At 39.9% G+C, this 282890-nt stretch overlaps 22 protein-coding genes and 4 long non-coding RNA genes across 56 annotated transcripts in view; 18 read left to right on the top strand and 8 right to left on the bottom strand.

Moving 5' to 3' along the window:
* The window catches only part of kaznb (kazrin, periplakin interacting protein b), a 114104-nt gene extending 26494 nt beyond the window's left edge, over positions 1 to 87610 (top strand). For 6 of the 9 annotated variants that reach the window (XM_042405736.1, XM_042405739.1, XM_042405738.1 and 3 more), the window contains 9 exons: positions 830 to 987; positions 29971 to 30178; positions 64562 to 64669; positions 79752 to 79943; positions 81892 to 82028; positions 82400 to 82570; positions 83936 to 84116; positions 84282 to 84415; positions 85965 to 87610. In XM_042405736.1, the coding sequence (XP_042261670.1) occupies positions 830 to 987; positions 29971 to 30178; positions 64562 to 64669; positions 79752 to 79943; positions 81892 to 82028; positions 82400 to 82570; positions 83936 to 84116; positions 84282 to 84415; positions 85965 to 86135 (1460 nt within the window). In that variant the 3' untranslated portion in view covers positions 86136 to 87610. Of the gene's footprint in view, positions 1 to 829; positions 988 to 29970; positions 30179 to 64561; positions 64670 to 79751; positions 79944 to 81891; positions 82029 to 82399; positions 82571 to 83935; positions 84117 to 84281; positions 84444 to 85964 lie in introns of those variants that run through there. The other 3 variants (XM_042405741.1, XM_042405742.1, XM_042405744.1) reach the window with 3 other exon arrangements.
* A 179-nt stretch (positions 87611 to 87789) lies between these two features.
* On the top strand, positions 87790 to 92171 carry LOC121893749 (kazrin-A-like). 2 transcript variants are annotated; one of them, XM_042405746.1, is made up of 8 exons: positions 87790 to 87874; positions 89017 to 89207; positions 89322 to 89440; positions 89532 to 89763; positions 90030 to 90131; positions 90596 to 90762; positions 90941 to 91037; positions 92004 to 92171. In XM_042405746.1, the coding sequence occupies exons 2-8, from the start codon at positions 89106 to 89108 to the stop codon at positions 92163 to 92165; spliced, it is 981 nt and encodes a 326-aa protein (XP_042261680.1). In that variant the 5' UTR covers positions 87790 to 87874; positions 89017 to 89105; the 3' UTR covers positions 92166 to 92171. The 2 variants fall into 2 exon arrangements, with proteins under 2 accessions (XP_042261680.1, XP_042261679.1); XM_042405745.1 differs by lacking the exon at positions 87790 to 87874 and adding an exon at positions 88322 to 88404.
* Positions 92172 to 94448: 2277 nt separating this feature from the next.
* Positions 94449 to 103818, top strand: tmem51b (transmembrane protein 51b). Its single transcript, XM_042405747.1, has 3 exons — positions 94449 to 94747; positions 101163 to 101595; positions 102570 to 103818. Exons 2-3 carry the CDS (start codon positions 101177 to 101179, stop codon positions 103030 to 103032), a joined length of 882 nt encoding a protein of 293 aa, XP_042261681.1. The 5' UTR covers positions 94449 to 94747; positions 101163 to 101176; the 3' UTR covers positions 103033 to 103818.
* Positions 103819 to 106491: 2673 nt separating this feature from the next.
* Positions 106492 to 140575, top strand: skib (v-ski avian sarcoma viral oncogene homolog b). Its single transcript, XM_042402108.1, has 7 exons — positions 106492 to 107767; positions 136456 to 136569; positions 136817 to 136920; positions 137021 to 137265; positions 137752 to 138026; positions 138136 to 138366; positions 138463 to 140575. Exons 1-7 carry the CDS (start codon positions 106874 to 106876, stop codon positions 138670 to 138672), a joined length of 2073 nt encoding a protein of 690 aa, XP_042258042.1. The 5' UTR covers positions 106492 to 106873; the 3' UTR covers positions 138673 to 140575.
* On the bottom strand, positions 134559 to 137088 carry LOC121889940. The gene is made up of 3 exons (XR_006093672.1): positions 137004 to 137088; positions 136776 to 136871; positions 134559 to 136096 (listed from the first exon to the last, which is right to left on the bottom strand). It is a non-coding gene; the product is annotated as an uncharacterized LOC121889940 (long non-coding RNA).
* A 186-nt stretch (positions 140576 to 140761) lies between the features above and the next one.
* On the top strand, positions 140762 to 152778 carry plch2b (phospholipase C, eta 2b). Of its 4 annotated transcripts, none has more exons than XM_042402071.1 (22): positions 140762 to 141103; positions 142530 to 143248; positions 144357 to 144503; positions 145380 to 145623; positions 145796 to 145925; positions 146668 to 146838; positions 147472 to 147565; positions 147714 to 147917; positions 148036 to 148156; positions 148245 to 148416; positions 148508 to 148618; positions 148714 to 148797; positions 148954 to 149051; positions 149142 to 149230; positions 149356 to 149541; positions 149660 to 149767; positions 149850 to 149974; positions 150103 to 150187; positions 150275 to 150421; positions 151051 to 151130; positions 151217 to 152285; positions 152420 to 152778. In XM_042402071.1, exons 2-22 carry the CDS (start codon positions 142897 to 142899, stop codon positions 152434 to 152436), a joined length of 3834 nt encoding a protein of 1277 aa, XP_042258005.1. In that variant the 5' UTR covers positions 140762 to 141103; positions 142530 to 142896; the 3' UTR covers positions 152437 to 152778. The 4 variants fall into 4 exon arrangements, with proteins under 4 accessions (XP_042258005.1, XP_042258012.1, XP_042257998.1 ...); XM_042402078.1 differs by lacking the exon at positions 140762 to 141103 and adding an exon at positions 141930 to 141948; XM_042402064.1 differs by lacking the exon at positions 140762 to 141103 and having other exon boundaries at positions 141973 to 143248.
* On the bottom strand, positions 145532 to 147914 carry LOC121889936. The gene is made up of 3 exons (XR_006093670.1): positions 147836 to 147914; positions 146758 to 146820; positions 145532 to 145815 (listed from the first exon to the last, which is right to left on the bottom strand). It is a non-coding gene; the product is annotated as an uncharacterized LOC121889936 (long non-coding RNA).
* Positions 152546 to 161746, bottom strand: si:dkey-183j2.10 (glutamate receptor U1). Of its 7 annotated transcripts, none has more exons than XM_042402156.1 (12): positions 161660 to 161738; positions 157508 to 157562; positions 156988 to 157064; positions 156724 to 156812; positions 155492 to 155514; positions 155214 to 155393; positions 154782 to 155005; positions 154504 to 154601; positions 154090 to 154307; positions 153744 to 153963; positions 153401 to 153645; positions 152546 to 153129 (listed from the first exon to the last, which is right to left on the bottom strand). In XM_042402156.1, exons 4-12 carry the CDS (start codon positions 156806 to 156808, stop codon positions 153025 to 153027), a joined length of 1398 nt encoding a protein of 465 aa, XP_042258090.1. In that variant the 5' UTR covers positions 156809 to 156812; positions 156988 to 157064; positions 157508 to 157562; positions 161660 to 161738; the 3' UTR covers positions 152546 to 153024. The 7 variants fall into 7 exon arrangements, with proteins under 7 accessions (XP_042258090.1, XP_042258084.1, XP_042258099.1 ...); XM_042402150.1 differs by lacking the exon at positions 161660 to 161738 and adding an exon at positions 160773 to 160970; XM_042402165.1 differs by lacking the exon at positions 157508 to 157562 and having other exon boundaries at positions 161660 to 161746.
* Positions 161118 to 170629, top strand: brpf3a (bromodomain and PHD finger containing, 3a). Of its 2 annotated transcripts, none has more exons than XM_042402095.1 (13): positions 161118 to 161429; positions 162968 to 164491; positions 164720 to 164876; positions 165967 to 166098; positions 166232 to 166360; positions 166466 to 166778; positions 166891 to 167238; positions 167368 to 167910; positions 168001 to 168055; positions 168185 to 168273; positions 168480 to 168577; positions 168724 to 168878; positions 168971 to 170629. In XM_042402095.1, exons 2-13 carry the CDS (start codon positions 162987 to 162989, stop codon positions 169152 to 169154), a joined length of 3708 nt encoding a protein of 1235 aa, XP_042258029.1. In that variant the 5' UTR covers positions 161118 to 161429; positions 162968 to 162986; the 3' UTR covers positions 169155 to 170629. The 2 variants fall into 2 exon arrangements, with proteins under 2 accessions (XP_042258029.1, XP_042258035.1); XM_042402101.1 differs by having other exon boundaries at positions 161119 to 161429; positions 168504 to 168577.
* A 1761-nt stretch (positions 170630 to 172390) lies between these two features.
* Positions 172391 to 180403, bottom strand: mon1bb (MON1 secretory trafficking family member Bb). 2 transcript variants are annotated; one of them, XM_042405909.1, is made up of 6 exons: positions 180200 to 180403; positions 178790 to 178884; positions 178079 to 178672; positions 176588 to 177380; positions 175663 to 175810; positions 172391 to 173730 (listed from the first exon to the last, which is right to left on the bottom strand). In XM_042405909.1, exons 2-6 carry the CDS (start codon positions 178866 to 178868, stop codon positions 173503 to 173505), a joined length of 1842 nt encoding a protein of 613 aa, XP_042261843.1. In that variant the 5' UTR covers positions 178869 to 178884; positions 180200 to 180403; the 3' UTR covers positions 172391 to 173502. The 2 variants fall into 2 exon arrangements, with proteins under 2 accessions (XP_042261843.1, XP_042261842.1); XM_042405908.1 differs by lacking the exon at positions 180200 to 180403 and adding an exon at positions 180077 to 180193.
* tcta (T cell leukemia translocation altered) lies at positions 179690 to 183122 on the top strand. 3 transcript variants are annotated; one of them, XM_042405916.1, is made up of 4 exons: positions 179690 to 179773; positions 181479 to 181706; positions 181784 to 181835; positions 182723 to 183122. In XM_042405916.1, exons 2-4 carry the CDS (start codon positions 181496 to 181498, stop codon positions 182763 to 182765), a joined length of 306 nt encoding a protein of 101 aa, XP_042261850.1. In that variant the 5' UTR covers positions 179690 to 179773; positions 181479 to 181495; the 3' UTR covers positions 182766 to 183122. The 3 variants fall into 3 exon arrangements, with proteins under 3 accessions (XP_042261850.1, XP_042261849.1, XP_042261848.1); XM_042405915.1 differs by lacking the exon at positions 179690 to 179773 and adding an exon at positions 180422 to 180720; XM_042405914.1 differs by lacking the exon at positions 179690 to 179773 and adding an exon at positions 180740 to 181373.
* A 1193-nt stretch (positions 183123 to 184315) lies between these two features.
* Positions 184316 to 188878, bottom strand: glyctk (glycerate kinase). 3 transcript variants are annotated; one of them, XM_042405911.1, is made up of 6 exons: positions 188664 to 188878; positions 188449 to 188531; positions 185856 to 186242; positions 185624 to 185775; positions 185364 to 185539; positions 184316 to 185272 (listed from the first exon to the last, which is right to left on the bottom strand). In XM_042405911.1, the coding sequence occupies exons 3-6, from the start codon at positions 186209 to 186211 to the stop codon at positions 184382 to 184384; spliced, it is 1575 nt and encodes a 524-aa protein (XP_042261845.1). In that variant the 5' UTR covers positions 186212 to 186242; positions 188449 to 188531; positions 188664 to 188878; the 3' UTR covers positions 184316 to 184381. The 3 variants fall into 3 exon arrangements, with proteins under 3 accessions (XP_042261845.1, XP_042261846.1, XP_042261847.1); XM_042405912.1 differs by having other exon boundaries at positions 188687 to 188878; XM_042405913.1 differs by having other exon boundaries at positions 188768 to 188878.
* Positions 188879 to 192959: 4081 nt separating this feature from the next.
* On the top strand, positions 192960 to 198224 carry wdr82 (WD repeat domain 82). The gene is made up of 9 exons (XM_042407410.1): positions 192960 to 193361; positions 194613 to 194710; positions 195784 to 195850; positions 195968 to 196067; positions 196179 to 196295; positions 196407 to 196562; positions 196883 to 196952; positions 197279 to 197421; positions 197983 to 198224. Exons 1-9 carry the CDS (start codon positions 193201 to 193203, stop codon positions 198010 to 198012), a joined length of 942 nt encoding a protein of 313 aa, XP_042263344.1. The 5' UTR covers positions 192960 to 193200; the 3' UTR covers positions 198013 to 198224.
* A 931-nt stretch (positions 198225 to 199155) lies between these two features.
* On the top strand, positions 199156 to 207662 carry LOC121894670 (twinfilin-2). The gene is made up of 9 exons (XM_042407409.1): positions 199156 to 199534; positions 203545 to 203723; positions 204661 to 204756; positions 204884 to 204988; positions 205147 to 205161; positions 205399 to 205524; positions 205625 to 205775; positions 206276 to 206397; positions 206912 to 207662. Exons 1-9 carry the CDS (start codon positions 199438 to 199440, stop codon positions 207077 to 207079), a joined length of 1059 nt encoding a protein of 352 aa, XP_042263343.1. The 5' UTR covers positions 199156 to 199437; the 3' UTR covers positions 207080 to 207662.
* A 9513-nt stretch (positions 207663 to 217175) lies between these two features.
* Positions 217176 to 219611, top strand: cish (cytokine inducible SH2-containing protein). Of its 2 annotated transcripts, none has more exons than XM_042406281.1 (3): positions 217176 to 217237; positions 218297 to 218460; positions 218626 to 219611. In XM_042406281.1, exons 2-3 carry the CDS (start codon positions 218346 to 218348, stop codon positions 219120 to 219122), a joined length of 612 nt encoding a protein of 203 aa, XP_042262215.1. In that variant the 5' UTR covers positions 217176 to 217237; positions 218297 to 218345; the 3' UTR covers positions 219123 to 219611. The 2 variants fall into 2 exon arrangements, with proteins under 2 accessions (XP_042262215.1, XP_042262214.1); XM_042406280.1 differs by lacking the exon at positions 217176 to 217237 and adding an exon at positions 217244 to 217630.
* Positions 219612 to 219711: 100 nt separating this feature from the next.
* Positions 219712 to 226550, bottom strand: hemk1 (HemK methyltransferase family member 1). 2 transcript variants are annotated; one of them, XM_042406277.1, is made up of 11 exons: positions 225998 to 226550; positions 224578 to 224751; positions 224390 to 224481; positions 224210 to 224303; positions 223979 to 224107; positions 222998 to 223062; positions 222815 to 222864; positions 222624 to 222729; positions 220920 to 221015; positions 220523 to 220633; positions 219712 to 220301 (listed from the first exon to the last, which is right to left on the bottom strand). In XM_042406277.1, the coding sequence occupies exons 1-11, from the start codon at positions 226058 to 226060 to the stop codon at positions 220238 to 220240; spliced, it is 1044 nt and encodes a 347-aa protein (XP_042262211.1). In that variant the 5' UTR covers positions 226061 to 226550; the 3' UTR covers positions 219712 to 220237. The 2 variants fall into 2 exon arrangements, with proteins under 2 accessions (XP_042262211.1, XP_042262213.1); XM_042406279.1 differs by lacking the exons at positions 222624 to 222729; positions 222815 to 222864.
* Positions 226551 to 226682: 132 nt separating this feature from the next.
* nprl2 (NPR2 like, GATOR1 complex subunit) lies at positions 226683 to 231547 on the top strand. The gene is made up of 11 exons (XM_042406276.1): positions 226683 to 227022; positions 227775 to 227866; positions 228004 to 228172; positions 228278 to 228386; positions 229186 to 229322; positions 229636 to 229733; positions 230048 to 230084; positions 230548 to 230641; positions 230784 to 230901; positions 230989 to 231131; positions 231208 to 231547. The coding sequence occupies exons 1-11, from the start codon at positions 226942 to 226944 to the stop codon at positions 231273 to 231275; spliced, it is 1146 nt and encodes a 381-aa protein (XP_042262210.1). The 5' UTR covers positions 226683 to 226941; the 3' UTR covers positions 231276 to 231547.
* Positions 231548 to 232504: 957 nt separating this feature from the next.
* On the top strand, positions 232505 to 238528 carry zmynd10 (zinc finger, MYND-type containing 10). Its single transcript, XM_042406595.1, has 12 exons — positions 232505 to 232731; positions 234390 to 234498; positions 234595 to 234711; positions 234796 to 234849; positions 235030 to 235182; positions 235300 to 235388; positions 235812 to 235906; positions 236040 to 236212; positions 236693 to 236818; positions 236899 to 237020; positions 237118 to 237243; positions 238032 to 238528. Exons 1-12 carry the CDS (start codon positions 232643 to 232645, stop codon positions 238129 to 238131), a joined length of 1353 nt encoding a protein of 450 aa, XP_042262529.1. The 5' UTR covers positions 232505 to 232642; the 3' UTR covers positions 238132 to 238528.
* Positions 238529 to 238902: 374 nt separating this feature from the next.
* Positions 238903 to 250252, top strand: LOC121894127 (ras association domain-containing protein 1-like). 2 transcript variants are annotated; one of them, XM_042406488.1, is made up of 7 exons: positions 238903 to 239188; positions 240486 to 240838; positions 241870 to 241994; positions 248239 to 248343; positions 248434 to 248719; positions 248842 to 248957; positions 249077 to 250252. In XM_042406488.1, exons 2-7 carry the CDS (start codon positions 240520 to 240522, stop codon positions 249221 to 249223), a joined length of 1098 nt encoding a protein of 365 aa, XP_042262422.1. In that variant the 5' UTR covers positions 238903 to 239188; positions 240486 to 240519; the 3' UTR covers positions 249224 to 250252. The 2 variants fall into 2 exon arrangements, with proteins under 2 accessions (XP_042262422.1, XP_042262423.1); XM_042406489.1 differs by lacking the exons at positions 238903 to 239188; positions 240486 to 240838; positions 241870 to 241994 and adding an exon at positions 245491 to 246001.
* A 174-nt stretch (positions 250253 to 250426) lies between these two features.
* tusc2a (tumor suppressor 2, mitochondrial calcium regulator a) lies at positions 250427 to 254970 on the top strand. Of its 3 annotated transcripts, none has more exons than XM_042406490.1 (4): positions 250427 to 250579; positions 251346 to 251588; positions 253998 to 254118; positions 254214 to 254970. In XM_042406490.1, exons 2-4 carry the CDS (start codon positions 251440 to 251442, stop codon positions 254277 to 254279), a joined length of 336 nt encoding a protein of 111 aa, XP_042262424.1. In that variant the 5' UTR covers positions 250427 to 250579; positions 251346 to 251439; the 3' UTR covers positions 254280 to 254970. The 3 variants fall into 3 exon arrangements, with proteins under 3 accessions (XP_042262424.1, XP_042262426.1, XP_042262425.1); XM_042406492.1 differs by lacking the exon at positions 250427 to 250579 and adding an exon at positions 250608 to 250750; XM_042406491.1 differs by lacking the exon at positions 250427 to 250579 and adding an exon at positions 250743 to 250831.
* A 1928-nt stretch (positions 254971 to 256898) lies between these two features.
* On the bottom strand, positions 256899 to 259317 carry LOC121894798. Of its 2 annotated transcripts, none has more exons than XR_006095616.1 (3): positions 259232 to 259317; positions 257642 to 257680; positions 256899 to 257526 (listed from the first exon to the last, which is right to left on the bottom strand). It is a non-coding gene; the product is annotated as an uncharacterized LOC121894798 (long non-coding RNA). The 2 variants fall into 2 exon arrangements; XR_006095615.1 differs by lacking the exon at positions 259232 to 259317 and adding an exon at positions 259142 to 259223.
* On the top strand, positions 259215 to 263590 carry hyal2a (hyaluronidase 2a). Its single transcript, XM_042407644.1, has 5 exons — positions 259215 to 259302; positions 259612 to 259683; positions 260065 to 261034; positions 261619 to 261708; positions 262463 to 263590. Exons 3-5 carry the CDS (start codon positions 260108 to 260110, stop codon positions 262853 to 262855), a joined length of 1410 nt encoding a protein of 469 aa, XP_042263578.1. The 5' UTR covers positions 259215 to 259302; positions 259612 to 259683; positions 260065 to 260107; the 3' UTR covers positions 262856 to 263590.
* Positions 263591 to 264005: 415 nt separating this feature from the next.
* Positions 264006 to 271007, top strand: hyal1 (hyaluronidase 1). Its single transcript, XM_042406454.1, has 4 exons — positions 264006 to 264274; positions 264599 to 265509; positions 267333 to 267422; positions 270248 to 271007. Exons 2-4 carry the CDS (start codon positions 264601 to 264603, stop codon positions 270572 to 270574), a joined length of 1326 nt encoding a protein of 441 aa, XP_042262388.1. The 5' UTR covers positions 264006 to 264274; positions 264599 to 264600; the 3' UTR covers positions 270575 to 271007.
* Positions 268646 to 270239, bottom strand: LOC121894107. The gene is made up of 2 exons (XR_006095479.1): positions 269603 to 270239; positions 268646 to 269239 (listed from the first exon to the last, which is right to left on the bottom strand). It is a non-coding gene; the product is annotated as an uncharacterized LOC121894107 (long non-coding RNA).
* A 4782-nt stretch (positions 271008 to 275789) lies between the features above and the next one.
* LOC121891552 (hyaluronidase-2-like) lies at positions 275790 to 277937 on the top strand. Its single transcript, XM_042404122.1, has 3 exons — positions 275790 to 275797; positions 276285 to 276309; positions 277514 to 277937. Exons 1-3 carry the CDS (start codon positions 275790 to 275792, stop codon positions 277838 to 277840), a joined length of 360 nt encoding a protein of 119 aa, XP_042260056.1. The 3' UTR covers positions 277841 to 277937.
* A 554-nt stretch (positions 277938 to 278491) lies between these two features.
* On the top strand, positions 278492 to 282632 carry LOC121894435 (hyaluronidase-1-like). Its single transcript, XM_042407028.1, has 4 exons — positions 278492 to 278539; positions 278897 to 279804; positions 279904 to 279993; positions 281813 to 282632. The coding sequence occupies exons 2-4, from the start codon at positions 278899 to 278901 to the stop codon at positions 282161 to 282163; spliced, it is 1347 nt and encodes a 448-aa protein (XP_042262962.1). The 5' UTR covers positions 278492 to 278539; positions 278897 to 278898; the 3' UTR covers positions 282164 to 282632.
* Positions 282633 to 282890: the final 258 nt, after the last annotated feature.

Raw genomic sequence — 282890 nt, 5'->3', positions numbered from 1 at the left:
CATGAATAAAAGTGTCCATCCATCCATCCATCCATCCATCCATCCCAAACTTTGGGATCTCAACTGGAATTCAGAATAAAGTTCTGTCGGTTTGGACAGCATGAGTTGATGTGAGTAATTATTGGCTCACTGGCAGACTGCCACTTGTTTTAATTAACTAATTGAAAAACATGATCCAAAGAGTAATTGCTTATGAAAATAATGATGAGCTGCAGCATGAGCGCTGACACTAATACTGTATCTTACCATATCTGTTTCTGTATTCGGTGGGCTGCTCAGACAAAATGATCCTCTGTCACCCTGCTGACTTTGTGTGGAACTTGAGTGAAATTTGTCAGTATTGATCAAACATTTCTATATTACCACCCACAGGCTTTGACCACAGACCATAATGGAGACCTTGTGCAATCTCTGACCAAGCTCTAAGAGACAAAGATGTTTTTCTAAAGTGCATACTGTGTTGAAATAGCCACTAAGTTAAAAAAACAAAAAAACAAAACATAATAGCATTATTACTGAGACTGTCTCCATGAAAAATGGATTATATGATGGGGTGAATGTGATTTTCTGTGTCTTGGTAATGGGTTTAGCCTAATGATGCCCCTTTTGTCCAAAAGAGGGATTATTCTGAAGAGGAAAGCAGTGGAAACAGGCCAGCTGTGGACGGCAATAGAAGTCAGCTGTCTGAATGAATGAAGTGTCTCAAATCACTCAAGTCTGATCCACTGAATTCCCACTAGAAAGAGTTGTGTTCCTGTTTCTTTGAATGTGTGTGTTTTCATTTGGTTTGACGTTTCTCTCTTCCGAATCTTTTTTGCCTCTTTTGCAGCGGTCCAGTCTCTCAACAGCCTTAACGATCAGATCGCTCAGTTTATGGTGACCAGACCTTGTAATCTGCCTGATGAAGATGAGACCTTCATCCCGGGAGAGAGGGACACCTTGAGGAAGTCCATGACCCTGATGAGACACCTGCTCATGGATGCTCAGGTACAGCCTTCACCCTCTCAAGTTGGTTATACAGTAGGTCACTCTGTACATGCTTGTCCCTCAGGACAAATTTGTAGATTTTAAAGAGAAACTACAAATAATGTTCAACCCCTCAGACAGCTATCACTGTAATGCAACTGGGATAGATAACAACATAACTAATTATTGTTATATAACAGTGAGTTCCCGAAGCACACAACAGTACAAGTCACTTAACATTAGAAAACAGGAATTTTCCTTAATTAAATTAAATTATCTCTACCTCAGACATACAGGATATTTCAGTTATACTTGATGTGGTTTTTAAAGCACAACTTAGATTTACAGAAGTAAAAACTGTCTCACATAGATAACCCACACATTTTTGCTTTGCTCGCTATCACCTGGTCAGGCTCAATAGGAGTTTGACCAGTTTAGGGGTGTCATCAGATCTGCCTGTAGCCAGCTGACAGACTGCATGCTGAAACATCAACATGAACCCTTCCTGTACCTGATTGGAGAAATGTGCCCCAGGCATTATGTTTTTTTACGTTAGATGTTAAAACCGAACCTCGAGACATCATATTTTATATAAACTAATCACTTAAATTGGTTTTCAAATTAATCTGATTCAAGACATAAGCTATATAGTTATCAAAAAGTGTTATATGAAAGATATTGCATATGAAACCAAGCAGGTTGTTGGTTTCTATTGTTATTGTTTTTATTAATTCTTGCACACTAAACATGCAATTTCGTGTGAAGGAAATACTTGTGTGTTGATTTCTCCACAATGTCTCTGTCAGAAATCATTGTTTGACCAATAAAATCTGTCTATTTAGTGACATTAATGTACGAGGTCAGTGGTGAGGTAATAGCATGTGTTTGTCATCGTTTCTCAACCTCCCAAGTCCACACAATAATTTGTGAATTATCTAAGTCACGACCAGAGCTTGAGGTCATCCATAACAGCAAAAGCTATCAAATAAAGGCAATGGGAAGAGGTGAGAGTTTTCTTTTTGCTCATATACAGTAATATACTTTTTCATTCATATCTGTAAATTAAAATATGATCCTTCCTCAAACACACTGCAGCTGACATGGTCATACAGTAGCTTGGAGGCTCAGCTTGTTGACCAGTTGCATAAAAAGCAAACAAAAGTAAACATGACAAAGTGCTCATTTTTGTTTGTGAAATTTATGCACATAAATGTTTTGCATTTTCTCATTGGACTTTCAGTTCAGTCACTATGTTCAGCAGCTTTAACAACCTAGTTTGAGTCATGAGATGACAGATTAAGATTCAAAACACAGCACTGTTGAGTGTCGTCATTATCTAAATCAGTTCCCAAAGTTTGCTGATTGCTCTGCCTTCAAGCTGCAGGGATTGTTTGATTCTCAGTGGAATTTCCAGATTAACATCTTTTAGTAAAAACTGTAGTAAAAATAGATTTTAGCAGGTTTTGTGAAGCTAAAATCCTGATTAGGCACATTAGTTAGATTAGTAAAAGACTGGCATATCAGCATCAGATTAAACTGCAGTTTTTCCTGCAATCTAATCTTTTTGTCCTGATTAGATCTTTACTGTATTTTACAATGACCACTTATTCCACTAGGTCTCTTATCCCGGCATACTCTAGCAGAGATGCTGTTATAAGAGAAAAACAGACATGATGTGTCTGTTTTTCCCACGACATGTCAGTGTGACTTGCTACACAGGGTTGAATCCAGTGTGTGTTCAACTCAGAGCTGAAATAAAACCTTTGCCCTTGCACACAGTACAACCAGTCCAACACTGTGAAAACTTTGGCAACCTCTGCGATGTTGTGAACAACTGACAGTTGAACTGTGAAACGTTTTTTCTGTTAATCCTCGGGATCCACCGAGGGGAAATGCTTGTTTCTGTCCAGTGAGCTTAGCTGCATTTTCTTCAGAATTACTTTCAGAGCTTTATGAGTTTCTTTTTCTTTATTGTAAAGCCAAAATGGGTGTTTTAGTGTGTTTTAAAACATTGGAAAGTAATAAAATCTTTTCCTCTCTCTCCTCTGCTTCAGATGAGGTGATAATTTGTCCGTATAGTGTTGCTACCATTTGTCCTTTTATTTATATTCCCTCTGCGTTGTGATGAATTTTAGATGAATCTTGACACAGTGATGCATTTGAGTCATCCATCGCAGACTTTTATGATGGATACTGAGTCCCCCCGCCATTCTCCTGGAGATATTTTCTCTGATGCATTGTCATTGATTAAAGAGAAGGTAATTCAGCAAAAGGCCAGTGCTTTCACCTCCGCTCTGTGGTATGCAAGCCGTCAGAGTGAAGCATTGTTGGTTCGCAGTCAGTCTTTCTGTTACTCAGGAATATAACACTAGGAGGTGAAGGATGAGTGGGATCCTCAGCCGCGAATGGAGAGTCGATTATCTCCCCAAGAATTTGTTTTTGAAAAAAAAAAAAGTTTGCCGGTAGTTAAATGTTAAGTGAAGCTCTCAGACACCAGTCAGCATGACAGATTTCTTTTCCTGTTGGCCTTGTTTGTGTCAGACAGTACACCCACAACCTGTACATGTTCCCCAGTTTATTTCTTCGAAAGCATGACAGTTGGAGACCTCTGTCAGTCGGGGGTTTGTTGCTCTGTGCTGTCAGAGGACAACACATATCACAATGGGATACTGACTTGTCACTGACAGTTGCTATGGCGATATGTTTGTTTACTCTGAGGCTATGACGAATTCCCAAAGAGAGATTCTCTGTCCCAGGCTGGGTCCTTGTCCCCAATTCATTCAAATTCTAAACAGGTTTTGAGTATGTATTCTGTTCACATGGGAAATGTGACAATTTTAAATATGGTTGATTTTTGACTGTGCTGTCAGTGGACACTTTTATCCCACATTGCAATGCACAAAGGAAATGGTGGAGCTGCTCACAGCTGAAAAAAAGTGAATGCTAGACAGCTCCAGAAAAATCCTGGAAACAAAAGAAGTTGGAATCAAATCTTAAGAAAAACATGTTGTTGTCTTTTTGTGAAGTTGAATTTTCTGTGACGATCCAAAGTCATAGTTTGATTGATATCTGATTTTGCACGTATTGCATCATCTTCTATTACTATTAAATGGCAAAATATTTTTGTATCTAACTGCTAAAACAGTACACTATGATGATTAATACGTAGTATACACTGTATAGATGAATATGGGTTGTAGGCGGAATTTAAGTAGCCTGGTCACCACGCATGCTTGAGGTCATCCATTTTGCGGGTGTCCATAGAGGTGAATGAGAGATGGAGCGAATATTCATAGGATGGAAATATAATGTGTCTGCATGATAAGTTAACATGTTTGTTGTCTGGTTTGGCACTCATCCAAAAATTGTTTATGAGGGAAAAGAAACATCATTCTTTAATATTCTGCATGCACACTATAACCACAAGTGTATCGTTTGTTTTTGTAGTTCAACCAGAACAGCAGAGCAGCAACTCTCCATCAGAGAAAAAATCTTGTGAATCTCACAGTCAAACTTTCAAGCATATCATATCAATAGTCTAAGCTGATCAATAGTATTGAATCAGGACCTCCAGTATTTGGAGCAAGTTGCTTGTAATAAGTAATGTGTGCAAAAGTAAGTAGGCTACGTCTGTTATTTCAAGGTGTCAGATACGTTTAATCAACATTTTGTATTTTCTCATTTTTTCTCATTCACCTCATTTTCAGGTTGTAGCTGTTGTGAACTTTAATTAGGCTGCCAACAAACACTGTTTCCTGCTTCTCACACAACAAAAGCTGAATGGAGGTCTTTGAGTTTTAGTTACTTATAACTTTGACATGTGGGGTTCGGAAGGATTTGGATTCAATAAGTGAGTTTTCTACTGGGTTCAGACTTGATAAAATACCATCAAACATTTTAGTCTTTGTACTTAATCACTATGTTTGTATCAATCACCAGCAGGATTAAGCTTTCAGGCTCACTATCATCACTCACGCTACAATCGACGGACAAAATAATTGTAGCCATATTATGCATTGGATTTCTTTGTTCTCTGAGTCTCAGAGGTCAAAGTCAAGTGTGATCTCATCCCACATTGAGGAGCTCTTCTCATCCACAGGCTTTTGCATTCATGTAGAGTACCATTGCCGCTGTCAGATGGAATATGAAATTAGTCCAGTCTTCCTTCTCTTCCAGTCTTTTAGCTCTGGTCTGGATGCCTGTTTCAAAGAACTTGATGTTCTCTGTGCAGTTTAGGCGAGGCAGCAAACCAAGATGCGCTGATGTCCAGTATTTAATGCTGCCAGTAGTGTGTTGAGACTTTTCCTGCTGGACTGGAAGAATAAATAACTCTCAAAGGCTTTCTGTCAGTCCAGAAACCTTGATGTTTTGTATATCTTTTGAAAACATTTTCTGACCCCAAATGGTTTAGTTTGTCTGTGGAACTCAGGGTAAAAACATCATCTGATGAATTCAGCATTAACATTTCAAGTCCATGGCCACTAAAAGGTGGAAAATTAATTTAGAGGGGATTTGAATAGTTTCTCTTTGAATGCTGTCCCAGAATTGATTGCCTCATTTGTCATTTGCACAGATGAATTATTTATGTCCCCGTTGCTGCGCTGGGGTGACTAATCAAATGCATTTCAGTGGGTGTGGAAGCTGTGAATTGATGTAGTGGAACGTTGCACTGCATTAGCTAATTTGGTTGAGAAGTCAGCGGGGCTACAATAGCGGCCTGATGATGGTGTGACAGAGGAGACATTGCTCACTATAATTCCCTAAAAATGCACAATAGTAACTGTCTATTCATTTAAAGTTGGTGTCTTCTTCTTACTCCGGGACAGTGGATCAGTTCTGTGCAGGTCAGTAACCACTAACAGAACAGTGCCTCAGAGAGTTGGTCTGTGTGAGTCTGAATAAACTAAAGTACTTTACCTGAGGGCCCATCAGAGATTTCCGGGGCTTTATTAGCGAATAACTGATTGGTCTATTGTTGGCGGGATGTTACTTCAGATCAGAGAACCAGAAGTGATTATAGTAAAAAATAATAAAAAGAAAAATGTCCCTGATCCATTGGTAGGCTATAGTGAAAAAATCCAATTCCAAGCAGTCAAGTGGATGGTTAAAAATAAAAAGCCTTTGATAAATGAACTAGTAGATTATAACTATACTAAGAGTCTACAGACATGCTAGCAGCTCTGTGAGGCTGTGCTCAAGCACAGTGGTTCTTTGAGCTAAATGCTACGTCAGCATGCTAACATATTCATAATGACAATGCTAACATGCTGATGCTAAGCAGGTATAATGTTTACCATGTTCACCATGTTAGTAAACCGTATTAGCATTCTAACATCTCCTAATTAGCATTGAACACAAGCTGAGGCTAATGGGAATACCAAAGTACTGGACAAATTAAAATTTTGGCCTTATGATGGTGCTAAACAAAGGCTCAGAGGATCAGGGATATGAATGTCTGTACCAAATTTAATTGCAATCCATCCGATAATTGTTGAGATATTTTAGTCAGGATAAAATGGACCGACTGTCCAATGTTTCTGTCCATAAAGTCATGGCGCTAGCTGGCTAAAAATACCTCAGAGTGTACTATAATCAACTCAGGTGAAATTTGGGAAACTGCAGACCTTGTTCAGCTCTTTCCTTCTTATTTTTAGCCACACTGGCACTGTGAATGTCAGTCAGACAGTCCATTGCTTTGGTCCAGACTGAAATATCTCAACACTTGTTGGATGAATTGCCATTAAATTCATTCATTACGTTCATGGACTTCACAGGATGAAGCCCTTTGACTTCAGTGAGCGTCTGAGTTTCCCTTTAGCAGGGGAATACATTTGGTGATCTCCTTTTCGTCTTTTCATCAGCTGTTCTTTGTGTTTTGTGTTAATTGGCAAATGTTAGCATGTCCAGAAGCTAAACTTGTGACTTGTGGTAAACATTACTTGCTAAACAGTTGTTAGCCTTATCATTGTGAACATGTTAGCGAGCAAATTTTAGCATTTATCTTAAAGCACTGCTGTGCCTAAGTAGCCTCACAAGCCACTAGCATGTCTGTAGACTCTTCGTCTCATTATCATCTTTTACTGGAAACTTCCATTTCCACCTTTAAGTCAAGTAAAAAAACATTTTTTTCTAATTGATACCCTGCATTTCATACTCAGGATTCCAAAGTTTCACAATTACGAAAAGCATAATCTTTTTGAGTTTCACATAGACAGTGTAAAGACACAACAGGGAAGACAGAGACATAATGAAAGGTGAAGGAACTAAATAAATAAAACAATCAAACAACATCAAGCAACAACAACAACAAAACAAAACAGCAAAAAAAGAAAGAAAACACCAGTTCACAGTAGTTTGCATGTATAAGGCAATGCCCATTTTCAAGAGGTAAGAGGCATAGTTAACCATTCCACATAGGAAATAAAAGGCTGCCACACATCAAATTTCACCTTGGATCCCTACAGTGTCTATCTTATCTTTTCTATGTTGAGAAAATGTATGACCTCACAAATCCACCTGCCAAAGGAGGGGTGGGGGGGGGTGGTCACTCTTCAAATTCAAAAGAATGAGGTGCTTGCCAGAAGAGCTGAGTGGGCCGTGCTGTTCAACTGTGCTTTTGTCAGGGTAAGATCCTCTGATGGTACACCAGAAAGTACAAGAAAAGGGCACGGTTCAATTGTCCGACCTGCAATCTCTGAATAGACTTCAAATATAGAGGACCAGAATGCTGTTAGGCTGGGACATGACCAAAATGTATGATAAAGGCTGACAGGAACTTGCTTGCATCTGTCACAGGAAGGACTAACCCCAGGGAAAATTTATGAAAGCTTAACCCTTGACATATGAAGCTGGTGTACTATCTTAAATTGAATAAGGCCATGCTTCACATAAATAGATAGAGAGTGAAGTATTTTAGACCACTGATCTTCTAATATGTTGGTTTCAAAATCATTCTCCCAGTTTTCCTTGAACATGATGACAGTGACAAGTCTTGGATATTATTTCCTTAACCTCTGGTTGGGTTTCTGGATTAAAGGTAGAGTCAGTCATTCTGGAGAAAGATTGCTGATATTTGAACTAAACACCCAAACAAAAACACCCCTCCCTTCGTGATCCTTCAGAGGCCCCGCCCCCCAAATTCATGGACGCACATTACCAAGGCAACAACCGAAAGAGAAATATGGTGGAATTTGTCAGCTGTAGAGTCACTTCTGTTCCTCTCACACGTTATCACGAATGGGAAAAAAAATTCTCTCATGTGAGCACAACAGTCCATCCACACTCTCCGCCTCTCTGCAGCCTTCTCACTTCTCACTCGACCTGCGTTCAGCGTCTCTGTCCATCTGTCAGCTGCAGCTCCTGGGAAGCTGAGAGGACAGCGGCTGGACAAACTGCCTTCACCAGGCTGACTGACAGCAGAAATTTACTGAACCAAAATTTAGTTTGCAGTAAGTTGAAAACACACATACAGCTGGATATTTGTGTGATTTAAACAGCTGCCTGCTCCGATTATGCTTCACTAAATGCGACAGAAACAGACTTGGAGCATAAAAAAAACGTGACGGGTCTCTGTGAGACAGTCTCGGATTCAGTGTGGATTGATGCATACAGACGGGTGACAAATTAAAAGAAAAACTGGTACAGGACAACTTTGTATAACCTCTAAATGCTTGACCCCTACAGTGAGGGGATCCAGTGGCTCTGTTATGCTGTGGGGGGCATCTTGCTGGCATGGTTTGGGTCCACTTGTCCCCTTTGAGGGAAGAGTCACCGCAAATCAATGCAAAGTTGTTCTGACTGATCACCTTCATCCTATGATGAAACATTTCTATCCTGATGGGAGTGGTCTCTTCCAGGATGACAATGCCCCAATTTGTAGAGCACAAGGGGTCACTGAATGGTTTGATGAGTATGAAAATGATGTGAATCATATGCTATGGCCCCCGCAGTCACCCCCACTCAACCCAACTGAACTCCTATGGGAGATTTTGGACTGACGTGTTAGACAGCGCTCTGCAACACCGTCATCAAAACACCAAATGAGGGAATATCTTTTATAAGAATGGTGTTCATCAGCCTTAGCATTGGTTCTACAAGTCTCTGGAACTCCTCTGGAGGGATGAACACCATTCTTCACCGGAAATTTCACAGTCGCAGTGCATGTGTGAAAGGGGCTTTAGTCGGGTACAGAAGTCGCCATGGGTTAGACATCCCACATGACTCTAAAAAACTTTTGATGCACTCAGATGTTTTTGATTTAGTAGTTGTTCTATTAGACAGTTTATCCAATTAAGGGTTAATCACACAGTTAAAGCCCCCAGATAAGATTAGTTGAAGGGTGCCTAAGTGTGGTTTAGACAACAGAAATTTGCTCATAAATTGAAAGTCTTCCCAGTTTGGGGTGTAGACACAGGCAAGTATCACAGGTGTGTTATGGAGCCTTCCAACAACAATAACAAAGCATCCATCAGTATCTGAAATTGTTTCAGATGCTGCAAATGGTATTGACTTGTGAATCAAAATCACCGCCCATCTGCTCTGGCCTTACTCTGAAAGCATGAATGAAATATCTGTCCAACCCAACCCCACCTCAGACTAACATAGTCTGAACTACACATGTGTGTCGAGGTGAGGAAAGCTATATCTGTTGTCAAATGCTTAACGTGGGCAAGTACCCTAGTATGTTTAACGATGATGATGATGATGATTTAGTCTCTTTACATTCTTTGCCTTGCTCCGCCCCCGTGTCCGGGCGCTAATGAGTTATTGATCCTGGAAGTTCGAATCTGTGAATATATTTCCAACTTTACTGAACCATGTTGTGTCTTGTGTCTCATACCAGGTGTCTGCTCTTTCTTTGACTATCCCTTTTTCAGCTCTGCAGCCCCCTGGAGTGGATCCAAAAAAAAAAAAAAAAAAGAGCATAGTCTTTTCATGAAGTTATTAAAGGTTCAAAAGAAAGCTTTGTATCGTATGAGGAATAATGAAACTGAAAAGTTACTTATGAGCCAAAAATCATAGCTGATTGCAGCAGAGCAGTAAGCTGCCAGTTTAGTCATTTCAGTTACAATGTTGGCAGATCTACCTTAATTCATTATTGACCAGCGAAGAATTAAAGGAGGAATATGAGCCTGAACTCAAAGTAAAATAGATTGGGAGTCTAGATTAATGATACAGTGAGGTTTGGTTTGTCCTGCAGCTGTTAGTGAGACAATGGATCAGTTCAGATCTGGAACATAATGAACTCATAAACTATTAAGTGAGAGAGAAAGAGATGTCGTCAGGGAAAAGACGACAAAGGTGGTCCAGGGATTGCTGAAATCGATTCCTGACTTCTGTTATTTTTATTCAGCCATTTTGCGTCTCATTGCCTGCAAGATAAGGAGGTTGTCATTTATGAGATCCTCTTTATGTGAGGCTGTCTTTGTTCTATAAGTGTCTTTCGGTGTTTGAACACAAATAAACCGTTATTACCTGAATCTGTTGGAGGCTTTCATCTCATGCCTCATTTTGACTTTTTTTTTTCTTCTGACTCCATTGTGTTCAAATCCTTTACATCCATTTCAATGTTACATCCTTTATGTTACAGTGTGAGCTGGAACAGGCCGGACTTCAAAGAGCTGTGGTTGCTCTTTTTGAACAACAGTTTCAGCCGGTAGCCGTCTCTCACCAGTCTCCACATTTCTACCCACTCAGAAACACCAGGGACACAAAAAAGATTAATGAGTACACATAAAAATGATTGTATTGGAGGTGACTGCAGGGAAGATTTTTTACAGCTGCTGATTAGACAAACCTAAGTGCAGGGATAAAATGACAGTGTTGATTTATATTTTCTGAAATGACATGACAGATGAGGTAGTTTTTCCCAAATGCCATGAGGCTGACACATTCATTTCTTTGCATTATTCCCAGACCTTCACATATTACACATCATCTCTCATCCGATCAAACAAATGCTGTTTTCGTACATAAAGAAGGTATCGTTCAGTGGATCAAACTTTTTCTGTGGATATTTTGAGATGACAATATGGCCTCCATCAGATGAAATGATGCATGCCAGAATGTGAGACTTCATCATCCTTCAGCCTCTCAAGAAGCCATCTGTTGATGCGGTTCAGGATGTTAAAGTCTGGTGTGTTTGGACGCGCATGTTTCTATGGAAACCCGGTGCACTGTCACAAAGCTGATCTGGATCACTACACGCATCTTTCTGCAGATCAAAGGTGTTCACCTCAATTTCAGAGAAGTTCGGGTGATATGAAAGGCCCCCTCTCTCTGTCAATCTCCTCTTGAGTGACAGACAGTGATTGTACTCTTAGGAGCCCTTTTGTTGTGGGGTTGTTTGTGTCTGGCTGATGTGTATAAGTCTCTAGGATTGGCTTGCTTACGCATAAGTCTGAGAGTCAGCGCAGAGGTGGCTACACGTCCTCCAGTGGCTTTCTCTGCTAACCACAGAAAGCTTACAGTTCCTGGAGAGATTTTTCATGTCAGATATGTGAGCCCACCATCTAGTTCATTCTGTTTTGATGCATTCAGAGGGAAGAAAGCACAAAGTGATCCACTTGTCCATTATTTATCAGTCAGCCTTACGTGAGCTTCCTTGTGGTGATGTTGCTAGAGTCCCCTCCACAGGACTGACATCCTGAATAATTCATGAGAAAACATCAGCCTGTGTACACAGCAGACACAAGTGGGGACATTAATTTGACATGGAGGGACACTGGTATGCCTTTTGTTTCCCCTATCTCAACTTTTTCCACATGACAGCTCAGCCTCCTAAACACAGTTATTCGCTGTCGTCCACCTCGTCTTGTTTACTATAAAACCCTCTTGCACAACCCCTCATCAAAGGCAGAATTTCTGCAGAGACGAGAAGAGTGTGGAATCAAAGATGGAATACTTGTTATCAAAGCCATTGAGTTCCCTGTTGACCTTAGACGAGATTTAAATGCTCCCTGCCTCCACAGCTTGTGGGGTGGTGCAGGAAATATAAATGACTCTCCCTTCTATCTGATTCCCTGCCAGAAGCAATCGCTCTGAGGAGTCGGGCCAGGCGGGCATCTGGCCCAGAGCTGCTCCACACACCTTTTTTTTTTTTCTTTCTTTCTTCCTTTTTTTTTTTTGAGCAACACACACATTTCCAGGTTTTTTGACCAATGCACCTGCAGTTTGACCACAGATGACTTAGAGCGCTCCTAGCTCACGTTTCTTTGAAAATCTACTCTTTTATTGCTGTGAAAGGCTGCTTGATATGATGCATCTTTAGAGGCACAACTATTATACCCTTTTGGATTCATATTAAGATGATGCAATCAATGACTTATTAATGTTTAGATTTTATCTAACAGATTGAAATACGAAAATGTGAAATGGGTCTTACGGAGGTAGTATGAAACAGTAGTATACCTTTATAATCAATGAAATAAAGAATTTTAGGAGAACAGGCTCTTATTTGTTAGTTACAGTCTTTTTGAGCCATTTTCTCTCTTTTTGTTATGATTCTGCAGCTACACAGGAAAACACTGTCCGTCGAGCCACAAAGAGGGAACTGTTTACTAAAAAAACTGTAACTGTGGATAATATCTACTTTATTTGACTAACTCAAACAGATGAAACCTTATTTTAGCTTCAGATAAACTTTTGAATAAGTTTTTTCTCAAAACGAAGAATGTGGATTTTGTTCCCCATCACTTACATTGTAAGTGCCTTTGACAGGGATCTTCTAATGGCCAGTACGAACAGAAGGAAAGATTACAACAAGCAAATCCTGTAACCCATTTCACTGTTCATATGGGCACTTGACTATTGTTTTAAGAGAGACTTGAAAAATTGTGAACCTATCCTTTACATATGCTTTTTTTATTACTGTTTTAGAGTTGATTTAATCTTTTAATCCATTTATCTATCTATTAATCTATTAATCTATCTAATCTATCTATCTATAATCTATTTTATTGTATGCTGTAGCCACAGACTGTCACCAAGATCACAAAACAACACATTTACAGCAACAGTACAGTAATTCAACACATTAGACAACACCCAAAACCAGAAACAACATATGAGGTCTCATGATATTAAACAACAACCTTGTTCCCTCTGATGATAATCATGTAAACCAGACAGCACTGGTGGTGCACAATCTTGTAATCTGGTCATGTAATCTGGAGTAATGCAATTAAGCTGAGAGGCTATCTGGCTCTAATCCCACCATGTAAATCAGGCTCAGGAGGTGCAGGGTGTTATAGACCACCAGTCCTGAGTACTGGTGCTCAGGATTAGCCCTTTACCCGTCATTACACCTGTCTCATGGGTCTAGACACAATGATTAATTTGGCTCTCCAGTACACCACCAGGTGATTATTACACAAACACACCCCATCAGATTAGGACAAATAGCTAAAATCCATCAGATTAGACCGGACCTCATTGTGTTGTTTCTATGATTATTTAATGTATTTCCTTCTGGAAGCAGTTTTACATGTTTAAGTGTATATTGGTGCATGATTAAGAAGCTATTTAAGATACACCCTTGGGTCTAAATGGCATTTTAACTTAAAAATACAAGAAATCAATTTTTGTAATTTTGTTATGGCAAAAAAGTCATTCTAAATTTTTCAATTACTTTTAAAGCGGCTATAATCAATATTTTTTATCCCAACAATGTATCAAAATGACAATGTGTAATGTCAGAAGTGCCAGTGAACCAACAGAGAATTACTGCACCACCACGCTCTGCAGCTCCTTCGGCTTTATGGAGCTGTTTTGGTTCACCCTCACTGCTTTCATAGTGTAATTTTCAGCCACGGGAGGCAGCTGTTTTCAGAGAAAAAGCACTAAAAATCCACCGGACACTACCTGCTCAGCACCAAACAGACAAAACTTGGCAGGCTGGTGACCATAGTGGAGGATTAGCAGCTAAAGAGACAGATGTCCTTCAGGAGTTGAGAGCAAAAACACAGCTAAAGAAAAGGGAATATTGGACTTACATTCCCCAGGTAGACAGAAACATGATAACAAATAAATGATAACGTTGCTCTGTGACTGCTGATGTGTAAATAAACAACTGTTTCCTAACAAGTTTGCCAAATTAACTTAAATGATGAAATGACAGTGTTGTGTTCACAACCTGTTTCTGCTGCCCCCAACTGGTCAAAAAATCAGTAAATACAGGTTTAAGAGGTCTACTGCTCTAATATACAGTATCTCACCTGCATGTGCATTCACTAAATATTAAGGCTGTTTGTACGTTTGTGTTAAAGAGTAATGGACCCAATGTCTGTGGTGTCTGCAGAGAATTACCCCAGGTGCTTACATGTACCTTTTCAAAACTGTAACTGCCGTAAGAGCCACATATTATGCAGAAACATGGAAACGTGCAGTAGTCTCACCTTGATGACTGTTTTTCTTTTGATTCAAGAAAATGAGACATCAGGGCACAATAACAGGTTCAAATGCAGGTGCCCTTCCTTCCACTAGACAAAAAATGTTACCTTTATCCACCAAGCTGCTCTTGTTGCAGCTCTTTTCTGATTGAGTTAAGTATGGTGCAGAATGACTGTAGTGCTACAGGTAAAGTCTACATAATCTTCTGTCATTCCCTTCAATGAAGGAACCTACAGTTACACCTTGAAGTATAATATAGACTTAAATCCTTAAATCTGTGGAGACTCCTCTCATGTTTAAGTCATTTAAATGTGTTTATTTTGTGCTCTGTATGCATTATACTGTAGTATATCATACCGAGAGCATTAAAAGGAAAGATTAACTGAAGAAGTACGGGCGAAGTGTAAAATGCAGGAAATAGGATCAGAAATGTCAAACACAAACACTCATAATGAAAACCCAATTTCAGTATATTTTTATAAGCCTATTATTGAAACGGAAGTGGTTGGTTTTGATTGTGCCGCATATGTCTTCTTGTGTAATGAATCGTGTTCTTAATGTGCTGTTCTGTTCTTTCCCAGCCTTGTTAGTATTCATGAGTATGATTACAATTGCTCTCCTCGACTCCTACTCTGTATCCTCTTACGTTCTCCCAGTTCTACATGTATGAATTTGTTAGTGTGCTGTGCGCTCTGCTCCGCCTGGATGCTCCACTTATTGCAGTTTGACTGCTTCAGTGAGAACGTGTTTCCAGGGATCTCAGCTGAAAGCCTATCAGCATGCATAATCATACATCTTCTAATACCGCTGTTACCAGAATACTGAATCTTAAACATTTTTTACAACTCTTTGGAGATACATTCTGCACTGTCATGAAGCTTTGTGATTTTTTTTTGAGAGCAGATGGTATTTTAATGAACTCCACTATATTAATGTGATACTTGTCCTCGTGTAGCCCTGACATAAAATGCAAGGCAGGTGCTTTTGAAAATAACTATAATTGTTATTCTTTGGGGGCAAGGCTGGCCTCTATATTTCTGTTGCACATTGTGAGTCACCCAGGTAGTCAAGAGGTCAAAATTTGATCATTTAAAGAAAAATGAAAATGTCACAAATAACATACGGATCAACATTGCAAGTGATAGTGATAGTTACAAGAATTATAGACAAAATTCTTTATTTTTGGATTCTACTGTATTGTGAAAGTTTTTTTTCCATCAAAAGTTCAAACTATTCTAGTCTTCAATTCAGTCTTAAGTCCTTTTTCAGTCTGAATTATTTCTTTTTATGTTGCCAAAAAACTTCCCAAGTTCCGTCCACGTGAGCCCAGCAGGTTCCCACTAGTTTGTTCATAGCTTGAAACAACTTAAATTATGCTTGTTTACCATGCAAGATAGCATGCTAAAGAAATGTTTGATTTGGAGCATAAATGTTTGGAAATGGGCCCCCAGTGGACCAGTTCTCTCTACCCCGTTGCTCCCTTTGGTTTTCTTTGACTCCTGGAATGATAACAGTGAAATAAGTTCATGTGAATACACTTTTCAAGTTTCAACTGGAAATGTGGGCTTTACTTTAGTGTGAGATTTGGCTTTTGTTTTATTTCTCATAGAGTGTAATGTATTTATTTTATTTGTATTTATTTCAGATGTGGGTTGTATAAATTGAAGAATCATTGCATAGATGCAACCCTGTCTCCAAAAAATATGTTTATATAGTTGAAAGAGCAATGAACAAAGTTTCTGATCATGTTTTGTCACCATAATGAGGAAATGTTTTTATTGAACGTATCTGCAAAACAAACTTTTGACAATGTTTTTCAATTGCTTTCTCTATAACATACTTGTGGCAACTTCAGCATATTTCAGCATTATTAATGGTTTTTAGGTTATGTTTAGGCACTCAGGTTAAGGTTAGGGAAAGATTGTAGTCCAGGTTAAATGATGAAAAAAGTTGACACTGAATTGAAACACAAGACTGGATGTGTTCATTTGTCAATATTTAACTAAAACTCATTTCCTAACCTTAACCAAACCACTATGTTTTGCTAACCTAACCTCAAGTGTTTTAGTAGGCTAAACCTAACTGCACAAGGAACTCAGGATGTGAACCCCCATCTCCAGTGATCTTTGTACACCCATTGTCCACTTTGTACTTCCGTACAGTCTTTGCAGTACAGGAAGGTCACACTTGGACTGGAAAGTGCCGGTGAGCGTAATCCAGTAAACAATTATGTTTCCTCCAAAAACGTATTGGCAAAACAATTTGGCGGTATAGGAGAAAGGGATTATAATGTACAAGCAGGTAGTGGAGCAGAAAATAGCTTGAGCATTATAGAAACTAGTGCAGTGTCCTTTCAAAATGTGCCTTTTTGGAACTGGCCGCATATGTATCTAACAATTGACAGACGTATGAACTAAAATGGTAAGGAATTAATAAATTAAATGGTTTTAATCCAGACAGAAACTTCAGCAGTGAGACTAAACTGAGGCTGAACTGTAGAAGCAACCACATATACAGTATATGTATAAGTTGGTTGCAATGGCAGAGTGACGCTGGCCATATTTATTACTTGTTGACTCCAAAGGCAGAAGATGAAGCAGAAGCAACGTTGTTTATGAGGTATTTTTTATATATTTCTCAAGAACAAATCATCCAAACAACTTCACACTCAACACGGTACTTCCTTGGGTTCTCAGCAACACACCTGCCAAGTGTGAAGTTGATTGGATGAACAGTTGTTGAGATATGCAAAGGACACACATACATGCATACATAGATACATACATAAAGACAGACAGACAGACTGACATACAGAGATCCCTTCCTTTATAGTTAGATTAGAAAACAACATAAAGATGACAAATCCTCAACAACAATTCTGCAATTTTATGAATCTTATACAGGTATTATACTTGTGTTATACTATACTAGTATACAATATAATTTATTTAAGTGCATGTTCCATCACTTTATTTAGATTATAAGTGACATTAGGATAAGAGTTTATATATGTCAGCAGGGTGAGGGTGGAGGACTTTTTGTATATTTATCCAACGTGATGTAATTGCTAACCAGCTGTGTTTTTAAGTGTAAGAGCTCTCAACTATATTCCCCAGCGTCTCTACCTCATCTGTGGTTTATGTTTAGACATGAGATGTCTCTTCAGGGACCAGCAGAATGACCATGAAGCTTTCAAAGACTTGTGTAATGAAAGGTAGTTTTTAGGTCTTGAGGAACTGCAGTCTGTCCTTTTCCAACATCATTGTTATCCTTGGTAAACAAACTGCCTCTGATTGTGGCTTTAAGCTATGGTGATAAACAGCTACTCTTTTTGTCCTCCTCCTTCCTGCTTCACTCCCTCTTTACTTTATCTTGTTGTGTGTTTTCCTGCCACAGTCACACATACAAACAGCAAGACAGCAGACATGTTTACCCAAATATGTGTGCACATACAAAGCACTCCAACAAAATCTTATGAGGTACACAAACAAATTACAAATTACAAATTAAACATTTAAAGGGGACATATTGTACACATTTCCAGGTCTATATTTTTAATCTCAGGCTCAACTGGAATGATGACAGTTAAAAAAAACCCTAATTTAACTCATACTGACCCTTTACGCAGCTCCTCAGTTCAGCCTTTGTTTGAAACCGGCCGTTTTAGCTCCTGTCTCTTTAAGGCCCCCCCTCCCGATGACCCCACTCTCTTTTGATTGGCCAACTCTCAGAAGCTGCCCCTCGGCAGACATCTGGCTACGTCACTGGCTGTTGACAGCTATGTCAACAAACCATGAAACAAACTACAATAGTAGGATTTCAATACCTTTTCTTTCCTCAAAATTTCAACTTTTCAAATACATCTGTACATGTTTAGACGGAATCTGATCTGAAATATGAGAGTGGACGACACAAATAACACATGGAACAACCTTAGCAACCAAGGCTACAAAAGAGATGGCATGAATGGGCATGCGCGTCAAGTCGATGTCAGCAAACAAAGTGTTCAGGGCATGTTGAAGCCTGGGCTTTTGTCTTGCAGGGAGCATTTCTACACATTTTAACCTCACATTTTGGAATTTTGACCATGTTTAACATAGTTATTCAACATCATCACAGTACATAAATAACAGAAAACCAGAAAAAGCATGATATGTCCCCTTTAAATTGTCAAGGACAATAAATGCACAGGGACATGTCTGCAAGGAAACGGCTTGGGTAAATACTCTGGAGCATATTCATTTTTTCCCAGCATGACTGTAAAATGATACTATGGTAATTAGTTTGCCCACATGCAAAATTTTTAGAAAGAGAAAGGAACATTACATTATTTTGCTTTCCATGGATCTTAGTATTAATACCCTGTTATAATCCCTTACAAGAGCTCAACTCCCTGAGCCAGACAACTTTTGGATTCAGACAAACTAATTTAGCATGCAGATTAATGCAATTCCCAGATCCTGCAGGAGCCAGCTTATTAAACACATTTAAATCACATACATTTACAATAAGAATAAGTTGGAGCCATTAAATAAAAGACATAATACAAAAGAAGCTCATCAGCACAGTTTGTCTCTCTAAACACATTTGCATAACTGCTTTGCCCTTTTGCACTAACGCATATGTAAAGTGCCTTCTAACTGTAGTTGTAGTCTAAAGCAGGTTTTCAGCAGGAAAATGAACCGCCTTTCCTTCAATTATATTCATGGATGAGTCAGCCATATTGCTCTAATTAAAAAAATCAAAGTCCTGCTGTCACGTTGGCACTTCTTCGGCACTGTTGTGGCTTGCATTTAATTGCTTTTGCATTTTAATGTTCGAGCTACTGTATCTCTGCGTGTGCATATGTATGTGAGTAAAGGTGTGTGTGTGTGTGTGTGTGTGTGTGTGTGGTGCATATATGTGTATGAGAGGCTTTCCATGCAGAACAGTATGCTAAGCCTGGAATACTGAGAGACTTTCTGCTGGGTCTGGTCATCAGTGTTCCTTTTACTGACTCTCTACTGCACGCTTGAATGTCTTTCAATTTAGTCCCTCTGATAACTCGACTCTCTCTCGCAGAGATAAATGTTGAAATATAATAAATGACTTTGCAACTTCACATGTTTTGGCTCCAACCTCCTCTCGCTCACACTGTCTCTGTGCTCTTCCATTTGTCTTCCTTATTTATTTTTCTCTCCACTTCCCTTGTTGCTCATTTTTCACCATGTTCCAACAAGTTTCATATCTTGTAGTATTAGCTTAAGCAAATAAAGAAAGTAATTCCCAGTATATGGCAACTTGTAGTTCATGGGGATAATTTTGAATTCTCCTGGTACCACTGTTATTGTTGTAAAATTCAGTCCAGTATGTTATCATTTATTGTTGTTTCCTACAAAAATTCAGACATTGCAGTGACAGTCATTGGACAAGAGTAGTTTTTTTCCGCTTGCAATATGTGTTTCTGATAAGAAGCGGACCAAGGATGTCAATTAGACATAAAGAAACTGGAGAAAGTGTACAGCGTATTGGCATGCATACAAAGTAGCTGCATGAGGACAGCGATAAAGCGGTGATGGAGTGATCATTGTCTCTAGTGTTGCTATTTATTGGAACTGTCCTCTAGAGTGGGAACACATGATAGTGAGATGAGACTCTTAATCAATAGGCTCTGCAGATGTGCCTTTACAAACACCGACAAGGGGAAAGGCTCCTTAGCAATACAATATACCAAAACAGCTCTCCATCAGATATGGACCAATCTGTCCTCAGTACTGCATAGTTCTTTTTTTTTTTGCCTAAACCTATATTTTTAATTATTTCCCTGCATTGCTACAGTAAACCTGGCTGTGGTCTTCCCCAGTCTCAGCCACAATGCAGAGTGTTTTCACTGCACACTGCAGTTTAGTTGGCCTGCATGGCATCTGTTACTGTATGCTGTTCACTAGCTTTGGTTACTTAAAGGGATAGTTCAACATTTACATAATGCCATGCATTGCTTATTTGCCTTCTGGCAGAGAGTTAGATGAAAAGATTTATAACACTTCTATATCTGTATGGTAAATATGAAACTACAGCCAGCAGCTGGTTAGCTTAGCTTAGCACAAAGACTGGAAAGAGGGGTAAACAGCAAGCCTGGTTCTCTCTAAAGGTAACAAAATCCACTTGCCAACACCTCTAAAGCTCACTAATTAACACGTTCTATCTCATTTGTTTAATCCTTACAAAACCCAAAGTGTAACAACAGCAATTAGCCATTTATATGCCGGACTATTTATCGGCTCGGAGCGGTTGCCAAGCAGTCACTAAGCTACTGGAAAAAGTCCGGCACATAACCCCCTGCAAGATGCAGACTTTGCTTTTTTCACTTACATACTGTGTTAATTAGTGAGCTTTAGAGATTGTGGTGGGCGGATTTTGTTACCTTTGGACAGAGCAAGGCTGTTGTTTCCCCCCATTTACAGTCTTTATATTGAAGGATATGGCTGGTGATTTTCTATATTCTTCTTATTGTCAACAAATCTCATCTGCAGAGCCAAACCAGCAATGACCTGATCGACTTACAAGTATTTTGTGTGCATCCATAGCCTGATATATATTATTCCTCTGTTCCGTAGACCTCCATTGTTGTCCAAAAACTATTAAAAGTGAGTCAGCGAGATACACCTTTGCACTGGGTGACATGTTCCTCCCCCCCAAACACTATGGTCACGTGAGTTTGTTTAGAAATGCCTCCAAAGACTAATAACAGCAATCACGTTTTTGGTTTCTGGAGAGTAGTTCCGTGTAAGGCAGACACCACTATGCACGCTCAGGAATGTGGTTCCGTTTACAGAGCTTCACTAGCTTGTTGTGCTACATACCACAACCTCCATTTTCCACTGAAGTCTTGAGTTTTACTTGAGTTGAGTTCAACTTCTGCTTCAGTAGAACTCAAGATTTCAGTACAAGGGAATTAGATATTTCAGCCTTTGGATACACACACAATACATGAAAATAAGATCAATTAATTTTGGTTTGGCTCTGCACATGAGATTTGTTGACATTAAGAAAAATATAAAATCACCAGACATAACCTTTAAGCTAAGCTAATCGACTGCTGGCAGTAGACTTGCATTTAAAGAAAATATATGAGAGTAGTATCAGTCTTCTCATCTAACTCTCTGCCAGATAGCAAATACAGGTAAGCATATTGCCCAAAATGTCAAACAATTACTTTAAATTAGCATCCTTTCTTTCATTAAAATGAGATCAGGTCTGTGGCTTTGACAATATTGACAGAAAAAGCCAGGCAGCAGCCCTGCCCCTTCATCTCTCTATCCAAGGCTAGCCCTGTTATCTTCTGGAGGTGTACTCTAACCTGCTCTCAGCAGCCCGCCATGATTAGCCAATAAATAACTAAACGTATATCATAAATCAACAGGGAGAGCTGTGTCAGGGTGATTTCCATTGCGGTTGCTGTCTGAAAATCACTCTGCTGCTGAGAAAAGAAAAGAGAGAGATGGATGGAGGAAGGGTTGGCATTGAAAGAGGTTGTCCGTGTGTTGTAGAAGATGTTTTACCTTGAGAGAGATCCTCTCGTAGCGTTGCACAATAAAACAGCTGGTCAATAGTTATAACCTGTTTTTTTTTTTTTTTTCTTGGATCAAGGCTGCGATAAAGCTGCCACTATCTACTCCAGATTCCATGTTTCTTGGAATCATTTAAATGACACTTTAATTATGTTGATGATTATAACACTGTCAGCTATCTTTCTCATCTCCCTTTGCAAGCTAAAGGCACATCTCTTGGTCTCTCAGCATCACCATGTAATTGAACCTCCTGCAGAAGACAGAAGAGAACAATGACAGGGGTGAGGAACTCAATTAGACAGCGGCAAAGTGGCTGAGTGTGTAACGCTACATGCAAAACATGCACCTTTTGTATCGACGCTGTGATCTCACCATGATCTGTATGTCATTAGAGATGACTGCAACGTTCCTCTCTGCATGTCTACATGCTTCAGTCTGAGGGCAAAAGTATGGCAGGATCAGAGCGGGGATGTGCAGACATAATGGGCTGATGCCTAGTAGTGGATTCTGGTGACCACTGGGAGAGGAAGCAATGACAGGAAGCAGCCAGCAGGAGCAGAAGTGAGATCGAGAGGAAATGAGGCAAGAAGCGAAATGGGTCTCAGTGGAGAGGAGGAATGTAACTTTTTTTTTGCAGTTTGATTCTCCCTCAACACGCGTCTATTTCTCAACTCGCAGGTCTTAAAGGTCATGAGAGCCCACCCCCCTCCTTCATCCCTGCATACTCTCTCCCTTTGAGTCCTGCAGACAGGCCTTTATCTTGATACTCATCAAGGCCTCTGGCACCGCGTTTCATCCACAACTCTGTCGACCGTTATCTTCAAGTGGAGAGGCTGTCGAATTGTTTATTATTACCACACTATCAGAGATGGGAGAAGGATGTGGCTGCGAGGCGTTGGAGTGGAACATGGGGAGGACTTTGGGTGACAGATGTGCTGAGTTTGACAGCAGATAATAGGTGCTTCTCTCTAGGTCTGATCGCAGCCTCTGTAGGCCAGCTTCAAGGATCTGAGTTTTTCTCTCTGTCAAAGTTTAAGCAGCAAATGAGGACTGTTCAGAATCCTGTTGATGGTAAACTGCTGAAGGTTTGAATGAGCATTTGATGATAAAAGACCACAGTGCTTATGATGACATCAGAAGCTGACTGGATTGTAGGCAATAGCGTGGCTTAAAGGGCTGGTATGTTGGAAAACAAGCAAAATGAGCTTTGGGATGAATTGGGGTGATGGTGGAGGCCCTCCTGTGCTGTAAAATTACTCAGTTCTATCTCCTGTCTTTTTAAGTTGAGGTGGTGTTGAGTCAGAACTCATTACTACGTCACACCAGACAGTCAGATCAAATATGCTAGGATGCTTTAGCATGAGCACACCTCTGCCATGACTTCTGTAGTCTGGATTTGCATTTCAGCCGGATGACAAGCAAAGCAGGACACTAGAAGTGTTGCTGGTTGTCCAGCAGCTAGAAAGTCTTTACATAGCTCTCCAAAGGATGGAAATTTACATCAGGAATGGCTGAAATTCATTTTTGGAGACAATCTTCCCCCCGTTATCAGCAAGTAGTTGTGTGTGTGTTCAGCACATTTTACAGCTGACTGTCTGCTTAACGAGACTTATTATGCTGCAGGATTTTCAACTTTTTCATCTTCAGTCTTTTGGTGAAGTTTTAAAACGTTTCTTTCTGTTACTCAGCTAAAGGAATATATCTGTGCTAAAGCTAAGCTAGCGACGTGCGGTTACATTTGAAAAAAAAAAGACTTTTACCGTGTTAGGAAACTTAGACATGATCTTACTGTTCTGAAACATCCTTTTGAAATCTAATCTGTGCAGCATTAGGTTCTTGCCCTTCCCATTCAGGATCAGACTCCAGTTCATAGACCGCTATGTACTGTCTTATGTCTTCAGCTGCAGCCATTACTCCAGGTAAAGATGTGGTGTAAGGGAACTTGCATTATTCATTAGGTAATATTCCTATTGGCTGGGGGTGAAGGTGGGGGCCACATCTCCAACCAATCAGAGTAGGTGGTCATTAATAATGCCGATTTTATTTAAATAGCTTCTGAAGCAGCCTGCTGGGGGACAGAGGGGAAGCTGTAAGGAAAGATGGATTTAGAGAAATCTAAACAACTTTGGTGAATAAAATGTCACAGATATGTTTGAAATTGACTCAGCATTTTTTTTTTAAAATGGCTCAAAAAGGCCATAATCCCAGATATTTAAAAGGATGACAAGTCTTCCCTCTGATCTTAAGTGTGCTGTGTCAGATATTGTTACTAAATGATTGTTAAATTCAGTTTCTTTGACTGCAGCGAAACTGAATAAAATACAAAGAATAAAGCTTTTATAAGTAATAAGATTAGATAAGATTATAAGTGATTTCCACTCTGGCACCCTAAGCTTTTACCTTCTGGGAGGCGCTATAAACACTAGAGACTCTTAATGATTTTTAATGATTTATTTCAATAACTGCATCTGTGTCTTTTAATGTCATGTTGTTTGTTGATGTTTTGTTCTTTATTTATTGTCTTTTGTGTTTTGTTTTTTATTTTATACAATGTGGTCAAACCAAAGACAGTTTCCACAATATCAGATTTTCCACATCATGGCCAATAAAGTTCCCAACTAACTAAGTAGACAGTCAGTGAAGGGAGATAGTTAGAAAGGGATCGAGAGGGAGGAGGAGAGAAAGAGTTGAGTTTCCGCTCCCTGCCATTCACTGTTTATTCCATCAATGCCCCTCTGTCCCTGTGTGTCACCACTTAGGGCAAAAGGCCTTCTCTCAAGCTGTCACAGACATAAATACCCATTTTATCCTCCTCCAACTGTGACATTTGCATTTGCTAAATCTGCATTCTGTGTGTGAAAATTCAAAGCTGTATCGAGCAGGAACTCAGCTTTCAGAGTTTCTGTCTGTCTGTCTTTTTTTCTTTTCAGTCACTGTCCGGTAATGCATGCTTGTAATGATGATTTGATGATCAGATTCAATATTAAGTGTCTTTACACAATGCATAAGTGGTATTTAGTTACAGGTATTCTTTCATTGTATAAAAGTCCACCACCATGGTAGCACATGTACAAATGTGTTGATGATACCTTTCTGCACTGGGAAACTGGTGTTCTATTTGATCCAACTAACAAAGGCAAATTTTGTCTGAATTGTCTTGTTCATCATAAGTGCTGGAAAAAGAAAGCAAAAGGTAGCAGAACAGAAAACACTTGTTTTAATTTGGAACTTAACTCTCACTCAAACTCTCCCTCTTCATCCTTTTCATGCAACACTTTTCTGTTTCTCTTTGTTTTTGCTTCGCACAAACACATACTAAACTGACAATGAATGGGCAAAAGTGAAATTCAGATGTCAATTAACCTGCCTCAAAGTAAAGAATGAAAACTTGTATACTCTTTGATGTTGGTAAACAGTGTACTCTGTAAAGAAAAACCCATAAAAACATAAACATAAAATGTCCTGAAACCTGCTGTTTTGTTTCTGTTCCCAGCAGATTGAACATTCTGACGAAATTCAGAAATTCATAACTGCTGTCTGTGAAGGTTTAGACTCAGACATACTTTCTTAAGTGTCTATGTGGAATATACTGTATAAACAACCATAATGTTAGCAGCCTGCTGTAGAAAAACCCTCCAGATATGAACCTCGTCTGTTGAAGGGGCCTCATTCCTAGAGGAAAAATTTTTGTCATTCTCTGTGCCAATTAAGGAAAGACGCCTGTAATTACTTGACCATGGAATGAACCCCAAATATTTCAGTTCCAGATCTGCCCTAATCATAAATGAGGAAGCTTAATTTGAAAAACATAATACATTGTTTTTAAAGTCAATTGAGAGGCCGTTTATAGAAAACACAAGATGACAGTGTCTGTTTTTGCTAATTCTGTGAATATAAAACCTACAAAAATTTTAATATAATGGTGTCATGCCCACAGATATTCAACAGTGCCTGCAATGACCAAATGCAACAAGAGCTATTTAAAGTTGTCATTTTTTTTTACTTAAACAATGGATCAAATGACAATGTGTGATGTAAATGGGGTCTCTCACCACAGAAAATTATCACTTGACTCTGCAGTTCTCCTCAGCTGTACTGTGCTTTTTAGTGTCCTTTAACTCATTGTTTTGGTTTTCCAGCCCGCAACTTTATTGTTTCTCTTTTGTGTCGTTTTCAGCCATAGCAGGCAGTGGTTTTCAGCAAACAAAGGTCTAAAAACCCACTGTGCCCTACCTGCCCAGCACTAAACAACAGACATATTACATTAGCAACTAGCTGGTGAACATAGTGGATATTTCCCTCAGGAGTTTGTAGAGACCAAAACAGAGCTACAAGAGGAGTGCATATTAGATTTACATCTGATGGCCAGAAGCATAACTCCAAATGAATGTCTCATGTTATCTTGTAACATTGTGCTACGTCACTGGACATTAAATTAAAAAATGAGGCTGTGGAATCAGGATGAAAAGGACAAACAAATCGCAAATGCAAGGGCACCATTTTCTGGCTCATTTAAGCCATTTATTTTTCTTTCTCTTGGAGTAAAGTCAAATCCATGGTTATCCTGTAACTCAAATATCTCAGCTTCAGTTCTAAGGGACAGCCTCAAGTTGAGTTGTTACTGCATTTAGACCCTATGTGCAGCACATGTCTTGAATTTTACTGTAAAACCAATTTACTCTCTTCCTGAAGTGCAATGTATCTCCTCTCACCTCTCACCACTGTGTGCCACGAAGCAGCTAGGTGGGAAGAGTCCTTGATCGGCACTTTTCTGAGGTCCCAGAGTCAAGTGTCTCTCCTCACCCTGATGGATCTTCCTGTTCTCACATCATCACCCTGATGGAAATTACTCCATGAAACATGGTTGCTGATCTCTTATCAGCTCAAGGGTGCACATTAACCGGCATGGAGTAATAAACACGTAATTTGGGTGACATAACACACCTCCTAACACACATTTTTAAAAATATTTTTTCTTCTAGTCTTCAGTTTTACACGTCACACACCCTGACAGGCAATATATCTTTCTTTTTCTCATAGTATATGATGGACATTAGTAAGTTTAGTAGAGGAGAGTGGATATTTTTCCCAGGCCCCTGATAAGACCTGTATAAATAGTCGAGCAGGGCATTATATCACTTTGCTATTGGGAAAAAATGGAAAGCATTCCAGTGCAGAGGATTAGTCGATATTCAATTAACCCAGGCAGACAGTCATGGTGACTGTTTATCAATACCTCTTTTTAACTGCACACCCTTGGCACACTTAATTAAACTTCCCATTAATAGCATCAAACAGGTGAGCAAACTAACAACACAAACACTCAGCCAAGTTTGAAAAGTGAGCCACAAAAGCAGTGGTGGATGAACCGGTTACTCAAGGGAGTTAATCAAGTCCCCATGCTGGTCTAAGGTCTCTGCCATGGCCATACATGGTTTCAGTCCAGTTGTGGAGACAGTGGAGGACTTTGTTTGGAACATGCCATAATTATGCATCCTCAAAGTATTTGTCTGGTTATTGATGTGTATCTGGGACACGTCCTGACCCTTGACCCTAAAATCACTGATTTCCTCGCATGCCACAGTTGAGCGTATGAAAGCGTTGCCTCACATAGTTCAAAGCAGACAGCAGTTGTGGTCTCATATGAAGGAAGCCTTAGCTGTCACGCTGAAGAAAACCAGTTGCTTTGGAATAACAGGATTCTTCTGTGCAAAAGGAACTGGAGACGACCTTCGTCTCTGCCCTGCGTTACAGGCCGTGCTACATTTGTCCTTTGCTAATCATCTACAACTCAGGGCTGGGGCACTAATCGAGGACAGTGATGTGACTGTCTAGACGGTGATAATGATCTGCTAACATGTGATGTGATCAAACATGCTTGTGGTGGTGTGGATCTTCTCTAGCAACCGTAACAATTATCCCGTTTGTGTGTCATTGGTTGTGAAATGAAATGCAGAGATATTGACAGAAAGATGAGACATTGAAGAGAGCATGAGGACAGATGGAGAAAGCAGGAGAAACAAACAGCAGCATGTGATAAGAGAATGGTGACTATGGTGACTGTATATGTATTAGAGGAAAGCGATATAGAAACTGTTTGGCATTTTTGTGACATAAATGAGTTAAATTGATTATCAAAATTGTTCTAGATTAATTTCTATCCACCAAATAACTGACTGACTAATCATTTGAACGCAGCTACTATCACAGTATGTGTAATTTTATGAAAAACAATGGAGAAAGCGCTATTTGGTTCCAACAGAGATAAAACACAAAGCAGGGGTTCCTCTGGCAAATCTTTGTTCCTGGTTATTCCTGTGATTTTGGAATCACATGTTTTTCAGTCCATATCCAAACCAGAGTCCACCTGTTGAGTATGTATGGTGTATATGTTCATGTCACCAAGCCCCAACTGTACAGAGCACAATAGTCGATGAAAAGGCCAGTTGTAATACTCAGGGGCCACACGAATGGGCTCCTGTTTAATGCTTCATCATAAAGCAATGGGCAGAAAACAAACTACTAGTGTAACTAACAAGTCTTGCGTCTCATACAGTTGTCAGTCTCACTCGCTTGCAGTCCTGTCTTTGTTTGTCTCTGTCTGCCATTGTGTGAATACCAATGAGCATTGAGCCGTTATCACCCGAGCCTGGGATGACAGTGTCAGAGTGATGTATCACTCATCTGCCTCAGTTTCTTGCCAGAGTCGGGATGTGTTTTCTTACTTAGGAAATGAAATGTCAAATGCAGATTCAAAGTTGTGATGGCTCAGCAGTATCTGGGTTTGTTTTGAGTTAAGATGAATGGTCTACCCCCGTCTCTAACCTTTTATGTGTGTGATGGAATTTCACAGTTGTACAGATAAGAATTGATGGTGGTGGTGTTTGTTTTTTTGGGTCCACGGATAAGCAGAAATATAATCCTTCTAACTGTTTTTGATCAAAGTAAAGCTCCACAACAGTTCACGTTACAGCTCGATTGTAATTCTGCGGGCCTCTCCTCTTTGTGTTTAGCCCATTAGAGGGCTATGCCTCTGTCCTCTGCTAAGTTTGCTCTCAGAGTTGAAATGTTTTCCCCTTGGGTGCCTTGAGCCAGCCCCCTTCCCCTTCCACCGATGTGGGGGTGAGCTTTCCCAGGACAAAGAGATGAATATATAATGGAATGAAAACAGAGGGGGTGGGCGAGACAAAAAGACAGTGGGTGTTTGAGTGAGAGGGAGGAAGGGAGAGTGGGAGCGGGAGTGAAAAGATATAGAGGGCTTGACAAGTGCTTGTCAAAGGGTTCAACACTGCTGCCAAGTTCTGAGTGTGGAGACACGGAAAGAGGAAGAAGTAGAGAGAAACAATCTGTACTTTTCCCCTATTACAGACCCGATTGCTAACTCATTACAGACTCCATAGGGTGTGGGACACACAACACACTCTCGTTAAAGAGTTTCTGGAGAGCAGTTTAGTCCAACTGCATCCCCCCCCTCTCCCCTGGTCCTCCAGCACATGGTACAGTCCATTTAAAAGGCTGCATGTCATCTCAGTGTGTGCTGGGTCCTCTCTGAGAGCAGCTGCTCAGAGCACATTCTCCTCGGCGGGAGCACTCACTTTCCCCTCCGCCTGCTGGGCTGCATCTCTTTTTCTCCTCTTCTCTCTTTTTTTCTCTCTGCTCTTTTTACATTCTCTCTTCCTCCCTTTCTCCCGCGCTGACTCTGTCTTTCTCCTTTGCCCCCACCACACACACACACACACACACACACACACACACACACACATGCTTTCTCTGACTGTGTAGTGCTTGGCCACACAGACGTTATTCTTTATGCAGTAACAGGTAGACATCATCTCTGTGCTGCTCAGCGGAGAGCAGAAGAGGGACCGGCATTTTTTTAATTTTTTTTTTTAATTTTTTTTTATGTTTGAAGTAAACTGTAAGAGAAGAAGCACAGGTGGAAGAGGAGAAGAAGAAGAGGGGGATAAGAGGAGGAGAGGAGGAGGAAAGGGTCTCAGCTTCACTCCCCTCCCTACCTCAATGCACCACTTGACACCATGCTGCTCTGTGTGGATTTGGTCCTCAGGGGAAAATCCTTAAAATGATGGAAGACAACAAACAGCTGGCACAGAGGATTGATGGGGCCATCCAGTCCGCCAGTCAGGAAGTGACCAACCTCCGCTCCGAGCTCTCTGCCACCAGCCGCAGACTGGCAGAGCTGGGCGCCAGCAGCCCCCCTGCCTTGGAGAACCACCACCAGCATAACCACCACGATGACAGCCTCCACTACCGGGGTGAGTGTCACAGCATGTGCCTGTGTGTGTGTGTGTGTGTGTGTGTGCGTGCATGCATGTGCGCCTTGCCTGTGTGTGTGTGTGAGAGTGAGAACATGAACATGTGTGACTGTTTTGAAATGAGCAGTGGGAAGAATCCTGGGAATGTGACTAATATCATTCCACTGACTTATTTTTCCCCAAACTCAACACCAGAATGACAGTGGAAAAGAGAACAAGAGACACACAAGAAGTGTTGTTATTAGGAGGGAGGGGTTGGGGTTAGAGAGCGTGGGCCAGAGCCGGTCCGGTTTTGGTTTCCCAGGCTGCAGCTGGGCTCCTTCCAGCTCTGGCTCCTTCTCTGCGCTCTCCCCAAGTCTGGCAAGGAGTTTCAAACTGCGCTTAAGGCCCAGGAACTGTATGCCAACATCTCTGACGGGGGCTGGCGACACCATGGCACCGTAGCTGGGAAAGAGATGTGATGAATGAGGAATGAGCTTTAAACTGAAGTTTTCATGGAACTACTCATTTTGGCTTCATTTGCTCAAAAATAATTAGTTAAAATCTCAAGTTCTGGCTTCCTGTCATGTCATGTGCTTTTTAAAATCACTTGTGCGCAACAGGACCATGAGTTATAAGTTTTTTTATGTTCAGTTGTTGCATGTTTATATGTTCTTCTGCTTGTGTAAGACTGTGGTCTGTGTCTAATTAAACCCTCTAACAATAGATTGTGGTAAGCTACTTCTATGTAGCTCACATCTTGGATTCATTAATGATGAGCTTTATTTTATAATGATTGCTGGGGGAAGTCCCTGTGATTTTGTTTGCCTGTTGCCCTGACGTGTGAACTGAACAGTAAATACTAATGTTTGTGATCAAATCAATTTATTGAACAGCTAATTAGTCCTGGCTATCTTCAAGCTGTTAACAGAGTATAGGATGACTTGACAGATTCATCTTTCCATCATCTGCATGTACAGAAGTTTGCTGAAATAGTGAAAAAGTTATGTAGCAGGTTTTTGGCCTCAGGGTGTCTGTCTTCTGCATTTGACTTGGGGAGTTTAGATCCTGGGGGTTATTGAGACGATACCCTGCCAAGCAGCTCGCTGTCAGTGTCCATTAAATGGCTCCCTGTGTTGGACATGTGGAGTTTTGCAGCAGGTGATTCCTCCTATCTACCCATCTGTTTGAATTGTGGCTTTAGAGCACTGATATACTTGTTTAAGTGTTCACATAAGCTTCCATGCATACTGTATCCTGTGTACCGTATCCTGTCCATGATCAGTTGTATGTCCTCTGAGAAAACAACCCTGATGATGTCATAATAATGTCAGCAGGGTTATCTCGATTTGGGCTTGGAGACTACGGATTTGTAACAGAAAGATTGCCTTACATTCTGGGAGTGTGGAGTTTGAAAAATGTGGGAGTTTACTAGGCAGGGAGGGTTTAATTAAAAGATGCTGTCAAGTTGCATCATGGGAAATGTACAGTGATTTTGGAGCTTAACCCGTAGTCAGGACTAAAAGTGAGAATATCTCTCTTTATGTTGCTTCAGTTTTGACCATTTTAAAAAAAAAAAATCTGTGTTTTGCAAGTTCCTCAACTTTATAGAAGTGGAATACCAAATCGCTCAAGTTCCCCATTGAGCACATGAATGGAAGCAGTATATCAGGATGTGAAGTGATCAGCAGCTGACACTGAACAAGCCACAACAAATATGGCAGAAACTAAAAGAAATGAACAGGGCTCAGTGATACTGCCACTTTTTTTTTTTTTGTCATGATCTCATTAATATTATGTCCTCGAGTGTTGCCCTGTTTAGTTAAGCTCACACTGTGCAAAATGTTGATATTTTTTATACCTCACACACACACACACACACACACACACACACACACACACTGTTGACAAGTATGTGAATAATGCATTTCACATTTCAGCTGCTTTTCTACGTGTATGTGCCATTACAAGCAAGTGCAGTACATCACAAGCCTTAAAGGGTAACGCTGGCAATTTTCTATATTTTTCTTATTGTCAACAAATCTCATGTGCAGAGCCAAACCAACAATGAATTGACCTACTTACAAGTACTGTGTGTGTATCCAAAGCCTGATATATCGTATTCCTCTGTGCCGTAGAGCTCCGTTGTTGTCCAAAACCTATTAAAAACATGTTAATGAGCCACAGCATGGCACTGGGTGACATGTTACTTCGGCACAAAGAGTATGGGCACATTAGTTTGTTTAGAAACGTGCTACATATCAGTTGGGTAGTGTTTCCTGGTCTATGTGACTGGTGAACTAATCCTAGTATCTGAACAGGTACAGTTTGGCAGATCTGTCAGATTCTCCTCTCTGAGAGGGCGTTCAGAACAAAAACAACCCTGTACAAAAAAATACAATGTTTGATGGGGGTGTGATGTTTCAGGTACTGGTGAGACATGATATGATCCAGGAGGTCCTATTTGAGTAACAGATCCACACCAAAAATACTGCACAGTGATTTATAGTGTTATGAGGAGGGATTCTATAACTCTGTAAAGTTATCACAGGGGCAATGATGTTATCTTTTCTCACAAGACTCATGAGGTAAACAGTACAAATACAGCATTTTTGTTATAAGAATTTACAAGGACTGTGCCGTTGTATGTATTTGATTGGACTCATTTGTTTGATGAGGGTGTAAAGTCAGTCTCAATGCAGCCGTGGTGTTTGGTTTTTAGGGACGGAAGAACTCAGCTGCAGTGAGTTATTTGTTGTATACGTCCTGCTTGCTCTCTGTCTCTTTTTCATTGCAGCAGTGTTAACAGGCAGCCTGACATTCCCACATTCCTGAATGTCAGGGCAGTGATGTCATACTTCCTGTTCCCAGAGGCCTGGCCAGCAGTCAGGTGACTGAGAGGCTGATCAAACTGAACAGAGCCACAAAAAGTCCTCCACCCTCCTTCATTTCCTTCAGAGCCTAAACTGACAAACTAACACAGCCAAGCCCTCACCTCGCCTGCATAGAGAGATGCAAAGGATGTTGGGTTTTTTTTTTAAGATTTTAAGTTCAAGATGATTCGTCTGAGAGATCTCTCAGGTTAGGCAGTGTAGTGTGTGTGATGAGTCAGCGTCAGCAACCAGTGGCTTAGGGAGATTAAATGTTCTTTAGGTGTGTATCCCTCTCCAGGCCAGGCTGTTTGTTAGTCCATTTGTTGGCTCTGTTGTGTGCTGGATCAAAGCAGCTGTACAGACAAGGTTATTTAATATGCATGACCTGACTTTCTGTAAATATATTATACAGTGCCAAAATGTCAGAATTTTTGCAGTGTTTCACCTCCCTGTGGAGCCTCAATAACATCTCTGACAGATGTCCAATAAGGCTATAAACACAGCACTTCAGCCTGCTGTTCCTGTTGGCCTTGGAGTCTGTCCTTACTGAACCAATTGTGAGGAACAAGAGATTAAATCACTCCCCAAAACTTTAAGTCTCTACATCCTGCATCAGAATTAACTTCAGTACCATTTTTCTTTTTTTCTTTTGCACATTATGTTTACAAGAAATGGTTTTTGTATGTCTTATCTTCATATTTAGAATACAGTGAAGTCAATGGAAAAGTCTTTGGCTGACTGTTACAAACAACCTGCCTCCTTTTATTTAAGCCACTGACAGTAATGTATTCATTGCCAGGGTGATGACACCCTTTTATTATTGGCCCTTCCTCTTAATCCATCACATTGATGTCAAGGCCTTGTTTAACATTCCTAAACGACACCGATGCTTCAGTACCAATCGACTGCATTGCTGCCATACCTAATGTCCATCTGACTGGAAAAAAAAAAAGCATCTTACTGAATTGGTCTCAGGCAACAGAAGCTGTATGAAAATACTTTCTCTTCTAAAATCAATCTGCGCTAACCCTATGAGCTATTACATTATTTCTACTGATCAGTGGCCTGCAGTTGGTTGGTGAAAAAGTGCTCATCACGGACTCATGGGAATCTGCCAATACTAATCCATAAACCTCTCTAAAACATAACCATAATTCAGCTGTTAGGGACTCATACAGCATGAGGAGTATGGATGACCGCTGTTAACAGAACAATGTGCACAACAGAAAGGGAGAAAGGAGTGATATATGTATACATTTTCATATTTTCAATTTTTCACTTGTCCCAGAGCGTCGTTATTTCAGGTGTCATTTTCTGTATAGATCATGTCAGATGATTTGCGGTTCCAAGGCTTGGATTGACAAGAAACTCACCCAATTGAATCATCAAAAAAATACAAAAGATGAGAAACTGTGGTTGAAAATATCTAGTTCATTGAAAGTTAAAGGTACAAGACATAAAGCCTACTAGTAAGAGGAGTGTTCTGGTGAGAAACATTTATTTATAGAGCTTACAATTCTGTTGCATGCGTTGCCAACAGCAAGTTGAAGCTAAAGATTATGCTTTGTTGAAACCTGATAAAACATTCAGCAGTTTAAATCAGTTCACTTTCAGATTTGGGGTCAGTTTTGGATGAATTTGGCAACTATAGCTGAGTGCTTGGTTCCCCGTTGCACTGACAAATTGTTCTAAATTTGCTACAGTTGTAATTCTTGCCTGTAAGCAGCTTCCTCTCCATAGTGACGGAGGCAGACACTCATTGTTATCTTAGTATTTATAACCATTCACCACAGAAAAAAACATGGTTTCTGAGAAACAAGTTTAAATAATTTAAACTGATGGCCATACTGTGGTATTGTTAAATTATCAAGGAAACCCAAGTGTTTCTACAGGTTTCTAAGTGTCGGTGTCAGATCTGAAATATAATTAAGACATTTTATTACACTCAGGACTCAAAAACACTCCCTTTTTTATGTTGCTACAGTATGTTGAGGAACATTGAAATATATTATTAAAAGTGAATCTTCAAATGGGAATTTAAACAATACTTCCAGAACCAGCAGCTCCTTGAACTTTGCAACCCTGTCATAGCTGCTATTGAGACATGACAGTACACTAGGATACAGTATTCAGGGATAGAGGAAGATTACACAGCTGAAACCTTTAAAAAAAAAAAGTGTTAAAAAGCTTGCTGTGTTGATTAAGTATTCTCTTAAAAGACTGTGATAATCTTTTCTCCGTAGTGGAGAAGCTGAACTGGCTCTAATGCTCTCTGCTACAGAGTAATTTTGGGGAAGAATCCTCTTCCCATCTGGCCTGAGTTTGTCAGAGGCCCCGGGTCCCTCATTACTTCATCGTGCACATGAGCAGGGCTGGGAACGGAACGCCAAACTACAGGGGCAAATCCCACTCACTCCAACTCTCTCTTTCTAAAGTTCTCCGGAGACCACCCGCCTTCCTGTTCGCTGTCCACATGCAGAGAAAGTATGCAATGCGCTTTAACCTTCCCTCTGTATCCACCACCACCACCCGAATACCTCACTCCCCTGCGCCCCCCTCCTCATATTCCCTGCCTGGCCTCCCTCAGCCACACCCTGTCTGTGGTCAATGCAGCGTGAGAGGAACTGTGTCCAAACAATAGCCAGGGAGAGGCAGCCCCTCACTCCCCTAACATTTCTCCCTCTCTCTTCCTCACTAGACTTCCTCCAGTAAAAGAACTAATCATGGCAAAGCGGGAACTCCTGCGGTTCCAATACCAAATGAAAATGCCGGCGCTGGTTGGTGGGAGCATTTGCTCTTATGTTTGGAGAAGATGCAGACTACAGTGATGTTTCCAAAGACATAGACAGTGATCTAACAGTTTGAGCTACAGACCTCATTATCCTCTTAAATGGTGGTAAACTAATGGTTATAGTTCCAAATTAGGAGTTTATGACATTTTTATTGCGTTACTTTCTTGGGACATAGCTGAGATTAAATACAAATTCATATAGAAAATTAACTCATTACGTCTAATGTGTGATTACATTAATTTGTCAAGGATAACTGTAAAAATGTGACAACAGATGCCAATCAAAATAAACATAAAGTAAGTTGAAACTAATAAACAGAGACATGACAGATACAGTAAAAGGATGGAACTGCTCATTTTTGTGCAGCCTTAACTAATATGAGCCGTCTTTATTGCAGTGTTTGCATTTTAGTTACTTTTCAGCTAAGGACTGTTTGCATTACATGTTTAATGTATTTTGTCTTATGTATTTTCTTTTCAATTTTAGCTGAGTGTGTCTGTGCTTAATAGCTGAACAGGGTTTCAGAGTATTCACTGGCACATTGACGGCCTTTGTTCTACAGTGGTAGGTAATGGCCTTAAATAAATAATGACTCTGTGGTTATTTGTTTTGCTTTGTAATGGAATGCAAGCCCAGTAATGAACTGACAGAGCTGCGCAGGCTGTCAGTGGGAGCAGAAGCCGCGTGGACTTGGACTCATAAAAGAGTTTCCACTCCATAAATTGGCTGCCTACAGTGCCGGGAGGACAGCTGGGTGGCACATACCCACTTTTGTGTTCATAGAGGGGCAGGGGAAGCTGACCTGTATTGTTTCAAATCACTCTGAAGTCTTTCCAAGTTTGTGGTTCACCAGGAATCATTGTAGCGTGTACTGATTTCATGTTGCAGCATTCATAAAGGGTCAGAGGTGACTGATGACAGTTGACCCTGACATGTCTTGGGTATACATTGTAAAAAAATAATGGAAGTAGCTACTGTGATGTCACCCACTGGTTTGTGGACTCCCATTTTGAAGCGTCAAGTTTGCCATTTTGACCATCGCCATCTTGGATTTTTGGAGCCAGAAGTGACCATATTTGGACAAGAGGATGGAGCTGACCCCAACGCTAGCTGCTAGCTTGGTTAGCACGGTGCATTTACAGTCTATGGTTAATTGTAATAATGCTAATGCCAGTTTTCCCGCTGAACAAGTTTTTTAAGCCACTAAAATGTTACAATTAACTTTCATGAACTGAAAACAAACTGAAATAGCGATGGCTAAGGCTACGCCTATACTCTTTGAATCTTGGGTTACGCCATGGTTGTTGGTGCAGTTTTCTCATAGACTTCTATACAATTGGACTTCTTTTTGCAGCCAGTGGAGTCGCCCCCTGCTGGCCATTAGAGAGAATGTAGGTTTAAACTACTTCTGCATTGGCTTCACTTTTCAGACCTGCAACTATTGGCTTGGGCTTGGGTCTATTAGCAGAGGACAAAGGAGTAAGGTCTGCACACTGTTAAGCTCCTAATAAATAATTTCATTTATTTATTTACTCATTATTTATTTACTTTTTTGAGGCAACGTTTCAATCTTCCTCAGATCGAAATGTTGCTTCAGAAAAGAGAATAAAATTATTTATTGAGCTTAACAGTGTGCAGACCTTACTCCTTTGTACCCTGAAATAAAAAAAAAAATGTCTTGCACCTGAATAATTTGCCTGGATGTGCACACACTTGGTTCTTCTTCCATAAGCAGAGGAGACAGAAGTGGTGTTCTGGACGCCAGCTGGTGATGGCATTCCTTCAGTTATGTGGCAGATGGTTGTAGTGCCATCACCATGCAGCCCATGATTTTAACTGTCACCTAAGAGAGAATGAGCGGGCAGAAAGGCAGGGAGGCAGGTATACTGGCAGCCAGGCGGTGGAGCAGAACCAGAAAAGGGAGCTGCAAGAAAGATGCCAACTCTAAGACAGAGTACAACTCCAACAGACATTCCTTTGCACTTAAATTTTCCAGGCGGGCTTTATCTAAATGAAACTTCACAGAGCAAGTCAGTGAAAGCCAATTCAAGGAGAACTGAGAAGTACTTTAACCGTGACACTAAGCATCGAATTGCTTTCCGGTGTGACACTCTGCCTCTGAGATGATATTCTTTCTATCAGTGAGACTGATATGTCTCCATATGCTAATTAGATTCATGAAAGCCAAATAGCTCGTTTAACTATTTCCTTCCCAGTGCCTCAGAACACACTTTGTTTCCCACATGATTTTTGATGAAGAAGATAGTGTTTAATATGGAGTTCCTGTGTGTAGGTCATGGCTCGGGTTAAGAGCACATTATGAGAGTGGCTTTTATTAGCTGGGGAGTAGAGAGAGGGATTGACTAATGAGGATATTCCTCACAGTTATCGCTCCCTTTTTAAGGTACTTTTCTCCCCCATTTCCTTCACATGGCCCCCTCATCATAACTTTGCATGCAGTGAAGCACTCTATAGTTTTTTTCATCAGAAAAGGAAATGGACTGTGGGAAATGAGAGCATAAGGACTCTGCATATCTTCCATGGATATCTTGTAGTTATCACCGCCATATGTCAGACTAGAGAATTCATCTTATGGATTGGGTGTAGTATCACTTCCTGGTGGTGATTTATGGACCTACTGCATGTTTCATCTGCATCATGTGCATCTGGAGAGGATCAGACTGTGGGTCCAAGATTGGGAAACTTGCAACGAGCAGCTTACTTTAGAGGATTTCTTTGATTCTGCTGTGCTACTGAGGTAATAGAAGATACTGGGACGGAGCTACAGTTGAGGTCCGATGATAGTACAGGTGTCTGAGTGAAGACTGATACAGGAAACTCTCATGTGAGGGAGGAGATGTGTCTCCATTAATGATACACACTGGGCCAACGAGTGAAAAAGATTAACTGTATGTCTGCGCTGAGACACAAAATGAGTTCTGACAGTGTTTAGTATAATTCTCCCAAGTGGGGTGTTTCAAGGCCACTGCCTGGGTGTTGTGGTGCCCGCTTCGCAACAGGAGGCGTAGATAATGATCAGACTTGAAGAACCCAGCTTCCTCGTCTCCCCCATGCCTCCACTCTACACATCTAAACCTTCATTTTCACCTTAAATCATCCAAATCCCCATTGAGTCCAAACTTCAAACGGTGTAACTCTCAGAAAGAGAGGATGAGACAGACAGCGAGGGAGTGGAAGCCTGGTTGCCTTCACAACAGTCTCAGCTCATCCTATTAAAATGCCTCATTGCTTTAGCAGTGGCGACTTTTTATTGCGGCTGGTACATATTGTTGCCTTGGCTAGAGTTTAAATCCATTCCCAGACGAGAATGGACTAGGCATGGAGGAAAATGAGTTTTGAGGAAGTGCAGAACAACCCCCCTGTATCCAAAGGACGCAAAGCGTGACATTCCAGCAGAGCGGAGGATAAGCAGAACACTTTGCCGCTTCTCCAAATCATCTGGTTCACGCAGTCCTCTTACAAGATTGATGGGCTGAAGACATCCTGAACACTGGGACAACGTTGTGCACTATTAAACGCACACCCACATATTTGGCAAATTCCTTTCATTGCACTGTGATGGTTCCACCCTTCCTCAAATAATGTAGCCTTTAAATAATTTGATTTACAGACATAATACTTTTTCAGGATTAGTGCTGAAACAATTGCTGAAACTTATTAGTTGATCAACAGAAAGTTAATTGTCCACAATTTCAATGTTTTTCTCTGTTTTATATCATCGAAAATTGAATTGGTTTTAGTTTTGGACTGTTGGTTGGATGGAATAAACAATTTGATGATGTCACTTTGGGATATGGGGAATGGTAATGGAGATTATTGGGCAAATTATTGTAAAAATGTACCAGCTATTTTTAAAAATAACCCACTGATTAGCTGATAGTAAAAAATAATTACTTGCAGCCCTATTTGTTATATGCAGGAGGACTCTTTTTGACATTAAAGTGGACTCAAAGTCTTTGACATCAGTTTACTGTTTATTACTGTTCAATTAACAGATTTGACAGATTGTTAATTGATAAACATTTTGATAATCAAGTTATTACTTACACCATTCCATCAAGCAAAAAATGCAACTTGTTTACTGGATCCAGCTTCTCCAATTTAAGAATTTTCCTCTTCAATAATGCTTTTGAGTAGGTGATGTCCTTTGTTAAACTGTGGATCCTCTGTAGGTGTGTAATAAACAGCTCTTTAAAATCCACTCTCTGTTTAATGTCACTTTAAGTTGGTTGGACAAAACAAGCAATTTGAATAATATTAGTTTGGGCCCTGGAAATTCTAAAAAGCCAAGTTTCACTATTAACATTTCGCACTGTAGATTAAACAATTATATATTGAACATTGAATCAAAAAGATAATGAATAGAAAATTGCAAAATTGAAAGTTGTAGCCCCACTCAGAATACAAGTCTGCCAAAAGGATTCTGGTGTACAGTTGTGGTTGACTTTCCATATTGTTCTGTATGTACAGTATGTTCGTATATCTCCACAGTGCTTCTGCCAGACAACAACAGATGGCTCACACTGCAGCACTCTTCACGGTTTACTTTCTAGTGACATTCCACTGAGCTCCACTGCTCAGGTTGTTTCCAATTACTCTAAAATGAATCAATTCAGTGTTTGAATTCATCATTAGGGAAAACATGGATCTCACAAATGAGATTACATACCGCTGGCAAAGCACGACATTGAAGTTGAAAAGGATCTGACTAAACTTTATCTGTTTGTGCCTGTCTGGACTAAAGCTACTCGTTATCTATTAAAACCAGTAACTTTATCAGAATCACATTCTTCTTATCCCAACTCTTCTTTAATTGTTTTAATTGAATCTATTTTTTTGTACGAAAATCTCCTTTACTCATGCAATTTATTTAATAATGTTCCCTTTCTCGAAAAAGAGCGAGTCATTTCAAATCAGCACATTACATTTTAATGTTTTTGTTGACACATCATCAACAACTCCCTAGGCCCCCTGAAACGTTGACATCAAGCATGTAAGTGGGCTCCATCCCTGAATTATTTTTGGTCTGCAGCCTGAAGGCATTAGCGCTGAAAGCATGCCTCTCTGTTTTCTCCTGCTGAGGAGGTTCTACACAAATATTTATCAGGTCGCCAATTACTGTACCCGGTGTGCTCAGGCACATACACACACACAAACACACTGTGCCTCCGTTGAGAGGGTTGTGTATATGCATTCCAGTAAATTTGTTTATTGTTTGCAGTAAGTGTCTGGCTAAATTTTTACCTGAAACCAGATGTACTGCACCAATATCCCAGGAGACAGGGCTTCTATGTGTGTTGTTACAAGCATGTTTGTGCATTTCTATTTCAGAGGAGCCAATTTAAAGAGGCGTTTTTTTCACTAGGACTCTTAAAGTTGCTCACAGCTAGCGGGCAGTCAGATCAATGGTCAGAGAGATTGCTTTCTTCTTCTAAATAGTTTCTATTTTTAACCTCAGTTTTCCCACATAAAAAGATCTGATTACCATGTTTATCTCTAGTATGCACAGGTTAAATGCAATCATTCTTTCCTTTTAAATATTAGGATACATACACAAACATCAAAAATAAACATGCCAATTTCAACCAATGGAAATATGATTCCAAATTGACTATGGATCTACAGTATGCATAGACAGTTTGCCATGGGCCATTTGATCCAGAATTATGCAAATTGCAAAAAAAAAAAAAAAAATTAAATTAAATTATCAGTAGTTTCTATTCTTTTCAGCATTTTTTTTTCTAGCTTTACACTATCCCGGTCCCATTATGACTAATAGCAAGACTATAAAAATCTGCATTAATATTCCCAGCAGGCTACTGCTGAGCTAGACTCATCATTTGTATCAATATCATTTCAGCTGTCTTGCATAGCAATAAGACAATTTCAACTCTATAGCTTCACACTGCGCTGAGATTCATGCTCTCACTTTATTTATTCAGTGGCATGTTATTTTCTGATCTGATGAGTCATTCTCAAATTTGATATTTTGATTAAAATGTTCTTTAGATCCTATTTTAGACCCTAAAATATGCTTGTTATGGTCTTTGTCATCAGAGTAACAGCAGTATGTCACGGGGGGACTTTATATATATAGTAGCTCTTTTTTTATGACATATCATCATAAAACTGTATGTTTTGGCCAAAACAGTCAAGTCACCTCTGTCAGTTGGCCTTGTACCTTAATTTATATCCTTTCACCTCGCTAGCACAGGTTTATATCTCAGGCTTATGTGTCATTTTTCACTGCTCACAACATCATATCTTCAGACGCCTGTGTGTGTGTGATATACACTGTACAACTGATTTTTAGATGCTCTCAATCATGTTTGGACCCACCCAACATTCAAACCTTCATGGTTTAGTATTGTAGTATGGATCCTATACTACCCATGATGCGACTATGTCATTTCATTAGACCCTCCCTGCCTGGTACCTATGCAAAGATTGATTACCAACTAGGCACAGTGAGTAACCGCCCCAGGATATCAGACTCCACAAACCCCGTGTTTTTCTGTGTGGCATTAAGAAATGTGTTTAATCAAATCACCACAAACGAATTGACACACAGCAAATGTGAAGCAGGATAGTATTACAATTTAGACTGGAATTATTGTTCTCCAGAGATATCATAACAAAGACAAATAAACACCGTTTCCGGTCTACTCGGGGAAGGGTGTTATGGGTAACTGTAGGATGCACATGCAGGCTTGTAGAGGAGCCTTTGCCTTTTTCTAGGGCTTGCACCTACGCCTCTCAAACTTTAAGCTCTCAGTTTGTATTGAAGGCTTTCGGTTAAAAGTCTATTGACTCTAAGCCCAAGTGAAGATAGCCTCAGTGATGGCATAAGGGCTATTTTTTCAGACTTGACAAAGCTCCATCAGAGGCTGACTACTCCTTGTAGCTATAACTTACTTTGATCTGTAAAATCTGTGGATTGCCCCTTTAACTGCTATCGTCCTTCTACTAGTCCCTCCTCTGTGGCTTGTTATTCTTACTGTGGCTGCCCTCTGGCATTGGTCCTCTCATACTGTAGTTGGGATGACAGCTCCGACGACTGGACGTAAGCGATGGAATCTTCTGTCCTGGCCTCTGAACAATGAGTTCCATTCAACGAGGCCACCATTACTTGAAGTGGTGTGGTTTTTTTCAGGAGGGGAAGGGGGGTCAGATTCAGGGGTTTCCCACAGACTCCCCTAATTAACCACTGCAAGAGACTCGGCTACTCTCTCCGTCCAGGAATGTGCTCCCAAACCCCCAAATATGCCTCTGTTCCATCCCTGTACTCGTTCCTTATTTCCAAATCACGTGCACCAGAGACTCTGATGAGAACATTAGTATTTGTCTGCTGTGGAAGAATATAAGTCACCTGCCATACCTGCGTGTTTCACTGAGTCAAGTTTACCTGTGGGCCTTGGAGGTACTGGTGCTAAGATACATTTTTTCATGGCTATTGTGTGTCAGCTCAGACAGGCTCTATTACTTTCCCTTTATGAGGTTAATGTGTGCCACAGGGCTGCAGAGCGTCCACTGCTTTGTCAAAGGACTGGTCTGAGTGAGAAGAGTTGGGTGTGTGTAATTTACCGTCCACGGTGGGGTCCTGAAGCAAAACCAGAAAAGAAGAGGTGAGGCAAGGGTATAAATATTAGAGGTTATGAGCACAGAGGTTATGAGAAAAGGGGAGAGAGGAGAGGAGAGGAGAGAAGAGGAGAGGAGTTTCAAACCGAGCTCCATTAATAGACCCTGTGTGCTGCTGAATTGATTTTGAGGTCAGTCCATAAAGCACACTGCCTTAGCACTGTACTAACAGTGGCATCATTATGGTGTTATTAGAGCAGAGGGGGAGGGCTGACAGAAAGGGGAGGCTGGTAGGGCTGTGGGAGTAATTTACAGGTGTGTTAAACATGACTGCTGTTCTAGAAAGAAAAATAAAAAAGAGCTGAGGTGGTGGTCAGACCGCTTCTGTCACTCTGCTTTTCGCTAATTATCTTCAGAGGTTACGTGAACAGTGCGAGTCTCTCTTTTGTTATTCTCATATTCTTATTTTCTGCATTCATATATGCTTTCACATGAGCTCCAATACATTGAACTGCATATGTAACTGACTGGATTACCAGGTGTCAAGGATTTATACATTTGTCAAAGCACACCTTCACAGTGTACAGTAAATCCATCAAAGGTGAAGGAAGCAAACGAACAAGGTGTTAATTGTCTCTGGCTCACACCTCATGGCTACAATATGAGAGATAAATAAAGTGAGTTAGAATTCAATTATATAGAAATAATCTAAACAAAAACAAAAAGTAAATCTAAATATCCCTACGAGCAGGACCAACGGGACCCTCTACAGGCCCTGCTTTGCTGTATGGACTCATTGGCTGCTCCATCTGGGCTCAATTAGAGGTCCTGGTATTCACTGTTGAGCTCAAGTGACCATTAATTCCTGTTAATCGATGCAACTTTTCCTTATTAGTCGTGTTTTGACCTTTTAACAAGTTAACAGAGGCCCAGTAGGGATTGAAATGGGTTCTATTCACACTGTGCTGCCTTTATGAATAAATGAAACGGTATATGCGAGTACCTGGAGCAGAGAGCTGTACAGTAATTATTAAGGCTGGTTTCACTTTATAGACCTACAGCAGTATGTGATGCTGATTATGAGTCTTCTTCTTAAACAGACATAACTATAAGGAGCTCTTGTGAAAGTAAAACTTCTTTTTTTTCTTCTGTTCCCTTAAACTGTCATACTTTCTCTCTCTGCTTAAAACGTATTCTTCTCAGCGCCGCTACAGTCATGAGGGGAATTCCAACCATCTCAGTGCTGAGTCAAAATGTGCTCTGATATTACAGCTCATTTTTGAGAGGTTTATGGTTAAATGGATTGCAGCGTGTTTTGCAAGAGGGAATGTGGGAATTTGAATCGTTCCAGATATGTCATCCATCTCACAAGGATAAACTGTTTAGACAGTTTAAGCAAGGCCATACACACACTCTGCCTGCGACATGAGCTCAGTCCTTGTACTCCAACATCTGAGTGTTTTGTTTAATTGTTCTGTGCTGCTACAGAAAAGAGGAAATGTTTAGAAGCGAGCCTTTTGTCAGTGTCTGTGCATTTATTTATGTTTTGATGTCTGCTTTGTTTTTATTTGGCACTGACGGGCATTTCCGTGTATCTAATTCTCACAAGTTCATGAACAGTATTTAATTCTTCTTGTCTTTGTGCTGATGATAACTTAAACTGTAACATATGTCCAAACTGATCTATAATCATTCACAGGCACAGATGCTATTCTCTGTAGGTCTGCTGACGGGAGAGTATTTTTGGCTGCCGCCTGTATTTCCGTCTCTAACTGAGAGAGAGAAAAAGAAAGAGACAAATAGAGAAAGGAAGGGAAACAGAGCACCACTGAGAAAAACAGAAAGACAGACGAAATGGAACAGACAGGATGATAGGAAAGGTTAAAACCCAGAGACTTTCAACAGACCAATGAGCTGCGATGCCAAGAGCAGCAGAGCACTGTGAGAGACAGGTAATGAGTGTGTGGTAATACACCTCCAGACCTTAATTGGTTTGAATGAGCAGGCTGGAGAGGCTCTTCCATCAGGCTGCGGATGAGCTGACTGTCAGGTGACAAGGCGTTGAGAGAGAACTAATTGGTTCTCTCCTCCAGACATTGCTCCTGTCTTTCCTCATGTACAGTATCTGACAGAAACCTTATACGTGGTTGGCTTAGTGGGTTGCTACAAACCTAAAGCCGTGTCGATCAGATCTCTATCTGACTGTTTAGAAAATGTGCTCACATTCAGGAACAGGCCGAACGAAGCTCTGTGTACGCTCAAATGTCACTCATTTTTATACCTCCGTGCCAACGACAGCCGTGGCCGGAGGCATTATGTTTTCTGGTTGTCCATCCCACTGTCCGTCCATCCATCCCATTCTCATGAACGTGATATCTCAGGAACGCCTTTAGGGAATTTCATTACATCAGGCACTAATGTCCACTCGGACTCAAGGATGAACTGATTAGAATTTGGTGGTCAAAGGTCAAAGGTAACTGTGACCTCACAAAACACATTTTTGGCCACAACTCAAGAATTCATACACTAATTATTACAAAGTTTCACACAAATGTCTAATAGGATAAAATGATGAAGTGATGACATTTATATCCAAAAGGTCAAAGGTCAACTTCACTGTGACATCATAATGTTCTGCAGAAAGACTTTTCTGGCCGTTATTCAAAGCCATAACTCAGGAACAGAAGGGGAGATTGTGACCATATTTCACATTTGGTCAGATACTGAATTGGTGACACTAATCTTGGGTGCTCACCTTGAAACTGTGGTGATTTTATTAAATTCCTTCAAAGTCTTTACTACAAATATTATATGAGTCTGGACAGACATGGATGTAAACTGCAACTTGACTGGTTGGTGGAGGCAAACAACCATAAGGTGGTATTTTTAATTCTTATTTGAACCCATGTCTACAGTATATTAACTAGAAAAAGCTTGCTGCTGAAATTTTACAGTTTTAAGTACTAATAGATGTTTAAAGTTGCAGATGAAAGACAGTTTCTGAGACATGTTGAAATGGCAATAAAAATGGTGGGACTCAAAGAAGTTGAAGTGTAAGTGTAAGCATTAAATGAAATTCAAGTGTCAGTGTTGAGAGAAGTAGAAGTATCATGTAGATTATGCATTGAGCTGAAATTTTCAGGTGAAGTGGAAATCCTGAAAGAAATTAATGCCAGTTTATAAACTAAAAATAGATGTCATTTGAAGTGTCAACTGAAGTGTAACCACATGAACAGTGGGAGATGTGGGCTGAAGCATTGAAATTAGTCGAAATGTCAAAAGAAAAGTTCAAAAGAAAGAGATCAAATGAAATTTCAGTTGGTATGTAAGTGTTGAAAGCAGTTGAACTGTCCAGAAAAAGTGTAAGATGAATTATAATGAAGATATAAATACAAGAAAATGAGTGTGCATCACTGAAAGGGAGCACACTAATAATTATTATTATCCTGCCCAGTGTGCCTGTACTGTAAATACACAAACAAACAGTATCTCTCACGGTGTTTACAGTATTTCAGCACACATTATGTTGATTTATCTGATTTCTGCAGTTGTACAGTGCTGCGTAAGTACTCTTAGGGGACACAGTATATTGATGTCATTTCATTTCTTGGATCTGAGACATGGAAGTAGCTGTTAAAATGCAGACTGTGGCTCCAAGGGTGTCTCATTTTAATTTTCAAATGTACTCGTGGTATTAGAGGAGGTGAGGACATTGTTGCTGCCGAACTCTGCTCCAAGTGGAGTGGATGCGATCCTTTAATACTGCTGATATCAGAGGATTACACCAAGATTGTCTCAGGCCTTACATATGTCTCTGTGTCACTATCAGGTATTAGCTTTCTAATACAGTGTATTTCAGCTGTCTGATTACACAGCTGGGGGGTGAGGGTCCCGGCTTAGGAATGACTGTAAGCCAGCAGCGTATGCATGTTTTTGGCCTGTAAAGGAATGTCCCATCTGCCCATCTGCCATACTGGGATTGCTGGTGGAGCGGAATCTGCAAAAGGGGGGGGGGGGGGGGGTTGGGGGGTTGGTGAGACCAGCAGGGGGTGGGCAAGACCATTGCAGGGTGGTGGTACAGGGTAAGCTTTAGCATAGCCGATAAGGACAGTACAGTAGATGGGAGATGGAAAAAAGGGAGGGCGTGGACTGATTCCCATGATAATCTGTGTCCCATCCCTCATCTGGGCTCCTTGGTGCAGTAAGCAGATGCTGCAACAGTGAGAGGGTTAAGAGTGAAAGAGAAAACGCAAAGGAGGAAGGACAGATATGGATTTTTCCTTTGTGTTGAGGGCTGAGAAGATGTTGCGGCCCAGCTGTGTACCATGGGAACTCCATGGACCTGCGATGAATGGAGAAGGTAAAGCAGCCGTGTATTACTTTACATAGCAGGGTCATGCAGGCTGCACCGGCTGCTATCACGTCCTCTCCACCTCTGACCTCTACGAGTGTCATGCAGCTGCAGTGCAGTAACTTCTGATTTATGGGGTTGTGTTTCTAGTGCCTTGTAATGAGATACGCATGGATATGCACATACCATGCTATCATTTAACTTTGTGATCTGCAGTATGTGGACATCTGATACTGAAGGCCTCTTTTCCATTCTAAGGGACAAAGCCTGTGTGTGTATGTGTGTGTCATTCGCGCATGAGCAAATGCACATGCGCGAATGACACATTTCAATTTAATTAGGTCTGTGTCAAAGGGGGCACAGACATGTCATGAAACAGGAAGTGAATGAATGTGAATCATTATGCGGCGCTGCTCAGTGCTACTGATACAACAGTCTGACACAATAGAGAGAAGAGTTGTGTGAGGCTTTAGTACCTTCTTTGTACCTCTTATTTCTGTGGATCCGATAGCTTCTTGATTAAGCAACCCAGCAATTAGCTAATCTCATGCTATCATCTATTTTGATTCTGTTGCACTGTCATGATGAGCTAGCCAAATGTGTTGAAATTGAAATTGTACTTTTGCCATTTTCTGACATTCTTAAGCGCTAAATTAGCCTGTTTAGCTCCAGTCCTGCTGATCCAACAGCAGCCAGCTGCTTTGACATTTCTAGACCAGGATCAGGTAGGGAGATGAAAGATGGTTAATTTAAGAAAGGCCAACCACCCACTGACTTTGTTATTTCAGTGCACTTAGGTGCTAGAAAGACCTGCTTGAGGAGCTTAGGCAGAATCCGTTTTATCTCTTAAATTTTTTATCTCTCAAATTACATTTGAAAGTTAACTATAGATGTGACTATATACATATACGATGTGTCCTGCCCTTTTATTTGCTATTCTGTTGTAAAACAAGAGCAGGTGGACTTGCTATATGATAAGGGTCAGCAATTAGGATCAACCATGGGCCATTTTTTTTGCAATTTTTTAAAAATTGTTTGTTATGAAACAATTCCTTGTAAAATTTGGGAAAATTTATATTTCAAACAATAATGCAGAAGAAGTGAGTACAAACATTTGTACCACATGAAAATGGTTTTATTTATTTTTTTTTTTTTAAATAATCCAAATGAGTGACATTGGTGAGCCAGTTTTGAGAGCTTCAGTGTAGCGATGAGGGCAGCAGTGGAGAGCTCAGACTGTTTGTGTAATTTAATGAGAGTTGGGAGTTGAACACTGAGGTTTCGGAACAGGTCTCATGAAGAGTTTTGACTTTTAATACTTCACATCAATCGTTTGATGGCTTCCCTTCCAGCCTTTACTCATCAGTCATGCTGTATTATTAGGAAGGCTCTACTTTCTCTGATGTTCCTTAACATCTTCTTTAGAAAGAGGATTAAAGTTTAAGCCAAAGGTTGCCTGAACAACTGTTACTTAGCAACCCTGGTAGGACAGAATACCAAAGAGAGACAATGGTTGTGAAGTTTGTCCGGTTGCTTAGTTGCTTTCAGTCATTCTAAGGCAAAAAAAACAAAACAAAAAACAATATTTTGATACTCTCTATGATACTGTTTACATTAATGTGTCAGTATCAGTATGATGTACATGATGAAATTAACTTTAAATTAAATTTGACATGAAAGAGCTTAAATCATCTGTAGTTTAGGGCTTTACATATTAGAGGTGAAACACTTAATTGACAAATATTAACCATTCTTTACAATTGATTAATCACTTAAGTCATTTAATCAAGAAAAAATGTCAAATATCAAACATTCTCTGGTTCCAACTTCTAAAATGTAGTGTAAGGGATTATAATGTGAAATTCAGTAGCTACATTACAGTTACCTTGACAGGTTGGGAGTCGACTTGTTTGATGTCTTACCAGTAGTGTGATGGACGGTTGATGTCAGTTTGGTACATGCTAGTTTGGTATAAGGGCTCGAGGTGTGGGGGCTTGGTTGGCCACAAAAAGAGAAGAAATGCCACTCCAGGTATCTGAAAAGTTGTCTAAAGCTCCTTTTCCATGACATGGTACCAGCTCAACTCTACTCTACTCTACTGGCCTTTTTTGGTTTTCCATTAGGCAGAAGTTGTGGTTAGTACCTGATACATGAAAACACTGAAGACCACCTGATTGGTCAGTCAAAACGGCATAAACCAATAAACGTTAGCAAGCCAGCTAAGAAGACACAACATTGGAGGGTGTGAGAACAATGCAGCGACACTGAGGAATTTCGACTTCATGCAGTCACTGGGGCTAACGTTACACTAGCTGTTGATGGTCAGTAAATAAGTCCAAACTGTAGGTTTGACTGCTTGTTAAACCACAACTTTTCGTTTTCTTTTTCAACACATATTAAACACAGAACATGTGAAATGTGGGCGCAGAGGCTTTGAAGTTTGAAGCAGGGCTGAGTAACAAAAGTAAAGTAACGAGTAACTAATTACTTTTGCTGTTGGGTAATTAGTAAAGTAATTCGATTACTTTTTAAAGGAGTAACATGTCATGTATAAATTACATTTTTCAAGTAACTTGCCCGACACTGCTCCAATGTGAGGACTGGCTGCTTTTCTCTCATTTCTGTCACTGTAAATTGAACAACATTTAATTGACTAATCGATCAATCCATAAAATGATCAACAAATTAATCAATACTGAAAATAATTGTTAGTTGCTTATCTAATACATACTGCTGCTTTCTTTATCAAAATGTGCACTGGCAAGAAAACAATATCACTCTCTTGTTTATTCAGCTCGTCTAAATACATTACTTTTTTTTATCTTTCTTTATCTACCTCTAAGGAGGTCTGGAGCTTATTAAACCCGTTCTGCAGACTGGCTTCAGCTACAGTTTCCAACAGTAAATATACTGCAGTTTGCTTTCAGATATGCCGCTCCATCCCCCTAAAATAATTTGCAACCAGCACTGTAGCTAGAGGACATGTTTTTCTGGCAATTTGGTGGCAACCCAAGGAGAAGTTTACAGTACACAAATACACACAACACAATAAATTAGTGTTTTGCAAGGCAGATTCTGGTATATTTAGAGTCAATATTGTTAAATGTGACCATCTTTAAGCCAAGATTTAAATTAAGATACAGGGATTTTGTATTTTTTTCCACCTTGTGGAGAGAGCATTGTAACAGGAAAGTTAGACCACTGTGTGGAGAGATTAACTTTAGAGAATTTAATGAATGTTTAAAACATGCAGAAAAAAACAAAAACATTTTCAAAAAAAAATTTTGGGCGGAAATAATTGTTCTGGAGAGGTGGGGTTGCGGTGGGGAGATTGGGACTCATTACCTCAGGATTTTGGAACGCTTTGTTAGGACAGATTTTGACGATTGATACTTTTGCTGAGCACATGATTCATTTTAGTCATAAATGTTTTAGTGATGATGCTTTTGACAAACTCTGTTATGCTCTGGTGCATCTGTTAGGCTGATTTCATTCTGTGTGTGTTTGTGCATTTGTTTTTGTGGTTGTTTTGTCTTTAAATTTTAAACTTGGCACACTGGTAGAAGAGGACTCTTGTTTCTCATTGTATTGTTCCAAGAGTGAATAAAAGCTGAATTGAATTGAATCTCCAGAAGATCTAGGAATGTTTATAAAATCAATGGGTAAAATGTTATCATAAGCAAAAGGATTGATGGCTTAAACAACAAAATACAACCCGCATTGTAACACAAACTGAATTATCCTTTTAAGTGATGAGACAGAGGCAGCACTGACCCATAAAATTACATTTCTGATAATTCAGTGAGATATAAGTTGTGCTATTTCCTTCAGGCAGTTGAGACACATTTTCCTGTCTGTGAATTCTAAAGTAATCTTCCGCTCCGCACAGGAGTAAGCATACTCTTCCCCAGACGAATCTCACACTGTAACTTTCATGGTAAATTGATCTCTGGTGTTGAAATAGCAGTTTTCTTTGGCTCTTCAAAGAGAAAAAAAAATGGTTATAGTATGAGGTTGGCCAGAGGCTCAGCAGTGTCTTGAGAGGTTTGCCTACAGAAATATAGTGCAAATAGGAAACAAAATGGTGCCTCAAGAATCTGAGCTGACTGCTTGTTAATTAACCAGACAACACGGTGGAAGAAAAGGGAACCGCTGAAGGTCTCCAGTCGATCCAGTCTTGTCCCTTGAGAGTGCACCGCCTTGGGGAGAAACAGGATAAGAAAACTCTTGTTTCAATGTCTCTGATTCTGACGACAACCACAATGACTCTGCCATACTTATACTCCGCAGTGGTGTGACAGAGCGAACGCTGGTGTCATCATGATAAATGGAAAAGAGAAATGGATGTTTGTAGTTTTAGCGTTGAAAATTTTGACTTCTTTTCTCATAGACTTTCTCATTTTCATTCTGCTCTCCCTGTTCGACTATGTTTAAGTGTCTCTGACTTCATGGCTGACTTCCCCGCAGGGCGCCGGCAGTATGCATCTCAGAGCCTCTCTGCTCTTATTACTGCAGTTACTCTCCTGGGAAGAAGCCTCAGTGGATCGAACGAATGGTGATCAGTGACGCAGAACCAACTGTGGGGAGGTGGTGAAGGGGGAGTAAAGACAGAGAGAAACAGTGACAGAGAGAGAGAGAGAGAGAATATCTATCACTGCAGGAATTACAGTACAGGGACAGGAATCTTAATAATCATGAGGAAAAAAAATCCTAAGAGAGAAAGAACTAGATGAGTTGAGGGATTTGGGGGTTTTAAACCTTTGAGAAGAGGTTGATTGATGAAGGAGGGTGCAGGAAGAGAGGGCAGTGAGGGAGAGGAGAAGCTAGACAATTGCAGTGTCGGCGGCGACACACGAAAAGGCAGGACGGATAAAGAGTGTACACACTGACATATGGAGAAAGAGTGCCTGTCTTGCCATCAGCAGTTTCAGCTCATACAGCTAATGAGATGACATCAATCACTCAGCGGACCACTAAGCCAATGGGCTATTGTCTGCACTTTCGATATACAGTATCACACAAAAGGTCAGCTTCCTGGACAGGTGGAGGAGCTTTTTGGATTGTTGCCCACTTACCCTGCTTCCTATCAGTAATTATCATTACAGCCTGCAGCAGGAGTGCAAGAACATAGAGTGAGGATGTAAAGAACACTGTCTGTGAACTGGCAAATCACCATGATAGCAACAAGGTAATGATACAACAACACCAGCTTGCATCAGACAGTTGTCCTGACAGCTGCTGAGGAAGTTGTGCCTTCTTCCCCAAGACATAGTTTCATCAGACAAGAGCACTTTCAACTTGGACATAAAAGTTTCACATAAGATGACCTATACTGGGTTTGTAAATTGCTTTCTTCCTCACATTCCACTGCTGTTGGTGAACTTCCGCTTCATTTTCCAGTTTGGCTTTTCTCCCTAATGAGATTTCTGTTTCCACACTGTAATTGGCTAAATTATATTAGCCAATGTGAAACTGGTGCTCCCTGCTTGTGCTGGGGATGCAATACAATCCCAACACTTTGTTACAGTAAAGCACACAAAGTTGAAATTCCTAACTCATAACTCTGAATTAGGGAAGAAAATTTTAAGATACTTGAGAACAGACTGCTAGATAGATATCGCACTATGTTAATGAGTAAGTATCTAATGATTAGTTATCTGTGAATCTGCATACTAACCAGTGGCATGGTGTGGGAAGAAACTATGAGAAAGCCAACTGAGACAGGACCTCTAAAAAATAAGGCATAAAGTGGGACATGTATCCCTGCGGCTATTGTTCCAAAGTTAAATGAATTTGAAGCACAGTTACATCATGCTGGAGCAGAACAAACCATGTAATAGCCAGTAAATAACAGTTTGTTGTTCAAACAGCAGCAGCACACCACTAGTCAAAATGGCATACAACTCAGAATTGGCATGTGACACTAAAACAAGAGCGGCGCACCATCAGCACTGCTGGACGCCCACAGATCCTGTTTTCTGTCAGTGATATCTCTGTGCAGCTTTTTTCAACCAAACTCCAAATATCCTCCCTCCATCTCTGCCTCCTGTATAGTTTTCCAAAAGTACGGCAGCTAATAACATAAGTTAGCAACACTGAAAAACTGCCTAACTTAGTCTGCGATGTCTGATGTGAGATGACAATCCCACCGTGAACAGAACCTTGTACCCTGAGACTCACAGGTATTCAGTGCAAATAAAGTAGCTTATTGGAGGAAACGTGAGGGAAGGTGAACTTGAAACTAGCAACAGTTTGTGAGAATTTACAGTTGACAGAGGGGCTCAAATAACAAAAAACATGACAAAATTTGGGGAAGCGCAGGTAAATAGCGCATAATTTCTTCCTCGCTGATTGGTTGCAATGTTGCTCTCCTGCATTAAGCTTCCCATTGTTAGTGGGAAACTACTGTAGTAATAGGGATAAATTGCATAGTCCTTGATCATGAGTTACTTAGAAATTACTTGTTAGCTATTCATTAAAAAGCACTAAAAAGCACTGATATATACAAGCATATAGTATATTATATTGTATAGTATATTGATTCATGAGAAGCAGGTTCAGCAGTGGATTCAATATAAAGTCTGACAAATGTCTGACAGGGGTGCTTCAGACTTCTCAGCTGTAAAAAGTGTGTTTGTATTTGTCTGAGAGCAGTTGTTTTGTAACAACCAAGCATTACCATCCCACAATTTGTTCCACAAATTAGTTGCAGCCACCATTATGAACAAGCTGCTTCAGTCTGTGTTTTTTGAAAGTTGGGATAATTGCATAAATGCAGGACATCTGCCATATTAATTCAATCTAAAAACGAAGGGGGGAGAGGCTTGAGAAAAAAAGGACATTATTTTTCCAACAACCCCAAGTAGAGATCATCATTTTAAATAATACCTAAGTGTTAATAGCTCCAGGTATGGAAATCTTCAGTAATTGGTGCAGTAGATGTATAAAGTGCATTATGCCAAGAAGAGAGAGCCAGTTTGTGTTGTGGTGTGTATATGACAGTGAGTTAGTAAAACTTAGCTGAGATGCTAATTAGCGCTTCCACTGCCATCCCTCTAATTACAGTCCCATGTAGGCTGCAGCACTGACAGAGAGAGGATGGTTAGATTTTAAGTGTGGACACTCTGCTACACTGGAGCTCATCTCTTCACTGCTTCACTGCCCAGTCTCGAGATTGGGCTCACACGCTGAGACATTAGTCATCCTGAGCGGTGCATACTGCTGAGTGAAAAGCTGATTCAGGTTCTTATAGAATTGTAAGGTATTGCAATGCGGAAGACGGCAACGACCTTAAAGACTTTAGCATCTATTGTAACACTAGCTCCGAGCAGAAGTACTGATGTGGATGGCTCACTGGGTCATTTTTCATTTGCTGAATTTTTCACCATTACTGTAAAACTCTGCCACCACAATGGGTGATTCATCACCTCACCAGCAGAATGTAATTCAGGTTGATATACTTTATTTCTTCCTCCAAAGGATAACAGAGTGACTTATTTGTATCTCACACACTCATACAGTATGTCCCTTCCCTATCAAAGCTTATTATGAATTCGAAATATGAGTAATAACCAGAGGGATCGCACTGGTTGTGAAGGATTCCTGCATTAATCTCAGTGTGTTTAATGTGTGTGTGTGAAGGCTTCTTCTTGTTTGACCAGGTCCAACTCACTGCAGTGCTACAGTAAGTTCACAACAGAGTATGATAAACAAGGCTGTAACACACACTGGTATAAATATAAAACCTGGTGAGTTTTAATACCAAATAAGATACATTTATTCATTTTATTTATTCATTTTGAATATTTATCTTAAGTAATAAATGATAAATTCATAATTTTACATGCAGGAAAATAGTCTGTGTCAAAAAGTATTCAGACCTGCTGGTAAATTTGCGTATAATAAATGCAATTTTTCACCTCTCATAGACTCCTAAGATCATTGTGCGCCTGCCAGTTTGAGGATCATTACAGCAAGAGAACAAATTTTGACTAATAGCTCCAGACTGTGTTGGTTCCAAGATATCAGAAGAGCACTTGTGGCTGTTTTTCATATTACGCTTTATGCCAGCAGCACAGCATGGCTTTTGTTTTCCCTCTGCTTTTCTCCTGCAATTAGCAACTGTAACAGACAGCAGTGGCAACTCTAGCAGGCAAACACCTTATAACAAGAGCATGATATGTCACACTACAGTAGCTACTTTTAAAATCAATAAATCATGTTGCCATCTGATTTGACTGATCTTTTTTGCTCCAACAGCAATATAGGCTGGTAGAGCTGACGGTGCGGGTTCCCTAACTGGGTGATTCCCATCTTTCCGTTAGTAGCTGATTTGTCTACGCCCAGCGAACATGGTAGTCTCAGTGCCAGCCTGTACTCAAAAGAAAAACGACAGTATAGATTGAAAATTCAGCCAGCAAAAACGATCTATAGTTGAGAGACAGAAGCCATCTAGCAGCCATAGTAAACGACCTGAGGAAGTGACGCAGTTCAGATGACATCAATATAAGGTGACAAATTTCCGTAATTGGAGGTGGCAGGTTGGGTGGATGGCTAGATAGATACAGTAGATGGCAAAAGGTGGACTTAGCTGCAGGAGACTGCTGTTCGCTTCCTGTTTCCAACCAAGCGTTAGGACAGTTTTTTTAAAAACCATAACTATAATTGTCATGGTGTTTACTGGGGGGGCGGCTGTGGCCCAGAGTTAGGGCGGGTCGTCCACTTATTGGAAGATGTGAGTGTGTGTGAATGGGTGAATGTTGGCATGTAGTGTAAAGCGCTTCGAGTGGTCAGAAGACTAGAAAGGCACCATATAAATGCAGTCCATTTACCATTTACTTTTTCCATGATGACAAAGGTTGCCGAACTTTAAGGAAGTAGTAACTTTAACCCATACCATGTTTCAAGCGATCATTTTAACCAGAACCATCTTTTTTTAACCCTAAACAAGTGGTTTTTGTGCATAAACATAACCAGACGTTAACCACAGCGTTGTCACACCATAAAACATCCTTATTTTTTACAGTGATTTGTAACAGTTTTGGAAAGCACTGATAGAGGCAGCATATTAGAAAACGCTCCTATGGAGTTCAATGGTACAGCCGACCTATGTGGTCGTTTAATTATGAGAATATTCTTAGTTCTATTATTCACACCTTTACTTGGCTTGTCTCTTGATCAGCATTTCAAACTGTGCCTCACATACTACTACAGCTACTATACTGTAGCAGCCCCAACAGAAAATCTCTGTGCTCTGTGTGTTACGCCCACCACTGACTCCAAGGGCTATGTTACTGTGTTGTATTATTCAGCTTGATGAGTAGTGACGGTTTCCCTGGGAGACAGGGCTCCACTCTCCCACTGGAGCCCTTCAATCTTTCATTATGATGATGTTTTGGAACCCTTTTACTCCTTGCAAACACCTTTTATCTCACTAACAAACTATTAATTCGCCCTTTGGTTGTGAAGACTGATGTAGAAAAAGAAGGGCCAGTTTTGAAAAAGCGCAGTCAAGACTTCTTGAACCCCCCTCTGCTTGCATCTCAGGGTAGGGCGGATGATGCCCAGTCCATCCTCTGTCTCAAACCAGAGAGAAGGGGTCTTTTTTGGAACCTGCAGAGGCAGCTGGGAGGGGCGTGGCAGGACTGGCATGTGTGAAAAGAGCGCTAATCAATTCCCAGGCCTTTAAGGGGATAGAGGTCAGCAAAAACATCTCACATTTTCCAAATGTCCCTGCACACTCGAACATTATTTAAAAAAAGCCGAGCCAGGCCAGCTGCTGCCATCATCACAGCTTTTACCAAAGGCAGGAAAAGCCTTGGCACAAGGAGCTGCAGGAATTTTTTTTTTTTTTGTCGGTGCTGGATTTCTTCCAAGCAGATTTTCCTGCTTAATCTTCACTTTAAATCCGCCCTCATCTAGCCTTCCTAGTCCGGCAAAGCTTTTGGGTTATGGCGGGCCTGCTATGACCAGCTGTGACCCACAGTATCAACCAGATGAGCCATGAAGTCTGTGTGTGTGTGTGTGGGTCAGTAAGAGAGGGACTGTGTGTATATTTTTTCTATTTGTGCATATTGGCAAATTTGTATCCATGGAGTGATCACTGTAATTGTTAGAAAACTGCAGCTTTTATGACGTTATTTGAATAGAAATAACTTCATCTTTTCTCCTATGATTTATTTCATTCATTTTTTTAAATGTCAGTCTAACTTTCCTTTGCTCCTTTGCTTATGCATTTGGAAATATGATTCAAGTAAGGCTATATTGTAAAAATGTCTGGTATTTGCCACAACAGCCTTTCAGTCTGGTGTCTCTGAGGAGAAAACCATAACTGCTGGTGGAAAGGAGAAAAAAATGAAAGTTATGAACTTGTACTCCACCACTGTGGCAGAGGACAGGTCAATGCTAGTCGCTGTCTGATCCAACCAAACCTTGAGCTCACTACGGTGCTTTTTGAGGAGGCTGTGTTGGATTAACTAGTGTACCACTGACAGTACTGTAGATAATCCTGCAGGGTTATAGAAACATTTATTATCTAGGCCATAATGGATTCCGATTTTTCACTGGTTGATCCACAATGATAATGATTACAAATGCTTGATGGACTGACCTACATTTGTCCTACATCTACATCTATAGGTTAGCCAGCATGAGGGATGATTTGTTGAGCTTCAGTCTCTTACTATTCCTGTTTGGCAGGTCAGCCCCACTGTGATTATTCATCAGCGAGCGTACATCATCATACCAGTCAGTATGAGATGATACATAAGTACATATGCATCATCCCATAGTGACTCCAAGGTTAGGCATCATTCCATCATCCCATATTCCTCATGGTATTGTTATGAATAATCAACTTAGGTAGTTTATGCTCTCTTGAGCCCTTTAGATGTTTTGGTTTCAGCATAACAACAGAGCTCTGTTTAATAACAGGGTTGAGCCCTGCCATGCTATTGTTTTGAGCAGGTGTGGCAGCATCAGAGATGTGATACTGAATTAGTGATTCAAAGGATAGTCTTTTCAAAAATGCCTTTGTCTACTCACATTGAATACTGACCCCAAATTATATGTACGTAAAGCTCACAAACCGTCAGTTGACACAATCCACATGAATCACTCTATTCTCTTTTTATGATATTTAATCAGACATTAAAATGATGCCGTAGTGAAAATTTTGCAGCTACAGATTAATACTGAACATGATGTCTGACGGTTTGTGAGTGCCTCTCAGAATCCTCCACCTCTCAACATGTTGCTTTTTCAGATCCATCATTCGTTCAGACATCATTAGACATCAATAAAACCTCCGACTGCTGAGCTGAGCAACACCAGGCATAACACTGGTGACCCTGGACACTCATCTTCCTCAAGCCATTTCTCCTCATTGATGTAATGGATGTGTCCCTGAAGGGGTTTTTTTTTTTGCACGTTTCTTCAGGGCAGGCTGCTGTTGTGCTTTTAACGGGGACAGCATCCAGAGGCTATGGATCAGAGCAGCCTTTCAGGCCTAATGTTCTGTGAGTGCAGGGAGTATTGATTCACTGTGTCACGTATGATTATAAACACAGATTAATAGACAGTAAGTTTTCAGCTCCAGGCAAAATAAAATGTTAGAGGAATGACATTTTGCTGCAGTGTTTTGGCTGCATGTTTGGGTTTAATAATGGAGATGTGACAGCACGACCTTGGATATATAGCATATAGTTTCACTCTCAATCTGTCCCCAGGGAGAAATTTATCAGTTGCTTCTCTTATGGTGTAAAGAGTGTGTTGAATATCAACTCAACCTTCCCCCAAAGTATTTCATCGCTGATGTTAAATAATTATTTGACATGTTTACAGCCCTTGTTTATGGAGGCTTCAATTTGTCAGTTTCTGGTTTTACAGAGTATTTTTAGTACAATTTCCTGATTTCATATCTTGCTCCATCCTAAAAGGCGATTTATTTTCAATTTATCACTGCCATCTGTGTCAAAGGCTGTTAATGATACCTACCAGTGTAGAAGCATAGTGCTGTGGGAGTGCCATGTCAGCGCTCTTTTCACTGGGATTTGGATGAGCTTCATGTGTCTGTGCCTGATAATACCAGAAAGGACCTGTGAGAGTCAGGGTCAGGGATGAGCAGTCTCCCTTGTGAAATATTCAAACACTAAATATCTCAACCGAACTCAATCCCATTGTCTTATGTAACCAGACGAGGTTTTCTGGCTCAGTCTTGCGCCACAGGTTAGAAACCAGAGGCATCACATCATTTAGCTTTGCTAATTTATTCACTGCCAGCACTGCTGTGAAATTCCATTTAGATAGTGTTTCAAATTCTTCTCACATTATATTGTGTCAATTTAAATGCATGAGAGGAAATAATAGAAATTTGAACACTATGGTTATTGTCATGCCAATGGGGAATAATTACCGTGTACCACAGAAAATGGTTAATTTCTTCAGGGCTTTACATTTTAGGATTGTGACAGAGTCATTTTACCCATAAAACCTCTCAACTCTTTTTCTTGTCCCAGTGTTAATTATCATTTAAAAATGATTTTGTTGTGATACTTTCTTTCATCACCTCATCTCTAAGCTAAGTACATAAAATAAGTGATTAAGTAACAAAAAAAGGCTTAAAGCTGCTATATCTTGATCAGCTCTCCTCCCCTAACAAAGACATGTTAGTCTTTGAGAATATGTGGAAGACATATGCACATTACAGCAACCTTTTTGTTTCAGAGGGACTACTCTGATTGCTAATCAACACTCACTCAAACCTAGCCTGCTCTTTTACACACAGTAGACATCCTGGCAATTACATTGTGTTTCCAGTCATTGTAAATTATTGCAAGTGATTCCTGTACAGGTTTGCCTCAGTCCCTCAGAATGATACTACACATGCAGCCGTGTTATTGCGCTCAGCAGGACTGCATTTCAGGGTGTTGTGACTACACAGCAGCGTGGTGATGTTTTCCGGTGCAATGACTGATACAGGAATGAATGTGTCTGCTGACGGATTGAATGCCAGAGTAATTAAAGGTTGGCTGAGGGTGGGCAAGGATGAGTTGTCTGCACACCAATGATAGTTGCCTCCTATTTCTGCTTGAATGCCTACTCTGACTCTCACTGAGTGTTTGTCTCCTCTCTATCATGTCCCATGTTGTCTGTATCCCTCATCTGACTGTTAGCTAGGAGGGGAATTTCTGTCAGATGAAGCCTCTCTGACTTCCTTCCCCACCTGGGGGCGTTTCTGCAGTCACACATTCTCAACATACTCATTAATAACTAGTGGGAGTTTTCCCTTGTGAAGCTACTACGGCAATGTTGTTCGCCTGTTGTTTGCAGTGAAGTCTCTTCATTTTTAAGAGATCTTCAATTTGTCTGTTGTGTACCTGCTTTATTTGTCTTGTCTCATCTCATCTCATCTAACACTAGTACAAAAAAGTAAGAGATTTGTAGTAACTCTTTCAAGTCCTAGTGAAACAAAACTATATATTTTTTGGTACAGTAACATAGATCTTTTCTCTCAAGGAGAGAAATCAACCAGAAAGGAGAAAAACTTACCTTTAATATTTCTGGTCTTCCTAAGGTGCCTCCTGTCTGTACTCCAGTAGGCGTGCCGTTGTGAATTCATCCTTGCAGATGGAGAACTTATTTGCATATGACCAATCAAAATGTTTGCACAAAGTGGTGCTATCATTGTCCTTTCATCAGCGTGACTGTGACACTGACTGATAGCCAGGCTCACAAGCTACAGTTACCAAGAACAATTTTGTTAAACTCTGCATCTCCATACGCCATCTCACTATTTCAGCTTCTCTCTCAGGATGAACCACTGGTGGAATACAAGTATTTTAAAGTGAGGTATCTCATTCTGTTAGATAAGAGTCATCTATTAAATTAAACTACAAAATGTGTTTAAAAATTGCAGATTATTCAGTCAGGTGGGAAACAACACAATTGGGAAATTGGAGTATCAGTACAATAGCATAAACTTGCTTTAAAACCCATAAAATTAGGTCAGTACAGAGCAAAATGGACTACAAGTATTAGATCCTACACACGATGGCACACCCACACAGGTGTTTTCACTTATTATGCCTGATTAGACCTCCGCTCAGGACTGTGTGGGTGTGTACAGACTGTGCTTGATTGACATCTGTCTGAACTTCCTATCAGATTTGTTGCACATGTTTTAATGGAGGAAGTTACGTGTTTATCATTCTTTGCAGTTTGTGAAGGTTTGATGATGTCATGTAATTGAACCTGTGCAGAGGTCTAATCAGCCAGAGTAAGTGAAAACACCTGTGTGAGTATGCAGGGTCTTGGTCTGGTAGAGGTCATTATATCATATAAATGTATACTATATTAGATTATAAATTCAGAATGATATACCTTATTTTTAAGCATATTTGGTAGTTGATTTTAATCCATATCCCCGTCAGACAGAATGAGATGCTTCAATTTAAGCAAGCAAGCAAGTTAATTTATATAGCACATTTCATACACAGAGGAAATTCAAAGTGCATTACATAAAAAATAGATAAAAGATTTTATTCCAGCGCATCCTGAGAGAGCAACTCAAAATATCAGACCACTGTCTCAACTGTCAGTCAAACACACAAAACAGCTTGACCCTGCAGAGACTTGGGGGCTAAAGGGACGTTTCATGAAATACAGTATCAGCCAAAACATTTTTATCTTTCTTCAAAAATTAAAAAATGTAAACAATAAATTTGTCACCAGTTTTCTTATTTCAGCTGACTTTAATAGTAAATGCTGTTGGATATGAATGTATCAGACAACGGGCCTAATTGTCCAAACAGATAATTTTGTAGATAGATGAAGCGTAAGATTTGAGATAACTATAGAGACATAAAGTTGTTCTAGCGTTGGCTGAGATCGCAGTCAACAGCCTGTTGCAGCCTGATCCGGTCAGTTGGGTTAAAGATAGCTAGGCCTCATCATTTCCTTAACCTTTAACCTCTCACAGCAGAGGTTTAACCAAGCATAAATGAGGTGGTTGATATACTGTTCACCCCTCAGGATATACCCATTCACTCCAGCACACATTCGCATACTTACAGCACTAACACAGACACAATGAGAGGGTGTTTTCCTCTTGAAATACAATGGATAATGGCTAATCGAAAAACCCTTTGGGAATGGGAGGTCATTTGAGGCGGGGAAAAGTTCAAGCAACCAAAATATGTTGAAGTACCACAGTGAAGCATATGAATCACATGCAGGGAGGCTTGCATGCAGGCTCACATATCCAAAATACATTGTTCGTTATGTTTAGTGGCTACCGTTGTTGTTATAACCATAAATTTATGTATTGACATTTTTATTTTTAAGCGTACAAAGAGCTGACACCTTCGACTGAGTGCTTACATAGACTGACTGTGAATTTGTCCTGCTGCCAGCAGCTTCCACCTCTCCATCTCCCTCTAATTATTGTTGGAGCTAAGTAAAGCAGCCTTAGAGCGGCCGAGCATGAGCCTGCCTGTTCTCCAATCTCCATATTAAAGATAGAAGAAAAGGTCAGCTTAACAACACCTAAATAGGTATCGACAGGTGAGGAGGACAGAGGAGGCGAAACGGGAGGGGAAGGTCAGTGATCTAGATAAATACCATACGGTTATGGAATTGAAACTGTCAAAATATGCAGATGAGGAGGGAAGAGTGAGATCGTTGTTGAGGAATAGTGGTTGTGCAGATGGTACAGCTTAGAGAGCACCTGAGAGTGTAGATGCCTGTCGCTGTGCTCATGAATGAGACTTGTGATTAAATGAGAGACAGTGTTTCATTTAAACATTGCATTTGCAGTTATTCCGGCGGTGCGGTCATGCCTTTTAACTGGCATGAAATCCAACATTTCTAGCCTCAGAAGGATGTATAAGATCAGCAGAATTACTTTCAGCTTGAAGATTTCAGATCAATACAGCAGGATCTAAAGCCCACTTCAGGAGGAAATCATTTCCATTGTAATGCTACGGTGTGTCTGCTCGATGAAAATCGTTCCCTGGCACAGCGAGGATATTGCTGCCTTCAATAACCGCTGTCATCTTTTATAGCATTTCTTGCTTTACACATGGAGGTGAAACATTTAGAAAATGAGGTGGTGGAGAAGAGGTGGACAGGGAGACCTTGATGATTTTGAAAGAGATCCTTCAATCACATTTTCTTCTTGAACTCGGTGAAGAAATAACTAAATGAAAGGAGGGAAAATGATGAGTAGATGAGCCTCAGAAGTCCTTCAGTGTCATTAGTATAGAGCACAAAAATAGGTCAGCGGGGTATAATGGAATCACATAAATGGATGGATTTTATTAGAGGATAGAAAAGACAAAGAAAAGAGAAAAGGTGCGAAAGATTTTTTTTTTTTTTTTTTTAAAAAGCAACTGAAACTGAAAGAAAATCGAAAAGTTAGCTGAGCATTCTGCAATAATGGAGAAAGCGTGCATCATCATTACAAATACAGTTTGTGCCTTGTTGTTGCTTTGAAATGATGATCACAACTCCAGGGATTTCTAGGAGAGATTCATATTTGCAATGTGTCTGAAAGCTGAAAAGTGTATACTGAATTGACATTGTGTCAGAATGAATCATCTGATTCCACAGGCATGATAGCTACAAGGCTGTACACACATACATGACACAAACACACACACACACGGCATTATTAAGATGTTAGAACAAACTAGCTGTATGAATACGAAGTAGAAGTTATAATGACTTTATAAACGTTTTATTCAACTTACTCTGTGAAATCTCATTTACTCTTCATTTCCCTCCCCTGCAGATCCATCGGTGCATCATAGACAGAAGACAGTAGTGACAGACATGTGCTACCCGACGGAGATATCCAGCTTGATGGACTTTGGCACTCCAGACTGCTCGCTAGGCAAAGGTATGGTGTTGCTCGAAAATACAAGGTGTTGCCTTGGTGACAGCAGGAAGTGTGCACGGTGATTTATCCTGGCAGTTAAAAGACACAGAGCTGTCAGCTTGACTGAGAGGTTAACTCTGGAGCAAAGGCCTGCACGGGCTAAGAATGTGAGAACAATCAGATAACAGCTCTTGGTGCTGGACCACGAGGGCCTAACCGTTCACTGCAGGCTTTTGATTTATAGCGGCAAAATAACATGTTCTGTCACCCAATACGAAGCGTATAAGACTGTGAAACTTGATTGACTTCTTGCAAGAGAAAAGTATTTTACTTTACAAATTGCTTTAATCTGAATAGAGCTTTATAGAGGTTTATTGCTCTAGAGTTGTATTGTAATGTGCATTTATTGCATCGCAGCAAGGCCACTTATTTTCTCCAATCACTGTCATCAGTTTGAGAAATAAAGTGTTTTATAGGGAGGCCTGTGTGACTGATAATAGTCTCTCTCAATCTCTTGTGTGTGGTAATCAAACTGACCAGCCTGTAATAATACGCTCCACAAAAGGTATTGATCATAAAGTCTATTGATCACGTGTGTATTGTTGCTTAATCTATAAGACTTTTGTCCACTTTCCTTTTTCTCGTCATAATGACTGCTATTATTCTCCGTTGTTCTCACACTGATACCAAACCAGGGAGTCTGCACCGTAATTGTGATTCCAATCTCTTCATCCAATCTAGCCACTTGAAGCTGGCGGAGCATGCTCAGCGGCTATTAGACAAGCTTCAAGTCATTTCCATCAACAGTGGGCAGCAACAGTGGTGACCTCAGTCACTCATTCTCCTTCTCTCAGTGCCCATCAATGCTCTCAGTCTCCCGCCTCCTCTTTTTTTTTTTTTTTTTCACCTCCTCTTCTCTCTCAAGGCTAGCTAATATTTTAATGCCTCTCTGTCCTGGCTCTCTATCAACACTCCCCAGCTCTGATAATGCAGACGGACAGGTCAACCGTGTGCAGCTGAGAGAAGAGAAGAGCAATACAGTGGAGGAGAGCGGAGGGTAGAAAAAGAAGGCTTTTAGGATTTCTTCTGGCTTTAATGTGAGCAAAGCAAATGAATGACATAGTGATACAGGGAGTTAAGCTGAAGAATAAGGACACTGAGGAGTGGAAAATTTCAGACTGAAGAACTGTCAGGATAAAAGCAATGCTGTGAACAAGATTCAGTGTAGCTGAGAGGCAGGCTGCAGCATGACCTTGGAATTATGAAGTGCTACATTTGGTCAAAAATGTGTTTTTCATACAAAAGACAAGCAAAAAGCAGCAGTGGGTATAATTAGCACTGCTAATTAGCACTATGAGCCCTTATAGCTATAATAATACAGTGATGGAATATTATAAGCTGCTGTGTACTTGTAATATATGCATCACTTTCTAATGAGGAGCTAATTATATCCACCATAGAAGAATTATTGTTTTCGCTCAGCTCTGATCAGTCAGAGAGAATGAGCCCAGCGGTAATCCTTGAGGTGTCAGCATGTGACTGACAGATCCATTGCCTCCTGTGACAAGTATCTGGTTAGAGCACATCTGATCTTTGGACGGAGCTAAAACGCTGAATGTCAACCTCTAACAGGCAGGACAAATGGCATGTTTGCTGTGTATGTGAACTGCTGTCACATCTTTAAATGCAAGAGTTTAACTCATCTTCCTCTTGCATGCAAACACACACATACATAATGCTTACTCGCTCATGCTTTAGTATGCTACTTATGTTACTCAAGTGCTCATAAACCAAAAATTCCATTATAAGTTTATATCCGACTAAGCTCTGCAGGCAGAATTAATTCAGGTGAAGTCCTATCTGTTTTTTTCCTCATACCACCTGTTCCTGCCTAAGGCTTTCAGGCCTAAAGAGCCCTGTGAGGCAAGCTGGACCAGCCTTAACCTTATTTACTCTGTAATTGTGTCTGCGCACATCCAAATTCCCATCTAACATGACACACACTGTCCTTACTCAGCAACAGGCAAAAGAGCAGTGCATGGAAAACTCCCTGGTGGGTTAAAGATACCATGGGAGAGCTCATATTAATAATCCGATCTCGGTGTGTAGAGTGAACCACTAAAACTCGAGGTTATTTAAGGAAATTTGGCTAGGAGCATGAGCTTCATATCACTTCAGCGCTGTCATGACCCTTTTTTTTTTTTTTTTTTTTTGAGGCGTTTATGTTGGAGTTTACACTCACAGCATTTTTATTCAGAGTTTACATTCCTACCTCCTCTGGCCAAAACACACATTCACATTCAGGAAGTGAGTAATGTAAACTCATGTAGGCTACAAAGGCATTGTGGGCTCAGACGGAGTGCATGGCTTTCATACAGAGGGGTGTATTGTTCTCTGTTTGGTCGGTGAGTGTAATTGCACACTCTGTCCTCTGCTAGCTCTCGGCCATCAGGTGGAGTGAGAGCTCCACTGACTCACCTGGTTCATTACCTGAAGCCCTGAGGTGAAGTTTGCCTTCCCCTCCCCCTCCTCCTTGTGTGTACATAGAGGGTAGTAGGGGGGCAGTGAGGGGAGGGGGGGGGGGGGGGGTGAAAAGTGGGAGTGGATATGAGCTGAAAGTTGTGCAAACTGCTTTTAGGCGTGTCCCAATGCAGGTACATACAAAGTGGGGGAGAAAGAAAGGCATATACAGAGTAAAGAATGAAAGAAATGGAACAGGAAATGTAGCTGAGTGGCTCTCAGGGGACGGGCGACTTCCTAGTAACCTGTCTGGGAGGAGCATCAGCGAGCAGGGCTGGGAGCGGGTGGCTTTGGTGATGTGTTGTGTATGTTGATTTGAATGGTGTGTGCACTGGTCTGTACGTATACGTATGTGTGTTTTCCTTTTTTTTTTTTCACCTGCTATGAGAGTTCACACCACAGTTAACAGTGGAGCCGAGTGGAGCCTGTGCCGAGGAGGACATGAGGTCCGAGAAGGAGGAGGGGAAGGCCGGTAGGTGATAGAGTGGAGACAGATAGAAAAAGAGAGAGAGGGGGGAGAAAAGACGTTTATGTGCGTTGGAGGGATAGTGTAGGTGTGTTCACATGTGTGTAGAGTGATAATTGTATGAGAGGAATTTGAGTATCACAACAAAACTGCTTCATTTGTAAAACTCCCCATGTTTGTCATGGGATTAACTTAAGTACAATTTTGAGCATTTTCAGTTTTTAATTTATTATGTCTGCAAATAACAATTCCTTTCAGTATTGATTAATCTGATTATTTTCTCGATTAATTGTGTTGTTTGGTCTGTAAAACATCAGAAAACAGTGAAAAATGCCAGTTACAACTTCCTGTTGCACAAGGTGACTTCTCTTGTTTATCTCAACCAAAAGTTTATATCCCAAAACTATTAAATTTACTTATGTTAGAAGCTCGACCCAAGAAACTGGCATTTTTTCTTGAACAATGACAATTATTTGATTATCAAAATAGTTGTTGATTATTTTTTCTCTAGACTGATCAATCAACTAATTGCTGTAGCTCTTCTACATTTCAGGTAGAAATAATGCACTTTTTACTCCTCTACATTTATTTGAGAACTATCGTTACTAGTTGTTTTGCAGATTAAGGGTTTTCATTCAAAACATATGATGAATTAATGAAATGTAATATAATGTTACAGACTAAACTACCCAACAATTGTTTGTAAAATAGTCTAAATTAGCCCAACTTTGACCAGCTGTAACATTAAAATGTTGCTTAATGCATCAGTAATTTAAAAAAAAATCCAATAATATAAAAAATATAGCATATAAAAATAAAATATTTGAAAAGGGTCTATTCTACATGATGAGAATTTTTACTTTTGATACTTATAATATACAATATGTTGCTAAAAGTACTGTATTACTGTCCTGTACAGGACTTTAACTTTTAATGTAGCATTATTTGACACTGTGTTATTCTGACTCTTACTTTATGAATCTGAGCATTTCTTCCAACGTGTTAAATATGTTCTCACTGAGAGTTATTTTGCATGTTTTGTTTTTCTCCATCAACTCTTTGGTGCTGCCTTTTAAGTGCAGATTTGTTTAAATATATTCCATATCCCAGTCTTTATTTATTGTTTCACTTAAGAACTAAATTCTGACCTAGATATGACATTTTCCTATGGATAACATGGTAATCTGTTAATCTTCTACAGTATAAGCATTGTAAATAAACAGAGTGGTATTTGGTCAGATATGATGCAGTATTACAGACTTTAGTAGCTCAGCTGACGTACTAAAGCTTGCATAATTTACATTGACTCTTGTGTTTGGAACCAGACAGTATATGAGGAGGCATTATGGATTATTGGATATGTTTAGAGAAACTATAGATATTTGAATTCTATTGAAGAGGCTCTGTCTTTGACAAATTTGCCACGTTTTTGATGTTTGTATGTATCCGTGTGTGTGTCTATACATTTATTTGGGCTCATGAGTGTGCTGACGGCGGTTTATGAATGGATATAGATGAGTTTGATCCCACTGTGTTTTGCGTGACAGTGACTGCTGTGGCTGATCTACTCTGCACCCTGAGGTCACCACTCAAAATTGCAGAAGATAATGAGTTTGACCGATTGCGCTGCAAGAGACAGATGGTACCATCACTCTCAGCGTCACACTCAGTTTTGTTGTAAAGGCCTAGTCTTTCACCAAGACCACTAGAGACAACATATGGCACATCTCCATATAGAGCATCGAGTTATTTTCCTTTGTTTTGTTTTGTTTTTTAAGCATCATTTCTTTTCAGTCTCTGCATGAGCTAATCAGAGACCATTATTACTCTCATCATTTCCATAAGTGTCTCCACACTGAATAGTAATGAGCACAGAACAGGTTTTATTGCCATATTTTACAACTCCGTACTAAGACTTTTAAAGTTTCATACACAAGCTTCAGTAACAGCTCCAGCTGCAGAGCAGGCACCTTATGCAGCTTGTGGGATTGTTGTTCGTTGCCCCGGGACATGAGGGAGGTCGTATATCAAATCATCTAGATTTCCAGTTCTCCACAGACCAGATCCTGCTGTTTCTGACAGATGTTTAGTCTCCACTACAGACTCAAAGCAGAGACAATAGGCCCTCAAGCATTTTGTTCCTCAGTGGCTAATACAAGTTGGTCAACATCATGGGCCCCACCCCTGTGCTGATTGCTCTGGTCACGCAGTTCTACCATATGTAGAAACAGTATGTAGACAGACTTTGAGACACGTTTCTGCTAAATTCAAGAAGCCTCCGGACTGTGAAAGTGTTTGAAGTCTCTCTGGTTGACTTTTGAGTCATTTATTCACACTTTCCATGAGCTGGCAACTCTGCTGTGTCTCAAATTCATACTACATATTAATATATGTATAATAATAAAGCAGGTTCTGAGTATGTAGTATGTTCATACTGAAAAAGTGACAAAATAAAGTAAACTCAAATTAATACAATGTATGACCTATGGAATTGGGATGCAGCTTTTGTTTAAGGGAATAACACACAATGCATAACATTTACGTAATGCATGACATTGACGCAAGTATACGGTTAAACACACATGTCACTAACCAGCTTTATGTATGTGTACTTTTTTGTCTTATGACACTCCAGGTCAATTTACCTGTCATGATGAGTAATGTGACAATAGTCGTATAATGTCTTCTGTGTCTCTGGAGGGAGTCTGAGAAAATAACCCTGCTGATGAAGGGTTATTAGTACGCCTGAGGTACAAACTGGGAGCATAGAGTTTAAAAGATGTTATGTTATTGGTTGCATTATGGAAGATGTAGAATCCAGTATTTTTGGAGCTTGACTCAAACGAGGGACTAAAAATCAGGATATCTCAGCATCTTTGGCTATTTTGACCATTAAAAAAAAAAAATCTGACTGTTGTGAGTCTCCCAACTTTACAGAAATGCAATATTAAATTTACTGTCCCAAGAAATATGTGACAAAATAATGCGATTTCACTAAATGCCTAATACATAAATTCCTCATACAGTGTTTGGAGCCATCCCACCCTCCTGCACTTGACATAGCTGACATCAATTGAAGTCTGTCTCCGCTTTGTAAATAGCATCCATGTAAATATCCAAGTCGTCACTACGACTGGGAAACTCTTTTGTGAAACTTCTAAGACTCGCCGCTTACAAATATGGAGACCTCACATCAGCCAAGGTCTGTAGATCAAAGTAATTACACCGTAATTTAATAGCTAAAGTGTTATATTATCAATGCACAGTATTATTTTTATCCTCACAAGACAAACTGTGCAATCATACAACTGTCTTGATTAATCTGATGATATGATCGATCTCTCCAATCTCTGATACGATGACATCAGCCTTTAGCACGTTGATTGACTGCTCAGACGTCTCACCTATGAGAACAGGAGGAAATGAGAGGGTGGAGTTTGAGAGGGACAACCGTTATCATGACTGACTAAATTGAAAACTGAGACATCCGGTGATCATAAATACAATACGTCAATACGTCACCTCATTGTCGCGTGTTTGCCGACATGAATCAAAGAACTCCTCTCCAGAGCCGCCATGTCAGCCAGGTTAATCACTGGCTGATTCACTTCATGTAAACGAAGAGGATGATACCAGTGTCAAGTGACAGTGAGGGTGTGTTTCTTACAAAATGACTTGACAGTGGTATTAGAAATCTAAATACCCTTGTCCAAGTTCTCAGTGCTCTTCCAGTGGCACATCCTTGGCAGCGTGCCTAATCTGCACATAATAAACGTGTAAATCAATTACAGCTATCTGCACTTGGCATCCTTGCACTGACCCCAGTTGTAATGTAAACCCACAGGCAATTAATTAATGTAAGCTGTTCACAAATGATACCGTATACTCGCACAGATATACTGTCGACAGGTCACACACACACACAAATATGCACACACATCAGTAAAGATGTACATACATGCAACAATATGGGGGATTTCATGTTTGCTTGATTTATTCTGATCTTCTTCAGAGACAATATTAGCATGTTATTTGTTTTCAAGTATAGTATGTGAAGTATTTTATATATATAAATATATATATATATATATATATATATATATATATATATATATATATATATATATATATATATATATATATATTACATTTTTATAGATGTACTGAACCAGATTGTGATGTTTCCTTCTGCAGACCATGATGAATTACCATTAAGTGTTGAGTACTCTGGTCAGGTGGGTTTGAGAGCCAGAAACATGCATTATTTATGCCCATATGTATTATAGAGAGGCAGCGTAATACGCTGAGTGGGAAATGGACCTGACCCTTACATGCAGGGCCTTTTCAGAATGCAGGAAGTACAGCGTTTGGTGCGGCAAGGCATCGGGAATAAGGTGTTAGCTCCGGGTTCTTTCTGATATCCTGGTGTATGAGACGGAGGCTCGTCACTGCTTTTATCATTATTTGTTGCTTAAGCGTGTCAAATCCGACTCTATACAGCCCACACTGGTCTATGCAACCTCTGTTGCATCACTGTACAAGTTCTTCATGTGACTATAGGACGAATTAACAATTAAGATGCTAAATATAGTCCTGTCGATTTTAAAAAGGCTCCTAATTGCTGCAGCCTACCTCTGCCACCCACCCACCCACCCGACCTCCAAGTAAATTGAGACTCAGCAGGGAGCCGCTGACAGAGAGAATGTGTTTATTTGTGAAGCCGCTCTGTCTCTGTCTTCTTTTCTCTCTCTTTCCCTCCTTTCTGTCTTTCTGTCAGGTTTGGGCTTTGTGTTGATTTGATGCTAGTCTTTCATGAATCCTTAAAACAGTATTTGGACTGTCCTCTCCGTCTCAAGTTGTAAACAGAGAGCCTTAGAGATCACAGAATATTTCATCTAGGGCCAACTCCGAACAGACATTTTTCCAGTATGAGGTTTTGTGAGAAGACTTGAAGACAGGAGTTGAACAAGAGAGGATTCTATGTTTGTTCTGTTCGTTAGCTGCCTGATCTTGTAAAAAAAAAAAAAAAAAAAAAAAAAATGGATGAGGAATGAGTCATAAGGAGGTACCTCGAAAAAGACAGGCTGTGGCGAATAGTGTTCTCCATACAACATTAAACATATTGTCTCCTGCACAGCGTAAATCTCTTGAGACAGGCAGTATGTCATATGAGGAAGCACTCTAAAGCAACAGAGATTATTAATATGATGAGGCTTATCGTACACTCGTCAACACATAACTTGGATGGGTTATTTCAGTCCACACAGGCTGTTTTTCCTGCCTGTCAAGGCTACTGTGTTACCTGGATGATGGGTTTAATCAAGAGCTGGAGCAGACTGCTGTCTTCTCCCAGGGCAATCTCATCTGATCTTTATACTGTAATTAGTGGAGGCCAGAGCTCAGCAGACATATGCTCCTTTCATAATACAGTGCAGAAATAGCCAGCTGTGAGAACATACACACACACACACACACACAAGCTCACACAAACACAGATCAAGTAATCCAGCAGCAACAGAGGAAGACATTTCACTACATGGACTAATATAATGATGAGTATGTCCTCATAACAGCTTAGATAATATTATATACAGTATATGATGCCAAAGCTACTTGGCATTTTATAGCCGCTTTGCCTTCTGGCGTTCATTTTCTAAACTGCACTGTGACTTAAGAGTGAAATTAATTGACTTTTCATGTCTGCATTATCCACTCCGTTTCATGAATGCTTGATGGATTCTAACATGTTTAACCTTATCCTTGATTAGTTTTATGCTGTAATAGACATTTAACTAATCAGGGAATAGTGTGATAGTCTTGCAGACAAAACATTGCAGAGCAATTGTATGTCATATGTAATGTAGATTAACCATGCAGGTAGAAGAATTGCATTTTCTTCATCTATGGATCTACTGTTGTCTACAGTTATTCAGATACTTTAGATTTAATTGACAATAAGTGGAGTAAATTTGTGTAGCTTATAAATAATTAAGGGGCTTTCTCGCTGTCATTGGTATTTTAAAAAAAATGTTTATGTCCAGCTATCATCTTTATTTCTGGTTTCACTGTGCAGGGCTCACATCAATGTAATGTCCCAGTGTTTTTGATTGAAATACTCTGGTTATTACTTCTCGTGTTTGCAAGAATTTCAGAGACAACCATGTTCTAGAGAGAATAAGTCACTGAGGATGTGATTTATTGTGTCACGGAGCTCATTTAATCCAGCGGTCATCAAATCAGCTCATAGTTGTTACAGAGACGTGGTGCCAGCTCTCTCCCCCTCAGGGACACTGACAGTTTGAGTCAACACAATCACCTGCAATGCAGGTACACACTTATGTAATGTTTCCTGTTTCAAAGGAAGCCTCTGAGCAGAGTGCTGTCCTGGGAAAAGAGTTTTTGATGTTTTTATTGGTTCACTCTAGGTAAAGTTTATCAAGAAGAGAAGCTTATGAAAGAATAGCTTATGAAGAAGCTTTGATGCAGCCTTTTAAAGACTTTTCAGGTTGTTTGAAACAGCTCTGCTCATACTGTATCAGCGAGTTACAGAAAAGCGTTTGTTGTTTTGCTGGATTTTTTTTAGCCTCCTCTGCATCGCCAGTGTACATTTGTCATATTGCTTATAATTTTCTTTAAAGGAAACTTTGATATAGGTGCCCTTGTGTTTACTGATTACATTTTTTTGCTGCATAGTAATTTTTATGAGAAATGCGGCATTAAATGATGTTGCTTTGATCCTTTGGTCCTGCTGTAATAGCTGTACCCCTCCCCCACTCCCCCGCAATGCTATAGTAGAAAATATCTCAGCACTTTCTGTAGAAAGTCATTACAGTTTTCATCCTTTGGCTCCTATTCCCCTGAACACCCCCCTCCCTCTCGCTCTCTCGCTCTCTCACACACACACACACACACACACACACAACCACCATCCACCTTATAGATAGCGTATTATAACTGTGCACCAACACGACAGGAGCCAACGGGGGAAAAGAAAAATGTGAAAATTCTACAGGAGCAACCAAAACTCCTTCGGGCTTTGTTTCCACATTATTGTGAAAACTGACAACGAAAGACTAATCCCAGTGATTATAATTGCATTCAATTCTAATGCTCCAGAATAAAATCTCTCTGTGTTTTGCTGTTTGTGTACTGCCCAGTACATGTAATAAGGTTTAATGAAAGCTTGTGGAGATCACACAGGATAAAACATGGCGAGGCTTTGAACATGTATTCTTCTATGAGTCTCAGAAGATTGAAGCAGTTATCACCGTTGCAGCTTGAGCAGCGACTTGCTAACACGTTTGTTCCATAGAAGCCAAAGCCATTAAACCAGACTGAGGAGACAGACTGATCTGATCTGCCTTTCACACAGCTGCTGAGGCCCTGCAGTGTGTGTAAGTGGGAATGTTATGCTGTGTAGTCGTTTACAAGGTTGATACCGCTGCAAAATAAAATCAGACCTTTTAGGAAATACCAACATAAGGAAAGCACCTGTGGTTTGTTGTCTTCCTATTCTTGTTTTTATGAATGTTCATCAGATATTTCAAGGTAAACGAAACAGGTGAAGATAAATCTATTGAAAGCAGGTCATACATTTTTAAGCCCTTGAGTCCTCTAGTGTCAAGGGTCTTCTGTTAAAAATCTAGCTTTAATATTTATAACATCGCTGTAATCTACATAGTAAAGATGTAAAATTGTGTGTGACCTTGTTATGCAACTTAGTCTTACTGTACCTGAGAGATTAGGGGAGAAGGGAAAGCACCATCATCGCCTCTGGCTTTGTCGTAGACAGAAATAGCAGAGCGGAACCACTGTTCTAACTAAAATTACACAGATTTGACTTGTCAGGGAGACTGAGGTGGAGAAGTGACAGCCATGCACATCAAAACTCCTCAGGGCAGAGCAGTTGGCTGATGTCAGCGCAGAGATGTTTGACACCCTCCTCTGTGGTCCTATTATTTTTATGATTTTGCTTTCATGGTCCATGAAACCTAAAACATGTTTTATCACACGGCTTTAGTGAATTATATAGCCATGAAGATAGTTTTATTTGTCCAAGCTTCTATGATTATTTGTCTCCATAAACTTTCTGATGCTTGTGGTTCTCACAGTATTGAATAATTGAATAATAATCTTTCTAGAAACAGTATCCCGGTTATTCTGGATAACCCACAGACCTCACTGTCAAAAGTTTACATTCAAATTACTTTCTATTAATCCAGAAGAAAAAGAAGTCTTTTCATAGTGAGGCCTGTGGATTATCTAGAGTAACAAAGTCATTGTTCCTTGAAAGACATGTTGTTGTAATATTTTTAATGTCATTTTTGGAAGAATTGGATATCTCAGCATTGGGCAGATAAAAAGACTGACTTACTGGATGTAACAAGAAGTAAGTGAAAACAATCTTTAAATTAGATTTCTTTGACAGAATTGGTATGGAAAGAAAAAAAACATTTCCAGTACTCTAAATTGCTACATCAGATTGCTAGAATCTAAATTGCTGGTTCAGATCTGGCAAACCTGCTTTAATGATGGGAGCCAATCAAGACCGAGTCCACTCTTTGATGCACTGAGAATAGTTGGTCTGAAACTGCTTTTAAAATACAATAGGGGCTTTGCAATAAACCTCTCCAAACTCTAAATTCAATGCGGCTCACATTAAACATCTTTGATCATTCATGTATATAAATGGGGTCTCTTTAATCCTGCATCACATTCACAGAAGACTAATTCAAGTCTTTGACCACAATCCACAAATTTCAAGCCCTCTCTTCACCTTTGCAATCAGAAAAAAACGTGCCTCCGCTTTTTCTCAAACCTAATCATGAGCCACTATGCTTGCTCTCTCCTCAGCTGTGTGTGTGTGTGTGTGTGCGTGTGTGTGTGCGCGTGTGCGTGTGTCAGTTGGCTTGTGACAGCTCTGCTATGCGAAGGAAAGGGACGGGGAGTGATGGCCTGGTCCTGGCTGGCTTTGATGGACACTCTAATGGGAGGCTTGGATGAGAAGTTAATTGAATGGGCCACTGCTTAGTAGGAAGAAGAGTGGGCTTCTCTTTTTCTGTCAGAGGACTCTAATAGCTTGGCCAGGCTCACCACACAACCACTCAAGGGTCAGACGTTAGAGGGCCCACATGATAACAGTATATACAGACTGCTGTGTTTATGTGACTCTTGCCATTTTAAATTGCTTTTCGGATTGCATGAAACAGTATATGTGGAGGTAAATTATCTATAGGTAGATGGCTCGCCAGTGCCCTTGATGCACATGTCGGTGTGCGATGAAGAAGCTTTGTTGACTGTGTCCCTTCATACATTTATCAGTATATTTCCAGGGAAGATTAGAAGCTCCTGGGGAGTTTTGTTTGCCTTGATTTCACCCTCAATTTGAGACAGAAAATTTGAAAGAGGAAAAAGTGTGTGTGTTTGTGTGTGTGTGTGTGTGTGTGTGTGTGGATATGTGTTTATTATCAGGCTCACACAAAACATAACATATGTGTAATGTGAGGTAACTCTAAGCTGCTTAAATATTCAGAGATGCTGAGTACAAAAAGCAAGATTCAGATTGCCTAATTTGAGAACTGATATGAGACAAAGCTAAACACAACTGCTGCTGTGCGTGCTAAGTTGACAGCTAACAACAAGAGCAGACCAACCTTCACATCACAGCAAGTGCAGATGATAATTTATTCAGCCTGTTTGGAGATAAAGATTAAGCTGAGCACAACACAGCACCTCAAAAATGCACACTTCTGTCCAGCGGCATGAAAAGCAGCAGCTGGGCTCCCCGCGACAAATATAGGAGAGAGCCTGTAGGTAAACAGATGAATAAGCGGATTTAGGCTGCAAGAAGGCCGTGAAAGATTGCTCTCTCAGGGAAACAAACTCTTTTTGTCACATGCAGCACAGAGCTGCCCGGTGTTTCCATAGTACTGAGTCGACAGAGACTGATGGACTGTCCCTTTCTCTCTTATCGGAGCTGCTGCAGCCCCACGACGTCTGGCTGCAGGCCTGCAGAGACCTTCTCCCTTTTTTTCTTCAAGTCACACACACGCACACACAAACACACACATACATACTTCCTTGCATGCACATTTGCACTTGAATTTTACTTAGTTTCACAGGAAGTCTTATAGGCATCTACATAGAATTAAGGCCACACGCTACTTTTTTACTTCTATTTTTTAGCCACTCTAGCAGCGTGGCTCCAGGGGTGGCAATGTCTGTCGGTCACTCAGTCCACCACTTTGGTCCAGACTGAAATATCTTAACAACTAGCGGATGTATTTCCATGAAATTTTGTACAGACATACATGATCCACAGAGGATGAGTCCTAAACACTTTGATGATCCTGTAATTTTTCATGTAGCCCCATCATCAGGCCAAAATCGATGTGCCCAACACCTGCAAAATCAACGACATTCCCATCAGCCTCAGCTGTACTTTGTGTTAGTATACTTTACATGTTAGCAAATGTTCATGTGTGACTTTAAAAAAAGACTGCTGACACTTCTGACAGTTACTACTTTTACTTCACCATGACAGTTAAAGTAAAAGAAAAAACCTTAAACTTTTACCTAACAGTTTGGTTTACAATGCGAATTTAAACCCTTACAGTGCTGCTAGTGTGACTGTAGACTTGTTACTTTTTTAATATCGCACACACACAGATGCACTCTCACACATTTATCTTCATTTTTATTATCCCAATTGGTTTGCAGTATGGGCACAAAATGTAACTTAAACAACTAAAACATACACAATTTTACAAGTAGAAGTCACCAAGTTTAGGGATGCAACTTGTTTGGTGATTACTTTCATCAATGATTTATCTGTCAATCATTTTTTCGGTTAACTTATTAATTGGTTTGTCAATTAAGTGCCAGAATGCAGTGGAAAATACCCATCACAAGCTCCTAGACCCCAAGTTGTCATCTCTAAATTGCTCGTTTTGTCTGAAAACAATTCAAACCCCAAAGATAAATTGCATTTATAGTCATGAACAGCAGCAAATCCACACATTTAAGAAGTTAATAAATGCCTTAAATGATAATTTACCAAAATAGTTGTCAACTACTTTTCCTCTGATCTACTGCTTTATTTTTAATCAGCTTATTATTTCAGCTTTATCCAAGTTGCTTCTTCTTTTGCTGTCATCTTGTATGTTATTGAGGTATCATTAACGTTTTTGCTGTTAAATTACAAATTTATCATCAGGGGTTGCAGATTTTACAGTGCAGTTGAATGTTTTGGTCGGTTGTCATTTGTCTTTGTTCTTATACGAAAAGCGTGCATTGTTCTGTAACAGACCGTCTACCCTTTTGTGTGTGATATAAATCACTATGACCAATTGTTCCTCTTTCGTTTGTACGGATTTCCGTAACTGGACTAAAATTCAGTTATTTGCCGTGTGATGAAAGAACTCATCTTTTTCATCTTTTCTGTCTTCTTGCTCTACAAACGTGACTACCAGCTCCCATTAGTTCAGTCTTCAGTTCACTGTGTCCTCTGCTCAGCTTCCTGCTCCTGTTTGCTTGCCTGTTTTCCCCGAGGGGTTTGGGAGGGCGTTTCACAGCAGATGAGCGGATGGAAAACACAGCACTCGGGAGCACGACTCAAGCGTGTGTTGCTGATATTTTATAAAGTCTTATCAGTCTGCTGTCTCTCATTTAACTGCTACCCTCGCCGGCTTCAGTCCCGAGTCTGTCACTCATCATTTATCTGAATTTCTAAAACACCTGTGGCCTCAGCTGAGGGGGAGCTGTGAGTCTTGATGTATCGATTTGAGCCTATATTTTATCACGTGCCTCATAATCACACACCCCCTCTCTAATTCCAGCTGCTTGATACTACTTCCTCAGTATCCTGCTGCTTGTACATTTGCTCTTTTAACCTCCTTCCATTTTTTCTTGTATCTTTTTTGCTTTACTTTTGACCATTTCCCTCCCTTTCCATTTTTCTTATATCCTACTCTTCCTCACTTTCCCTCTTGCTTCTTATTCTCTACTTATCTACTTGTCTTCTGATTCTCCCTCAGTCCCCCCCACCCACCACTCTTCCCTTCCTCATCTCTCTTCTGCATTCTCTAGATTCCCAAACCCTGTGTTTTTCTCCCCCAGTGTTGTTGCGTGAGGAGGTGGCCCAGCTTCAAGAGGAGGTCCACCTGCTGAGGCAAATGAAGGACATGTTAAGTAAGGACCTAGAGGAGACCCAGGGAGGCTGCACAGCCAACCTACTCTCCGCCACCGAGCTCCGTGTGCAGCTGGGTGACAAGGAGCAGGAGCTGGACCGTGCCAAGGAGGCCTTACAAGGTCAGGAGCCAATGTAACCGTCTTGACAACTCACCTAATCCACCAGAGTCCCTTCTCTCCAACAGCTAGTTAGCAAACAGCTGCAGGAACTTTTAGTTGGAAGTTGATGGAAGCTATATATCAAACATAAAAAATATAACAAGACATCTTCCAGTAACCCATATACAAAACCAAAAGAACAACATCAGATATTATCATTATCATTCAATAAACTGTCAAATATCATATGTTTATAAATTTCTAATAAATTTTGCGCTGAATATTAGGAGAAAGAAAAAAAGCTACAAGTCCAAAATGTATTCCTATAAAAGGCTTTTTTCCTAATCTGCAATGTTTTCTCCAGGTAACTTGCTAACTTGAATGTTTTGTATGTGAATCATCAATTTGTGCATCATCCATGCTTAAAAATACATTTCTGGTTTTATCTTACTAAACAAAGTATTGTTTTATATACTGGTTCTCAGTATAGAAACAAAATAAAGCTCATTATCTTTTACATTACAGTGGCACATTGAACAAATCTGCTTTTCTTCTTGCAGACTGACATAACGTCCAGAGTAGTAAGATAATGAAAATGAAATGAAAAATGAAATACAACATAATTCTCTGTACTGTACTCATATTTTATCATCTTTAAAGTATGTAGTTTTGGTTTAGTCCATATGTCCACATGATGACAGCCCACTGGTCTTTACTCTGAGCAAACAAAAAGAAAAGTTCAGCCAATAAACAGATGTTACTGTGGAAAAATGTCTTCAAAATCTGTTTTAGGGTTCATCTCTTATCATCAGATATAATCCCAGTTTCATATTGTATGTGCCAAATGTATGAAATATGTGCACACAAATGACACCAATTCACAAATTCTTGAGAGAAACATGTAACTGTTATGATTAGATCTTATTTTTGGGAGGGTCTGCACACCAAACAGATACATTATAAGCGTACATGTTTCGACATGCAGCCAAGTCGACTCCAGGTTCACCTCACTTTAATTAAGATCCATCAATCATGACAAAGAGGCTTTACTTTAAAATATAAATGTGGTATTGATGTAGACTGGAATGCAGTGCTGATTATGTAGCATGAGATTGCTTTCATTTCTTGTATGAAAACAAATCCAACTATTATGCAGTTCAACAGTTTCAGGAAAGAAGCAAAAATATGTCACTCCTGCATCAAGGATGATTGCTTGCCATGAAAATAGAAGGGAAACCAATTGTGGATTTAGCTGAATTGAGCACTACTGCTTTGCATTGCTCTCTACTCTGCCCGAAGAATCACAGGTGGTGAGCTGCATGCTCGTACACTGTGTTGTGTAACTGCTGCAAAACAGGTTTGAATGTCAAGTGTGAAATATGAAGAAGCTGAACGTTGACGGGAGGAATGCTCCCTGAGTGACACATGTGTTCAGTTATGAAAAGTACTGGTTTCTGTCCTGCCCCTCTGTTGAGCACAGACTCTCAGGAGAGCATCATTATTGTGTTTGTATGCAAAGAGCTCCACCACTTGCATCATCGCTGTTGAGTTGCTTTGATAAGAGAATTTTTAAAGAAATCTGACCCGGTCGGTCTTCTCAGGGATGAGCCAACAAGGTCTCCACATGCCAGCTGAAACAGTTTCATGTATGAATGTATAAGTGCCACTGTGCCACTTATCTTTTGAGGTGGTTACATCATTTTCTCTGGGCAATTTCTCTCTGAAAAAAAAAAGAAAAGAAAAAAAACACCAGTTTCGCCCCCCCCCACCCATTAACAGAAGACACAGTGTCACCTAGTGGCTCCCTGCTGCAGTTGCAAAGCTTTGTCTCTGACTTAAAGGAAACCAAATCTCTGATGTATTGAAAGTATTTGTTAGGTTTGACAGTAAAATTGGCTTTTAAATTACTCATTGATATACACATGTACATGCTGCTAGGTGTGTGAATGTGTTTGTCTGTGTGTTGCAGCTATGAAAGCTGACCGTAAGCGTCTAAAAGCGGAAAAGGGAGACTTGGTGAGTCAGATGCAGCAGCTGTACACAACACTGGAGAGCAGAGAAGACCAGCTGCGAGAATTCATTCGCAATTACGACCAGCACCGAAAGGTAACACTTTTATTGCAGACATAAATATATATATATATATATATATACAAGAAATGTCAGCACAGAAATGCTAAAGGCATGTTTGAGGTAATTTAGAGACAAATCAATATTGGTATTTACCTCAAAAATCTGGTATCAATTGGGCTATAATCTTAATTTTAGAACAATACAGCTGAAATGATCTGTTACTCTAGTGACGTCACATACTCCTCTGTCAAGTTTGGAGAGAAAAGTGCAAGTTTTGAAAGAGATTATAACACAAACTATAGCGGTGACATGCTTCTTGACTCAAATTTGGAGCTCCGTTGATCATTCAAAGTGAGATTGTTGGGGATTAACTATGTCTGTGTGTGTGCGTTTGTGTTGTGCAGGAGAGTGAGGATGCAGTGAAGGCCCTGGCAAAAGAGAAAGACATGCTTGAGAGAGAGAAGTGGGACCTGAGGAGGCAGACCAAAGAAGCCACGGAGCAGGCCAACATCCTGCGTACTCAGATGGACATGAAGGAGAACAGGGTCAAAGAACTAGAGGCCGAGCTCACCATGGTGAGTCACCCTGCATACAGACACAACTTTGCTGAATTAACTGGAGTACAATGGTGCCACCTAAGTGTTATTGTCTGTTATGTAGGACATAAATGCAAACAAGATGTGGGCTTGCAATCCTATAAGTGCATTCATATCAGTTCAAACACATGCAGTAAGCTCCTCTGCTATATATCCTCATCCCTTCCCTCTCTCAAAGCATTACTGGGGAAGAAATTCCTGCCTCCTTTCTGTGTTGCTGTGTGTCGGTCTCTCAGAGGTACAGTTGTCAGTCTGTGTGTCATTAATCTCTCTCCTCCCTCGGCAAGTCATAACCACCCACAGATCCTCACATCAAGCTGTATCACAGATCAGATTTGTTAGCACATCAGTGCCAGAGCTGCATCACTGTCAAGCAACCCAGCTGCAAAACATCATTCTATCTTCTTTTTCTTTCTTCTTTCTCCTCTTTTCTCTATTTAAAATCTCACTGTTTGTACTTTTTGTGTAGATGCACACGCACATGCAATCAACGTTTGTTAGTTTATGTAAGGAAGTTTATTTACAGTTCATACAAAGAGTCAGTTGGACAGTCTTTTTCTCTGCAGTTCATGGGAAAAAATTAAAAAGCAGCACAAGACATTTAAAAACACAAATAAAAGCAAAGAAACATATTTAACATTAACTTTAAAAAAGATTAAAACCATTTGTGTACTGATGTGAGTTTGTGTATTTTACTTTTTTGTGATTTATTCATGGAGCTGTTGTATGTTTCCAGTGGCGTAAGATCATTCTGGCAGCCATACTGATACCCACAATTAATTTAACTCTATTTATTCACTGTAATGTTTATTTTTATTGTTATTGGCAAGTTCCTCAACAGAGGAAACAATAAAACTATTGAATTAACGAACCATTTGTTTATTATCAACCGACTCACAGTTTTAGTTCAGTTTATTTATTTATTTATTTGTTGCCAGACAACAGAACATTTTCTTCTTTCCTCTGATTACTGCAATATTCAGCTTTTGTGTTTCTCTTTTTCTTTTTTAGTAACACGATTTCTTATACCATTATACAAGCTCATAACAGTGTTGGAGCAGCTTCTCCGTGCAGTTGGAGATGCAAAATGTTTGTTTCATAAGTTCTCGAAGTGACTCATTTACCCGGGGTAGTAACATTTTCCTCAGTTATTATGCTTCCTGAGAAAAACACCAACAATCTCGAGCCATATTCAATAATTCATCACAAAATGGGTTCAAGATAGTCGGTTTGAAGATTTGAAATTACTGTAAGTTATGAACAAGACAAAGGTAAGGTGATAACAGACGAGTGTATTTTACTTAACTCATGCCTGGTTTTTTTTGTTTCCCTTGTGTTTCTCAGGCCAAGCAGTCTCTGGCCACCCTGACAAAAGACGTACCGAAGCGCCACTCGTTGGCCATGCCTACAGAGCCTGTGGTGAACGGCAGTCAGGAGTGGGTGATGCAGGCCGACCTGCCGCTGACCGCCGCCATTCGACAGAGCCAACAGACCCTCTACCACGGACACACAACAGACAGACAGGGTAGGCTCTCTGATCAGCTCTGCCTCTCCATGCTGCTTGGTGTTGCTTTTACAGGCTCAATATACTAATAAAGGGTTTCCTGGAGGTTTCTAATACTAACTGCGGGTGTGAATATATGTGTGTGTGTACGTATGTATGTGTGTGTGTGTGTGTGGCGACCTCCAGCTGTGGTCAGGATCAGCCCCTGCCACTCTCGCCAGCCCTCCGTCATCTCTGATGCTTCTGCGGCTGACGGGGACCGCTCCTCCACGCCCAGTGACATCAACTCACCTCGTCACCGGACCCACTCCCTCTGCAATGTAAGAGCTGCCTGGCCCCCTCTACCAAGTAATCACACCTCCCTCCTCTTCGTCTTCTCCTGTCTGTGTCTGTCCCTCTGTCCTGTCGGCCTGCTGGGTGTCAGCCTGCCTGCTTGGTGGTGGTGGTGTTATTTTGCATTTAACTCACTTTTAAGCAATAGTTTGACATTTTGTGAGATAAGCATATTCGCTTTCTTGTCCAGAGTTTGATGAGAAGATTGATACTACTCTCATATTTGTCTGCTAAATATGAAGCAAACAACAGCAGCCGGTTAGCTTAGCATACAGACTGGAAACAGAAGGAAACAGCTTGCCTGGCCTTGTCCAAAGAGCTTTAAAGGTGCCTACCAGCACCCCTTTAAAGCTCAATAATTGAGATATTATATCTTGTTTGTTTAATCAGTACAAAGTGTATAAAGACAAGTTGCGGTATTATGGGGATTTATGCTATTTCCTGGTCATGTTCAGTAACCTCCTGAGGTCTTGTTGTCGGTGTGAGGATGTCAGGCAACCACCAGAGACTCCTAGAAGTCACTGTGCCCGGTGGCAAATGACTTGCCCATAAAACCACTTACAGTTTACTATGTACATACTATATTTTTGCACAGATTACACAGTGGAGATATAACCTGTTAATTTGTGAGTTTCCAGGTGCTGGTAGCTTAGACTGCATATAAAGGTGGACATAGCCAAGTCACCATTTGGTTGGCATTGGAGCCTGCTTGAAGCCCAGAGTTGTTGCTTATTGTTCCTTCCAAATAAATAAAGAAGTTCAGAGTGTTGCCTTTCTCACTCTGGAAACACACCCCACTACCTCAGACTGAAGCGAACCCTAGCTTACTGGTTACACCGAGCGGTGCACACTTGGGCTAACATTAGCTACTTTAGTTAAATTGTGCTAACAGGGCAGGTATCGTAATCAACATTAAACTTACGAAATATTGCAACAACAGTCCAACTCAGAGTCCCAGAGCCAAGGAGAGCAGCAGGTTAGCCAGCTGTCAATCGACGCCTACTTGGCAGACATCAAAGCTATTATAAGTCTTCAAATCTTATTAACGGAGCAATAATTACCAAAATGACCACCAGCACACTTATTAGAGGGCTTGAATTTAGTGATTGAGACCCAAAAAAAAGAAGATTGACTCAATATTTCTAGAGAGAAGTTGACAGTTTTTGAATGGGAGTTAATTGAAGCCATCATCTGGTGGCCATCAGTGGCACCTTTACTCCTTTACTCCTCACTTTAAGGTACTTCTGCATTGGCTTCACCCTCAAGCCGTAGTAGTTGCCATTTGGTTGGTTGATGGGCTTTGTCATATTTCGATGAAACCAGGCTAGCTGTTACCTCCTGTTTCGTGCCTTTATGCTAAGCTAAGCTAACAGGCTGCTGGCAGCAGCTTCATATTTAGCTTACAGACATGAGAGAGGTATCAATCTTCTCATCAAACTCTCAGCAAGAAAGTGAATAACTGTATTTCCCAAAATGTTTTAACTCAGCCACATGAGAGCACTAATCTTAACTTCCTTCCCCCTCTGCCTGGTTTAGTCCATGGAGGACCTGGAGGACCAGAAACGTAAGAAGAAGAAGGAGAAGATGACTCTGGGATCTCTGTCACGGGTGTTCGCTCGGGGCAAGCAGCGCAAGTCACTGGAACCCGGCCTGTTTGATGGTACAGCCACACCTGATTATTACATAGAGGAGGATGCCGACTGGTGATGCTGAGTGTGTGTGTGAGCGTGTGTGTGTGCGTGTTTTAATGTTTGAATATGTGTGGATATCCACCTAGCTTTAACTGTGTGTACAGAGCATTTTGTGTGTGGAATTGATTGGATGGGGGAGGGGGGTAAATTTTAAAAGAAAAGCCTAACAGAGACTGCTATCCCCATAAATGTACAGTATATTACCCTCAAATTGTATGTTTGTAAATTAGATATATATTTATAGATGTACATGTATGCATCTGTATATATGTTTACATGCATATAAATATATACATGGGGTTATTATTATGTGTAGACATGTTTATGCTGTATTATCTTCCAAATGTCTTAATGTTTTATGGTTTTTTTTTATAACTGGAGACTTGAAGGACTGCTGTTCATATGTAAATAGGAGTTATTGTGAAACTAGTGTTTTTACTGTCAATGTCATTTGGCTTTTGTTACTTTGCAGTTGCTTTTATCATGCTTTTCAACATTGATTTCTAAGTTTCTTCTAATCCCTGATCCTACTTGGCCTAATTATTATTATGACAGAGGAGACATTACCTGATTGGCTTGGAAAGAAATGGATATTTTGGAGTTTAATCCACCAAATTCTGTTGTTTTAAAGTGTTTGTTGATATGGAAACACATGCATTATTTATATTTAGATCTGACTGTGGTACAGAGTTGTACTTTGAGGTTTCTTTGCTGATAATACATCTGCAACATATCACAATGTGGGCAGCAGGGATCCATTTTATGATGGAAATAATTACCAATAAGTGTTTTAGAGTCAGTCTTTCTTAAAAAATTAAATTGTACTGACTTGAATACACAAACAAAAATGAACAGTGATGAATATTCAGGCACACCTCTTGTCTGCTGTTAAACCATGTGCAAGTGCCAAAGGTTAAAAACACTCATCTTTGAAAAATCTGCGCATCATTCTGTCACTGTTAGCACTAGCCTCGTAACATTGTTTATGTCTGATTCATCTCCTACTGAGAGCTATCTAACATGTGCCAATATGAGACAAAGGAATGTGCATTAAACACCTGCATGATCCCTACGTGTTGCTTTGGTTAGATGTTCATTCATTGCCAATCGAATTAATAATCTCCACAATCCTGTGTTGCTCCCATGTTGCCCTGTCTCTTTACCAAGTTATCTTTCCTTGCATTATGAATGCACGGTCCCTTTTTTTTTTCCTTTTGCTGTTTTTGTTTTGCGTTGTGTAGAATCCCTCCTCATTTCTTGCAAATGTGGCTCTAATAATTCTCTGTTAAATGCTTTGTAATTTAGGAGATGTTGCGTAAAAGATTAAATCTATTGAAGTATTTTATTTAAAAAAAGACAAACCAGAGGTAACTTCAAATATTTATCTGCTGCAGCTGTTGCAGCCAGATGTCGAGGAGGTTTTAGCATTTTCAAAATGAATATAATTGAAATGAAATCTTATTTTAAAAATAAAACTAGTAACTGAATACATACTATGTGGCCGTTTTCTGTTCCATGAGTAATCTTGTTCTTGTGTCCCAGTCTAACGTGTCTCTCCCTCTCCTGCCATTTCTAATGGCATCTTTCCTGCCAGTGAGTAACTCCTCATCTGTGATGACCAGCTGTCTGTTTCTGCACTCTGGGGATTATTCATATCACTCAGGTCCATTGGAAAAGTCATATTTTGTGGAAACTGTTTTGAAAGATGATGGACTTTGCATGAAGCATTTTTGTCAGCATGCGGGGGCGAATCAGGTAAACACATGGATTTCATCCTGGATTTGTTGGTTCAGTATGAATCAGTGTTTTCCTGTGGTTGGGATGGGCGGTTAATGGGCAGGAGCATGATGTTTTATGAATAATCCCTGTGTCTCTAATACATTATCCTAATGGTCTTAAGTCCCCTCATATCATCAGATAGTTACTGAAGTATTTTAACACCTTTACTAAACATGGTACTGTAGTTTAGAACTGACCAAACATCTAAATTTTCATATCACAAAATAGCAATTACATCTGTTATAAGATCCACATAACAATGTTTTATTTCATTTTGTATGAAAACCTTATTAGCCATTGCTATGTGGACACAGGAAGTGTACTTTGGCTCCATCTAGTGGCCATGTGATGCAATGTCAAGACACTTTATGTCAAGGTTGGATAGATGAAAGGTATCTTAGAGCTGTTTTTTTATCCAGTTGACTGAACTGGAGGAATCTCAGTAAACACAGGAAGAAGAAAGAAAGACACATTTCTTAAGTTGCTGCAAACTGTGACACACTGAGGTGAAGGTGTATTTCTTATGCCAGAGGTTTTCAAAGTGGGAGGTGGGCCTCCTCAGGGGGGCTCCAAACAGTCTCTGAGGAAGCTCAGTGATTGGAAGTGAAAAAAAAAAAAGTTATTACATTAGTTATCAAAAGGAGATCACATATAATAGCCTAAATGTATGTGATTTGGTTAAAGAAATAGTTCAGAGATATGGTAGTTTGGGGGAATTTTACTGTTTTTCCCACTTTCCCAGAGTCAGAAACAAGTAAATGCCTTCAGAAAGGCCCAATAATATATATATATTATTGGTTGTAGTCTGAAGTATGTCAAACAGCAATATCAGGCTATCTTGGCTCAATTGTTGAGTGTCTATGGGATCAAATAACGTAATCATGATCCCATAGGCATCCAGGAAAGCAAGCAAATAAACAAGGGGGAGGGGGGCCTTTTTCCAAGCTTAGTCTGAGGGGAGGCCCACAGTCTCAGACTCTGAAAACCCCTGTCTTGCTACTACCCTTTGACTTGATGTCAAATTGTCTCCAGATAAGTCATTTCTTTGATTTCCATATCCCCTCTGACCCCTGAATCCCTCCTGTATGCCACACCATAACTTCTCCTGACCAATCCAGACTCTGACAGCCTCACACAGCAGAGCCTGTCTGACGGAGAAGAGCAGCTGGACCGCCTCCAGCAGGCGGAGCTCACTCGAAACGCATGCATGTCACTGTGGAGGGCAGGTGCAGTCCAGGCCTGGCTGGAGGTTGTCATGGGAATGCCCATGTACATCCGTGCCTGCTCTGAAAACGTCAAAAGTGGCAAGGTACACTTTTTTGTACACATGGTTCTTTTGGTTTGTTTGCCTTTTGCTTGAGAACAGATGGGGATGTTCAGGTGCTGCTCCTGTTTGATAAAACACCTGATTTCTGCTGTTTAGGTGCTGCTTGTCCTCACAGATGAGGATTTAGAGCTGGGTCTGGGTATCAGTAACCCAATTCATCGCAGGAAACTAAGACTGGCCATCGAGGATTACAGGAAAGCTGAAGGGGACCAAGGGTGAGCAGCACCAAACAAAACACTGAAGAAACTGTAAATTGTTTGATAAAAAGTTAATATTACTGATCAGAGGTATGTATTCGTCCCATAGACTATCAAAAGCATCTGAGATGGAGCATCACTGGGTTGCAACAACATGGCTGAGTGATGTGGGGCTGCCTCAATACTCCCAAACTTTCCAGACTCACTTAGTGGACGGACGGGTGCTGAACTCTCTCAGCCGCAGAGACCTGGAGAGATTCCTCAACATCAGTGACCAGTTTCACCAGACCAGTCTACTTCTGGCAATCCAGCTCCTACAGATGCTCAGCTTTGATAAGGAGGTCAGTTTGTGGATCAGATGAAAAGGTTTTGAGTAGCTTTTTTTTTCCAGCAGTCAATTATCGTGTGAACTTTTCTACTTTAGCTACACTGACAGGACCGCATGTGATTTCCATTTTTACCACCATAGCTTGAGGCACACAGAAGCTCATGGTGCTGCATTATCTCAGAAGACCCTTATCCTTCCCTGACCTCTCTCTGTGTTTTTCTTGGCCCCCGCCGCAACATTAGTGCTTCCGTGGTTATCTGTGTGTTTGTGTTTTCACAGGCCCTGCAGGCACGGCGGGCAAAATGCGAGCACCAAGACCGGGACCCCATTGTTTGGACATGTCACAGAGTAATGAAGTGGATTAGAGACATAGATCTCAAGGTGGGTGGGAGGTCAGTGATGGTATTCCCTTTGCTCTGGAGTTTTCTAAGGCAGACTGGAAACAGATACCACATATTACTGGTCTGGGACTCCCTCAGACATAGTGAAAGCTTTGTTGCTTTGGTGCCTCACCACCGCTGAAAGAAATACAGAAGAAAAACACTTTTACACAACTAGAGGTTAAAAAAAACATAGAACAAATCAGCCTTATGAGTGCTTATATGAACAATACTTTGCCAGAGTTTAGTCCATACAAAAACACTACTTTTGCTCCAGAATTAAGCAGCAATTTGTTTAATTTTTTTTTTTTTTTTTTTTACCAGAGTATACTTTTATTTCCTGATTAATTTGACCTCTGTACCTCAAAGACTTTTGAGGACTAATAAAGATAAAATCGGAAGTGATTTTTCTCAGCTGCACTGCTAACAAAGGTACATGTTCTGTCTCTGTGTTGTTCTGTGCAGGAGTTTGCAGACAATCTTCAGGGTAAAGGGATTCACGGTGCTGTGATGGCTCTGGACCCGTCCTTTGACACAGATGCCATGGCCAAAGCCTTGGGGATCCCCAGCAACAAACACATGCTGCATCGGCACCTTTATGAAGAGATGAAATCACTCGCTGTGCCTCACAGGTAGATTAAAGTCTCCTCAATCCTGCAGTAGTTACACACCAACCTTTTGGCTCTTAATTACATGATTTTGTTCTGTGCTTTTAAAAATGAATCTTCTCTAGTTATTTCAAATCTCATGAAAAAATCATCATATTGTCCACATAAAAAAATAAATTAATGTCTTTTAATACCTTCACAGCAATGCAGAGCAGAGCCTTGAGGTTGTCAGTTCCTCTTCGCCTGTGGCTGTTAAACGCTTTGCTGAAGAGAGGGTGTCTATGAGAAGATCAGGCAAGGTATGTCATTTCACTATCATAAGATTGGACTATATCATATTAAGTGATTTATGTAATAATAGTAAGAGAACCGCTGAAAATGTCGCAAAATATATTTACACAAAGTCAACTGTTAAAACCACTATTCAGTGCTGTGACAAGTTTTTAATCAATGTCACTAGATTTACTGTAGTTCATTTCTAAAATATTGTTTACATATAATTAGATATACTGTATATCATTATTCAGCTTTGTAGTGGTGCAATGTTTTCATCAGTCAGTGTCAATTTAAAAAATATATTTCACATATGTAAATACAGACACAATGGATGCAAAGTTGTGCAACACTGCAAAATGACGGCTGCATAATACCCCCAGGTCCTTTTTCATACATCAATGACAACTACTCGACTACTATTTTACAACACACTGAATCAGCAGCTGTGAAGCTCTGACAGTCATTGTGTTTTCAGCATATGACCATAAATTAACATAGTGAAATATCATTTTGAGAGCATGTTTCCTCCTTAAAATGACGCCTTTCCAGTGGAAATGGGATGTTTGGGCAGGACATGACACATGAGGGGTGCTGGAATGTCAGTTTGGGAGAGGAAGTTTGATTTGGTGAAGAGCTTAGAGGGGTCACATTGTTTAAAACATCTTTTATGCAGCATGATGTCACAATTTTCTGGGTTGTGAAAGGATTTGGATATAAAAATGAAAGATACAAAGTCTTGTAAAATAGGTGCATGTTGAAAAGGTCTCAGCCAGACACTTCATCGTGACTTCAAGATTCAAATGACTTTTTATTTATTTTTGGAAGAAAATACAAATCAAAGTTTGTTCAACTAGTAAGTTATACTGTTGTTAGTAGCTTTTATTGGTTTTACTTTAATGTCAGCAGATAATATTTGATGGAAGGTGTATTTGGGTTCAGAGTCTTGCATGAAACTGCATATTTTGTGTTATGCCTTTGCATTTTTCCAGAGTCCGCTGAGGTTACGTGCAAACAGCCACTCGGTGGAGCGAAGTCACGGCTTCCACGGCAGCTGCGGCTCTCTGCCCAGAGAGGCCAGAGTTCAGGCTGTGCCCCGGGCCAAAGGCAGCCCAATGCACACCTACAAGAGTGTGGAGATCACCAACGTCTGAACCACTCTCAGCCATCAAGACTGCTCACATTGTTACTATTGTTTACATTGATATTGTATCATAGTTGTTTACTACTGAAAAAGACCTACACTGCTCAGCATATCTGGAGTATAGGAAAGTTGATAAGTTGTCTTAAAGGATTCTACAACTTAATTTAACAAAAAATAGCTATTTTGGCCAACATACAGTATAATAGAACAACACATCCTCTGAACAGAAACAAAAATAACTTTTAACCTGATAGAGCTGTTGTAAATATAATGATGATGATTTTGTGAATGCAAAGTTCTATTGTTTTTTTTTTCAATTTAATTTCCAAATTTGTTTTATATTATGAGTTTTATACATTATAGAAAAGACTGATATCAAAGATAAGAAGGGTGAAACATAACCTACAGAAATAACTGAGTGTTCTCGATTGATGCCTTATATGAAATAGGTCTCACAGCACAGTCACATCATTATTTTGTTTTTTGCATATATAAGAATTATGCTTGAGGTATAGAAAGATACATATCCTTTGTTACTCTTCTGAGGAGATCTGAACTATGTCACGTCAGCAGCAAGAGACTGTTCAGAGTTTCTGGCTCAAATCAGTCCCACAACCTCCTCTAAGCCCTCTGCAGGGTCCATTCAAGTTTTTCATTTCAATTATTATTATTTCTTATTACTCTGAGAAATAGTGGACCTTAGTTTAAAAAAAACAGTAAAAAATGAAATTCTGACATGTGGAGGAGCTGAATTTGCTGTCACCAATATATTAAAGAGGCACAGATTTTATGAAACTGCACATTCATGCTATCACATGCAAGTGTTGATAAAAAAAAAGAGAGTTACTAAAAGAACGATATGGTTGAATGTTGGTTTTTTTAGAGTGATAATGTGTAAGATTTAAGCAAATTGTCTTCAGTTTATGTTTATACTGTATAAGCAAATTGACAAAAAAAAATGCAAACCAATGGACAGAATGTACCAGTATATTTTGTACAGTTTGATCATGTTTTATAACACACAGTTGTACAATGTTTGCTGTTCCTGAGCATGAAAACACACACATGAAATGTCACCACCCTCGTTGTGTGCAGCTGAAAGCCTGAAGTCAATCTAAGGAATGAGAAAAACAGGTTTGTCTGCTGCTTTGTGGGCGTCTCCAGTCACCAGAGCAAAACCGTTTCAGCGGGAAGGTTGGACCAGTTCAAACCTGTATAGAGACAGAAACAAGGGAAGGACTGTTTGCTTTTAACATCTGTGTTAATATTAACTGTCCCTCTGCGCTAAGCTGTCATAGCGTTTCATGTAGCAACATTAAAGGTGAAATTATTGTCAACTGTTGCACATATGAAAGTCTGTTGTTATTTTTCAAGACAAATGCAGTCAAGTCGGTGTTAACAAGCTAATCATAGAAGACTCATAGGTTTATGTTTTCCTGCATTGATTTTGGATAAATTTGTATGTTTCTCCTGTAGAGTGGTGTACTATAGTTTTGTGATATTTCAGAAATAGACTCTACTTTGATATGATGAATGTTTGAATTCAATAATCATAATTCCTGTTTGCATTTTATGACCCTGAGTTCAAATGATTTTTTTTCTTCCTTTTTTACCTTTTTTCATCAGAGAATTTTCACTTTTTGAAAGACTCTCTGTTCACACTCACAAAGTTGCACACATTCACACTTAAAGGTACCCCATACAACCACAGTGGGGTCCACTGGCCACTGAGCAGCTTCACTTTAGAAGGTGGGGTGAAAGAGAGAGAGAGAGAGAGGGATAAGCCTTGCTCTTTCACGTTCCCCCACCCAGATTTATTCAGCTGGTCAAGGCATCAATCGGATAACTTTCTGCTACTCGAACTTTTAGGCCACCACTTCTTCTGTTGTCAAAAACAAACAGATAAATCTCTGCAAGTAGCACTAAAATCATGTTAGGCTACTAATTTTCATTGATCCAATTAATCACAGAGTGAGTCCTCTTAAAATCACCTCCCTCACTTCACTACATACTTTGGACCACAATATGTTACAACAGCTGGTTTTCTTCTTGTACAATAAAGGACCGTTTGAAAATAATATAATAATAAAAATAATAATAAGAATGATACTAATATAAATAATAATTATAATAATTGCTATCAGAAAGGTTTTGTATAACTTAAGATGAAACTAAAATTAAATGGAGGATTTTATTATCCAGCATATTATTGTATATAGTGATATTATTCATTATCGGTTTCAGTTATCAGATCTTTGGCCGGATGTCCCTGTTGTGCCCAGAGGAAGCTAACATGAGCGGCACTAGGACCAAGAGGAAGACAGGTCGCAGACGCACTTTACAACCAGGAGGACGGTTTTCAGTCCGGCTGGAGTTTAGACAAAGTTCCCATTAATTATATTGCTATCTGTAGCTGTGATCACTATAGGAAGAAATACACTTTTTAAAATATCTCAGGTGAACGGGGCGTCAGGTGTTGCGTCTATGTTTTCTTCCTCTTCCTCCGCGTCTGTGATCTTCCTGAAAACACCTGCGTGATTCAGGTAACTCACCCATGAAGAGGGAAGTCCTTGCGCACTGAGCGGCGAAAAGGTAAGGCCTCTTCTAGATCACCTTCACCACTTTCGATCATGATTATCAGTTTAACCAGAGCTAATAAATTTATTTTCTCTTTGAGTTGTTTATGAGGTGTTAAATTAGTCAGGTTGAGTTTATCCACCTGTGAAGGGACAGGTCTCCTCCCTCTGAGGTATCTTCCCACTCCACAAACAATGAATGCGCTGCCAGTAAACTGGCTGAAGGACGGAGCCACCCGCACTAATTTCCCCCTTTACTGCGCCAGTAATGTCTCACTGGTTGAGCTGTTAATGTACCCATATTGTAGCCTAATAGAAACCGCAAGTAGGCCCATGTGCATTACAAGAAAAGCTGCTTTTTAATGCTGATGTTGAACAGGACACACCCATGCACACTGACCAGCAGGCCTGCAGCATGCAGGACAGTTCAGCATTGAAGTTAAGGAGCCATTAGAAGTGACACTGAAGGTCTCATGTTATGCTTTATCCTGACAGAATCACAGGTTAACTCACTGCTATACCTTCACCATATCGATAATGATCACAATGCATGTGGCTCTGCAACAGGTGACACTGTAAGTCAGTCAGCTGCATTACATATATGTATGTTGTATCTAAATAAGTGGAGAAGAAAACAGTCTCCAAAATGGCAGCACAACTTGATGTCCTTTCAGTTTTACAGAGTTTTATAAACATTGATCCAACTTATTTTTCTCCTCATACTGATTCCAGTATCTCAACTGGGGGGATCGGTCAGTACCTGCCCGATACCAGGACTCTCCTATTCCCTAATTTAAAATCTTTATATTTCACTGTCTGGAAATGACTGGGATCATTATTATGTAAAGGTAACAAAAGTCCAGGGGAAACTGATTCTGCAGTTGGTGTGGCTGCATGATTGTAACTGACAGCAGAAACACTGAGTTTTATAACGCCATTGACAAAGAAACTGTAATAATGAGTCATGTTAAAAAAAAGTTATGTCATAGTCAATATTCAGTACACTTAATATGAGCAGTATTGGTGTCAATACTGCTCAAGTGTGTCAAATCGATGCATGCCTATTTGGGCTACAGTTAATGATTACTATTTATTACTGGTTAATCTGCTGACTACTTTCTATTTTCTTAATTAGTCGGTTAATATTGTGAAAAATGTCCAATAGGATTTAAGATTTATTCAAATGTCTTGTTTTGTCTGAGCAACAGTCGAAAACCAAAAGATATTCAGTCTACTGCCATATATGACAAAGAAAAACAACAAATTGTCACATCCTTTGTAATACAGACAGTGTGTCATCATTTCAGTGTCAGAGTCGCCGAGTAATAAAAAGTTGAACTGCCGGAAAGCAGGTTAACTGTGTTCAGGAAAGGAAGGAAACACATGCGTCACATTCACAAGTAAATACACTGAGTTACTGGGCGATACTGTAAGGACAACATATTCCAAGAGACCAAATCATAACATACCAGAGTATCAGTCATTTCTCTCACCGTTACCAGTCCCAGCCGCTTTGAATCACAAGCACAGAGCCTGCAGGACCCCTCTATTACCATCTTTCTGAAGAAGACAAATTGCAGGGCGCGCTCTGTGCGAAGGGTTGGACTAACGTTCTGGTATTTATGCATGTGGCAGACATGCTTGATATACTTTGTCATTAAATTTATACATGAATATTACATCAGTTCATGTGTCAACACGGTTCATGTGTGTCTATCCTACCCTGAGAATATCAAGTGATTCAAATCAAGTGATTTACTTACTTGAATAAACTGGATAAACTTATGGGTCACTTTATAGATGCATTTCTAATAAGTAGTCCCCAAATTATGGAATTTCTGAATGATATTGTGAGCTTACAGAGTCAATTTAATTATAGTTATAACGTAGATGTTCAGGTGCTCTGGGCCTAGTGACAAACTTTGATAAAGTACTATAATTGTTTGTGGTATATTTGAAGATTTTTTTCCAGAAGTTCATATTTTGTTTCAACAGCATGTTTCAATCTAACGTTCTGTCATAAGCAAACATTTAGTGATTTATCATCCATGTCGCTTCAGATATTTGTGTGTATTTACATATTACTCTGAGTGGGTCTGTCCTGCCAGAAAAAGAGGTGACTGGCAACCATAGCTGTAACCATTAGTTGATTAATCAATTAGACTATTGCACTATTTTTATAATTTGTTTATTATTTCAGTCATTTTTAAAGCGAAAATGACAAAAATCCCGTAGCTCCAGCCAGTCATTTATGAGGATTTGCTTAGTAATTCGTGACAGTAAATTGATTGTTTGGGTTTGGGGCTGTTGGTCTAACTAATCAGGCAATTTGAAGATGCTGCCCGGATTTTAGGAAACTTTGACGGACATTTTTCACCGTTTTCAGGTGTTTTATAGAACAAACGATTAACCAATATATTGATGATGGAAATAATAATTAGTTGTGGCTCTACTGAAAATAAAGGTGCAGTGTTCTTAGGGTTAAATGTCTTTTCTCCTTCAAAAAATCTTTCTCATTGTGGCCAAATAATTCCATCTTTGTGTCATCAGACCACAAAACCCTCCTCCAGAAGGCTTTTTGTTTGTACGTGTGATCAGAAAATAAATTTGAGTTGAACTTTAAAGTGTCAATTGTGTAGAAGAGCGTCTTTCTTGCCCAGTAGCCTCTCACATCATGACAATGTTGACGCATGTGTCCCAGATGTCTCTGCATCACGGAAGACCTGTTTTTGGTGATTCTTGGATTACATCTGACCATACCGGACCTGACCAGTGGTCTCTCAGCAAGAGGGTGACCTTGTGAAAGAGACCACTGTTCCCATTTGTACAGTACAGTATTTGTCCCAGTACTTGTACTTGCGCTGATGATCTTGAGAGCTGAAGTTGCTTTGAGAAGGTCCCAAATGACATTCCTGACTTCTTTTAATCTATTATGCAGATCTGCACTGAGCTCTTTGGACTTTCCCATTGCGATGTTTCTGTGTCAGTAATGCATGAAGTCAAACACGCTCTACTTATACAGATGCAGAGATCAAATTTAAAGTAGTCAAGTAAATAGTCAAGTCAAATTATTTACAGAACACATTTAAAAACAACAAATGTCGACCAACAAGCTTCACAAACAGATAATTACAAACAAATAAAACCAGACATAATAATGAGTATTGCATAGAATAAAAAAATAGTACTTTAAGTTACTGTATGTATATTTTTGACCCATCATTTGACCCATTTTGTCATATTTTCAGAAGACCCACAAAAAATAGAATAAAATAAAAGCAAACCTTTTTTGTTTTGTAACAAACGTACATTTCTCAATCATTCCGTCACTCACAAGTGTCCTGACAAGTTTGTGTGAACGTTTGACCACAACTGTATTTATGATATTTAAGTTCCATAATATGCTAACTATGAGAGATGATAAATGATACTGTAATACTGACATACTGCCCAGTCTTAATGTGAACTATATACAGGAGGAATCCAGGATTCAGATTCAATCATAAAAAGTTGCTGCTTAAACAGTTTGTCTTGAGCTTAGCTGTGGTATAATAACATCTTCCACATAATGTTTGATCACTTAGCATTTTCTCATCCTCTTTGTATTGATGGATGTTGGGTTTATTTTTTATGGCATTGTGGATTTTGAGATAATTGTCACTCATTACCATTTAATTCATATGATCATGACTTCTTAGAATATAACAGCTGAAATTATAGTGATTTATTTCAATAATTGATTAATTGCATTGATTTTTAAAGCAAAAGGGATATTCTGCTTTTCTTTGTCTTATGTAACTGAATATCTTTGTTTTTGTGGACTGTTGGTTTGACAAAACAACCACGTAGGGCTTTAGAAAATTGTGATGGACGTTTTCTGACATTTTAAAAACCAAACAATCAGTTAATCAAGGAAATAATTGGCAGATTAATCTATAATGTAAACAATTGTTAGTTGCAGCCCTACTGTATATTATCACACTATGCTAATACACAATTAGATACTGTTTCACTAAATATCACAATGAGCTAGAACTATTTTTAATGTTTTAATTTAAGCAAGCTTCATCATCTTATAATGTTACATAACAGCTCAGCACCACAGTGATGCTGTATGCAGGAGGGCATCTTAGGACACACAACTCATCAAACATTAAAGCTCCTACAGTAGATTACAGAGACAGATGACTGCTGCATATGGATATGATTGCAGAAAGTAGTTAAAGAGTGGAAAACACTGCCTGGCGTCTTGCTGAGCCAGAATATGGTCTAATCAGTATGAATATGTTTCCATCCGGCCCAATGCGAGAGGTAAAGTTAGTGCTACATACCACAGTGTGGTGGTATGAAGAACATTTTTCCAGCACCTCCAGTCTAAATGGAGCATTTAATAAACACCACAGCACAACTTCAGCATTGTTGCTGACCAGGTGTGAACCAGATGTGGAGCTTTTATGGCCACCGTGTACTGTTTTTTTGTTTTTTTTCTTCTTTAAATGCATACTCCCTGCAGGATGTCATTAAATGAATATGTTTCCAAACACTCACTGCAGTCAGTATATTTCAGATGAGACATCAGTAATATTTTACAGCAATATGATCATTAACATGTAGGTTGGGACTCATATGTATATGTATAAAACATATTTCAGTTACTCAAAATTATGCAAATAATGGTTATTATTTTCTTGATTAATCGATTAGTCTTTAAAATGTCAGGAAAATGGTGAAAAATATTGATTACTGTGTCTCAAAGCTCAAGATGACGTCCTCTAATGTCTTGTTTTGTCCTCACCAACAGTCCACAACCCAAAGATATTTGTTTACTGTCATAGACGACTAAACAAACCAGAAAATATTCACATTTAAGAAGCTAGAACCAGAAAATTTTAGCATTTTTTTCTTAAAAATGACTCAAAATGATTAATTATCAAAGTAGCTGGCGATTGACCGATTGATTAATCGACTATTTGGGAAACAGTGATTGTCATTTTTAAAAAATTATTTTCAGACATTTTTGGTTGAACTACTCACAGCTTTGTAAGTAAGTAAATGTTGCTTTGTTTTAAAGAGTGACAAGCTGATAAAGCAGGAATTTCCCTCCAGTAGTTTTGCTTTACCCAATAAAATGGATTTATACATTAAATACACAGTGACACAATAACACTTAAAAAAAAGTATGGCCACACAAATGATGAGAGCTGAAACTTCACTTCTCGGACTCTCAAGAGAAAAAAACAAACATAAGAAGCTTCACAAAGTAGGAATTGTATAGTAGGACTGTTGGATTAGATTATATTGCACAGGTGTTGATGTTATTAGATTCAATCTGTTGCATTGTGACATACTGCATACATCATAATGTATGTTGAGTAACATGTTTGCATCAATTCCAATGTTTCTGCCAAATACCATCAACATTAGCATTTGCATTTTTGTTTCACATCATTCTTTGAGTGTGAGTCATTCCTCTCTGTGATACCGCATCTCAGCTTCATGTTTTTCATGTTAAGACTTGTGTGGACCTACCACTGGACTAGTTGTTTTCTTATAACCTGTTTTCTCACCGCACCTGGATGTTTTCTCTTGTAACCTGTTTTCCCACTCTCTCACTCCTGTTCCTCAGAAATGAAGCTGTCTTAACACTTGTATGCAAACCAGACTTTAACTAATTTATTCACAGATATAAGAATAGGAGTCACAGAGCTGCCTGAGATATACAGCAACATTAGAAACATGAACATTGTATCAACCGAAACATTCAAATGTCACATTAACTGGTCTAAATTTCAGATTTTGGGCCACATAAATAAACTTGACTCATGCAGATGGTCATCATGGTCACATATGATGGACTTTATATGAAACATGAGACTATTAATCCACTTTTGTCTCTGCCTAAACTTCCACAAGGCTCCATTGAAGCATTAACTGGTGTTTTCTTTATTTATTGTGCATATTAAACCAAAAGGAATTCATGTGACTTCCTCTGAACTCCCTTAACCTTGGAAGTGCCGTTTATTATTTTCCCAGAAGGTTTTCATTATCATCTTATGCATGTGGTGGTAAATATAATGATAAATATCGGCTTATTATTTGGAGGTTTTTCCTTACATGTACTTGCTGTTTGACACAAGCTTTACACCACCTGTTATGACAGGAAAGAACTTCTTCAGTGGTGGTGCACTTTAGTAATCATACGTACTGCACAAAAACCTTTTTTCAAAGAGAAGGAAACAAGCACCATCTTCTTCATAAGAGTTGCCATAGCAACCAGTAAAGTGTAGCAGGTGTGCTTAATAGCAGTACAGCATTGCTGCAATACATCTTTGTCCAAGCACATTACTCGAATAATTTTAGATTATTACATGATGGCAGCTTTCTAGTTAGAATTTGTTTGTGTCTATTTAGCTCTTTTTATCTTCTTGCAGTTTGTCCTGCAGGGATGTGTTCCAGTCAGGGTATTTGTGGCGGAAACAACCGCCCTCCCAACAGATCCTCCAGCTCACAGGGCAGTGGTTCAGGAGCCCACTATGCCCTGTGCGCCCTGGGAGTTGGACTCATCGCATTGGGTATTGTCATGATCGTGTGGACTGTGATACCCATGGATGGAGATGCCTCAGGCGGCTCACCCACTCCATCAGGCAACTCTACCACAGACAGCTCTGATAATGACGAGGACATCACAGAACAAAGCAAGTCCTCGTCGGTGGCTATGGCACTGGTTGGAGTTGGGGGAGTCATGTTGCTCTTGTCCATCTGCCTCGGGGTGAGAAGCAAGAAGAGAGCTCGCGAGATGAGAAACCAGCCAGCAGCAACAGGAGGCGCCCTCTTGGATCATGTGGCAGGAGAGCAGGCAGAGCCGTGAGTCATGACTCTTACTTCAGTTTTCATATACTGATTTATCTTAGATATCGTCAACTTCCATTATTAGCCAGGAATATTTAGAAATGTTTGGTACACATATTATTGATTTCCAACTCATGAAACATTTTAAAAGTGGAAAAATTCCTTACATGGGTGTCATCAGGTGGAAGTATCCCGCCTAGAAACCAACACAGGATGAATGCGCTAAAAGCAGCACACACTCACCAGTTTACATCAGGAATATCACATTTTCTACACACAAAAACCTGCAATCAGAATAATTTGAAAGATGCCATAATCACTTAGAGTCTACTTAAAAAAAATAGAAAAATATGTTTTAAATAAAGGGTTGTTCATGCATTACCTTATATAATGTCTAGTTGTTAATCTAGTCTGTGGAGCAGGATATGTTTTCTATTTAACTTTTCTGATAAATTTCCAGAACTTCTGTGAATCTGTAGCACAGATTGATGTAAATTGAGCTGATCTGGGTTTTACTTCACACCGTGATCCGGCTAAACTAGTAATTCTGCCTCACAAGACAATATTCAATTAGTTTTTCTGGAAAAGGTTGTCTAAGATTTAATCACTGACAGTCGTACCTCACAGATATAAACAGGATACATCATACACATCATGTTATGTTATGTGTACCATTATCACTGAAGTATCAAATACCTTTTCGTTAGGGGTGCACTTATCTGACCTGTCGATTACTGATCTTGTTAAATAAACCTGGTATCAACCAGACGTGACTGATCCCCATTCAACACAGTTTTTTCATTAATGTCATCATGTATTTTTCCTCAAGTTACATTCATTCAGTCAAGGACGGTTACTGATTCAAGCTTTAGTGCCACAGCAATCCCTCGTCTTCTTTGTCTTGAGTTTCATGTATTTAGGAAGCAGAGGTCTTGAGATAATACGGGGTGTTCTCTCACTGAGGGTCACCTAATGCATCTTTTTTTCAGAGCTGCAGATCCATCTACATACAACGTGCCGAGCTACGACGAGGTCGTTGGCAGCGGCGATTACCCGGTCCGTCAGAGCAACCTACAGCACAGCACCTCCCAGCTGCCATCTTACGAGGACATCATAGCTGCTGTGGAAAACGAGGGAATGGAACCCACTAACAACCCCACTGAAGACACCCCTCTTAATGATCCCGCACCGGCTCCCGCGCCGTCTGCTGTTGCTGCTGCTGAGCCCCAGGCCGACCCTGCTGCCCCCACGTCAAACCCCAGGCTGCCTGCCCGCAGCAGCAGCCGGGCGAGCCGTTTACTGCGGCCCCTGCGGGTGAGGAGGATCAAGTCAGACAAACTGCACCTGAAGGATTTCCGCCTCCAAATCCGTAGCCCCACACAGAATCCAGTGACCATTGAGCCCATCACTCCGCCACCTCAGTATGACAATAAGATGCCTGAATTAGGGTAGAGCCTCCCCCTTATGTCTTATTGCCTGTTCCTGATGAATAACAATATCTCTGGATTAAACAGACTAATGATAACATTTCTGAAAACCCATTTTCAAGGATGATGTTAAGTAGGTTAAATGTTGCTGGGAGCAGCGTGATGGAAGCCATGCAGACACACCCATGAAATTAGGAAATTTCTTTCTCTTCTTTGCTATAATGCAAAGGATCGGCTGTTTTTTAAACATCATGCCATAAGTTATGTCAAACAAAGGACAACATTTCAGTTTTATTTAATAGCCAGTTGTAACGTGGAGTTATGGATAATCTCATGTTTTTGACCTTACTAGGAATTATCATCATTACTGTGTTTTGATTCTGATTAGTTTTGAATTGTGGTTATTTTGAAGCCGTGTGCGGTGATTCAAGGGGGGAAAAGGGAAACTAATTACCTTTTTTTTTTTTAAAAAAAGTTCTATTAAGTATCATAAGCATCAGATGTGCAACCTTCATGTGATTTGTATGACTTTGAAGAAAACACACCGAGGCCAAAGATTTATGAATTATTTTCTGTTTGTTTGTGAATGCCTTTTTAAAGTTGTTTTTAAATCCCGTGGTCTTAAACAAACTGGTTCAAATTACCTTTTTGAGCCAGATATTAACAGAAGTAAAATGGAAACTGGATATAATATGTGAGATTAAAAAAAAACACTGTTGAACAGTAAAAACCAGTAAACTGTTGGATATTATATTGGATATATGCTAAAGAGATGTGGCATTAGAAATAAAATATGCATTGTTTCTCAGAACTTTTATATGTTTAAATGTTTAAATCCTTTAAACTATGTTGTAATATTTGTAAAAAAAAAAAAAAAAAAAGTGGTGAATAAATGTCTTTCTATTTCATTTAGGATCACGTCATGGTTCTATGTTTTTTTGTTGCAAAATGAGTTCAGCTTTTACTGCTCCAACATCTTCTAAGATTAATAATAAGTAGATACTAAATAAACAATAAACCAAAAATAGATTTATTTTATTGATCAGTTTTCTGATATTTTCTCTTAACTGCATGCTGTAAGTTTGATAGAGCTGTATTTATTTTGAAGAAGATGAATTTTGTCTTTTTATGTCCCTATAATAAAATATAACTGTAGATATTTGTTACTTTCTATATTATGTCACCAGGACAAACTCTCTCTGTGTGACTTTCCACGTATTTTTTTATAATTTATATCTCAGCAGTCATTGGTTAATATTTAGTGCCCTCCAGTGGTTCAAAAAGGTAAAAGACCAAACTGAGCTGAATTCAAAGTTAAAGTTTACTTGGTTCTCTGTTATTGAGTCAAAACTGAACAAGTTGTTTCTTAGGAATAAATGAAACCAAGAATTATGAAAGTGCAAAGTGTAAAATTATCTCATCAATGTGAAGTGTGGATGAATAATTTTTTAAAAATTAATTTAAGAGGACTTCATACTATCTTATCTTTATTATATAAGCTTAATATTGAAATTATATTTCATCAGAATCTTCACTCTTCCTTAAGTGGGTCAAAAATAAACCTTATCAGTTTTTGTTTGTTTTTAATAAAAATTTTATGGAATCTTTATAATGTTACTCAACATAATTATTTGAATTGAAGGTTATATTATTGTATCAGTAAAACTTGTTTGTCATTTTAAATGTATAGAACAAGAAATAATTTGTATGTGTGTGCGTATGTGTGTGTTTGTGGTCTGTCATAGGTTACATTTGGGGACAAATTTGAGACTTATGACCAGGTAACTGTAGACGGCTTGTCCCCAATTTGGGAAAAGCTTTGCGTCAGTGGTTATTGTTAGGGTTAGGTTAAGTCTCCAGGAAATTAATGTAAGTCTATGTAATGTCCCCAAAAGTGACCATGATCTGATATGTGTGTCTGTGAGAGAAGGAGAAAGAGAGAGTAAATGTAAATGTAAATGTGTACAGCTTTATCAATTAATTTAAGATATCATTTTTCTGAGGTAAGAAATATAATCACATGTATCAAATAGGAAATTGTCTGGTGTGTAAAATAATGATGCTAATAACAGTTGAGATGTGGTCCACAGTAAATATACACCAGATATACATAAGTGATAAAGATGAATTATTCTCATAAATTTCCATATAGGTAATGTATGTGGAGAAGTTTGGACCCAGGGCTAATATTACAAAACAAGTTTTCTGAAAGAAAAATAGAAGTAAAAGAAGTAAACAAAAAATTTAAGTAATTAAGTAATTTCAGAAACAAGATTTTTGAGGAATAAAATGTATATGAAATGCTTAAAATGTAATTTAAGGATCTAATTATTGCTTTTATGGGTTAAATTAAAACTGTTTTAAATTAAAAATCTGTATCTAACTATGGTGTTATTTTACAAGTAATATTTTTGGATTTATAAATAGCTTAATTTTGCAGTTTGCAGTTCATATAGTAACAAAACCACAGTTTTCCCCTGAGGGTTTGCCATCTGGATTTTGGTCTAAGATCTTATTATGACAACGAGTCCCCCAGTCTCTATAGTTTTGTAACATTTACCCTTCTTGTAAAAAATGTTTTTTCCTTTCCTTTGTTTTTTTGAATTCCCTCGATGTTTCCATTGGTGGAGGAAATATTCAGACCCTTTACTGGTAATACCACACTGTACAAATAGTCTCTTATAAGTAAAAGTCCTGCACAGAAAATGTGTAAAATCAGGCAAATGTAAAGTACTCAATGCAGAAAATACTCTGTGAGTGTTGTACTGTTACTGAACTGATATGTTATATCATTATTTTATTAATGTTGATGTATTTATGTGTAAGCAGCATTTTACTGAGCTAACTTTAACTATTTTAAATACTGTTGTGTAGTTTAATGAATACCATTTCATCATATTTCATAAATCATATGTTTTGTATGTCATTTTTTAATCTATTAAGTAGTAACTTTAACTGTAATGGGGTTTAAAAAGTTAAATATTTCCCTCTGAAATGTAAGAGGAGTAGAAGTATGCATGTTTTCACTGTTCCATGTTGATCTTCATTAGAAAATGTAAAGCATATTCTACATCATCTCATCTAAAATGTTTATATTTAAGAACAAGTTTCTGTTAAAGAGAAACTAAACTGCTGATCTGCAAGTCTAAAACATCTGAAGAAAAGTTTATTTTTATATTTTCAAATCAACTATATTTTCCTAAGCTCCACCCTCGCCTCGGTTCAGAAGGATTTTTCTTTTTTTCTTTTTTCTTTTTTTTTTCAATGTGCAGCTGCCATGTAGCAGAGGGAGGAACAGCTGGCTGAGGGAAGAGCCAGCCCGGGGAGTCAGTCACATTCCTGGCTGGGATTCAATGACTGAACCAGACACAAACAAACAGAGAGGGCGAGGGAGAGAGAGAGCGAGGGAGACAGAGAGAGAGAGAGAGAGAGAGAGAGAGAGAGAGAGAGAGAGAGAGAGAGAGAGAGAGAGAGAGAGAGAGAGAGAGAGAGAGTCACACATTGAGTGAGTGGGGAGACAGACTGAGAGTACGCCAGACTGAGCAGACGAGGCATATTTCGGGCGCACATTAGGAGTGCGTAAAACCGCAGGAGCGCATAGAAACACAGTACCCGGTGATTGTGCGTTGGATAATACGAGTTTTGAGTCTAGGAGTTGTCGACTTTAATTGCGTCTGCTATACAGGAACAGCCCCTATGAATTCAGCAGCCTTCAGTTTTCTGAATGGACGCGCTGGGAAGCTTCTCCGGTGACATGGAAATGCGCGTTATTGAGCGTGTAGCCGGATGCTGAGGACGCCCGATCCGATAAGTCAATTTCAGCTTTCATTTTGAGTTTTGAACTCTCTTTCCCAACCGGCGACAACATGGAGGGCACCAGCTTTCAGCCCCATCCCGGACTTCAACAAACTCTGAAGCAGTTTCATTTGAGTTCCATGCGCTCTCTCGGTGGACCGGCGGCGTTCTCCGCTCGGTGGCACCAGGATTCACTCTTCTGTAAAGATGGGAAATCTGCAGAGATGATGCTCACCCTGCCGGCTCAGACACCCCCAGTAATGTCCGGTCCACTTTTCATCCCGTCCGACCGCTCCACGGAGAGGTGCGAGACGGTCCTGGAGCGGGAGCCCATCTCCTGCTTCGTTGTCGGTGGCGAGAAGCGGCTGTGCCTGCCGCAGATTCTCAACAGCGTCCTGAGAGATTTTTCCCTCCAGCAGATCAACTCGGTGTGCGATGACCTGCACATCTACTGCTCCAGGTGCACGGCGGACCAGCTGGAGATCCTCAAAGTGGTGGGGATCCTGCCCTTCTCGGCTCCGTCCTGCGGGCTTATCACTCAGACGGATGCTGAGCGCCTCTGCAACGCTCTCATCTACGGCGGTACTTACCCCCCTCACTGCAACAAGGAGTTAGGCTCCCTGGAGTTGGAGCGAACCGAGAAGAGCTTCAAAGTGTATCATGAATGTTTCGGAAGGTGTAAAGGCTTGTTTGTCCCTGAACTGTACACCGGCCCGAGTGCTGCCTGCATCCAGTGCATGGACTGCAGACTAATGTTCCCACCTCACAAGTTTGTAGTCCACAGTCACAAGAGACTTGAGAACCGGACAGTCCACTGGGGGTTCGACTCCGCCAACTGGCGGGCCTATGTGCTCTTAGACCCGGACTACACCGGGAAGGAGGAGAAGAGTCACCTGGAGCAGCTGCTTAAAGAGTTAAAAGGAAAATATGATCTGACGGGCAAGCTGTCCAGTAAATCGTGCAGAGTAAGTCTGTTCTGTTTCACCCTGTTATTAACCATCACTCTTTGTCTTTGAGGAATGCTTCACTGTTTGTATCTGTGGAAATTTCATCAGCCCCAGGCCTACTACAGGATCTGCATTAATTAACATGAATGTTCAGAAGACTTCCTTCTCCTTATGCTTGACAGTGTCTATTTTGATTGATTGTTTGTATCTTTTCCAAGTGTTGCCAGTCTTATTTGGCACCTCCCAATAGAGTAATAATGCAAATCACATGTCACATCACATCTTTCCTGTGTTTGTCCCTCTCTTCTTCTGCACTGAGAAACATCTCATACATGTAGAAAGCCTCATTCACCTCTCTAAAACTCCCATGTCCACCCCCACAGGGTTACCCAAGGGCATCTGCATTATGATAAATGGAGTCCCAATGATATATTTTATTAGTGGGAGACAGGAGAAGGGGGGCAGGGGAGCATATAATGGTGCCATGAGGTGGGGAAGGGGATAAGAGTTTAATGAGGTTTTGGATATGGAAATTGTGTGTGTGTGTGTGTGTGTGTGTGTGTGTGTGTGTGTGTGTGTGTGTGTGTGTGTGTGTGTGTGTGTTTGTGAGAGAGAGAAGCGTTTTTGTGGCCTGTCAGGATAGGATAAAAGGTGTGTGTGTGTGTGTGTGTCTATATGTGACCGTCCTGGCTCCTTGCGTGGGTCAGAGATGTTTAGTATGGACAAAGGGAGCCAGGAGACGAGGTGGCTGTTCCTTCGTCACAGAGCAGCTGTTGTGTGGGACTCTGCTAATGAGCGGACACCTCTGTATGCATCACCATGGTACTGCTCCAGTCTGAGCAGGAGCCAGGAGATGTCTCACAGGGAAACCTCAGTACTCTCTTTTAAAAAAGTACTCAGAAAAAGTATTCGGCTTATGGAAACATGCCTGAAAGTGATAGAAAAGGTGAAGCAATCGTTAAATATTTCATGTTTTAGTTCTCAATTTAGAAATATTCACACTATGAGGTCCTGAAAGCATCCACAGCTGATTTAGAGCATGTTTTCCCAAGAATTCAACACACACTCCTGACAAAAATCTTTGTACAGTCATGAAATATCTGTCTCGCATTGCACCTGTGGCTAATTTCTTCCCTATCTGCAGTCAGCAGGTTTTGATGTATCACCTGTGTGTTATATATTTTCCAAAATGGTGAGTCCTGCGCTGACAGTCTTTCAGTGTGTGTGATATACACAGGGGCTGAGCATCATGGAGAGAGCGTGGCAGAGGGGGCAGTGCATGTTTGCTGTGGTTCACTGTCAGTTGTGTCCCAGTTAGCAGACAGGCCCGGTCCTCGGGGAGCTGCACACCAGCGCTCTCCCATACATCAGCCTGACAGGCCAAGCTGCTGAAAGGCCGGACGGGGGGCTCGCAGACAAAGCTTGGCTCAGCTTACCCATGAAACAAAAACTCAATGTTATCGGTCTGCCTCAGCCTCCCTCTGATGTCAGAGTGTTTTATTAATAAGAGAGTGCCTGGAAGTTTACCTCCTCTGCCGGTATCATCTGTCTAGACTCCCACCTCATGTACGTGGCGGTTAGTGCAGATACAGCACTGTCAAGAAACTGCTGAGAAGATTATATTTGATGGAGCAAGTGTTATTGTTTTTTTGTGGAATAGTTTTGAAGTTTTCTTAAGAGATTTAAGTGTGATTTAGAATGATTCCAGTTTTTATTGATAATCTGTGAATGTAGAAACATAACCAGTCATTTTTGAAATACTGCAGCCGGCTCATGAAAGCAGAAGCCGGATCAGAGGAGGGAATGAAACCAGTGAACCATTGTGTCTGTTTTGCATCAAATCCAGCATTTGGTCATTTAGCCCTTTGCCTAATGTGCAGATGAGGGCAGATTGCTTAGCGGAGCCTGCAGACTCTCTCATTCAGAAGATGCAGGGTGTTTGAGCCAGGCCTTGACATGTGTTGTCAAAGGGCCATAACCCCTGACCTTTCCCCAAAGACACTGACCCAGCCTTCCCCCATTCTTTTCACACCATCCAATCACATGCCCTTGTGTCCAGTCCACTGGCCAGATGGCTGTCTGATAAAGGATGCAGGGTTATATGTACAATGGACAGATAACAAACATTACACTGAAATGAAGCTTGATCCCAATAAAATTTCTCATTTTTGGGATGGGTACAGTAATGTTTATCCAAGATCCTGCGTGATTTTTACTCTCACACTGCCAAAAAATTTGGAAACTTGAATTTTGAGTCCTTTTTTGGCTGGACCACAATAACGGGGCCAGCCCTATAAATGTGAATGTCTGTCTCTGACTGACTGACTGAGTGATGAAGTTACACCATTGGTTGGCCGCGCTGCCTCTGGGGCTCTATATGTACAGATATCACCACATTTCAATACATATAAATGTATTAAAATGAACAGATCAGTCTATAATAAATTTTGTTTTATTTTATTAAGTTACATAACAGTTTGGATTTTTATTATATCTACATTACAGACTGAATATCATGATTTACTGCATCTCTCTGTCAATGAAATTTTTTTGTGAGGAATAAAATGTTAGTGGAGCTTTGAGTTGAGATCATTTTATCACAGTACGGTCAGGTAGTTGTGTTGAAGCTGATCTGCTGCTATCAGCAGGCAGAATGATTGTACTGTGTCCTCCCGTCCTCAGAAGTTTGTACTCCCAATTTGAACTTGCCAAGTCCAAACTAGCAAGTACGCAAGTCCGAACTTGGCGTACTTGGTATTAAGAAAGGCCATTTATGTATATGAGAAAGGCCCTATATCAAATTGGCTTCAGTCAAAGCCCAGCGCACTTCCTTGGGGCTTGGTCGCTATGTGTTGCCACTTCCTGTATCCATCGTTTCAAATTCAAAGCCCTTTAGCGTTTCATATATTAGGTTTTGATCTAGTCTTTTTTAAAATGAGTTGCTGCATTGTGCTGAACCTTGTGTATAATAATTCAAATGTTAACTTTTCTGATTAGCATGAAAATCTCAAAGAAAGAGGATTTGAATTGCAAAACCTTCGTTTTTTTTTTTCAATCCAAAGTCAAATACTTCTGAGCATTAACTGTAAAAAAAATATATCCCTAAGAAGTAAGGGCAATGCGATCAATCATCTGAGCAAAAGAGGACTCTGGAGAACTGTGTAGACCCTCCTTAATGGAATGGATATTAAAGCCATTCAACTGAGGCCAATTTATGCCGTTTTTCATCCTATTGTTCTCCTCACTCAATGAAATTAGCCTCAAACCTGGAGCAAACCAATCAAGTGTGTGTCGAAGGGTAAAGGGTTGTGTGTTTTCGGTTTATTAACTGTTATTAAAGTTGATGGATTAATGAGAAATCCTACCTTTCTTCATCAGGTAAAAGCACGAACTTGTTTGCTTGTATGTCCGGGTTTTTATGTGTAGTGAGTATACGAGTGTGTTTGCATGTAAACAGGAGCGTGTAATGACTGGATCAGCTGTGCGAGCCAGATTAAAATGAGCTCACTGCCGGCTCATTTCCATTCCCATCTGTCTGCTGACCTCTAGGAAGCCCTGAAAGCTGACATGGTGCATCCCTTTGGTCCTTGATGGGCCTGTCTGCCCAGCGTTGACCCAGCCAGCTAAGACCTGACCCACCCAGATTCAATTTAGAGTCAGTCATTTGATTCAGATTTAGTGTTTTTCTACATCATAGTCCTGAAGGCTTTTTATGGTGCAGCAAATCCATGTTTTTGGTAGTTTGAGGCTTTAATTTTCTTTCTCCTCCTCACTCTTCTCTCGGAAACATCATTCTTTTGAGAGCAGTCGCCTGAGTCCCAACCCCTCCCCTCCCCAGTGTCCAACTCCCCACTGACCAGCCCCCCCAGAAGACCATCACCTCGTCTCTGCAGTGCACGCTGGACAGAGCGTTCGGCCAAAGCAGGGACGGCATGTTAGGGGCAAAAGGGTGTCAGGAGCTCCCAGGGGTTGTGGCCTCCATTCTCGCAGCGGTGACCCCATGTTAAAAGAGTGTCAGCTGGGGTTCTGTCATGGGTGATGTGTGCGAAAGACCTGCCGCCTCCTTTGTCTGAAGGCCGGGCTTTCAGAGGCTGTGAAGTGCAGCCATTTCTCTTTGTTAGTGCCTTGTTTCTTTAGGTGGTGTGTGGATAGGTCTGTAACCTCCAGCCTCTCCCAGGGTGGGAAATCTTGTGTCACTGGCTTCCTGGTTCTGTGCTCAAAGACAGATTGGAGCCCAAAGTGGTGTCTGCATGTCTGATAGAGATAGGGATGGGCAATTATTTCAGTATAATCATTAATCGACTTTCAGCAGAATCACATCATCACGATTTGATCTTATTATGTTATATTTATACAAATTTCTATTGTCCAAATTAATGATTCTGGGCATGTCGTAATTACAATTTAACAAAATTAGTTATTGAAGTTCTTGTTTTACACAAACAAAGAGCTTGGCTCATGGAATTACAAACAGTATGTGATTTTGAATGCACTTGTCATATTGTGACATGTGTGGATGTTATGAAAATATCCTTAATAGTATTGTGGTAATGATTTCAACCATACTGTTGTGCCGTACATAGATATATACAGGTCTTATCTCACATTTGTTTAAGCACAGGGGGCCATTTTGATAAAATTGACCACATCACAATATTTTTTACCAACTTTCTCCATAACGACACTGTTATATGTTACTGTTGTTGTTTAAGAAAATATTTACACATAAAATTCATGAGAAAAATCATTAGTTGACAATTAAGACAAATATGAGAAGGATAATGATATTTTTTTTATTAAAAATGGTTTATTGATATAGCACTTATCAAAATCAATGGTTACAAAATGCTTTACAAAAGACAAACATGAAGCAATAACAAAAAATCAAATGAGCAGTGAAAATTTAAACAAATAGAAAAAACACAAGGAGGAAAAAGGACAAATAAAATAGCAATACATGTATATATATATATATATATATATATATATATATATACATCTAAATACACACACATATTTATATAGGCATGTTATAATATATAACGTATATATGATATGTAACACCTTTAAATAAATATGAGAAATATACTGTAGAACAGGATACTGGTCTTACAAGTCTAAGTAAGAGAAAATATGTTACTGTAAGCAGCATTAACTGGAAAACTGAAAAGTCATATTTAAAAGGCTGAATTTGACTGTGACGCTTTTATCTAAAACACTTTACAGTGTTTCTGCTGCTCATTCACCCGTTTACGCTCACATTCACACACACACACTCACACACTGATGCCAGCAAGCTTCCATGCAAGGTGCTGGCCTGACCATCGGGAGCAATTTGTGGTTCAGTATCATATCTATCTACAGTAAATAACAAAAACATCAGACAATATTTAGTCGCTTGTGTTGCAACATCAATATTATGCCACTATACTGTATTGCCCATCTGTATTTTTAATAATTTAAAGCGGACGATGTTTTGCTCCGTTCATTCCTCTATAAACCTCGATGACACAGCACAGTGCTAATGTGTGAAAGACTTCTTGTATAACTCGCGGAGTGAGGGAGGAGGATGATTAGTGTTGATCGGTGATGATGAGACGAGGGAGGAGATGAGCGCTGGCTGTGACTGCAGTCAACAAGCCAGTCAGCCGGTCCGTTAGTGGCAGAACAGATGCCTGTTTCGGGTTAGTGTTATTCCACAATCATCATCAATTCCTCCTCGATCACCTCCTGATTTCGAGCTCTGTGATTAAGAGTCAGGCCCATCTGGTGCAGAGACAGGAAATCCTGGAGTCTGCATCTGCTGCTGGCTGAGCTACTAAGCTGCTGCAGTCATGGGGGGGTGGGGGGGTGGTGGGGGGGTTAAACTCTGATAATCCTACATAACTCCTGGAATGCAGAGACCACAGTGCACATCAAAACCGTCATCTTCTCTGGACAGCGTCTTCAGGAGCAGACTCAGACAGACTGAATGTCAGTTGCTTTACATCATCAGCCATGGACTCTCTCCTCCTTCCCTGGCTCGCTCAAAGCATCCTCACAATTTATAACCAGTCCCTCTGGAATTTTGTAATTAGAGCATGAATTAGATATACTGCAGAGAATATGTAACATGGAGAAACCAACAGTCCAATTGCACGTACCAACTCAAGTGCTTTTCTGATGAGACTACAGAGGCCGAAGACACCAGCTGAATTGCAATATTTATCCCCTTAAATTTTCTCTCTGTCTCCTTAATGACCCGCAGCTCTAAGCTACATAACTGTTAGACCACATTGGAGATGTGCTAATGGAGCTCCAGCCAGAGCAGAAGTAGGCCCTGCTGGTGCCATATGACAAATCGGCATGCTGCTCTCGCCTACAATCCGCCCACCGACCACCTCCAAAGATATCAGGAGGATTAGCTCACGCAGCTAAACCAAACAGACTGCTCAGTGTTCAGACAGCATTTGCTCCAAGTCTTGTTCGTGCCTCCTGTTTTGATGGCTAGCAGATCACAATCGGAGCTGCTATCAGTTCACTTGCAACTGGTGCGGTGCCAAGCTGCTGTACAGTTCTGTGTGTGGCTGCGGGAAAAGAGGAGAATGAATGTTTTAGGGATTTACACGACTCCCTTGCTCTTTGGGATATGCATAATTTATTTTAGGATTAGGATGGTTTAGATTAACTTTGAATTCTCTGCTGAGTTCAGAAGACAGAAGGGTGTGAATGCACTTTTGTCTTTGTCTGCTAGTGACATAAAAGCTTCGAGTGCAATTCGGCAGGAATAGTTTGCATTACAGACCTGTTTTGTTTATGTTTGCGCGTGTGGGCAGGTATGTACCTCAACATTTTGAGGCCTCTGTGAGACTCCACACACGCAGAAAGGACTCGTCCTCAGTTGGAGTCTGCTCCGTGCGCTTGTGATTGGAGGGCGGCTGTGGTTGCTAAGCAGAGCTGCTCTTCCTGTGCTAAATAAGAACTTCGTGCTCTCTGGCTGGTGGGCTCAAAGAAGCGCGCCAGAGCACACACACACACACACACACATATGTGCGCACAGACCTCACAGTGCATAGACCTACAGTACAGAGACCTCACCCTCCTCCATTCACTGCCCATCCTCTTTCATTGTGACCTCCACACTGTGACTCGACGAGTCTATCCTCCTCCTCCTCCTCCTCCTCCTCCTCCTGCTGCTGCTGCTTTCCTTTCTCCAACTCAGACCTCCTCCTCCTCCACTCTGCATCACACACACTTCTCCCACAGGTCAGCACTGTATAAAGCTCCCCTCTCCATCACTGAGACCTCCTTGTCTGACACCTCCTCTGCCCCGCCACCATCATTCACCTCCTCCGTTTGACACCTCCTCGACCCTGTAGGACACACACACACACACGCGCAGACACATACACAGACACAGGCTCTCCTCCTCTCCTCCACTGAGATCTCCTACTGCACTCCCCCTCACTCTGCTTTATACTTAGATCTCCACCTCCACTGTAGTGAGCACATGCTGTTATCAGTCTGTATTCAGACTGGCCTACATACGCCGCACATGTTTAACTGTACTGCTCCAGGGGTGTTAGATAGATAGATAGATAGATAGATAGATAGATAGATAGATAGATAGATAGATGTGAAGAGGCACCGCTACTTTGTCAGGATGACCTCATAACCATCCTCTATCGCCTTCTCCAGGCTAGTTTCAAGAGTGCGCTAAATGAACAAATGAGTGGGATCCACAGCTCTCTCCTGTTTCACTATGTGCCATTACAGACGCCTCTGTCTTCTCTCTGACAATCTGCACGTACAGTACCGTAGAGCTCTCAACCAACCATCTCCCAACACGGTTTATTTCTCTTAGCTTTAGTTTCGCAGGAGGTCAGAGCTTCGGTGTTGTGTAGCAGAACAATCATTCAGCGTTGGTGAAAAGCTGCGAGCCCCTGTGTGTTCATCAGACCAGCTCGACATGCTTTCTTGCAGAGACGGAGCAATGCAGCATTGTCAGCAGGCACCCGTATCAAATGAATTCAGCACAGCTGTCCTAGCAGACTCCAATGCAGTGAGGGGGGAAAGTTATTTATTCAGTATTACAGTCACCCCAGGATCCGTCACGGTCACTCTTTGCCACAGCATCATCTGGTCAGGTGGGCTTTTTCCCTCTTTGACCTCGTTAGCCTTGTTTATTACCTCATTCAAAAGCAGAATGTACTGTATCTCGGCTCATTTTTTTTTGTTAGCCGCCGCCCCACCCTGCTCTCCCTTTGCTCTTTCTCTCTGTATCAATAAGCGGAGTCTACATTTAGAGAGACAGGCGTACAGATGGGCCATGGTTGCTCACACGCTGGGGACACCTCTTCCCTCCCACTCCCCCCTTTTTGCAGGTGTCTAATAGTTGAAGGGTCGCCCGCACTGTGCTCGCTGCACCGGCTGCCCAGCAGGGCCGCCTGCCTCCCTGTGCTTGTGGCGTTGACAGGCGTCTGGCTTTATTTCCAGCCAGTCGACAAGCGCAGACACAGACAGGCATGGCCTGAAATAGAGCAGGCTCACCCTTTATCCTATAATGAGGAGACTATTATAGCCTTGTGTCTCAATAATAATAAATAACAATACTAACACATTTAATTTGTACTGCACTTTTCATTCATAGGGCAACTCAAAGTGTTACAGTATTAATAATATAGAGCACACAACATAAAGAAAATAATAATACAAGTTAAGCAGAAAAAGCTTTCCTGAATAGAAAGATTTTCTTTTTTAAAAGAGACGAGGGTCTGTGCTGCCTTCAGATGGTTAGGAAGGCTGTTCCACAAGCGTGGTGCAGCAGAGCAGAAGGCTCGATCCCCCATGGTGTGGACCTTAGTACAGGGGGCCCGGAGGAGTTGGCAGGAGCTGGCAGATCTGAAGGTGCGGATGGAGGTTTGTGGTATGATCAGTTCCTGTAGGTAGGGAGGCGCATGTCCATTGATGGATTTGTATGTGAGTAGCAGGACTTTGTAGCCAATCCTGAAGGAGACAGAGAGCCAGTGCAATGAAAACAGAATTGGTGTTATACATTCGTGTTTTCGCACACTCATCAGAATTCTGGCAGCGTTGTTCTGAATGTACTGGAGCTTCTGGATGCTCCTGCATCAAGGATCCCTTTGAAGAGCATATTGCAGTAGTCCAGTCTTGAGGAGATGAAGGCATGGACAGGTTTCTCAGCATCTGACAGGGTTAGAGAGGGGCAGAGTTTACAAATGTTTTTAAGATGGCAGAAAGTGGTTTTGCATAGATGTCTTATATGATCATGAAAAGTCAGCTGAGGGTCAAACCTAACACCCAGATTAGTGACTGAGGAGGTACTTAAGCAGAGTATGGCTGATGTCAAGAGAAGAGTTGAGCAAGTGCGCACATCATCTTAAAAAAAGTTCAAGCTGCTTTTCAGATTATCATCAAAAACTAAGTAATCACCTCTCCTTTTGGCGCCAACGGTCTTAATCTGCCGCACAGGAGTATGTGTTTTAGTGCAAGGTCATGTGACCTTTGATGATCTGAGGAAACTTTTCACTCAAGAGAAGGGAGCCTGCTAAGAATAAATATGAACCGCCATTATATGACCGTTATGGGCTAAAAAAGACAAAACATTCAGATATTTTGAAGATAATGAATTCACTTGTGACCTTGTATCAGTCGAATGTGTTTAATCAAATGCAAAGATGATAGTCTGGTCAGGGCATCTGTCCCATATGGAATGTATGAATAATTCCAGAGGTAATAACAGGGCATTGTTGGTGCACTCATCTTCACAAAGACGCCCATCTCTGCATGTCCATATTTAATTCACCCCTTTCAGCTGCTGAACTGTACAGGCTGCTGATATAATGAGTCCCTCCAAAGAGATTAGTCGCCCTATCATCAACGCAGCTCCCTAATTTCTCTTCCTTTGTTGTGGTGCACGCTGTACGAAATGGGATAAAGGGGCTTGGCCGGACACAGTGGGAGGAAGTGGCTTTTGTGTAGCTAGCAGGTGCAGTGGAATGACAGTGGGGTTTTGGTGAATGTGTGCGTGTGCGCGCACTACTGCATGTGTACGTGCATGCAGTTCTGTGTCTGGCCCCAGCCAGGAGGGTATGTGCTCCATGAAGCCGAGTGCCGCTGAGATACACCAGGAACCTCTGGAGCTCGACTTGAACCCTCAATCACAGGGCTCCTCAGGGGTTTGCAGTAAATTCTTCAGGCGAATGGTTTTCTCTCCCCTTCCTCCTCCTCCTCCTCTTTCTCTCTCTTTCTGCACACATCTGGTGAACAGCGCTAGCACCCCTGTCATCTTTTACTGCGTTGAGGTCATTTCCACCCTATCGGTAAAGTGGAAACACATGATGTGCAGGGTTCGGCCTTAATGGGGTGGGGCTGGCATGGACCAGCACTGACACAGCTTTACGGCCAAGAGCTGCCAAAACAGCCTTTCTGTGGAATGCTTCCGACTTCAAAATTAAAGACATTTGTAGTAAATAAAGTTGTACTTATATTTACCCGACAGATATATACTACTATAATTATTTACATTTTTAAACATGTAGGATGTTTACATGTTTTTCTTCAATGCATGGTTTTAAAGATGTTCTGTGATGAGATGGAGCTCATACCAGCCTGCAAAAGCAGCAAAGCAAAGCTGAACATGTCATTCATGATGCTTTGAAACTGCAAAAAAAAGAGCAAGCATTGTTTGGGCTTACAGAAGGATATTAAGTGCATAATGAATACCAAGTCCAGGAAGACATGTTTCTCCCTTTTGACTTTTTCTTTCTCTGTTCCAAGTTTTATTTTTGCAGTAAAATTCCTCCCTTCAAATGCTTTTTCTTTCTTCATCACATTATTGATTCCAACTGGTGAGCTGGAGAGTTGGGTAGACTTTGGCAGACGCTCTAGATAAAGGGTGTGTCCTCATGTTTAATTGGGATTCTCCTTTAGCAATAAATTATGTGGATTTCCTCAATTCTGCGCCCATTCTTTTCAAATACTTCACACCACAGCTCGCAGTGTTTGTCATTCTCAGGAATCTTAGCTTGTGTCATTTGCGCCATCTGACACATTTTGGTTGATTTCTTGACAGTGCGTGTGAATTAATTGCTCTGCCACTTTTTATGGGAACATTAATTTTTTTGCATTGCACTGAAATGTCTCTGTTTGCATATGAGAAATTTGCACGCTGTATTTTTATCTAATGTAACCACTGTTTGCAATGACTTAAACAGTTAAAAACATTTAGCCACACTTAGATAATTTGTTACCTAAAGTATTTAAATGGAAATAAACAGTTTTAATGGCGCTTTACTAGCTTGCTACATGGATCTCAATGTGTCTCCAAGCAAATTCCAGTCCACACTGTGGTTTCCATTTTGTGGTAGACAGAGCTGCAGTGTAAAAAGGGTGGGCTGCAGTCAGTCAGTTACTGCTGTCTGTGGGTAGACTACAGGCAGAGTGGCTGCTAGGAGCAGCTGCATGGATTTTTATTTGTGCTGTCCAACAGGACTCCATCATAGACTGCAGCAGCACTCGTTATTGAGGGCACACACTCCTGTACTGCATGCCTCTGTCCTCATTACCTCTGCAGCAGCTTAGCTCTCTGCCTTTGTTCTCTCTCTTGGCTTGAAACTGGAGAATATGGAAAGAAGTGCTGAGGCTGCAGTTAGCTCGGCTGCCCACAACTTCTGCCGCACAGGAGAAAACATAGCACAGACAACCACCACCACCACCCCCCCCTTCCCCCTCCCCCAGCCCTCTTGTCTACATATTTCCACAAAGCCAACGCACAGGGGATGTTCTACTTTGATTCATCATCCTGACTTGGATGTAGGCTGGTTTACTTGGTGCCTCTTATATTCTGTTTGTAGTCCTTTATTCCCTCGGCTGCTTGTGTCGTGTGTCTGAATTGAATATTTCATTCTTCCTCTCAGAGATTGCAAATGTATTTGTGTGTTGGCCTACTGACCAAATGCCCTCATGGCCAATCTGCTGTGTGAAAGGTCCCATAGACGTGTTCCTCAGAGGCGTTAAACAGCAGCCGTGCAGAGTGGCTGGAGGGACAGTAAACTTTTATCACACTAATAACCCACAGTCACAGCTACCCTAATGGCTTAGGCAGCCATGCCAGGGGTTGCCTGGAGGTCAGGTTGAATTGCAGGACATAAATGGTAGATTCCAACTGGTAGAACAAATAAAGGAAGAAGAAAAAGGAGGGGCATCTGAGGTGAGCAAAGGGGGAAGAAAGTTGTTATTGGAAGAGCAGATAATCACTTAAATTGATTTGCAGTAAAAGGAAGCCATTGATTGGACCGGCTCTTTTATAACGAGGCGATCTGTGGCCTTTTAACCCGCTTTCCCACCCAACTCTGCACGCTTGCAAACCTTGGAATCGGTCCGAGCATGCCGTCAAAAGGGCACAACTCCTACACAAGTGACAAGTGAGTGAAAAGATTTGTGCAGAGTTTGCCCAGTACTTGGTGAAAACATCGGTCAGAGAAGTAGCTGTGTGAGAGAGGGGATTTGTTAATGGAGTTCAAAACTAAACTTTTTCTCAGATTCCTCTCCCTCTGGCTGAGGTGACTGGTCTTGAGAGTGTTTGTTTTAGGTGAAGTCAGTGCTGGAACAGAATGTTGTGAACCGCAGGCCAGACTGTGGTTCTGCGGTTCAGCTTCGACCTGAATGCAGACGGCTCTGTTTGTTTTGCCTCTCCGTTTCTCAGGGAGAAATCTAGACGCTGCCAAAGTCCTGCACTCACACCCAAGGCACGCAAATAAAACCCCTTCACACAGAAAAAAAAAATGTACCTGGGTGTAGCCGCTACATCTGGACTGCACCACCCCAGTGCAGGGGTACATATCCATTGGTGTCTCTGTCCTTCTCTCATCTTGTAAAAGGGCTCTTTGGGAGATGAGATGGCGTTTGATTGTTTCAGTGGCAGGATGTTTGTGGGTTTTGTTCCAAGCCTTTTCATAAATAGCAGTTTTTATGTTGCTGAGGTCAACTGGTTTTACTAGACTGGAGAGGCAAGTCCAGAGGCAAGGAGGCCTCCCCACCATCTGGCAGCCATAAAAGGGGGAGCAGGAGGTTTTTAGTGGGGGTTTATGGGATGGTAGGGTGAGACACTGAGGGGAGGAGAGACAGAGTGGATGGTGGACTCTGGTTGCCCCCGAGCTGCAAAGCTTCCTCTGCAGTCTGAATGACAGGTCAGAAGTTCATTGCCTTTTTTTCATCCTGCATCTGCCTTGTAAGGTGAAGGAGGTGACGGTTGGTTCAAAGTTCGAGGGCAAAGGAGAGAACGTCTCTGTGAAGCTGTTACTGCTGCCGTGAATAAAAATATATTGATTCAATGAGCTTGCTATATTTATAAGTGTTTCAGAAAACTGTAGCTCAGTGTAGCAACGAGTCCCCTTGTTGTTGCATCGTCGTCAGCTTGTTATGTTATGCAGAAGATGAGACCTGAGTCCTACAGATGGTGCAGAATTATGTGGCTGCGTAAACACTGGTGATTCAATGGCTTGGTGTTGTTTGGGTATGCGTCACCCTCTCAAAGCACTCTGCACACCACAGAGTAACAAACAGTAAGTTGTTTTGTGCGACTACAGACCCAGGCTCTCTCTTCGTCTAGAGACAGTCTTAATAGTCAGGTGGCTTTATTTTGTTTGCACATCTGACTTAAGTGGGAATAACAGCAGCGTTAAGCCATGAAAATACTGGAATTTGAGGCCAGTGAGATTCTCATGGAGATTTCTGTGATGAAGACACTCCTGAGAGTCTCAGTTATGTTCTGCTGGAAGATTTCTTCCCCAGTTTTAAGAGCCGGAGCCGGAGCTGCCTGGTCCATCTGAAGCTGGATGCTCGGCTTATAGGTTTTCCAGAATGGGGTTATCATTGCAGAAGACTGTGCTGCTTTGCTGACTCTGGCACTGATACCTCCCATAGAGATTTCATCTTTTGTTATGCTGCAGCTAAGATGTGTTAACCCTTTAGCCTCTTTGAGATATTTAGGTATTAGAAGGTTATGGAGCTATGTTATCTACTTTGTTATTGTGTGTACATATATTTGTTTCCAATACGAACTCTCTCATTAAAAAAATAAGAGTAAATGTGTTTGTTATATAAATTAGCTTTATTGACCTCTTTCTCTAGCCAGTCAGGGGTCGGGTTTTCAGACCCTCTCCCACTTAACACAGTTCGTATATGAAGAGAAGAAAAGTGCTGACAGCAAAAGAATGAGAGCGTGTTTGGCAGGCACGCCCTTGTAGGTTTCTGTGTCACTCAACTCTATTAAATTTTTAATCGTTTCCTTGCTGTGGTATGGAGCTCAACATGGCTCTGCTCAGCCACACACTGTTTAGGCGGCTTATGCTCTGTTCAACTCATATGATGGGAGGAATAAAAAATGTACAGTCGGGATTTTCTCTCATTAAGACAAAACAATAAAACTAATACAATTAGAGAGTTTTTGCATGTAGCATGTGGTCTCCTCACTTGTATAGGAGATTTTTCAGCAGCATTTTACACATGGAGAGCAACTTTTTGGCTTTTTAGGTTGACTGATGCAAATTAATGGAGCAGGAGTTGATGCTGAGCTAAAACCGATGCTATGTGTCTCAATGGTACGCTCTGGAGCAGACACCACAGTGTAATCTAGTCTAACACCAGAGGCAATTTATATAGCAGCACACACAGTGGTGGCACTGTTGTTCCAAAGTCCTTATTATTGGGTTTATTGGAGTTTCTCCAAAAATTATCATGACAATGCTGTTAAATATACTTCCATTGCCAAGACATTTGATTGCACTTGACAAACTTTAAAGAAAGCATCAAAGGCACCTTCAAAAGCAGCCGCAGTGAAAGAATCCAGCCGGAGATTCACTGAGAGACTCTTAACATACTTCGGCCTGTTTATTCACTCACATTTTGCGTCATGTCAGAGTCTCGAGCACTAAGAAAAGGAGTGAAATAAAGCACTGGCCCTTGATTGAGAGGCTGGAAATGAGGGACTCTGCTCTTGCTTAGTGGTTCCGTCCACTGCAGTGATTCAGGGGATAAAAATGTGGCCTGTGTCTCTTTAAGAGCGCTGGCCTGTCTGCAGAATGCATCAGTCCTGTGGAGCAGACACAGGCCAGGAGGAGGAGGGGGGTGAAGGGAGGAGCGTGGGGCTGTGCGGAGGGAGGAACGAGGACAGGAGGGAACAGCCACAGTCTGGGCTTCCAGCCTCCTGGCTAGACTGCTGAAAGTTATTATTGAGTTCCTGTGTAGGGCCTCCCCTCCCTGTGGCATACTCCTCTGTGTTCACTACGAGGTAGACGGGGAGTGCTGGAGAGGCAAAGAGAAAAATTGGCAGCCTACCATGCCCCTTTGCAATGACCTTATATGCAACAAATAAAGGATAATTTTGTTTGATTCTGTGTTTTTGCAAGGGCGAAGCCTCTGAAAGCCTTGTAAGACTGAGAGCAACCACACATGCTAATAGCCTTACAGCTGCTCGACAGCAGCTGAAACTCCGACCTAGCTCACTGTTGTCTTAAGTTACAGTTTAGCAGACATGTCCTGTTTTCTTAGGAATGGCCTTAACTAGTCAAGACAAGAAGGTTGACGGTTCACCAATGAGAAAGCAGCAAACTAAATCCTCTCCTGGCGTGCTAAGTGATGAATATGATTCAAGGACAGGTGGTGGGAGGACGACAGTCTCCTTTAAATAACTTTGTCTTCACAGTAAATGACAGTCATGAATTTGAAAATATGACTTTTTTAAAGCATAAATGTAGGAATAAAGACCTGACAGACCAAGAACAGCTTCTCCAGAGTTTAAATGTTAATTGCAAGACAAGCTAGTTCACATTTTTTGCACTAGTTTGTGTAATTAGTCACTTGTAGGTCATCTTGTCCTACCTGCTGGTCTCAGAGACTGGCTGTCCAGTAAAGGCCATGGAGATTACATAGTTACACACATGCCCTCCTCTCACGTCTGTGCCTGCCTACAACACTAATCCCTGGTCTGCCTTCCCATTTAGCAGCTACATTAGGGCCACAAAGCGCCTGCGTCCTTACAGCTCAGCTCACCAAGAGAGAGACAGACTTTTATGTAATGCTCTGTCCGGTGTATTTGTTCTGAACCTGCTGTTGCTTTAAGCAAGCTCATCTCGCTGACCAGGCTCCCTCAGGTTAACAGCACCCAGCTGCTGCCTGTCCTACTGTACCGAACTTGTCACGGCTCCGGCTCGCAAAAAGCCTGAACCCTTGCAGCACCTGAGGCCCAGTAGGATCCTGCGAGGCCGTTTTTTCCTGCACATATCTCATGTAGGATGTCACATATGTGCCCTGATTAATCCCAGCATGTGTCTTCGTTCATGGTCAGCGCAATCATTCGTCCAGCCTCTGTATTAAAGCCGACTCGGGCAGGGTTTGGAGGAAAGCTGGGCGAGGGGGAAAACCCTGGCGCTGAAATGGGTATTTTGTGGAGTTCTGTTTGTTGAGTCAGAGCTTAGTTGGGCTCTACTGTTATGTGGTTGCCATGGAGAAAAACACAGGCTCTTGTGCAATAAAATCATTCAGGAAAAGACATTTCCAAGAATTTTTTAGAGTCAAGAAACAGACGGCAAATTGCAGAATTCATGAGGTGCTGCGGTCCACCGCCCGCCTCTTTCAGCCCTCCATTTTAGAGCGCTCGTATTCATTTTATGGAAGCTGCAAGGCTCGAGCCCTCTCACCTAATTACTTCTGTAAGCAGATATGTTTTCCTATGAACGGAGGAGGGAAACAAAACCAGTGTTTAAGGATGGAATGTGTGATCTTAGGAACGGATGTTGTGGGTGTTTTATCCCCTATTTCCCTTACAGACAATTCCTTGAACAAGTGGAAACAAGTGAAATGCTATTTGATCTCTGTCAAATATTACTGTGTACACATACTCGCGCTGTGAGGCCCTCGCACATTTGAGTCAGACTGTTGCTCTGCCAGAGAGAGCAGAACATATTCAGAGGCAAATACTCCCAGTGTAGTTTTGAAAATGTGTTGACAGTTAATTGGTTGAACGCTTATAAAACCCACTGGCTTTCTTGTATTTTTTTTCTCAGTTACGTCAAGGCTTCTTATTGCTCTTTAATATGAGGTATTTTATTCTTCCTGTTTCCTGTCTATCTGACTGGACCCATAGCACTCTTCAAATAGCAGAGCTCTCTGGTTGTGCTTCCTTATGTAGCGATGTGGTGAAAAAAGCAAATGATGCTACGCTTTCTGGCTTATTTCTAAATTTGAAGTTCAAAGCTAATTAAACAAAAAGTGACATCAAGTGTCTGCAGCATTAATTTACTCTCAAATTAGTACTTTGATAGCACGTCATTGTTTGATTGGTTTAAATGGAGACAACAGTCGTGGAGCAGAGATTAGGTTTTCTAACCTGGTGACCAGGGAGGCAGCAGTTCACCAGAATGGCCAGAATGGTATCTATAAATTTCAGCAGGATTTATTACCTTGGTTCAACCAATTAGCTCCCGAGCCGTTCTCAGGACATATTCTGTGTTGGTGAAATGACATCACATGGGACCCTGAGTGAGCACTGACCCTAACTTCACCTCACCCTCTCACAGCTTTTATGGCCTCTTCCCCTAAATCCCCCTCTGCCCTGTCCCGTCCTCTCACACCTCTTAACCTCTGGTATTCATCCCATTTTCATCTTTCCAAATAAACCTGCCACCTGCCCTCCTCTCAACTGGCCACTCAGGGGGCACGTGGTCATGTGGCTCAGCTTACCAGGCACGACGGCACAAACCACAGCTCAGCTGACTGGTGAGCTGCTTTACCGTTTAAAAAGATTTCCAGCCCTGGATGCCTGATTGGTTGCTGGGCTGTTGCTGGTTTGTTTATTGCTGAAATTAGCTGTGTGTTAGTGTGCTGATGATTATTTTTCTAAAATTAATGTCCCCCTCCACTCCAAAACGTGTTTTGTCTCTTGTTCCTACAGTTGACTGTTTGAGCTTCACTGTGTAGAATGATATACGCACAGAGTTTGACACTAGACGACTGTTTTCACATTTATCTACTGAAGGGCAAAAGTTTCTCTGTGCTTATTGAAAATCCAATCTCAAGGGGCGGGCCTACAAGCATGATTTGTGACATCACAAATAGTTTAGAGGCCAATTCTGGTCCAATGTTCAACTTATACAACTGTGATGTGGAAACTTGAAGCCTCCAGTGCACACACACCGAGAATGGACTTTACAGTGAAGTAGGAGACATCTTGTGTCCAGGAGTTAAACTTTTGAAATGAAATATATTTGCATATTCATAGATTATGTCATTTTTAATGAGGTAGAGGGAGGAGATGCTATTAATTTTTTTTAACGAGATAATTTTACCTTTTTTTTAGGGAAAAACTATATCAGACACAAATTATTATTCAAAGTGGAGTATTTTATATACATTGTAAAACATGTCTGGAGGGGATCTTTAAATCATTTAAAGCACCAGCATTGTCAATTTTAGTCTGCAATATAACTCAAACTATAAAAGGAAACAAGGTCTAGGTTAGATCTGAAACAATTAGCCGGTTAAGTGATTAGGTGATTGGGAGAAAAATAATCAGCAGCTATTACATGTATTATCATATGTATTATGTGATATATACGAGAATGATTAATACTTTTCAAGCAAAACTTTCTCCAGTTCCAGCTTCTAAATTACTACTTTTCTCTGTCTTATGTGATAGTAACTTTGTGTTTTGGACTGTTAGCAAGACAAATAAAAGGTATTTGATGACGTGACCTTGGGCTTCAGCAAATTGTGATCTACATTTTGCACTATTTTCTGCAATTTTCATTAGTTGAAGTGCTAGTCTAGTTTAATAAAATTGCATGAAGACGGCAAAATGATGGCCAGAAAAAATCCCTGTGAGGATCACACAGGTCATGGAAAAAGAGAGAGTTTTGATTCATTTTGGTTATAAAAGAAAATGAATCTGAGTGTCATTAAGGAAGAAGGTGGTTTGTTTTATTCCCTGTACCCCAGTTGTTAACATGGAGATCTGACTGTCCATCTGGCCTGTCAATTTGTCAGACACTGGAGGTCTAGACCCCGGCTGAGCCTGGTCGGTTGTAACTAGCAGTCCCCAGTTGCTCTCCCTCCCCTCCGTCGTTCTCCCAGGCCTCCTCCTGTCCCGACTTATTCACCGTATCTGCCCTGCGAGGGAGGTGGAGGGGAGTCATCCAGTACCAGGTACAGCGAGTGATATAATGGTCTGTGTATTTGGAGCTGTTACTGTTTGGGTTATGGAGAGGTTATCCAGTGACATTTTAATCGTCTTTCTGCCTTATTTGCCGTGGTATTAGTATTAATATGCAGGATTAAAACTCAGCCGGTCAGACGCTGGACTTGCTGTTTTGTTGTAGAGCAGAGGGGGAGCATGCTAACAGCCAGAATGGCGGCAAAACACTTCCCTGCGTACGGGCAGGGATGTGCTTATCAGTGACAACCCAAGGTTTTTCACTCTGGAGACATCAGACCTCTGACAAGAAGATGGGTCTGTTAACACATCCAACTGTCTCGGAAGGGAGAGAGTTTATCTGTGAGAAACCACAGATTTTCTCTCATCTCTGTCATTACTCTGCTATTACAAACCTACACCACTCTGCTATCCTGTATTTAGACATAAATACCTATTTTTCACTTTTGTTCTTCAAATAATTGTCCTAAAAAAACACTCAACCGATTATACACATAAAGACCAGTTTACTTGTAGTGGAGAGTGCTTCTCAGCCTGTAAAAACAATTGTATGATGTCTTCAGAGGCTCTGGAGGAGCTTTCTGAGGTCTGAGAAAATAACACTGATGATGTCAGAATTTGAAAATTGGAATTATTTGTCAGAAAACCTGCGTTACAAACTGGAGGGTTTTTTACAGACAGGGAGGCTCTAATGAAAGACATTGTGTGGCATCATGGGAAATGTAGGATCCAGCATCTATGAAGTATGACTCTTTTTTTTTTCAGTAATCTGTCTTGTACATGTCCCCCAACTTTATGGCTGTGCAATACTAAATCACTGGAGAGCCCTTTAAAAGAAATCTATTAATAGACACAGATATTTTGTAGTTGCAATGTATTGAAACTCTGAAGCTTGTTCCAATTCTTGCAAAAAAAAAAAAAAAAATCCCATGTTGAGATTCAGTTACATTTCTGACATTATTACAAACATCAAACCAAAATAAAAATTAAAAAAAAAACCTTTGTCAGATATTCACTGTAATCTCATCAAGGCAAACAGTGCAGTAGATTTAATAAATCACTTCCTTGTTCCTCTATAACAACAAATCATTAACGGATGTCCAAGATAAGAGTTATTGAATCAAAACTGTATTGTTTACAGTGTAGCTGATGATACTATAAATGTTGGCATTGCTCAACAGAGTTTGTGCAGAAGCTTTTTATCTGGTATCTGGTTTTTACAGTGTTGAATGACAGAGTATGACAAAGCAGTTTAAACTGTGAATTATAATTATGTCCTAAATTATTATATTAAGTGAATGTAAGGTTACAGATAATTTAAATACACAGATGCACCACCGGCAGATGAGAGTCAGTGTAAAGCCAAGGGATTAAGCTTGCATGGCAAAGATGGCGTTGGCACTGCTGCACAACAGAGATCAGGTTCTGTGAAGGCATGCACACATGCATAAAAGTCAGGATACAGCCAGAGAAAACTCTGTCAAATTTCTGCAATACTGCTGCAGGAGACTTGATGAAATTATGAAAAAATGTTTTCGGTTTGTAATTTCGAAATAACAGTAAAAGCAGCTAGATTGCATTGAGAGTTTCTGTATTTTAAGTGTGAGAAGCACTCAGTCAGCCTATCTGGAAACCATTTGAGTTTAACCAACAAAAGACTCTTTCATAGCTTTCACTAAACTGAATTCAAGAGCACGTGGGCAATCTTATTTACCACTGTGTATTCTAGTGATGTTGCAGCTAAAGCTACCTGGTCAGAGCTCTTTCTTGGATCCTGTTGAATAGAAATGAAAAATATCAGTAGCATTTACATGACTTCAAATATTTAATTTGTTTGGCTCTCCACCTGAAACAAATCACTCTACTCAATTACAGTGAGACGTTTTATACCCAGAATCAACCAAAACCAAAGTAGTAATTGGCTTATAAATCTAATTTCCTCGCGAGTTCTCAGACACTCTTTCTTCTTTTATTCATGATGTTCCTGAAAGTTGCGTGAATAGACTTCAAGTCAGAATTCATTTTGGTCTTTATGAGCACTGAATTCAATAAGCGTAGGTCAGCTTCCTCTTTCTCTGTCTTTCTCGTTAACCTCTATCCCCTCCGGCCTCCTGGTTAGCACTGCAGCTGCTCCTACGTTATGAGTGTGCTAAATGTGAATAGAAGCATAAAGGCATTGTGTATGTGTGTGTGTATGTGTGGTATGTCCCAGTGAATGTGCAGGAGTGTGTGTGTGAGTGTGTGTGTGTGTGTGTGTCTGCCTTATTGGTTTGCAGATACAGTCTTGTGTCTTCCTTCAGATCATGTGGTCTGATGTTTAATTCTCTTGTTCCAATAGTACAGCGGGGGGGCCCAGACAACTATCTGCTGAATTTGGCGCTATGTGCATCTATAAATACACCAGTCACAGAGCACGTTTCATTTCCTAAGATAACTTGTCTCACAACCATACCAAACATGCTCATGCTAATAATGTATAATCTGCAGCGATATCTATTTCATGTCTTTTAGTTTAGGGTCGCCCCCGTCTGTTGAAATAACTCATGATCCCTTTTTACTGTGAGGTCATCCTCTGAAAGCGAGAGTGATTTTGACACCACTGTATACATACTGTAACAGAGGCAGGCAGGTCCTGTTGTTATGGTTGCCATGTTTGGACCTGAACTGGAATTCATTTCTCACCGAGCAATAGTACAGTAATCTTTCTTTTTGTTTGCTGTCACCAGTCAGGTGATCTTTTTGCACACACAGGCAGTTCATTGTATTCAGAACATTTTTTTTCACAATGAAAACCAGAATTAGACATGTCATCAAAAGATTAAAGAGAATACAGTGTGTCTTAGTTTTGATTCACATCTGTGTGCATTGTATGATTGCATTTAATGAAGCAAATTAAACCCCAAATAATACACAAACAGTATTTCTCCACTGCCAAAAATCTTCTCCACCTTATTGCAGAGCCCTAAAAACAGCTTTTTTCATTAATTTTCCATAAATCAGGTCTTTATCTTGGAGCAAGGTTCAGCATTAAGATCAAGAAAATGAAATTCCACTTTAAATAATCCATTAAAACAATGTGATTTTAATTGGAAATATATAACTGGCAGATATGTTCACTCATTTTAGGGGTTAAGGACTCTATTACAAATAGAAATAACTTGATGAGAAAGATATTTTCTCAGTGTTAAAATGACGATAATCCACATTTTTATATAATGATGGATCAAATAAGTAGTGTGAGTAGCTGGTAGTGACGAACCCACCTTACAGAATTATCGCCGACTCTACAGTTCCCCTCAGCTCTACGGAGCTTTATAGCGTCTTTAAGCTCTTTGTTTTGGTTCACTCTCACCACTATCATACAGTAATGTCATTTCTGGATCCAAAAACTGACTGTGTGTTACTGACATAAAAGTTAGCCACTAGCTGGTGAATTTAGTGGAGCATTTAGCAGCTAAAGAGCCAGATATTTCCCTCAAGTGATGAGTGGAGACAAAAACAGACCTAAAAGGAGAGTTAATATTGGACTTATATTAATCAAATTAAAGCTAATGTTGCTCTGTATGCTAACGAGTTCCTCTTATCCACTTAAAACATAATAATATGTCAGTGTTTTGTTTATGGCTTGTTTCCACTGCCCCCAAGTGGCCAAAAATCAGTAATTGCAGGTTTAAAGTTAAGTTAGTTTGTTTTTATAGCTCAACATCACAGTCTGTAGAACATGCAGTGAAACACAACACTACAGTATATCTTTAGACCTTGGATGAGGAAGAAACCCACAAAAAATTAAAAATAAATACACATAGAAACCTCAGGAAGAACAACAGAGGAAGGATCCAATATGTGTATATATGAAGTAGAGAGAAGAAGCTGTAGTAAAATGACAATATGGAGAAACAGAAACAAAGTGCAAACATATATGAAGACTGTTCTGAGGAATGACCCTAACTGGATCCTCAGGGGTCAGTAGATCTTGCGTAGTATTAATTTTCCACACACAGCTCACTTATGAATGGTTGACACATGCAGAACACTGCTTTAACACTGTTCTCCTGCCTTGAAGCTATATGTGTCAAGCTGTATGGACCCAATGAGATATTTTCCACCTTTAGGAACAGCAGCTCATCCTGGGTCCGCCTCATCAAGTCTCAATCCCAAAGACAATTAGGACAATCCAATAAGCTTTACTGTAATGCCGACCTTATGTCAAGCCCTGCAGCTCTCTTTGTATGTCCATACTGTCGTGGCTCAGTTCAGCTACATAAATAATATACCCTAAAATGAACAGCAGCAGCATGATGAGGACCTGGACACAGCAGAGACAGAGCAAATTGATAAATTAAGCTAAGATTTAGAGAGGGGAAATGGGAGCTTGTGCCGTATCTGTTTGGAGTAGGGATGAAGTTTCAGGGATATTCTGGGCAGACACCAGTAATTTCCCCCCAGCTGTTACGAGGTGACCACAAGGCTTTATATAAATCAACGGACTGTCGTACAATTTATGCAGAGCGAGAGTTGAATAGAAAGCTCAAGGCATCCCTGTGACCATCCACACCACTACAGGGATCAGATTACTCAAACTAGTATTCTCTCACTTCCAACTAAGGCCGTTACCCGAGCGAGCCGTGCCAGTTGGTGTGCCCTTGAGTGAGACAGCGCCCCACTAAGCACATGTCGATCTGGGGATTACATTCAGGGGTTTAGGAGGGGAAAGGAGGCCGTAATCTGAAACTGTTGTGTCTTGTTGCTGTGCACTTTTCTTAATGCCATGCTATCATGCAGCATGCGTCGGTATTGTATGACTGTTGCCTGAGGAAGTTCAGCTGGGGAGACTATTTTTGTCTCACCAGATGAGTGCAGCTCCATGTTTTGTTCCTCGCTAATTTCATTTGAGTTTTTTTAGCGCCACCACAACAGATGCTAGAGGTTTCGATTTTAGCCTGCCATCATTGGCTTCCCCGTGAGAAAGACATGAAAATGTCATGTCAAGATTACATAAAGGGTCATTAAGATATTAAAGGAACGGTTGGACATTTTGAGAAATATTCACTTTCTTGCCAGCAGTTAGACGAGTAGATCAACACCACTCTCATGTTTATACAGTAAATATGAAGCTACGGCCTGCTCTGTTTAAAGTTAACAAAATCTGCCTACCAACACCTCCTGGAAGTTCCAGCCCAGAAATATAGTCCAGCACATCCAGGTACACAATAGACATGTAGGCTATTCATTGCTGAGCTTCAGAGGTGCTAAGCTAAGCTAAGCTAACTGACTGCTGGCTATAGCTTCATATTTATCCTATTAACATGTGGTATTGATCCTCTCATCTATCTCTCAGCAAGAAAGCAAATAAGCTTATTTTCCAAAAATATTCTGTTAATATGTTAAAGGATAATTACAATTATTTTTGTAGCTTTGGCTCATTCCTATAGTAATATATAATATTATGTATAAAAATAAATTTGTACTCAAGTTTTTTGCTGAAATCTGAGAGCACAGCGGGTTTGGCGAGACAAGATTCATGAGCAGTCAGACAATCAGACAGGTTCTAAAGAAACCAACAGGTTAGTCAAGCTTATTTAGAAGAGAAAACAAAAGTGAACAACAAAATTAGTATCCAAAAATCCGTCACATATTTACTTTGTTCAACTTGTTTCAACTTTGACCTACTATACTCGTGCAGTTTTCCTGTGCAATGAAGGATTATTACCAACATTTCCCGTGCCCTCACTTGAGTTTTACCTCCAAATAAATTGGTTTAGCTAAACTTCTGGCTTTTTCACAACCTGTCTGATTGTTCATGCTTCTTGCCCTATCTGACTTATTACTGTAAAAAAAAGAAATCTAATTTATTTAACTCCTTTGTACAGGGGGAAAGCATACATCGCAGAGACAGATATCAAAACCTGGGCAAATAAAACCAAAACTATCTGCATAAAATTATTTTCTTATTTTTGTGGACTGACTCTTTAACCACCAATCACTGTGGCATTGTCTTTGCTAATGAAGCTTGCTAACCAAGTTCAAGATATTAAGGTTAGACTTTTTTACACACCAGTCCATGCCACAGCTGGTTTGGTCGTAGAATTACTACACCAGAGATCAATAAACAAATAGTGTTGATTAGCTCCATATTCAAGTGAAATAACAGTTCAATCCCCATCGCGCTCCAGTTAGCACGACATCGACAAATTATTCTTCAAGCAGGTCAAACTCTCCGCCGTTAGAATAGATATTGATATGTTTGCAATGTGTTGTGTGTCTGTGATTATCTGCCATGCCAGCATGAAAATAGCTGAGGCTTATCCCGGTATTACCATGCCATTATATGGTACTAATTAAAAAATAAAGCATGTCTACTCTTGCCCTGCTGCTATTAGACCCTGTTTAGCCTACAGGTTTGCTTTGAAACGCTCCCTCATTACAGCGCCTCAAAGAAATATCATACAATAGCGAGTTGAAAAGGGCAATGCTTGAATGGAGTCTTAAAGGGGAGGCTGTACTTGGCCTTCAAGTATACATTCCTTCAGCTCAGTGCTTCCTCTGTGGTCCCGCTCCCCTGGCCCACTCCCCTCCCACTCAAGACTCAGTTCCCACAGGGGACTTGGCCAAAGCAAACTCCTCAGAGGAAGTCTCTCTCTCTTACCAGCGAGAGAGAGCGAGAGAGAGAGAGGGAGAGGGAGGGAGAGAGAGAAAGAGAGGGAGAGGGAGGGAGGGATGTCCTATCATCTGGCTCAGTGGGACCTGCTAGGCAGTAGGATGTGCGAGGAGGGTGTTATGACTCCGTGGCCATGCTATGTCTATGATGTGGTGGTGAGTAAAGCCTGTGCGGCTGCTCTCCTGTGAGGTCAGTGTCAGATTTAGCCAGCAGGTCCCTTGTGGTGTCTGGGAGTGTCTGTTTTCTGACTCTATTATGTCTAGCGCTCATAGCCTTCCTGGAGCTGCAAACCTCAGGGTAGAAATAGTACCAGACAGGCAGACATCCTTTGTCGGGAAAACAACAGTCACGTCAGTAATTACAGACTCTGATTACACCAGGGCAGCAGTTCTTAGGAAACCACTGGCCTTGAATCAGGCAGGTGAGGGGTCGAGTCACCATTGCTGAGCCACGGCGGCGGGACACAGTCAGTGGGAGGTCTGGGTTAAAAAAATTAACCTACAATAGCAAAAACTAAACGCTGCACTTGTGTGTGTGTGTGTGTATATGTGTGTGTGTGTGTGACTGTGTGTGTGTAATGTGGTGACTGGTTAGACAGGTAGAGGAGACATATGTGAGTCAGAGCAACATGAGGGGAGTGTCCAGACAAACATGTCACGTAGGTAGATCTCATGAAGCAAAAAAAAAAAAAATGACGGTATGAAGAGGCGCACTAGAAATGAGAAGTGTTGTTTTTTATATAGCAGACTAGAGCTGAAACTATTATTTTAGTTATTAATTAAGCTTTTAAGAATTTTGATTTTTTTAGTCATGTCAATTTATTTATAGAGCACATTTAAAAGCAAAAAAGTTCACCAAAGTACTTTACAGAAAGAAGAGAAAAATACTATCAGATGAATATATGAAAAATAATAATGAAAATCAATAATTATGGACAAAAGTCTAAAACATTATAGGCTTACTGCACAGAGAATTAATAAATAATACAAAAACAACCCAGATCAATTATGCTTTCATAATGACTATCAAAATATAACCAAAGAAAAGAGATGAGTCTTGAGACATGTTTTAAAGATGCTAGTAGAGGAGGGAAGATGTTTGAATGTTTAAGGGCAACAATGGAAAATGCTTTTATTCAAAGAGAGCGCAACACGTCTCTGAGTATCTTGAAAATGTGGAATGAAGAGCAGTGATTGGACAGTAGATCTGAGGGGTCTGGAGGTATATATAGATATAGATTAGTCTATAAAATATCAAAAAATAGTTTTAAAAATGCTAATCACCATTTCTGAGAGCAAAAGGTGATGTTTTACCAATCGCCTAAAACCCAAGGATATTTCATTTCATATGATATAAAACAGAAACAAACAGCAAATCCTAACTTTTGAGAAGCGTGAAACAGCATATAGTTATAAGTTTTCGCTTCATAAATAACTTAAATTGAAACATTTATTAAAACTCTTATCAATTATTTTTCTCTCAGTTGAATAATTTTGTTTCAGTGTTACATCAGACTTCAGTATCTGTTGTTCAGGTATGCGGTGCCAGACCTGACTAACACCTCCACCCTTGAGCAAACTGTACCAGACACACACACACACTCCTACACACGCATACCCTCCCACACGCACATATGCATGTCTACACTCGCACCCACCAACCTCCACACGTGTTCCGACCTACTCACAGCTGCATTTACATGCACACACACACACACACACATATACAGAGCGTCTGGTTTCGTATGGAAAAACTGTGAGACGTGATTCATTACAAGCAGGGTTTCTCGCTTAATGCTAAATGAGGTTTGTCATTAATTTCCATCTTGAGGTGATTACAGCGAGCAACAATTAAGGTTTCACAACTACACGCAACCCCGCAGGAGTGATTTCCATTGAGGATTTTGAGGGAAGACAGAGTAATCATTTGTCTTGAATCGCACATGCAGACGAGAGGATGGGAGTGTTTGTCTTTCCTGGAGGCAGAATGTCATAGTAGTGAGTAAGAGAGCAGCAGGCAGGTCTGTGCTGGCCTCTGCGCCTGCCTCGGTAAACATATCCTCTGTCTGAGATAGCTGGAGATAGCTGAGGAGGTTAGCTATCTCAACACATAGTCTCGCAGCTCGCCACACACACACAGACATACAATATAGATTCAGTATTTTGTGGCACTTAACAAGACTGCAGGCTGCAGGTTCTCCAAGTTCAGTCTCTCTTAAATGTTGCATGACTCTGTAGCCGTGTGTTAATATGCAACTCTTTCGGAACACTTCACCTCAATCGTCTGTCAGATCTGAGTGCAATTACTTTAATTTGTCTCCTTCGCTGTCTGCCTCTGTCTCTATATTGCAATATTTCTGTGGTTCGGGGAGTCGATCTGCTCCACCTGACGGCGCCTCTTCTGCCTGGCAGGGAGCAATGTAGCCCTACTGGCTGCCAGCCAGACCAGCTTGAGTGTCTGCTCAGCTCAGCTCAAAGCCCTGCACATACACACACACACACACACACACACACACACACACACACACACACACACACACACACACACACATACACAAACACACAAACAAACATGCATACATGGTGAGCTCAGGTCGACATGTAGTTTTCTTCTTTTCTGTGACTACCTGTTTTTTTACTGTAAGACTGAGTTTTGTTGTCTAGTTCTGACAAATCTGTGTGTTGCTTATGAATAACACCAGTTACAGTCATACAGTTACATTTTTAGAATTTGTGGGCTCTTGAAATATCCACTGTACTCCATGATGTAATATCTGCACTTTATCACTGGGAGGATCATGATGATTAACCATCTATTCTCTCTCTCTTCTCTCCCCAGTCTCCCAGCCCCATCCCGGCCAAGAGGTCCAAATTCGACAAACTACAATCCCCATCAGCTGAAAAAGACAGGAAACCTGACTGGTTACAATCGCTGTCAAAGTCTGCACACAAGGTTTGTACGCTTTGTGTACATGTTGCTGGTGTGAAACAGGATTTGCTGTTAAGCTCAAAGGTCAAAGGGGTGACGTAAAAGCTGTTGTCCTTTTGAATCATCACATTATCATCTATGTATGACCTCTCGTCATTCGACTTGTTAAATGAAGAGGGGCCTTTGAGTGTGTTCGTCATGGCTGATTAAATGTTCTAGTGGTAGTTTACTGTGAGTTTATCCAAGCTTGTTGTTTTGTTTGTTGTTCCAGGATCTGAAACAGGTCCAGCTGAAACAGAGGCCCTCTGCTTTCCGCCCATGGTCTCCTAAAGCAGCAGAAAAAGAGAAACCAGCTACTCAAAATGAGGTTGAGAGGTGAGTCATCATGATAGTTTTGGTTTTAAAGATAGAATATCTGTTAAATCAAGCTTAAAACCAATGAAATGCTTTAAATATACCTGTATCGCCTCCACAGGTCCTACTCAAAAAGTCAGGAGACTTTGGCAGCTCCCAATCTGACACTAGCTCCCCTGACCCCTCTGGTCCATCCCAGGGACAGCCACGCTCCTGGCAGGGGACCTGCAGCCATTTCCAGGCCACCGCAGGAGCTGCATAATGGTGATGCACAACCTGCAGCAAAACTTGCCCCTTCCAGTATCGCCAACGGAACTGACGACATGGACACAGATGGAGAGATTGATGTGGATGACTGTGACGATTGTAAGTACCACCCATCATCTGGAGTTTGGAATAATCAGAGAGACTGAAAAGTTGAACATTATAAGAGTCCATCTATATAAAACAACAATTTGACTATTGCAACTTTTATTAAACAAGTCTCACTGGAAATGAGCCATAGCAGAGCTGGTTCACTGTGATTACTATGCAACTGCGCCACCTGGTGTTTAATGGAAGAAGTACAAGAGAGACAAGTTGCTGTCTGCAGACTTTGCTGCTTTGTAGCCACAAAAGTAGGAAGGAAGGAAGGAAACATTAGTTGTGGTTTGCTGCTTGGTTTTCTTCTTTATACATGCAGCTATGAAACTTTCTGTGAGCATAGAAAAACTTAATTTTAAAGCCTGAGAAAATGAGGTGAATATCAACAAAAGCCCACCTTCACATACTAAATCTTTGAGATTAAACACAACAGTATTCTTGCACTTTAATCACTGTCTTAATAATGTTAAAACTCTCTCTCTCTCTTAGATCCAGTGCCAGCTTCCTCCCTGGCTTCACCTCCCTCCGCCTGCACCGGTGTGTCCCAGACTATGACCCCTCAGAGTGTTGCTCGATCTCAGGAGGGACCTGCCTGGCTGTCAGCGACCGTTTGCCCAGAGTTGGACACCCTAAGACAGATGCTCTACTCTGGCCTGGACACCAAGGAAGCCAGAGAAAAACTCCTGCAGGAGATTGTCAGGATGAGAGTGAAGCAGGAGGAGAAGCTGGCAGCTGCTGTGCAAGCGAAACGCAGCCTTCAGCAGGTATTACAACACATTCATCTAAAATACTGCATGAAAAACACTTAAATGACAGCACAAGACTTTCACATATGAGTGTTTTAAACATGAGATATTTGTGATGTTTTTACAGGAATTGGAGTTTGTGAGGGTGGCTAAGAAAGGACGTCTTCGTGAAGCCATAGAAGCCAAGAGAAACCTGAGAAAAGAGATCGAACGCCTTCGTGTGGATTGGGAGAGGAAGATGAGGGACGCGGAGGAGTCTTGTGGGCGGCTGAAGAGAGAGCTGGAGAGGGAGAGACAGTTGCGAGTTTGTGACAAAGGCTGCGAGGCTGAGCGTCTCCGGGTCAAGTATTCCACTCAGGTAAGATGCCTATTATCACTAAAAGATTGTTGATCAGATCCTTAATTAGTGTTTCAGTTATTCTGACTGCTGCCTGTGTTCACTTGTGTCGTGCAGATTGAAGAGTTGCACGTGCAGCTACAACAAGCAGAAGCTGACCGGGAGCAGCTGAGGCAGGAACTGCAGCAGGAGAGAGAAGCTCGGCAGAGTCTGGAGAGTATCGTTAAAGACCTGCAAACCCAGCTGGCCCTGCAGGCTGACAACTGCCCTCCTGGAGACTCCATAGACGCACACAGACAGACCACACAACACATCAATGGATCCTAAAGTTGCACAACTGGAGTAAAAGACTCAATGAAAAGAAGCATGGTTAAGGACTTTGTTGCACCTCCTGTTATGGAAAAGAAACTCAGCAAAATGCAAAGTCAGTTTTGTAGAGGAAAAATCTGTCATATATAATATGATATGATATAAATCAATATTATTATGGCAATATATGAATTTTATGAAATGAACTGGAAAGTAGCATGATGTCTGAGCATGTTGTAGAGCGTGAAACTAAGAAAGACTTCTTCAGTGATGAACACATCTCTCCAGTGACGTCAGAGCCCTCAGTTAGACACCTGACGCTGTCCAACGGTTTTATTTTGGTATAAGCTATTCTAAGATGTGCAAATATAGCCACATAACACTACTTGAATATGAAGGGAAGAAACATGTTGCGCCTGGTGAAACATGAGTAGATGATGAAACTCTTGGTGCCACAAAATATTGGTACACTCAAAGGTGTCGTTGCAGACCACTGGAAACAAGAGACACCAGTTTACCACTATTTACTTTTAATATCAGCTTGCTTTTTATAACTGTGTAGAGGATGTACTTTTTAAGAAATATTTGCTTGCGCAGCACTGTTATTCCACAGGCAAGAAAAAAACATCCATATACAAACATGTACGCATGTATACCAGCTTGTCTACCTTTTGTATTTTATAAACCTGACGTATTGGAGGTTATGTGGGCCGCCTTCAGGTCCACCACTGTTTTATGCTTAGATATTTTATGGAAGTGTTACTTTTTAATATTATGACACGACTTCATTTGTTGTTGTTTTCCAGTAATGTTTTTGCAACCAAACCATGTGATAAATTGCAAATTTTCCTCTCACATTAGTGCAGATAAGTCTACAATTGCCCTCCTAAAAGAAAAAAAAAAACTCCAATAGCTGTCTGTTTTTGTTGAAATGCGGTACTTCTGATTTTCTATTGAGTATTGTAAAATAATTTATATTCTATAATAATTTGCTGCCTATTGACAGAAAGCATTCATTTTTAGTCACTGGTTTTAGGGCTCGTAAATCAACAAATGCTGTTTATATGAACAACATTTCTACATATATACAAAATATGGATATATATTTTTTTACTTTAAGAAAAGGAATTGCACTTTTTAAAAGAAAAGAACCTTGCATTGTGCATTGTACTCCCTGTTACATTTTTCAAATCACAAGTTAACATGAGCTTTGAATTTAAACACACTTTCCCCTTCGTATCCTCTGATGTAAATACAATGATATTGTAAATAAGATATTTGTTGGTATGTTTGCTTGCTCCAGACTTAAAATTGATTATGAATATTATTTTTTGCTCTTACTTGAAACCAAAAAGAGTCTATATTTGGATTTGCTAAACTGCATTTTCATTGTTGTATCCCTGAGTATCATTGCAATCACAGGGCATTTACCAGAATGGATGGACGTGTCGGTTTAAGGAGGATGGAACCATCAATGGTCGTGAACTTGACCTATCAGTAGTTTTTGTAGGTCCGACACACCAACAGAATATTATAATCTTCCCCTTGATTTTGTTTATTTGAGAAGATCTTTATTTGCTGAATTATAGAGTATATATTACACCACAGACCAAAAACTGAAAAATGGAATTGAAATCTCTGCACCTCCCTCGTCAGATAGAGTAGAAGCGACACCTTCTTCTTCAATGGTTTAAACCCAGGTGCTCTCGTATATTTTAGACAAGAAACACTTTTATGTCTTATCATTATGATACCCTCGCTCAGTATTTGTTGGGTACAGTGTTATAGCAATATCCATTTTGTTAGCTGATGCTGTTGTAGTTTTGGTTTGGAAGTGGGGTTTCACTTGCCTCTTGTTTCAATGTTTTCTTTTTCCTTCAGAAAACTTGTATAATACCCATTAAAATCTAAATCAATCCTATGGTGTTGTGAGGAGTGATTTTTACGTTTTCAATACAATAAAAACAGTGTGTGTGTGTGTGTGTGTGGGTGGGTGTGTGTGTGTGGGTGGGTGTGTGTGTGTGTGTGGGTGGGTGTGTGTGTGTGTGGGGGTGTGTGGATGTACTTTTGTACACTTTATATAAGAGGCTGCTATTGGAATAAAGTGAAGAGCACATTTAATTATCTTTTTTTCATAAGGGATATAGTAAGAGTGTGTTTCAAGCTGTTGGTTTTACTTTAAAACCGTCCTCAGGAGCAGGCAGAGCTATCAGGGAACAACAGGCAATAAATAGCAGGTGTGCTCAGTTGCATCAGTTAGGCTGATGATGTCACCGGCCAACTGTTTGTGAGATTGAATCATTACATATCAACCATGGATGTATTATGATATCAATGCCCAATGCACTCAATGCCATCTAAACAACTATAGTTCCTTAGAGGCTTTAAGAGTACAGTTCATCTGCTAAAAAGGCAAATGCTTTTAGAGAAGACCTTTTGACTTGTGAAAGTAAGTGTAATTAGGGCATTATCGATTAATTTTCTTGATGAATCGATTAGTCGTTTGGTCTAAAATGTCCAAAAATGGTGAATGATTGTGAATAAAAGATATTGCTTGTATAAATTTGGCTGAATGAATGAAGAATTCCCACAATAATAGTAATTTTTTTAAATTAAGACAATAGACTCTATTCATTGCAGACATTTTGACTTGTCAAAGCAGAAAAAGCACAGGTGGAATTAATAACATTAATGATGGCTGCATTCCACTTAGGTGACCCAGTTCAAGCGTTTTGCAAGCTCGCTCATTGGCATGACTTACTGGGATACTAATAGAATGGACCCATTGTTAATATTATTTACACCTGTGCTTTTCCTGCTTTGACAAGTCAAAATGTCTGCCTTGAAAAGGGTCTATTGTAACAGAGACTGTAAACAAACATATCTTTCCAAAAAGCACTTGAGAAAGAAAGAAAGAAAATGTTGTCAGTGGTTTTGATATTGTCTTTACAGAAAGTAAATTATGTTCAATATTAAACATTTTCTTCAGAAGCTCATTAAAAGGGCAAATTCCATTTAAAACTTTTAAATCAGTTCTTTAACTATAGGACCCACATCAGCCATTTCTTACCGAGAGACTTATCATACATATTGTTTCTGTTTTAAAGGATATTAAGCCAGTGAAGATGTTAAGTAACAGTTACCTATCGATGTTAAATCTTAAAGCAGTGCAGGTCTGTCACATCATCATCATAACTGATGCAACTGATCACACCTGGTATTTATTGGCTGTTGTTTTCTGATACCTCTATCTGCTCCTGATGATGGCATTGAAGGCGCTGCACACTCACACAGGTGTTTTCCGCTTTGCATGGCTGCTTAGGTTGAAATTAGACAGAGCTGCAGTATGAAGGGAATTACTTGAAGTCAGCAAACTGATAACTATAAGTTGTCCCGCTGTAACAGCTGCAAAAACATCCAAAAGAGTGAAGAAGATATCAATCAAACATACCCACAAAATCTTGAAAAAATAAGTGAAAACACATGTTTGGGTGTGGGTTTGTTACAAGTGTGTAGAGCCTTTGAAGTAAAACTTAAAGCTTAAAATAGAAAATACACTTCTGTCTTTTTTGAGTAACTCTACTCATATATTCCAAATATCAGTGGATCTCCTTGTGTATAGTAACATTACGTATACATGCTCTGTATGCCACACTGTTGCCTCTAGGGGGAAATCATTACACACAGTTGAAGAGTAGAGGCTTCAAGCTTGTTAATTACCAAATGCACCAGTGTGATTAAATCACTATACTATCTATCATAAGGACAGTCTGTTAAATCTACTGTAATTTCTGTACTCTATTATGATTAGGAGAGCCATAAGCGTTGCTAAATGAATATTTGCACCCCTCCTCTTCCACTCTCTTTCCTCATAGGCTTACTGGTTGCGTGAAAATCCCTCCATGAAAGCAAGGCTGAAGCCTCACTCCAGGATTACAGCTTGAGGAAGATTTAGTGATTGACACCAGTTGCTCACTTCCTTTCTTCAAGCCTTCTCTCGGTGCAGAAATAAATAAATAAAGAAGAAACTATATGGCTGTTACACTGGATCACTGGACACAGGATGAGGAGGAATGAACCCTCAGGATGGGAAGACTGTTCCCTGATCCCACGTGGGAGGACTTCAACTGGGACAGGAGGATATGCTGACACTTTGAAAACTGCATGAGAGAGGCTGTGCTAAAAAGAAACTCTGTTGAAGAGTCCAGCAGAGTGAGGGGAAGGTGGGTTCATGTGGTGTGAATGGGACAGGAGAGTTGGACTCAAATGTACAGTTCAGGGATGAGCATCACCCCACCGATGGCACCTTTGTCTCCAGGGCTGAGCGGCAGCCCGCCAATGGCTTCTCTGTCACCTAAGAAGACCACCTTTCAGTCATTAGGATCTCTGTCATCAGGAAAGTTCTCCCCCTCGCTGGCTAAGGGCTCCTCTCATGAAGCGAAGCATGCCTCAAATCCCTTAAATTCGCCCACACCGTCCATTATGAGCTCCCCAAAACTCTGGCAGAAAGCATCCATCTCCAGACTTGCAGAGGAGTTTTTCTGGATTGGTGGCAGTGTGGTCGCACAGCCTAAATGGAGGCTGGGTCAGATAGGTAAGATTCACTAATGACTTATTCAATATTTTTGCCTTCAAACTCTCAAATTACTGCAGAATGTCAACAGGTTGTTTAGCTGATGGAGCTACAATCTGCTGCAAACTGAAGAGGGAATTTTTTAATCATTTGTCCTTACTGGACCCAAAAAATACATTTATTTGACATTTTAATAGCAGCAGCTATGAATTTGAAACTTAAACCATATTGTTTTATTGCTAGAGTCGCCCAAAAAGTGTGAACAACACATGTAACAGAAAGGAGTTGCACAGAGGCCTGTGAGTAGATAATGGGCATATGGATAGTAGACAATCCTTTAGGATTAGCCTGAATGATGTTCCAGGTTGCGTCACTTGCATCTGAGCTTCAGATTACAAACAAAGGTTACCTGCTCTCAGCACACACACCACCACCTCACCATGAACAAGAAAGACCTGAATGTTGCATGAAAATTGTTGCATTTGACATTTTACTCCAGCACAAACACTGAGTACACACCATTCAAAAGTGACAAGAAATGTCAGCAAAGGAAGAGAATAAGCTTAAATCACTGTTATGCAACTAATAATTAATTTATTTTTGTGTTTTTGTTTTTAGTATCTTTTCCTTCAAGAGTGCCTCTCATCATTAACACTTACAGTATACAGCCACTTAAATCCCTGTGTGACGCAGCCTATAATCTCATAAACAACTTTAAATCTATCCTTGTGTTGACTGCTTCAGGGATTCATTTTAGGGTTATCACTTCCCTACACAAAATCACAACAAATGCACTGCAGTATTGCAGATAGTACAAATTTTCTCAGCAGAAATTTCAATAATAATAAAGCACTTTTGACAAAATGAAGGGAAAATGACTATTTTAGCCACAAAAATGCTACATTTTACTTAAAAACATGCCATGTTAAGTATAGTTGAATGGCGAAAAATGAGAAATTCTTCACTACAGTTGTATATACAGTACAATACACTGAATATTTGATGTGTAGTCTCCCTTTGATGTTAGCAATAAATAAATTACAATGTGACCTGGTGGATTTCTGACTAGCTTGACTAAGACAGTACCTGCTACTTGATGATTAATATGTCTCCTTGTGCTTTCTGGAAGTGGAGAGGTGCATGTGCACAATGCAGACCGGCACTCAGATGACCAAACTGAAGGGAAAGAAGAAAGGACTCGTCCGATTCTTTTACCTGGACGAGCACAAGTCCTGCATCCGGTGGCAGCCCTCCAGGAAACATGACAAGGCCAAAAGTAAGACATCAATGTTCTGAATTTTCAGAACCAAACATCTGATGAATATGTGTTTATCACTTGTTAAATATGTGTTGGTTTTTGTTTGATGCAGCCCTCAAGATGAAGTCACTGTGCGCTGATCACATGGCAAGAGAGTAGTCTAACTACTGTAAAGTCAATCAACATCACTAATATGCTAATTAGATTTTAAAAAAACAATTAAGAACAATTAAGAGAGGAATAGATAAATCGATTGAACGTCACCTTTGGTTGTAACCCCTTGTTGTGTGTTGTTACGGCAATTAAAGCAACATGTGCACATACAAGTTTGGTTGTACTCCATTATACAGGACTTAATGGGAGAGAGAGGCTATAAAAAGTTAAAACGCTAAATAGTTGCCTGTTTTTTCTATTTTTCATAATGTTTTTGTACACTAGTGATATTGTAGGTGTTGACCTTTGACCTCTATGAAATCGGAAAGCTTAGTAGCATGGTTTGACTTGGGTAGAAGTTGAGCAAAAGTTACTTTGAGTAAATGTTTGTTGTAGCATTTTATCAGTTTTTGTCCATGTCATGATGTTTATCTCTACTGATTCAGTGATGCTTAATAAAGTTATATTCCACTGACTTCTTAACTCAATAGATTTAATTGTGCACCATTTATAGCCTGGTAGATATCTACTCAAAAGATTATACTGTGCTAAACTCAAACACTGATGGAAATTTACTTAATAGAATTACAAATAATCATCAATCATATTTTCAGTGAGTCCTGCTCATAATCACAGGAAAAACAGTTTCTTCATGAATCAGTGATAGAAAACAAACACTAAATTTAAAATGAAGGCAAGCTCTAAATGACCATCAGAACTGTTCTTGATCATCTGTTTCAGTAACTATTGATTCCATCCATGAAGTCTGCGAAGGGAAAAAGTCAGAGATCTTCAGGCGGTACGCAGACAACCGCTTCGACCCAAACTGCTGCTTCAGCATTTACTACGGAGAGCGTGTGAAGTCCCTCGACCTGGTCTCCACCAACGCAGAGGAGACCCGCACGTGGATCACTGGGCTGAAATACCTCATGGCTGGTATTAGTGATGAAGACAGTTTGGCCCGGAGGCAGCGCACCCGTGATCAATATCCTTAATACATTCATATATTTTCAATTTATAAATGATACAAATACATGACTATATATTCAACTGATTATGTAAAAGAAAACAAATCAAATAGGCCATTTGTGTGAGATGTTGAGAATAAATCTGAACTGATCATCATCTGTGTAGTTCAGCCTTGACTGCAGCTTCACGTGGTTACAGCAGACTTTCTCTGAGGCCGACAAAAATGGAGATGGCACCTTGAGCATTGGAGAGGTTCACCAGCTGCTCCACAAACTCAACGTGAATTTACCCAAGCAGAAAGTCAGGCAGATGTTCCAAGTAAGACTGCATATCCTCAAAGCTTAATCATGCAATTTATAATAGATTTAATGTGCATAATCCACCATAAAAGCTACCTCACTGCTTGTTTAATACTTCTGTATGTCTGGTTTTGAATATCTAGTATATATAATACAGTGCCTAACAATTGGAAATGTTTTTTCATTCAGTTGTGGCTATATGGCTACAAAACATGATTCACTCTGTGTTCAGCTACATAAGTTCATAAGGAGAAGCTAAGAAGCAGATTTAGAAGGTATAAATGGCTAAACAGGTTTGTTAGTTCATTGTAAAACTAAGGCTGAAAATTAAAATATCAAGGCTTTTAAGTTAAAAGAAGGTGGAAAATCCTTGCTGTTTACTTAAGAGGCCTATGTGATCGTCACATTATTTCAGCCAGAGAAGCAGTCAGATAAGAGAACAGAGGCAGAGCTAGCAGACAACATGTATATACAGTATTTTGGTAGAACAGTGCAGGAGAGTGCCACAGGAAAGCCATATGGCCACCGCTGAACAGATGGCTTTTGTTGCACTGCAATATTGCATCGGTTCAGAAGCTCAATGTCCTCCCCTCCTGATGATGACAGTCCCTGTGAAATTTACTTCATCATATTGGTTGGTTTTAGAGATATATCCTTCAGATGGCTATGTGGGACATATTTTCTTTCTGGTGGGGTGGTTATCTGAAATCACAAGTACTGAGAGAGCCTTGCTCATAAAATACTTTTGTGGCTATCTGTAGGAAGCAGACACAGACGAGAACCAGGGCTCTCTGGGATTTGAAGAGTTCTGTTCGTTCTATAAGATGATTTCCACACGCAGAGACCTCTACCTGATAATGATCTCCTACAGCAATCAAAAAGAAGTCCTGGATCTACACGACCTTGCCCGCTTTCTGGAAAATGAACAGAAGGTACAACAAAGTGTAAAAGTATTCAAACCAATCTTTCATGCCAAGTGGAAAAGTTGCCCTATTGTGTGTATATATTTTTAAGGAATAATATGATACTAGGAAAATACACTTATTCGAGTGTTAGATGAGAAGTTCAGTTACACACTCTATATGGTATATATGAACCTACCACCAGCAGCCAGTTAGCTTAGCTTAGCATAAAGACTGGAAGTGGAGGAAACAGCTAGCCTGGCCCTGTCCAAAGGTAACAAAATCCACCTATCCGCACTTCACTAATTAACTCTTTATGTCTCATTTGTTATATCCGCACAAAAATCAAACCATAAGAGACTGTGCCTGTCCAAAAAATATTGTTGTGTTTGTACAGATTGAGGAAAGTAGATAAAATGTTTTAGAGGTGTTGGCAGGGCTAGCCTTGCCCTATTCAAATATGAATAGGGCAAGGCTAGCTATTTCCCCTTGTTTCCAGTCTTTATGCTAAGCTAAGCTAACCGACTGCTGGCTGTAGCTTCATACCTGAGACTGTTATTGATCCTCTTATCTAACTCTGGGCAAGAAAGCAAAATGTTGAACTATTCCCTTGTGTGTAAAATATTGGATTAGTTGATACAAAAGTTTTTATTTTATTTGCAGATGCGAGGTCTATCCAGAGAGTATCTAATTGACATAGTGGCCCAATTTGAGCCATGTCCTGAGAACCTGCAGCGTATGGTCCTGGGTATTGATGGTACGAGGAACTTGCTTGTTACAACTGATTTAATAATGCATACTGACAATTATTGATAGCATCAACAGGGACACATCTGTCACTATAGGTATGACTATTAGCATACATGATTACAAAAACACTTGGGTCTGAAACATTTTTCCCTCAGGTTTCACCAACTACATGCGAAGTCCTGCAGGTGATATCTTCAACCCTGATCACAACCAGGTGAACCAGGACATGACGCAGCCTCTGTGTAACTACTTCATCGCCACATCGCACAACACCTACCTGACAGGAGACCAGCTGTTGTCTCAGTCTAGAGTGGAGATGTACGCCTATGTTCTCCAGGCTGGCTGTCGCTGTGTGGAGGGTGAGAGCCAGTAAAAACAGAACTTCAGCTGTCATCGCTGTAATTTCATGACAGTACAGATGTGGTGATTCAATCATCCTTGTGTCTGTGGTTCTGTCTTTCTTTTTTCTTTTCTTAGTGGACTGCTGGGATGGGCCAGACGGGGAGCCCATTATCCATCATGGTTACACCTTGACATCAAAAATCCTCTTCAAAGACGTCATTGAAACAATTAACAAATATGCCTTCACCAAATCACCGTAAGTGCTCCTTTGTCCTGTAAAAATCATCATGCCTGTATGTCGCGCTGGCTCAGTGGCTCAGGTATCATCACTCCACCCCCCACAGGTACCCAGTGATCTTGTCCATAGAGAACCACTGCACTGTGCCTCAGCAGAAAAAGATGGCTGAGTACCTGAAAGAGGTGCTACAGGACAAACTGGACTTGTCCAACGTCAATGTGCATGAATGCAAGAAGCTGCCCTCCCCTGAAATCCTGAAGGGAAAAGTTTTAGTCAAGGTAAAGTTGACTCCGACAGCATGTTATACAGCAGTAAAACACAAACACTGTCACACATGAAAAGTTTTAATAAATGGTTGTTGTTTTTCAGGGAAAGAAGCTGCCTGCAAATCTTGATTCTGATGCAGAGGAAGGAGATGTGTCTGATGAAGACACTGGGGACGAGGAAGAGGATGATGATGATGAAGAGGATAACTCACAGGCAAGTGAAAGATACCTATAAAAATATAGATAGGTAGAACGGTAGACCAATTGATTGATGGATACACATATTTACACTATGTTGGACTATTTTAGGATGAGAATAGTGCTACCTCTGCCAATCAACCTAAAAAGAAGAGGCGATTTGCCAGATCGATCATAAGGAGCTTCAAACGAAAGGTCAGCTTTGATTACTTTCTCCTATTTTTACATCTTCCTAATACATGATTTTCATTGCCGCTTGAACAAAAAGTTTAAATAATCAATGTGACAGCTTTCTGTTGAGATTAGTTGTATAAAAAACTTCCCCTGTAAGTAACTTATCTCTTTTTTCAGAGGAAAAAGAGAATCAGAGTGAAAAGTAAAGTTGTGTCTGATGGAGAATCGGACTACAGCGGCAGCAGGGAAAGGACACAAATTGTTTACCATCCCAAGTAAGGCTAATCTTTGAATTGAGTAGTATTAGGTATCTTATCTTCTCTGTGTTATTTATAACACTTGTATGTCTACAACTCTCCCCTCAGGAAGAGGAAAACAATGAGGCTGTCCCGAGCTCTGTCTGACCTGGTCAAGTACACAAAATCTGTCCGTGTGCATGACATAGAAACACAAGGTAAATTCAAGCATCATCACAGTAAAGTAAACATCCAACTTGAGATCTTTGCATATGTGTTACCATGGATGTCACAGTTTTGGGGAATTGAGGTTTAATGTTTTTGTTTTTTTTCTGTCTGGCAGCATTTGCGAACAGTTGGCAGGTATCATCCCTCAACGAGACGGTTATGAACCAGATCTTACAGCTGAAGCCGGGTGAGTTGGTCCGTTTTAACCAACGTCAGCTTCTCAGAGTCTACCCGTCCAACTACAGAGTCGACTCCAGTAACTTCAACCCACAACCATACTGGAATGCAGGATGCCATATGGGTAAGACTGTCACAGAAGCTATAATACTTCCTACTTTTTCAAAATTACAATGAGAGGTCTGTTTGGTGTCGTAGCAGCTTTTCATTTGTGTATAACATATGTTAACATTTCATTTTAGTTGCAATGAATTACCAAACGGAGGGACGTATGCTTGAACTGAACCGAGCCAAGTTTTCAAGCAATGGAAACTGCGGATATATTCTGAAGCCTAAATGCATGTATAAAGGTATGCATATATGCAGATTGTGCAGCATGAGTGGCAACTGTCCCTGTGTGAGGAGGTGTTAAATTTTCTTGGTTTTCCTCAGGTGCCTTTAACCCCACTATGGAGGATTCTCTACCAGGACACAGAAAGACTCAGTTAGTGCTGAAGATCATCAGTGGACAGCAGCTTCCCAAACCCAAAGACTCTATGTTTGGGGACAGAGGAGAGGTGAGGTCAACATATGACAGACATAATCTTAACTATATTATAAATACACCTTTTAAATTATGTAATATATAAAATAAAAGAGATGTCTGTCTTTTTTTAATTACATAAATCTGTTTTTGCACCTCCAGATTATTGACCCCTTTGTGGAGGTTGAGATAATCGGTCTACCTGTTGACTGTACAAAGCAGCAGACCAGGGTGGTGGATGATAACGGTATGTGCACAAAATCCGTCTTGGAATACAAAGTGACAACATTTCATTTTTCCGGTCTGTGTAACTTCCATTTTTACTGTCATTCAGGTTTCAACCCTATGTGGGAGGAGACCCTCGTCTTCAATATTCAAATGCCGCAGGTCGCCCTGGTGCGTTTCCAAGTGTGGGATCATGATCCTATTGGTCGAGATTTCATTGGACAGAGGACTGTAGCTCTCACCAGCATGATGCCAGGTAGATTACATGATAAAATATCTGTTATGCACACTCGAGGGGGGGGGGGCTCAGAGAAAAAATACCTTTAAAGATCCCCTCCAGACACTGAACAATGTGCATCTGTTATGATTTTCCCAACTAAAAGTTGAATTAACTAGTTAAAAATTCTTAAAAGCACATCTGATCCTTCTGTCATGTTGAAAAATCCAGAATATAGGCAATTATTTTTTGTTTCAAAAGTTTAACTACTGGACACAAGATGTCTCCTACTTCACTGAAAAGTCAGTTCTAAGTGTGTATGGGCTGGAGGCTTCAAGGTTCAAATTGACACATATACAGTTGTATATTGGTCCATGATTGGCTGCCAAACTAGTTGTGATGTCACAAAATAATGCTCATTTGTACTCATCTCTAGTGTCAAACACAGTGCAGGTAAAACATCCGAGTGAAGTAACAAAGAGCAAAATTCTTGAGTGGATGGGGACTTTAAGTTTAATTTGTTATAGTTTCAACTGTATTCAGTTTAAAGAAACAAAACATCATAGAGCTACAGAGCTTGTTTGTGTTTTCAAAATATCTTTTCTGATGAGACATTCATATGACATATGTCATGAGTTAATGTGATTCTTCTGATGCTAAACTTGTAGGTTATCGGCATGTGTACCTGGAAGGGATGGCAGAGTCGTCCATCTTTGTTCATGTCGCTATCATTGATATGACAGGAAAGGTAAGCTACTTCAAATAAACTAAAACATTTAATTTCATCTTTAATTTCATCAATCTTTAAAACATTCGGTGTCTTTTATAAAATAGATTAAGGCCACAAATGCTGTGAAAGTGGCCAGGAAACACATCCAAAAAGCAGCCCAGAAACATATCAAGGGTCATCAGAGGCATCCTTCTGTAGACTTCTCCGTGCAGTCCTCAGAAGACGGACGTAATCTCTACTTCCGCAAGGATTTAGACTCCATCTCACAGGACAGCAGGAATGGAGAAATGTCTTTTCTTATGCAAGGGCCAGCAGCCAAGGCTGCCATCCACAAATTGGCCATGAGTGAGCCAGTGAAGCGTGCTCACAGAGTTAAAATTCATGAACCACCAGAGACAAGGAGAGGGATCTTCAGCCGGATGTCCTCCACTGACTCGCACCACGTGGTGGTGGCTCCCCGTGTGATAGCAGATAGCTTTGACCTTGAGACCTCTTCCCAGGCTTCCTGTCCTGATAGTCCTGCCCCTGACAGCCAAAATCCAATTCAAGCTGAGTTGGAGAATGAACCCAAATCACCACAAATAAACTGCGCTGAGCAGCAGACAGTTCAGAAAATTGAACCAGAGCAGCCTGAACCATCTGAGGAATTACCAACAGAAACAGAGCCAGACAAGGAAACTACCCCTGAACCAGATCAACCAACAGAAACTGATTCAGTCCCTGAGCCTCAGCCCGTGCCACAGCCTCAAGCCAAATCCTCTCCACTTATCCCTCCATCATCCCCGGCCAGGGTCAGACGGACCTTGGAGGCTCCAGCCACCCCCAGACCGTCCACCCCAATTCGAACAAAGGCCCGCTCACGTAGTTGCCCTCGAAAACCAACTACCTCCCCTCATACACCCATGGTGAACCGCAAGCTTGCTTCCCAGTGGCAGGCACAGCGAGCACAAAGCTACGGCAGTTACAGCAAACAGGTGAGACCGATACCCAACGGTCTCTGCCTGTCCGACAGCACATCCAGCAGCGATGGCAGCACTGACAGTCTGGAGTTTGTGCCCTCCTGTGTGCCAGCTGGCACAGAGCATCGCGAGGGCACCTTGCAGAGGGAGATGAAGGCCCTTTTTGATCAGAAGATGAGAGAGATCCGCTGTAAATCACCGCTTTTTCTAGATGGTGAGTCATGGATGATTTTTGAATCATATTTGCAGAGGTAAAATGAAACATTGCAATTGTAAAAGTTACTGTGTTTCTCTCTCTTATGTGGCTGTATTAAATGACACTTTTATTTGTACTGTTTTATTTTCTAGATCAAACCACAGTTTAGATTTGTGACACCATCAAGATTCTTCAGAAGATGATGAAGAAGAGCAACAAAAAGGAGGTTTGAGAAGACAAAAAAGATGAAGGAGTCACAAAGCAGCGCTGATGCAGAATTACACAATTAGACAGTTTTTATTACTTTAGATGTGCTGGAATGTTTACACACAACACAGTTTTTATGCATGATGATGACATTGCCAACTGTACAAAACAGCAAGATGCAGAGTCACACATCACTATTTATTAGTCACCTTTTCATTTTTCAAGTATAAAATTGATCATTTCAACAGTTATTTTTATAATATTCAAACTTTAATGTTTGCTTTTTCGGCGAAATTTTAGAGTTCGTATTTGAAAATCAATAAAATTATTATTTTAATAAAAATGTGAGTTTTTTATTTTAATTTTAAATGTAATATATTTTATTTTTTATATGATGTATCTACACAAGTCAGAAAAAAATAAAACCTACAATTAAGTTAATGTTTCTGTCAAATATTAGGATAAATTCTGAAACAACTCTCAATCCCAAAAAAATTAAAAGTTAAAAGAAAACACAATTTTCAGACTTATCAATGTTTCTAGGATGTTTCTATGCCTTTTCTTTATCTTTATCTGCAGCTTCCTGGGGTTTGTTTGCATTGTTGTTCCTCAGGCGCAGACTGAGTTCCTCAGTCAGGACAGTGCAGCAGGTTTTCTGGGGGAAAGACAGTGAAACAAAACATTTCAATATGATCAAGAATTCAGTGTAAACATGGGTGTGTACGTGAGCGAGTATGAATGTCTGAGTCTGTGTGTGTCTTTTGCATTTTGTTCTAAAGCTGATGTAAAAACCAACTGAGGACAATCTAAAATCCTATTGGAAAAACTCAAATACAAGCTAAAGACAAGACTGTTTGGTTTAGTTTGAAAACACTGAGGAGTTTTTTCGGCTGACAGAAGTGATTTGTGTATGCGTTTGCACGTACCCTCTGGTCCGCTGCACTGCTGCGGCTCCTGGAGGTGAGCTCCAGGACAGCCAGCAGTGTTCCCAGCCCCAGGCCCAGGGAAAGAATCAGAAACATCCCCTTGAGACTGTGCGGCTGCACAGCTGAAGACTTGGCCTTGCCTGCCATGCAGCTGCTGGCCCACCACTTGCTTCTCAGGTATGCCAGCTCTCCTGCCTCGCTCAGTTGTAGGATTGCAATACTGAGGTTCTTTATGATGGGAGAGCCTTAAGGAAATTGATAGTTTTGACATGTTAATTATACCATTTTAACATCTTTTTTTAAAATTTCATGTTTACTGAGGTTCCAAACTGAGTAGCCTCACCGAGTGGGGCAGCGATGCTATATCCCCTCATGCCAATGACTTCATGAGCTCTGACCAGTTCACAATGGCGTGCTACTGCCAAGTCCAGAGAGACAGACTCTCCAATAAAGGCATAGTTGCCCTCTTTTGCACGCCGGATTCCTTCATCCATAGATGACACAAAGCTCTTAGTCCTCTCCATGTGTTCATGGATTCTGCGGTACACGGGGTTGTTTGAATTCTGGATGAAGGAAAAAAAGAATAAAAGAGAATAGAAACAGCTGTGAGATAAGTGATCCATCAGTGATCCAATGTACAAACTGTCTTTCAATCTTAACTACAAGGAGATAAAGATCCTCATATTTACCCTGAAGAAAGCAAGTGTGGAGGAGCCAGCCAGGCAGCCATACTGAATTGTGTCCTGATTGGCCAAGTCCTCAAACCCTTTCACCGTCAGGTGAGTGGACTCAGAGCTCTTAGAGGAGCTGAGATTAGAGAAATAACAAGCCAAGAGGACAATGGAAAATAACCACCAGCTGCAGCAGATGACACGTCCTGAAAGAGCTCTGGGGTGAGGACCAGCACCTGACAACACAAAAAAAGAAAAAAAGAAAAAAGTCAAACGCTAAGAGGGAGAAATTTTGCAGAAAGAAAAAAATATGAATAATCTAAAAGAAATCTGAGAGAAAAAAAGAACAGCAAGTGAGAAATTTAGTTGAGTGTGAAGATTCTCCTCTCTATTTCTTGTATTGTTTTGACATACAAAGTGTTTGCTTTTTACCTTGCAGAGTCAGAGCTCCAGCTGTGTACCAGAGGCTGTGGATGAGACTGAATCTGTTCTGCTCACTCTGAGGCTGACTCCACTCACATGGGCTGAGTCTGTATTTGCATAAAAATATTAATTATTAATGTGACAGCACTCAAAGGGATTCCACTGCCAGCAAAATATGTGGAAATATCCACAAACATGAAGATTAAATTCACAGCACATCAGTAAACATCCATAAATAAATAATAATTATCACTTTTTAAAAGAATGACACTACTTGCATCACCAACCTGGCAACTATAAAGATGCAAGCAGCTGTCCCCAGGTAGGCAATTAGTATGCCGACCCAAGTCTCTGCTGTAAAGGGGGTCAGGAAATCAAAGAAGCCTGCTCCCTCTGAGATGTCCTTCCTCAGCAGAATGCTGATTCCCGTCTGCATGAACGGTTTGGTCATCCCCACCGCTTTCTCCCGAGCTGCAGTGAGAGTCAGCGGAGCAATTGCAAGGTCTGCCTCCTGTAAAGAATCCAAAAATACAGTTGACATGTAAGATATATTAAATAATTCAATATTTTTACCAACAACATCCCTGTTAAGGTTACACATATACCTGTATTTTTAATGCATTGATCATGAGTCACATATGCCAGTTGGGATATTCAAGCTTCTGCAGAGTAGTTAGCTGCCCTTTGACCCCTCCAAATGTCCGCTGTCATGTACTCACCCCTCTCACCACCTCTCCGATCATCCCATTCCAGTTCCCGCTCTCATCCTGTCGGCCGTATGAACTGTCTCTTACCAGCTGCACTTTGTACTTGAAGCCCAGCTTCTTGGCAATTTCAGACAGCAGGTCCATACAAAAGCCTTCCAGTTGTGAGCCTTTGGACATTGTATACGGCTCTTGCTAAATGGAAATATGTTAAAAGATAATCAGTGGAATTTCTATTATCGTTTATTTTGTATTCAGAGTTACAATAGGCTTGACATAAACAAATGAACTACCTTTATCGTTGTAATTCTCAGCTCTGACGGCATTGATGTTCAGGGGAAAAAGTAAGGAACATGTTAACTTTTAGATACAAGCACGGTAAATATTTGAAAGTCAGGAAGGAAGGTCAGTAGATGATTAAAGGAATAAGAAAGAATAAATATCAGCTACAGACATGTGTTTATTTTTTCTGGCTTTTCTCTAAAAGATTCTAAAAAAATCTTCAAATAGGACAAATCTGGGAAGGACTGTGATGAACCACACATTGGTTCAATTTAAGGGGTCACAAGCCGAAAACGGTTGGGAATTACTGGAGTAAATAATCGGAAAACATTAAAGTAACAGAGCCACTGAAATATTTTTTTCTCTCTCAAAAGTTCTTCACAGCTGAAGTCCATCCTAAATTTAGCGAAATCAAAGACTTCTTTGTGCGCTGGCCATCCTTAGATTTTACTCTGACATGCAGAGATGTCTGAGGTGAATTTCAGGGCGCATGTATTGACCTTCTAGTCACAACTGGCTTCCGGTATCCTACAGATCTGGCTGCTCTCGTCTCCTCCTTGAAAACAGTTTGTAGAACACAATCTATTTAGAGCAGCGTGTTGATTCAAAGACTCTCAATGCCATGGCACTGTGAGATGGGAGGGAAGTCAAAGAGTATCAAAAGCCTTGATTCAGGCCAAGGCCTTGGGGATCCATCACCACGGGGTGATCCTGACAACCATCAGATCCTCCTTTTCAAAAGATGACACGTATACAAGCTCTTCAAGCCCCTGTCACTTTTTGGCTTCTCTGAAACACAGGGCCTTTGTTTGCTCCATAGAGTTGATTTATTACCATTTTTTTTTGAGAATGTCAACTGGCTTGCTTCCTTTTCTGTTTTTCTACAAGAGTTGGACAGGATGTGGCGCTACACTTTGATGCTGAACTGAGCTGACAGTTTATGTATTTATGTCTTTTCAAGCCTGAGAAATTTCAACTAAATCCCGCAGTGAAAACACGAGGAATTTGGCAGAGAAAAAAAGCAAGTTGCCACATACTGAATTACAAATGCAGTGACCGGGTCAAACTTTGACATATCAGTATCCACAGATAAAACATGTTTTTTGAACGTTCTTATGGTGTTAACCAGACCATCTTCTACATAAGTGCACACTCACGTTCATTACAGTTTGAGATAAAAACGGATCAGGTCAGGTTAGATTTGGTAAGTGTGTTAGTATTATTTCTGCAACAAGTTCCTTACCTGCAGTGCAAATTCCCACATTGAAGAAGAATCCAGCAGATAATACAAAGAGGCCGAACAGCATCCTGACTGTCTTAGTTTGCATCCTTCTAGTTATAAAAAGACAATTAGTGGTTAGTAGTGCATCAAATGGATAAACTACAATAAAGGTAAATTAAGACTTTTCTTAATACAAATGCAAAGACCTGAGTCAAATCAAAATATTAAGTAATTAAAAGAAAATAACTGACAGTCAGTGTGAAGAAACGTGATGGATGTTCTTACCACGGCACCTGAAAAGAGTCCAAGATGCGACTGCTGGATTGGCACGTCAGGCTTCAGACAGACCCCAGTGAGCTCGACTGTGATACAGCGTGATCCGAAGTTTCCAGATTCAAATGTGATAAAACAGCCAATGAAGTTTTGGTGGGTGGAGAATGTGGGAGAAATTTGAAGGGGTGGGGAAAAATATAGCAGGATTTTAGTGCGAATATTTAGCATCAACGTGGAATAAAACTGTAATTTAAATGAACAAAATGACCATATGTTACTAATACAAATGATTCATCATCATCTTGTGTCAGAATATTAATATTATCCTTGTATTGCTATTGATCATAGTTTGCATGATATTTACATACATGTAAACAAAGTTTAATATTTGAAGCTCCTGAAGCAAGTAGCAGCTCTCGTACACTGTGTAAAGCTATATTTTAAAAAGCCATTTAGTAAGTTTATTAGTGTTGAATCTACTGTTGTACAATGTTTTAAATGCACATGTGTGACTTGCATGAATTAAACGGACCAACAACAATATGGGTGGGGTGTTACTTGTGTTTGAGATGCATTTGGAGATGTTTCTGCAAGACATCAAAAGCTCATAAGAAAAAAAAAAACAACATTAGTTTGTGCAGCCTTACAGTAAACTCTCTGTTTTTTAACAAAAACACTATAAAAGGGAAAATCGACCCACAGAATTGACTGACTAAAATCATGTGAAGCCCTGGAGAATAATCAAAATGTTGCTACACAGAAAGAATAAAATAGATATATTCATGCAGAGAACCAAACATAGCACTTCTTTTTGGTATTTTGGCTGAAGTTCAGTTAAGTGTTGAATAAGTAAGAAAGCCTTTATTGTAGCACGGGCAAAGATAAAACTACTAAACCCTCTAAAGCTAACAGGTAGCAAAGGGTTGTTTCTTCTGTAGAGCTCCCAAATCAATATTTGATACAGTCCTCCTTGTCTGGTTTGGTTTTGTGGATGACTCACCTGACTGGGAATATATTTTAAAGGATGGTTTAATTTTTTTAATACTTACAAAATAGTAATCAAAAGCAGATGGTAGACATGCAAATAAATACAATGTTAAATGCAATGCTTTTTTCCATTTGTATTTTATCATTAATGTTTGAACCAACAGGCAATATGGCTGCAGGTTAATAACAAACAGTCTGAAAGTTATAATCTTAGAGTTAATACTGTATATGATTTACGGTCAGAAATTCTGACAATTTAGTAGTTCAAATGATTTTGTATATTATATATTACATTATAAATTCAAGTTACAATGGAAGCCTGTGAAAAACATGATATAGCTTAACATTAATAAATCAATTTGAGTGTTCAGGCAACAGGAATTGTTCCTATAGTGAGACATTTTAATAAATCAGTCTCTTTGTGAGCTCAGCAGGCATTTTATAGCTCATGTGGTAAAACTAGTAACCCGAATAAATGAGTTAATCAGTGATCAGCAAACACAGCGATCAATCTGTGTTTTGCAGTTTCAACTGGAACAATGCAGACTATAAAATAAGAAATTATATATTCAACAAAAGCCTGCTGACATGATGAAATGATTGTAGCTCTGCACTGGCATATGATCATCCTGTAATTTGAAGTAAATGCATTGACTCCTGCCAATGAATGAATTTAATTTAGCAAAAATCATTGTTGGCTTTGACCACATTGTTGTCCTCATAACACCCATAATATTACTGACAAATCTAATACAAACTGAAACATGAGGTCATACAATTAGATACACTTACTCTAATGGGATTATTTTTTGTTAAGTCAGCTGATGGAAGTATAAAGAGTCTACGTGAGTGATGTAGGTAGGATTTTAGAAATAATGTATTGAGGTCATGATTCCTGAAGACACTCTATAACTTCAACTTCACATCATATTTATTCCAGCCATTCTAATCTTAATCCTCTTTCAAAGAATTGTCCACATTGCCAGGACTATAATTCTGGTGGAGAAATACACTGTCCCTTCTTTTAAACTTATTATTGTCTTGCATAAAAAGGTAACATTTAAAAATACACAAGAATATTAAATTGGAAGAATATCGGAATCAGTTTTCTTAAATAAAAGTTTAGAATTTGTCTGTAATTATAGAATGTAAACCCAAACAATTAATTTAAAATATACAAAATTACTGACTAATGTTACTTGAATTATATCTGTACCCCTTTAGGTATGTTTTCCTCCTCTTGTGTATTATTTAGTTTTTATTGAAAGTAAAAAGCTTCTTTTTTTTTCTCTGGCACTTTGTTTCCTCTTTTTGTTATTCATCTTGTTTATGTACTGTTTTTTGAATTTGACTGTTTTCAATAAAGTTGAGGGTGGGAAAAAGAAAAAAAAGTCATTAGCAAAGATGAAAACATAACTGAGCTGGCATGTTAACACATCCATCTCCATAACGACTGAGAAAAGTCAGTCAACAGAAAGTCAAAATGCAAAGTCAACAAAAATCATTCACTACTTCCACCTTCTCAAATGTGAGGATTTGCTTCTTTGTCATTTATGATAGCTGGTCGGACATAACAAGCAATTTTCACAATTTTCAAAAATTTTTGACATTTAATTGATTGAGAAAATAATCAGCAGATTAGTTAACGATGAAAATGATCATTAGTTGCAGCCCTGAAGTGGACCTTGAGTGGGAACTGTTAAAGCTACTACTGCCAAAATCAAGAATGATCTTCATAGTGGGGATAAAATCTACAGACAATATAATTGAAAGGTTAACTGAATAAGTCAGATATGACTTGAGACCAATGACCTCAGTATATCTAAAGTCATGGCTCTGGCTCTAGCCTTATTAATTAGGAAAATTGCAAACCTACAACGTAGATAATGTGAAATCTCATAATCTTGTACTTGCACATCTGTGATTTATGATGACATGACCCGTTACATTAACCTAACTTGAATTATTGTTATTATTATTATTATTATTAATAGTAATAATAACAATATTTTGTACATTTCATTTAATTCTCCTCAATTTAAAATTTTAACCTATAGCAGTTCTTCTGACTTGGAATATATTTTACATATTATTTATTGTAAATGTCTCTCTTTCTCGGGTTATATTATTTAGGATTATTTAATTTTGTGTATATTTTTTACTGTTATGTACCACAACACCAAGGCAAATTCCTTGTATGTGCAAACCTACTTGCCAATAAACCTGTTTCTGATTCTGATGTACATAAAAAGACACACTAATGTGTTTATGAGTATTTCGATAAAAATTGGATTGTTCCCTAGAAACAGCAGGCAGGGCAGGGGTAGACTTTACCATTAGGCAAGGTGGCGACTGCATGAGCCCCCAACTAAAAAGGCCCCAAACAGCTATACATTTATTATGGTGTTTGTATATAAAAAATATTGAATTATGTTACTATTCTAACTCATTGTAACCCAAAATAACTCACAGAAAGCCCCCATAGCACTTAAAAAAAATATGCATGTGTACTTCTACTTCAGAAGAAAACATTGTACCTCTACATTTACCTGACAAATGAATATTACGTTGCATATTCAGATTTTACTCACAAAATATAACATAAAATATAATGCATTATTATTGATTAAACTATCCAGCATTATATAAGAATTAAAAGATCCACCTTCACCACAAGTTAAGTAACTTTAAGTACATTGATAATGTCTCTCTTTCACCATTCATTTTTAAGTTAAAATTTGGATGCAGGACTTTTACAGTATTTTTACTGTTTGATATTAATAGTTCTAATTGATAAAAGTTTTGAGCACCTCTTCTACGACTGCCAATACCAACATTTAGTTAGAGAAAGGCTGAAAATAAAGCAAGACAGAGTTTGTCTGTGGCCCCTAAATCATTAAATCCGCTTCTGATAGCAGGTGTATAAAGGTGCAATATGGGTTCTGTGGGAAATGATGAAGCCATAAGGCGCGCAATATATGTTGAGTTGTTTTCCTCATCGCTTTTTTTCTGTCATGAGCTCCAAATTGAGTGCGATGTCATCGTTTTATCGCATTGACCAATCAGATATCAGTGCGAGTTGCGTGCGAGGTGAAGCGGCGACTTGCTATTGGCTTAGGTGGTTTTTTCCAAAGGGGCGTATTTTTCAAGCCATCTTGACTGAATATTTAGCCTCATCCAAGGTACATTAATTTGATATCTTCAGGATTTTGCTGCCCCTAAATTGGGAACCAGCACCGTTTGAAAGGTTAAAACCACAAGTATGTGACCGGGTCGAGTTTGTGTGTTTGACCGCAGTCACAGCGGAGAAATGAAGTGCTGAAGATGACGCTGTCGCTCCTGGATTTACCGGCTAGCTAAGCTAACGGCTAGCATGTCCGCCTCGGTTGTAGTCTGTCACTAGCTGACATTTAGCTGGGTGCAGTTATTCTCTTCGGCACTTGCACTGCAGAGGACGGTTTTACAAGGTAAACGACTCTGGTATTTTCAACATTCAAGCCTGACTTGGGTAAAATTTGCCCTTTTCTTATACGACTTCTGTGTGTCCTGTCCGACCGAGTAACGTTATCACATCAGCCTGAGACGATCTTTCTGCAGACGTTTGGACTACAAAGCAATGCCCGAAACGCCGCACACTGCAGTGTCGTGATCTAATGTATACATGCAACTAATCAATGCATTTAGGCACGGTGCGTACAGTGCGTCTGCTTTCTGGTTGCTGTTGGTATGTATAATTGGGCTGCTAATCAACTTGCAATACAAATGTTGTCTCTGCTGTTGTGCGCTTAAAATGGCTGACAGATGTTAGATACTCGGGTTGGTATTTAGCGCTCTTCAACCGAACTACGCACAGCAACAAGGAAAAAAAATAGAGGATGCTGGCGTTGGATTGGATAGAGAGAAATGTGGCGCTGTTACAGACTCTTGATTGGACCAATGGGGAGACAGCTGTGGTGCATACATGCAAGCAGTACAGCTTACTGTAGTTGTGTTTGTGCAGTCAGAGTACTTGAGGTAACATGCTGTGTTGTTATTACCACAGAACCAGAGTTGACCCCTTTACATGTCTAGGAATAATTTTTAAAAAAATACAACAAATCTTACTAATAATGCACAAGAAGACGACGCACCTAATATTTATTATTTTATCAATTAAAATAAAGGAATAAAGCAGGATTAAATTAAATACGGATAGATTGTAAGACTAAAACTATGAGGGCAGGATACAATACGTTTTTGTAAGCAGTTAAATTGATTATTAATGGATTATGCAACATTTATGAAGTGTACATAACGATTTAACCCAGATGCTTCTTCTCATCTGCAGTTGAAAGTTTATTAGGGGTGCAGTAAATTATTATTTTATTATCAATTAATTTGGTGATTATTTATTCAATTAAATGTTTAGTCCATAAAATGAGAAAACGCAAAATACCCATAAAAATAATTTCCCAGACGCCAAGTTGAGGTCTTCAACACCCAAAAAACAGAGAAGAGCTGCAATTTGTCACATTTGAGAAGTTGGGACTAGATAATGTTCTTTGTTTTTGTTGATAAATTACTTATCAGGTATCATATTGTTTACTTTTTAATGTCCTGTTTATCAACTAAAGTATCAATCAACTAGATGCCCATATTAGCATGTATGTGTGCACAGTTTGAACGCATACTGTATGATGTCAACCACAGTTCTTCATAGGAGGGTCACAATACTTTATCATCACCAGCCCTCATTAACCTAATGGGCAAGTGGTGATTTCCTTAATATTTGCAAGGCATTACATTAGTTTCATGTTAAAAGAGGATGATATTGACTGGCTGCTGTTTAAGAATTAACATTTATTTACTGTAGGAAGCACTCTTGTTTGAATAATAACCTCACACTGATAGTTATGTCAGAGTAAAATCATCTATGAACATACAACAGTTACTTTACCACAAATTTAAAACACACATTAACTTGAATCATTGTATTAAATATTTTTTCTTCCTTTCCATCTGTTAGGGAGCTGGTGTAAACTCCCATGCGGAAGGTGAGGAGGTGGGAATGTGAGACAGTTGTTAGCGGACTCAACATGGGTAGGGGCCGAGGTAGAGGGAGAGGAAGGGGCAGGGGCTCATCTGGCCAGTTGCGGCCCCCCTCGCCCTACAGACTGCAGCTCTCTCCATCCAGGGAGACACTGACATATGCTCAGGCACAGAAAATAGTGGAAGTGGACCTAGATGGAAGGCTCCATCGGATTAACATCACAGATCCTTTGCCGGTCATAACTGAGGACGAGATGATGGCCCAGGACATTGCTGAGTGCAACAGCAACAAGGAGAACAGTGAACAGACGCAGAGTAAAACCAGGTCGTGGAGGAAACCTTCAAACAGTAAAGGCAGGAGGAGTAAAAATACTTCTCACCAGAATCAACGCTCTGGCTCCCAGCAGCAAACCGGATCTACTAATTCCCTCCAGCACCCGTCCCAGCAAACCCCTCTGCCTGAGCCCACCTTCCGTGTGCTGAGTTCAGTTTGCCCTTCAGAGGCACCTCCTCTCCCAGCAGCCTACTACCGTTACATAGAAAAGTCAGGGGAGGAACAGGACAGTGTGGCTGAGTACGACATGGACGAGGAGGACCTGGCCTGGCTAGAGATGGTGAACCAAAAGAGAGTGTCTGACGGCCATGCCTCTGTTTCTGCGGACACTTTTGAGCTGTTGATCGACCGCCTAGAGAGGGAGTCCATCCTGGAGTCCCGTAGCCAGGCACTGTCACAGAGCGCTGTCGACGAGGATGCCTTCTGCTGTGTCTGCCTGGATGACGAATGTCTGAACAGTAATGTCATCCTGTTCTGTGACATCTGCAATCTGGCTGTCCACCAGGAGTGTTACGGTGTGCCATACGTCCCTGAGGGCCAGTGGCTGTGCCGCTGCTGCCTGCAGTCCCCTTCCCGTCCTGTAGACTGTGTGCTCTGTCCCAACCGAGGAGGTGCCTTCAAACAGACAAGTGATGGACGTTGGGCCCATGTTGTCTGTGCCATATGGATCCCAGAGGTGTGCTTTGCCAACACAGTATTCTTGGAGCCTGTTGAGGGGGTCAAGAACATCCCTCCTGCTCGCTGGAAGCTCACCTGCTACCTGTGTAAGCAGAAAGGCAGGGGAGCATCCATTCAGTGCCACAAAGCCAACTGCTACAGGGCCTTTCACGTCACCTGCGCCCAGAAGGCCGGCCTATTTATGAAGATAGACCCGGTCCGGGAGACGGGTGTTAACGGTACCACGTTCTCTGTGAAGAAGACCGCTTTCTGTGAGCATCATTCTCCAGTGGGGTCTCGGCGGGATGGGTCTGGAGACGAGTCAGTTGAAGGGAGACTGGTGGGCGGTAGAGGTAACCGCGGTCAAAGGTCCTACACTCAAAGTCCCCCACCACCACCGAATAAGAAGGCTACCAAGGGCCAGAAAAAGAAGAATACAAAAGGGTCTGGTGGGTCGACACGTCGCTCAACTGTGCCTGTGCTGCTCGTGCCTCAGATTCCCTCTCACAGGTATGATATGTGAAAACTGTCAGAATTTACATACCTAGCATACTATTAATTTACTGTTGTGTCCGTTGTCTTAAAAGAGATGATTCATATTCTTCCAGAGATCTGTAGGAAACCCTTAATTGATATTCTAAATTACCACTGTCATACTATCACAAGATATTTGTGTTATTGTCACCACCACTATTTCCACTGTTTGAAGTGCTTCATTGTAACATTTCATCTCCACAGGCTGAACAAGATCTGCACAGGAGTTGAAGTCCAGAGGAAGAATCAGTTCATGCAGAGGCTTCATAACTACTGGTTACTGAAACGACAGTCTCGAAATGGGATGCCTTTAATACGCCGACTGCATTCCCATCTACAGGCGCACAAGACTGCAGAACAGGTGAGAAAAGACATTTAAAAATGAACACAATACTCTAAATTATCTCCAGTACAGTCATGTCATGCAGTGCCTTTTGTTTTTCACATATTTGTGACCGTGTCCTGTTTCACATGAAAACGTTTGAATGACTGACAGTAAACTAAAGTCACCATCAGCACATTTAGTCCGTTGCATTTTCACACATTTGACTGCAGGCAAAGCACTTGTGGTTACTTGACACATGTGACTTTGCTCATCGCTTAGACTTATTTAAAGCTACACATCGTTTTTGAATCAATTAATATATCCATCTGTGTGTTATAAAATATTAAAACCAGCACATTTACAGTCATTGGAAACATTATCTATCAGGCTTTCAGAGACCATGAAGTCTGTTCAGCCAGGTCACTGGAATCAAACATTTCACACCATGTTTGTATTCTCACACACTGATATCAAGCATAAGCCCAGACATCACACTCTGCAATGGCTGTCTCAGATAGATGGCAGGCCTCCACGCAATCCTTCACAGTTTTGTCATCTTTGCTGTAGACCCCTCGCTGCTGCAGAGGGCGACAGCATGTAAAACATTATAGATATTGGTTTTAATCTATTGCCCGCTATTTTTAAAATAGCAGTGGACACCTTAAGCAGTTCTAACCATTAAATTCAGGTTAATTGCAGGTGGTTAGGACTGTTAAATACAGTTTATGATATACATTTTGTCCCTTTGTTAGCTTTTAATATCAATTTGAACTTTGTTTAATATGAAGATTATTTCGTTTCAGTTAAAGTGTTTATTGTGTGCAAATTAAATTGATATGTTTCAAATTTTGACTGTCCAATTTTCACGTTAATGATTAATTTACAGCTTTGGCTGTGTAACTGCAAATGTGACAGACGACCTGATGATTGATTTTTTATAAATTTCCCTTTAAAAGCCAGAACATTGTCCTGCAATTGGCTCAGGAGCACACTTATGTTTCAGAGCCCAAATTTCTCCTCGCTGCCCCTACATCTAAAATGAAATTCAATAGGAAAAACTAATTATAATGGATTTTAAAGTTGAACCTGGAGTCTAATCTCATTGTGTTTGCTCTTTTGTGTTCAGAAAGAGCCTGATGAGAAGCTGTGTGCTGCAAGAGAGGAGCTACGATACTGGCAAAAACTGAGGCAAGACTTGGAAAGAGCCAGGCTTTTGGTGGAACTCATCCGCAAGAGAGAGAGGCTAAAGAGAGAGCAGGTGCGTTACAGACTAATTTGAGACAAGCTATAGTTATTTGGGGTATTTTTATAGCATCTTTGTTTATTTTAACTTTTAAGAGTGACCTTGCTTTTCCTCTACTCTCCTGTTTGTTCATGTCATCACCCTTAAGATGAAAATTCAGCAGGCTGCTCTTGAACTGAAGTTGACCCCTGCATTGGTGCTTCTCCGATCAACCTTGGAGCAACTGCAAGAGAAGGACACGGCCAAAATCTTCTCTGAGCCTGTCAATCTATCAGAGGTTGGTGCAGTTAGAAAACAATCTGTTTAAATACTCACTTGGAAGCATTTTTTCTTTGGCTTTACTATGACACAGCTAACATTCTTCTTTTAATGATTCACCGAGGTCCCAGATTATCTGGAGTTTATTTCCCAACCCATGGACTTCTCCACCATGCGTAAGAAGCTGGAGGGACACGCCTACTGCTCCATCGCGGACCTTGAGAAGGACTTTGACCTCATGATCTCCAACTGCCTCAAGTACAACTCCAAGGACACCATGTTCCACAGAGCAGCCTTACAACTGCGGGAGGTGGGTGGAGCTGTCCTCCGCCACGCCCACAGACAGTCTCAGAGCATCGGCCTGGACCCCAGCACTGGCATGCACCTCCCAGAGTCTCCAAACAAACATGGCTTCTACCACTGTACGTGGGATGACGGTGAGTCAGGAGGGTTTTTCCTCAAGAGAGTAAAAATGAAGCATTTCCTCATGAGCATAACATTTATTCTCACATACCTACTTCCTCTTCTTTTTCTTTTTATACTCTATAGTTGACTCTCTCTTGGACCCAGAAAACAGACTTCACTTGACCACAGACGAGCAGCTAAAGGTTTTACTGGATAAACTGGACATGGTGACATCTATGCGTTCCAGTGGCGGCAGAACCAAACGCATCAGGTTACTGCGCCGAGAGATCAACACTCTCAGGCAAAAGATGAACCAGCAGCAGCAAAATGCTCAGTCCGTGAATGGTAAGGACAAGGACGATGAAGGAAAGGAAGAAGAGGAAGAAGAGGAGGAGGAGGACGACGAAGAAGAGGAAGAGAAGGAAAAGAAAAAGCAGAAGACAAACATGGTGGATAATGGACTTTTGACAACAGTGTCCAACTCCGGGGCAGGTAAAAAGCGATTTTTACTCTAAATTATTTCATTATTTGAATGGCATTTGGCTTTATGGCATTATTAATATAATTATTATTTGATTATACATGATTTATGACCATGACATAAATCTCTCTTTGATCCAGATGACTCTCCACCTGTGCTAGAACTCACATGCCCGGTGTCATCGCCGCTGCCAGGAGACGCCCCACTCGAACCTCCTGTCCTGGGCATCGTACCTGGAGGACGAAGGTCACCCGGGCGCTCCTACAAGCGCCAGAGATCATCCCGCAGCGGGAGCAAAAGCCAAGGTGAAGATGAGGCTGAAGTCGGTGAAACACCGTCTTTGCAACCGGAGGCTGTTCACGAGGTCACACCACTGGGGACGCCACCAACTCTGCCTTTGGTCGGAGTCGGTCGTCGTACGTCTGTGCTGTTCAAGAAAGCTAAAAATGGGGCGCGAGTCACAAAGAACAAATCCCCGCCACGACAGAACGGAAAAGCCACAAACGGCTTGGGTAGCAATCCTGCCAGCCCGAATTCACCAGGTGTCACCAACATCACCACCTTACCTCCGACTCCAAACGCCTCCCCTACACCTCCCTCTCCTTCCTCGCACCACCTGAGATCCAGAGGCCACAGTTCAGAAAGTGAAGCAGACAAACTCCCTCCACCACCCAGAGAAGGAGGTAAGGAAAAAATATATTGTAATATCACAGAGAGAGATTGCTGAGATTCAGAGAAGTGGTCACTTTGATTTATATTTATGTTTTTGCTAGGCCTGACAAATGGAAAGCACACCTCCGTTGACCAGGACGATGACCAAAAACTAAAGTGAGTATGGAGTATTAAGTACATTATCTTTTAACTCTTTGGTATCCAGTTGTAGGTCTACCCTTATCATAAATTGTAACTTAACTTAAAAGTCACCTTTCTCTCGTCTTTCTCTCCATTTGTTTACAGCTGTAGCGTCTCCCCACCCAAACGTAGTCGGGGTAAACCTGCACTGGCTAAAGTCCCTGGCAGTGAGAATGGAGACATCTCTGGGGCTGGTGTGTATCATGAGAGGGCAATCAAAACACACTGAAATGCCTATGTTTCTTTATGTTTATTTGATGCATACTGTAAAAGTCTGCAAACAAAAATTTTAAATCTTCCAACTTTCACGACCAACATAATTCCAGTAAATTCTCAGTTTGGGTTCAAGAGCTGTCACAGACGCAAATTAATTGGATATATTGGAATATCCTGTTCACAGGAAAGTCTACGCTTCTGTCTTTAGATAGCGAGAGGGAGCTCGCACCTCTGGACCTAGTTTGGGCCAAATGCAGAGGATATCCATCATACCCAGCAATGGTGAGAATGTATTTGATCTTCCAGTTCATGCTGCGCGTACTGTAGCTTTCTTTTAGTTCATGATGCCAAGTGCCAGAGTTGGCATAAAGAAGTACTGAAAGATTAATTGTTCAGTGTGCTGTGACTGACATAATCCATTGTTACAGATTGTTGACCCAGACATGCCCCAGGAAGGGCTTCTTCACAACGGCATCCCCATCCCAGTGCCTCCTGTGGAGGTGCTCAAACTGGGCGAGTGGAGACAAACGGAAGCTGGCGATAAGCTCTTCTTAGTGCTGTTCTTTGACACCAAAAGAACTTGGTAAGATTCAGGCGGAGGAGATGATCCTCATGCTGAATTTTAACACCATCAGGAGAAGTCGTGTTATGAAAACTGTCCCTCTTTGTTTTCAGGCAATGGCTCCCTCAAAACAAACTGCTGCCGATGGGGATGGACGACACTGTAGACAAACTGCGCTTGATGGAAGGAAAGAAACCCAGCGTTCGCAAGTCTGTACACACTGCGTACGACCGGGCCATGGTGCATTTAAACCACGTGAGAGGAAATCTCAACTTCACTCCCTCCAATTTTATATGAATTTTAGTTTCAAGATTTTATCATCTTTAACCGGCTGCCTGGTTATATGTATAGAAGCTTCATTGATACTCTTAAAAAGGCGGGGAAGTAAAATGTTTCTGATGGTTTTCTGCGTCAAACTGTTGCTCTGATTTTAAAAGGTTTTCAATGGAGTGAGAGAAAAGGCGCTTGAAGACATTTTCGTAGATGAATCTGCACATATATATTCATGAGATTTTTTTAAAAAGGTTTTACACAACCACTGTTGCTATGTGTTCATATAAAGTTTTTATTTTAGGCCAAAGTGAGTCAAGACTTAAATGAGAGAAGTGTAAATATTTAATTGTCAAAGGGATTGTCTTGATTCAAAACATATTTAGATTGTATTTGCCATTGAAATGTCACTGTGTTTAATGAAGTGTGGAAGTCTCACTGAACGTTCACTTCATATCTGGACTCACAGGGTTGGTTTGGACAGCTATGGACAAAAAAAATGTAAATTTTAGCCTTTGAAAATTGTTGATAATATGATGTAAACAGGTATTTTCCAGAAAAGTGCACAAGGAAACACTGAAAATTAAAGATCCACAGAATCAAATTTAGCCTTTTCGGTGAAATTGGCTCGAATTATACATCAAAGTAAGCGTTGAGACAATTTCAAATTAAGAGAAATACTGGAAAATTTTAATCAGTAGGCTGCCAGTGAAAATATTCTTCATATTTTAGTCCAGCTATGACGTGTTGTAGGTGGGACTTTAGAGGTCTTTACTTATTTTTCCATATTGTGAAACTGTATTGATAACTAGAATGTGCAGCTACTTGGTTAGTAAGATGTGAAGCCACTAAAGAGGTGAAGCTGATTATATTTGTGGTTATGACAAAGTCTACTGCGATCACTCACTCACTGAAGAACTTGCAAATTGTTCGCAAATCTGGCTGAAATGACTTGAAAAGCACAATCAGTCTGTTTTGGAGGGAAAAAAAGAAAAACAAATTAGCGACGCCTGGAGCCATATGAGTGGCAAAAATGTGTATGTGTGTGTGTATATTATATACATATATGTATACGAGCTCAGTGTAGTTAAGGTGCATGTGTATAGTTCTGTAAATATGTAAATGTATGTTTATATTGGCTTACATGAAGTAATTTAAGGAATGCAAAAATCAAATTTAGATTTTAATTTATAATTTGTGGCAGTTGAGAGTGTTATTTAAAAAAAAAAGTAAATATTGAGAAGATTTATGTATGATGCTAAGTAGCTCTTTGTAATAGTGATGGTCTTCACCAACATGTCAGAACATATTCTCTATAAGTGAGGCGGCACAGGACCTGAGAGCTCTGTAGGCAGCAGTGACCGCGCTCGCCTGCTGGAGGCTTTTCTTTCTTAGGTGTTACAGGAGATTTTTTTGATCTTGTCATTTGAATTGTACTGCAAGATCTATAATCTGCCTGAGACAATATTTTCTCACACAAGAATAAATGCTGTTTGAAACAACTGCATTGTATGTCTTTTTTTTTTTTTTTTTTTAAGAGTTCATATCTTGTCTGATCAATTTATGACTCAGTTTCCCTCAAGTCAAGGTTTGAAGATAGAATCCAACAAGAAGATTAGATAACAGGAAGTTCAAATGTATCCAAAATTTCTTTCAGCGTCTCCAAGTGTTGTTTGAGAAACACAGCCTCTTTTTACCTGAATTTGAAAGACATGATAGTTGTATAATCAGTTGTGTGCAGATCAGTGTTTACGTGATCCTCTTCAACTCATCAGGAAATATTAAGTAACCATGTTGTTTACAGTATTTGTGTTCAGGATATCAGACACTGTACTCCATTGAAATACCCTGTAAGTCTGTCAATGGAAAGCCAGGCATTCACTTAACTGTTTTTTCTTCTTGTTAGACAAATTCAGACAAATTTGTACTGATATATTTACCTTTAATTTGGAACTGTATTTGTTAAATGTCACAGCTCTAATTTTAAATGTGGGTATCCTGAAACTGGTATTTACACTTTGTTGGCTGTTTGAGTGGAAGTTACTGGTGATAAACGCTGCTTAAACACATAAGTTTTCATTTCTGAGAGGCTAGACTACAACAGTGAGGAAGGAGGCTCCTGCTCAGGCTGCCCTGGTCCAGATCAGCCCTTGAAATCAGACACAGAAAATGACACCAGTCACGCCGGTAAGAGTCTCTTTAAACGTTAGTAACGCTTGATTTTATAGGTCCTTAAAGGATATGTTCACAATTTTCAAGTCTGTCTTAAAACATCAGTCAGAGGCCCATGTGAACACTGAAAGAGGTTTTCCTCACTGTAATCATTCCTCCTGTTCATACTGGCTGTTAAAAGATCCCCTTCAAATGTGTTTTCAATGTAAGTGATGGAGGCCAAAATTTACAGTGTGTTCACAGTCATTTTGTGCAAAAATGCATTTTAAAGTTTATCTTAAGCTAATATGAAGCTTCAGCAGTCCAAATGAGATATTTTTCAACATTTACAGTCTTTTTAGCATCAAATTCCCTCTTTGTGTTTCCCTGCTGATCTGTGGTGGAAGTATAGTAACACAAAGAGGGACTTTGGCACTAAAAAGACTAAATGTTAAAAGATAATTACTTGATTTGACTCATTTGGACAGCTGAAGCTTCATATTAGTGTCTGATAAACTTTTAAATACATTTTTGCACAGAAGGAGGCTTGTGGATTTTGGCTCCCACTTATGTTGTAAGTGCATTATGAAGGATCTTCTAATGTCCAGTAGGAGTAATGATTTTGGCAAGAAAAACCCATTTCAATGTTCATTTGGGCATCTGACTATTGTTTAAGACAGACTTGAAAAACTGTGAACATGTCCTTTAAAACCTCATCATTTTCTCAGATGTTCTTAGAAATGACGTGATGTGGTGTTGAAAGAACCGCTCCGTTTAAACCCCAGTTCATTATTGGTAACTTGCTTCCTCTTACTTGTTGAAGTGAATGCTTGCCTGTAGACAAATATCCAATTTTTACATGTTAAGCTGACCTGCTGAGCACTGACTAAAAGACTCTCTAGGTTACATTAGCAATTAACTGAAAATGAATTAATATTAAGTTAATCAATTGTCTCTATTTTTCCAATGATTTGTTTCAAATTACATAATTATTTCATGCAAACTCATAGGAAATAATTAAAAGAAATTACAGACCATAAAATAAAGCATTACTAAAGGTCATTTTTGCAACATTTGATATAAAACTTTCCCACTTAATTAAGACAGCTGTATCTTTGTGCAACCTGGGATTTATTTCATAATACTATAGACATACTCTTAAGACTTCAATTGACAGGAAATTCCTCAGAGGACACAAGGATGAGGCTACTGTTTATAGACCATCTTTACAAAACTATTATCCAAAAAAGATAAAGTCGTCTGAACTCATTAGGAGTCAAGTAACAACTGTACTAGAAGTATCTGCAGAAAAAACATTGTGTGACTCATAAGTTCCGACTTGTAGCAATGAAAACACTAACAGTGACAATGGTAACGTGATCAGGTGTAACAGGCTGGGATTTCCTACTTGTTATCTGCATAAGTGTTCAAGTTCTGTCACAGTGAGGTGCAACCAAATTCATGGAGGGCTGTGAATTTCCATTTCAAGATCATCACGTAATTTCGCTGTTGACTCGACACAAGGACCTCAACAGCAGAATGAAATAATGTCTTCAGTTAAAATGAAAAACTGTCTGCTCTTTAGCGCTCTGTGACACATGATAGCCCATCCCTGTTCTGTCAGTTCCAGTTGTTGTTATTCCAGTTTATAACGCACCCAAAAACACAACATAAGTTCATTTCTTGCATATCCTGTTTTGTAACATTTAAATGTTTTTGTGACATGAGCAAAAAAAAAAAATCGACATATGAAAACTAGTCTGAGCAAGGTAGTTCATGTTTCTCTTCGTCTCCTCTAAACTCACACAAGAAAGAGACCATGTATAATTATAGCATAGGCGAATGAACTGTCTGTGATACATTCACTGTCCATGAGGAAAATTTCTGTCTTGTTTCAGTAATAAAACAATATAAAAACATTTAAATATCATTGCAATTATATTCTACCACAGTTCAATTTAAAACGCACTATTTCGCAACGCTGTTTTTGCCCTGACTGTTTCTGATCGAAAGCAGTGATGCAATGACATGCTTTCTTAAAGGTAAAGAAATAATACTAGTTTCAAAGAGCTCTCTTAAATAGTGTAAAACGTAGTGTTTGATTCCAGTAGTCAATGTCTGTCAAGTCCAACAAGTGTCAAAAGAAGGTTCAAAAATATCTTGGAACCAGTGTACAAACTATTGTTGAGTGAGGCAGAGCCACTATAGTAGCGCTAGGAGAGTCTTATAGAAGAGATAAGAAGCCATTATCTGTGGAGTCTTGCTGGTCAGATTTTCCACCTCGAGAGCTCTTGCTGGGGTTTGGGGTGGTTGAATACTTTGGGGGGTATCTGATGAAGAGGCGGTCCTCCTCCTTTTTGATCCACCTCAGAAGCTTAGTGATAGCAGTAATGGCACAGGCCTTTGTCACCAGAGGACTAAAGCAGGTGTACAGCTCAAATTTACTTGTGACCTACAGCAGGGACGAAAACAGACATCGTTAGGTGAAGACAACAACAACTGGTCGTCCACATGCACTTAAATATCTGGGTTACAATCGGCTTGATCCAGCCGATTTCTTCAACTTCATGTAACCTTTTTTCCACAGCTAGATTTCTCCTAGAGAACCCTGTAAACAGGTAACCAGACTTCTAGTCAGCTTTTCATAAGTAAACATGTGCTTGACAAAGACTTCACACAGGGAAAGTAACAGCGGAGCATTTGTGCTGTAAAGAAAAGTTGGGCACACACACACACCCAGGAAAATAAAAAATAAAAATAAAAAAAGCAAATTGCGTCACTAGTTAAAATAAGTTTGCAGTGCTTCCAGATTAAATATGTAAACCAGGTTACCATAGTGCATGTAAACGCATTGTCTGGTTACCTGTGTAACCTGATTTCTTGAGTTTACATGTAAAAGTGGGTTAAGTGGTTACTATGTGACTGAAAAGTCTTTAAAAAGGTATATGTAATTATTCCACATTAAAATGTCTAAAAACAACTAGACCTATGTTATATATGTTGTTGAGTTGTGTCCTTACATTATACCAAATGTTTCCAACAATTTTCAAACCCAGAGAAATCTGTAATTTAATCAAAGTAACGGACCGTTTCATTTGGTCCCATGTCAATGGCGTCATACCTCCTCTACCAAAGAGTAAACACGCACAAGATGCATACGGCGGCGCTGTGTTTGTTCGCTACAATGGCGTCAAAGAGTAACTTACACACTTCCAAGATAATAGATCGCCGTTGTGTTTGTTCCACAGAAACTGTTATTCTTGACTTTTATACAGTTTTAAGCCACATTTTCATTATAAATTTAGGTCGCTTTTAACTATATCTTTTAGCCGGAAGAAGGATTTTAGTCATTGGACATCTGGATCTTAAGTGATCACAGAAATAAACTGGGCAAACGTTAGCAGCTGCTCGGCTAACAGCCCGTACCGGACGTCCAGTGGTCGCCAAACATCGTCGGAGAAATATTGATTTTTTAAGTGAAACAGCTTTAAATAGTATTTTTAACGATTTTAATCTTGTTTTGGGGGAGGAGGAGACCTCTGCGGATAATTCGGCTCCCGGGAGAGACCGACCGAACGTCTGGTTCTTACGTTATAAGAGAAATAAACCGAACAGGTGTTAGCAGCAGCTCGGCTAACAGCCCGTACCGGACGTCCGGTCGTTGCCGTACATCGTCGGAGAAACACTGATTTTTTTTTATTTTTTTTTTTAGGTGAAACAGCTTTATTCAGTGTTTTTACCTGTAATCTCCGGGTCCGTTTGTTCTGGAGAGAAGGAGACCTCTGCGGGTAATTCGGCTCCCGGTAAAAACATCCCGAATAATTAACACTGGCGTAATCCTATCCCGGTGAAGCTAGTTATTTAACACATGGATGTATAAAGAGAACTGGATACAGCGTCGGAGACGGGGCCCCGACTTCCCGGTATGAAAGTACCGGGACCTTCCGCATTGTGCGGCCCATAGACCATGGGCACTAGTGACTTTCGCTCGTTCTCTGTATACATCCATGATTTAACAACGAGGACAACAACTCCCATGATCCCTTGCTACTTCACACCGTCATCACACTCCGTCTTTTGTTATTGTTTTGATTGAGAGACCCCTAGCGGCTGAAATGACATATTGTGCGTTTAACTCTATTTAGACAGACCTCTGTCAAGTAATCCACTACACACAAAAACAGTGTTGAGAAGCTGCACAATATAACCTTTTATTCTTCCTGTTAATGTTCTCAATTATTTATTCATTTATCTTTTTTTTATTGTTATCTTTTTAATGTGAAGCACTTTGAGCTGCATTTTGTATGAAAGGTGCTATACGAATAAAGTTCATTACAATTATTATTATAACAATGTCAATGTATCCCTAAACACAGATACATACCCAGGCTAGCAGAGTTTCCCTCTCAGCGACATGGTAGATGAGCTTGAGGGGTCGTGAGGTGCTGTGGATGCGGCTGTGCATATAACGATAAAGATCCAGCAGTCTCATTTTCTCCTCTTCACTGCTGTATGGTGCCTCCATCTCTGGGCTACATGTAGCAACAAATTGGATGTCAGGGTTAGACACAAAAGAAAGCCTTTTCACTTAAAAAAAAAAATATGCAGTGATATGCAGAGACATAACAGAGGGGCTATGATGCTGAATTTTTCCATCTTTATTTCGCAACAGTGAGGAGACGAAATTGCACAGAGCCTAACAAAAGGCAGCTTCAGACATAATTTTAAGTGAGATTTCTTGCTCTTTGTGACATTGTTCTGAACAGTGCTATATTGTATAAATAAAATTATTTTAAGTGTAGCTCGATGATTATTTGTATAATTCCATTTTCAAGGTTTCAACTGGCTGCTGGCTCCTGTAATAGGACACCTCATGCTTTCAGTTCAGCTCATTATGAAATAAGTGAAGTTAAATGGGAGGATTATTAGAAGATCATTTAAATGTCTTTCCATTTTTATTTTTAAGTGTCTTTGTAACTAGTAGGCCTATTTCAGAAACACTGATCTTCTGAGTTACCCAGTGAAATGAACAACATTGTAAACTGTAAACTTCAACAACGCTAAGCTACATTTTTTCTTAAAAGTAAATTGGCTTTCATACTTTCTCCTACACAGGGAATTTATTTTGTGCAAAAGCCTTCAAAGTATTTCTTTTTCCTTGAAATTCTAAGCAGTGAGCCATCATCATCGTCCCATCTTTTTGTAATTTAGAAAATTACAAAAAGATATTAGGCGTTATTATTTAATTTTCTAGTTTAGGTCCACATATCCCTCCTGTAGTTGCGAAGACAATGACACAACACACAAACCTGGTGAATTGAGTGAGCTGGCGGTAGTTGTCTGGCACATCAAAGGGCTTGTACATGAAGTGTCTGAGGTCTGAGACGCCCACCTGGCTCACGCTGTACGACTGGGCTTTAGCGATGAGGCTCAGGGAGTTTTGAGCCACCATGGCCTCCTCTATCTTCCTCTTGCACTCGGCCACAGCGTAGAAAGCTTCCTTGTCTGTTGAGAGCAGCAGCAAACAAACGGTGCATTCTGGAGGGTCCAGGTAAGAAATGTATGCATAAAAGTAACAGTCAGGATTAAAGAGAGGGAGGCAGATGGGAGTCCAGATCTCCCCAGCCTGAAAGGCAGAAGAGGCTCCGATGAGGTTGAGCAGGAGGTGGACGTCAGCGGGCTCCAGCCTGCTGTCCTCGATAACGTTTTTTTCTTGGACGATGGTGAGTAGCTGGTTCTTGGCAATGAGGATGGAGAATACCAGGTTGGGGGTGATCGCTTTCTGCAGGATCTGGCTGAGAGAGTCCCTGAGAGAAGAAGCTAGGGGCAAGCAGTGCACTGCAGCCAGCAGGAAGCTAGGGTCCGAATCCACCAGGTTGAGAAGGCCATCCAGAATCTTCTCCGAGCCCGCCAGTAGTCTCCTCAGGTCGTAGTTTTTCTTGTGTTCAAAGATGCGAGATATGCTGGCCTGGGTGAGCATACTGATGATCTGATAGTACACATAGAGGAGCTCTCCACGCAGCTGCTGCTCAGATTGACGACTGCTCGAGACGCACACCAGCACAAGAGGCCCTTTCTGTAAGAAAACCACGGTGTGCTCCTCTGATGGAAAGAAGAACATTTTTAAGAAAAAGACACGGACAAACATTAAGGATCATATTGATAATAAAGTGAATGTCCACAAACAATAATCAACACTCTGTGCTCAAAAATATTGTGGACGTGAGTGTAAATGTGGTGGACATTTACCAATAAAACACTGAATCAAATAAATACAAAGTGAATGTTAAAAAATACTGTAAATGAAGATATCTCTATGATAAAATAGACATTTTTGTATTGGTGATAAATGATCCAAAATAGATCTATTAGGATTTGATAGATAGGGCTATGCCTCAAATCACTCCTGATTCTCTCTATAGTGCTCTATATTTACTGTACACCATTTTATCTGAGTGTCCAAATTCTAACTGTGTACATTTATGCCCTCAAAAATTCCCACAACAGAATAAAAAAAGAATAGTGTCCATGGCATATGCACTATTGCTAACAAGCCCACAATGCATTTTTATAGATGTGTAAAGTGTCCTAAATCTTAACTTATTAATCACAAGAGTGAACGATGAGTTTCTATTTATATAGAAAGTAGCAGTGAATGAGCCCTGCTCTCACACATGAGTTGAAAATGTTAGATCACCTGTGACATTCACAGTAATGTCACAGAACCTACAGTCTGAAGAAAATAAATAATTATGGATAAAATCTGTCAGATTTGCATCATGACTGATGCCTACTCTCACCTGAATACACTGAGCGGATGATATTATCTCCACTTTGGACAAAAGACACCAGTGCCATCATGACTCCCATTGTAGATGAAAGAGCCTCTTCACTGCCGTACCGGGAATAGATGGGCTTGCCTGCTTCACTAAGCACAAAAACATGCTTTCTGTGCTGCCGCCAGCTTTCAGCTGTCACATCCTCGTCACGATGAGACATAAATGCAGGAGATTCCTGGGTGCCTGCCTCCAACAAAGGAGATGACCTCCCCTTCACACCTAAACCCTGCTCCTCGAGCTTGGCCTTGGCCAGCATTGTAACAACAAACTCCCCAGAGTCATTCTGGTCATTGTCCACGGCATCCTCGGCTCCTCTGTCAGGTGGCTGGGTGGATGCGATGTTCTGACACTCAGGGTTTTCCGTCTCATCGGTGTCTAGCTTTGTTACCTGGTTAGAATGAGGCTCTGCATCCAGACTGGGCTCCTCTGCGGTGATGTCTGAAATGAATGAATCTGCAGGCTCCTCTTTGTTTGCAGTGCCACTGTCGCTTTTCTCCACCGGATCAGGAAACATGTGATTACCCAAAAGGGAGAGAGAAGTCGCCAAGGTGTACACTGAAAACAAAATTAGATCATGAAATGAGTAATGAAAATGAAGACAGGTGAGCTGAAAAATTATTATGGCTTTAATGAACTACATTCATCCCTTCTAACTCTTGATTATTTATTTACCTGGTGGATTGCTCTCAGAGGGAGGATCACAAATCTTCACTCCCTGTGCCTCTCCTTCTTGATGACTGTCTCTCTCCATGATACCATCCCAGTCACTGAAGGTAAAAAGAAAGACAAATAAAACCTCAAAAGTCCAAACTCAAAACATATTCCAGCCATGGTAACTTACTAAGGATAGGTTCACAATTTTTCAAGTCAAGTTTTTCAGTCTTCAAACAACAGTCAAGGGCCCATATGATCACTGAAAGAGGTTTTCCTCACTGTAATCATTCCTCCTGTTCATAATGGCTGTTAAAAGATCCCCTTCAAATGCGCTTTCAGTGTACTTGATGGGGCCAAAATTCACAGTGTGTCCACAAAGTTTGTCTGAAGTTTATCTGAAGCTTATATGAGACATAAAGAAGATATCTGCCACATTTACAGTTTTTCCTTGTTGTGTTTCCTCATACAGTGTTTCCCTCTTGAGCTGCGATGGAAGTATAGTAACAAAAAGAAGGACTTTGGCAGTAATAAGACTGTAACATTGAAAGATATCTACTTGATTTGACTCGTTTGGACAATGCTTCATATTAGCTTCAGATAAACTTTAAAATAAATATTTGCACAGAAGGAGGCTTGTGGATGTTCACAAACATTACATTGTAAGTGCATTATGAAGGGATCTTCTAATGGCCAGTATGAACAGGAGGAATGATTATGGTAAGAAAAACTTATTTCAATGTTTATTTGGGCTCCTGACTGTTGTTTTAAGACAGACTTGGAAAACTGCGAACTCGTCCTTTAAAACCTTGAGACAGACAGCATGCATCTTGAGACTCTCATGAATAGCAGCACTGATACTGGACAAGTCGTCTGGTCACATGATTACAGTGGAAAACTTATAGGGGAGAATTACAAGAGCAGAACAGACTCTTGAATTTACCAGCAGCCTGGCTGATATTACACTACAGATAAAGAACAGTCGGTTGCACGTAGAGGAAAAAAGTAAGTGTTGTTTGACCGCCAGACCTGGCGAGTTAATGTTTGTTAATTAATTAGTCTACATTATCTATTAGGCTAATGTTAGCTTGTCGCCGTCTGGGAAGGTTACTTATCCATCCTCATAATATTTGACAGTAAATTCTGATGCAACTCAGTAAATGTTGACAGTAGTTATGCGGCTAACCTGCTAGCAAGCGACACACACACACACACACAGATCAATTTCATGGCCTCGGCTTAACACTGAGCACGCAAGCTGTCGTGGTCAAATAAAACTAGACAGGTGAGACAAAGAGTAAAACTTACGATTTGTGTACCGTTGAAACGTCGGGTTGTATATCTAATTTGCTACATTGACTTTCATCGGCGGCCCCGGGTTGCAAACAAGCTGTCAGGTATGAGAAGCAGAAAAACAAATTTTCCTCTTACCACAGCAGACATCCGGAATCTCTGATGACATGCTTAGCTGACCAATCAGGCTGCTTGGATGCCGCGGTTGGTCCCGCCCCTCAGGATACGTTCTAAACAAACCGCAACGTGACGTACGCACGTTGCGGGTGTTCCGCTTCAACGAGTGACCGTGTTAATGGTGTGGTTGTCGCGGTCACGGCAGCCGTTGAAATTACGAGCAGAACACGCAGGTGTCCTTGTGAAAGCCTTAAATTCTCTTAAATTGAATGTTGAACACAGTATATGTTCGGCTGGTCGTTTTTGTCTTGCATTATGTAAATGAAAGGGTGTCGTCAACAAGAAGCATTCACCGTTCTTCAGTTGTTTTTCTGAAATTAATCTTTTTCAAATATTAGCTTGTCAAGAGTAGATGTAACGCTGAATCTCGTTCCCACATCGGTGGGTCACAAGTTAAATAGACGTTTGGTTGATCAAACCGGATGGCCACAAAGCTGTATAAAATCCCAAAACAGGCTGTAACTGCACTGCCAATTTATATGGTACGTTTTGTTTCCCGCATTATAAGAAACATTACGAGAGGTGAATGCGTCTTGCTGAGCATAATTTAACTTACGTAAACTATTAGCGTAGATAATAAACAAGTTGAGTATATATTGATTAAAGTCAAATTGATCAGGCTTATACGAGGACAGCTACGTGTTAGTGTTTTCAACGGCTGCTGTCACTGCAAACAATCATGACGAGTCACCAGTTAACACGGTCACTCCTTGAACCAAAACACATGGACACAGTATTGTGAATTGAAAAATACATAAAGTATTTTTGGGGTGTTTTGGTGATTTAATCAAACGTATTGAACACCGTCTCCAATAAATATCTCTGAATTTAATCGCTTTCCATGATCAAACTCGCCATCTTAGCCAAGACAATTTCACAGACAGCCGACGTAGCTACTAGCTAACTTAATTATTGTGTCGGTTTGAGAACAAAACGTTCCGTGATTCGTCGTTAATAAGTAGATGTATAGTAGATACCGAAATACTTTTGTATAGCAATTATTGAACATATAGCTTATCTGAAAAAGAAATGTTAGCATTTTTTGTTGGATCTTCATAGTTGTGAGCTAGCGGGGCTGCGCTACGTAACCTACGTCATCTCCTATTCTTCAACCGCTGACACAAACATCGTAACGGTAGATATGGCGAACAGGATGTGTTATGCTACCTAGCTACATCTAGATTGATGTTTTTATAATTATTCAACGGACTGAAAGTTTTCTCCTTTTATCCCACAATAGCCGGATAAGCTGACACTATGGAGGAACCGTGGGACTTTGAGTTTTTATCCCGCATCGCCGACAGCTGCTTGTCGTTTCTCTCCGAGTTTGTGGACGACTGGCTCGCCAACGACATGAGAGTCTCCATATTCAAAATCTTATTAAGCTGGTTAATTTTTAGTCTCATCGCGATTCATTTTGCATGGAAGGTCTACGGGGATACAGTGAACGATATGTATTATCGACAAGGTGAGTTCTTTTTTTTGTCCTTTTCTGTATCGCTTGCTAATCCAGTTACTTCATTAACTGTGTGTTTTGATGTTCAGGGACTGGACAAAACGGAGGCACACCTGATACTGTACCTCACCTGAGTGGATGGTAGGTGTCAGAGCATGTAATAGGTAGCCCACCCTGCTAACACTGTCTGCTATATATTTTAATTCTCTCTCTCTTTTTTAAATAATTGTAAATACTTTATTACATACTCTTACCGGAGCTAGAGCTCGAAGAAGCCAAGTCTGACTAGTTTTGAGATCAGTGTTTTATAGCCTGAAATATGATTGAGTTAAAATCTTTAATTGTTGAGTAAGACTGCCTCTGGTTGCAAAGTTGAATTGATAGTGTGAATATGTTCTCTCATCTAAACCAGCAGGGCTGCAATCAGCGCTTATTTTCATTATTAGATCAGATTAGATTCAACTTGTCATTGAACAAGTACTTAACATCAAGATGCAGTTGGCATCTAACCAGAGTGCAATTTAGGCATAAAGTGCTGATGTGCATGATATAAATTACTACGAGCAGTTTAAAAGATGAATAAGATGTAGATATACAGATCTACACTTGTGCAGTGATGCAGTGTTATAGAAAGTGATGCTATAGTGAGTGAATAGTTCATCATTATTGATTAATCTGCTGATTATTTTCATCACTCTTTCACAAAGCCCAAGATACAACCAAAAATGTCTTGTTCTGTCCTTACTAATCCACAGCCCAAAGAAGTCAAGTTTACTATCACAGATAGTAAGAAAATATTCACATTTAAGAAGCTGGAACCAGAGAATTTTTAGCATTTTTCTTAAACAATTCTTTAAAACGATAAATTGACTATCAGAATTGTTGCAGATTAATTTTCTGTCAATCAACTAACCGTTGCAGTTCTAAATACCAATATGTGGTGGTGGGGTAAAAGGTGAATCAAAGCTATTTTGTCATGCTTCAGTTGTACTATAGTACTATTTTGTAATGTCATTTTGTCGTTGCAGGGAAAGCACAGCAGGAGACACCCTGAAGACTCATCGAGATTGACAGGACAATGGTCTTCAGATTTTATCCAAGTGCAAGCTGGACAGTTAACATCTCCCAGAGACACTGAATGCACCCTCAAGTTTACTTAAAGAAAAAGCATCATCATCAATGCATTCTGGATGGACAAACTTACTGACAGCTGTTCTTAGAAATACCCATTGTCACTTTTCATGCATGCCAACAGTGTCATACAGGTATCTGCATAATTGACCTCATAGCATCTGTGAGATATTTATTGTGACCTGTCAACACTGGTCTTTGAGCAGAAGTTTATTCTGCATACCTGAATTTTTCATTTTGGCTTCATGGTCTACGTTCTCTCCATATCTTGCAAGACGTTACAAATATGAAACATATTGGGTTTGCTTTCTGTTTTGATAACAGACATAAAACTCTCCGTGCTGAGACCATGAGCAACGAAAAAATATGGACTTGATTTGAATGGTGCACACATGAGCATGTGATCAAATGTTTACCGGGAAGGTTAAATTGCATCAGCAGGGGTATGTGCTACATGGTGAGTGCTGTGCATGTGCCTAGTTATGATTAGAAAGATTATTTGTGGTGAACAAGGTAATTTTTATCACTGCTATTTTATAAATGATGCATTTGGTCTGTTGAAAGACAAATCCAGGAAAAGCAGCACATCTTACATCTTTCCATGAAGTTTTATGTTTAAGGAGCATTGTGTGCTCTTAATGGAAGATACAGAGTGCCTGTCAAAAGAACAACCCCATTAGGGTCCCACCCCCATCCTTTGAACTTTATTCAGTAATTCTAACAGAATCACAGCAAACTTCTGTGTCAAAGTGAAAACAAATCTCAATTACAAATATAGACAAAAAGTGATTAAGCACACAATCATTTTCAGCCCATTTACTATAACACGCCAAAAGTTGAATGCAAATCTCCTGTGTGTAATAGTAATGAAGGTTGAACTGTGGCGCAGTGGTTATCACTGTAACCGTCACTGTGGTCGTTGAGAATGGAGACACTGCAGATAACAGCTTTTGCCTCGATACTTCACCCGTTGTAGATTTATGGCTACTGAAAAAAAAAAAAACTAACAAAAACTACTAACTTGAACAACTCTTCTAACAATATAACAACACTGTTGTAATGGTAAAGGCAAATCTGTACAGAATACAATGTACTGCAGTGTGCATTTATGAAAATGTTTATTGATGTACATAATCCTTATCAAATGATCTTGAGACGAAATGATCTACATATTTCAGGTACCTGAAAGTATGGCAGCAAAGCTAGAAGTTTATACCTCTGTGCTAATAACTTGATTGATATTAAATTTGTTTGTTGTACTGAAAAATACAGTTTTCATTTATGTCTCATTGGTAGAGCTGTGTTAAAAATGATTTAAGTCGCTGTTAAAATCATTCATGCTGATAACAACCCTGTCATGCTCCTTGTGGTAGTTAGGATTTAATATTGCAACACAAATCCTGCTTTCATTTAGGTTTACGATGACTTCTAGAGATATGGGCGTAAAATGTCTGTGTGGTGGCGGTAAAACCAAGTCTTACTGTACAATATCAAGTCAGATAGAGTACTTTATTTGTCGAGATCCACTGGATTTACATCATGTTGTGAGAATGAGTTTATCTTATGTTAATAGGAATTGGTGGAATAAGCAGCATGTGCACATCCATCACATTGGTGCAGGTTAAGCCAGGTGAAAGTAAACGCTGCCCAGAGGAAAGACGTGTGAAAAAAGTGAAAGAATCATTGTTGGTAAGGAAGTTGTTGATGTCCAGCCCCTGTGCTTGGGCTTCTTCATACAACCCTCCATCAGTGATGGCTCCTGCTGCCTCAGTCGGTCCATCTTGACCATCAGTTCCACCACTCAGAAAGACAGGACCCTTAGGCGGGAGCTCCAGACCTCTGAGCTCTAGTCCCACTCGTAGAGCCAGCTCCTGGTTTCGACCACCTCGACCTTTGCCTGTCAGCTCCACAGTCGGCTCGCCCCCGGCTAAAAGACACGTGGCACCCCATCCTTCTGTTCGCCCCTCACCCAGGACCTGCATGGTACGGCACAGGTCCCAGCTCTCTACACCAACCTCAGGCCCCAGCCTCAGCACCTCAGCAGCAATCTCAGGAGGAGGCTCCTCACGAGAACAGGCAAAGCGGGCCAGGAGGCCGTAAAGTCGGGAGACCGACCTTACATCACCACACACTCCTGGTGACAGCACAACAGGGCGGAAACCTAGCTCTCGTACCCGGCGACCTGCACACTTGAGGGCAACGCTGTTGGAGCCGATCACGACATTGCGAACATGTTCTGCCTTATCGCTTTCATCCTTATTCTCCTCCCACCGGGGACTCGATCTCCCAAGGACCTCCTTTACCGAGGCTGGTACAGAGTTCAACAACTTGTAACGCTCAAGAACTGACAGAACTTCCTCAGGCCACACGTCGCTCCGAACTGTAGGGCCGCTAGCTATCAAGTCCAGTGGATCTCCAATCACGTCGGACAGTATCAGTGCAACCACCTGTGAAGAAGCAATGAGAGGAGTGATATTCAAAGTATAATGCTGGAATGAGTTCACCTGTACAATAAAAAGCTGTTTTAAAATATGTTACCTGTGCTGGGTGAGCACAATGTGCGAGTCCTCCACCCTTTAACAAAGAAAGGGCACGACGCACAGTGTTCAGCTCCTGAATGGTCGCACCGGCAGCTGCAAGTTTGCGGGTAACCTCAAATTTCTCTTGCAACGAGACTGGAGGGATGGGTGCAGGTAATAGCGCAGAGCCCCCACCTAGACAGTTTCACCGCCTTGTGTTAGAGATTTACATTTTAAGAAAGATCTTGTAAAAGATAAACAAGAAAAAAAATATTTTACCTGATATCAGTACAAGCAGCAAGTCTTTCTCCGTCAGTTCGCTGGCTAACTGGGCGATTCCTTCAGCTGCCTTCTGGGCGTCAGCGTCAGGCAGGTTGTGTTTAGCTCCCTCCATTACTTTGATGCGACTGTTTTCTTTTAACAACAGATGGCTGCGATGAGAGTGAGAAATGTTATTATGCTTAATCTTATTTTCTGTGGAAGTTGTTTACATCTTAAGACTTTTGCTTACTCTTTCCCATGCTGCTGCAATGTCTGCTGAATCCCATGTGGAACGCTTATGACCCCCTTCACCAAGTGATCCCCAATAATCCTCTCTGCCTCGGCAGCCATACCCAGTACAGCTTTTCCAAAGCCCACCAAATGCAGGTTGTGTTTGAGTGTGAATTTGTGACCATCGATGATGAATGAGTCGTCCTTGCGCTCTATACTCTGTCGCACTACAGTGTCTGGCTGCACAGCCTCCACCGCTGCTGCAAACACCTTGCGTGCCCGCGAGTCCAATGACATTTTACACAGCGTTGGTTTCCTCCTCCCCACAAGGGCCAGAAAAGGCTGAGGCCGGAAGAGAGAAAGAACACGTGCCATGGACAGTTTAGTGGGTCCGAGCAGCAACTGCCTGAGGGAAAAGCAAGTCATAGTTTGAGACACCTTAGTGTGGAAAAAAATGAATATAGTCAGCAAAAAAGCACATTATTTTAAAAAGAACACATGGAGGATATGAACAGAGAGAAAAGGTCAGCTGTTCTACAGTTACACTAATATCTGTCATGTAAGTCATGTAATGAATCAGATGGTTACTAAACTGATTAACTGATTATTAAATTATACATTATTGTTCTATCTGGACTCCTCCAAAGAACACTTGACTCAAAATCCAATATATTATGACATTTTGTGTTGTTGGAAGTAATGTTATATGATGCAGTGTTGAAAATATAAATTGATTCAAGCTGCACTGAAAAGAGACGCAGACTGAAGATTAAAATGCAAGCAACTCTTTCAATAAAGTTAAAAATATTCAGTTCCTGAGGGTTGAATCCAGCCCAAAAGCAATTTTCTCTGGCTGCAAGAAATTTATACTTAATAGTAATATTGTACTTTAACTATAAGTTGGAGAGAGCTTGCACTGATTGGTGGCTCAGATAAAATCTTGCCCATAAACCTGAGGACTATTTTGTTCATGTGTTGCCTGCTTGCTTGATTTTAAGTGCTCAAAAGAAAGTTAACACACCATAGTTTTTTTGTGTTCATATAAACCAAAATCTTACATACATAATTACAATTATCACTCAAAGTCTGTTACACATATACCTGTAAAACTGTCTTGTGAGGCTGCCTACCTGTGAAGGTTGTAAATTGGATATAAAGCCTGTGGATTCCTGAGGAAGCCTGTTTTGTGTGCTCCGGTTTAGTAGTCAGGGAGTGGAGCAGAAATCTGACCAGAGACTAAAAGGAGTTGTGTACCTTGTGTGTAATGATTGACTTGAATGTACCACAGGACACATCAAAGCACTGATCAACAAGCACTGGTGTTTGTCTCTTAAGTTGTTGTATTTTTTGCTACCAACAAAGAAGGCTCAGTGATACCAGGAGTTAGTTCAGCGTGGGTATAACATTAAACACAGTGGTGAAATTCATGAGCACAATATCTGACAGACTTTGGAGCCATTAATAGTCTGGCACAGATCAAACAGTACACAACTGAAAGCTGGTTTATACTGAATTCATGTGCACACTGGCTGCATTTCTTGTTTTCTCTGAGCTGTGAAGATCTGTTTTAACAAACTAAACATGGGCTCAATGAGGCGTATAAGCCTGACTGTGCTTTGTTTGTTAATGTTTATCAATGAGAGCTGAGAGCATTACTCTAACTAGTAGAAATGACAGACAAGCAAGTAAATTTTATGTTACATTTTGGTACTGAAGACTCACTCATCACCACTTGAGTATTTTCATATAATCATTCTTGTTGGAAAGATGTCTTTTTGGTATATTTTGTCTATAAGCAGTACCATGTGCAGTATAATGCAACAGTATGACAGTTTATCAGGAGGCTGTTGCATATGGACACTGTTAGTATCTGATGCTATATAATGCAATACAGACAAACTTTTTTAAAATTAGATTATTTAGAATAAACAATCAGAGTAAAAACATCTTAAAGGTAACAATGTAAATTAACAGATCAGTCTCTTAACAGTTTACGAGAGGTGGATAAAATGATAATACATACTGTAACATATAAATTTGTCAAACATCACATATCTTTGGTCTTACCATTTATAATGTATGTATTAGGCAAAGCAGGGCTACTTCATGGCAATAATGGATATAATCCACTAGTTGAGCCAAAAGTAGATATTCCAGTCTGGTTATATTAACAATTTCTCAATTGATTTTACTATATCATCATATATATCAATATAGTGATAAATTACATGCTGTATATCATGATAGATGATTTGATCTATATCATTCCTATAGCCCACAATTGGTCAAATCTGGAATATTTGAAAAAAAAAAAGTGCTATTTAAAGACAAATAACACAAATAGAACTATGTTTTTTGTTTTAAGTGTTAGTGTGGGTCAGTGTGGGGCATGACAGATAATATTTCTTTCATCTATAAAAAAAACCCCATCAGATATTACAGATATACAGACACAGCTGTTAATATTTCAAGTTAAGTTATCAGTTCGTCCTGAATGAGTTATTATCTGGAGAAAGGCCCAATTATGTTTTCATCTTTTACTCTCTCCAAGCAACTTTGACACTGAACAAACCACACACGGCGACATGTTGACAATTAAAGTTGGTCCATACCTCAGACTTTCCTCTCTGCGAGGTCTCTGTTCCTGTTATTTTCTCCTTCACTTCTGCGTCCATTTTGCTGGCAGCAGTAAAACCTAGAAGGTGTCAGAACAAGAGAGTAGACACACAAACACACAAACATACAAACACACGGACCACAAACACGCTGCTGCCGTGTTGTGACAGAAAGTGCTGGGCCGGAGGAACAGCTGCTAACACGGTTTCACCTGTTTGATTTAGGAAAACTGACCCGATCAAAGGGAGGGACAGAGAAACTGATTGGGACTAGTCGGTAAACAAAACTCTCAAACAAAAAATAATATAATCGTACGCTCAACCCGAGTTTGAAGTGGGATAATCTCGCTGTGTTTTCATCATTCCAGTTGTTTACTTTGCTATCATGGTTGTATTAATAACAATATTATAAGCGACGGTTGCTGTGAACTACCTTCTTCTTCTTCTCTCGGTTTACTGGCGGATAGCAAACGTTTTAAGGTAAATACCGCCCCCTACTGTACAAGAGCCTCTGACGTCATCTCTTCTTCTTCGTGTAGTTTTATTGGTGGTCGGCAAACAGCTTTCAGTTGCATTACCGCCACCCACTGATCTGGAGTGTGGACTAAAGATGTACTTTCTCTCTAATATTTCAACCAAACAAAGAATCACAATCAAAATAATGAACAAAATATTACACAATTAAATAAATAAATAAAAAGGAACTAAATAAAAATAAATAAACAACTACTAATATTTCTCAGATTCTATTCACTAATCTTGTTGATCTTTAATACTCTAGTAGGAGTTTCCAGCACTTGACACCTGAAGGTAACATCATGTCATTTTATCCATTTTATTTCTTAAATTCTACCCACCAACCTTGTGTCACTTAATGAAAGTGAAGAGTGCCCTCCTGGTGACTCTCACCCCCTATCCCTCTCCTTCTGTTCCCAGTATCCCCATCAGATTCCACTCCCATCCCGCCTCTTATCGTGTAACCTTTGTCTTTCCGCTTCATACATGGTACAATGCAATATGATATGTTCAATGTTCAATGTACATGATGACATGATTCTAGGGGCGCTGTCGAGCCATTTTGCCCCGCCTTTTTGCGAGACCCATAAAATATTAAATTTTTCACCACTTCTGATGTATCTGCAAAGTTTAACAACTTTTCGTGCATGTTTAGGCCCTCAAAAATGTGTTTGTTTTGGAAGAATAATAGAGAAGAAAAATAATAATTCCTTCAGATCCAATAGGGCCTTTGCACCGCTTGGTGCTTGGGCCCTAACAAGAAAGAATAAATTAATAAGCAATCTCAAAAAAACAAAAGGCATTCCACAATAATCAGGCAATTGTATTTAGGCTATACCGCCAATGGTTCCACAGTCTAGATGAGAACCTGGCGGAGCTCATTTCAGGTTTGGTCAAAGCTGAAACAATATCATTAACGGAATCAGATAATCTGCACATACATCTATATATAAGATTTCGTATTACAGCAGAGCAGGTGGGTACTCCAACATTAACAAACATTTGGTTTGCGCTGCAGCTTCTTGGAGCTTTAAGCAGCAGCCTCATACTGTCATTATAAGCCACTGTGAGTCTCTGTATGCTGCCTTTTCTGTAGCACCTGTGGTGGTGCTACAGAAAAGTTCCTTGTTATGACCAACTTTTGTATTTCGAGATACCCCCTTCCTTTCTGGTCTTCCTCTCACCTTTTCTGCCCTATCTCCATTCCTTTCCTCTTAATCACTGCTTTTCCTTCTCCTTCTTCCTTTTGCAAAGCCCTTTTTGCTAGTTTATCAGCACACTCATTCCCTTCCAACCCTTCATGTGCTGGTACCCAACAGAACTGTACAAAGTTCAATGAGTGAATCTTCTCTGACAGTTGTGTGTCTGTTATCTGCTGTGCACACATGGAATAAAACTGCAGCTATCGAAATAATTATAAAATCATGTGTTTTTTTCCTTTCAACTTTATTGTTATTTATTCACAACACACACAAGTAATACACAAATAAAGGAAAACACACAAAGCAAACAGTCAAACAAATCCAAAAGGGCATAAAACAACATAAAAGGTACAGGAATAGAATAATATATTGAAAAAACAAAACGAACAACAACAACAACAAAAAAAAAACAAGAAATAAGAGAGCTGAAGACAATAAATAAGTAAATAAAATAAATAAAGATTACATGTATACATAAGTGAGTTCTGAGTGCTGAGACAGTTGTAAGGCACTTTTGTGGTTTTTCATGTGGCTTATAGACTGCAGGAGACTTTGAATTTCTGTGAGGAAAGGCAGCAAACTAGGTGGGGATTTAGAAAATTTGCACCTGTGGATACAAAATTTAGCCATGAAAATATATATTTGACAAATATATATGTACTGAAAGGAACTGTTCCTGTGTCGGGAAAATATAATAACATCATATAAAGTAAAAGTATAAGGCTCATCAGTGAAGCTGAAAATACGGGTTGCAAGTTTTTGCCAAAAGATTTGTACCACATCACAGTGACAGAAAAGATGAGGAATACATAATTTCTGGTGATTACAAAAAGTGCAAAGATCTGCAATGTCCATGTATTTTGCAACAAAGACATATATGTACATATGTAGAATTTTAAAATGTATTTTCTTGACCTTTTTAGAAATAGGATATTTATAAGGTAGAGGCCAGGTTTTATCCCAACTTATGTTATCAATGATCAAAGCCCAATAGAATTTACCTTTTGGAACAATTTTCTCTTGGTTGTGAAGAATTTCATGTATAAATTAATTGCTACATTTCTTATCAGTTAGTTGAACACCTCCTAAGAGCTTTTTAGTCTAAATAGTGAAAGATCCCTTCCAGACATGTAAGACATATAAAAATACTCTTCTTTTTCCACAAAAAAGTAGCCTACAATAACCATGTTAAAATCTTTAAAAGGGCATCTACACTTCTCTCTCAGTAAAAATTCCAGAGTCTATGAATATGCAAATATATTTCACTTAAAATGTTTAACTACTTCATAGAAGATATAGAGATATAGTTAGTTCTCAGTGTTTGTGCACTGGAGGCTTCAAGTTTCCACAACACACCTGTGTTAGTTGAATATTGGACCAGGATTTGTTTCCAAACTAGTTCTGATGTCACAAATAATGCTCGTAGGCCTACACTCCTTAAATCTGGATTTTCAGTGAGCACAGACCAACTTTCCACTTTCAGCAGATGAATGTGTAAACAGCCTTCTAGTGTCAAACTCTGCACATACATCATTCTGCACAGTGAGGCTCAAATGTTTAACTGTAGGAACAAGACAGGGGCGACCCATGACATAGGCGACATAGGTGTTTGCCTAGGGTACCTCACGGGGGCGCTGCAAGATAAAGTTGTTTGTTTGTTTTTTTATAAGTGAACTATTATAGGAGTCTGGCCACCAGAATGTTATATTAAAAAATGAAGTGGTGTTTAGTGTTTAGGGTTGGGAGGGAGCCAAATCTAAAATCTCGCCTAGGGCTCCAACACTGTCAGGGCTGGCCCAAGAACAAGAAAAAAAAAACATATTTTTGAGTGGAGGGGGACTTTAATGTTTCCCCAGAGCTAAGATGGGATTTAACAAGATGTAACAGACCACAAGGAACAGCTTTAATGACTGAATTAAATTGTCTAAGAGGAATGGGGAATTGAAATATCGTGTGGTTTCTGACCAATGCGCGTCAAGACCTACTATTTGAAATAATGGGAATACAGTCACGAGTAATAAAACAAGGCACCGTGGTTACACTTATTTGGGTTCCTGTGCGCACACATTATGGGTAATGAAAGACTGGATAAACTAGCCAAACAAGCTGTTAGAAAAGAAAACATAAAAACCATAATTAAACTTTCAAAATCAGAGGGAAATAGTATTGCATAGAAGAAAATCAGTTAAGAGTGGCAGCAGCACAGGGATCAGGAGACGGGAGGAAGACAACTACATGCAATACAAAATAGAGTGGGTATTGAGAGAAGGAAGATAGGGAAAGATATAGAAAAGAGGACATATTAAAGACCAGAGTAGAAAAGGACACAGTAACTTCAACAGGATTCACCACTTTATCAGGAAGCATCCAACTGGACTTTTTGAACATTGTCAGGTGCCAGAGACAGTAGAAAATTACCTTTTTAACTGCAGGAAATATACCTCAGAAAGAAAGGATATGATTGAGGGAATGAGGAGATCAGGGCTGACAGGAACAGGTTTAAACTTGGCATACTGGAGTGTGGTGGAAGTGGACAAGGCAGGAAGTGTCTGGTCAGCTCTCTTAAGAGAACAGGACATGGATGTATTATAAGAGCCCTATCCAGCTCTTATTATACATCCATGGAACAGGGTTGATAGAAAAATCTGACAAACCGGACCACTGTAGGAGTTAACTAACTCCAGAAGGTGGCAGTAATGCGACACCAAGGATGCAAGTTGCTGTTCAACCCCAAAGAAGAAGAAGAAGAAGAAGAAGTAGAAGAAGAAGAAGAAGCCCAATGCGCGTTACAGGTGATGAATATGCGCGTCCCCGGCGTGGCGAAGGCGGTGCTTTTCCCTCCCTCCTCCTCACTCCCGTGGAAACACTGGCGGGCCTTCGTTGCTGTTTTTGAACTATACTTAATCGAAAGAGCACCTTTTGCCACCATTGCAGTTCATATATATGAACAAAAACATTATAACGGACGTTTTGTGAGCCGTTTACAGTGTAACAGGAGGGCCTGCTCCCCCTCACATAGACAGAGGCCGTCATGAAGCTCACGGACAATGTGCTGCGGAGCTTCAGGGTTGCTAAGGTTTTTCGAGAAAACTCAGACAAAATTAATTGCTTCGACTTCAGTTCAAACGGAGAAACAATTATTTCCAGCAGCGACGACGATTCCTTAGTCTTGTATGACTGCCAGGAGGGAAAGTAAGTAATTTTACGCTAATGTTTTTGACGTTAGCTACTTGCTATGCTAGCTAGCGAGGCCTGCTGCTAATAACGTTAACTTAACTCCGTAGCGATTGTATGATTGTAGGTGTGTGAACTGTGTATATATCAGCATGCAGTTTGAAAACATAAGCAGCATTAATTCAGCTTGCAGTGTGACTGATGTGCTATGTGTCCACCACACTGCTAGTAGTAGACTTTAACCTGATAAAATGAGTAATGTGAGTTGTACAGTTGAATGGATGAGCGACTGTTAACGTTGATAAAAACCTCATGTTGGGGCTGCAGGGCCACTACTAACTCATATTTTTTTATTGAATTAATCTGTCAATACTTTTGAGTAATAGGCTAAAACAAATTATTTGTTTTGATATGATTGATTGATTTTAAATGGCAACAAATTTATTCAACAGCCATGTTGATAATATTTACTGTTTAGTGTTTAGCTTCTCAAATGTGAAGATTTGTTGCTTTTCTCGGTTTTGTTATGCATGTATGTTTGGGGTTTAGATTAGAGCTACAATCAACGATTATTTTTATTATCGATTAATCTGCTGATTACTTGCTCAATCAATCTATAACACTGTGAAAAATGCTTTTTAAAAACTGTTAAATAACGGCATTCACAATTTCTCAGAGGCCATGATGATGTCTTCAAATTGCTTGTTTCATCTGATTAACAGTCCAAAACCTAAAGATATTCAGTTTACTGTCATATATGACACGGAAAAGCCTCAAATCCTTAAATTTGAGAGGCTGCAACCACCAAATATTTGGCAATTCTGCCTTAAAATTGTCTAAAAAAAAACCCAAACAAACAAACAATTATTTGATTATCAAAATAGTTGCTGATTAATTAAACTAATCAACAAATCGTTGCAGACAGAGACAAGTTGTATATATTGTTAAATGAAAAAGTGAATTGATAATGTTAGCTGCAGCCCTATAACAAATGCTGATTCATCAGAGCTCAAGCTATGATAATTATAATTAAAAGCCAAATTGCTTTTAATTATACAGCGGTCTAATAAACCTGAAGGTATTTAATTAAATTTAAAAGCAGGCAACTCTGCATTGAGACTGTGGCTAACTTGGACGTGATTAGTATTTTTGTCAGATAAATGACACTAAAATATTCACAAATTTTAATATGTAATTTTTCAGCAATGGTTATTTAAATTATTTTTTCCTCTCTTTTTTTTTCCTCTCACATAATCTGATTTATGGCAGACCCAAGAGGACTCTCTACAGTAAAAAGTATGGAGTGGATCTGATCAGGTACACACATGCTGCTAACACTGTGGTCTACAGTTCCAACAAAATCGATGGTATGTTGATGCACAAATACTCGTTGGTAGTTTTTGTCTGATAACTTCGCATGAATGAGTTTGAATTTCACTTTGTGCCTGAGATGATGATGATGATGTTTGTATTTTACAGCTGTGTAATATTAAAGAGTCATGTATCACAATACTTTTTTGACTTAGTACCTCAAGTGATGATGTAATATGTTTTGGGTATGAATATTGTTCCTCCTAAGTGTCTAAGCTGTTTTAAGAAACTTTTACCACCATAATGAAGAAAAGACTCAAAGACAGTTGAGGAAGAAATTCTAATTAACTCTCGGCTTATGAAGTTGTTACAGCTAACATATTTGAAAATATTAACAGATGTACATATCTGGTAGGCACAGAGCAACACTGGCATTCATAAAAGTCCTCTTGGTGACCACACGTTGAATATAAGGTGGAATATTAACTGCAATATCATCCCTGGTTTGCTCTGCAAACCACCAAGAAAAATATTTGTATCTTTTTGGCAAGATAGAGGTTCTCTGCCTTATGTTTTTGTTTGAATAGTAGTAAAATCTAATCTAAAAAAAAAAAAATCTCCCAATGGAGCTTTAAACTAGGAATGAGCAGTGTGTTTTATTTTTTAAAAAGCATTAAAAATGTGAATATGAGCCAAACAAGTAGTGTTTTTTTTTGTTAACCTCACTTGGCTAGAGCTGTCATATACATTCAGGCAATATTATCGCTGCACTATAATGAAGGAGGAAACATTTAAGATATATTAATAATTAATATTTCCAAACATGATCTTTTCTTGATATATCAACTGTCTATCAGACCTCTGTGGACTACTGCTGGATGACGGGTCACCACTGCTCACTTTGGTCTGAGGTAGTTGTTTGTACAGTTTGAGGGTCTGTGATTCTGCCCCATACAGGAGCTAACTGTACAAGTGACTGCCTTGCCCACGGTTGAGTCCACTCATCTGACCTGCCTCTAATCAACTTCACATGTGGATGCTAGCTTGGTTTTTGCTGCTGCTGGTCATTTTCTTATTATATGACATGCCATTATTTTTCCTCACTGTTATTGTGTTGTTATTCTTAAAGATACCATCCGATACCTGTCCCTCCATGACAACAAATACATCCGCTACTTTCCTGGGCATAACAAAAGGTGAGGAGTGGATTTATTCTCATCTGTCATTGTTTTGTACTTTGATTTGATCTACTCTATTGTGTTGAAAGTTGCTGTTCTCATTTTTCCCCTGTTGTTTTTTTTGTTTTTGACCAGAGTGACATCTCTCTCCATGTCTCCTGTGGATGACACGTTTATTTCTGGCTCATTAGATAAAACTATCCGACTATGGGATCTGCGATCGCCCAACTGTCAGGTTAGTCACAGTTATAATTTTGTGAACATCCATTGGTGTTGCACTAATAGGTTTATATTTATATTATGATATAATAGATACTGACCTCCTCTTGTCATCTGTCAATTTTAGGGTCTCATGCACCTTCAGGGGAAACCAGTGTGCTCCTTTGATCCAGAGGGTCTCATTTTTGCGGCAGGAATAAATTCAGAGATGGTTAAACTTTATGATCTGAGGTCGTTTGACAAGGTAAGAAGGTATATTAGGCACATTTAATATCGATGTTTTGCTAAAATTTGAGGCAAATGTTTTTTTTGTTTTTAAATGGAGCAAAATAGCCATGATCCCTTTTGTCAACAGGGTCCCTTTGCAACCTTCAAGCTTCAGTATGACCGGACATGCGAGTGGACAGGACTCAAGTTTAGCAACGATGGAAAACTCATTCTTCTCTCTACAAATGGTGGAGCTCTTCGCATCCTCGATGCATTTAAGGGTGCTGTGCTACATTCCTTTGGGGTAAGAGATAACCCATTGTCATGCACAGTTTGTGGAAATATTCACTACTTGAAAATAAAACACAAATAAGACACAACTAAATCACTGGTGGGGCAGTGTGTGAGTGGAAATTAAAAAAACATTAGTTAAAAAAAACACTTCTCACAGTCAAATCACCTCAGATTTTTTTAAATCAGTATAATTCATATATGAAAACTGAGGATAATGTTAGCACTACGAGGATCTGGTAGAGTGCAGGTTTATTTTATCTTACTGCAGATCACTGCTGCTAGTAACGAGCACAAAATAATTGCTTCGATGCTGATGTTCTTTACCTACAGGGCTACAACAACAGTAAAGGTGTAACACTGGAGGCATCATTCACACCTGATTCTCAGTTTGTAATGATTGGTAAGTTAAGATTGCTCTCTCTCCGCTGTTTTTGCTTCAGTATTGCTGAAGTTACAGGTTTATCACAAGACATGAATTACAACTTTATCACAAACATAAAAAACACAAATCAAATACTAAATCCTTGAGGAAACTACATAGCATAGTGGTACAATATGAAGCAGTCAACCTTTTAGAAATTACTGTTCCTCAAACGAATGCCACCCTTTACTATCATATAACAGAACATGTAATCACATGCTTGCACAGTTGTACAATATCTGTATTCACAAAAGAAGTTTATAATCTAAAGAGGTTTTTGCTTTTGTTTTGTTCGTATATTTCAGGCTCTGAGGATGGAAAGATCCACGTGTGGAACGCTGAGAGCGGTATGAAGGTGGCTTTATTAGACGGGAAGCACACAGGGCCGATTACCTGCCTCCAGTTCAACCCCAAGTTCATGACGTTTGCAAGTGCCTGCTCCAACATGGTGAGTGGAGGCCGCAGTGTGGACTGAAGAATATTAACTATGCTTTTTAAGCTGTGTTAGGCTGTTTAACGTGTTGGCCATCTTAACTGTCTTGAAAGGAATTTAGTAGTGATCAGACAGCCATGTAATGTGATGTCACTAAACTGTGCAATTCATGGACTCTCTTCTTCGTGGACACTTTGTTACACTGTTGGGTTGTGTTACTTTCTACATTATTGCTACAATGACTCCAACCTCAATTTGTACACACTTTATACAACTGTGCGTTTAAGTGACTGTGATATAATGTGACATGAAGAGTCACATGTGTTCAGTTCATTTCCACCCGTCAGTAGATGGGAGGAAAATGGAGAACAAAACAGCGTGAAAGTGAACTGGATGTAGTTCATTTGGCTTCAGTAAAAGAAAGAAATGGAAACACTTGAATACTTGATGCAAACAAATATCCATTTAATTATAAATCTATTGACATTTTTCAAAGCTTGACGTGATCTACATGCGCACATTCAAGCGCATAGCTCTAATGTGACCCACAATGTTTCGTTTTTGTCATGTTTTCAGGCATTCTGGCTCCCCACCATCGATGACTGAAGACGGCAAAGTGAAGTCCGAGGCTTCTGTTGAAGGCCAAAGTCGAAGCAGAGTGACCAGCAGGGGTCAGCACCGCCAGCTCTTTGTGGATTTCACAGGAAAAGAGTGTTAAGTCCAATGAAAATTGTAAATAAGTAGTTTGCAGAACGAGATCGTTTGTCTATTCTTTTTTTATATTTCTATTTAACATTAAAAAAAATTCTTGGTAAGAATTTGGTTTTGTCATTTTTTAAAAACTTATTGCATGAGTTGTATTTTAAACAGGTGACCAATAAGAGATTAAATGTGACATGAAATATTTGTCTGATCATTTCAGAGCTGGAGGAAAATGTGTTTCTTTTTGTCCTTTAACTTTGGTACACGCTGAGAAATCATCCCAAACCCCAACATGTAGCACTTTTGAAAGGAAATCATTTTATGAGGTAGAAATAATTCATGTTAAAACTGTTCGAGTTTTCTAGATCATTCATATCTGTAGCTTCTTCTAAAATTTTTGTGATATTTTCAGGTTTTGACTTTCCGTGTTTAGATCATTCAAAGCAGGAATTATAGAAAAAAACTCTAATTGTCAGTTGTGCTTTGTAGGTCTGAGATTGGGAAAAGCTTGGTGGCGTGTTTTATAGCACCAAAAACCTCTTACACAATCTGTTGACCATCACAGTTGTCATGTGAAGTAAGTTGAGAAGTTGAGTTAACTTTCCACAGCAGCATTCTCCTTTTTGATCTAAGAAACCGCTGATTTTGCTCTTTTCCACTTTGACCCAAATTATTGTGACTCATATGTTAAACACAGCAAAACAGTTTTTTTTTGTTTTCTTAAACAATAGGTTGTAAAGTGAAAGAAAAGTGCTGTCCATGTCACTGTAATAATGGCAGAAACAGTAGGGAAGGCGCCACACATGTTAATTTTACTAATAGCTCAGGACAATAGATCTGACTGAAATTGTTGCTGGGCCAGAAGTTGGTAATTAGGTTTGCAGGTCACACCTTCCTCCTCCCGTGATGGTCCTGGTGTGTGGTTTTGTGGTGGTGGGGGTTTCATAGGCCAGCACCCATGGCTGGACAGTCAGTAGGAGCTAAATTTGGGATAGAGGTGATCAGGTTCCCTCTCTGTGTGCACATGATACTGTCCTAGTTACATGAGCTATGTCCCTTCACACACTGTCACACTCTGTCAAAGAGTCCAGACACACTCAGCGATCCTCTTCTCCGACAGTCAGAACAGCACTCAGTCACTTAATCTGATTTAAAGGACTTTTTTTTTTTTACAGTCCAGCTCCTTCGGTTGGACTTTAGTGTTTCTTGACTGGACTGAATATTTGGGCCTGGTGCTGCGGAGCTCCAGTCCCGTCTATTGCTTCTTCTCCGTCTCTCAACACACCTGCTACAAGCGCCTGGCAGGAGGAAGAGACTGCTTGACCTACCATGTTTCTAGCTTTAGTGGTGACGCCAGAGCTGAGGGAGTTTCTGGCCAGGGCAAGAGGTGGAGCGGTGCGCCTCATCAAAGTGTGCATCCAAGACGGTGAGTGACCCAGGACAGTGGAGCTATCAAAAATGGGAATAAGCTGGCCCAAAGGGGACGGGAGGTAAACTATAAATCAATCATTATGCTAGTTTTATATATCACACTGTTTTATAGAGGTTAATATTTGATTAACTTATTAGTGAATGGTAGAAAAGTCATGATTGATTGCTGTAACACTGAAGAAAACCATTAGACAATCTGCTCGTGTGTTACATGTTGACACTCATCAATCACTCATTTTAAAAACAAACACTGGCTCGTCTTCTTACTAAGATGCATCCTTCATAACATCATCTACCTCACCTACCCAAAACAGATCCGCCTTCACCCACAAACCTCTGGTGCAGCTTGAAAAGTTTCCAAAACAGTCATGCTGTTCCTTTGTCATGAGCTAAAAACTCTTTGTTCTAATATTGTAGGCCAGTGTTGCCCAACCTGCGGGTCGGGGCCCCTCCGGGTCACAAGATGATTATCGAAGTAGGAAATATTAAAACAACTAAAATCTGCTGGACAGTGTTTAAAGTGTTTATTTTTCAGACTTTTCTTTGGTCTTTTTTCTTCTTGTCAAATACTTTACATCTTCAGCTCTCTAAAATGTCTTACTTGAAATATTCTGAGAATGAAAATTCATCCTCAGTTTGCACGTAGACAATGCTAGCTGTTTTGAAAATACCAGTGATCTTTGAAAAACCCAGACTTAACAGTTACTGTTGTTAAAGACTCTTCTGAGCATCTGGATGCGAAACTATTCTGTCCATTGCATGACTCAAAAAAAAAAAAGATTTTGAACCCATTTCTCAAGTTGCAACTTTGCCAGAAATGACATATCCTTGCTCATTTTGTACGACCCAAGAGAAATATAGCATAATACAATGTAACATACAAATATAATGATGATAAAACCTAAATTTGTTTTCCTTTTGTATTGTACAAATTGAGCACAGACTTTTGTAATTACCAGCTACCCCTTTCCATTAAGAAACAACTTGAGAAAAGGTTTAAAAATGTCTTTGTTTTCCATCCAGATGGTTGGAAGAGTCTTAACCAATTCTGGAAATATATTTCAGAACAATGGTTCACGTTGTTACACGACCTTGTGGGTTTTTCAAAGATCCCCGGGAATGTATTTTTCAGAAAAACAGATGCTTAGCTCTGGGGCTGTCTCCACCACTGCTAAAGACTATTTGACTAACTTCTAGGAAAAAAGGATTGAGGCAGCTGTTGTTCAGCTGTGAGAGAACAGGCACAGCCAGTCAGCTGAGCAGTCTATGTAAAATGGTCAGTGAGGCAAAAGGTTTCTAGGGAGCTGATCATGGATGTGGACTGATATGTTCATGTGGTGTTTTGTTTTGGTATCTCACCAATGCCACTCGGTAATATGATTCATGACAGAGGCATTCTGGGACTTTTTGGGGCTATCTTTGTGGACTGTGCGTATCATATTAAATATTTGGTCTTAAATTTTGAAGTATTAATGTCGACATTGACAAGCTTCAGAGACAGACAGTCTGGCAGCAGAAGGGTGCCAGGTCCGTCTCGCCTCCTTACGAAAGCACTTTGATGTCCGTTCCAAAAGAGAAACAAGATCATTCAGGCCGATTTCATCACTGCTGCCACTTCAGTTTCCTTTCACCCCTGACAACTCATATCTTACGATTTTACAGCTTTGTTTTAAACTTTAAGAAGTCAAAGACAATGCACAACACCTATATATGTCATTTACATGCAGTTTAATACTCACATGGTCCCGTGAACACAGGTACTAAGAGAGAATGGCTGATGGAAAGTATGTATGTGTGCAGAGCTGGAATGTGTTGCAGCTCAGAATAGCAACTGCCCCAAGAGACAGTCAGGAAATCCCCCTGCACCCCACAAGGACATCCAACTTTAGGTTTATGTGTACGTTTTTGTATATTTCATTAATCCCCGCTGTCAGTGTTTCCATTAAGTTGTTAGGTTCTTACGGCTCCACTCAGAGAGTTGACCCAGTGTCCTGTCAATTCAGTCAGAAACTCCAGTAATATTTTTAACCCAGAGGTCGGTCTTTGCCTTCTTTCACCACAGCACAAGGAGCAAATACAGCGAGCAAACAGCGAGACCTCACAGACTCTCAGATGAGGTTTTGAGACTGACTTTAGCTAAGTGACTTTACACATGAAGTGGTGAGCAATGAAGCTTTGATACTGGTTGAGAAACGATTAGTCGATTGACAGAAAACTATTCAGCAACTATTTTGATAATTGATTAATCGTATGTCATTTTTTCAAGCAAAAATTCCAGCTTCTCAAATGTGAAGCTGTGCAGTGTTTCTCTGTTTTGTGACACTGTGAACTGAATATATTTGGGTTTTGGATTTGTGGTCGGACAAAACAAGAAATCTGAAGATGTCACCTTGGGCTTTTTTACAATTTTCTGACATTTTATAGACCAATGCAGGGAACCTATTAATAGAGAAAATAACTGGCAGAGTTCACCAAAGTTAAAAGAGTTGAGATACTGTTCTCTTTTCCTTTTGACAACATGGATTAGGTTGGGAGCCACCACATGAATGTACACTAGTCGTAATGTAATCATAAATGCATACACTAAAATTTAGAGACTTAGTCAATGATCATATATAAAGTCAAAAGGAAATTACTACCTGAAAGTGTCTAAAGTTTGTTTAAAATGAGAGAAAATCAATATAACTTAAGAGGAATATGCATGTTTAAGAAACAATTTTTTTTTTGTATTTCAGTGAAAAGGGTATTTTCGTGCAGCTATTGTATAAAAATGTTTTAAAATACTTTAATGAACTCCAAAGAACAAATATAAAAATGAGCATCAGGATTAAGATTATACATTTTGACTGGTGTTAGTTTTTGTCATCAAGGTTATGTATTGTAAAACGGATATGGACAATATGCTGAACCTTCAGCCCACACTTTTTTGGTTGGTTGGTTGGTTTGTTTTTTCCTTTATCCTACATTTCTGTGTAAATACATTTCAGACAAAAATTTATTTCTCAAATCTATATGAATAATCACATCTGAGAGGTAAAATAACATTCATTCTGAAAGCACTATTCCATGGTAGCACGTTTAACCAACCAAAACGTCATAATTGATGTATATCAAGTATAACTTTAGATTACAGCTGCTTTTTATAATCAAATTATAATAATCCGTTACTACTTGATCATGACTGTGGACCAGAGTGACTCTTACTGTATGCCAGGCCATTTTCTAGCCTTCTGGGGGGCCGTGTGCTGAATCTGAATCATATTCCATATGCATATAAATGAGACCAAATGCTACTTTTTATATATAAAAACCTTATTTTAATTTAAGGAAATTAGCTGCATTATTAACATCATCATCATCATCACCGTCTTCAAAACTTTTGCTTCCTAGATTTTTTAGAAGCGAAATCATCAATGATGCATTCATAGGACAGCTGCTGGCCAATCTCATGATTGATACTGATTATGGCAAGACCACTGAGGATGATTTGTTATGTAACCCCTGCAACGCCTAATGACCACAGGCTAGTTTAAGGAATATTGGACCAGTGTCATGGGGGAGTTGAAGATAAGTAAAGGACTCAATGAGTAGCTGGAGCCAGAGAGCAGGTTCAAGAGACAATTGTATTAAAACTTTTCTTATGTAAGATAATAAAAATGATACAGCCTAAGCTGGCATTTTTGACAAAAATATACCTTCTTCAGGTGCAATTAAACTGTTTCACAGTACATCTATACAAAACCCATCTTTCTCCACAATATTTCAGCAGATAAACATTGTAACAATAAGTAACTTAAACCAATTCAACCTCTTAATAAACCATATAGATGTCTTAAGTTCTCCTGAAGAAGAGTCCATTATGGTGTAACAAAGTTCAGTTCTTGGTATCTTCAAGTTTCCTCAGTCCTTAGTCATAGTCAGTCTTTTCAGTGTTTAGGTCAGTCAGTTCTGGATCCGTTCATGTAGGGGGGTAAGGTATGTGATGAGTGGTGGTCTGATTTTCAGAGCAGCTGGTGCTGGGGGCCTACAGAGAGCCAGAACAGAGCTGGGACCAGGATTATGATCACTTCCTCCTTCCTCTCCTGGACGACCAGGAGCCCTGTTACATCCTATACCGCCTGGATTCCCAGAATGCACAGGGCTACGAGTGGATCTTCATATCATGGTCTCCTGACCAGTCTCCAGTATGTCACACCACATCCTCTTCATTCTGTAACATATACTGTACATAAACACATCGCTGTTGTTGGGAGAAAACTGCAGATTTACAAGTTGTCATTTAACTTAAAGGGGTATTCCACTAATTTAGTTTTGCACTTCCATAAAGTTTTGGGACTTAAGAGAGACATATAAACAAGAGTAAAAGTCTACAGCCTTGCGAATGGCCTTGAGCTAAATGCTAATATGTTCACAATGATGATGCGAGCATGTTGATGTTGAGCAGATATAATGCATGGAAGTATTATAGGACCTGGTTACCAGCTTCAAAGATGGCAGCTATTCACTCAAATGGAAATTGCTCGCCTGGTGCATAATTGCTTTTCTAGGCTCAGGGGAAAGTTTTACAAATATAAAACCTTCATGGATTAAAAATTCATAATACAAAGAGTAATAATTGACCTTAGCATGCTAATATTTTTTAATTAGCACTAAACACAAAGTACAGCTGAGGCTGCTGAGAATGAAGGTTTGTACCAAATTTCATGGCGATCCATCTAATAATTGTCAAGATATTTCAGTCTGGACCAAACTGACAGACCATCATTGCCGTCCCTCGATCCATGCTGCTAGCATAGCTAATCTAATGATCAAAATTGAAGCAGACAAGGGCAAGATATCCTGACTTGTAGTCCAGAGTATGTTTCAATCAGCAACATCTTTCAACTCTACTCGCCCAGGCTTTCTGTCAAAAAGTTGATGTGTAAAATTGGTGGAGTTCCCCTTTAAAACCAGTCTTGTTTGTAGCATGGTGATCATACCTAATTAAACCTATCTGAGATTTTTAATCTAAGCATTGTAGCAATTCTGTCCTGACTTCAGTCTTTCCTGAAGGATAAGTTTTCACCTGACAGCAACAAATATACAAACAGTACATTCAGTTTTCCTCTCTAATGGTTGCAGGTGAAACAGAAGATGCTGTATGCTGCCACCCGTGCCACAGTGAAGAAAGAGTTTGGCGGTGGCCATGTGAAGTATGAGATGTTTGGCACAGTTGAGGTAAGAGCCATTTAACTTCATTATAATCTACTGTGACAGTTTCTCTGTTTTGCGGCGATGATGTGTTTTAGAGGCGTTTGTCCTTGTACTTCCTGTAAAGGGCCTCTTGTTTTGCTTGCAACATTAGGAGGACGTCTGCTTGCTGGGCTACCAGCGTCATGTGTCATCCTGCTCAGGTCCTGCCCCGCTCACACTAGCTGAACAGGAGCTCCAGAGGATCAAAATCACTGAGGTGAGAGGTCAACATGTCCTCAGCAGTTGTCATCATTGCACATACTGTAGCTTTGTTTTTGGACTTGTTCTTCTTGAACATGTGCAGCTGTCTGCTTGTGTCTTAAATAAAAGCTTCACTGTTTGAATCTGAACTTTTTGTTGTTTTTTCTCTTTCAGGGCAGAGTTAAACAGGTATGTTGAAAATGATTTACTGTATGTGTATATTTATTTGAATGTGAATTCAGAGAACACACAGAGAGAACCTTTAATCATTGGTTTTAATAAGTGATAACTCTTATAAACACATTAGTATTACAGCATAAAATGTACAGTTATATTATCTTATTAAACACTCTCTGGATCTTTCTTTAGACACCTTAAGAGACAAGTCAAGTCAAGATTTGTGTGTATGCTTGCTGCCCCCCTCAGGTGAAGACAGAGATCAGCGTGGAAAGTAAGCACCAGACACTTCAAGGCCTCGCTTTCCCACTGCAGGAGACGGCCAAAAGAGCCTTACAGCAACTCGCCCAAAAACGCATCAACTACATACAACTGGTGAGCCTAATGAGCTGATAGATCAAACCTCTGATATTCTTACTTCTGTAGACGAACTCTGAATACTGTGTACTTACAATGACATTCACTGTGTCTTTAGAGGTTGGACACAGAGAAGGAGACGATTGAGCTGGTTCACTCCAACCCGACAGAAATTCGAGATTTGCCCTGCAGAGTTCCTAAAGACACTCCCAGATACCACTTCTTCCTCTACAAGCACTCCCACGAGGGAGACTATCTGGAATCCGTCGGTATGTCATTGATCTCTGCCTGTCCTCCTCCTTTTACATTTACGTCAGGAGCACAAGAATGTGCATCCACCAAGCAAACCACAGACATGCCAGAGTTCACCACAGAGACACCATTATTGCATCCCATATCGTATCAGGTTTGCAACCCATTAAAATGAAGTACTGTCAAATTGTGAGTTGTGACCCTCATCACAGATTATGGCTTATTTTATTGACAGCATTTAAACCGACCAATTTAAATGCTGTCTGAATTGACTTTCTAGGATAGTTCACTTTGAGGGTTTTTATATCCCTAAGGAGGTGAAAGTATCCAGCATTTCACAAGAAAAAAAAACAAAAACATGAAAAATAAATATAATTTAATGTAGCTGAATTATGTTTGTCTTTATTATCTTGTTAATCCTCCAATGACCCTTGATATTTATGGAACCAGTGATCTATATCAACATAAAATATTTACTTATAATAAGGTATTTCTTCTTCTCTTTCCCTGTCTATAGTGTTCATATACTCCATGCCCGGGTACAGCTGTAGCATCAAGGAGCGGATGTTGTATTCTAGCTGCAAGAGTCGATTACTGGAAGAAGTGGAGAGAGATTACCATTTGGAAATTGCTAAAAAGGTAACAAATGTATAGATATATGGATGGATAGGGAGGTAGACAATAATGATAAAGTACTGAAGCTGAGGTTTTAGCATATTGGGTGGAGTGTGCATTGTACAATAAACAACTTACATGTGGTAGGTATATTAGAGAATGTTTAGTGTTTTTAGACTCAAAAAACCCCAAATATGACTACTTTTAGACCTACAAAAATAAACAAATATTCAGTAATGGTGATAGGTTTTGACACTGCATTTAGATCTTCAAGTTGGAGGATAGAATTTACAGAAAATACAGTATAATAGAACCATTAATAAATAAATTATAAAAGATCAAAAGAATTGAAACATAATCTTGGTTGCCACCCAGGTTTTATACAAACTTACTCATGCTGACTGATAATTAGTTAATGAAGTTATGTAGGTTCAAAGATCTCCTACAGATTTCAGGACATAGCCTAAATTTTGTGTACTACATTTTGTGCACCTGGTACACCTGCATGCTAATTTTCATTATTTCCGTCTATGTTCAGTTGGAAATCGACGATGGAGATGAACTGACAGACAGCTTTCTGTATGACGAGGTCCATCCCAAGCAGCACGCCCACAAACAGGCCTTTGCTAAGCCCCGTGGCCCGGCAGGAAAAAGGGGACACAAGCGCCTTATTAAGGGTACGGGGGAGACCATACAGAACAGTTAGAGGTGGACAAAAATTCTCCTGGACGTGTCTGCAGTTCCAGCCTTCTCGCTTTCCCCACACCCACTCACCGACACATGCCAGGCTCAGAGGAAAGAGCACATTATTGGTTTCCACTGCCGTTTGTGTACTGACCACAGCAAACACTTGTGATATAATATCTTGTTTTTTTTTTTTGATGAAAATATGCCGTTAAGTTATCTTAATCTGTTCCTCTTGTTCAGTTTGTTGCAAAATCCCACAGGCAAATCAGGCAAATACATATAGATACTTAGAAAAATGCTATAAAATCAATAAGAAAGAAATAGTCCAGTTGAAACTAAAACAAGTGGTCTTGATGATATGAAACTAATCTGTGTGATTTTTCCTTTATTATGAGTTATTTCAAAGCAGATTCACAATACATTAACAGTTTACAATATAATAGACCAGTACAATAAATCTGTACTGAACTGGTGTTAATGCATAGTGTTTCAGCGCTCATGTAAAGCCTCAAATACACATTTTTTTATCAACATTGTTTGTAAGATAGAAGCAATATGAAAGCAGATTCCAAATAAAATCTTGTTTATACTGTGGTATTACACCTTTTTGGTTCAGATTTGTGTATTTTTATTCAGCACACAGGTTTTAATGCATATGGACAAACTTCCTCTTACACGTCTAATTATCCTACATGGTTAGGATGTAGTCAGTGTTGTTAGTGACCTGTTATGTTGACATAAACATGGCATAACTAATAAGAAAAATGTCACCCAAAGTAATTTGTTCTTCCATCACAGAGTTTTTGTGAATTAAACCATCAACTGTACATTCAGCCCTCTTATCGTGGCAATAAAGCAGAGTGAGGCTGCCACACTTGAAAAACTGCCCTGTATTGAATTAACTGCATAAAAATCAATTCAGCAGCAGTACTGGCCAGGGTGTTCTGAGTGCACAGAACAAATCTGCATCCATGGGTGCACCATCAAACGATAAAGATTGATTTCTGCTCTTTTAAGCCTCTGAAATTACCTCATCCGTAGGATGTAATCTGTGCAATCTTGCCTTCACAAGCTTCCTCTGCTGCGTTGCACACATGTCTCTGCAAAGCACAGACGACACACTGGACTACAAACTCAAGGTCACTCGAGGTCTCGAGATCGCTCTACTACTGAGAAGAATGGTTCCTCTTTACTTGTAGTTGATTCAACTAATTGGCTGAAAAAGTCTTGATTGATAATTGATTTAAAACATTTATAGGTGATTATTGAGGGGGCTAATATTACTCAGTGACAACTTAAAAAAGTATTGTTACATTTTAAACATCAGGCCTTACATCAATTCAAAAATATCCACAAATAAGCGCAACATTTTAGTCCTCCTGCATGACTGTATCCATCTGCAAAGGGACAATAAAAACTGAGATTTTTTTAAACTTAATCAGATAATTAATAAGTTTAAATTCTATCATTGGATGCATTTTTTTTTCAATAAAAGACAGCCTTGCTCAGCGCTTCTTTCCAGGCATGTTCCCAGTGAACAAAGCTGTGTTGATGAATAAGGTTTTCTCTCCGAACGTACAACGGATGAATTTATGTTGCTGATTCCAGGCAACTGAGGCTTTTCTCCGAATCCTCTGGAAACCCCTATTTTTTCCCCTACGTTGGAAGACGACAACAGTTATTCATTGTTTCCCACATCATCATTCCACATAATAATTCTTAGTGAGTTCTGAGTAAGTAGCGTGTTCACACAGGAAATCTTAAGCACATTCAAGATATCAGGATGCAAATATGTGGCGGGAGTGGTGTTGATTTGCGGAGTGAGGTGCTGACAGGCACTATTGTTCTGCAGTCCAATGCCATTATAGAAATGAAAGAGTTGCCCACAGCTGGAAATGATTTAAATTAATTTGTGCACGGATGTGGTGAGACAAGTTTAGGAAGATCTTGGTAAACAAATCAAAGAAGATCTTTGAGGGAATATTTTATTCAATAGGCAGTAATGTTCCAACTGCTGATATTTGCTGGTGCAATTCTCCTAACACTTCCTGTTAGTATAAAATGGTAAGCTATACACATTTTTGTGCACTTGTTGCAAAAAGAATCATGCATATTATTTACAGTTAGTAGTGTATGTAGTATGGAATTGCAGTTGTATGTGAAACTATTGCCAAGGGCAAATTTCCCCTCAAGGACAATAAAGTATACCTTATCTTATCTTATCTTATCTTATCTTATCTTATCTTATCTTATCTTATGAACTGGGAGACAGCAGCTATGTGCCAAACAACAGTGATGTATTAATATATGACAAGTAGTGCATACCAACAAAAGCAATTAATTGAGGTTGTTGAACTATACATTGAAAACAACTAATAGTTATGCAGCACCTTTTCCCTTGTTTAATATGCTTTAAAATGGGTGTACCAATAGCTACAGGTGGCCATCATGGAATATATATACTACCAAACCATTTTGTACCAAACCATGTAAAGCCTCAAATACATGTTTTTTTTATCAACACTGTTGTAAGATAGAAGCAATATGAAAGCAAATTCCAAATAAAATCTTGTTTATATTGTGTGGTATTACACCTTTTTGGTTCAGATTTGTGTATTTTTATTCAGCACACAGGTTTTAATGCATATGGACAAACTTCCTCTTACTTGTCTAATTATCCTACTTAGGATGTAGTCAATGTTGTTAGTGACCTGTTATGTTGACATAAACATGGGATAACTAATAAGAAAAATGTCACCCAAAGTAATTTGTTCTCCTATCACAGAGCTTTTGTAAATTAAACCATCAACTGTACATCCAGTCCATAGTCAGCGCCCTCTTATCATGGCAATAAAGCAGAGTGAGTCTGCTGCATTTGAAAAACTGCCCTGTATTGAATTAACTGCATAAAAATCGATTCAGCAGGAGTACTGGCCAGGGTGTTCTGAGTGCACAGTAAAAATCTGCAACCATGGGTGCACCATCAAACGATAAAGATTGATTTCTGCTCTTTTAAGCCTCTGAAGTTACCTCAGCTGTGGGGTGTAATCTGTAAAGATACTGTAAACATCTTCCCTTCATAACCTTCCTCTGCTGTGTCGTACACACACCGCTGCAAAGCACAGATGACACTGGACTACATACTCAAGGTCACTCGAGGTTTCGAGATCGCTCATATTACTGAGAAGAATGATTCCTCTTTACTTGTAGTTGAGTCGACTAAATGGCTGAAAAAGTCTTGACAGATAATTGATTTAAAACATTTATAGGCGATTATTTGTTTTTATTTTCTTTCTATTGAGGGGGCTAATATTACTCAGTGAAAACTTAAAAAAGTATTGTTACATTTTAAACATCAGGCCTTACATCAATTCAAAAATTTCCACAAATAAGCGCAACATTTTAGTCCTCCTGCATGACCATATCCATCTGCAAAGGGACAATAAAAACTGAGATTTTTTAAACTTAATCAGATAATCATTAAGTTTAAATTCTATCATTGGATGCATTTTTTTTTCAATAAAAGACAGCCTTGCTCAGCGCTTCTTTCCAGGCATGTTCCCAGTGAACAAAGCTGTGTTGATGAATAAGGTTTTCTCTCCGAACGTACAACGGATGAATTTATGTTGCTGACTCCAGGCATTAGAGGCTTTTCTTCGAATCTTCTGGAAACCCCTATTTTTTCCCCTACGTTGGAAGATGACAACAGTTATTCATTGTTTCCCACATCATCATTCCACATAATAATTCTTAGTGAGTTCTGAGTAAGTAGCGTGTTCACACAGGAAAAGTTTAGCACATTCAAGATATCAGGATGCAAATATGTGGCATGTGTGGTGTTGATTTGCGGAGTGAGGTGCTGACAGGCACTATTGTCCTGCAGTCCAATGCCATTACAGAAATGAAAAAGTTGCCCACAGCTGGAAATAATTAAAATTAATTTGTGTATGGATGTGATGAGACAACTTTAGGAAAATCTTGGAAAACAAAACAAAGAAGATCTTTGAGGGAATATTTTATTCAATAGGCAGTAATGTTCCAACTGCTGATATTTGCTGGTGCAATTCTTGTAACACTTCCGGTTAGTATAAAACAGTAAGCTATACACATTTTTGTGCACTTGTTGCAAAAAGAATCATGCATATTATTTACATTTAGTAGTGTATGTAGTATGGAATCGGGAGACAGCAGCAAACAATTAATAGTTATGCAGTGCCTTTTCCCTTGTTTAATCTGCTTTAATCTGCTTTAAAAGTAGCTACCGATAGTTACAGGTGGCCATAATGGGATATCTACACTACCAAACCATTTTGTGCAAACAAATATAAAAAATATTTACACTGAAACTGGAGATGCACAAGTGTTGCTGCACCTAAGGAAAGAGGATGTAAGTCTTGACTGATGTGATAGTTAAACTGTTGATCACAGGTTGTTCGCTACATTTCACTGGAGAGCTCAGATTATTAAAAACAGGAATGACAAACATGGGGATGAAAAGTGTAAAACCTAATCCCATTTATTTTAGGAAGTGTCCCAAAATGACCTTTGTAGCTAGATAAATCAGATAATTATTAGTTATAATTCAGTTATAATTGCCTCTGTATGCCTCTAGTTCCAGCATCAGTACAGTATAACATCATTATAATTGAATCTACATGATGGTTGAAATCCAAGAAAGGAATGGGTTTTAAGTCAAAAATAAAAAAAGAAGACTCTGCACACTTAAGCTCAATATAAATATTTAATAATAAAGCCAAACATTCAAGCACTAGACCTTCATCAAGGCAAATGTTTGATAAATGGGAATTTCAAAGCTTATAATTACATTAAACTGAGCATAATTGTGCTTTTCTATGCAAGTACATGTGGCAAATGCATTTCAGAGTTGGAGCTGCTAAAGTTCAAACTGGAGCTGAAACAATTAGTTCATCTACAGAAAATAAATCCGCAATTATATTAATAATCTATTCATCATGTAAGTAATTTCTTTAAGCAAAAATTATCTGCATCTAGCTTCTCAAATGTGAACATTTTCTATTTTTTTGTCCAACATGATGGTAAACTGAATATCTTTGGGTTTAAAACTGTTGATCGGACAAAGCAAGACATTCTAAGACGTCACTTTGTGCTCTGTGTCAAGTGGCAATTAAGCAGGTGAACCCAAGTGCAAACACTGACAGACCAGAGACAGGGTTGGAATGAAAGGGTGTTTATTTTCAGAATGGCAGGGTTAGTCAGCCAGGTGAGGCCCAGGGAACAGTTCACAGCAGAGCCAGGTGGAGATCTAAAGGTGAAGAATGGAGCTTGGTGGGTCCAGGTTAGGGGAGTGGAGCAGACAAAATGAGGCGAGGTCCAGGAGACAGGGGCCAGAGGGCAGAGTAGACGGAACTGCAGGGAAGAGGGAATAAGGTTCAGACTGTGTATGAAGCAACAAACAACTAGCAAATAAGATCAGGAACAAATGGCTGGAAGTGTGGCACTGACTCAAGCAGAGACTACAATGTGGCAGAGCTGAGAATATATAGGCAGGGTTGATTGCAGGATGAGGTGCAGCTGGTGGTGCTCTGCTCTGACTCCAGCACACCTGTCTCCACTCAAACAATCAGACACACACACACACACACAGGGAGAAGAGGAGGGGAGCCACTGTGACTGTCTGTCATTAAGTGACAGTTAGGATAACATGGAAGTAGATGTGGAGGGAGTGTCAGGGGAGACAGCAGGAGTAGATGTAACACTCTGGGAACTTGTCACAGGTATTTTTTGCAGCCTTTGTCCAAATTCACAGGAAACTCCAGAAATACAACAACCACAATTTGGACTTTAAGTGTGCCGATCCTTCCTCTCTTGCACTGTCGTGAGTGCAATAATCTTGTCAAAATGAGTCAGTCAAAAATATAAAATTGTGCTCAGGTATGAAAACAAAAATGGGACATTACTGAGAACATGGAGAAAGGGAGGTTCATTTGGACCTTTTCATCTTTGGATTCTTGGTAAACTTCCAGCCTACCTTATAAAATGTTCTCCAGTTACCAAACGAGATCATCCAGATGGCTAATCTTTAATGTTCCCAGAATCTGAACATGACAAAACTGCCTATTATGCGTTTGGGGATTGAAATAAAGTACAACACCCTTCACTTAGAAACACTGCCATCACGCCAAGCATTCAAACATCGCTCAAACATTCACAAAATGCTTTACGAGGACTGTAATTGCTTTATATAGACAAGCACGTTTGTTTTGTAATGTTATACTGCATGTGATTGTCTTAAACTGACTTTGTTTGTTCCCATGCTAACTATTTCATGTAAAATAGATGATAGTGTAATAGTCGGGTGGTTTCCGAGCAATTTCATCAGTGAGATGCGTTTTCAGTGCACTAACGTTCGGAATATTACAAACGTCAGTTGGTCCTGTACAGCAGTCAAATAGCAGGAATTACATGCTAACGTTACTTAATTGTTTTCAGCAAAGTTTCTTGTGTGAGGGGGAGCTTCTGTGCATTTAATTTTTACATGTTAGCTTTTGTTTAAATATTGTTTTGTGTGGATTTGAATGTGTTCACAACTTAATATTATTCAATATAATTCAAATTCAGTGATTGGTGGTACCTTATTGTTGCTGTAACGGTATTATATTGACAATTTTTTTCTGAGCTAAGCAGTGGTTCTATTTTGTATGTGCTCTGCCCTCTAACGGGCTTTGCTATTGGTTTACCCTTCAAAGCTCCGCCTTGGCACCTGAGACAGATCTTTGCACTCAACATCTAGTAAGGACAGAAGGAAGCAACCACACACCATCCTCCCACTATAAAACCCCAGCGTACTCGCTGTTCGTCTCCCTTTTTCACTCAGCCACCTAGACTATGGATCTCTGCAAGTTCAAGTCACTTCCGGCCTACTTTACACATTTCCACCCCTACGGCTGATGATACCGCTGTTCCACAAGACTTGGATGTAGCACTTATCCATGATTGAGGTGACGCCAGAGAGTCTGGGTGCCAGGTGTTTCCTGGACCTGATCCAGTTGGCAGTATTGGGTCCATGGCCAATTTCGGACCTGACCTGAGGCACGGGGTCCCATTCTCTCATATCCTGTTCTGAGATGGCGCCTTAGGGTTAAGAGGGAGAAACTGAGTGGCTTTGGCTCCTGACCAAAAGGCACAATTCAAAATGCAGGTGCCTCTTCCACCTGTAGGGCTTATAGAGCATGCTGGCAGGTGTTTGCAGGCTGGCATGAGACTAAGGCTCTCAATACGTGTCCGTGCCCCCAGTATTCTGGATTTTCTGAAGGGCCTGTTTGTCGGAGGTCGTGCGGCATCCATCTTGGGGGTGTTTGTGGCAGCGATTACGCTGGGCCATGATGGCTTTGACTGTTTCACAACCAGAGGCCATCCAGTTGTGAAATGCTTCCTACAGGGGGCCCGCAGACCCAGAGGCCTCTACCCATCGCCTTGTTCCTCAGTGGGACCTTGAGGCAGTTCTGGACCATCTGTCAGGGCCACCTTTTGAGCCACTGGAGCAGGTTGACCTGGATGTGCTGTTTATTAAAACACTGCAACTCTTTGCTCTCACTTCAGCGAAGAGGGTGGGGGACCTCTGTGCCTCATATGTGCGTCCCTCATGCATGCCCATCAGGATAAGATTGAAGTTACACCCAAACCTTTCCTTCCGGCCCAAGGTCATCAACACCTTGTTCAGGTCGAGGGTTATCTGCCTGAGAGCGTTCTTTCCCTCTCCTCACGCTAACAGGGAGGAAGAGCACCTTCATACCCTGTGCCCTGTGCGAGCGACTGATACCTTTTCTGTTTTTCCAGCTTGTTTTTCTCTCTTTGCAGTTTGGTAATCAATTGTCAGACTCACTGCTATTTTTTCTTTGTCTTTTGCCACTTTGTGGCTGGGTCCGGATTAGTGTTCAGTTCGGGCCCAGCTGGGAGTACATCTCATCCCTAACAGCCTTCGCCTTTGGTGAAAACCAGTGGTGAAGCCCGTTAGAGGGCAGAGCACGTACGAAATAGAAATAGTAATTACCAGGATGTGACTCTAATTCAGTGAGTAAGCATGGAGCCCTCTAACTACAGGCCCAGCTGGTACATCTTATTTTTGTTGCAGGGTTTCGAAGGGAGATGAGCAGTGAGTATGCTGGGGTTTCATAGTGGGAGGATGGTGAGTGTTTGCTACCTCCTGATTGGGCGGTGAGTGCAGAGATCTTTCTCAGGTGCCAAGGCGGAGCATTGAAGGGTAAACCAATAGCAAAGCCCATTAGAGGGCAGAACTCAAAGAACTGGAGTAACATCCAGGTAACTACTATTGCTTCAGCATACCCTACTGGTGATACGTGGTTATAACACATCTGTCAAATGGCTTTTTACAGTTACTGTACATTCAGTCTTGTGTTCCTACATTACTGACATTACTTGTAGTGACTATCCGAAAAACGAACTTAATTAGTCACTTAATGTTTCCTTGAGGAATGTTCTCGACGCATATCCACTTAAAATAAACAATGTCAACAAGTGTTCTTCTTTGGGGTGATGTTCCCATTTATTGCAGAGATTGAATATTTAGAAAAACAGTACTTTACTGCTTATGAGGTCTTGTTTGATGCTGAGTTTGAGACAAAGCTGGATTACGGTAAGAACCGTGTGATCCCCATCACCTACAGGGTCATACTCTGATTGTCTGTTCATTTAAAACACCTGTTGCTGTGCTGCCTATAACCACGTGAACAGAACCTATACTACACCCATGTGGTCAGACTGAGCTACATACAGACACATTTTTTATTCAAATTCAAATGGATCTTACATTACTTGTTTGTTACTCCCCCACAGAAAAAGTCCCCCCCCCCCCCCCCCCCCCCCCCCCCCCCCCTCCCAAAAAAAGAAATTTTCACCAGCTGCCACAGATAAAAGTGTGTAGTCTACAAGATTAATAATAAATAAAAGTATACTTCACAAAGATGATTGCGGTGTCCTTTTTTCTTCCTGAACTAGAGAACATAATTGTTCAACCGCATCCAACAGGGATAGATAAAGTCCACAAGACTTCTCAGAAAAAAGCTCATTTCAGGATTTCTTGGAAAAACTTGAGACTCAGCTATTCAGTATCAACACGCTCTAGTGGACATGGCTATGATTATGATACAAAATAGTTTCATGTGTTGCTTTGATTCCAACCTACCACATGTGTGTGTGATGGCTCCGACTATTGTTGGAATAAATATTTTCAAAACGTTTGTCTTGAACAGGATGTTCCTCAGATTGTGGTAAAAAAAAAAAAAAAAAAAAAAAAAAAAAAAAAAAAAAAAAAGAAAGAAAGAAAGAGAAAAAAAAATCGAGCATCAGAACTGCACTCAGAAACCTTTATTCTGGCAACTGTGATAAGATATCATGCAGGAGAAAGAGGCAGGCTGATGTGGAAGCAAGGATTTCCTAGATAGATTCCCTAGAAAAGAAATATCAGGAGAAATTAAATGAGAAACGCACACTTTACACTCCCAACATTATAGGAAACTAGCCTACTCAACCCTAATCCAATACAAAAAGACACTTAGAAAAAGTGGAACCAACCGTGAGCAAAATGTTATCTGGCCTAACAGTAGAGTTAACCCATTTTTTAGTTTATTGTCACAATAACAACTTGTTTTCTCGAGCGTGGCTAATTACTCCGACAAACCTCCGAGAACCAGGATCGAGGGAAATCTATATTACTGGAAATTGCCTGTGTGCATTCCTATTATCTTTAATGTTGAGGCGGTGAATTCCCAGAATGAAGGCTCTGTCAGGGCCGCCCGGTGGGGCGGAGTCAAACCCTGCGATTATTCCTGGAAAGCGGATAGGGAGAAGCTGCCGCGCGATTCCTGGGAGCGAGCGCCGGTTCAGCGAAGGCAGAAGCCGCCGGGTGAAACGGAGGGGGGTTGGGGGGGTAGAGATGAACCACAAAAACACGACACATAAAAAAAAATAATAATAACGAGGCTAGGGCGCTTTTACTCCGAAAAGTCACCATAAAAACAACCCGTTTCACCTGTTAAAAACTCGTCCTTTCGTATCCGAGTTGTCGCAGCGCGGTGCGACCGGCGGCGGTTGATGCGGAATAGGAGTTGGTGCGGCCGGCGTGACGTCAGAGCCGCCGGTGCTGTGAAGAGTTCTCAGAATAGACTTCTAGGAAACGGTAAATTTTAAAAGCCAAGCCTTTACACTCTGTCCTTCACACATTTGGATCCCATTCTGGTGACAACACACTCCAAAGCGCAGCTAGAGAGTTCATGTTTTAAATTAATCCAGTTTTTTAAAAAATCTTTAGATTATAAATTGTTAGTGTTATATAAACTGCAGGACCAGACTCTGGTTGGTAACGCGAGGCTCTTCGTGTCTTTATATCGCGTATAATAGGACTATTCATACCAAAAAAAAACCCCGATGTTAAAGCTTATTCTTCGTAGAAGTGTTTTTTCGTAGACATAAACTCCGTTTTTATCGGTTTTCGCTGTTTTCGGAGGAAGAATTACTGGCTGGATTTTAGTCCAGAGGATTCAAGAAATAGCATGATTCTTTGTGTACCAGGGTGAGTAGACTTGTTTCTGTTTTCTCTTCAGTTGTCTGTAAAGAACATATCGGCAAATAAATCCATTCGTAAAAGAAGTGTACTCTTAATTAAGGTTAAGTTATAAAGTAAGAGAACTAAACTACATTAAACAAATCCTCAGAGAGGGAACAATGAGTCCGAATTACATTAACTAATTATAAAAAAAAATAAAATGACCTTTATTAGAAACGTATTAATACAGTTTGTAGTAATGATACAGTATATGTATTCATTTTTATTTAACCAAGAAAGCCTGATTGAGATTTTAAATGTTTTAAAGAGTGTCCTGGTCAAGATACGCAGCAGTAACAAACAAATAGATCAGATAAACACAAAATGTGTCACAAAACAGGAATTACAGACCAAGATCAGAGTAAAAGTGATTTTAAATCATGAATAATAAATCATACTGAATATTCACATATTTTCTGGTTGTTAAGATAATACTGGACAGTGATTTGACTGTAGTGTATGTCTCCTTCTTATTAATATACTTCTCTATTTGCTATAATTATGAAGCAATAGACAATGAACTATAAATAATACATTATTTTTATTCATGAACAAATGCGGAGAAGCAGAATGACTATTTATGGTGTTTATTTATGCATGTTAAACCATATCTATCTTCCATTTTAATTCCAGTCCTAGAGCTCTTCTGCCCGCTGTTCCATCCACTGAAGCCCCACGGGGCATGCGGGCAGGGACTGTGCCTCCTACCCCTTGCCTTCAAAGCACCCCTCCGCTATGGGACCCTACAAAAGACCTGCGAGCGATTGCAAGCAACTTCTGCTATCTAGAAAATTCAGGTACAGTATGCACACATTTGCACAAGCCTTTCCAGGGCACATTTCAGTCCTCTGCTGTAAGAGATTTGGTTTTTGGACTTAACTGCTAAATAAACATCAAGCAACATGGAAAAAAAAACATTGAAATCTTCTGAGTGACTAATACTTATGAATTTGTGTGTGTAGGATGGTACTGGGGAGCTATTACTGCAGCACAGGCCCATGCTGCTCTTCAAGAGGCATCTGAAGGAGCTTTTCTGGTACGGGACAGCAGCCACCCTCTGTACATGCTGACCCTCTCGGTCAGGACCGCACGTGGTCCCACAAGTATACGGATCCAGTACAGCGGTGCCCGATTTTTGCTCGACTCCAGCTCCCCGGCCAGACCCAACCTGTCATCCTTCCCCAACGTGCCCAGCCTGGTGCAGCACTACATGGGACCACAGAGGAAAGCAGAGGAGGGGAAGGTGGAGGAGGAGGCCCCTTCCAAACCCTCTCTGCAGACAATTCAGGAGACATCTGTGGTATTGAAACTGAAGCGGGCTGTGTACAAGCCCCAGGGCCTCCCCTCGTTACAGCATCTCACACGTCTCGTCATTAACAGGCACTCTGACTGTCCTGACCAGCTACCACTCCCGAGGCCTCTCCTGCGCTTCATACAGGACTATCCCTTCAAGGTATGAGGAATCCCTGAACTCTCTTACTCTGGCTGAATCTGCTTAAGTATGCTGAAGTATACTTAAAGGAAAAAAAAAACTGTCAAAACGGGTCCTTTGTGCCTGTAAATGACATTGCTGCTCCAGACGTTGGAGGCCAGTCACAAAAATACTGGACACAGGGTCATGTTTTTGCTGACGAAATATGTACAAATTCAGTTGATACTGACGCGTCTGGTTTCAGATTTAATCTGTCAAGGACTGGGCTGTGAAGCACCCTCGAAAAAGACGACATGCGAGCAAACCTCAGTACTGTAATCACTTATTTCATGATAGATGTGGAAATTGTCCACGTCTGCTTTACCCTCATCAGTTCTGGATGTACATACTGTTCCTGAGAAGTACACTGATTCCATTGAGACATCTTTTGCGCCATTTTATTTTTCTCAGTAAAGCATTTTTTCTACCTTTTACATGTGTACATTTTTTCTATTAAAGTAACCATTTGGAGTCTAACCTTGCTGTCTTTATCATCCTTTTCTCTTGTATTGCTTAAAATGCCAGTATTACTCACCGGTTATAGAGAAATACTGTGATCATCACCACATGATGACTGCTCTTGTGACATTTGTTACGAAATATTTTTTGCCTTCAATCACCTTTGAAACACAAAGACTTTGTGGCCTTTGAGCTTTAAGTGTGTGAGACGCAGATTGTGTGAGGAGGTAAAGGCCACATTGTGTGTTTTTGCTCAACAATGCGTACAGCTTGCATCTGAGTCAGCGCGTGGACAAGCGAAGGGGAGGACCATTCATCAGCGGATTCACAGAACTACTGAATGCTTCCTGGGAGGAGGGTGAGATTCTGAGAGGGAGGGTTCTAAGAAAAGCCTTGGTAATTACCTTCAGCTTTGAGCTGCTTTTGTGCCATCTCGTACACATATTTATCGTGGCGCAGGATGTAATCACAAATGTTAACAGATTGAAAGTGCAACAGTGACATGAAAATCATTTGAGCTTCTACAAAGTGTGAATTTAGTCTGATTAAATCAGTGCGAATGCATGCTTGGCAGCTCAGTGGGGGTAGGGGAGCAGAGGCTATGGTGACCTGGACTAAAGCCAGCGTAATAGGATCTCAGTTTCTCAATCCAGATCCAGCTCGTGGTCCTTGTTTGACTTCTTTTTCTGAAGGATGCAGAATCGTGGCCTGAGAAACAAAAACAAATCAGTGTCATAGAAGGAAGCACAGAGCTTAATTTTTTAATTGAGTTAAGATTTTGTCGGTGCAGCTTTTTACTTTAAGTCAAATAGACTCTGATGGGCCTACAGTACTGACTACACTTCAGCATAAAGTCACAGCATGATGGCAGAATGATTTAATGATGCTGTGGTGTCGGACATAAAGGCTGAGAGATTCTTTGGACAGACCTGCCGGTGATGTCGTGTCGTGTCTCCACATAATGCAGCTCTTCCACATTTACCTCCACCCACTGTCGAATGAGCGGGGGGTGTTTGGGGTCCACCTCCAAGTAAACACGACTGTTATTCACAAGAAAAAGAACACAAAATTGATTAAAATGTAATTATCAACAGGACAGGATTATCAGAATTAGCCCTGAGAGGAGCGCAGTGGCACATGTCTGGAACTGTATTCACTGGAAGTCTCTTAAAAAGCTTAACTCATTAAAGAGGCAACACGATACATGTGTTTTTCAGAACATGCTGTTCTTGTGACAAGCCGCCGCCACTGCCGCTGTTAGGAATTAAACCCAGGTGCATTTGTCTGTGTGTGTGCTCGCTTGTGCCGGGCAGCGGGGCTCCTTACCCATAATTTGATAGAATCTGTGGAGCCAACGTCAAAATCTGTTTGATCACTTTCAAGCCATCTTTGCCTCCATCTAAAGCAGTGTGGTCTTCAAACCTGGGAGAAGCAGACAGATTTCACTCGAATACATCCACTCAATCTCACGTGTTTAAAAAGAATACAATTATATGGACGCTTAATACACTGGCGCAAATAAAGGTTTTTAAATTTAAAGCATTTTCAGACTTTATCTTTTGGTTAATGTGAAAGAAACATCAGATTTAATACATACAATTTCATTTTAGCATTTATAAGCAGTATATAAACAGTTCATACTGTTAATACTGCACATTATAACACACTATACTGTCCTACAAAGATGAAATGCAGTAACTACATATTTAGTCAAGTCAATTTAGTCAAGTCCATAATTTTACTTGTTGATATGTTTAATATGTATTTTTTTGTATAATCTGAATGAAAACAGCATGTTACAACAAAATACAGCTAAAAACCAAGAGAGCTAAACCCAGTTAATGTTAAAGCCCCCCCCCCCCCTTTCCCCTTCCCCCAATCTTGCTGCATCCTGTTGTTGAAATATATTAATTTTGATTAACTAACATCTTCGTTATTTAGTTTATCATAAAATAAATAAGGTAGGATCTAAATCCGGTCAAGTAACTGCCTAATTTAGCAGAGTAGCATTGTGCTATCTCAGCTTTTGACTCCAGTGGAGTTCACGATTTGGGCAGTTAAACTACTTTTAAAAATACATATTTAAATGTATTGAATTGTAAATTAATTTATTATATTGATTTTCCATTAACACACAGTGGATGGAAAGCTGAAAGAAACTATTTTTTCACTTTAGATAATGACCCACAAAGTACAGCAGGATTCTTCCCAATTTACAATGTAATTTTCTGTAGTAGCTGTGTAGCAGTACAGTACGTACTAATGCAGGTGTGAGTCAAGGCAAGATATGAAGTTAGGGAATAAGGGAATAACAATCTGGGAATTTATACTGTAGGTATACTAACAGCCTACCTATATTCTAATGTTAGAGGGTACAGTGTAACAATCTGGTGTTTGGGGAGGAATTTTAATTGAGAATTTATACTGTAAATATGTTTTACTACCAGGTACCTATTCTATTATGGGGCATCTACATGTATTTATTGGTACATATTGTACTGGTACACTGTTATTGCACCATATTCCCTTTTTTTTATCAAAGGCAGCATGCAGTTTTAAGGTCATACATAGTTGATATCAGTGCTTTTTTGTTGTAAAATAAAAATACATTACATCCTATCCATCTGTTACCCAGTTAGCCCGAAAACATTAAACCCTTTATTCTCAACTTCAGCTTTTCTGTAATTAATATCTGCCTTTGTAGGGCTGTATAATGCCGCTTATATGCAGATATAAGGGCATTTTGTAAAGATATGCAAGGATATGTTCATGTGTGTAATAATATATCATTAAATATGACTACAGCAATGTTATACAATGATTCATTAACTGTTTATACCCTCAGTTATAGAAGCTTTACATTAAATATTTTAATAAACACTTTTAAAATGCCCTTATTTTTCTTACAACTGCTTTAGAGTTTGTTACAGTGTGTTATAAACCATTGCAGTGTTTCTTAACTGTTTGTTAATGGTAAATAGGCTGAAATAAAGTGTTTCTAAATTACTACCAATTACCAGTCTTAGTCACCATAAAATTTCAGGTTCCAGTGACATCATATCCTCTGAGAACAGATACGGAGGGTTACTGACGAAAACTGAAACAGGGTTGCAGAGGCTCAACACAGTTTCTGCATCTGACAAAACACAAAACATTTTCATCAGCAATGTGTTTAGGTGTGTTATTCAACAATACAGCATTTACACTGCTTAAACTTTCACCTTTTAAGACATCGGTATGATGAATCTGTAATCTGTCCTGAAGTCCCAACCTGTAGAAGAAAATCCTTTATCAGTATTTGTGCATATTGTGTACAACCTGATTTAAAAAAGCATTCATTGTTAGTCTTTAACTTACATGCAATAAAGGTAAAGAATATTTACAATGTGATATGGAATAATTACCTTAACGCATTCTCTCTTGTTAAATCCACCGCATCCTGGCTTTGATCCAAGGCAATAACTGTAAGCTAAACAAACATAGAAATCACCTGCTGTTTACTCTTTGGGTTCAACTACCATTTGTGTCCATGACATTTTTATTACTTCACATTCTGTTAATAGTGGAGACATAAAAACTATGCAGACATGGCTAAAATTATGACATGATACTATAAAGTAAGTAATCATGTGGACTGCACACTGGCTCGCTTACTGCTGAAATATTCATACACACCTTTTTGCTCTACATAACCTGGGGATGCAGCTACCAGTTATTTTCATTACAGATTAATTTCCCAATTATTTTCTCGATTAATCGATTATTTGTTTTGTCAATAAAATGTATGAGAATTGAAAAAAAAACATCCATGATCAACCAATTAATTAATCAACTAAATGTTTTAGCTCTAACACGACCTTCAGCAGGTAGTATATGAACAAGCACCACAATCGTTCCATATTCATGCTGGGTAGATTATCCAATCAGAGGACCACAAAAATTAGGTCAATTAGTGAATGACCGTTGTAATTTTCCTTTTGATAGAATAATGAAAACATGCATTCTAAATTTAATTATCTAGATAGAAATGTGTGTGATTTCTTAAGGCGTTTCATTCTCTAATTAATCAAATTTTTGTGGCCCTCTGATTTGCTCATTTACCCAGCATCTATATATATGTAAAGTACTATTGTGGTGCCAAAACGTAAAAAATATACCAACAGTAAGCAAGAAAGTTAGTGAGAGTTTTAAATTTATATTCAAGTTTCCACACTTTCAAGTGTGCAGAGATTTTTTCAATACTTGATATTGACCACAACAGTTACTTAATTATTGGAATTGTAACAGATACATTTTTATCTATTGATCTGTTAATCGACTAATCATTACTTATTACTATACACTAAAAAAATGAATCTGTTGCCTACAGTGAACACAAACCTAACCTGAGGTAGACTATACAGCAGACTGAGAGAAATGGCACCAGAGCCACATCCCACTTCCAAGCATGTATGCTGGACGTCTCCATCCGTTTGCTTCATCTGCAGATCGGTCAGCACAAGTTCGACCAACTCCTGCACCAACAAACAGAGAAAACACAGCTCTGGTTATGTGTGATAACTGGATTTTCACTGTACATTGTTTGCTTGTGTGGCCTGTTTTTGTCCTCTCCAAACCTCTGTTTCAGGTCGTGGTATGAAGACAGGAGGTCTCATCTTCAATGTCAGATCTCTGAAGTCCCACTCCTCAATCACATACTGCACAGGCATTCTACACCAAACATATGAATTACTAAAAGTTAAAAAATAACACCTGAATACATGCTTATACGGAAGTTTATGTAGAAACTTAATTACCTGGAGAGGCGTCTAGTGCAGAGCTTCCACATCTGCTCTATTTTTTCTTGGCTTAGAAACTCTGTTAACTTCTTCTGTTCAAGAATTTCTATCTGAAAGAGGTACAGAGAGACATGCTTTTAAATGTGCATGCAGGTTTTAGGACATTATTTCTGGCAACGTAGAGTGAGCTTAGCAAAATGTCTCACAGTTTTAGCTCCGAGCAGATGAGCAATGATGTACTGGCTGGAGTGGTGGGGCTCAGTGACACCTTTCTCCTCAAAGTGTCTCTTCCATAAGTCCACTGCCTGAAGTGCTGTGATCCTGCCTGCAGGGAAGGCTGGAGCGCTGCATGCACGCACTGCATGGGAGCCCCAAAATCCCTAAAAGCATCGGATTTAAGAGTTTCTAATTAGCACAAATTAAAAACGATCATGCATCCCAACAGTGGTCTAATTTGTTGATATCCCTAACCAGCACTTCCTGAGGGGAAGTGCTCAGACACCACTGATTGACTTACACTCAAGATACATATCTCACCCACAATGTATTGTCAGCTTGAATCACTTCTTATTGACGAACAAGGGATCTTCCTCGATGATTCATGATCATCAGCTTGATCAAGCTTTAACTGCAACGTCTATACTGTTTGGTTCAGCTAGTAATCATGACTCAAATAGCTTTTTATGGTGTTATTTATTTGTTGTGTACTGTGAATGCAATGTCTTTGTTGTTTGCTGTCTGTATGAGTTCACTTGGTGGCAAATAAATTTCCTCTTTGAGGATTAATGAAGCTGTCTAATCTAATCTAAACTGTACACAGTTACCAGTTAATTAAATACACAATCTAATGCAATCCAATGGAGAACTGCATGATATAGAGAGGTGTTTATAATATTTGGTATGTCATGTGTGTAAAAAAAACTTGATATTGTTTCAATCAATGATCATTTTTGGAATCTTTTAATACACTTGTGAGTTAATTTGCGGCTTACAGCTTCTTCAATGTAAGAACTTTTTATTGTAACTCTGCTTCTTTTTTGACTATTGGTCAAAATAAATAGGTTTAAGACATAATTTTGGTCTCTTTGAAAACTTGTGAAGCCCATCTGATTTTGTAACATACTATATATACTAATCACTTCGTTTTGCATGAATAAATATCTTATTTCCTCTCATATGCATGCCTATTTACATTTTTATTTTTTGCTCCAACCCTGGTGATGAAATCAGTGATCCAGGTATCTCTAGTGTTAAATGTGCACAGATTTGATCCAATGTTTGTCCCTTAAATCTTGGCTTTTGTTCAAAATCAATGCTGCCACTGACCCAGTAGTGAGACAACTTGCAATGTAAATAAATGAGGCATTATTCTTGTACTTACATGTGCACCAGTTTGTAAGTTAAGTGGTTCAACCGCTACAATTACAAACTGTATTTGCTGCTAGTACTAAAAATTTAGTACTGCTAGTTATTTTTCATTTATCATCAAACCCGTGTTAATTCGTCCTTTCTTTATGCTCATACTACTTCACTACAATAAACATGTATGTCAGTGCAAAGCAGGTTCGCTCCACTGTCTATTTAGCATCCTATTGCACCTGTGCAAAGATCAACTGAACCGCTTACCTTTGGCCCAACACTCCTGCGTCCAAAACATCTGTAGCCTGCGCGCAGCGATCTTCTCCACATGGTTACTCTAAACAGACCCTGATCATTGTTTACACAGCGTGTATACGCATCAGCTGCACCCTCACAGCACTCTGTTGACCTATCTGTACAATTTAAAGGTCACTTTTATCGCCCACTATGTAATTTTAACAACATTTCCTGGTACGTTATTTGAGGTTGTTGGTGATAGTTTCTTCACACGGTGCGCCGGTGGTGAGAAACGTGTCCACATGCGTCGCAGACTGCGCAGCACTGACTGTAGTGAACAATGTTGCCTTTATGTACAGTCGAAAATATTTAACTGTGAAGCACTCAAACAAAAACAGTAAAGTGGCGATTAACACTGTAAACAATTAACTTAAAAAAATCTTAACGTTATGATAGCCGAGATAATGTAAACCAAGTGAGAAGCTGATAATAAAGCTGAAAAAAATAAGCGTTACTTTATGTATCTACCTCAAAATAGCAAGAGGATACGTTTCCATTGTACGACGCAATTGCAGATGCATTAAATACGTTAATAAAAGATTACATTTGGCTTAAAATTATTTCAATGTGTTCCCACTGTCTACATAGGGTTTACAACGGCCGTCATTGGCATTAGTAGTTTACGAGGAGCACCTGAAGGCATCATTGTTGTTATTCCCCAGTGTGGTGTGTTGGATGTGACGAGTATTGGAGAGTTATCGGGTAGTTTTTCAATTTAACAGATGAAACTTTAGCAAAGTGCAGTTGTAGCACAATTGTTCGGACGTTATTTAGACATAAAAAGTGCTAAAAGTATTTCACACGGCGTCGCTAGCACGTCGTTCAACATTAAAGCTGCAAGCTAGCAGCTAGCTTTGGCGGCTAGCACAGACAGGGAAGACACACAGGAGACTCAAACCCTCAAAAACAGGTCTATGATGGGCATGAACACACGAATAGAGTGTATATTCTTCAGTGAGTTTCACCCAACTCTGGGACCAAAAATAACGTATCAAGTAAGTATGCAAATGAGTCCAACATCACAGATTTTTCAAATGAATAGATATCAGTAATTTGATCATTAATCATAACCAAAGTCACTGCCATTATTATCCTCATCTTGATGGTAAAGTTATGCTAATCGTATGATTTGGTATCAGAAACTTCAAATAGAAGGACATTCATGTACAATATCCACTTATTTTTTTAAATGAGTCAGGTTTATGGGACACTTTTTCAGGTAGATTTACAGTGTTTTCTCCATTGGTAGGAATATTTCACATGTTTGATGTAGTAGTTATGCTGATCCCAAAGGTCTTTTCTTCACTTTTTACCAAAATACATCACAGTAATCAGCATCCCCACCTCTGACAATAAAGTTAAAGTCTTCCTTGGAGTTCAGTCACACTTTATGTTAGAAATCCTTTCAGTTATTTCAGTTGCTGTATTAATTTGCTCTTTATTTATTTACTGTTGAGTCCTTTAAATCTAAACTTAAATTGATTTCCAAAGGTGTTTCGGTTGATCATATTCTTAGAAAAAAATGCATTGTAACCTTAAAACTCCAGTAGTGGCACATTTTGTTGTGAGACAGTTGTCCTTGTGTTTGACTGCATGTATAAAGACATTAATATTAGAATAATTGATCTTATTAATGGTTAACAGGTATTTAAGCCCTCTACATATTCTTGTGGTTTAGAGGTGCACAGTACTGCACATAATGTTGTTAGTCTATCTTATAGGATGTATTTTTGTCCTCTCCTGACAGGTCCCAGAAGAATATATTTCAAGGGAGCTCTTTGACACGGTCCAGGTTTACATCATTACCAAGCCAGAGCTTCAAAATAAATTAATAACAGTGTATGTTATGTTTTAAGTCTTGTGATTTATTCATTCTTATATCTTGAAATCAGTGTTTTTTTTTTTACATTTTCTTGGTAACGTCTTTCTTGTCATTATCAAACTTAACATCATCTATCCTATTTATTGCTGTTTAGCACTGCCATGGGCAAAAAGTTAATCGGGTGTCCTGTGTGCATCGAACATAAAAAGTATAGCCGAAACGCCCTCCTGTTCAACCTTGGCCTTGTTTGTGATGCCCAAACCAACACATGTGCCCTCGAGCCAATTGTCAAGAAGCTGTCTGGGTATCTCACTACTCTAGAGGTAGAGGGAAAGTTGCATTCTGCAGTGATGTACTTATCACATATTTTATATGTGTATTGTCTCCTACAATAAGATTATATTACATCTTTTTTCTTTGTGTTGCAGCTGGAGAGTGGATTCATATCCACTGAGGAGAGCAAGCAGAAACTTCTACCCATTATGTCGACCTTGTTAGAAGAGCTTAATGCCACAGGAGCCTGCACCTTACCCATAGGTATTATTTCATTTCATATTCTGGTTTTATGTGTGGCAAACAGGCATTTGTCTCTTTATTGTGACTGAATGTCACTGAATGTGGAGGTGAAATGTAAATTACGCGTGTGTGCCACAGGAAACAGCCCTGGATGAGAAAGTGTCAGTAGAAAACATTTTCTTCTTCATTCTGTTTATATTTAATTTTGAGAAAATGTGGCACCTAAACTCACTGACCAAAAGGTGAAATTTGGCAATAGTTTGGCGTCAAAAGGGAAAACCTTGACACAGCAGCACCACTTTGCGAGCAGTTATTTAAAGTGTGTGCTGCAAAGAGAGAAGACATATTAAAATTTGTAAAACACATTTTCAATAAACACAAATGAGGTTCTCTCGCATTTCAGGGATGCGAAGGTTAGTTTTCTTGTTGAGTTATTTTTCCAGCTGTTTAAAGACTGCATTCAAACTCAAATATTTTGTGAAAAATCAACATATGCTGCAATGTATTTTTAGAGAGGGATATATCTGAACAATCTCAAAAATATCGAGGGTGTGGTATCTAACAAAGTAGACCCTTACCTTTTCTTAAAGAGGTAGAAGCGCATCACTTGCCAAAATGTATAATTTTTGACATTAACGTTAGTGTCATTGCTTTAATTTGCTTGTGATTTGTCTAAAATCTTTTGTGGATTAAGCACAGTAGTGGCTTTGAGTAATGAAATGTATGTCTTGGCATTTTGTATGGCAGCAGCAATAGTTCTCAGATAGTTTTTTTTAAAAACTAGTCACACTATCTTTGTCTGTTCTGTGTCTGTTTGTAGATGAGTCTAACACCATCCACCTAAAGCTGATCCAGATGAGAAAGGATCCCCCGATTGTCCAGGAGTACGATGTGCCTGTCTTCACCCAGTGCAAAGACCACTTTATCAAATCTCAGTGGGATCTCACCACTCAACAGGTACACCTCCATGTGTCTGATATCAAGTGACATGATAAGAAATGTGCCAAAATACTAAGAAACACCAGGAGAAAGATAACGATTAAGAGCCTGTTATCAGCTATGCACAAAGTGATATGAATATCTCTGTCACGTTTATTATTTTATGGATGGAAAGGAAACATTTGTGTGAGAGAAGGCGCCATTCATTCATTAATGTGGTATTGTAATATATGATATGTAATGATGAACAGGATTCTATCACATATAATTTAGATGGGGCTCATTAATCCTCAGTATAAACCAACAATGTTCTTCTGTATTTTAACTGCAGATCCTCCCCTATATTGATGGATTTAGACACATCCAGAAGATCTCTGCTGAAGCAGATGTTGAGCTGAATCTTGTTCGTATCGCTGTGCAGAATCTCCTGTAAGTACATTTCAGTAAATAACAGGCAACACACACCAGTGGTGTCTGAATCACATCAAAAACACCCTCATGCATTGTTTCTATGCACAATAAGATTTCCTGATGCACATCAACGTGTCAGGATAAGCTACTATTCTGTTTCCCAGCACTGATGCATGTCAGCTCTTCAGGAAAGCTCCTAATTTATTGCATTTGTTTCCTGGATCAGGAAGTGCTTCACAGTGCAGCTGGTGTGTGTTGCACTTCAGTGTGGTAAGACTTTTATTTCCACATGAACCCACAAAATACATTCAACTGCACCTTTTCATTTACAGGTATTACGGTGTTGTGACCTTGGTGTCAATATTCCAGGTACAAAACTAAACTCACACAGCACAAGATAGTGGACTTTTTTTTTTTTTTTTTTACAGCAATTGTGCATATATAATGTGGTGATACTATTTATGACAAACATTAGGGCTACTCAGGAAAAAAATGTGTGATTTTTGAGAATTAAATCAAAATACTGCAAAAAAAAGTACTAGTATTTTGAGAATTAAGTCTTAATTTTATGAGGAAGAAGTAATTATTTTACAAGAGAAAATCTTGATATTTAAAAAAAAAACCTTGTTATTGGTGAAACCTCTAACTTCAAGTCATCCACATACTTCCTTTGACACATTAAAGCTGACAGACTGCTCTCTCCTGTTTTCTGAAATGGAGCGTCAAACTCAAAATATTACCTTTTTTTTCCAGTGTTCACAATAATCTGTCGTAACTACGTAAGGGTAACTTTAGTTTATTGACTGTCTTGTGTCTTTTTACCTCCCTCCAGTACTCTAATGTGTACTGCACCACCCCCAAAGTCCAGAGCCTCATAGATGACAAGTCCATCCAGGAGGAGTGCCTCAGCTACGTCACTAAGCAGGGTAAATAAGGCCCTGTTCACACCTGGCAGCAACATGTGTCTTGGGTGATCCAATCACAAAGGTCATGATTGTTAAACGCAGGTGTTGTTTGTCCTTTCATTGACATTTATTGCATAGGTTTTTTTTCTTCTGTCGCCGTCAGGTCAGAAGCGCGCCAGTCTGAGAGACGTGTTCCAGCTGTACTGTGGTCTGAGTCCAGGAACCACAGTCCGTGACCTTTGTTCTCGCTACTCGCAGCAGCTTCAAAGAGTTGATGAGAGGTCAGCATCTCTCACTTGATTAGTTACTAAAAGCACTTTATGGTTCTTAAAAAATCAGGTCAGACATGGTTCACATGTGTGTTTCAGGAGGCTGATCCAGTTTGGACTGATGAAGTCTCTCATTCGACGGCTGCAGAAGTATCCGGTGAAGGTGATTCGCGATGAAAGGAGCAGGCCGCCTCGACTCTATACCGGTTGTCATAGTTATGATGAGATCTGCTGCAAAACAGGCAGGTTTTAGGCTCTCTCATTAGCCTGTAACTTATGGTAGCGAACAAGTCTGCTTACAATGTGTTCATTTTACAGGGATCAGCTACCAGGAGCTGGATGAACGTTTGGAAAATGATCCCAACATCGTTGTTTGCTGGAAGTGATGTCACATGAACTGATGCAGACTGGTGCAGGGAGCCGTTTGAATGTAAAATAAAGATGCCTCAACCAAAGATGCCTTCATAGAGTGGAGTTTTGTTGGAATAACGTAAAACATTCATAGTCTTTTGTAATTTTTATGTCAGGTTAGTGTTTTTTTAAATTTCCTTTTCATCAATAATTGTCATCCACATCTGTTTAAAGTCAAGTGAGGAAGGTAATATTTATTAATATTGTACAAAAGAAAATATGTGATTAATAAAAGAGATTATACCACGGTGTGATAGTTTGTCTTATATCTGCAAAAGATGTCTTTTCATGTTGATTCATTGTTGATGTCATAGTCTGTATCGTTTCAACTGTAGGAATTACCCAAATTCAACTATTTCCTATTACATGACCTACATACTGACATCAGGGAATTCCCATCCACTCTACTCAACATAATAATCCAGATTAGAGCTACAGATTCTGTTTAACCTCTGCAGTGCCACAGAAGCTTTGGCAGGCCTGTCCACACAAAATAAGTGTTCAAATGCATAGAGTCTTATTTTAAATTGTAGTTGTACTAGAAATCTCATGGAATACAACAATACTAAATAAGAGGCTGGGACATGGGGAACAGTTCAGAAAATGACGCTCAAAACTTCTAAAATATTATATTTGATGTCATTTTCCACCCATAAAAAAGCTTGAAGCACTGGAACAAGTAGATATAATAAATCTAAGGTTGTCAAAAATATTTTAGACAACGTTGAAACCCCAATGTGAGACAATGTCAACATAAATTTTCAGTGATGGATTGTAATTTAAGTACCTTTGCGAGTATTTCAATTTCATGTCTACAATTAAGAGGGAAATATTGTACTTTTTACTCCACTACATTTATCTAGCAAGTATATGAGACAGTTAAAATAAGTTCCACCTCGACTAACTACAATAGTAAATTTTACTGCATAGCATTTGCATCAGTAAAAATAATATGTAATCGTATAATACTCACAGAGGCCATCTTCTGCGATGAGTACTTTACTAATTACTAGTTACATTTAGCTAATAATACTTCCTTTTCAGTTAGTTGTTGAGCTTGTTGGTCTTACACACTGACTGTATATAAAGACAAATATATTTATATACAGTCGATGGTTTTACCTCAAGGAGCCTGTATACGATAGGTTCCTTGTTTTACCTGAGGGTCTACCGCCTCTCTCTGGCGACAGACAGCTCTGCGCCTGCGCTCTGTGTGTACGGTAACCATGACAACCACAGGACGAGAGGCTACAGAAACAGCTCCACTGAAGTGATAACTGAAATTTATTTATTTAGTTTACTTGATTGCTTGTTGTGTTGTTTAGCAGTCTCCTACAACACAATGGACACGTCAGTACTTTTACCTGTCGAAGCAGAGGGTTTTATTCAAAGTCTGGAAACTTTCACCCTCAAAGAAGTGGGCTCTACGAGGTAAGAAGGACCAATGAACAGCTAATTTAGCTAGTTAACGTCAGCAAGTCAGTTAAGATAAGTGATACAAATTACCGTATAACTTATAACTTATTACTTATAACATATTCCGTTTAGCGTAAAGTCTTGAGTTCAGAAAGGTACTTTATTAGAAGTACTGCTAAATATATGCAAAAGAAGTAACTTTTAAAAAAAAAGTGCTACTACAACAAATACTGTATGTATGGGTCACCTACCAATTAAAAATCTGAAATTAAATAATATCTCATATCATTTTTACACAAAAACAACATTGACTATTACCAGACATCTTTAAGTTAAAGGGTAGGTTCACAATTTTTCAAGTCTGTCTTAAAACAATAGTCAGGGGCCCATATGAACACTGAAAGCTGTAATCATTCCTCCTGTTCATAGTGGCTGTTAAAAGATCTCCTTCAAATGTGCTTCCAATGTAAGTGATGGAGGCCATAATCCAATGTGTCTACACTGTCATTTTGTGCAAAAATGCATTTAAAAGTTAATCTGAAGCTTATATGAAACTTCAGCAGTCTGAGTTAGTCATATCAAGTGGATATTTGCCACATTTACAGTCTTTTTAGCATCAAATTCCCTCTTTGTGTTTCCTCAGACAGTGTTTCTCTGTTGAGCTGCAATGGAAGAATAGAAACAACAAGAGGGACTTTGGCACTAAAAAGACTGTAATGTTGAAAGATATCTACTTGATTTGACTAATATGGATAGCTGAGGCTTCATATTAGCTTCAGATAAACTTTTAAATACATTTTTAAACAGAAGGAGGACTGCGGATTTTGTCCCCCCCCCATCACTTACATTGCCAGTGCATTATGAGGGGATCTTCTAATGATCAGTGTGAACAGGAAGAATGATTATGGCAAGAAAAAACTATTTCAATGTTCATTTGACCTCCTGACTGTTGTTTTAAACCGTCCTTTGATAGGATGGTAACATTTTCACACGATCAAACTCCAAATAATGTTTCAAGTCTTCACAAACCAAGTCAAGTGTGGAGTCACACTTGGGTGAAAGTCATGTGTCTTGAGTTCCTGTTATTTTTGTCCAAAGCAGATGTTTGTGTGTTTTGTTTGTAGGTCTTCTTGTTGTGATTAAAGGTTCTGTTGACAATAGAACTGTCTGTTGAATTTATGTAACAAGATTACCTGCTACTGCCCTGTAAACACAGGCAGTTTTCTGTAATTTAGAGAGGCAAGTATGCAATTGGAAGTGTGATTTCAAGAATATTATTATTCTAAAAGCAAGATAAGTTTATTTGTATATCTCATTTAAAAACAAAGGAATTTAAAGTGCTTTTTATAAGTCATAAAAGATATAATTGATTAAGATATGAATGAATAGTTCCAACTCTAATTGAATATAAGGGAGTGACAAACACACAAGTTTTCAGCCTCAATTTACCAGTAAAATAAATTTGAGTTGCAGCAGACCTCAGGTTTTCTGGGAGTTTATTCCAGATATGTGGTGCATAGAAACTGAGTGCTGCTTCTCCGTGTTAAGAGACAGTAAACAGACCAGTCCCAGACAACCTGAGAGGTCTGAACAGTTCATAATGTAGCTGTTTATTAAGTGTAGCCTAACACTGAAGTTGATTTTTCATTATTTTTCTCTTTGTGTGTTGACAGGTGGTTCAGACAGCATGAGTATATTGAGAAACTTAACATGCAAGCAATACTGAATGCTTCTGCCATGCATGATGAGTTCATCAAGGAGCTCTTGGTGTCATATGGAAAGGTGAGTGTTTCCTCCTCAATGCATACTGCATGCATGGTAGAAACATTTAAACAGGCAACCATTAATTCATCATTTTCTCTTCCACCTCCTCTGTAGATACCTGTCCTAGTCCACGAGATGATCTTAGTTGAAGTGTGGAAGCAAAAAGTTTTCCCCATTTTATGTCAACTGCAGGACTTCAATCCAAAGAACACGTTTCATCTTTACATGGTGGTGAGTGGAACGAGATTTAAAATGATGATCAGCTTGAAACGCTCATAACTGATTTCATGTGTCCTTTTTATGTCTCCTTCTTAGATCCACCATGAAGCCACAATCATAAACCTACTTGAAACAATAATGTTTCATAAGGTCAGTGTGTCCACAAATTCTGATATTAATCTGGAGCATTTTTTAAATGTGTTTAAGCATTATTGTGATCAGACAGAAAGACAGTTTTGACTCTCTGTTATCTCTCTCTATAATTGGTTCTTATTGAACTATAAATAAAGCTTTATGTGATGTCTTTAAGGAGATCTGTGTGTTGTGTAGGACTCATGTGAGGCAGCTGATGACTCTGTTCTGGACTTGGTGGATTACTGCCACCGCAAACTCATCCTGCTGGTCAGTAAAACCACCAGGGAGGGCGCTATGACTCATGACCAACACAACCTGACAGGCAAAACAGTTGAATCCTCTACAGAGGTAAAACAGTCTGAGATTTATGGTTCTTCTATTGGTTTGAAACTTGATTCAGACTGCAGGTGGATCTTCCTTTCACTAAAATTGAATCACTCAAATCTTTCTTTTCGTTTGGTGAAGGAGTTGCAGATTCAGAGTGCAGCTCTGGAGTTTGAGATCACCCTGAAGGCCATATCTGTGCTGCGCTACATCACTGATCACACTGACAGGTATGACAGTGTCTGGACTGGACGGAGAGTTCTTCATATAGTTTAGGCACTTACACTTAAAGCTTTGCATTTTTATAGATACTGAAAATGCAACTGACTAGGGCTGCAACATTTTTCATTTATCTGTTTTTTCAATTAATTGAATAATTGTTTTTTCTGTAAAATGTGAGAAATGTGTGAAAAATGCATCTCAGAGCCCAAGATGATATACACAAATCGCTTGTTTTGCCCGACCAAAACTCCAAAACCCAAATATAGTTATATTAGAATTATATAACAGAGAAATGCAGCAAATTGTCACATAGGAAAAGGTGGAACCAGAGAATGTTCTGCGTTTTTTCTGTAAAATTGACTTAAAAGATGAATTCATTATCGAAATTGTTACAGATGACAGAAAAAGATTATCTTTTTTTTTCTTTGCAGTATCAGTGTTATCAATCGCATGCTATGCACCCATAACATGCCTTGTGTACTGGTTCAGCTGATTGACTGCTGTCCTTGGAGTCGCTGCAAAGCAGGTATGCTGTATATCACACCTCTTACGTATCAAATATATCCTTATATTTATATTTCCTCATCTATTAAAAATACACATTTTTGCCTCATAAGTGACTCTCTGCTCAGTTTGTTGCCCTCTGCCTCCCGTTGTAGGTGAGATAGAAAAGTACATAAATGGCAAGTGGCAGAAGATTCCTGTGGAGGACCATTTAAAGATGACAAAACTAGACGGGCAGGTCTGGATTTCCCTTCACAATCTGCTACTGAAGGAAGACTGCCAAAGGAAATACGACTTCAACAGTTTCAATAAGAGCCAGCTTCTAAAGGTGTAGTAAAAATGAAATGTTGACTGACTCCTTGCAGCTGTCAGTGATTTTCATCATTCCTTCACGTTGAGAGTTTAGGTTGTGCTGTTATCTTAGGATGTGTAAACTGATTTTAAATTCTATCAATCGACCCCTTTTCTTCCTCCAAGTGGCTACTGGGTATAAGCTGTACATTGAAGCTCAGGAAGTGTCTTGAGTGCCAGACTATTTTCCACCAACATCATATCTGATCTCCTCTCCTGTTAGTACACAGATTCAGTCTCTAAGGTTGTTTTGACTAAGATGTTTCCTCCTATTATACGCTTTCTCATCCTCTTCCTGTCGCTTTAATTATATAACCAGAGAGTCTTGTGCATCCTCCTGTAATCACAGTGAGTTTTTTATACAGTCTGTGTCACTCGTGGTAGATAATTCTGTTGAAGTTGATATTTTTATACTTGTTGATGTATTATTTGTGGGCTTATCCTGAATGTGCCAAAGCTCCGGGGTTTCTTGACAGAGGTGTTGATTGATCAGCTGCCAAACTTGGTGGAACTCCAGCGTTTCCTGACTCATCTTGCAGTTACTGACCCTGCCCCTCCAAAAAAAGAGCTAATTTTGGAACAGGTACACTCAAAACAACATATTTTTATACCAGACAACAGTATGTCCCCATGCATTTACCCTCAGCTTTTCTTTATGTATAGATCCCTGAAATGTGGAAAAACATTGTGAGTGAGAATTCTGGCAAGTGGAAGGCAATAGCTAAGTATCAAGTCAAAGAAACTTTCAACCCATCTGAAAGTGATCTGAGACTACAGGCGCAGAGGTAAAACCGTAAACACAGGTGTAACTGAGCACTGAAGGCACATGTAAACTACACTATCTTTGGGACTTGGCATAATTATTGTTTTATTTTTAAACAGGCTGGCCCAGACTTATAACTTGGATGTGATGGAGAGTTTAATCCCAGAGAGGCCCAAGTGTGGATCCTGTGGGAAAGAGGCTGCAAAGAGATGCTCTCGATGTCAGGGAGAATGGTACTGTCACAGGTAAGATTTTGGTCAGTTTGACACAAACCTGTAGTTCAATTCAATTCATCTGTGCTCACTCTGACTTATTATAAACAAACCATGAGGTGTAAACTTCAAGTTATATTGACTGACATGTAACTCATTGATTGGACAGTTTTGGTGACTCTCATCAAATTCTTGTGACTGACAGCAACTCGTGCAGCACTCCACTGCACCTTATGTACTAATTTATCTTCTCTGGTGGTCACAAAGAGCTCACAAAGAAATAATTAATTATGAGCGTTATTAGTCGAAACTACAACTGGAGCTTATGTGTCATAAATAATGATGGATTGGTTGAGACAGGACAAAAAAGAGGTCTTGGTTTTGTGTCACAATTCCACTGAAGGAAAACTACAGAGTATGACACAAGCATAACAGTCTGCTAAAATGAATTGGTGTTACCATGGTGACCAAGTGACCTTGCATAATTATAGAGATCCCTTATATAGATCCTTCACAGTTTCAATGAGCAGCAGATAGATTTTAACAGTGGTTTGAATTTATGCTCAAATCACAAAGTTCACTGGTTTATCTGGGTTTTTTTTCACACCACCAATGAACCGAGTCTGTTTAGAACTGAAACTACACACATCCTGTCCAAACGTTCTCGGTTTAGTTGTTTGGTTTACACCACTTTGATTGATACCAGCCTTAAGTAAGTGTATTATAGTGAATATAATACATGTTTTTGTTGTATATTAATATCATACCCTAAGTGTTTGATATTTTCCTGATAGTCTTGTTCATCTGTTTGTTTCTTGCAGAGAATGTCAGGTGAAGCACTGGCCAAAACACAAGAAAGCCTGCCAGCTTATGACAGAGGCCTCTGAGAAGATCCAGAGGGACCTGCACATCAACAGATGAGAGAGAGACTGCTGGAGCTCCTGTATGGACTGGTGGCAGACTGGAGATGAGACTCCTGAGTCACCAAGATGTGAAGAGAACAGATCAATATGTGAGATTCTTCTACATTTTAAGAGGAACTCTTGATCTGATTCTTTCTTTTATGCTGGACAGGTTTATGCTTTTCCATTTTTTAAATACTGTAATAAAGTTTTAACCTATGTTTGTTTCTATGTTTGCCTTTTGGTCTACTGTTTTATTCAAGTGTCTTTAATGAAAGAGCTCAGGAGGCTTTCTCCAGTTCCTTCTCTGTCAAGAGATTTTATACTCCTTATTTGATCTCAGTGTGTGACGGCGTGGAGGTGCATCACACTTCATTACACCAGCAGCAAATAAATTGCTTTAATGACTTGCTCTACTTTGTCTTCTTGCCCATTGCTTCTAGGATCAGTGAGAACCCTGAACTCTCTGCATGTTGAGAGTCCAAAACCTGTATTACATATGTCAAATACATATTTAGACTCACTTACAGTAGCCAGGAACTAGCCAGACTTCTGGTTTAATATTCCTGCTAGTTCAGGCTGAATGATGTTGACTTCCTGTAAATGGTCTGAGTTGTTAGTAAAGACAGATAATGTAATATAATTCAGGTTTGCACTGCTGTGGTAAAGGAAACCCAGGTCCATCACTGAGAGACAGTGGTTGGAGGGGTGGAGGACTTTGAACGCCCACTCAGCTGTGCTCCGGACTCAGAAGCACCCCCTATGTGAAAACATTCCGGATGTCTTCACAGCTCAGTCTCATCTCACTCTCTCTTTTTCATGATAAACCGTTTCCTCTTACAACACTGTTTGAAAGGTGTTTGTCCTGAGAAGCTGCTCAGGTACCGCTTGCAGCCTCATGTCTCTTGATGTGAGCTGGAACCGGGCCTGATGAGAGGTTATTTCCAGAGATGTGGCCGCGGCTGCACACCTCCGTTACTTGGAAACCGTCAGAAATGTCTGCGGAAAGTTTTCTTCGGATGGAAGAAGTTTTGAGACAAAGCGGTTGCCACGGGGCTGCTTCCTTTGCTGTTTAGGTAAGTTAGATCAAAAGATAATGAAGATTTTTACTTAACATATTTGAAAGTGTAAAGTTTAGCTTGTTGTTTGGGACTAAACATCTGTGTGTTCATGTTCCGAGCCTTCCTAAATGCATCTTTAATTGATTTATTTAAACAAATGGAGCTGGCCAGGGATAATGTTCACATACACTTTAGGTATGAGCGTAAACTTTGTGTAATTGGTTTTAGATGAAGACATTATGGCGGCTGTCATACCCTATTTTACTTACGCTAAGTTATGCTATCATATATTACTGTACAGTGTGTTCTGACATAGCAACGTGTCCTATACTAAACATAGGTAATCAAGCACCATATACAAAACATGTAATGTGAAATTCAATGATGTGTGAGGTCTACTCCATATTAAAATGAACTAAAGTAAAACAAACAAGCATTATATAACAAGTACACATAATCAGTGGTAGAATGAAGTGTGTTTACTGTAGCACTCTACTTATGAGTGCAGTTTACTTGACTATGACCATTTTATGCTATTTTATACTTCTACTTCACTGCATTTCTGAGGGAAATATACATTTATCTGTCAACTGTAATTGCAGATAAGGATTTTTACATGTAAAGTATATGTGTTACAGATAAAAACAGCTCAGCAGTATATAAAGTAGAGCTTCTACAATTAGAAATCAATCAGCAACTATTTCAATAATCGATTCGTTTCAGTCAGTTCTTTATGCCCAAATTCTGCCCAAACTCTTCGATTTGCTGCCTTTCTCTGTTTTATATCATTGTAAACTGATTTTTTTTTTTAGTCTTGGACTGTTGGTCAGACAAAACAATACATTTGATGGCATCACTTATGACATAGGGGAAATATAATGGACATTAATAATAAAATAAATAATTAATGGAGTATTTTTAAATTGTGGCTATTTTTACTTCAGTAAAGTATCTGAACACATCACCATAACCACCAACACAACAGCCACCACCCTATAAATGATATATGTTTTTTGCAGTTGTTTTTCATATGTGAAGGCAGTCTAAAAGCTAATATCTCCCTTGATTTTTTTCTAATCATGTTTTGATTCTTAATAGATCAAAGCCAACATTCAGAATCCATAGAAGCAAATGTAAATGGCACCTTTTCAAAAACACCAAATAAATATTAATAGGCAGCCTACAGAATACCACCAATAGTATAAAAACCTTTGCAAATCATTATAATTTCAAGATCACATTCTTAAATAGAGAAAATAGGAGACAAATTGTATAATTTGCAGCATCTTTCAGCCTGTTTTTCTGTCTGTAGTGATGATGGAGGAACACAAGGTCTGAGTGACACAATGTCTTTGGGGGAGTTCATCGAGCTCCGTGACCTTAGGCCCGGCAAAGAGAAGATAGAGCTGACTGGCACGCGCTCGCCATGCTCACCTCCTCGCCTGGAGAGAACCAACGCTCTGAGGATCAGCCCGGGGAAGGTCCCAGATCTGCTGTGCCGGGTGGGCATCATCAGAGTCCTGAGCAGCTCCCAAGACCCCCAGCTCCCAGAGGAGAAGGGAGAGGGACACAACTTCCAACCCTGCAGCCACGCTCAGCCCACGTGGTGTGACCTGTGCGGAGACTTTATCTGGGGCCTTTATAAGCAGAGCCTGCGGTGTGTCAGTGAGTTGGCTTATGTGGGCTGTTTGTGCGCCTGCAGTGTGTGCATGTTTGACTGCTTCTCTGCATATGCATGATCAGGAATGAAAGCAAGAACAAAGTGAGCACAAGAGATATTTGGTTGAAGAGAGGAAGATGTAGCCACAGAGATTTAAAAAAAACCTCTGTATTCAGCTGGTTAACTCTTAGACATCTGAAGTTTAACTGCTTGATTTACCAAGTAACTGCTTGATTTACCAAGACATAAATGTTCTCCATTTCTTCTTTACATTTATAAATAGTTTGTCAGAAAGGCCTAATGCTAGGACACTATTTACTGGGTGTTAGCTGATTGTCAGTGTTTCCTTTTAACTCAAACAGTATCTAGCCTGCCTGAAGTTGTTTAAGTGGTTTTGGTGGTTTGGTCATTATCTAGGCTCTGGGTCTGCTGACAACCTGCATGCTTTTCATGCTCTGGACTCATCTAAGAGAATGAAATAAGTCTTTAACTTCCTGTTGATAAACCGAAACCCACTAGAATATAGATGTGGTTTGTGTAGCACTGAATGTACTGAATGTGCAGGAAAACAATATCTGTTAACAGTAAATTGAAACCACAATCAAATCATCATGAAACATGGACATGTCACAATGTTGATAACAGCGTCTTTCCAAGACCACAATCACTCAGTAAATATATTCTCACAGAATGTGTGATATTTTTGACACATGATATTTTGTCATGACCTCAGTATTCTGTATCTTAGATGCTGTTTTTTTTTCACAGCTACACTCAACAGATGGTGTATTGATATTTGTGTATCTTCAGTGTTTTTTCCATTTATTTATTTACATTTTTTGAGACACTAGAGAATAACCGCAGAGAAAGCAAACTAACTGCAGTAACCATTAACGGCCAGTGGAGGACATCACACATTTAGAATTGCCCTCTAATATAATATGTATATTAACTTAACTATTTTTGACAGCAGCATTATATGTATTTATGTGTTTGGTAATGTCTGTTTAAATTTAATAATGTTCCACTCTTACAGACTGTAAATTCACGTGCCACTATCGCTGTCGTGCCCTGATCCAGTTGGACTGCAGCTGGGACCGAGGATCTGTGGCTGACCACACATGTGTTGTCGAGCACACCATAGAAACAGACACAAATGTGGTAAGGACATTTGTAGCTTAGTATTCTGCAATAGTTCTATGTGCAGCCTTGCCTCTACTCAACGCTGGTAGTAGTCATTGTTTATTTCCTTTTATTACATCCGCATCAAGAAATTATTACCAGATTGAGCCACTAATGTTGCTATTAAACACAAGACAGTCACTTAGGAAACTGGTCACTTCTACAAGCCTCTACATTGCATGTGCACTTGCGTCATAAATCTGCTGGATTGCTTTACGGAACAAATCAGTTGTTTTATGGGCAAAAATAGGAACCATTTTACACGGCAGTAAATGCATACAGTCCACCCAGTTCCACTATTCTCACTTCATAGCTTCAACTAAACATAACCTGACCTTGTCGGGATTTACTGTACATTTACTGTTACCAGTTACAGCTGTTCTTCAAAACAGTAATTGTGGGGCAGCACCAGGTACTGTCGAGTTGGACAGAGAGCGGCATCATATCTGTGAGACGAAGTAAAAGGATTTGATGGGGAAGTTTGTCACTGTTGAGAAACATGAAGTTCTCCTGTAACATTACAGGCAGAACTTTTTGCAAGTTTGTTGATTGAGAAAATCTGGCAATGAGCACGGTGTTGCACACACATACACAAACATATACTATACTAGAAGATGCATATAAATCAGATGACATTTATGATTTATCATAAAACATCTTCATTTCAGTTCATTAAAAGACTAATATTCCCTGTCTAGATAAACAAGCTATACCATTAACTGGTGACTAGTGTAGGAGGTTCTTGTTTGTTTCAGCAGAGTCAGGCCCGTGCTGTTGTATCTAAAATCTTACTGGAATAGCGTTCCTCACCATGTGTTTTTCTGATCCAGAGTATTATTATTTATAAAGAGGGAGATCAAGGTTATAAGCCAATGGTTACTCAATGCAGCAGGGTTCTGGGTTTTATCAAGCAACTGTTGCTTATCAAAGGAGGAATGTAAAAACTTCAGCGAGCTGTTCAGCCGAGCGTGATAACATGACCTGAAATATTGTTGGTGCTTTGGTTGTCACAGCAGGAAAAGCACAGGTGTAACCAGTAACAGTAATGATTGCAGTGTTCCAGTGAGTCATGCACACACAATATTAGAACATAATTAGTGTTATAAGTAACATCTGTGCTTTTCCTGATATGAAGCATTAAACTGCCTGCCATGAAAACAACCTGTTGCAAAAAATACCAACAAATCAAATAACAAAAGGAATAACAAAACATGCAGAAATCATTATGTTTGGCATCAGAAAAAAGGCAGAAAATGGTAATTTTTCTCATTTTTACTTCTGTAAGAGTTTACAGAAGTTAAAATATTAAGATTTCTGCTGTACTATTGGTTACCTTTGGTTCAACAATGGTTTGAAATGTGATCATCAGTCTGGCAGTAATTCAGGGCCTTAGCCTTTAGTTTTTATCTTCTCCTTGAATCACAAAATATTTAAAAGGCTACAGTAAGAGGTGCAGTGTCGTAGATGAATGAGAGGAAATCTTTTCAAAACACAGCCTCTAAAAGAAATAAAAGATTATTTTATCAACAAAAATAAAATTGTTAAATGGTGGTGAGACAGCTCCAGAAAGATCTTGGAAAACTAAAAGTTATACCTTCTGTTTCTTATTTGTTCAGTTTAATTGGCAATAACATCCCAAAGTTTCATTCCTGTTATTATAAAATGGTAAAGTATGTTGATTTTTATACTTACAGCTAAAACAAAGCCTATACTATGATGATTAGTACTGTATGTACAATATATAATTAGTATATTATGGATTTGAGACGCGACATGATTCCCTACATCTTTACAGTCACATTATAGCATCAGTTTAAAGTGTTCACATTGCTGTATTTGAAATTAAAGCTGCAACTTATGCTTAATGTTTTATTAATTAATATGCCCTGTATTTTCTCGATTAATCATTTTTCTATAAAATGTCAAAAAATATAAGAAAATCAAAGGTAACATATTCATAGGGCAAATGTTTGCTGCTTTTCCTTGAAAAGGTGACTCAAATTATTAATTAATTATCAATACAGTGATCGATTAAAGGGGCACTCCACCAGTTTTACACACTCATTGGGCTCCGGGAAACAGTGATCAACATTTTTCACCATTTTCTGACATTTTATGGACCAAACAACCAATTGATTATTCGAGAAAATAATCAACAGGTTAATCAATAGCTGCAGCCCTCATTTTGTGTGTGTGTGTGTTTGTTTGTTTGTTTGTTTGTTTGTTATCTGCCCCTTGTGACTTCCCTGATTCTATGGAATTGATTCTTTTATTTTCTTATCAACTCATTGATTAATGGACTAATAGTTTATTGTTGACTGGAAATATTGCACCAATATCAGATTATTCTGTTGCATATCAGTAGTCTTATCTGCACACTAAATGGTGGCTTTTAGGGGACTCTGGTGGGCCATGGCCCCAGGGTATCTGCCCCTTTCTCTCAGATTAAAGCACTCTCAAGTATCTTAATGTTCCCCTCCACTCAAAAATATGTTTTTCTTCTTGTTCCTTTGGTTTGATGTTTAAGCTTCACTGTGCTGAATGACGTGTGTGCAGAGTTTGACACTAGAAGGATGTTTTCACATTCATCTGCTGAAAGTGGAAAGTTTCTCTGAGCTCGTTAAAAATCTGATTTTAAGGGGCAGGCCTAAAAGCTTGATTTGTGCCATCACAAACAGTTTGGAAGCAAATCTTGGTCCAGTAATGAACTTTTGCAAGTGTTATGTGGAAGCTTGAAGCCTCCAGTGCACATTGTGAAATAGGAGACGTCTTGTGTCCAGCAGTTAAACTTTTTAAATGAAATATATTTGCATATTTACAAATTCTGGATTTTTTTTAATGAGGGAGAAACCCCTGTCAGACACAAATTATTATTCAAAGTGGAGTATTTTATATACATCCTTAAACATGTTTTGAGGGGCTCTTAAAGTTTAGTATCTGTACAATTGACATGCTGGGAGGAAGTAAAGTCACATGTTGTCCACTGCTGTGTGTGGTGTGACCCATGAATGTGTGACCAGTGTTCCATCATCACATGTCTCCGGAAACACTCAACGGCGGGGAAACAGCAGCAGCATCCCTGGGAGGGAGTCTTTTTTTTTTTTTTTTCCTAGGATGGCGAAGTCATGACCCGCCCTACTCTGCCTCTGATTGGCTTAGCGTGATATTCTCACCCCAACCTTAACCAATCTCATTCCTCATGCCTAACCCTGATTAACCCAATCAAAGAAGGCAACGAGTACTAGCCAATCAGAGGTAGAATGGGGTGGGTCATGACTTCGTCGTCCTAGGAAAACAAATCTGGCGAGAAGGAGGAGGCGGCAGCGGCAGAGAGAGGGGGCAGGGTGGGGTGAAGTTTCTGGTATTTCCCTTCTACGTCCAATCGCGACCGTCTGCGGTGGTTTTGTGTATTTTCCAAACTCAAACTCAACGGCCTGGGTGGGGCCACAGCGGGGGGGGGGAAAGGAAGCGGTGCCGAGGGCGGGGGTCTGAATACATCCTGTTTCACATAGCTTGTACCGTGGAAACGTGGCCGGTAGGATAAGTTAGTGGGAAAAAGTCAGTTGGATTTTTTTGACTAGATTTGTTAACAAGACGCTTCAGAGAGATCTCGTCGCCTGTGAGAGTAGTTATCTGTAGACATTAGCGACCGTTACCGTTAACAACGTATTGAGAACATTTTCTTCCGTTTGGTCAGTTTTGTGTCGGTAAAATCCACATCAGACTTAGCGAAAAGTGGTTTATTTACACACTTTTAGTCGACGTAAGTCAAGTGTAAGTTAGAAAAGTTTAAACAACAGTTAGTCAGCATGACAAGCGAGGCGAGAAGCTCGGACAAAACTCCCTCCTTCGAGATGACCTGGGGCAGCTCCACCAGCAGCGGCTACTGCAGTGAGGAAGACTCGGACACCGAGTTTGAGCAGTACTTCACCGCCCGGACATCTTTCTTCCCCAAAAGCCGGAAAGCTAACGTGAATGTTAAGAAGGTGAGAGGGAGAACTGATCATAACTAAACAGTAGAAGTGCTAACTTAAATGTGAAAGTAAGTCAATCTAGAGGGATGGGTGGTGGGTGATTCATTGAGCTGTTAGTCTCGCGTTATTTGATATTTCAGACCCCGTTGTGTCAGTTATTTTGTTTAAATTGAATACTTATTTCATGTATTTAGGAGTCATAGGTCAGGACGAGTTTCTCAGTAGCACCCCTGCTGCTGGGAAGTGTGTGTTTTGCTTAAGGGTCCCCGGCAGTGCAGACAAGTTGCTTTCCAAGTAAACCTGGGGCTTTTAGGCTAATGGGTGGAGTTCAGGTTCCTCCAGTTTTGAGTAAACACACTTAAGTCCTCTGAACTTTGTAAAATACATATCAGTACTGGCCTGCCTGTATGGGGTTTTTGGATTAAAAACATACACACACACACATCAGCGCTGAGGCCCACGGTTGACCTCATACCGAGAACAACCGAAATGCAGTGTTTCGTGACGCACACCGGCTCCTCATGTTTCCAACCTTAACACCCAGCATTCAGTCACTTGTCTCTCAGGTTTTTCACACTAATTTCTTAATCACAGATGAGTCATATGCTGTTTTGGACTTCTTCATTTTCTTTTCCCCTTTTGTCATTCACACCCACTCAGCTATCGGCTTTCTTTAGTGAGAAACAGACACTGTTTACTGTATAAACTCACTGACATTCATCATCCTGCGTCTCTACAGAGTCTGTGTTTATTTTATGTTGCTGGCACATTCTACGCAGTATTTATATGACACTCCTTATGTGGGCATGTGGAGAGACAGTTTACTTTCCATATTGGAAAGCTCAACTTAGCCCACATATTGATTTATTGGCTGGTTAACAGCAGCACATTAACTCTTCAGTCTTTCAATCTGCCTAAGGATTGCTACTATTGATCTTCTTCTGCTTGACATCGATTTACAGGCCACACAGTTACTTGCACCTTTACTTGGTTTGTTTTTCCATTAGGTAGTCTGGAGTTCAGCAGCTCAATTAGATGGAGGTAGGACAAAGGTTAGAGAACAATAGAGTTTTCCTGTATTTGTGCTGAAACATTAGTGTAAAAATGACAAATGTGCCTTAGGGCCAATGTTGGCCACATCCATAAGATTTAATGGATATTGATCTTTGGATTTTACTCCTACTCCTACCAAGAGGAAATAGCTGGCATACAGTATGGAAAATAGATTTGTGCTGCCTCACAGTTTTGTTTTTTTTTATACAGGAAATACCAACTGGTCGTTAGACACAGGAAAAGCCTTAATTCAGCCAATAGGCCCAATGTGCATGACTGAAACATGAGTGAAGCATGACTGGGAGAGTGCGGTTGATGAGGCAGCTGACTTCACAGGATGTGCCTGTAACACAAGGGAGGGCATTGTCTCTCCCACTTGGGAGAGCCTGAGAGGGGAAGCTATTTTTACATGAATACCATGTCGTGGAATGCAATGCGGGGCCGTTGGTCGCAGTCATAGCAAACAGCTGCAAGTTCCACACGCCCTCACCTCGTCCTCTCTCTCTCTCTCCCCTCCCGTTCAGCCCTCCTACGGCAAGAGAGCAGAGCATGTCGAACAGGATTGGGCAGGGCTGACATCATCGTTTTTTTTTCGCCTCTGCTACGTTGACAGGAAGTTTGCAGTCTGATGCAACTAGTGCTCACTGTTTAGAAAGAGTGTAGCTGTACAGAGAGCCAACAAACAAAACCTTTTTTTTTAAGTGTTGGGTGTTTGTGATTCTCCTTCACACATCTTCAAACAATCCTGCTGGAATAAAAAACTTTTTATATATTGTGTTAAGATCATATTTTGATCACAGTTTCTGTTCCTGTTGCTCAACAGTCTTTTTGAAGTTGTCAAGTTGCCTTGACTCTAAGCAGTAAAAACACATTCTCAATTCCTCCCACTGAAAGACGCACTTTAATTAAACAATATGTCGTCAAGGGATTATTTTCCAATGTGAACGCCCTTGGGAACTGCTCTTTCACAATCAGAAGCGCCGTATTGTGATTGGATAGATACAGGGTGCCCCTAATGTTTTTGCAGAATAGAATATGATATTTTTAAGGAACAATGTTACAACCCAAGGTCGTATCAAGTGTTCCTTCTTGTACTGGCGTATCGTCTGTGTCGTGCTGGGCTTGTTTTCCTCTTGTTTTGATTTGGAGGGGAGCACTGACACCTGGTGGTTAAATACTGTAACTGTTTCCTCTAGGATGAACAAATTGATTTGGGGAAGCAGGAGTTGACAACTGCAGATATCCAGCAGAAGTTGAAGGAATACAACGCTCAAATCAACAGCAATCTGTTCATGAACATGGTGAGTATTTTTTTTTTTACTGCACCAAGTTCATGTATCTTAACATAAAAGTGTTCTTCTGTCACTGTAACATTTTATTTTTCTCAACAGAACAAGGATGGTTCCTACACTGGCTTCATAAAGGTGCAGTTTAAGCTGGCGCGGCCAGTGTCGGTTCCACAGCCGAAGAAAGGAGGACACGACACTGGAGCGAGGAAGCCTGCTGGAGTGAAGCGCCGCACCTCTTTCTACCTGCCAAAGGACGCATCCAAGCACCTGCACATCAGCTCTCGCACTTCCGCTCGTGAAGTCATCGAGGCTTTGCTGAAAAAGTTTACTGTGGTGGACAATCCTGGCAAGTTTGCTCTGTTTGAGCGCAGCGAGCGTCATGACCAAGGTATTACTCCCTTTTTATTACATTTACGTGTTGAACTCTTGTCTTTTTCTCATTATACACTTTTTAAAAAAAAAATTGAAATGTGTTTTTAAATCGAGTATTTTCATCTGTATCTCTTTAAGTTTATCTTCGTAAGCTGCCTGATGTTGAGCATCCCCTCCGCCTGCGTCTGAATGCCGGACCCAATGAGAAAGTCCTCAGTTTTGTTCTGAAAGAGAATGAAACTGGAGAAGTCAATGTGAGTATAACATGAACATGCCTATTAATAAAAACATCAAAACCACATGTTCGAGCCTCCAAAGATTGTTTATGTACTGAACATACATTAATGCAGTTTTTCCTGCTTACTACCTGCAGTGGCACGCCTTCTCCATGCCTGAGCTGAAGAACTTCCTGCGCATCCTGCAGCGCGAAGAAGAGGAGCACGTCAAGCAGATAGTGCAGCGATACACCCTGGCCCGCATTAAGATGCAGGAGGCTTTGGCTGGCTCCACTCCCGGCTGAGACGACTCTGCGCTCGGGGTTTAAACGTGCACCTCATGGCTGGACAAATCACCTGATGATGACCAGTCATCGCTGCATCCAAAGATCCCAGAGAACACAACTCAAAAAACACCTCTTCGGTGAACGAGAGAGTGAGAAAGGGCGCAAGACAATGAGAGAGAGAGAGCTAGCGCGAATGTGCGTGTGAGATGATGCGAGAGATGAGAAGTGCCTTACACCTGGAGAGTCTGATGTGCCTGAGAGAATGAGTTGAGAGAAATGAAGACTGGCAGATGAGACGGTGGTTGTATCCAGTAATTTCATTAATTATTGGGTACCATCTGATTATCCTGTGCACCTCAGTTGTGTCACTTTAACTTTAACGAAAACGACAGTGATGATTTTGTCATTTTACAATATTGAAAATCCATTTGACAGTTATGCAATTTTAGAAATGGTGCCAGATTCGAGCACTGTGTTATTGCATTCCTGTTTTGCAGAATATAAAATTGGTATCATGTGTAATCAAAGTTTAAATACATTCCATTTGGTCCGAGATTAACTCACCCTGAAAACCCTGCTTTAAAATCATCTTGATGAATGTTATCCTGTCAGAAGTTAAATGCATTTGTAGCTGAAAAGCATATATGGATTTTCATTAGACCCCGTCTCAAAAGTCTGCCATGTCCTCTCGACACCCCTGATGGGTGCAACTCAACTTTTTTTATTTTAGTGTCAATTTGCGAGTATGACTGATGTATGGACATTTGTATGCAATTATGAATGTCAGAGAGAACCGTGTCAAAGTCACTCTGGTTGACTGGAATCTTGAATGAATTTTGATATTATACATGTTTCACTGACTGGAAGCTGTCAGTCTTTATATATTTGTTTTTCTAGCCTTTAACAAAAATGTCTGTCTCCTGTTTTTTTTTCTCCAGTTCACTTTCATTGTATCCTTCTATGCACAAATTTACATGTTGTAGCAACCTTCAAAATGTCGTGAAAAATGTGCACTGCGATCAGTAAAGAATTTTCCAGTTTTGTCAAGTTTTTGTATTTTTTCAGATGTCATTAACATGAATGAAAAAAAGATCCTGAAAGAGTCACTAGTTAACATTTACTGTATTTAACATTGAATTACGTTTATGTAGGCTGTTTAAACACTATAGACGATTCAAATGTAGACATAAATAATTGAAAGCTAGAATGAATTGAAGTTTAGATCTTGGACGTTGAGTCGTCACTGAGTCGCTGCCGCCTCCCTGTCAGATCAGCTGATCGCCTCGTCGCAACGACCAAAACAGCTAACGCTAGCTAACGTAGCTGGTGCTTAAAGTTATGACAAGACATGAAGATTTAACAGTAAATCATAAGGTAGGATGTTATCCAGAAGAGTATATCGGTAGTGCTGTTTTAGTGGCGTAAATCTAAGATAATCCTGTGTATGTTTCACAGACATCGCTCTGCTTTTTCTGCTAGTTTAGCCACTTCAGCTAACCTGCGTCAGTGGCAGAAGCTAACAGGCTAGCTCACCTAATTGTGCAGGTACCGTTAGCGAGTTATTAATAGTCACGCTGAGTGGATACCGGACGGACGCTTGTATTAAATATAGGCAATGCATATTAGGTACGTTATGTCAAAGACAGCTGTGTTTGTATGAGTTAATTAAGCGATGTAACCATAATTATGAATCATTGCGTTTAGAGTTCGGCTGTTTGGCCCAGTTCGTTAGCTTCCTATGAAGCTAGCACAACGTAACAATAATCGAGTATAAAATAAGAGGAGACCATGTTGACATGTTATAAAATGTCATATTTAGTGAGTTGATATGTTGATAATAGTTTAATCTAAGCTTGAGGGTCTTAATAATTATTGTGTCAGCATTTGGTTTGATGCAGCTGCGTCTACATTGGACAAACTGGGTCAAATTGGCATTAACCATATTGATACTACTGCTAACTGTACATTAAATATATTGCAAACGATAAATAAGATCCAATCAGTCAACAGTCTCTTACTAAACAAATTATGCATTAAAATAGGCAGTAGCATTACTGAGGTGTGTCCACTATTCAACAGTGCCAAGCAGTGAAAGTCTGATTGGAAATGTGTCCTGTCTTTGTGCACGTTTACTTTCCAGATCCTGGCTTTGGTAAGGAAGTGTTGAGAGTGTCTGGTCACCATCCAGATTGAAAGCTTCAACTGGGGACTAACTATGCCTTATCTCTGAGAGAATGGGAGGAAGTGGATCCAAAGCCAAAGGTGTCTGGCCTTTCTCAGGCAGTGGAGCTGGAGGCGACTCTGCCACTGATGGGAACGAGCAGTCTTTGGCCCGGCTCAAAGGTTCCAGAAACGCAACACCATTTGTATTTACCAGGCGGAGGTAAATACTGCATTATTAGAAATTAGGGTGACTTGGTGTTTACTGCCAAAACAAACCCTTGGCTTCTCTTTCCTTACATAAAAATGGTACCAAAGAATTACACACAGTGGAGATTTTAAGTTTGGGGAAGAGAGAGTACTGGTATCAGATTGATACTCAGTGCCAGCGATACCCTCTATTGAGGTATCAGAATCAGGAGAGAAAAAGTGCGATACATCCCTATTGGAAAGTGTCGGGTCAAATCACAGCATGTTTTTTTCATATCTCTTGTGGTATGTAGTTGCTATGCAGGTAGTTTGTGTTTTATCTTTTGATGTTTTAAGATATCCAGATATCAAGAGCTCTGTATGTTTCCAGAGACATTGGGCCTCATTCACAAACATTGCTTATGCATAAATCTGTGCTTTAACTGTGAGTATGACTAAGCACAAACTCAGGATTCATCAACATGTTCTGACCTGAATTTGTGCATACGCACAAACCATAAATGTCCCAGGGTCTTAAAAAAATGATATAGTCAATATTTATTCAATGTGAACAGTATATTAGAGCCACAATTATTTAAAAAATGATTGGGCCTAAATATACAACATTTAAAAATGTGAAATTGCTAATAATATACAATTTATTTGCAAATTATAATATTAATAGCTAAGATGTTGTAATCCATAAATCATCATCATACATGTAAAGAAACCATTAATATATTGAAATTGTCCTTTTCCCATGTTTAGATGACAGTAGCCTAAATATCTATATTGGAATGTGACATTAATTTCACCCGTCAGATTTGGCTGTCATATATGCAGCTGGTTAACCAGCAGCCTGTTCAATGTCCTCACAGCCTGACAGTCCAGTAGTGACACAGGGAGGGACGCTCTGCTTCACTACTACACAGCCTGTTGGGGACAGAGATGAAACACATTGCACACCTGGTGCAGCAGTAGGATTTTATTTAGATCAATTCCACAGATTTACACATTTACCGGCTTTTTATTTGTTACAGACGCACTCCCTCGTCGTGGTGCAATAAGTATGCAGGCTGTGTACAGGGTTCACAATCGGGCTCCAAACAGTTGTGCCAATGACATGTTTACCAGCCAGATCTTCATTTTGTAACTTTAACTCCTGAAACTGTTTGCATTTCACCAGCAGTAAAGTTTTACTACATTTTTACCATCACAGTCCTCTTTGCAATGAGTGACAGCTCTCTCCACTGCTGCACCGCTCCAACACAGCTTTCCTCATATAGAGAAATGGGGGCGTGTTAGTGTGTTAATTACTGATATCAGGCACACACCTGTCAATTCAGAATGATCCTGATTCACTAACATACACACAGAGGTAAGAACAAAATTGGCCTGTGCATGTGTCATGACGGTTATTTTGCATGCGCATTTATTTTGTGTGCCAAGTAAGAACATTTCTACGCACATATTAGTGAATGAGGTCCAATGTCTCGGTTAAACAGGATAAATAACAGACTTGACTGAAGAAATAGTCCTAATGCAAACTGTCCACAGTGAGGTGTGTGGATCAATTCAATTTAATAACTTCATTCATTCCTAGTGGGGTACTTAAAAGATCGGTTCAGTCAGGTGTCCATATGAGCACTGAAAGAGGTTTTCCTCGCTGTAATCATTCCTCCTGTTCATACTGGCTGTTAAAAAATCCCCTTCAAATGTGCTTTCAATGTAAGTGATGGAGGCCAAAATTGTGTGTCCACACAATCATTTTGTTTAAAAATGCTTTTAAAAGTTCATCTGAAGCTTATATGAGGCTTCAGCAGTCTGAATTAGTCATATCAAGTGGATATTTGCCACATTTACAATCTTTTTAGCATCAAATTCTCTCTTTGTGTTTCCTCGGACAGTGTTTCCCTGTTGAGCTGTGGTGCAAGTATAGTAACAAAAAGAGGGACTTGGGCTCTAAAAAGACTGTAACATTGAAAGATATCTACTTGATTTGACTCATTTGGACACCTGAAGCTTCATATCAGCTTCAGATAAACTTTTAAATACATTTTTTCACAGAAGGAGGCTTGTGGATTTTGGCCCCCATCACTACATCACTACATTGTAAGTGCATTATGAAGGGATCTTCTAATGGTCAGTATGAACAGGAGGAATGATTATGACACAAAAAACCTCTTTCAATGTTCATTTGGGCACCTGACTGTTGTTTTAAGACAGACTTGAAAAATTTTGGACCCGTCCTTTACCTGTAGAACAAATAATACAATAAATAGTTAAAATACTAAAAAGCAATTTGTAGGCACATCAATCATTGAGGGTGGAACTCTCAAAAACTTTGCACATAAAACTGAAACACACTGAAACATTTGATGCAAGTTGCCTCTTCTGTCACACAGTTTCAGAGTGTTTGTTTGTTTATTTGTTTTGTCTGCAGTTCTTTGTATTACGACGAGGACGGTGACCTCGCCCATGAATTCTATGAAGAGACGGTGGTGACAAAAAACGGCAGGAAAAAGTCCAAGTTGAAGAGGATTCAGAAAAATCTGATTCCACAGGTGAGCTGGGGCCAAATTTTGTCAATAATGCCGACCTTGTTGAACAGTGTTTTGAATGATTTGTCAACTTGAATATTGTTGTTTATATCTTTCAGGGCATCGTGAAGCTCGACCACCCGTGTATTCATGTGGATTTCCCCATCGTCCTCTGTGAGGTGTGAAATGTTGCACAGGACAGATCTTATATGAAACTCTGCCACAGCTACTCTTCTCAGAAAAAAAAAAAAGAGTCGGACCAAAGTCTTGTTCCAATCTCAAGTGTTGTGGACAAGACTGGAACTGTGTGGTCCGGAGAGAGAAAAAGCGATATTCAATATGACATATTCAACTGATGCATTGAATGAAATGTTATACATTTGAATTCAACTATCATCAGAGGGTGCCCTGTTTCACTAAAATTCATATTTTGACATTCACAGAAGTAGTGAAGGTAACAAGTTGTGTTTCCACTACCCAGCTGATATGTAAGCAGTCTTAGAGATGACATCAAACTGAGCTGTATCTCTCGTATGAGTTTTTTTGCAGGGAAAAACATCCTTGATGTGAAAAGGCTTTAACGGTTTATGCCTTCTGTGAGACGTAGAGTGGTAGAAACTGTATGTGTCTCTGTATGTGTACATGTGTGCAATTTAGGTTTGTTTGGGTGAATGTGTGTCAGAGGGATGCGAGTTGTAGTTCCAGGGGTAGGATCATGAAGGATTGTGAAATTTATTGTATATATCGTCACGTTCTGTATTGTCATGTCTGAGTCTGTCTCTGAAGCTCAGACCTGCACTAGTGAACATAATGTACTGTACATAATTTCAGATTTCTTAGTTGGAAATACTTGAATAAATGGTTTACTGAGCTGAATGTCTTGAGTCAAGAAATCCTTTATGTTGTGCCCTCCAGTTATCAGTGGGATATCCTCCAAGCAGTATTTGTGTACACATAATAAACGGTTTTTGGTCACATACACGTCTTACTTTATGTAAACGGGTGGTGGGCATGTTGGGAAATGTGCTTATTTGCATAGAGTTAGATGAGAAGATTAAAGGACAGGGTCACAATTTTTCAAGTCTTAAAATAGTCAGGTGCCCAAATCAACACTTAAACAGGTTTGGTCACCAAATACACTTCGAATTTAAGTGATGGGGGACAAAATCCACAGTCTTAGTTTTGTGCAAAAGTGTTTTTAAAAGTTTATCTGAAGGTTAGTCAAATAAAATGCATATCTTCCACAGTTACGGTCTTTTTAGTTTCCTTAATTGTTTTTCCCCGGATAGTGTTTTCCTGTTCAGCTGCAGTGGAAAGATTGAACAAAAAGAAGGAATTTGGCGCTAAAAAGACTTTAACTTTCAAAGATATCCACTTAGTTTGAAGCCTCATATTAGCTTCAGATAAACTTTTAAACAGTTTTGCACAGAAGAAGGACTGTGGATTTTGTCCCTCATCACTTATATTGTAGGAAGACGTCTCTTAATGATCAGTATGAACAGGAGGAATGATTACAGCAAGAAAAACCTATTTCAATGTTCATATGGGCACCTCACTATTGTTTTAAGATGGACTTGAAAAATTGTGAACCCACCCTGTAAGCTGTTTCCTCTGTTTTCAGTCTTTATGCTAAGCTAAGAACCAGCTGCTGGCTCCAGCTTTATTGTGCACAGACATTAGTGTATCAGTCTGATCTAAATCTCAAAAAAGTGAATAAACATATTTCCCAAAATGTCAAACTATTCCTTTATTGCCAGCGATCCACAAAGAGCTTCAGTTTTATTCTTAAAATCTTTGTCGTTTAGATTGAATCCAATCAGTCGGTCACTTTTAAAATATAGTCAGCAATTCCTGTACTTCCACGACAGCTGTAAGTATAACCCTGACATCTCCAGATTCTTATTTTTAGCTTTTCCACATTGCGCTCTTGAACTTCGGTCCGCCTTGCTGAGCTGTAAGGCTGCTTTGTGCCACTGAAACCAATTTTTTCCCTTATTTGCCCATCATGCAAAGATGGAGATAATCTGCAAACAGTATTTTGAAATACAGTTCAATTGCATTGCTGTAATGTGTAAGGTATGCCACCTCTAGATGGCAGCAAAAATCTATACCTGCATAAAATTTCATGGGTTCATGTTTGATTTTGTGTGATGTTTGTTGAATCGTGTCTGTTTACTTGCTTACCTCTAATCATAATCCTGTGCAATTTTACTTTTCACAAACTGACGCTATATAATTACCAGCTGTCTGAGGTAAAAACTAAAACTGAAATCGTGACCAGTGGAAGACAGTGTTGCCAGCTGGCACCGTACCAAAGTTTGATGGCAACATAAACATATTTGAGTGTGCGCGGATGAGACACCTCCACAATAAATGAGTAGGGCTTCCTCTCCAGGCATTCTCTGGTGTCTGTAATTGTGTGGAATGCGGTTGGGTGTGTTTTTGGGCCAGAGGTCAGTCACTTTGATGTATTTCCTCTCCACTGGTCTTTGATGTTTTGCTCAAATCCGGCCGGCATTAAAAGGATGAGCCCTTTCCCGTAAAGCCACACAAATTTATGAACTTTCTGAATATCACTATTTGATCTACATGATGTGTTCTCAAGTGTATACTATGTGTTTGTAATGGGAGACGTTGCTGTGGCTGTGGTTGAGAGAGGGTCATTATGAATTATCTTCAGCCATGAAAAAGAACTAAAGCATGCTTTGAATTACAGACAGTAAGAGATATATTGTTTTCCAGGGAATCATTTAGCATACTGTACCAGTTTCAAGTGAACTAGCAGCGCTTATTGCAGCCTCTTTTATTTGAATTCACAGCTGGTTTATGTTACTGTTTACTGCGGTTTAATGTGATCATACAAAGTGCAAATAACTGACAGAGTAACTAAAAGAAAACAAAGTGCTTGAGGAAAATTGATACATAAAGACAAAATGGAAATAGATTTAGGTGCAAACAGAAGTAGTGAAAAGGGTGTGTGCCAGTCAATTTACATTGTCGGAGCATGCATTTTGATGCTTCAAGGCTCATTTTGGTGACTCTCAGCCACATTTTAATTGATTTCTTTACAAATTGGGTGTTTTGTAACATGTGTTTCGGTCAGTACAGTCAGTGCAAACGAGGTAGTAAACTTTTATCAAGGTCAAACCTAGTTGTTCCGGTGAATTCCCTCCACCCCAATTCATCAATTCATACAATCACCCAAAAGCATTGTAATCCAGAAAGTGTTTTGGAGGCAAAGTGAAGGTGGAGGAGTGTGTTTCCAGTTTCCCTGCCATTGTTTTCGCTTCCTGACGGTCTCTGACTTCTGCTGATGTAATGTTCAGGAGGCGGAGGTCAAAGGGAAGCTTAGACTCAGGGGAATCCAAGCTGCTCCTTTGTTCCGTTTCCCTCCCTCTTCTTTCACATGGGTAGTTCATGCACTACATTTTCCTTAAACACACAGAAATTGATGACATGGTAAGGTAAGTCAGCAAAGCTCGGGAAACAAACTGCGGAACGGACTCTGACACAGGAAAACATCTAACTTCCAGACCCCCCACCTCACCGCAATCATGTGCTCAGGCATCATTCAGTTGACGTGTGCCTGCAAAGAAAGAGAAATCACTTTTTCGTTACGAAACTCGCCCGTGGACAACCAGGCAGAAGTAACAGTTTTATTAGTGATGACAGAGGAACAATTTCAACAACTGCTGGATTTCCTGTTTCCTCCAGTCCGTCAGAGGATGAAAACAGGTTTTTAAATTGGTTAATTACATGTCACCGCTTGGCCTCTACCCTCTCCTCCCCTGGCCATTATTTCTCATGCCTAAACACGGCTCTGCACTATGCTATCTGCTGTACTTGGCAACATGACAGCATGTGGTACTTGGTTCGTTCACTGAGCTATTGCCAGTGGCTGTCATCACGTGCCTCAGGCAGAAGTGACATCTGTATGCCAGATGCCTTGTGCCCACTGTCAGAAGTGTGCTAGGAGCATTAATGGAAGAAGCATTGAAACTCCTCACTTAAGTAGCAATACTACAGTGTAAAAGTACTTCATTAACAGTAGCAAAACCTGCATTCGGAACTTTACTTCAGGACTATCAAAAAATGTACTCATGTATGTCATTATGAATCTTACACTGTGGCAAGTGGCAGTAATGGGTATATAAGCAGCATTTTAAATTTTGCAGACAGTGGTATAATAGTACTTTCACTCAAGTGTATTTACTCAAGTACAACTTTGTGGTACTTTTACTTTAGTTGATTACTTCTCTTTTATGCTACTTTATACTTCGACTTCACAGTTTCAAAGGTAAACATTGTACTTCTTACTCCACTACATGAATCTGGAAACTACAGTTATTATGCAGATTTCTCATTTTCTGTATAAAACTTATGATCAGTTAATAAAATATGATGCATTGTTATAGATTAAACTAAAAAACATTATACAAAGTAGTCAAAATTAGTTTTACCTCCACCAACTGCAACATTAGGATGCTTAGATTACTGCATCAATAAGAATAACTGAACAATTAAATACTTTATATAATAATATAACACTGGCAAAGGCCATTCTGCTCCATAAAGAGGCTACTTTACTTTTAATACTTTAAGTACCTTTTGTTGATAATACTTCTACTACTAATTTATGATCTTTATGTTTTCCATCTAAATTTTTACAGAGTACAGACTTCTACATATTACATAAATGCTGTTTAGTAAAATAAAAAAGTACAATGCTTTCCAATACGTGTCATCCAATACGTTCCAATACATGTCAATGTGAAGGTAAAGTATAAAAGTTTTGACTTGTCCACAAGTAGTTTGGGAACCAATAAAGGCTCAAGGATCATCATAATCATAGTTTTTCAAACTGGAAAAAAACAGTCTTCACATAATCTCTAAATGGCATATTATTTACAAGGTACATCTGATTGTATTGTAGCTGAAAGGTCGCCGGAGCACAGTGCTCATTTGTGGGCATGATCTTATATTTAGGGATGTGGCACACTGGCCCGCTGTGACCTTCTACAGTATGAATCTTGACATTGCTCCGTACAGTGTATCAGTTTCACGGCAGCGGCGGCGGTGGTGGCAAAACTTCTTGGACTGACTCATTTCGGCGCTGTACTGGGACGCGGGGACACACCTTTAAACACACGACGAAACCAAAAGCGTGGAGCCGGTCGACAGATACCTGAAGTTAAACGTAGGTTTGAGGTGAGGAAATATCGTCATTGTACCACATTAGACACGCTTTAGCAGCTCGAAGGATGTCCGGTTTGTTTCGCCACTCCCCCCCTCTTCCCCCCAGTGTGAATGGAACATCCTGAAGTGGTTTGGCTCTGTGAGTAGGCGAGCTGCAACTGACAACATCGCAGGGGGGCAACTTTGCTTCTCTTCAGCCGGAGCGCGGAGCTTACAAAATACCTTTCTACAACGCTTTCTGTTGTAAAAAATTTCACCATCGTCATTTTCTTCCTTCTGCAAAAGCAATGTTCATCTTGATTTTTTCCTATTTCTTTTGAGGCAACACAAAATGCGGCTTCAAGTAGCGGGCTTCTGGGTTTTTGGGAATGCTTCTCCAGACTGCCAGTAAAGGTAAGTTTGTCCAGCTGCAGGGAAACTGATGTCAATTAACTTTTTTTTTTTTTTTGACCTAGTGTTTTGATCATTCATGCTGAAATAAGAGCAGAACAGCATTTAAATTGAATCCAGATTATGTAAAACAAACGGGGAAAAAAAGGCTTTGAAGTTGAGAGCATGAGAGATCTGCACACGAGTTGTATGGGGAAATGTTTTCAGTAAGTGAAGATGAAAGCCACCATGAGTTTGCAGCCAAATTGCACTGTAATGTAAGAGTTGTAAAATTTAAAGCATTACTGTAATTTAGCCATTTGAAATGATTACTACACTGGGAATTGTCACTTAGTGGAAAAGTGAACTGAAAAACACAATTTCAATCTCCTCTGTGAATTATAGAGAAGAGAGTGACAGTCCTTTCTGTCAATTCACACCTGAAGACATGTGCTGGACTCTGTCTGAGTGGAAAGTACTGCTGCTGACTGCGCTGCTGTGGGACGGCCTTCATGCTTTGGGACTGAAACCTACGAGATGGCCACTGTATTCCCAAAAGCCTCTGCTTCTCGCTTGGAATGCCCCGACTGAAGACTGTACCCCAAGGCATGGTATTCGCTTTCAGCTGGACCAGTTCCAGATCGTGGCTTCACCCAATGAGGGCTTTGTCAAACAGAATCTCACCATCTTCTATCAGGACCGACTGGGCTTGTACCCCTACTTTCAGCCAGGTGAAACACCAGTGAACGGGGGGCTGCCGCAGTTGGCCAGTCTCACACAGCACCTGGAGAAGATGCCGGAGGGAGTGCAGAAGTATATACGTGAACCAGGTGCCAAGGGTCTGGCAGTTATTGACTGGGAAGAGTGGCGCCCACTTTGGATACGTAACTGGAAAACCAAGAATGTATACCGCGAACATTCTCGTCAGTTGGTGCGCCAGAAGAACCCATCCTGGCCTTCAGAGCAGGTGTCAAAAGTGGCCCAGCAGGAGTTTGAGATGTCCGCCAGGAAGTTCATGCTGGAGACGCTTAGGGAAGCCAAAAACCTGAGGCCCAACCAGCTGTGGGGGTTCTACCTATTCCCTGACTGCTACAATCACGACTACAGTCGCACTCTGGAGAACTACACAGGCCGCTGTCCTGATGTGGAGGTGGCCCGCAACGAGCAGCTGAAATGGTTGTGGACTGAGAGCACAGCCCTCTTCCCCTCCATCTACATGGCAGATGTGCTGCGTTCCTCAGCCTATGGACGTCAGTTTGTCCGGAACCGGGTAAAAGAGGGGATGCGTTTGGCATCATCAGGCGATGGGTTGGCACGTCCTGTTTTTGTGTACACCCGGCCCACCTACACCAACTCCCTGGAACAGCTGACAGAGGTGACGCTCTAACTTTATTGGCACTGCCGCTATTGAATTTGATGATGCTTCCTGACATATTTGCTTCTGCTTTTTTTTAAAGTCTTTTCCATTTCAGTGACTTTTGAAATTACTAAGCTCCTGTTCAGTGTTCGGTATGCATGATACTAAACATTTTGGAAGCAGAGGATAAGGATTTTTTTTCTCTTAATCTTTTTTTGTACTCTCAGCACAATCATTCACCTCTATCGCTCTCTCCGTCTGTGATCAGTGCATGCTGCATGGAGCTATAGCTCTCTGCTTTTCCTTATCGGCCGCCACAGTCCTTTCCTGTTTTAGTAGCAGACCGACGACATCCCAGTACCACACATTTGTGTGGAGTGGGCTGGATGGGTGTTGGTCAAGTTAGATATCTCGCTAACACCCTATCGTCTATGTCCTTATGGGAGAAGGAACAGATAAGAGCTGGCACTGTAGGCCACACAGAGAAGCTTACATCCGACTAACATTTTAACCCTGTTATATTGATACTTCACAGTGTATTTTCCCAGTTTTGACTTTTACTCTTAGAAATGTATAGTTAAACTGCTGCATCATTTTTCCAGATGGACCTGGTCTCCACCATCGGTGAGAGTGTGGCTTTGGGAGCAGCTGGAATCATCCTGTGGGGAGAGGCATCGTATGCAAGCAGCAAAGTGAGCATTCAAACGTTAATCATGCAGCACACATGTAAATCACTGGAATAATATCCACAGGCAAGGATGAAGTTAGACATTTTTAGAGCAACGTCTCTTTAACTCTGATGAACAACATGCTTTTCAGCACCAATTGGTCCTATATGAATACAGAATTTTAAATCCATTTTAGCATTAATAAGGATGTAAGAGTTATTTATATATATATATATATATATATATATATATATATATATATATATATATATATATATATAAAAAAGATATGAACATAGATATTCTTTACTATGGATGTGACAGCACTGAAAATAAATTGTAATCCTCCTTTGTTCGTCTTTATTTTAGATAAACCAGCATGTCCTATGCTGAATGTGTAACTTGAATTTATGAGTGTATTGTCTTTGTACTGTCTAGTTTTTTAATATTGCTAGTTTATTCAGAATCAACACAGGTACATCTCCCACTTGATACAGGTGGATATGTGGCTCACAAAGAAATAATTAGAATTAATGTAAAAAGATTACCTCTGTCAACAAAACCAATATCTAAAGTTCAGCTTGAAAATATTTTATTTTAGATCAGGGCCCTTTAACAGGAAGCTGTTGTGGTTTTCTTTAAATGCCTTCATGAGTCACCTGAACCTCACATTCATGAAACGGGACAAGTTTAGTGTTTAACGCCCACATCCATTGTGAATCTTAAATGAAGTGAGTAAAACTTTGAAATATGTTTCTCTCTCTCTCTCTCTCTCCAGAACAGCTGCTCAGACCTGGATGCATATCTGCGGGGTCCTCTGGGTAAATACCTCCTCAACGTTTCCACGGCAGCAGAGCTATGCAGCCAGACGTTGTGTGGTTCTCACGGCCGCTGTCTGCGCAAAAATCCAGACAGTGATATTTACTTGCATCTGAACCCGCTCACCCACAGTGTCATCAGTGAGGGTGGCAAGCTGACAGTTACCGGTGAGCTTGGCGAAGCAGAGAAGATGAGTTTCCAAACCAAGTTTCAGTGCCAGTGCTACAGCGGCTATGAAGGAGAGGGCTGCGATCAGACAGACCCTCTGCACCAAAGAGGGGCGGCATCTCAAGCCGTGGCATCAGTACTGCAATGTGTGATCTTACTGATTGTTTCTCTGCTCTTCTGTTAGTGTATCTTACATACTGAAGACACATTTCAAAATACAGGAGCGTACGAGATGACAAGTTGGAGAAGTTTTTAGAAGTTTTTATCTTTTAATTGCTGTAAAATATGGATGACATGAAATGAATTTTTTAAACAAACACTGTGGAAATTGCAAAGTTTTATTTGTTCTTTTAATTTTAATCTTTTTTTCTTTTCTTTTTTTAAACAACAGAGGGCTTGCTGGAAATGACCTTGTTTACATTTTGCTCTCAGTTTCCTCTCCCTTGTGCTATCAGTCACTGTTTCCCAAGGTGTCATATTCCCTGTTTCTCACAGAGAAGAGGTTTTTTTTTTGGGTGGAAATGTGATGAATGAGTGGATGTGTATCAGTTGCTGTGTGTTAAAAGGGGATTTGATGCTCTGGTATTAGCACAATATATTTAAAGTGCCTGATCTTTTCCTTCACTACGACCTCTCTCTCGGATGTTTTGATGGAGGCAATTACACCATTACTATTTATTTGAATGTATTTTTAGGTGTTTTATATGATATTTCTATGTCCAAAACATGACTACTACTTAAAATTCACACCACATTACTCCATCCGTGCCAAAAAATAACAGCCTCATGTTTCAGCGGCTATTTGACTTCAGAAGCACAAACGATGTAAGAAGCAAATTTCTTCCACAATTTCACTGACTCTCTGTGTGCTGTTTTCTCAAATCTGACTATTGCCAAAGTAAATAAACTTCTTTGTTTAGCTCCTTGTGTATTTTTCTTTTTGAGATACACCAAAAAGATTATTCAGATATGGTTTCGCTGTTTACAGTCAATTAAAGTTTAGCTTCGGAGGGGAAATCATGTCACCATCGGCCACTGAGCGGAGGCAAAGCCAGCTTGTCCTAGCTTGTCCTCCACATGTTGCATGGCTCCAGCTTCATACCCCCCTCCCCATTTAATTGTAGGGTGCTGTTAAGCCAAGAGTTATTTTTTACTACTTTTAAGAGTTGAGGGAGGAGGAAGAGTTCATTATGGCTTGCTTGACAGTCATTCAGAGTAGAGCTGCAAAGGCTACTCAGTTTTTCCAGGTCAAGTTTGCTGCTCAGTTAGCCTTTTTACCTTCCTTTATATTTACATGAAAGATATGATGATGGGCTGAAGTTTTAACTCGCCTGTGACTTTAAAACTGTCTCCTCCAAAAGAAAAAAAAAAAGCCTGCATGTCTCGTGATTGGTGGTTAGAAATCCTGTGGGCACATCTGATTGGCTGCTGGAAAACTTGCACACACTTCTGATTGGTTGTTAGAAATCCCCCAGGCACTTCTGTTTTTCTTCCTTCCCCTATTCATGCATGTGTCATTCAGATCATGAGACTGCTCGCTGTGTTTTCCTGCGAATTCAGACCACAAAGTACAAACCAAAATCCTTGTCCAGTAGTTAGCTAGGTAAGTTCTTTATCATTTTGTCTGAAATCCATTTTGCACTTTCCTTTTTACACACTATATCATATTATAATATATAACTATATAGCCACACCATAACATTTGTGGTTAACTACAAAATCTTGCAGGATTACACACATTCTGAAAGTGGACCTTATTTGCTTTGAATTTTGTTTGTTTTTTGTTTGAGACTCCAGTTGCCTCACAACTTTTTAAAATTTTTTTAGTGACAGCACAATTCATCATATCATATCATTTCAAAGTTTCACAACACAATTCACTGATATCAGCAGTGATATAAGCTGTGCTGTCTTTCCTTCTTTGCAGGGATGACTTTCTTTCATCATGGTGTGCTGCTGTTCTTAAATACGATCAGCCTTGTTTCAGGCCTGCAGGAAGCAGCATCACCTATTTCCCAGTTGCCTTTCTTCAGTGTGTGGAATGCCCCTACAGCCAACTGCCTCTCTCAATATGGTGTGGACCTCGACTTGGGAACATTTAGCATCGACCAGAACCAAAATCAAACCTTTATGGGTGACAACATTACCATCTTTTACTCTGACAAGCTTGGTCTGTATCCCAGGTACAGTAGCCAAGGGGTGGCTATTAATGGTGGGGTGCCACAGAACGCCAGTCTTGACATGCATCTTGAAGCTGCATCTAACGATATCCGCACAGATATCCCTGACAGGGATTTCCATGGCCTTGCTGTGGTGGACTGGGAGAGCTGGAGACCTGTGTGGGAGAGAAACTGGGACAGTAAACAGGTGTACTGGGAGAGATCAAAAGCACTAGTGAAGTCCAGGCACCCAGACTGGAGTCCTGCACAGGTAGAAGCTGCAGCCCGGGTAGAGTTTGAGAAAGCGGGGAGGAAATTCATGGAGGAAACTCTGAAACTGGGGCAGGAGGAAAGACCAAATGGGTTGTGGGGATTCTATGGTTTTCCCAACTGCTACAACTACTACAGCGACAAAAGCTCAAATTACACAGGAGAGTGTCCAGCTCCAGAGCTGAAGAGGAATGATGAGCTGTTCTGGCTGTGGAACACCTCCTCGGCTCTGTATCCTGATATCTACCTCAGCCTTGAGATGCGTGGCCTCAGCAGAGAGGTGCTCCTCTACAGTCATCATCGCATCCTGGAGGCCATGAGAGTGGGGGCTCAGGCGACTGCATCAACGCCACCTGTGTTCCCATACGCTCGCATCGTCTACACCTATACACTAGATTTTCTCTCTCAGGCAAGAAGCAGATGTTTTTTGATTTGATTTGTTTTTGATATCTTTTAGCCCATTGGCTAATTTTCCAAGAGTCCACATGAAAATCATTTAAACATACAATAATTCATAAATAATTCAACACATAATTGTTGACACACACGTACCATATACATAAATGCATACATACACACATATAACCTACATACATTGGCACATACACTGTAAGTACCTACATATATAGATATATTCATCTACATATGTTCACATATAATACCAATAGACTACAAACCTACTGACAATGCAATACGGTAGTATTATGAGAACTTCATTTGAATCTTGAGTGAGTTATTGTAATGAATTCCATTATTTAACAGTTCAGAAAATGAAAAGTCCATCTTTCCATTTCAGTTTTTATTTTTGGTAGTACATGATGATTTTTTATCTCTTATTCTTATGTTAACTTGATGTACCAATAACAGTTTGTCCTCAATACTAAGTGGCATTTTAAACTTTTGATTAGTACAATATAGTGTTGTCTCACATGCTCTACTACTGGGGCCGTCCCATTACAATATGTAGGTCACTCACTTCTTTTCCAAACCCACGCCTTAAGTACATTCCTTCTGCCTTGTTCTCCTCATATCTCTCTGAGCGGCACTGCCCAACACCGCACGGCAACAATTAATATGACTGTTGCTTAAACTTGTAAACTTGATTAAAATTGTGTTATCTATAAAAATCGAATGCTGCAGTGAAGTAAAGAAGAAGTAGGGACACAAGTTAACCTTGATCAAAGGCACTTAGCCATTCATCCGTCATATGTATCAAAGCAGTTTCGTTAGAATAGTTTTTACAATACGCATGTTGAGCATGGGTTAGAGGGTTATTAGTTTCCATATATTTCCAAATGTGGTCACATTCTACTCTTGCCAAAATTTTGCTTAAGGATAATAAGCTAATTGAATGACTAATGGGTGCAGTAAAATCTATTTTAGCATCCTTGGGAATTGGTCAAATTTTTGCATGTTTGTATTCTGTGAGAAACTTTCCTTGTTGCAAAGAAAGATCAAATAGATACTTAACAGGTCTACATATATGGGACTGCAGATTTCAACAATTTGTTGTTAATAATATCGGACCCTGGAGATTTCTTATCAGGAAGTGAAATCAAAACTTTTCCCAACGTCATCTAATGATATATCTGGTAATGCAAAGCTGCAGTTTTTCCCCTTCATGATCTTTTTGTCTGTTTCATCTACCTTTAATTAATTTGTGGTGTTATTATTCATATTGGACCTGAGATCATTTAACTGGCAATGTCTACTGGTTTTGTTCTGAACTTGCCATCAACCGCCACACTAACAGGACTTGTACTATTTGACCTACCAAGCAAACCATTCACCGTATGCCATATCTGTTGCGAATTGTTTCTGCATCCCTCCATAGCTGTTTTATAATATAGGGTCTTTTTCTGATGATTCAATTTGCAACAATGCATAATATCTGAGTCTGATCTTGACCTAGATGCTACAGCTTTTGCCTCATCCCTCTAAGATATTTTGTCTCTTAGTTTTTTTGGTCAGGGAGCTCCGTGACTCACATTCAAAGATGGCTTTATTTTCCTTGCGGCTTGATATTGTCTATGAAACTTTTCAGAGCCTCTATTGACTCAAACAAGAAGTTAATAACTAAATCCAGAGCAAAAACACCCCAGCAACACATCAAGGGTGCAAACACACACCAGATGGCCTGCCTGTTTTTTTTTTTTTTAACTCCAAGCAGTTATTGGATTGTCATGGTTTTGTCTGAATCCTCTGCTTACCTCTTGTTTTTTCCTACTGCAGGAGCACCTGGTCTACACCATTGGAGAGAGTGCTGCTTTAGGGTCTGCAGGCATAGTGCTCTGGGGTGACCATTTCTTCTCGAAATCTCAGGTACACCAACATAACAACTTTGAATGATTAACTCTTAAGATGAGTAATACAGCAACCATGCACAAAGTATCATCTGATACTGAAACCTGCCTACACAGCAGTGTAGGCAGAACAATTTCAAAACAGTCATTCAAAAATAGTGTTAGAATTAAAACATGTTGCACAACTACAGTACTCCAGACCTTATTCCCTAAATATTACTGAAGATTTTTAGAAATTAGAATTGTAGTATAAGTATAAATAGATGGAAGAGATTTCAATATACTGTGCTTGAGTCTTTTAAAACGTTGGTTGTATTGTAAAGTCCTGCATATTCCTCTTGACACTGTATTTTGTGAAAAGTACTCAAAAAGCTACCTTGTGAGGCGGCTGGATTCACAAGGTAAGACAGTGATAGACAAATGATTCATCCAATCACCTGCCAAGTATTTTTTTGAAAGTGCCTACCCTTTTCCAAACAGTTTCCAAGGACGACTTCTCAGATGGTTCCGTGTAACAAACCATCTGGTGCGTCAGGTTACTCAAAAAGCGGATGATAATCTTGTTCTGTGTACTTACTATCTATAGTGATATATCAGTCACATGTCACAGACACTGATTAGATGAAGGCAAGATAGCCAAAAACATTTGGAGAAGAATTGTGCAACGTGTGGTCTGAATCTCGCTGAGTGCATTCTCAGAATTACGCCCTTCCTCAGAGAAACTTTTTTTTTTAAAAATATTTCAAAACCATTACCATTACTTCCTGTTTCTTTAGTTCATACCACGCAAATGTCAAGGGAGTTAAATGTGGGAGGGATATTTCTAGTACTTCCCTTAATTTGAATGTTTTCTACATCCTCATACTCATCATATTCCTTCTTGTGATGCACCTTCAAATAATCGAAATGGATTTTCTGCAGATGGCTCCTCTGATGTCTGATAAACTGCTTAGACCAGAAAAAAATGTTTAATTAGACTCAGTGCACTTTTTTCACATGCTGTGAAGTAAGTCACATGATATCCCACCTGTTGAGAAACTGCTCTTTTTATATAATGGTATCACCAATATTACATTTTGGAGCAGTGGCGGACTCTGACTGTCTGAGGGAAAGGGACAAAAAAATATAAAGGACATCTGATACATTCAATGGGCCGCCATCAGCAGAGAACAATGATCCTTGTTTGGTAAAAAGGCTACATCCCCAACTAAGACTGAATATAAGGAAAACAACACCTCTGTATTAAAAAGGATTTACTTTTTAAACATTTATTTTGCAAACATCTCTGTAATAAAATACAGGGAATGGGTAACGTTTTAAATGTGTATCTCTTAAACACATCTGTAGTAAAAACATGGAACTATGAACATTTTGAGAATTAGCTGTTTTTAGCAGTCTTGTTAGGGAAGCAGGAAGTGTTGGGGAAGCAAGAAGCAAGACTGGTGAAATCAAAGGAGAATTCTTTTGGCCATGAGATTATAAATGTTAATGACCTTGTTATGGTCAGTTGGGATGTCCCTCCCAATGGACAACAGCAGAAGATCTGAGAGCTTTCCTTCTCCACATCTGTTTCTAAGCTGGGTCTTGATCAGCTTCAGTTTGGAGAATGATCGGTCAACTGATGCAGTTGTCACTGGCAATGTAGTATATACTTTGAGGAGTTTTGTCCTTTCAACATGCCTAGGCACAGGTTTAAGTTCTACTGGGCATCCCATCTAATTGCTAATGGCTAATGCAAACTTACCCTTATCTCTCTCATCTCCCCCCTTGCTGCCTCTAGCTGCATTTTGCAGATCCCTTTGTATAGTCTTCAATTTTCTTTCTCTTCTTGGCATTCTGTAATCATAGGGTAACCCAAATGCTAATCTACCTCTCTACAAAAGCAAGTAAATCCAAGCTAAAAGATTGTAAATGCATTTTGAGAAAAGAATGCTCTGATTTACTTTTAAGGGTTTACTACATCACAAGGTTGATTCCCAGTTTGTTCCAAATATTTAGTATAGAGATGACTAAGTACATATCTAGCTAGCTAGCTACTGTCCATCTAGCACATTGTTTAGCATGTTATACAGCTTTAGACAGTCCTAAACATAAAACCAATTTAGAAAATACAGGCTACATATATTAGTAATGTATCGTTAATAATATTTAACCCGTAGACTTGTTTTAATTGCAAAAAAATCTTGGTAGGTGACCTACCTCACAAAATGTCATAGTATCAAGGTTACAGCTGCGCTGATCCAAAGAAAATAGAACAATCTAAAGGGGGTGTGACTGAGCAAACTAGTGAGTAGTACACCCTAGAGGGCACTTCACCATGTTTTTCTGTTATTGAAAGGGAACCCAATTCTGCACTTCTGTATGTTAGTCTTAGAGGAACCCTAAATGGCACCTTTCCCAAATTTTTCCTGTTCACTTGAAGGGCACCTGCACAGAACTGTCAGCTCATCCCGTTACAACGGCAACTCATAGGGCGCTGTATTACATCTTGGGGGGTACTTTACAGGGCACTATCACATTTTCATCTACTAAAAGGGTACCCATGAGGGCACTTCAGTCCAGATTGTCACATATAGAGGTGCTCTAGGGCCCTTCATCCTGATTTACCCATAACTGAGACAGCGATTACATAACATGTATGTTTTCTCCTTTGTGCGGGCACATTAGATGGCATTTTATCATGTTTGCTGTACTGTGCTGGCACCTTAGAGGACATTTTATCATGTTTGCTGTACTGTGCTGGCACCTTAGAGGGCACTTTCATGGTATATTTTTGTCCCTCGAGTCCACTAATGCTTTGGAGCATCACCTGTTTACTGTCCCCTGTTTCTTTTCTTTTCTCAGGCTACTTGTGAAGTTGTCAAGTCTTACATCGACCAGACTCTGGGTCCCTACCTGGTTAATGTAACATCAGCAGCTGCTCTTTGCAGTCAGGCTTTATGTTCCTCAAAGGGAAGATGCGAGAGGAGGAACCCAACATCAAGGACCTCCCTCCACCTCGACCCTGATGTGTGGAAGGTAGTGACTGAGAAGAAACCAGTAGGGGGACCACACTACAGGGTGCTCGGGCAGATGAGGACAAATGACTTAACACACATGAAGTCTCAGTTTCAGTGCAAGTGTTACTCCGGGTGGGGTGGGGAGAGCTGTTCCAAGCCGAAAAAGGGATAAAAGATTTTTTCTCACAGGAAAAAATCTAATGACAGTATTAGTCCAATAAATAGCATTCAAGTATTTGTAAGTGTAAGTGTTCGCTGTGATTGTACTTTATAAACTTGATTGATTGATTGATTGATTAATTGATTGATTGATTAAAGAATGAACCACTCCAGAAGTAGACTGGGGCTCGTTCTGTGGCATGTGGTCTGCTGTTAATGCAAATTTCCAAATCTTTGACCAATGCGTTTTCTTATCGAATACTTCTATGTTTTTTTCTAATTCATATGAATCAATGTTGTTTGTTGACCTTTTCTTTTAAAACAAATCACTAATTTACAAAGCTTGTAGACTAATTTCTACTTTTCATAGCATGTACTATAATAAATGAAGAATGAATTATTCAATGAAAAAAAATGTGTCAAATCTTGTTACTATTTGAGTTCCAGAAATCAGTCTGAAACTTTCAATGAAAATAAAGTTTTACTTATTGTAACTTCACTTGGATGTTTGAGCTTCACTTTGAAACTAGAAGGCTGTTTTCACATTCAGCTCACCTTAAAACTGAGTTTAATTCGTCTTTGGATGAGCATGAATTTGTGACATCACAACCAGTTTGGATAACAATCACGGTTCAAAATGCAACTTATATGTGTGGTAAGTATGGAAACTTGAAGCCTCCAGTGCACAAACACTGAGAATGGACTTCACAGTGAAGAAGGAGACATCAAGTCATCCAGTAGTTAAACTTTTGAAATAAAATTGTTTTGCATATTCATAGATCATCTGTTTCTTTCAGTGAGGGAGAATGGGAAGATTTACTTAAAACAACAATATGTTAGGATTTTATATTTCAAATAAACACCACTTCATTTGGTAATGAAATACTTTTGTACTTTTATTTAGGCAAAATGTTGAATGTAGGACTTTAACTTGAATAGTGGGATTCCATACTTTTACTTAAGAGTACTTCTTCCAACACTGAAACTTTTATTATAGATATTTGTTCTTTGGTTCATGACCAGCAGGTGGTGTTGTGGGACAGTTAACTAGAGGAAAGGCAAAAGACACCAAGGTCAGAGCTTTGAGTCGTTGACAGGCAAGGCATTTCATACGCAGAGGTAGACTCAAGGTGCTCTACAGAGAAGTTAAAGCAACACAATTCAAAGCAAAATAAAAGATTATATATATATATATATATATATATATATAATAAAGACATACAATAAAAGAGTCAAAGAATAATAGATAAATAAAAAGATTAAAAATAATACAAAATAACTACAATAATAATAAGACCTTGAGTTTTAAAAATATTTAGTTAAAAGTGCTTGAGAATAATATGGTTTTCAGTCTGGATTTAAGAGCTTTGAGGGTTTGGGTGTTCCTGAGACCATCAGGCAGTTGGTTCCAGCACTGTGTTGCATAATGACTGAATTGTTTGGATTTGTTTAGATTTTACCATGAGCACCACTAACAGTCCACTCCCTTATGATCTAAGAGGTCTTGCAGGGTTATATTGCTAAAGTATATCAGTCATGTATTCAGGGCCTACTCCCTGTAGAGATTTATAAAGAAGTAATAAGAATTTAAAAAATCAGTTCTGTGGCTTACTGGCAACCAGTGTAGAGATTTAAGAACTGCTGATGATTTGGGCTGTCTTTTGGTTTTTGTCAGGGCTCTTGCGGCTGAATTTTGAACAAGTTGCAGTTGCCTGATGGTCTTTTTAGGAAGTCCTGCCTGAAGTCCATTGCAGTATGAGCATGAATCAGTGTTTCCAAATCTTGTTTTGACATAAGGTCCCTGACTTTGGCTTTGTTTTTAAGTTGATAAAATGCTTATTTTGTTATTGCTTTTACATGACTATTAAAACTCAGGTCGGAGCCAATTAAAACACAAAGGTTCGTAATCTGCTCTTTTGATTTTAGTGCCTTACTGCCTAGTGAGCAGCAACCCTGCGCCTCTAATCTTTGCTGCCAAATAAAATTACCTGTTTTTTCTTTGTTTAATTGCAAGACGTTTTGAGACATCTAGTTATTTATTTGCACGATGCATTTGCATAATGACTCTATAGGACTGTAGTCATGTGATGAGAGAGCTAAGTAAATCTGAGTGTCATCAGCATAACTATAGTAGACAAGGTTATTGTTCTGAAGGATGTGGCCAAGTGGGAGCATGTATAGGTTAAACAGAAGCAGGCCAAGAATTGACCCTTGAGGTACCCCGCAGGGCAAGGGCGTGCATTTTGAATTATGGTTCCTAATAGTGACAAAATAATCCCTGCCCTCCAAGTATGTTTTCATTCATTTTAAGATTGTTCCAGAAAAAACAACCCAGTTTCCTAGTCTATGTAAAAGTATTCTGTGATCGATGGTATCAAAGGCTGAACTAAGGTCTAAGAGAACTAAAACTGATGTCTTGCCTGAATCACTATTAAAATGAATATCATTAAAGTCCTTTATAAGAGCCGTCCCTGTGTGGTGATTGGCACAAACGCCTGATTGAAATTGATCAAAATAGTCATTTAAAATTGAGCAGTGTGTTGGCTGATTAACAACTGCTTTCTCTATAATTTTGCGTAAAAGGGTAAGTTTGAGATGGGTCAGAAGTTCCTAAGGGTAGAAGTATCTAGGATGCCTTTTTTTAAAATAAGGGCTTGACAACTGCAGTTTTCAAGGATGAGGGAAAGATGCCAGACAGAATTGATGCATTCACTATGTTAAGGTTATCAGTTTCTATGGAGTTAAAAACATTTTTTAAAAAGTTAGTGGGAAAACTGTCAAGAGAACAAGTGGATGAATTTAGGTGCTGCACTGTTTCTAATCTCTGTTGATGGGGCTGAACTCTAATATCAGGACTGGTTTCCTTAAAGGTGTAGTTGGGAAGATGAAGGTTTGGTTCAGCTAAGAGCTGATGTCGAGTCTGATACTGTCAATTTTATTGTTAAAAAAGGAAGCAAATTCATCACACTTATCAGCTGAGGGACATTCAGGAGCTATTTGCAGGGTAGGATTTGTCAGTCTCTCTACCGTTGCAAATAAAGTGCAAGCATTATTTTTATTTTTGTTTATGATACTGGAGAAAAAGGTTTGTCTTGCTTTGCAAATTGTATTGTTGTAAGAGTGGACCATGTCTTTGTAAATATTATAATGTATATGTAGTTTGGTTTTACCTTTTTTTTTTTACAACCGCAGGTTGTTGTCAGATTTGTGGATTGGATGTAATAAACAAGTCGAAAAATAAACAGAAATGATCCAATAGAGTCAAGTCCTTGACCAGTGTTGAAATATGGAGACCCTTAGTGATGATCAAGTCCAGAGTATGTCCTTGAGAGTGGGTGGGCTCCTTCACATACTGACATAGGCCAAAAGTAGTAAGTTTATTAGCGTAATTATCCTTTGGGTTATCAATGTGGATGTTGAAGTCACCAGCGATTAGGAGAAAATCAAAGTCTGTGCAAATCACAGATAAGAGTTTGCTCAGCTATTCGAAAAAATGTTGTGTCTTGGCGGTCTAAATAATTACAAGTAGAATGGAATGCAAGGTGAGCATTTAAGGAGAGCGCAGAGGAATTCAAAAGACATAAAATTACCAAATGACACTTGCTGACACTGGTGTGAATCTTTAAATATGGCTACCACCTCGCCCCCCTCCCCCCATCCCCCTTTCTGCCCTAGTAACCACAGAAGTGTCAAATAACTGCAGAAGAAACACCATATTTGACTCAGTATGTCAGATTCTGATAATGAATGATTCAACCTAACACTGCAGCAGCTGAAGTGCTCATAATGAATTAAACCTGACCTTGTGTGGTTCTCAGTGAGGGTGGCAAGCTGACAGTTACCGGTGAGCTTGGCGAAGCAGAGAAGATGAGTTTTCAAACCCAGTTTCAGTGCCAGTGCTACAGCGGCTATGAAGGAGAGGGCTGCGATCAGACAGACCCTCTGCACCAAAGAGGGGCGGCATCTCAAGCCGTGGCATCAATACTGCAATGTGTGATCTTACTGATTGTTTCTCTGCTCCTCTGTTAGTGTATCTTACATACTGAAATTGGAGTTTTATCTTTCAATTGCTTTAAAGTATATTAAATTATTTTTCCTTAACAAACACTGTGGAAATTGCAAAGTTATATTTGTTCATACTTTTTAATCTGTTTTTTGCTGGACATTACCTTGTTTACATTTTGCTCTCAGTTTCCGCTCCCCTGTGCTATCAGTCACTGTTTCTCAAGGTGTCATATTCCCTGTTTCTCACAGAGAAGAGGTTTTTTTGGGTGGAAATGTGATGAATGAGTGGATGTGTATCAGTTGCTGTGTGTTAAAAGGGGATTTGATGCTCTGGTAATAGCACAATATATTTAAAATGCCATCACTACGACCTCTCTCTGACATCAGATGTTTTTATTGAGGCAATTACAGTATTACTATTTATTTGAATGTATTTTTAGGTGTTGCTAAAAATAACAGCCTCATGTTTCAGCGGCAATTTGACTTCAGAAGCACAAACGATGTAAGAAGCAGATTTCTTCCACAATTTCACTGACTCTGTGTGCTGTTTTCTCAAATCTGACTATTGCCAAAGTAAATAAACGTCTTTGTTCAGCTCCTTGTGTATTTCTCTTTTTGAGATACACCAAAAAGATTACACAAATATGGTTTTGCTGTTTGCAGATGATTAAAGTTTAGCTGAGGAGGGGAAATCATGTCACCATTGGCTACTGAGGGGAAGCAAAGCCAGCTTGTCCTAGGGAAGGACACATGTTGCATGGCTCCAGCCTCATACCCCCCTCCTCATTTAATTGTTGGGTGCTGTTAAGCCAAGAGTGATTTTTTACTACTTTTAAGAGTTGAAGGAGGCATACATTTACATTTGGAGGAGGAAGAGTTCATTATGGCTTGCTTGACAGTCATTCAGAGTAGAGCTGTAAAGGCTACTCAGTTTTTCCAGGTCAAGTTTGCTCAAACTCTTTAACCTTCCTTTATATTTACATATTTTACTAAAAATAAACTGTTAGTGAAATATAGTATGAGTGAATGAGGTTTTAACTTGCCTGTGATTTTCTGACTCCTCCATAAAATGATCTGCATGTCTCTCATGATTGATTTTTAGAAATTCTGTGGGCACATCTAACTGGTTGCTGGAAAACCTAGAAGAATACTCTGATTTACTTTTAAGGGTTTACTACACCACAAATTTGATTTACAGTTTGTACCAAATATTTAGTATAGAGATGACTACGTACATATCTAACTAGCTATCTAGCTAGCTACTATCCATCTAGCACATTGTTCAGCGTGTTATACAGCTTTGGACAGGCCTAAACATAAAACCGATTTAGAAAATACGGTCTACATGCATTAGTAATGCATCCTTAATAATATTTAATCCATAGACTCCTTTTAATTGCAAAAAAGCCTTCATATGCGACCTACCTCACACACTGTCATATCATCAAGGTTACAGCTTAGACTACACTAACCCAAAAACAATAGAACAACCTAAAGGGGGCGTGACTCAGCACATTAGTGAGTATTACACCCTATAGGTTACTTCACCATGTTTTTCTCCATAGACGTCCATATCTAAAAATATGGATGTAGTCACCGTGGTGTCACCCATTGGTTTGTGGACCGCTGTTTTGAAGCCTTCAGTTTAGCAATTTGACTTTCGCCATCTTTGATTTTTGGAGCCAGAAGTGACCATATTTGGATGAGAGGGTGGAGCTGACCCTGGTGCTAGCTGCTAGCTTGGTTAGCACGGTGCATTTACAGCCTATGGTTAACTGTGACAATGCTAATGCTAATTTCTGCTAGTGAAAAACAGGCCTAAAACCATTGAAACTAAATGTACTTTCTGGAAAAACGGAACAGCCGATTCCTTAGAGGGTCTTTTATCACAACCAAACACTCAACAAGACTTTTTTTAGGCGACCAAAATGTTACAATTAACTTTCATGAACTGAAAACACACTGTGAAATAGTGGCAGCTATGCCTATACTCTGCGAATCTGGGGTTATGCTATGGTTATGTTACATTATCAACATTGTCTTAGTGGTAGCGGCTTGTCAATCACAAGGTAGCCACGCCATAAAGCATACCTTACTTTATCATCTATTTTACTCTAAATGGGACCATAATTTACAAAATGAACATCATGCTGTATTGAAGAAGACTTGAGACTAGCGTTTGCGACCATAAACTCATTAGGAAAGTGTTTAATGAGGTAATAAATCAAGTGATAAGTAAGGTCATTTTCTCATAGACTTCCATACAATCAGACTTCCTTTTGCAACCAGTGGAGTTGCCCCCCTTTGGCCATTAGAGAGAATGCAGGTTTAAGGCACTTTCGCATTGGCTTCACTTCTCAGACTGGGAGCTACCCGCTTGTTTTTCTCCAATACTGTGCAACCTAGAGGGCACTTCACCATGTTTTTTCTTTGATTGAAATGGCACCCAATTCTGCACTTCTGTATGTTAGACATAGGGGAACCCTAAATGGCACCTTTTCCACTTTTTTTGTTCACTAGAAGGGCACCAATACAGAGCCGTCAACTCACCCTGTTACAACGGCAACTCATAGGGCACTCCATTACATCTTGGGGGGTACTTTACAGGGCACTATCACATTTTCATCTACTAAAAGTGTACCCACGAGGGCACTTCAGTCCAGACTGTCACATATAGAGGTGCTCTAGGGCCCTTCATCCTGATTTACCCATAACTGAGACAGCAATTACATAACATTGGTATGTTTTCTCCTTTATGCGGGCACATTAGATGGCATTTTATCATGTTTGCTGTACTGTGCTGGCACCTTAGAGGGCATTTTATCATGTTTGCTGTACTGTGCTGGCACCTTAGAGGGCACTTTCATGGTATATTTTTGTCCCTCAAGTCCACTAATGCTTTGAAGCATCACCTGTTTACTGTCCCCTGTTTCTTTTCTTTTCTCAGGCTACTTGTGAAGTTGTCAAGTCTTACATCGACCAGACTCTGGGTCCCTACCTGGTGAATGTAACATCAGCAGCTGCTCTTTGCAGTCAGGCTTTGTGTTCCTCAAAGGGAAGATGCGGGAGGAGGAACCCAACATCAAGGACTTCCCTCCACCTCGACCTTGATGTGTGGAAGGTGGTGACTGAGAAGAAACCAGTAGGGGGACCACACTACAGGGTGCTCGGGCAGATGAGGACAAATGACGTAACACGCATGAAGTCTCAGTTTCAGTGCAAGTGTTACTCCGGGTGGTGTGGGGAGAGCTGCTCCAAGCCGAAAAAGGGATAAAAGATTTTTTCTCACAGGGGAAAATCTAATGACAGTATTAGTCCAATAAATAGCATTCAAGTATTTGTAAGTGTAAGTGTTCACTGTGATTGTACTTCATAAACATGATTGATTGATTGATTGATTGATTGATTGATTGATTGATTAAAGAATGAACCACTACAGAAGTAGACTGGGGCTCGTTCTGTGGCATGTGGTCTGCTGTGAATGCAAATTTTCAAATATTTGACCAATGTATTTTCTTATCGAATAGAATGAATAGATTATAGAATATCGAATGTGGGCACATTAGACGGCATTTTATCATGTTTGCTGTACTGTGGGGGCACCTTAGGTGGCATTTTATCATGTTTGCTCTACTATGTGGGCACCTTAGAGGGCATCTTATCATGTTTGCTCTACTGTGCTGGCACCTTAGAGGGCATCTTATCATGTTTGCTCTACTGTGCTGGCACCTTAGAGGGCATCTTATCATGTTTGCTCTATTGTGCTGGCACCTTAGAGGGCATCTTATCATGTTTGCTCTATTGTGCTGGCACCTTAAAAATCCTGTCGGCACATCTAATTGGTTGCTGGAAAACCTGCATGCACTTCTTATTGAGTGTTGGAAATCCCAGAGCGCACTTCTGTTTTCAGGAGACTACTGGCTGTTTTCCTACAAGTTCAGACCACAAAGCAAAATCCTCATCCAGTTGTCCGGTAAGTTGTTTATGATTTTGTCTAAAAGCCATTTGCACTTTCCTTTTTACACACTATATTACATTATAACATATAACTTTATTCCAGTATAGCCACACCACAACATTTGTGGTTAACTAGAAAATTTTGCAGGTTTAATAGATGAAGAAAACAGAATATTAGGTCAAAAGTCTTACACATTCTGAAAGTCGACCTGATTTGCTTTGAATTTTGTTTTTTGATACTCTAGTTGCCTCACAACTTTAAAAAATCTTAAATGCACAGCACAATTTTGCAATATCATCTCAAAGTTTCACAACACCGTAATTCAGTGATATCAGCAGTGATATAAGCTGTGCTGTCTTTCCTTCTTTGCAGGGATGGCTTTCTTTCATCCCGGCTTGCTGCTGTTCTTAAATACGATCAGCCTTGTTTCAGGCCTGCAGGAAGCAGCATCACCAATTTCCAAGTTGCCTTTCTTCAGTGTGTGGAATGCCCCTAGTGCCCACTGCCTCTCTAAATATGGTGTGGACCTCAACTTGGGAACATTTAGCATCATTCAGAACCAAAATCAAATCTTTATGGGTGAAAAAATAACGCTCTTTTACGAAAACAAGCTTGGTCTGTATCCCAAGTACAATAGCCAAGGGGTGGCTATTAATGGTGGGGTGCCACAGAACGCCAGTCTTGCCAAGCATCTTAGAGCTGCCTCTATCGATATCCAGACAGATATCCCTGACAGGGATTTCCATGGCCTTGCTGTAGTGGACTGGGAGAGCTGGAGACCTGTGTGGGAGAGAAACTGGTCCGGTATGAAGGTGTACAAGGAGGGATCGGAAGAACTAGTAAGGGCCAAGCACCCAGACTGGAGTCCTGCACAGATAGAAGCTGCAGCCCGGGTAGAGTTTGAGGAGGCAGGGAGGAAAATCATGGAGGAAACTCTGAAGCTGGGGCAGAAGGAAAGGCCAAATGGGTTGTGGGGTTTCTATGGTTTTCCCAACTGCTACAACCACTATGACCAAAGCACAAAATACACAGGAGAGTGTCCACCTATAGAGCTGAAGAGGAATGATGAGCTGTTCTGGCTGTGGGACACCTCCTCAGCTCTGTATCCTGATATCTACCTCAGCCTCAAGCTGAGTGGCCTTGGCAAAGATGTGCTCCTCTACACTCAACATCGCATCCTGGAGGCCAAGAGAGTAGCGGCTAAGGCAACTCAATCAACACCACCTATTTTCCCATACTCTCGCTTTGTTTACACCTATTCACTAGATTTCCTCTCTCAGGCAAGAAGCACAAGTTTTTTTTTTTAACTCCAGGCAGTTATTGGATTGTCATGGATTTGTTTGAATCTTCTGCTTACCTCTTGTTTTTCCCTCCTGCAGGAGCACCTGGAATACACCATCGGAGAGAGTGCTGCTTTAGGGACTGCAGGGATAGTGCTCTGGGGCGACAGCACCTACTCGGAATCTAAGGTACACCAATAATAACAACTCTGACTCATTAACTCTTAAGATGATCTGATAATTTTTTTGCTCTAATACAGCAACCATGCACACAGTATCATTTGATACTGAAATCTCCCTACACAGCAGTGTGAAAACTTTAGAAACTGTCATACTGTAGATAAAAGTCATACAAAAAGTTTCAGAATTAAAACACATTGCACAACTGCAGTACACCAGGAATTTTGCACTAAATGATGCTGACGATTTTTGGAAATTAGTGTATGAAGAGTATGAAGTATGAAGAGATGGAAGACATTTAAATATACTGTGCTTGAGCCTTTTAAAAAGTTGGTTGTATTGTAAAGTCCTTCATATTCCTCTTTAAAATTTCTTTAGATAAAAAACTGTATTTTGTGAAAAGTACTCAGAAAGCAGACAATAATATTGTTTTGTGTACTTATTATCTATAGTGATATATCAGTCACATGTCACAGACACCAACTAGATGAAGGCAAGATAGCCAAAAACATTTGGAGAATAATTGTGTAATGTGTTTTAATTGCTCACACTGAACCTCTCAGAATTAGACATTTAGACTAAATGTGCTTTTCTCACATGCTGTAAAGTGAGTCACATGACATCTCACCATTGCTCTTTTTTATATAACTAGTGCAGTGACCGTTCAAAACATGCCTGTTAAGAACAGGCCAATATCTTGGCCTCCGGCCGCTACTTCAACACATAGAAAAATTAATACAGTTGGTGTGAGGTGTGAATGAGTATATACACCAACAACATGAAAGAAACATTCTATTATACACAGATGATATAAATAATAGGCAGTAATTTAGTAATAATAGTAAAATAAGGGCTGCATTTAAAAATAAAATAATGTGCATCCTAAAATAAATTGGATCAATCATATTAGGCTCTTAGATCGTTCCTATTTTCCGTCCCTTCAGTTTGATTTCAGTGAGTATGTTTACTCCAAAGATTTGTGCTTTGTTTGTAGTGGTGCTTGACAATCATATTTGTACCAAATATTTAGTATATAGATGACTGAGTACATATCTAACTCGCTAGCTACTGTCCATTTATCACATTGTTTAGCATGTCATACAGCTTTGGACAGGCCTAAACATAAAACCAATTTAGAAAATACAGTCTACAAACATTAGTAATGCATCCTTAATAATATTTAATTAATAGATTCATTTCAGTTGCCTTGCTATGTGACCTACCTCACAAAATGTCATAGTATCAAGGTTACAGCTGCACTGACCCAAAGACAACAGAACAATCTAAAGGGGGTGTGACTGAGCAAACTAGTGAGTAGTACACCCTAGAATCCACTTCATCATGTTTTTTCTTTGATTGAAATGGCACCCAATTCTGCACTTCTGTATGTTAGACTTAGGGGAGCCCTAAATGGCACCTTTTCCACTTTTTTTGTTCACTAGAAGGGCACCAATACAGAACTGTCAACTCACCCTGTTACAACGGCAACTCATAGGGCGCTGTATTACATCTTGGGGGGTACTTTACAGGGCACTATCACATTTTCATCTACTAAAAGTGTACCCATGAGGGCACTTCATTCCAGACTGTCACATATAGAGGCGCTCTAGGGCCCTTCATTCTGATTTACCCATAACTGAGACAGCGATTACATAACATTGGTATGTTTTCTCCTTTATGCAGGCACATTAGAGGGCATTTTATCATGTTTGCTATACTGTGCTGGCACCTTAGAGGGAAATTTCACAGTATTTTTTTGCCCCCCCGAGTCCACTAATGCTTTGGAGCATCACCTGTTTACTGTCCCCTGTTTCTTTTCTTCTCTCAGGATTCTTGTGAAGCTGTCAAGTCTTTCATCGACCAGACTCTGGGTCCCTACCTGGTTAATGTAACATCAGCAGCTGCTCTTTGCAGTCAGACCTTGTGTTCCTCAAAGGGAAGATGCGAGAGGAGGAACCCAACATCAAGTACCTACCTCCACCTCGATCCTGCCATGTGGACAGTTGTGACTGAGAAGAAACCAGTAGGGGGACCACACTACAGGGTGCTCGGGCAGATGAGGACAAATGACGTAACACGCATGAAGTCTCAGTTTCAGTGCAAGTGTTACTCCGGGTGGGGTGGGGAGAGCTGCTCCAAGCTAAATAAGGGCAAAGCATTTTTCTCGCAGAAAGTCTAATGACAGTATTAGTCCAATAAATAGCATTCAAATCTTTGTAAGTGTAAAGATTACTGTGATTGTACCCTATATGATGACAAATAAACTTGATTTATTGATTGATTGATTTGATTGAATGATATTGATTGAATGAACCACTCCAGAAGTAGACTGGGGCTCGTTCTGTGGCATGTGGTCTGCTGTGAATGCAAATTTCCAAATCTTTGACCAATGTGTTTTCTTATCGAATACTTCTATGTTTTTTTCCTAATTCATATGAATTAATGTTGTTTGTTGACCTTTTCTTTTAAAACAAATCACTAATTTACAAAGCTTGTAGACTAATTTCTACTTTTCATAGCATGTACTATAATAAATGAAGAATGAATTATTCAATGAAAAAAAATGTGTCAAATCTTGTTACTATTTGAGTTCCAGAAATCAGTCTGAAACTTTCAATGAAAATAAAGTTTTACTTATTGTTACTTCACTTGGATGTTTGAGCTTCACTTTGACACTAAAAGGCTGTTTTCACATTCAGCTCACCTTAAAACTGAGTTTAATTCGTCTTTGGATGAGCATGAATTTGTGACATCACTACCAGTTTGGATAACAATCACGGTTCAAAATGCAACTTATATCTGTGGCAAGTATGGAAACTTGAAGCCTCCAGTGCACAAACACTGAGAATGGACTTCACAGAGAAGAGGGAGACATCAAGTCATCCAGTAGTTAAACTTTTGAAACA

This window comes from Thunnus maccoyii, chromosome 3 (genome assembly GCF_910596095.1).
Source record: "Thunnus maccoyii chromosome 3, fThuMac1.1, whole genome shotgun sequence".
NCBI classification, from domain to species: domain Eukaryota; kingdom Metazoa; phylum Chordata; class Actinopteri; order Scombriformes; family Scombridae; genus Thunnus; species Thunnus maccoyii.
The sequence above is the reverse complement of the archived record's forward strand: the minus strand, read 5'-3'. Positions and strand labels throughout refer to the sequence as shown.

Bases quoted from the DNA above. Each gene is read 5' to 3' on its own strand.
- mon1bb (XM_042405909.1), bottom strand. From the start codon at position 178,868: ATGGAGAGAGACAGTCATCAAGAAGGAGAGGCACAGGGAGTGAAGATT. The intron at 178,673-178,789 runs GTAAATAAATAA...TTTTGTTTTCAG, and splicing joins CTCTGAGAGCAATCCACCAG to TGTACACCTTGGCGACTTCT. The intron at 173,731-175,662 runs GTATGTATCTGT...TCCCTGCTGTAG, and splicing joins GGGAAACTCTGCTAGCCTGG to GTCACAAGTAAATTTGAGCT.
- glyctk (XM_042405911.1), bottom strand. From the start codon at position 186,211: ATGGCACGTGTTCTTTCTCTCTTCCGGCCTCAGCCTTTTCTGGCCCTT. The intron at 185,776-185,855 runs GTAAGCAAAAGT...CTCTCATCGCAG, and splicing joins TTGCAGCAGCATGGGAAAGA to CCATCTGTTGTTAAAAGAAA. The intron at 185,540-185,623 runs GTAAAATATTTT...GAAACTGTCTAG, and splicing joins GCTGCTTGTACTGATATCAG to GTGGGGGCTCTGCGCTATTA.
- zmynd10 (XM_042406595.1), top strand. From the start codon at position 232,643: ATGGACACGTCAGTACTTTTACCTGTCGAAGCAGAGGGTTTTATTCAA. The intron at 234,712-234,795 runs GTGAGTGGAACG...TCTCCTTCTTAG, and splicing joins CGTTTCATCTTTACATGGTG to ATCCACCATGAAGCCACAAT. The intron at 235,389-235,811 runs GTATGACAGTGT...TTTTCTTTGCAG, and splicing joins ATCACTGATCACACTGACAG to TATCAGTGTTATCAATCGCA.
- tusc2a (XM_042406490.1), top strand. From the start codon at position 251,440: ATGGGAGGAAGTGGATCCAAAGCCAAAGGTGTCTGGCCTTTCTCAGGC. The intron at 251,589-253,997 runs GTAAATACTGCA...TTTTGTCTGCAG, and splicing joins TTTGTATTTACCAGGCGGAG to TTCTTTGTATTACGACGAGG. The intron at 254,119-254,213 runs GTGAGCTGGGGC...TATATCTTTCAG, and splicing joins AGAAAAATCTGATTCCACAG to GGCATCGTGAAGCTCGACCA.
- tcta (XM_042405916.1), top strand. From the start codon at position 181,496: ATGGAGGAACCGTGGGACTTTGAGTTTTTATCCCGCATCGCCGACAGC. The intron at 181,707-181,783 runs GTGAGTTCTTTT...TTTGATGTTCAG, and splicing joins CGATATGTATTATCGACAAG to GGACTGGACAAAACGGAGGC. The intron at 181,836-182,722 runs GTAGGTGTCAGA...TTGTCGTTGCAG, and splicing joins GTACCTCACCTGAGTGGATG to GGAAAGCACAGCAGGAGACA.
- brpf3a (XM_042402095.1), top strand. From the start codon at position 162,987: ATGCGGAAGGTGAGGAGGTGGGAATGTGAGACAGTTGTTAGCGGACTC. The intron at 168,056-168,184 runs GTGAGTATGGAG...ATTTGTTTACAG, and splicing joins GACGATGACCAAAAACTAAA to CTGTAGCGTCTCCCCACCCA. The intron at 168,274-168,479 runs GTGTGTATCATG...TCCTGTTCACAG, and splicing joins TGGAGACATCTCTGGGGCTG to GAAAGTCTACGCTTCTGTCT.
- LOC121894127 (XM_042406488.1), top strand. From the start codon at position 240,520: ATGTCTTTGGGGGAGTTCATCGAGCTCCGTGACCTTAGGCCCGGCAAA. The intron at 248,344-248,433 runs GTGAGTATTTTT...TTTTCTCAACAG, and splicing joins GCAATCTGTTCATGAACATG to AACAAGGATGGTTCCTACAC. The intron at 248,720-248,841 runs GTATTACTCCCT...TATCTCTTTAAG, and splicing joins CAGCGAGCGTCATGACCAAG to TTTATCTTCGTAAGCTGCCT.
- si:dkey-183j2.10 (XM_042402165.1), bottom strand. From the start codon at position 156,808: ATGCAAACTAAGACAGTCAGGATGCTGTTCGGCCTCTTTGTATTATCT. The intron at 155,515-156,723 runs GTAAGGAACTTG...CAATGCCGTCAG, and splicing joins TGTGGGAATTTGCACTGCAG to AGCTGAGAATTACAACGATA. The intron at 155,006-155,213 runs GTGAGTACATGA...GATTCTTTACAG, and splicing joins TCGGAGAGGTGGTGAGAGGG to GAGGCAGACCTTGCAATTGC.
- LOC121894435 (XM_042407028.1), top strand. From the start codon at position 278,899: ATGGCTTTCTTTCATCCCGGCTTGCTGCTGTTCTTAAATACGATCAGC. The intron at 279,805-279,903 runs GCAAGAAGCACA...TCCCTCCTGCAG, and splicing joins CACTAGATTTCCTCTCTCAG to GAGCACCTGGAATACACCAT. The intron at 279,994-281,812 runs GTACACCAATAA...TTCTTCTCTCAG, and splicing joins GCACCTACTCGGAATCTAAG to GATTCTTGTGAAGCTGTCAA.
- LOC121894670 (XM_042407409.1), top strand. From the start codon at position 199,438: ATGTTTCTAGCTTTAGTGGTGACGCCAGAGCTGAGGGAGTTTCTGGCC. The intron at 205,525-205,624 runs GTGAGCCTAATG...CTGTGTCTTTAG, and splicing joins GCATCAACTACATACAACTG to AGGTTGGACACAGAGAAGGA. The intron at 206,398-206,911 runs GTAACAAATGTA...GTCTATGTTCAG, and splicing joins ATTTGGAAATTGCTAAAAAG to TTGGAAATCGACGATGGAGA.
- plch2b (XM_042402071.1), top strand. From the start codon at position 142,897: ATGGGACAGGAGAGTTGGACTCAAATGTACAGTTCAGGGATGAGCATC. The intron at 145,624-145,795 runs ATATCCTTAATA...CTGCAGCTTCAC, and splicing joins AGGCAGCGCACCCGTGATCA to GTGGTTACAGCAGACTTTCT. The intron at 146,839-147,471 runs GTACAACAAAGT...TTTTATTTGCAG, and splicing joins TTCTGGAAAATGAACAGAAG to ATGCGAGGTCTATCCAGAGA.
- nprl2 (XM_042406276.1), top strand. From the start codon at position 226,942: ATGATGGGCATGAACACACGAATAGAGTGTATATTCTTCAGTGAGTTT. The intron at 227,023-227,774 runs GTAAGTATGCAA...CTCTCCTGACAG, and splicing joins GACCAAAAATAACGTATCAA to GTCCCAGAAGAATATATTTC. The intron at 227,867-228,003 runs GTATGTTATGTT...ATTGCTGTTTAG, and splicing joins CAAAATAAATTAATAACAGT to CACTGCCATGGGCAAAAAGT.
- hemk1 (XM_042406277.1), bottom strand. From the start codon at position 226,060: ATGTGGAGAAGATCGCTGCGCGCAGGCTACAGATGTTTTGGACGCAGG. The intron at 222,865-222,997 runs GTAATTATTCCA...TTTCTTCTACAG, and splicing joins ACAAGAGAGAATGCGTTAAG to GTTGGGACTTCAGGACAGAT. The intron at 222,730-222,814 runs GTGAAAGTTTAA...GTGTTTTGTCAG, and splicing joins TCATACCGATGTCTTAAAAG to ATGCAGAAACTGTGTTGAGC.
- wdr82 (XM_042407410.1), top strand. From the start codon at position 193,201: ATGAAGCTCACGGACAATGTGCTGCGGAGCTTCAGGGTTGCTAAGGTT. The intron at 195,851-195,967 runs GTGAGGAGTGGA...GTTTTTGACCAG, and splicing joins TTTCCTGGGCATAACAAAAG to AGTGACATCTCTCTCCATGT. The intron at 197,422-197,982 runs GTGAGTGGAGGC...TCATGTTTTCAG, and splicing joins CAAGTGCCTGCTCCAACATG to GCATTCTGGCTCCCCACCAT.
- LOC121891552 (XM_042404122.1), top strand. The intron at 276,310-277,513 runs GTTAGCACGGTG...TTCTTTTCTCAG, and splicing joins TGGTGCTAGCTGCTAGCTTG to GCTACTTGTGAAGTTGTCAA.
- LOC121893749 (XM_042405746.1), top strand. From the start codon at position 89,106: ATGTCACTGTGGAGGGCAGGTGCAGTCCAGGCCTGGCTGGAGGTTGTC. The intron at 89,208-89,321 runs GTACACTTTTTT...TCTGCTGTTTAG, and splicing joins AAAACGTCAAAAGTGGCAAG to GTGCTGCTTGTCCTCACAGA. The intron at 89,441-89,531 runs GTGAGCAGCACC...TTCGTCCCATAG, and splicing joins AAAGCTGAAGGGGACCAAGG to ACTATCAAAAGCATCTGAGA.
- hyal1 (XM_042406454.1), top strand. From the start codon at position 264,601: ATGACTTTCTTTCATCATGGTGTGCTGCTGTTCTTAAATACGATCAGC. The intron at 265,510-267,332 runs GCAAGAAGCAGA...TTCCTACTGCAG, and splicing joins CACTAGATTTTCTCTCTCAG to GAGCACCTGGTCTACACCAT. The intron at 267,423-270,247 runs GTACACCAACAT...TTCTTTTCTCAG, and splicing joins ATTTCTTCTCGAAATCTCAG to GCTACTTGTGAAGTTGTCAA.
- tmem51b (XM_042405747.1), top strand. From the start codon at position 101,177: ATGTGTTCCAGTCAGGGTATTTGTGGCGGAAACAACCGCCCTCCCAAC. The intron at 101,596-102,569 runs GTGAGTCATGAC...TCTTTTTTTCAG, and splicing joins GCAGGAGAGCAGGCAGAGCC to AGCTGCAGATCCATCTACAT.
- skib (XM_042402108.1), top strand. From the start codon at position 106,874: ATGGAGGGCACCAGCTTTCAGCCCCATCCCGGACTTCAACAAACTCTG. The intron at 136,921-137,020 runs GTGAGTCATCAT...TCGCCTCCACAG, and splicing joins ACTCAAAATGAGGTTGAGAG to GTCCTACTCAAAAAGTCAGG. The intron at 138,027-138,135 runs GTATTACAACAC...ATGTTTTTACAG, and splicing joins CGAAACGCAGCCTTCAGCAG to GAATTGGAGTTTGTGAGGGT.
- hyal2a (XM_042407644.1), top strand. From the start codon at position 260,108: ATGTGCTGGACTCTGTCTGAGTGGAAAGTACTGCTGCTGACTGCGCTG. The intron at 261,035-261,618 runs GTGACGCTCTAA...TCATTTTTCCAG, and splicing joins CCCTGGAACAGCTGACAGAG to ATGGACCTGGTCTCCACCAT. The intron at 261,709-262,462 runs GTGAGCATTCAA...CTCTCTCTCCAG, and splicing joins CATCGTATGCAAGCAGCAAA to AACAGCTGCTCAGACCTGGA.
- cish (XM_042406280.1), top strand. From the start codon at position 217,611: ATGATTCTTTGTGTACCAGG. The intron at 217,631-218,296 runs GTGAGTAGACTT...TTTTAATTCCAG, and splicing joins ATGATTCTTTGTGTACCAGG to TCCTAGAGCTCTTCTGCCCG. The intron at 218,461-218,625 runs GTACAGTATGCA...TTGTGTGTGTAG, and splicing joins CTGCTATCTAGAAAATTCAG to GATGGTACTGGGGAGCTATT.